Source organism: Plecotus auritus (genome assembly GCF_963455305.1).
Source record: "Plecotus auritus genome assembly, chromosome: 7".
Lineage (NCBI taxonomy): Eukaryota > Metazoa > Chordata > Mammalia > Chiroptera > Vespertilionidae > Plecotus > Plecotus auritus.
In genome coordinates this window covers 9,359,162-9,578,087 of record NC_137774.1, presented here as the reverse complement: position 1 = coordinate 9,578,087, position 218,926 = coordinate 9,359,162, and the positions used below count along the sequence as shown (strand labels likewise).

Genomic DNA, 218,926 nt, shown 5'->3' with positions numbered 1-218,926 from the left:
GCAGGAAGGAATCTTCCCACACACAGCTCAGGCCCAGCTCAGGCCCAGCAGCCGGCAAAGCCCGTGAATGAGTAAGTGACTGAGTGCCAGGGGGGCCGGCTCTGTGTTCTTTTCTCAGGAATGGGAGGTTTATGTCTGAGTAGGGTCGTGGATCTGTGTGTGCGTGTACACGTAGGGGGTTGTCTGTGGGTGCCCGGGAAGGGAAGGTCTATTCTGACAGACAGCCCTCCACATCCTCCTTTTTAGGGTCTCTGCTCCACACACCCCGCCCCTGAGCCCGGGTTCTCTCCAGAATTCCACACCCCATCCCGACCCCACGCTGGGCGCCCCCTCCTCCCGGCTCTGCCCGCCAGTCTCAGCGGCTGGGGAAGGGGAAGGGGAAGGGGGGCGGGGGCGGGAGTCCCGTCCCTGGAACTGCGGGCAGCGCCAGCGGGGTGGGGCGCCCAGCCTTCTTGCGCCCGGCATCTCCTCCCGGGTGAACAGATGTCTCGGAATTTTAGATGTGCTCTCCGCCCCTCCTCGCAATAACCCCCTCCCCCCCAGCTGGCACTGGCGGTGGCACGGCGCCCTCCCCTCACCATCTCCACAGCGGAACCGGCTGATGGATCAGGGAGCGCGCCTGGGCCGAGGCGGGGAGGCCCGCGCGGTGGGCCGCGTCCCGGAGGCTCCGGTGCCCAGAGAACCGGGTGGCGCTTCCCGGCCGCTGACCTTCTCTCTCCTCCTCTGCCTCCTTCCGCCTCCCCGCACCGCTGCTGGCGCCCGTGTCTGGATCTCAGGTCCCTGTCACTCCCGGGCCCTGCCCCACCCACAGCCCGTCCGGCCGCCCGCGTCTACCCAAACCCTGCGCGCAGACCTCGCGCTTCGCCACGGAAACTCCTCCTGGCAACTTGGGCGGAATGCTTCCCTCCAGAGACCCCTTCCCTGCATTCCGTGAGCCCCCCGCCCCCAAACTGGCCGCCTTCCTTCCTCTGTATGTAGAAACCCCGAGTTAATCCGGAAAACGAGGGGGGCAGGAGGGAGAGAGGATAGAGATTAGGGAGGATGCCGGCTCTCCCGGGCTGAGAGGCACCCAAATTTCCTAATCACTGCTAATTAATGAACAATCCAATTCCGTGGACCCCCAGCCCGGGGAAGGGGGCTGGGGGCGGGAGGGGGCTTGCAGGCCTGGCAGCGGGGCGGTGCCAGGCGCCCTCCCCCGCCCCACCCGCCAGCATTCCGAGGTAACAGGCATTTGCTACCGGCGCGTGCCAGGAGCGATTGGCAGGTTCGAGTAGGCACAGTCATTCCGAACACAGATGTCCCTGCGCTCGCTCTTCTGATATGAATTCTGTCAGCTCCGAGTCTGAGGGCGACGAGCAGACAGCCACACAGACAGAGTTGCAGACAGACTGACACAGACAGAGCGATGGTCTGCAGGACACCAAACAGATATTCTTCCCTGGGGAAAAAATTTGAAGAAAAATAAGAAAGGCTGCCACTAATTGGGGGGACATGTCTGAACCCCAAGAGTGGCCCTTGCGCTTCCACCTCCCCCTGGTTGCCGGCCCCGGCTTTTACAGTCTCCCCCACAGCCCTACAGCATCACCCCTGAACTTCCCGTGCCAGTCCTTGCAACCAGAGCCACCAAAGTCTGGGGTCTGCTCCCTCGCGCAGGACCCAGAATCCCCAAGTCCCTGCACAGTGCCACCGAGGTGCGGGGTCCAGCGGCTCTAGAATCTCAGAAGCCCCAAATTCCAGAACTCTCCCACCTGGGCAAATGGTGCCCAGGGCCCCATCCTTGCAGCGCCCTCTCCATTAGAGGGGAGAGTGGGTGCTGTCCGCTTCCCCAGAATGGAGAGCCCCACCTGCCGGGCCCTCACCAGCCGGCCCCAACCTGGCAACCAGCCAAGAACACAGCCACCCCCTTTGAATCGGGAATGCCGGAAGGCCAAGCCGCCTGACCCCTGGCCCTTTCCCGCGCTTCCTCCCAGCTGCAGGTCCCATCCGGAGCCTCCACCCGCCCGCCTGCGTGCCTCTGGCCGCCCCGGGGCTGCGGAGCAAGCTGGTTGGCCACTGGGCATCTGTGCGCAGGCTGGGCATGAAGAGCCGCTGAGCTCGGTCCTCCCGGGCAGCCCGGCTGGTGGGAGAGGCGAGGCGGGCAAAGGGGGCAGAGTCACTCGCTCACGTCGGAGGGAAGGGCACAGAGGGGTTTGGGTTGTGAATCTGTGGGCTGAGTTTTAAATCTTTCTTTCTTTCTTTCTTTTTTTTTTAAAGAAAAAGCCCCCATCCTGTGTCATCATTTTTATGGATCTGCAATTCTGGCAAAAATCTGTCTTTAATTAGCTGTCCATATAAAAATCCTCACTGTATAATAATGAACAGATGCCATGGAATTTAAGCTGGAGCTGCGGCTCCTCCCCACCTCCCCCCCGCGCCTGGCACCGGGCACCGGGCACCGGCTGAGTGGCACAGACTGGCACCAAGGCACGGGCGAAGGGCGACCTGGGCTGGACGCCAGGGCGCGGAGGTGGGGAAGGGGTGTCCGGGCGCCGGGCTTGGCCAGGTGGGAGCTGCTTCGTGGCGGCGCCCAGGGAGAACTGTCTGAGAGATTTTTCTGATTTTCAACAAAATGATCAGTAGTCAAGGGTTTGGGTTTGGTTTTGCTTCGGGATTTTGTGGCTCTTCTCGGATTTTTTATTTTAAAGCACCGCCCTCCCCCAAATATAAACCCAAATGTTTTCGATGTTTTAATTGAGTTGTTTTTAACCCTCCCCCTGCGCGGCGCCCAGGCCTCGGCTTCGGAGCCCAGCGAGCGCGATTCGCAGCACGCGGGATCCGTCCCTCCTCCCCGCGACCCGCAGCCTCCGCCGATCCCGGTGCCCGCGCCTCTCGGGGCTCCGAGGCAGCTCCCGCGGGGCAGGGGTGCCCCGCTGCCCTCCAGGAGCGCTGTCCCGCGTGGCATCTGACTGGGGAGCGAGAGAGATGAAGGCGAGGGAGAAAACACCCTTGCCCCACGCCTATTCTCTCTGTTCCCCAGGGGAGAGGAAAAACTCTTGGAGTCCACAGTGCCTTGCGCCTGGCCGCGGGTCCGGAGGGCAGGCCCCCTCTGGGATGGAGGGGCTGGTTCTGAGCCCCCACCCCCATCCCTCGCCTTTAATGCCACTCTGGCGAGAACAGATGTCCCAGGCCGGGCGGACTGCCCAGACCCCGCCCAGCTGTGCCCTTGGCGAAGACTTGGCTACGGGTAGGGACTGGCACGCGGGTCCCCAAAAGGACTTGGGCGCTCCCTGGGCACTGGTGGGGCCAGACCTCGCAGTCACGGCCTCCTGGCCAGCGCGGCCTCAGGCGGGAGGCCACATCCTCCCGGAAAGACGCGTTCCTAATTCAATTCATTCCCCAAAGGGGAAGGAGACACCGACAGGGGTGGAGAGAGGCCGAGAGGAAGGTTCGACTAACCGGACACCAGGCGCACCACCCGCAGCCCCAGTCTGTCCGGGGAGACGGAGCTGCGCTTCCGCTGGCGCTGGCAGAGGAGTTGGCAGCGCCAGGACCACACCGGGGCGCACATCTGGGCAGCTTCTCCACCCAATGCAATGCCCAGCTCCCTGGCACAGCCAGCGACTAGTGACTAGGGGTTTCCTCACCCTCTCCCACCAGCTCCCCAGTTTTCCCAGCCCTTGGCATTTCTCCCCACCCCCACCCCCAGAAACCCCTTGCTCATCTCGGTTTTCTCCTGCTGGTCCCAGGTGGCCAGGGCGCTCCTACCCATCCCAGCGCTTCAGGATGGAGAAAGTTTACAATAGCAGCTCAGCCCCCCTGGGGCGTCTGTGCCCTTTCTGACCGCTTATCACCCAGGAAAACGGTCCAGAATTTTTAAAGAAACCGCTTCAGAATTTGGAAGGGGGGCAGGGTTTTAAGATTTCTCCCAGCCCAGGTGGTCCCCTCCCCTCTGAGCCTGCGGCCAGTGCCTGGGTGACCCAGCCCTCAAGAAAGAAAAACCACAGTGAGCTGGGAAGCCTGTTCTGACAGCCGAGGCCTTTCTGCCCCTTCCCACTTCTGGGGGAAAAAGCAGCTTTCTCCTTGGAGCGCATAGGAGCAGGCCAGGTGAGGAGGCCTGGCTGACCCCTGTTGCTGGGAGTGGAGCTCGAGGCCAAGGCTGGTCAGGCCTGGCCTGCACATCTTTCTTCCCACTTCCCTTGAGAACTAAACTAGCCTTCATTTTCAATGTCCCCTCCAATCAACAGGCAACTTCTCAGATTCTGGGGAAAAGAAGAAAACAAAGGTCACCCAAGAGGGAAGGAAATCTCCGACCTTGTGCACAGGCTTGTGGGCTTTCCCGTAGAAGGAAAACTAGGAGAGAGAGAAGCAAACCCAACCCATAGAGTCTAGGGAGTGCCAGGGCTCCGTGCTGCTGACTCCCATCGGGCTCGGTTTCCCTGGGTCATTGATTGGGCTGTCCCTCTGGGTGATGAAACCAGCGCTGGGGGTTCATTGGGGGTCAAGGGCATGCGGTGGCCTTCACCGCTGGAAAGGAGTGAAGGGGGGAAGGGAGAAGCAGCAATGGCACTTCCTCCCTTTCTTCTGGATGGACAAATGGCTTGGACTCAGAGAAGTCTCTGTTTCCCTGTCATTTCCAAACGCTGAGCTTGAGGTGGGGGTGGGGAAACCAAGTGAAAGACGCCCTTCTGGCGGATCTGGGCTCTGGCCTGCAAGTTCGGCAGCCCAGGGGTGGGAGCTGAGCCAGTTGGTGCGCCCTGGAGGTCCCTGCTCCTCCGGCTGGGGCCAGGAGGGCGTCCTTCCTGCGACTTCTCCCCTAGTCCCCTCCCTTCCACAGCTTCGGCCCCTTCCCACCATCCTCCCCTTCTGTTCCTGGAGCTTCTCCCTGAGTGTGCACACAGGCAAGCAAGAGAAAAGGACCTGCGAGGGGGAGTTTGGGGCCTTGTGTCCACACACATCTTCTTCTCGTGCTCATCTCACCATCTCGCCAGGGAAGCTGAGCTTGGTGAGGAGGGCAAGGGGAGGGTAGAGTGCAGCCAGAGTGCAGGGAGTGTGGGGAGAGGGTCAGGAATTGGAGGAAAGGCCCGGGCACTCAGGATCCCCACCCCAAAAGGGGTCCAGGCGCCCCCACCCATCCGACGTGACCACAGACACAATGGCCCAACGGTCATCAACATCCCTTGAAAAGGGGCTGGAACCAGGCTTTGAAAACGGAACTGAGCTGTGTGGAGTACCCTGAAGAGCGAAGCTTAGGAGTCTGTAGTCTGACCAGGGGGGCCACGTGGAGGGACCTTTACCTCCAGCCCCAAGCCACCTGGGTGCTGGAGGGTTATGGGAAACCAGCTAAGCGGGAGAGGAGCTCAGTTCACCTTGCTCCCAGGGCAGGTGAAGACTCAGGGCTCAGGATGGATGCTGAGTTGCTTTTTTCGCCAGTTGCCCCTGCCAGGCCTTGCCCCAGCCATGAGCTGAGCAGATTTGGGTCTAGGATGTGCTCCTTGATCCATATTCCACGCAAAATGTGGGGGCGAATGAAGGTGGGTCAACTGCTTTCTCCCAAGAATAGGGGTGATTCAGAGATCAATAAGAGTCCCGTTGACTACCTACAGGGGCAGATTCAGGAGATGAGGGCCCAGTTCTTAATCTCACTCCAGAGAGGCGATCTTATGAGACTTCTAGAGAAGGCAGTGGAATTTTAAAAGTACAGTGAAATTCTCCGGAAAATGGGAAGAATTCCAGCAGATCCTTGGGAAGGGCCTCTGGCGGTTTGGTGCTCCCTGGGGTTCCGCTGGCGCGACCTCCCTCTGCGGAGGGAAGGCGCGAGGCTGCAGGACAGTCAGCACCGGTGATGGGACAGCTCCCATTTTGGGCGCCGCTCCTTCAGCAACCGTCCTGAGGTGGAGGAGGGAGGGCATGTCTCTACGGAGCGGGTTTGGGGAGACGCCCAGCTGAAGGTCAATGTAATACGATCCACCCGTTTGCATTTGGGGTTTTCTTCTTCAACTACCTGTCCTTTTCCCGCTCGTGTCAGGGTGCTGTCATTTGGGGATCTGGGACCCAACCTTTCAAAGCCTTAGCACGCCTGACCTCAAGCCCCAGACCCACACACACTACAGCCCTCACTGCAGTTCTAAAACAAGAAACAATGTTTGTAAAAGATAATTGAAGTAAGCGGCGTTAGAAACAGCTGGGGGCCGGTACTCCTAAGCGCACTCAGGCTTTGGGATGAGGGTCTTTGGGACTTAGCCCCCTTTCCAAATATCCCAGGGGTCCAGTAGGCACCGGTGTTTTTGGGGCGCAGAATCCTTTCAAGGAAGTCAATTCAGAGATGCCTCTGTCCCTGAGGCTCAGAGAAGGAGAATGTGAGGCTACCTTTTCTGGGGTGGGGGAGCGGCGTGGGCGGGACAGCTTCCTCTGAGGTGTCCTTCCTCCGCCTCCCTAGGTTGAGGACTTGCCTGTGTGAGGAGCCTCCTCAGGCAGGGCGGAGGCTGTGTACCAGCGGGGTTCCCACCGCCCTGCCGGGGGGAGCTCAGAGCTAGGTCGGGCTCCACTCTACCTGGCGGGTGCCTAGGCTTAGGCATCCTCATAGAGTTCTGGAGTGTTCCGTCAACCTCATCAGCACCCCAACAGATTTCAGCATTCCTGGGGCTAAAGAGGACCCATTCCCCGGAGTCCACTGAACACAAATTTAAGATGGAAAAGATTTCCTCCATTAATATTCCATCCTCATGGCCTTATAATTTTTTAATAAATTAAAAATAGCCATGTCTGGCTTAAATGGTTGTCTGTTTATCCCCGCACACTTGTTTTTGTTGCAACAGTGCACAGAGAGTTGTCAAATAACTGGCTGCTCCCAACTCCGTCACTTTCCAGTGATGAAAAGATATTTTGTTTCCCATGGAGGTGCACTGCCTGCATGTTTGGGAACTGAAGGAGTGTAAGGAGATTAGTGCAATGCTTTGTGCTGGGGCATGCGTGTGTGTGTGTGTGTGTGTGTGTGTGTGTGTGTCTGTGTAAGGTCTGGGAGGCACAGTGAGTGTAGCCGTTTGGGGTGCCCAGTGGATGGGTGTGAGGGATCTCGAGGGTGGGAATCCTACCCAGGATGGCCAGGGTCCCTGTACCTGGCCTCTGCACAGTCACTTGACTGTCTCCATCACCCAGAGCCGCAGCTCAGTCCCTGGAATGAAATGAGGCCACCGTGAGAAACCGGTCCGGCTTTGCATCTCATTTACATAAATATTTATTAATCGTCATTAAACTGAACAGAAACACGCAATGCACTTCGGGTGTCCGACGGGAGTTTAATCTTCGCTACAAGAGGAAGGTAAAATTGCGTGTGAGTGTATGGGTGAGTGAGTGGGTGTGTTGCCTGTGGGTTTGCATTTTGCACCGTGTGTTTGGATGCCTGATCTCCTGCCTCCGGTGGGGAGAGGGTCTTCTTTTGCCCCTTTTTGCGGAGCCTCCAGAAGGAGCCCTCAGCCCTCTCCCTGCCCACCTGCCAGCCTGAGCCCAGAGGACAACTCGGACAAAAACCCCTTCTCCAGCCACCGGAAATCGCTGGGCGCTGGCGCCCACCGGAGCACAGTCGGGCGGGGCGGGGCTGCCCCCAGATCCTGGCCTCCAGTCTCACCACAGGAAGGGGTACAGGTGCCTGAGGGGAGGGAAACCACGGAGCTCTCCTCCCCCTGCCCCCGGACGCCCGCGCCCGGCCCGAGTGTGCGTGAGGTGTGGTGTGCGTGTGTACGTCTCTCATGCAAACCCTCCCTCCCCAAACCGACCCCCCCAACAGTTTGCCATTCCATACAAATTTGGAAACAGGTTTTTAAAAAACAGCATGACGCACAACGGGGACGGGGCGGGGGGAGGGCAGTGGCACTGGGGCCCCAAATCTCCGAGTCACTGATTGTAAGAACCTGGGGAGGAGGAGCTGGCGGGCGCCGGCCCCCACTTCACCAAAGTGCACAGATCCGCGCTTGGGCGGCGCAGCCCGCGGGCCGGGAGGGGCATCCCGGGGCCGGGCCGGGCCGCTAGGCTCAGTCAGAACCTCCTTGCATAGATATTTGTGTCTTTTTATTATTGGTAGTAGTATTTTTTGCCTTTTATTGCTTCTAAAAGTTCTTACTGCGTTTTCTCTCCGATCCGGACTTTGCGTTCGGCCTCCGTCGCCTCTTAGCTTTTTTTTTTTTTTTTTTGTATGTTTGTTTGTTTGTTTAAAAAAAGGGAAAGGGGGAAATGGATTCTAGTTACAAATTGTCTTGGCTTCTCTCTTTCCTCTCAATCCACACTCCCTCCCGCCAAAATTAAAATCACGAAAACGCTGAGACTAAGGATTGGGGTGAAGGCGATCCAGGTCCAGGCTTGGACAGCCTGGCTTCTGCCCTCGTTCGGAAAGAGGGGGCGCCCGGCTCTGCTCTGCCTCGGCAGCTCTGTGACTGTTTTAAAAGTAATAATAATAATAATGAGAGGGGGGAATTATCCCACAGCTCAGCTGCCCCCTTTCTAACTCGTCGGGGTCTGCAGGGAAAAGGGAGCAGGAAACCTAAGGGTAAGGGGGGGGGGCTGACTCCAGGTACGTGCCCTAAGGGGATCCTTGGAGAAGAACTCCCTGGGTAAGAGGAGGAGGGAGCCCCTTGGGGAGAGAGAAGGCGAGTCCCCTGGGGAAAGCGAGGCCCCTGGGAGGGCCACCCACTGTTAAGAGGACCGTGCTGCCCAGAGAACCGCGGGACCGGCGGCCCGCACCCCGCGCCCGGCGCCATGGGGGTGCCCCTGCGCTCAGGGGCTGGGGACAGGGGTGCGGGCAAAGGCAAAAGAAAAAGAAAGGGGCGGTCTCGAGGTCTCAGTTATGGAAAAACGCGTTGAGCTCCTCGTACATGGGGCCCCGGTCGTGGTGAAGGTGCATATCGTAAGACAAGAGATTCTCGGAGTGGACGCCCCCGCGCACCGCGGACGAGCCGAAGACCAGTCCGTGGCCCGCGGGCCGCGAACCGGGCAGGGCGGAGTAGTGCATAGAGTAATGGTAGCTCTTCTCGTGGTCGGGCGACGAGTCCTGCTTGAGCGAGAAGTTGCCGTTGAGACAGAGCGGGGGGCTGAGCGGGCCCTCGTACTCGGAGCTGTTGTAGTCCGGGCTCGCCCCGCCACCGCCGGCCGCCGCGTACAGCGTCTCGTAAGCGGCGCAGTAGCCGTGGGTCCGCAGGGCGTGCGCCGCGCCGCCGCCCAGGCCGCCCGCCGCCTGGCACTGTGCGCCCGCCAAGCGCGAGCAGGGGTACGGGTAAGGGTGCATGGCGAACGGGCCTCCGGAGCCGTGGAAGCGGCCCGTGCCGTCCGCGCCCTGCTCCGTGAGGAAGTTGCGCGAGTTGAGCTGCAGGCAGCCGGCCACCAGGTTGGTGGTGGGCTGCGACAGGCCCTTGCACAGCGTCTGCACGTAGGACACCAGGTCGGGGCGCTTGCCCGAGCGCAGGATCTCCGAGAGCGCCCAGATGTAGTTCTTGGCCAGGCGCAGCGTCTCGATCTTGGACAGCTTCTGCGTCTTGGAGTAGCAGGGCACCACCTTCCGCAGGTTGTCCAGCGCCGCGTTCAGGTCGTGCATGCGGTTCCGCTCCCGCGCGTTCGCCTTCTGCCGCCGCAGCTTGGAGCGCTCCAGGCGCGCCTTGGTCATCTTGCGCTTCTTGGGCCCGCGCTTCTTGGGCCGCTCGCCCTCGGCCTCCTCCAGCCCTTCCTCCTCCTCCTCTTCCTCCTCCTCCTCGCCCCCCAGCTCGCCTTCCTCTTTGACCTCGGCCAGCGCGGCTTCCGTCACCTCTTCTGCTCGGAGAGGGACCGGCTTGGCTGCTCGCGCGGGCCCCGGAGCCCCCGGCCCCGGCGGCGGCGGGGGCGGCGGCGCGTCGCCCTTGTCGCTCCTCGGCTCGTCGTCGTCTCCGTCGCCCCAGCTGGCGAACTTGGGCACGTCCGAGAGGAGACTGGGTTCGCTGAACAGGCGGGTCAGCATGGTGCCTGAGGGCGCCCCGCGGGCGAAGGGGAGACATAGCACAAAGTGAGGGGCACGCCGGGGTCAGAGCGCCTTCCCCCAGCCCGCCTCCCCCGCAAGTCCCGTGCGGGTTCCCTTCCAGGGGCCAGGACGCCCACCTCCTCCGCCCGCCCCGCCCAGAGCCGGCCCAGCCCCGGCCCGGCCGCCCGCCCGCCCGCCCCGATCCCGGCTCAGGCCCGGTTCCCGGCGCTGGGCCCCGGCTGCGCCCCGCGCCTGAACCGGGGCCGCACCCCGCGCCCGGGTCTCCTTGGGGTCCGGACGGGGACCGGGCAGGGGCTCTGGGGAAGGGACATCTCGCCGGGGAGGCGGCGCACCGGCCCTGACGGCCTCCTGGCTCCCGGCGGGGAGGAGGGCTGGGCGGCCGCCGGTGGGGACAGCTGCCCGCTCGGGCCCCGGCGCCCCGGCCCCGCCGGCCCCCCGCCGCCCGCGGCTCTCACCCCTCCGCTCCCTAATCCAATTTGCAACTTGGCCGCGCGCCGCCCCCAGCTGGGCCCCCACCCCCGCAGCCCCAGCTCCCGACGCGGGAGCGCCGGCTCCTCAGGCCGCGCGTCCCCGGCTCCGGGCGGCTCCGGGCGGCGAGGACCGAGGGACCGGGCGTGGGGAGGAGACAGGGAAGCGAGCCCGCCGTCTCCCCTGCGGTCGGGGACCCCCTGCCCCCCATCAGACGGCCTCCCTCCCACATCGCTTTCCTGATCTCGTTGTATTTTCGGGATTGATGGGGGAAAATCCAAATTTCTCTCTCTCTCTCTCTCTCTCTCTCTCTCTCTCTCTCTCTCTCTCTCTCTCTCTCTCTCTGGAACGGGGAAGGTCGCAGGTTCCTCCGGGACGACCGACCACGGGTGGTCCCGTCTCAGCCTCCGCACGGCCGCTCCGTGGTCTTGCTCCCACCCCAGCCCCTCGCAGGCAGGCGCCTCCCTCCGAAGCCCCCCAGCTGCAGCCCTTGGGGCGCGGGACCCCAGGGCGCCTCCGCTGCCCACCCCGTGAGGGGCCATCCCCAGGAAGGGGGATTTGGGGACCCTCTGATGGCTGGAGCCGCCCCCCCCCCTCAGCCGGCGGGTCAGAGCCAGCTCTCTTTCGGACAACTTACCTCGGAGAGGAGTCCGGGGGAGAGGGGAGGGGAGGGGGAGGGGGCAAGAGAGAGAGGGGGAGACCGGGATCTTCTCGCCTATTTCATTGTTCCCCCATCTTCAGGGAGCGGGGGTAGCGGCTCCTCCAGGCGGCGGGCACCGGCGTCTTCAGAGCGCCATGCGAACCGCGGAGCGAGTGTGGCATCTCTACCAGGCGGGGTACCAGCCTCTATGCCAGGCCATATGGGCTTGGCACGTCACGGGCAGCAGCTATCACATGAGAGACGGTGATTGGCATGCGTCTGCATTGGGGGAGAGCCGGCTCCCCCGGGACCCGCCGCCATCTGTCACTCTCTACTCCAAAAAAAAAAAAAATTAAATAAATAAAGGAAATAAATAAATATCTCTGCTGCCCTCCCCTCTCCGCCCAAAGCAGGGAAAGCAGGGATTGAGAGGGAGGGGGAGGAATTGCCCCCCCCCCGGATATAGAGCCCCCACATGGGAACAATGGGGTGGCAAGACTGGAAATGGGGGGGTTGTGGTGGCCCCAAATTCCATGCTCCCTCCGGGGTCCTGCTCTGCCCATTTTTTCCCTCGCAGGCCCCCAAAGGTGGGTCAGGGACCAGACCCTTAAGTCCCGAGAAGGGACTTCTGTGCTTGCCACCCCCAGGAGAATCCCTTTGGCTACAAAGGGACAGCTGAGGCCCCTCCCAGGGTGGCTGTGGGGGGGCGTCCCTGGCCCAAGCCCCATAGGTAGATGTTGGCATCATGCCATCCCTCATCCCTGTCTGCCCCTCCCCCACCCACCCTCACGCACACACAACATATGTGGCTGAACGAAATTCAAACCCAGGGAAAGACAGAGAAAAGGGAAGACTCGCCTGGATGTCTGAGCCGCTGCATGGGCGGGCGTGTGTGTGTCTGTGGGGACGTGTGTATATCTGTGGAGTCAGCTGATGGGAGAGGTTTCCTCGTGTGTCTGGGGGCATGTTATGTTGGGGTGGAGTAGCAAGGAATCCCTGGGATGAGCCTCTGCACCCACCATCTGGGGGTGGGAGAGAGGGTCTCAGTCTGGATTCCTAACCCAGAAACCCCTCACTCCTCACCCGCCAACATCCCCTCCCCCTGCTAGACAAGCCACCATCCCACCAGCATCTTCCTCTCCTGGCCTTCTGACCCCCTTATGGGAGAGGGGGAGGGGGCTGGCCTGGGAATGGCCTAAAGTTCTGGGAGAAGACTCAAGCCTTCTCCTCTCCCTGCAAAAAATACAAAAATACTGAAAGCACAGAAGCCAAGTCCAGCAGTTCTGAGTGGCCAAGGGCAGGTGGGTCAGACAGGTGTCTTGATAAGAAAGGTAGGAAATTGCTGTTTTATCTTACAGCTCACCTTTCACCCAACCCTCTCACTGGCTCTCACAGGGCCAGACACAGATGCAAATGGCATGGATTGAGGGAGGTAACTTCACACACACACACACACACACACACACACACACACCTGTTCCTCACTCACTCTGTGGTGCGGAAAATGGATACACACCCTACTCAGATAGATACCTGTGTGTGAGCAGGCCATCAGAGCCAGGCGTAGAGAGCCCCTTGCCCACACTCTGATTCAGGCATTTGTGTGTGTCAGCCCCACATTTCCTGACCCTCTCCCCACCCTCCAGATTACACGTGCCCGGGCGATTTCAATTCTACCTTAAACACACACACACACACACACACAAACACACTCACACACACACACACACACACACACACGCTTTGATGGCAACCATGTGCCAGACACTGTGTGGCGCAAAGATGGGGACTTCACCCTCAACCTGGACAGATTTCGTTTCCTCCCTCTGGGAGCCTCCGGAGGGGCTCTCGGGCTGTTAGGACACTGATCCGATGCTTGGTAGAATGAGTTTGGTTCTAGAAAGAGGCACATACACTGGGGAAGGAGGCCTTGGAGAAGGAGAAGGAGGGGCTGGTGCTGTCGGAGGAGGCTCTCCTGGGCACTTGGTGGGAACCATAAGGAGCCTCAGAAGAACAGTGGCTTGTGTGGCTCGGTGGTTGAGCATCGACCTATGAACCAGGAGGTCACGATTCAGTTCAATTCCTCATCAGGGCACATGTCCGGGTTGTGGGCTTAATCCCCAGTGTGGGGCATACAGGAGGCAGCCGATCAATGATTCTCTCCCATCATTGATGTTCCTTTTTAAAAAAAATATATTTTTATTGATTTCAGAGAGGAAGAGAGAGATAGAAACAATCTCCTGCACGCCCCCTACTGGGAATCAAGCCCACAACCTGGGCATGTGCCCTTGACTGGAATCGAACCTGGGACCCTTCAGTCCCCAGGCCAGTACTCTATCCACTGAGCCAAACTGGCTAGGGCCCATCGCTGATGTTTCTATCTTTCTCTCCCTCTCCCTTCCTTTCTGAAATCAATAAAAAAATAAATATTTTTTAAAATCCCAATTGAATAATAATAATAAACAAGTCCCAACTCCTTTCAGATGCCCATGGAGGGGGGCTGACCTGCCTAGGAGCACACAGGTGGCGAGCAGAAGCTGGGGCTTGACTCCCAGCCCTGCTCCTTCTACATCCCCACAATCGCCTCAGGGGTCTCCCGGTGAGAAGCTGATGGTGAGCTTCCCCCTCCGCTCGCTCGTGGGTTGTGGGTCTGGGACGTAGAATCCTGCCCATGGCAGATGGTCTGGGGCATTCTGGCCATGCGGAGAGGGAACTAGGATGGGCCTGAGGAGGGGCAGAGGCTCAAGTTTGGGAACAGCGTCCAGAGCTTTCCCGCCCCTTTGCTGAGGGCGGAGTCTCCAACCCTGACACGTGGCCCTTCTCCAGCCCCCACAGTTGTATGGCATTTTGGTTGCCTGCACATGCTCTGGGCTCCGATTCCTGGCCAACCCCACTTTTCCCAGCTTTAAAGAAGGCTGAGTGCCTTGAGCAAGTTCCATAACATCTTACAGCCTTTATTTCCCCGTCTATAAAATGGGGATAATTATGCTACACCTCCTAGAGCTGTGGTTAGTATTAAATGGGATGATGCATGAAACGAGGTTAGCACAGGGCCAGCAATACAGTGAGGCTTCAGGAAATGCCAGCGCTCATTTTTATTAAAGCACCTTGTAAACGGTAAATGCTTTACAATATTAGTTTTGTGCATATACCTCCCCCCCCACACACACACACGTGGAATGCTTTATAGGGTGCTTTTAGAATGGCTCTATAGGAACTGGGTGTTTTTTAAATATATATTTTTATTGATTTTTTTTTACAGAGAGGAAGGGAGAGGGATAGAGTTAGAAACATCAATGAGAGAGAAACATCCATCAGCTGCCTCCTGCACACCCCCTACTGGGGATGTGCCTGCAACCAAGGTACATGCCCTTGACCGGAATCGAACCTGGGACCCTTCAGTCCGCAGGCCGAGGCTCTATCCACTGAGCCAAACCGGTTAGGGCGGAACTGGGTTTTTGTTGAGTTCATGGGTGAATGAATGGATGAGTAAGCGAATGCATGCTTTCTTGGGGTACAAAGATACCCAGTGCCCCCTCCTTTGGACACTGAGGTTGGGTCTAGTCTCCCAAGCCCCTCCCAGCTGCAGGCAGGGGGCAGGGGGCAGGGGGCAGAGGGCTGGACCTTGCTCGGGATAGGGGAGCCCCAAGCAGGTGCTCCTGTCCTCCGTCACCTGCGGACCGGCCGGGCTCTGCGCGTGAGGACCCCTGGGCCCTCGGAGAAGAGGCGGGAGCGTGGGGGGGGTGGGGGCAGGAGCATTGGACCTTCGTCCCCGCCCGCCTGCTTCCTGCCCTGTCTTTTCTTCCTTCAGAAAAATGGAACAAGTTTTTCTCACTCAACACATTTCAACTTTATTTAGAAGATACAATAAAAACCCGGGGAAAGTGGAGCAGAGGGACGTGTGGGATGGCGCGCAGACAGGGCTGGAGGGAGGCACAACACACGTGCGCACGTGCCCGCGCCCCTCTGCCCCGGAGACGGGACGGGGACGGGGACGGGGACGGGGACGGGCCGGCAGTGGAGGGAGGAGACGGAGGAGGAGAAGGACACCAGCGATGCCATCTGTTCCTCCCCTGGCACGGGAAGGGAGTGGTGAGGGGCCTGGGCCTGTCCCGGCCTCTGAGAGGGAAGGGGCCTGCGGGCACCGCGGCCAGGCCTGGAGACCCCACTTCCGCTGCCCACCCGCTTCCCCCAGGAGGGCGCTGGGAGCCAGGGTCTGAGGTTCCCATGGAGACACAGCCCCGTCCCAGGGGAGGCCACAGTCTGGGCACCTAAGATGGCGCCTGGGGGGGGCGGCGGCCATTTTGTGCAGCCGGGTCCTGGGGGCGGGGGCGGGGGCGGGGCCGGGCCTGGGGGCGGGGCCTGGGGCGGGGCAGGGGCTGAGGGGCGGGGCAGGGGCTGGGGGAGGGGAGGGTTAGGGGGGGTGGGGGTAAGGGGGTTGGGCTAAGCGGGGCAGAGGCCGGTTGCAGGGGGCGCGGGGCAGGGAGGGGTGGGTGCAGAGGGGGTAAGGGTTACAGGAGGGGCGGGGTGCTGGGGGGCAGGGCCGGGAGGGACCTGGTTGGGGGCAGGGAGGAGGCGGGTGCTGGGGGGCAGGGCCGGGAGAGATCGGGTGGGGGGCCGGGAGAGATCGGGTGGGGGCAGGGAGGGGTGGGGGCAGGGGGGGGATAAGGGATGGGGGAGGGGCGGGGTGCTGGGGGGAGGGCGGGGCCGGGGCGGGGAGGGCCGGGGCGGGCGGGGAGGGAGGGCATTCCTCAGCAGTCTGGGGGAATCTCGCTCAGGGGACAGGATGATGTTCTGTAAACCGCGCTCATTACCCTCCTGCTCCACCAAAATAAACACATGCCCGCCCACATCTGCAAAGGCTCCCGCCGCTGCGCCCGGAGGACACCTAGCCCCCGCCGCCGCCGCCGCCGCCGCGCCCCAGAGAGGACGGGCGGGGCCGCGTGCTGGAGAGGAGCCTTGGTCCCCCCCCCGCCCCCGCCAAGCGCCCGACGCGGGGCAGGTGGATGAGAAGCGGGGCCCCTTGCCTGGCCGAGGCCGGCAGCCCGTCTCCCGGGGCCTCCCGCGAGGTGGGCGGCTGGGGATGAGGGTGGGAGCTGAGGAGGGCGGCCTGCTCTTCCCACCCCGACTGCCGATTTGAGGGGCAGGGCAGGGATTTGGAGACCCTCGGAGGCCTGTGCTCCTGGCAATAGCTGTGCTGTGGGGGGAGGGGGCAGGCTGGCACTACCCAGACGGTGCCTGGTGCCTGTTCCATCAGTTGGGGATGCTCGAAGCTTCCTCCTGAAGGGTAAGAGCACCTGCCCCCCCTTCCCCAGCCCCACCTCAAGTCCTCAAGGACCTTGGGGGAGGGGGACCTGCCGCTTCTTCCTGGCTCTGGGTGGGCACCTGCCCCGCTGCCCCCTCCCCCCGCCCGCTGCAGTGTTCTGGGGAGCGGCGGGCATGCCAGATGGCGTGGCTGAGAATGCGGCGACGTTGCCGGGAGGTGAGGGCTGGCACGGGTGATATGCGGCTGCGTGCCTTGTGGTGCCACGAGGGAGGGGGAGGGGAGGACCAGCGAGGTGTAGTCCCCCTCCTCCCTGCCGACCTCCTGTCCTGACCTCCAGCACGTGGGCAGGATTCTCCTGGACTTCCTGGGCCCTTTCTCTGGTTCTCACTCTGGGTCTAGGCCCCGCCCAAAGGTGGGTGGGCTCAGCCCATGGGGCCAGGTGTTGTGTGGAGATTCCTGGTCAAACTCCTGCTGCACCCTTGACCTTCTTCCCCCCAACCCAGGACAAAGGGAGTCGGAGTAGACCTCCTGGTCCTTCAGCAAGCCAGCCCCCTCAGGATTATTCCCTTGCTCCCAAAGTAGAGTGACCTTTGGCTCATAACCTTTGACTTCTGAGACCCATTTTTCTGATAGAAGTTCCTTTCCTGATGGGCGCTGGTCCCTGAGTCTCCCTTTTGTCAAATGGTTTCTGGATGGACACCGCCTCCTGGGAGCCTTCCCTGACTGCCCCAGGCAGGGCAGCTCCAGCACTGCCACCCTTTGTGAAGAGGATCCATTTACCCATCTGCCTCCCTGACTTGACCAGGGTGGTGTATATCTCTCACTAGTGCAGTGTTGCACACAGGCCGTATTGAGTTGGTGCTCAATAAATGCTTGTTGTGTCAATGCCTGGCTGGTTTAGAGGGTTCGGGGTACTCCTCTGGAGAATCTCCTACAGCAATACGGCCCAGAGCACCCCCTCCTCCTGTCTTTTGCACAAATTTCAGTTTGAGGAGGTGGACTTGGATGGGGGGCGGGGGGGTCACAGATTCCTCCCAGTGGCCATCAGAGAAAGGGCCTGGGGCATGGAGGCTGAGCCCAGGAGTACTCAAGCTCTGGTTCTGAGGTCACATGAGGCACCATGGTGTCTCCCTCACCGGGTGGTTCCTGCCCAGCTGGAGACCTGGGGGCGAGCGAGGCAGGGGTCGCCTCTGCGGAACCCTGTTTGGGCCCATACCTCTCAGCAGACTTGGAGCCCCTCTCCTTCCTACCCCACCCCACTCCTACCCTGCATGGGGTAAGAGAACTCCCTGAGGGGTAGGGAGGTGAGGTCCAGGTCCAAGGCTGAGTCTCACTCCAGCTGCTTTTCTTTGCTGATGCTACTCCCCAAAGCTACCCTCCATATCTCAGAACCCTTCTGTCTTATGGGCCTGGCTCACCCTCCTCCTCTGGAAAGGCACCTTTAAAGGCTCCCCAGAACCCCTAGGATCAAGCCATGCTCCTTAGGGACACCCCTGATCTGGCTGCTGTCCGACTCTCCCTGGACAGTTACCCCAGTCTTTTTTTTTTTTTTTTAATATATTTTATTGATTTTTTTACAGAGGGGAAGGGAGAGGGATAGAGAGTTAGAAACATCGATGAGAGAGAAACATCCATCAGCTGCCTCCTGCACACCTCCTACTGGGGATGTGCCTGCAACCAAGGTACATGCCCTTGACTGGAATCGAACCCGGGACCTTTCAGTCCGCAGGCCGACGCTCTATCCACTAAGCCAAACTGGTCAGGGCAAAGTTACCCCAGTCTGGACCTCTGCCCCTCAGCTCTCTACACTGCTTCCACCTCCACAGCCTCATGCCTGTGAGCCTTTGCTCAGGTGTCCCCTCTGCCTGAGCTGTGCCCTCCCCCCTTTCCCACCTTGTAAGCTGAAGCATCACCTCCTCTAGGAAGTCTCTCTGGATTAGATGCCCCTCCTTTGCACACCTCATAGGTCATGACATCTGACCCAACCTGACAGCCTCTTCCTGGAAGGCAGGAACTGGGCCCAGGGGCCGGCACATAGAGTATCTTCAACAAGTGGCTATGGGACCAAGGCCTCTCCTGCCACTGTTTGAGGAGGTGCCAGTTCTACCCCAGAGATGGAAGGCCGCAGCCAGGGCAGGACACCCACCCACAGGAAGCCCCTCCTCCGCCATCAGCCTCCCCCACGATCCCAGCACTGACGTGGAAGTCAGGCTCCCCGTCTGTAAAATGGGCCATTGTGTTAAAGGAGCCAACAGGTGTGAAGATGCTGCCTCAGCCCACGGCCCTGTCCAGACATGGCTGATTTCGCCCAATGTTCCTGATTGACTTGATGTGTTAAAATTTGTGCCTGGAGTTCTGTTCATTGCCACCTCTTTGTTCTGCCTTTCTTGTCAGTTTTCCAAGCGAGCAGGCAGGATGTGCTGCCCTGTCCCTCCGAGGGTCCACACCAGAAGGCAGTCACACCCAGGGGGAGTGCAAGGTGTCCCAACAGTTCTGGACTTAGCAGGGTCTCCACGTTGGGTCTAATGGAGTGGTCCTATGCTTCCTCACTGTAAAATGGGAACAGTGACACCTGCCCACCTGCTCATCTCCCTCAGCACTGACAGGGGGACCGAAAGGACAGCCACCCCAGCCAACGCGGCTCAGTGGTTGAGCATCCACCTATGAACCAGAAGATCACAGTTCGATTACCAGTCAGGACCCATGCCGGGTTGTGGGCTCCATCCCCAGTGGGGGTCGTGCAGAAAGTGACCAATCAGGACAGGAGGTCACAATTTAAGCAGAGACCTCTTGGCTCAGCCCCTGGGAGATGGGAGCCCAGGACAGTGTGAATGAGACTCAGCCATTACTTTCCTGCTTCACAACCCTGAGGGGCCGAGGTGGGTACGGGGAGGAAAGGGAACCGTCTAGGGGTGGGAGCATCAGGGACCAGTGCCCCATTTTAGAGAAACCAGAGCACAGAGGGGGGCAACTTGCCTGGGGTCACCCAATAACTGAGCTGGGACTAGAAATTAGGACCCCGAGTCCTACGCTGGGGTCTTGCTGTCCCTGGGGCTGCAGAGCTTCTCTGTAACAATGTAGTCTGTAATCCATGACAGTGGTGAGCATTATCTGTGCCAGGCCCTGGCTTCACAGGCGTCACCTTACTTCAGTCTCATCACAACCTTCAAGGTGGGGTGGCTATTTCCTCCACCTAAAGACAAGGACGTTGGCCGAAACCGGTTTGGCTCAGTGGATAGAGCGTCGGCCTGCGGACTGAAGGGTCCCGGGTTCGATTCCGGTCAAGGGCATGTACCTTGGTTGCGGGCATATCCCCCGGGGGGGGGGGGTGTGCAGGAGGCAGCTGATCGATGTTTCTCTCTCATCGATGTTTCTAGCTCTCTATCCCTCTCCCTTCCTCTCTGTAAAATATCAATAAAATATATTAAAAAAAAAAAAAAAAAAAAAAAAAAAAGACAAGGACGTTGAAGCTCCGAGAGGCTGAGGTTACGGTTAAGGCCAACATCACACAGCCGGTACGTGGCAGAGCCTGCTTTGAACCAAGCTCTGACTCGGAGTCTACATGCTCTTATTCGTTATTACAAACTGTGCTCCTTTCTCCAAACCCCCCATGATCTCTGCACTGTGGGACCAGCACACTCCGAAATAGAGGGGGAAGGAGTGAGCCCCGGGAAGGACTGGTGTATAAGGTCTGTCCTTTGTCACAGGAGCCTGTGCCCCATAGTCTCTGCAGTTCTATTGATGGATGGGTGGGGGGTCCCTGTATGCACAGGGAGGGGCGGTCACATTAAACATGGGGTTTCTCTGTTCTGCATCTCTCTTCCCTCAGCTTCTTCAGGTGTCCTCCTCTGCATTGCAGGCTCAGCAAGGTGCTTCCTCCACCAGGAAGTCCTCCCTGGTGTCTCCTAAGGAAATGCCACTTTCTCCTCTGGCCCTTGGCACCACGTTGAGCACCTGGGGCTGGACAGGCCAGCTGGAACCCCAGCTTCACCACTTGATCACTAGCCACCTGCCACACTGTTCTGTTCTGTCTGTAGAATGGGCATAAGGAGCCCTACCCCACAGAATCTTTGCGAGGATTCCAAGCGAGCAGTTGTCCTATGAGGAAGCACCTGGCACCAAGTGGGACCCTGCCCCTCTCTCCTTCTCCTCCTGGCTTTCTCCCTGTTTTCTCCTCCCCACCCCCGCCGCGCGCCTGGCACAGAGCCCAGCGCGCAGACTGACTTCCTGCCCGCCGGGCTCCCTCAGCACGTGCCCCGCGCCTCGGGGGGCCACGCCACCTCCTGGCCGGCCGCTTCGCGCCCTCTCGCCCGGAACCCGGCGTGAGCCCAAGGTCGCCTCTCGGAAAAGGGTCCAGCAGACGGCTCAGAGGTGGGGTCGGGGGGCCGGGGCCCGGCCGGCGGCGGCGGGAAGAGAACGCTGCCCCTTTAAGGTGCCACCGCCGCGTGGCAGGGAAACAGCTTGTGCCAGCCCCATTCCGCGGGCTCCGCTCGCAACAAGAAACACAATGCATAACAATCAGGCGCACGCTTGGAGCCTTGCCACGCGCGGGGCGGGCGGGGCGGGGAGGGGGCGCCGGGGTCGCGACCCCCGACGGGCATCTCGGGGCAGCGGTCCGGCCCGGCCGGGCGCTACCTGCGGGCGGCTCTGCGCCCCGGCCAGGCGCCCCCGCGCCCCGAGCCCCCGCCCCGCGCCTGCCCGCCTCCCCTCCCTCCCCGCCCTCGCGCTCCCTACAAAGTTCATTCCCACTAACTCTTTTCCAGGCCACTTCCCCCTCACATCTGACAATCCGGGGCCCCTCATCCTCCCAGTAATCACTCCACTGCACTAATTGCACATGCAAATATGCAAATGCGTATTAATTAATTACTATACTAATTAGTTCTGTGGTATTTGCGAGTAATAAATCATTGGATGGGAGCGAGGAAGCTGGAGACCTGGCCCATTTTCATTCTGCATAAAATTTTAATGGTCTCTCTGGCTGATCCGGGACGGCGGCGCGCAGAGAGGCTCTTAAAGGGCCAGTGGCGGCGGGAAGGGGCGGGGGCGGGAGCGCGGGGCGACTCCGGGGGTCGGCGCCCTGGGCGGGCTTGGGACGCAGCCCCAGACCTGGCAGAGGCGGGTCTCCAGGAAGGGGTTAGCTTTTACCCCGCCCCTCCTGGGCTTAGTGTCCTTCTGTGAGGCTTCCAAGGAGAGAATCCGGTGGGGAGGAGGAGGCTAAGCTCGGTTTCTTTAAGAAAGGAAAGAGGGCAAGGAGCTGTGAGAGGCCAAAGCCAAGGCCTTGGGGCAGGGGCGAGGGAGGGGGGAGGGAAACAGCAGTGAAGACTCCACCTGCAGGATGGCTGAGGAAACCGAGGCACTGGACAGGCCCAGCTTCGCTCTCACCCTGTCTGTCCGGAGGGGAAGGAAGTTACTGGGATGTCCTGGATGCCCCAGTCCTTTCTTGTCTCTGGTGGGGGCCTCCAAGGCTTGGGGGGCCTCCAGCTTTCCCTTTCCACATGATCAAACTGCTGCCCCGCCCCCCCTGGGCACCAGCTGGCACCCTGGCAGAGCAGTCCTAGGCTTGAGTGGGCCCCCGGGACCCGCGTTATTTCCAGGAGGTAGTCAGGACCTGGGCAGAGGGAGGAGGCTGGCTGCTTTGCAGGACCATTGACTCAAAGAGGCGGAGGGGTGTGCCTCCTGATGGCGCCCAAACCAGAACTATGGGGATGCCAGCCGTGAGGAAGTGGAGGCTGCGGGCCTGCCCTGAGCCGCGATCCCAAATACCAGGGTCTCCAGTCTGGGTCTGCTCACCCCTGCCAACCTCTGCCATCAACAAGCCCCTGGGTGGAGCAGAGCCTGAAGAGCAGCAGTGCTGGGCGGGGCGGGGGGGAGGCCGGGGGCAGATGACAGTAACAGCAACTAACAATACTATGGATTCGGGCAAACACTTAGCAGCTGGAGAACTATTCCAGAGCTCCAGGTGTCTCACCGTCGTAGGTTCGGATATAGTCCCCATTTTAGGGACGAAGACACAGAAGCACAGAAAGGTTAGAGCCAAGGTCGCTCAGCTGGGAGTTGTGGCGTGGGCTTTGACCCCAGACAGTCCAGCTCTGGCATCTTTCCACCACACTCCTGCCTTTCCGCCACCTGCCTTTCCGCCACCATGTCCCCAGCACCTGCTGGGAGCCAGGCCTGATGCTAAGAACTTCGTGGTTCGTGGGCAGCGTCGCGTTCAACCCTCACAACACCCAGGAGGTAGCTTCTGGGATCTCCCCATTATAGAGCTGGGGAGCCCAAGGCCCAGAGAGGCCAACTAACTTGCTCTGGGCACACAAGGAGGATATGGCAAGGCCAGTCTCACACTGGCCTGTGTGACACAAGAGTCCAGCAGGCTCTCTGACGCCTCCCCATCCCCATGGGGGTGGGGCAGGAAAGGCTCATGGCAGCCCCTATTGACTAGAGAACAAGAGAAGAAATGGAAGGATTTCAATTAGACAGACTGTGGGAGGAACTTACTAATTCTTTTTTTTAAAAAATATGTTTATTGATTTTTGAGAGAGAGAGGAAAGGAGAGGGATAGAGAGATAGAAAAATTGAAAAGAGAAAAACATCATTGACTGGCTGCCTCCTACACGCCCTCCACAGGGATCAAGCCCACAACCCTGGGCATGTGCCTTGACCAGGAATCGAACCGGTGGCCTCTCGGGATGATGCTCAACCACTGAGCTATACCGACTGGGCAGAACTTAATTCTTTTTTTTTTTAAATATATATTTTTGTTTTTTTTTACAGAGAGGAAGGGAGAGGGATAGAGAGCTAGAAACATCAATGAGAGAGAAACATCGATCAGTTGCCTCCTGCACACCTCCCACTGGGGATGTGCCCACAACCAAGGTACATGCCCTTGACCGGAATCGAACCTGGGACCCTTCAGTCCACAGGCTGACGCTCTATCCACTGAGCCAAACCGGCTAGGGCAAGAACTTAATTCTTAAGAGGTAGGGGCTCCAGGAGCTGGCGTGTGTGTGTGTGTGTGTGTGTGTGTGTGTGTGTGTGTAAGCTTTCCCTTCTTTCCCAAGGAGCAGGCTGGGGGGGGGCATGGCTACCAGGGGCGGGGGTGAAGGGATTGGGGGAGGTGGTGGAAGAATGGCCCAGAATGAGAAAGCCCAGTCAGAACCATACAACTCAGGAATCCTAGTTGGTTTTCTTCTTAATTTTGTCCCCAGCACTACTACCTACCCCCTGAACATCTCCTGAACACCCCCACCCCAAGGTTTGCTACTTGGGGGACCCAGGAGATCCAGCAGGGGGAAGCGAAGATAATACTCTGTCACTTTGTAAGCACTTCCTATGTGCCAGGCACTGTATATGCATAAACTTGTTTAATTCTCATAATTCTGTAATTATCCCTATTTTATAAATGGAGACAAACGAAGGAAAGAGAGGTTAATTACTTGTCCAAAGTCACACAGCTAGTAAGTGGGAGGCCGGGATTTGAACTCCTGACCTGCTGTGCTTTGTCATCCTACTTCCCCTTTTCTATGGAGCTCCTTGTGGCTACAGGGGCATGGCAAGATTGACCCCTTGCCCAGAGGAGTCAGGGGTCACAGTACCAGCAGGACTTTCCCCCTGAGTGCCTTTGGAATTTGCAGATGCAAAGAGAAGGAACATGCCTGTGGCCCTGGCAGGTGTGACTCAGTGGGTTGGGCGGCGTCCTGTGCACTGAAAAGTTGTCAGTTCGATTCCTGGTCAAGGCACATGCCTAGGTTTCAGGCTCAGGGGGCATAAAGGAGGTAGCAGATCGATGTTTCTCTCTCCCTATCCCTTCTTCTCTAAAAAATCAATTAAAAAAAAAAAAACAACTAAAAAAAAGAACATGCCTGTACCCTCCAGGTGGATTTTCATGGTGCCTTCTGTATGTGGGAGTTGGGCAAAGTGACTGTTCTGGAGGCCCAAATCCCTCCTGTTATTATCCTGAGGATGGGTGTGTGGGCATCTCCCCAGCCCACCCTTGAGAGAACAGCGGAGTCAGGGAGTTGTTAGCATCTGTCAGGGGGACCACCCTGATATGGGAATTGAGATTCCAGCACTGTCAAGGATGAGCCCAGAGTCCCCTTACCTCCCAGGGGCTCAGGGAAATGTCTCTAGGGAATCTGGACACCCTCATCTCCCCAGAGCCAAGGTAACCTTTGACATCTACCTTCTGGGCCTGGGAGTCTAGGGGTGTGTTGGGGGGGGTGGGAGGGGGTTGTAGGGCATTGCTAGGGATGGCCTTTGGGCTGCAGCCCACTAGCTAAGAAAACCCAGCCTCACCTCTCCACTCCACCGAAACCCAAAGAAGCTGGGCTCATCAGGGTTTTCCCCAAGCCCACCCACTTTCCTGGAAAATGGGGGCAAGTTGGGGAGTTGGGGGAAGGAGGCAGGAGGGGAGGCTGGTGGCTCTGAGCTTCTCCATGCAGCCCTCAGGGCCGGGTGCCTGGGCAGGAGGAGGGGGCAGAGCAGCTGCTGGCGATTTATTAAGCAGTCACGGAAAAATTGGTTTATAAATTAACAGCTGTTTTAACTTTAGGGCCTCTTCTTCAGGGAATGGAAGCAGCCGACTGGACCGGGATTGGAGTGTGTGTGAGGCTGGTGGAGGGGGTGGGAGGCGGCGGGCTCCAGCAGCTGGCATTCTTCGGGGGCAGCCTCAGCTGGCACCTCCGGGGGCACCAGGAATGGCCAGAGCAGGGAGTCTCCAGGTGCCCGGGGCTGAGGCTGCCCCCGCTGTGGGCTGCTGGCTTGTTCGTTCTTTTCAGCAACACCCCACCTGGGGGCGCCAGAAAGCAGAGAAACCGCTGTACTCATATCTGCCACCAGAGGGCAGCCTAGGCACATTGATTTCTGCTTCCCACCCCACCCCACCACCCCACTTCTGCCAACCCCAGATGGGTCCAAACTAGGCTGGGCAAGAAAGAAACCCTGTCCAACGCTGAGCAAGAGAGAAGGTGGGTGCAGTACATGCAGGCGACCTTCCACTTGCCCATCCTGAATGTATTAAAGGCAGCAGTAAAGAGTGAGAGCTCTGGAGTCAGACTGTCTGTGTTTGAACCCAGGCTCTGGGTCTAGGCAAAAGGTTCTGAGCCTCATTCACCTCATCTGTAAAATGGAATGATACTAATGAGGTAATTCTATCTAATAAAGAGGGAATATGCAAATTGATCATCACACTGTAACAAGATGGCTGCACTCACAGGGGAGGCCGAGTTCCCATAATGAGCCTTAATGAGCAATGAGCAGGTTCCTGAGGCTGCATGGCCCTGGGCCGGGGCAGGGGACCTGAGGCTGCGCCCTCCCCTCCCCCGCCTGGTGGGGCTTGACGGGGGACCTCAGGCCACACACCTTGCCCTGGTGCCAGGCCGGGGGACCTCAGGCCACATCCTAGCAGGGCTTGACGGGGGACCTCAGGCTGCGCTCCCTGCCCATGGGGCTTGACGGGGATCTCAAGGTGTGCACCCCACCCCAGCGGGCTTGAGGGGGGTGGGGCTGGCTGGTTCTGGATCTAGCCCAATGGGGGTGGGGCCACTCGGTCTGGGTCTCGTGTGATTTCAAGGCGCATGTGGGTGGGCAGGGGCTTGACTCTGGTTCCTGTGACGCACCCCAGACCTGGACAGAAGGAAGATTTTCATATACATTTTACTAATTTTCTTTCATCTCTGACACTTCTATTATAGAGAAAAGGCAAATAGCAATATTAAAATATTTCCTCTAATTAATTCTCCTTTAATGTGCACGAATTTCATGCACCAGGCCACTAGTGTGTATATAAAGGACCTAGCCCAGTGCCCAGCAGAGAGTAAATGCCTCCATATATGCGCCGTAGTCAATGTCTTTGACTTACGTATTCATCCATTCATTCACTTCTCAATCCATCCCTTCTACAGCATGCAATGCCTACTGTATTCTGGGCACTATGGCAGGCAGATGATGGTGCAAAGACAGATGGTGGGAAGGATATGTCTCAAAATAGTGTGCTAAGACTAATGATACACCCAGTGAGGGGAGAGGGGAGGTTGATTTGCATGGGGCAAAAGAGAATGTTTTTGGGTGATGAAAATGTTCTATATCTGTATTGTGATTGTGGTTATATGCTATAAAATTTTCAAAAACTCATAGAAATGTATATTTAAAATTGGTACATTTTATTGTATATAAATTCTAACTCAATAAAGTGTGTGTGTGTTTTTTTAAAGCACCCAATGGGAATTTATTGAATGAGCAAAAGGATGCATAATGGATGAATGAATGAGTGTGTGAATGGATGTCTCGGATGATTGCCTGCCTGTCCTGGAGCCACCATTGTCCCTGCTGAACGTGTACCCTGTCCACTCCTCTCCAGAGGCAGGACTTGGAAGGCTCCGCTCCTCCCCCCTCCCCCCACCATTGCCCATCACCACCACCAGGGTCAGGGAAAGATGCCCCAGTGCGCCCAGCTAGTGCTCCCCAGCTTCTCTCAGTTTGCTTCCAGGGCTTCCTGGGGCATCCCTTCCAGCTGCCTCATGCCAACCCAGCCAGCTGGGTTCAACTCAGTGGTGCCAAGGTCATGGGTGTGATGCCTAACTACAGTCTCAAAGTGCCATCAGGTCAGCCCAAACTCTAGCCGACTCTGCCACCTGCTGGCCATTTTCAGACTGTATCCCTAGAGCTGGAACTTTCTTGATGACCTACCTGGAGCCCTGTACTGGGCTGGGGCGTGTGTGTGTGTGTGTGTGTGTGTGTGTGTGTGTGGTGTGTGTGTGTGTTCATGCAATTGATTCAGCTCTGATTCCTGGTGACCCTATGAATGAATGATGTCCACAATGTCTTGTTCTGAACAGCCATGCTCGGCTCCTGTAGACTCATGCCTATGGCTTCTTTCATGGAGTCAATCCATCTCATATTTGGGCTTCCTCTTTTCCTGCTGACTTCTATTCACTTCTTTTTTAAAAAAAAATATATTTTATTGATTTTTTACAGAGAGGAAGAGAGAGGGACAGAGAGCTAGAAACATCGATGAGAGAGAAACATCGATCAGCTGCCTCCTGCACACCTCCCACTGGGGATGTGCCCACAACCAAGGTACGTACCCCTGACCGGAATTGAACCTGGGACCCTTCAGTCCACAGGCCGACGCTCTATCCACTGAGCCAAACCAGTTTCGGCTTCTATTCACTTCTTATTGAATTGTCACTGTTACTTACGAGCTGGGCTTTGAAACACAAGGAAACTGAGGACCAGAGAGGCTAAGAACTTTGTCTAAAGTCACACGGGAAGGTATAGGCCTAAGATTCTTCCTCAGGTCTGCCCAGCTCCCCAGTTTATATTCAGTTCATGAGACTGAATCTTGCTTGGGGGAAGGAATAGAATATTCCTGATTGTCCATTCTCCCCACCTCCGAGAAACAGGGCAAAGGCCTCACACCACCCTCCCTAATTCACCTTCCAGAGAACAGTTAATGTAGTCCCTCTTGCATGCCGGGCACTGTGGCAAGCACCAGGCAATGATGTGAAGAGAAATTGTGCGCTCAAAATAGTGTGCTCAGGCCCTGGCTGGTGGGCCTCAGTTGTTTGGGCATCGTCCTGTGCATCAAAAGGTTGCTGGTTCGATTCCCAGTAGGTTCCGGATAGGGGGTTGCGGTTCCGTGTTTCTCTCTTTCCTTCTCCCTTCCTCTCTCTCTAAAACATCAATTTAAAAATCTTTTAAAAAATAGTGTGCTGCCGAAACCGGTTTGGCTCAGTGGATAGAGCGTCGGCCTGCGGACTGAAGGGTCCCGGGTTCGATTCCGGTCAAGGGCATGTACCTTGGTTGCGGGCACATCCCCAGTGGGAGGTGTGCAGGAGGCAGCTGATGGATGTTTCTCTCTCATCGATGTTTCTAACTCTCTATCCCTCTCCCTTCCTCTCTGTAAAAAATCAATAAAATATATTTTTTAAAAAATAGTGTGCTTACACCTATTGTGCATCAATACCCAGCCTGTGATAAGAGGGGTTTTTTTTTTGTCAGTCCAAGTAGAAAGATCCAAAGTTCAATTAGAGTTATGTCAAACAAGGTCTTGAATTTGTTTCTTGGGCCTAATCGCCTGTGCTTCTAACTCAAGAATAATACCCAAAGAGTGGCATATTATTTTTACATCTCATTTGCATATGATTAATTCTAAGTCAGAGAGAATGGAGGTCACCCTGGCCCCTTGCTTCTCAGCCCCTCTGGGATGTGCCTGACACAGGCTCCCCTCCCTTCCCTCTCCTCCCAGCTCCTCCCCTCTTTCCTTGCCGCTCCCAATACCTCCCCCAGCTCCCAGAAGTCCTGTTCCCTTCCTCTGTCACCCACGCAGCCCCCACCACCTGACCGCCCACCTGAAAAACTTTTCCCCAAGTTCTTGAGAAGTCGCGTAGGATCCAGGAGAGAAAAATCAAAGTAATAAAACCTCATTTAATTCCTAGCGGAGGGCAGAGCTGTGAGCTGCAATTATCTTAATGCTGAGCTATTTTTGTTCTCTCTCCATCTCCGTCTCCTGCCTCTCTGTCGTGACGCTTTCTCTTCCTCCCTTTGTCTCTCCATCTCTCACATGGGTTTTCTGTCTCTTTTCACCTTTTTTCTACTTCCTCCTTTCTCTCTCTCTCTCTCTCTCTCTCTCTCTCTCTCTCTCTCTCTCTCTCTCTCTCTCTCCTCCTATCTCTGTCATCCTTCCTTCCCTTCCTCCTCCTTCCTGTCTGTCTGTCCCTTGTGCTTGTACCTCTGTCAGCTAGGCTTGCCGACCCCTCTTAACCCCAGGGTTTAGCAGCCAGAGCTGTGGGTGCCAGAAAGGCTGGGGGAAGAGGGTACAGACCCTCCTCTCCATCCCCTAGCACCCCATCTTCCAGGCCTGGCTGAGAGGGAAGTCTCCCTCCCCAGCTGCCCCAGCCTGGGTCAGGGGCCTTTTTCCTGATGCAGGACTCCCCAGAACTCTGAGGTTATTGGCAGAACCTCAATAAACAAGTCCTCCCTGCTCAAATGAGCCGCAGCTTCCGGGGTCCCCAAGGCCATCTCAGCTCTCATGGGCTCCAAGGTGCAACTAGTGGTGACCCTCCTTGTCCCTGACCTCTCATCACCTGCCCAGCTGCCCTCTGACCCCTTTATCCCACCTTAGGCCCCTCCCACCCTCCAGCACTGGAAGCCACAAGCCCCTCACCCTCCCTGGCCCAGCGGCCACTCGGATTACTGCCTGACCTGTCATGTTCCTCTGACTTTCAGAACCTCCTTATTTACCCTCGCAAGGTGCTGCCAAACTGGCCTTTGCCACTCCCCACCACACCCCATCTGGAAGGGGGGTCTGGGCCAAGCCAGGGGCTGCCAGAGATGCCCACACCCCTGGGCCAGCAGCCTGGCATCCGGCTGTTTCCCAACAAGCATATAAGTCAACAAACACAGCCGGACTTGAGCCAGGCCTGGGGTTGAGGGGTGTGGAGCTGAGTAGTCAGAGCTTTTGGCTCCCATGAGCAAAGCTCTGCCCTCCTGCCACTCTCTCCCTCACCCCCAGAGTGAACACTGACTCTGGGGCACATCATGCCCCTGACCCCAATTCCAGGACTCCTCTGGCCTCCTGCCTCTGCCTCTGCCTCTGCCAGGACCCAGCACCCTGGGGCTACAGTGGAAAAGTTGCTGGAGGTGGGGGGAGGGCTCCTGACTGATGCAGCCTGCGTGTGACCAGGAGAGAACATGGCCAACACAAACAGAATCCCAGGAAGACACGCACAATGTCCACATCTACACGTGCACCCGGTCGGCCCCAGACAGAGGCATTCAGACCCTCACCCACAGGCCTGCAGAGCGAAACATGGCTCCTGTAAAGACACCCAGGGCCTGGGCAGATGCACAGGGCCAGTGCAACCCACAGGGCCAGTAGCCTCCCCTTTGCCCCTCTAGAAACACACAAACATCTTTAGAGAGAGAGAGAGAGAGGGAGGGAGAGAGGCTCACACCTCGGAAATGAGCACACCCCTCTCCCCTCAGCTCTGTTCCGGAATGCACCGAACTCACACATGTGATAGCACGTGTGTATTTTTTTTAAATATATTTTATTGAATTTTTACAGAGAGGAAGGAGGAAGGGAGAGGGATAGAGAGTTAGAAACATCGATGAGAGAGAAACATCGATCAGCTGCCTCCTGCACACCTCCTACTGGGGATGTGCCCGCAACCAAGGTACATGCCCTTGACCGGAATCGAACCCGGGACCCTTCAGTCCGCAGGCCGAGGCTCTATCCACCGAGCCAAACCGGTCTCGGCAGCACGTGTCTATTGATTGGTACAGGCAGCCCCCCAACACCCCCAACTCTGTGCCCCTGGGCTGGTTCTGTCTCCCTCCCATTAGATCTGGGGAGAAAAGGCAGGAGACACGTGAATCCAGTGCACCTTGTACAGGATCACAACCTCATCCCCTCCCCTGCACAGGCTAGAGCTGTGGATACAGTACCCCCCTGTAAGCTGGCACACCCATGCTCATCACCTTGACAGCCTCTGACAGCCTCCCCCACACCCACACCCTCCCTCACACACACACAGTCCTCCCACACCCTGCCACTCACACTGCATCCTTGACACTCTGACACACTTACAGACTAGCATGCACTCATCCCTCCCCCCCCCCACACACACACTCCCCAGCTATAGGCACCACAGGGCTGCTGGCACTCACACACACACTCCCTGAAGGATGACTGACACGTGTCCTCCCACGCACACCCCGCTCTCTTACACTCCCTCGATTTCCAGGACACCCCCATTCACAGCGTGACATGCTGGGGGCACTCTCTTCACGACCTCACAGGTCTCCCCGTAAAACTCCAAGTACCCAGGCCACGAAGGGGTTAAAGCCAGAGTCCCTGCTGAACCTCTACCCTACCCTCCCCCCCCGTCCCCCCCCCTCAGCCTCCCCACATTATCCTCCCCGCTGGACTCCATCAATAATGCAGCTTCAAGTTCTGGGGAGACGGCAGGGGGCCCCCCAGCCTGCTCCCCCGGCCTGGTCACACTCCCACCCTCCCCCGGCCCGGGGAGAACTCGCTTCTCGGCGCTCATTGGCCACTTTCCCCTGAGCCCTCCCATCCAGCCCCCGGGCGCCAGTCCCAGGTGAGGGGACGGGCTGGGACCCCAAGGCTGGGCGGAGGGGTGGGGTCGGATGAGAGGGAGGGAGGCCGAGACAGAGAGACACGCAGAGGGAGAGAGGGAGGTAGAGGCAGCGCGGAGCGGCAGAGAGACACCCAGCGACACAGAGGGAGCGAGGGGAGGAGGGAGCGGCAGGGGCGCAGAGACCAGCAGCCGGGAGCCCACGGGTGGAGGCGCGAGGGGCCGGGGCGCGGGCTGCGCGCGGCGGGGAGCCGGGGCAGGCGGGCGGGCGGCGGCGACCCTCCTCCGCGCGTCCCCCTCGCGGCGCGGTATTTTGGTCGGAGCGCGCTCAGCCTCCTCCTCCTCCCCCTGCGCATCGCCGCTCGCAGCGCGGCACCCGGAGCAGCGCGGGCCAGCCGAGCAGGAGCGCCGCCGGGGACCGGAGTCGCGCACCCCAGCCCCACCGACCACCCTGCCCGCCATGGACCCCAAGGACCGCAAGAAGATCCAGTTCTCCGTGCCCGCGCCCCCCAGCCAGCTGGACCCCCGCCAGGTGGAGATGGTAAGGGGGCCGCCCCCACCCCGGCAGCACCCCCCCACACACACACACACACTCCGGGCTCCCCTGCGCCCCGAGCGCTGCGGGGTCCACGCTGGCCTGGGACGGGGGGCACGGAGAGTCCCGTGCCGTCTGGACCCGGCGGGGCTGCGGGCAGCAGCGCCTGAAGTTCGCTGGAGACACGTGCAACTTTTCCCGGGGCCTCCATCCTGACCCCGCGCCCGAGAATTCCGGGAGAGGAGCGTCCGGGCCGCCCTGGGAGGGGCCTGTCCTCCGGACCCTGCACAGTGTCCTCCCAACCCAGCCACCACCCGGACCCCTGGGCCCCGGCCGCAGCCGGCGCGGGTCAGAAGTGACAAACCTGGTCTCTTGTCCCAGTACCTAGAGCGGAGGCCCCCAGCCCCGCCGTCCCACGGCCCTCCGCCTCGTCCCATCGTGTCTGCTTGGGCGGGGGTCGCCCGAGCCTCCTGCTGTCAGGCCCTGGACGGAGCCACAACATGGGCGGGGGTGACCACTCACCACAGGAGCCAGACCTGTCCACAGGGACCACTGAGGTCTCTGGGAGGGCCTCCCTGGTGGCTGGGAGGCCTCGAAAGGTGGGGAGGGGGTGGCAGGAGGGAGAGGAGGGCCCCACCCCCCGCAGCCCGGCCCGATTCACTTGTTGCTGAGTCGCACTGGGCTCCTAACTGAGCAGGGAGCGCGGGGCCAAGTGGTTTTGGGGGGAGGCAGGGGCCCATGGCGTCCCGTGGGTCCCAGGCCGGGTCTGCAGGGCAGTGTGGGAGCTTGGCAGGGGAGGTGGCAGTTTCAGCTTCATTCACCTGGTTCTCTTGGTGAATTTCCCTGGAGCTCAGAGGGGACCTAATTAACTGACAGTTGGTCTGATTGCCACGCTGGGGCGGGGGCAGTTGCTGGGAGTGCTCTGTGCCCCCTCCACCCCACGCCCTTACTATTCTGCTTGGCTCATGTACTAAGGAGGGCGACTTTTCATTTTGTTTTTTGTTGTTGTTTTGTTTGTGTGTGGGGTTTTTGTTGTTGTTTATGATGTCGACAATCTCACTGGATTTCTTCTTTTCAAGTTTTTAAAAATATATATTTTTATTGATTTCAGAGAGGGAGAGGGAGAGAGAGATAGAAACACCAATGATGAGAGAGAACCATGGATCAGCTGCCTCCTGCCCGCCCCACACTGGGGATCAAGCCCACAACCCTGGGCATGTGCCCTTGACCAGAATGGAACCCGGGATCCTTCAGTCTGCAGGCCGATGCTGTCCACTGAGTCAAACAGGCTAGGGCTGTTGTTTTTTATGAGGACGGACTAAGAGTTCCACAGCCTGAGAGAGACTGCTAGAGGGGCCCAGACCGAGGCCCCCAGAAATACCCCCAGGCTCCTGTGGCTCTGCAGCTCAGGCCCGCACCTGAGCCTGTGTGAGCCTGGAGGTGCCCGCAGTGCCCTGGCTCAGCCTCGCTCTGCAGCTGGATCCAGTTTCTTTGGAGCCCTTGAGCTGACCTTAGGTGGGCAGGGCCACATGGTGCCATAGTCCATGGAGCACCACAGCCAGCTTCAGTTCCCAAGGTCCGAAGCCTTTAAAAAACGGGAGAGGAAGGGTCTTATAGGGCAAGCTAGAGAGGGAGATGCCCATTGTGGAGTAGCCATGGAGTGGGATGGGCATGGGGGGCAGTCAGTGACAGGTGTTTCTCTCATTCTTCCTCTGCCTTGATGTGTGCTGTGTGGCCTTGAGCACTTTGCTAAACCTCTCTGAGATTTGAGTTTTCACCTGAGTAAAATGAGAGGGTTGGGGGAGCTATAGAGTTCCTGTCAGCTCTGAGGCTTTGATTTAAAGGTTCCCAGGGGACTCCAAAGCACTGTTTGTTCCTGGCTGCCTGAGGCGGGATGGGGGGGTGTGTAGGAGGGGAAGTGCAGGGGGAGGCCTGCAGGTGTCAGCCCCATCCTCCCCCCTCCCCACCTCTTTCTTCACCTCCTTAGATCCGGCGCCGGAGACCAACCCCTGCCATGCTGTTCCGGCTCTCTGAGCACTCCTCACCAGGTGGGCCCCTTCCCGCCCCGGCCCAGCCCCGGCCCCACCCTAACTCTGGTGCCTTCTTGGGGCCCTTGCCAAAGCCCCAGAAGGAGGAGACGGAGCAGGAGGGTGGGGAGTGGGTAAAGTCTGGGAGCCCAGCTCTCCCCGGGTTCATTTATTGACAGGCACCTCCCAACACTAGGAAGGAAAGGGCACACTTTCCCGTTCCCGGGCCTGGCCCTTTGGGGAAAGTAATTCAGATTCTTTTTCTCTCTTCCCTCTCCTTCCTCTTCTCGGTTCCTCCTCCCTGCGTTCCTGGATGGCCTTCCTCAGAGGAGGAGGCCTCCCCGCACCAGGTGAGTTTCCAGGGCAGCTGGAAGGAGGGATGTGGTGGGCTGGCTGGGATTACTTCCCTGCTGAGGCAGGGTACCACCCAGGAGGACATATTAGCATATCAATCAGCATATCAGTCAGCATCTCCGGCGGGAATGCCCGGTGCCCTGTGTGTAGCAGATCCTCCTCAGCCCTGGTGTTTGCTCAGCCTGGGGTGAGGCCTCCAGAACCTAGGGTCCCCGCCCTGAGCCAGGCCACAGCTTTAAGGAGGCCCTTCCAAAGCCATGGGGTGCCCTCAGCCTGGGGCAGGACTGAGGGGCACCTAGACCTGTCGGCAGAGGCTAGACCAGCGGCCCCGGTTGCTATGGGTGGGATGGAATGCAGGGAGGGGGAAGGGAAGGGGGGAGCCTGTTTAACCTGGCACTTTCCCGGGCAGAGAGCCTCAGGAGAGGGGCACCACCTCAAATCGAAGAGACCCAACCCCTGTGCCTACACACCGCCATCGCTGAAAGGTACTGCCCCCCACCCATCCATCAGTCTGGCTGTCCCTGTGACCCCTGGAACTGGGCTGATACTGGGGGAGGGAGGGGAAGTGTTGAGCTTTTGTCAGTGGTCACGGGGCGGGGGGGGGTTGTCTTGTGTTCCCCCAACCCCTACTGAGAGACTAATTCGGCCCTAATTTGGTCTTGTCAAAAAGAAGGCGCCCAGCCCTAGCTGGTTTGGCTCAGGGGACAGAGAGCATCAGCCTGGGGACCAAAGGGTGCCGGGTTCGATTCTGGTCAAGGGCATGTACCTGGGTTGAAGGATTCTCCCCGGCCTGGGCCCTGGTCAGGGCGCATGCAGGAGGCAACCAATTGATGTGTTTCTCTCACATGGATCTTTCTCTCTGTCTTTCCCTCTCTCTTCTACTCTCTCTAAAAATCAATTAAACATTATCCACGGTTGAGGATTTTTTTTAAAATGAAGGCATCCAGAGGCTGGGAAGGGTGCCTGTGGGGGTGAAAGGGAAGAGATGGCCTAAAATAACAAGTAGGCACCAATGTGAGGCACTCAGCTGCAAACCTCCCCTTTGCAAGTGCAGCCGCCTCCCCCCGCCCCCCCCACACACTCCAAAGGGCACCTCCTTCTCTGGGCTGCACCCCTGCCTCCCCTCTCCCATTCACTAACATCTGCCCAGGTCTGCACCTGGGGCTTCTCCCTGCTTCTCCTTTCTGTATTAAAAGGCAAGCCACTTCTCTAGCATAGCGCCGAGTGTGGGCATTTGGCAAAACAGGAGTGAGATTTGGTCCCTCCCCTCCTGGGGCCCTTGCCTCAGAGGGTCAGGGAGACTTACAGAGGAGAGGATGTGTGCGTCTGGACTTGAAGGATGAATAGGAATTCAACTGGCTGGCAAGGCCCGGGAGAGCACTCCAGGAAGAGGGAAGAGGGTGTGCAAAGGGGAGGAGGTGTGAAATCGCCTGGAGCCCGGGCCGGAAGTGGAGTGGAGAGCTGTGGGAGATACACCTGGAAAAGAAGGTGGGGCGGAGTGGAGTGTGGGGCAGGTCCTTACTCAGCCTGAGGATGCCTTCCTACCACCCCCTCAACTCCTGCCTGTGCTCTTCCTGCCTGGCCAGCCCCCTCCTCCCACGGACAGAGGGAGGAAGACCGGAAGGGTGTGGGAAGGCTGTGCGGAGAGCTCCCTCCTGGTGGGTTTAATGAATTCCCAGCTCTAGCCAAGGTCCACCGGTCCACCTGTCCGCTGCCTGCCAGGGTTGGGAGCAGGAGGAGAGGCTGGGAGGAGAGGAGAGATGGGCAGGGGCCCTTTCTCTCCCCTCAGGACAGGAAGGTGAGGGGACAGCAAGCAGGCGGTGTGGTCTAGCCCCTGGAAGGACTTCCCACCTGTAGGGACGTGGGGCAGGCTGACCCCTGAAGCAACAGTGGGGTGTGGGTGGCATCTTCTGAGGAGAGAATATAAGACATCTCCCCCCTGCCCTGGGCTGGGGGGGCGGTGAGTGGAGACGAGGAAAAGCCATCCCGTGTGCTCTTGCCTGTGAGCACGAGGCAGAGGCTGGTGACGAGGATGGGCCACGACTTTCTGGCATTCTGCACTGGCCAGAGATTGCCCCCCCCCCCCCCCCCGGCCCTCTGGACTGCGCCCTGGGAGCGTCTGAGTGGGGAGAGGCAGGGTAGTGGAATGGGCCAGGACAGGGGCGGGCAGACCAGGGTCTGTGCTGGGGACCTTTGAGTTTAACAAGGAGACCTGGTGGGGGGTGGGGTTCAGAGCCCTAGAGATGGAGACAGAAAAAGGAGACAGTGGGAAGGGGGAGGGGGAGACCCAAGAGAACCCTGAGAGGCACAGGCACGGGGCGCTGTGCACGCGGGAGGCCCACGGGGTGCCAGATTGGCTCTGCGCACACCGATTGTTGTCACTCTGGCTCACGAACTGAACTCACCTCCTCCAGCTGGGGGAGAGGGAGGCTGCTGGAGCTGCCACCTCCTCTCCTCCCTTCTCCCCTCCCTCCAGCCCTCAGAGGTCCCTTCTGTACCTGAAGGGCACTGTTTTGTAGGCTTCGACCCCTTGCTGGGCAAGAGAGAGCACCTAACAGGGTCGGGTTTGTAGGGGAGAAGCCAAGGGCCCCTGGGAGAGGGTGGCTAGCACTGAGTCTTGGCTTGAGGGGGTCTCTCCCAGGCCCAGCTCTCACACTTGGCTCAAGGCAAAGCTTTGCCGCGCGTCCCCAAGGCCAGGGCAGGGCAATTTATTGTGCTTTTATTGCCTGGGTAGCTTGCCCAGAGCCAGCGGGAGGCACCGGGCAGGGCGGGGCAGCGGGCACACACAATGCACCCTCTGTGCCTGTCCCCGAGTTGGCAGGAGTGTGACGCCCTGCTCACTGCACCGGAGGTTTCCAGCCTGGATCTACCCCTTGGGGCTTTCTGAGGGAGGGGCTGCTTGCAGACCAAGAAGGAGCTGTGGCAACCCCAGCCCTAAGCTCATCAGCATCTTGTCTGTGGGCTGTGAGTTTAGTGACCCAAATGCCCTAAAATCCCACCAGCTCCTGGCCTCCTGCTACCTCTGCCCCAGCCACGGCTCCCAGGGTCCCCTCAACCTCTGCCGTTCTCCCAGAATCCCCCAGCCCTCGCCCCTTTCTCTGAACCACCTGGCCCTTTCCATCTTCTGGAAATTTGTCTCCAACTGCCCACACAGTTCCCTTCCTAGGCCCAATCCCAGCAGGCCTTGGTGGTGTTGGGGGGGTGGGTGGTGTTTGCTGCTTTCTAGGTCACCACAGAGGGAGCTGGAAGCTTGGGGATGTGGGTCAAGATTGTGGGGGCCGCGTTGAGCACACCACATCCCCAGGCACAGACTATTATGTCCGCAGTCTCAGGATTGTTCCTACGTCTTAGAGACCGGGCAGAGGTGCATGGAGTGGCACCTGCGATGGGGCAGTGCCAGGGGGTGTTGACCAAGCCCAACAATAGGGCAACAGGGGTGAGCAGTGAGCCCTAAGCCGGCTGGGCACTTCCCCAGAACCTGAAAGGGACAGATCCCCTGGGCCCTGGCCCCAGGGCTCTGTGCCTTCTGCCTGGGATTGTAGCTGATGGACACTATGTCCAGGTCCTTGGAGAAGCAAGCTCCCCAGCCAGGGAATGTTAAGCTGCTGTTGTGCCCGCCTGGTCTTGTCCGGCTTGGTACCCTCTGGCCTGGGGCCAGCCTCTGGGGGGCCAGCACCTTTGATCAGCTTAAGAGCCAAATCTGATCAAGAGTCTACCCCCTGCTGCTTCAGCCAGGGTCTGGCCCCCAGCAGGCAGACCTGTAGCCTTCAGCCTTTGACCTAGACCCGTGCAAACTGCGGCTCACGAGCCACATGCGGCTCTTTGGCCCCTGGAGTGTGGCTCTTCCACAAAGTACCACGGCCTGGGCGAGTCTATTTTGAAGAAGTGGCGTTAGGAGAAGTTGAAGTTTAAAAACTTCGGCTCTCAAAAGCAATTTCAATCGTTGTGCTGTTGATACTTGGCTCTGTGGACTAATGAGTTTGCCGACCACTGACTAGACCCCTGCGGGGGAGGGGTAGCTCTGACGCAGGCCCATGAAAGGAGGCTGGGGCTGGGCCACATGCCTCTCCAGCTGCAGGGGCTGGCTCTTGGGCCCGCTGACCCTGCCTTCCTGGGTGTCCCCGTGGCAGCCGTGCAGCAGCGCATTGCCGAGTCTCACCTGCAGTCCATCAGCAACCTGGGCGAGAACCAGGCCTCGGAGGAGGAGGATGAGCTTGGGGAGCTGCGGGAGCTGGGCTACCCAAGAGAGGAAGAAGAGGAGGAGGACGATGAAGAAGAGGAGGAGGAGGACAGCCAGGCTGAAATCCTGAAGGGCAGCAGGGGGCCTGGTAAGCTGACGGGGCTGTGAAGCTGGGTCCCACCACCAGGGGCCAGGTGGCGTCCTCCTTGAGTGCCCGAGGACACCCCCTCCCAGGTCACAGTTTCTCCCACGTGTAAAGTGCAGTCACTACACGGGCCTCCCCATCCTCTCACCCCACAGGATACCTCACATCAGCCTTACCTCACACCTGGGAAGCTCACATCGACTCAGCCCCTCTCCCAATCCGGTTTTTCCCAATTTTCCTCTCTTCCCTGAGAATTAAGGCAAGGCCACGTGAATTTTGCGCCTGGACCCAAGGAAGGACTTCCCTTCCGTGGTGGTGAGGGGGTGCAAGGAGAGGCAGACGTAGAGGACTAAGAGTGTCCAATGTCCCCATCACTTGCATTTCTGAACATAGGATGAGGTCTCTGTTGGGAGACAGGAGGCTGGCTGGTAAGTCCTCTCCAGGACTCCGTGTGGGTGACTGGTTCTCCTCTTTTATTTCCTAAGCTGGGTGAGAGGGTGCCCTCTAGTGTCTAGATGGAGAATCTAGGATTCAAGAACCATCTGGTCCACCCCACCTCCAACCCCAGCTACCTGAGAAGAGAGAGGGGCCTAAGACCTACGGAAAGGGCCTCAGGGCCAGAGGCCTCAGACCCAACGATTTCCACAGAGGGCCCCAAGGCCCAGAGAATTTCTAGGCAGGAAGACCCCAGATCTTCATGGCTGTTTGTCCCATGCCCAGACATGGAAGGCTGCACCACATACATCTATTCCTCCAAGTGCACATGTATTTATGGGGATGAAAACAATTGACCATCCCTGCTTGATGTGCCCAGTCTTTACACCCAAACAGAATGTCTTGGGCCTTCTCTCTGCATCTCTGGCTGTCAGGACATCAGCCATGGGAGCGAAAGCTCTAGTTAAGTCAACTCCCACTGAAACCTCCAGAACAGGTAGAAAGAATAGAGGAGATTGTTCCCTCCAGAAATGCAACAGGGCAGTGGATTGAATGACAAGACTACTGAGGAGCTATATCAATTGCCACCACTCCCAGAGTAGCTCCCGGGTGCCAGCGCTGGGTTGGGCAGGGTATTACTTAATCATCTTATTTAAGGTCATCTACACAATTTCGCTTTTACCACCCCCTTCAGAGAGGTAATAAACTGAACTATCTAAGTCAGCGTTCGCCAACCTTTCGGACCTCACGGACCACCAGTTTGGCGACCGCTGATCTAAGTCATTGGCAGAGCTGTCCTAGTCCACGGTTCTCTCCGCTGTACCATGATGGCCTCAGAAAGCTTAGCCTCAGCCATCAGAGACTCCACTCCTGATCCAGGACAGTCAGGTGGACACTCAAGAGTCTGGTTTCATCTTTTTTTCCCCCCTCGTCCCCAGTTGGGCAGAAGACAACTTGTGGCCAGGGTCTGGAGGGGCCCTGGGAGCGTCCGCCCCCTCTGGATGAACCCCAGAGAGATGGAAACTCTGAGGACCAAGTGAGAGACCCCGCACTAAGTGGTGAGGCTTGGGAGCAGGGTGCGGGGAGGTGGCGCTGGGATCTTGGGAGGCGTGTTCAGGCCTTGAGTCCTTCTGCTTGTCTTGCAGAGCCTGGGGAAGGCCCACAGCGCCCTGCCCACCCTGAGCCTGGCACATAGGCACTCAGCTCTGCATCTCCCAGAAGGAAGTGGAGGGGGCATCACTGTTCCGCAGAAACCCTCTATCCCCACCCTGTCTTCTACCCTTCCCCTCACTTGCTAGGGCTGCGGCTTCTGACTTCTAGAAGACTAAAGCTGGTCTGTGTTTGCTTGTTTGCCCACTTTTGGCTGATGCCCAGAGTCCTGGGCACTTGCTGCCTGATGCCTACCCCTGCCAATTATTCCCCTATTCACCCAGTGGGATGGAGGATGCGAGAGAAATTGCTTGGAAAATCCTAGTAATCGAGGGACAAAGGTCCATCCTTCACAATTCCACTTCCAGCCCCTCTCCCTTGGGCACAGGAAAACCACAGGGCAGGACCCTAAGATCTGAGGAAAGGGGGGTACAGAGAACCTGTAGGTGCCCTAGATCCTTCTCCATCCCCTCTCCTATGGGGGAGTCCCAGTCACCACCCGTCTTATTGGCTTCTACCAGGGCTGAGGATTCAGGCACCCTTCTCCACAGTGTCTTCATTTTGGAAATCTTCCCCTATCACCCCTGCTCCCTGGCCTGGGTGCCTGGAAGATGGACTGGCAGAGCCTGCTTTGTTGCGTTTTGTTTGTGCTTTGATGCCAGGAATGCCACCTAGTATACATCCTTGGGGGGGGGCACATGTTGAGGGGAGCCAGGTTCTTCTTGTCCTCCAGCTGCTCTGCCCCCTTCCCCTCTTCCCTGACTCCAGACCTGAACTGCTCCTTGCTGTAATAAATCTTTGTAAATAACTGTGCTGAGACTCCTTTTTTCAGGGAAAAGGAAAGGGAGGAGTTCCCCTCCCCATATGGAAGACCTGGTTGGTGTTCATCCAAGACTCAGGGCCTTGCCCTGGCCAGTTTGGCTCAGTGGATAGGGTATTGGCCCTTGGCCTGAAGGGTCCCGGGTTCAATTCAAGTCAAGGGCATGTACCTCAGTTGCAGGCTCGATCCCCGGCCCCAGGTCAGGTGTGCGTGCAACCAATCGATGTGTCTCTCTCACATCGATGTTTCTTCCTCTTCTGTCTCTCCTCCTCCCTTCCACTCTGTGTAAAAATCAATGGAAAAATATCCTTGGGTGAAGATTAAGAATAAATAAATTAATTAAAATGTAAAAAAAAAAGTCAGGGCCTTGACCCTACTGTCCAGTCCTCTAGGAGTCCTTCCTCCAGAAAACAAGCTCGAGGTACTCTTAGGAACGACCACAAAAGTTCTAGGTGCTGCTAGGGATGGCTGAAAGAGGCTGGGGAGGAAAGAGAACAGAGGTGTTTCAAGAGTAATTGTGGACTTTCCCAAATCCTGTTCTCGGGGCGCCACAGGCCTCTTCAGGAAGTTCCCCCTTTTCCCACTGTGCCAGGCCCATGTGGCCCAATGAAGACGACGTCCGGAGCTTCTTTCCCATTCCCCACGCTTAGGAAGACCCTCTGCAAGTCTAACTTAGGCAGCAGCCCCCACTTCCGGCCCCTGGGGCTGGGGCTGGAGGACTAGGGGGCGGGGCTTCAGCTGCGCACGCCCCCGTTCGCTCTGAGGGGCGGACTCAGCGGCGGAAGTGGTGCCGTCTCGAGATCCCCTTCCGCTCTGAGGCGCCGCTGGGGCCGTGGTGCTGACTCGGCTGGGGCCGAAGAGCCGGGCCGGTGGCTGACATGCAGCAGGTGGGTCCAGCGGAGGTCTCTGGGGCTGGGTAGTGCCACCGGGTTGTGTCTTGCTACAGGATCCCGCCTTCCTGCCCGGCGTCCGTTCTTGGTTCCGTCCGACCCTGCCCACACCCCCCCGCGTCCCAGGTTCCGCCCCCTTCCTCTGCTCGGCCTCCCTCTGTCCAGAGCTGGGTCGGAGGTCTCTGGCCCTCCTCGGCCCGCCCCCTCGAGAGGGCCTGGAGAAGGCGGCCCGGGTCGCCCTCCAGAGTCCCCCTGTAGACTGTGAGGGAAGAGGCGAGGGGAACGGTATCTGGGTATTAAGGGCAGGAGTTGGATATGGGGAGGGGTCAGAGTTTCCTAATGAGGAGGAAAAGATCTACGCGTTCCGGTAGATCTGCGTCTGCCTGACATCCCGCCTCAACTTCCTTTGCAGTGACTTTCTCATTGACAAAAGAAGGGCCCTTTAAAGTATCTTTCTTGAGTTCTTACAGGTGCATAACAACAGGAACATTCATTCCTAACTGCATAGTTGACACATGCCCTCCTCCCATTTGGGGGGGGGGGTTCCTCCCCGTCAGCAGCTCCTTGTTTTCTTCCTGCTGCTCTGACAGCGGAAGTGCCGGTTCTGCTCCAGCCCCTCACTCTGTCACTGAGTTTGGACGGTCTCACCTACTCCCAGGGCTTCAGCGTTACACCACTTACGTACCGAAAGGCGCCCAGACCTACAACTTAAGGGCAGCCCTCCCTGCAGCCCCAGACCTGGCCACCCAGCTACCTGCCAGAATGGCAGCTCCACTTCAGCTGGAGCACACCGCGTTTGAACTTGAAGGGCCTTTTCCCCTGCAGACTCATTCTTCCTCTGCCACACCCTTTCCTAGCGGGAAAAACTTGGACAATATCTTAGTTTCTCTTCTCCCTCAATTCCCACATCTAAGAGGAGACCTAGCCCAGCGAGTTTCCTTCTTTTCTGTTACCACCTTTGTTGGTGTGTTTCTCGCCAGATGATTGCAGTGGCTTCCCAGCAACTTCCAATCCTGGCTGCCTGCACCCACTCTCCAAACTGTAACTCTTGTGATTCTTTTAAAACACAAGCCTCCTAGTGTCACTACCTGGCTCAACACCCTTTGATGGCTTCCCATTACCTATGGGAAAGGCTGAGTTCCTAGCGCAATTTGCAGTGCTCTCTGATCTGAGTCTCCTACGTGCTCCCTAAGGTGCAGTAATATGGCACTGCAGGCTGCACTTGCCCACACCTTGCTGTTTTCTTTGTTTTTGCAGACACCAACCCCTCTACATAGAAAGCCTCTTCTCTTATCTGCCAGGCTACCTTCTACTTGTCCGTCAGCACGCTCTGCTCAGGTAGCACCGCCCCTAGATCACCCTTCCCACAGCCCCCAAGGCTAAATACTCCTCCTCTATGTCCCTGCAGCACCCTGTCCATAATAGCATAGTGATTGAGAATGCAAACTCCTGAATCAGGCTTCTTGGCTCCTGATACTGTTTTGTGACCTTGAAGTGGGTGCCTCAGTTTTCTCATCTGTAAAATGGAGATAGTAATGTGCCTACCTCACAGAATGATTGGGAGGATGAAGTGAAATAATGTGTGTATAGGGCTTAAAACAGTGAGCCTACAGGTGCTCAATAAATGTTATCTGTTATTGTTTATGTAAAAACAATACAGAGCAGTGGTTATGACTTTTAATTTCGTAAGCTGCTTGAGGGCAGTTGGTGTGGTTTACTTTCTCTGTCCCGGAGCCTGAAAGCTTGGCTTTTTGTCAAGAAGTTAAATACTGTGGTGGAGGGCATTGGGGGCAGGAGCTGGATTTATTGAGTGAGGATTTCAGAGTGAAAAAGACCCAGACTTGATGTCTGTCTGCTCAGTAAATGAACTTGGAAATGGATGTTACATGGCAAGCATGAGTTCTAGAGAAATGTGCACAGAGCTCTGGGAACCCAAGGCAGAGAAAGGCCAAGGATGGTTTTGACAGTTAATGAGGGGCGGGGGAGGGTGGTGGTGGTGGGAACTCTGCTGTGCTCAGAGAATGGAGAGCTGGGTCCTCTACACTGAGTTCTTGTGGGGGAGAGGATGCTGGGCTGGTCAGAAGAGCAGAGGCACCTCCTGCTGAGATTGGGGATTCTTTTTCTGGATTGGCCATGAGGAAGGGCCCCTTGGGTTAGGAGCCTGCAGGCACCTTGCCCTGGGGTGGTCCGGAGGCCTGGTACCAGGTATTTGGGGGCAAGCCCCCTGGGGTAGGCTCAGTCTGTGGGCAGGGTCTGTGCTTGAGACCAGAGCCTGGGCCTTTGCTCAGGTTGTTTGGCTTGCCTGGAATGCTCACCCTCCTTGCCTCCAGGAATAGATTCATAGATTCTTCAAGGCCAGATTCATAGATTCTTCAAGGCCGAGGTCAGATGGCTGCTCCTCCCTGTGGCTTTCCCAACCTCATGCACTCGAGCCTGGGTCAGATGCTCCTTTTTCAGGAGCCCACAGTCCTTTTTTTGTTCCTTCTTCCCTAAAACTGCTGATCACAGCGTAGCACTGTTTATTATTTATCTGTCAGCCTCCCTTACCAGACCAGGAGCTGCTGAGTGTCCCCAGGGACCAGCCATGTCTGGCACGTTGTAAGCTCTAGCATGTGTGCGCTGCATTAATTTGGGCTCTCGCACACTTAGACTTTCGCAGGTAAGACAAAAATCCTGTCATTTGACCGCTCATACTTGTTCTATCGAGTGGCAGAGATTGTTGGCTCCATTTTATTTTATTTTATTGATATTTTACAGAGAGGAAGGGAGAGGGATAGAGAGCTAGAAACATCGATGAGAAACATCGATCAGCTGCCTCCTGCACACCCCCCACTGGGGATGTGCCCGCAACCAAGGTACATGCCCTTGACCGGAATCGAACCCGGGACCCTTCAGTCCGCAGGCCGACGCTCTATCCACTGAGCCAAACCGGTTTTGGCGTTGGCTCCATTTTATAGATGACGAAGTTGAGACTTGGCAGCTAAGGTTAAGGTCACTCATTAAGGACTTAAGAACTACCTCCTAACTCCAGGTCCATAGTTGTGTTCTCAGAGTCCTAGCCCCCAAAACAGCAGCCACATTATCGGGACAAGGGACAGGGAGGCCATCACATCTGATCAATTGTGTATCCCCATTGTGAACTTTTTCTGGCTGGGAAGTGACTGATCCTGGCTTTTGTCTCATTAGGGCTGGTGCTGGGAGGAGTCTGAGTGGCCCCACCCCCACCCCTGCAGGGGACCTTCCCCTGAGTGGGCTGATGGGGACTGATCTTTCCCGGAAGATGACTGGTCCTTTCCAGACTGACCTTGAGAACTTGATCTCATTAGCCTCAGGTTTTATCCAACAGCAATAAGGGGTGGGGTAGGGCCTGACTCACCAGCCCCCAAATCGGCCAGGGTCATAGAATCACGGAGCTGGGGGCATCCTGACATTTAACAGGGCCTGGCATGTGGAGGGGGCAGGAGGGCTGAGTGGGTCTGCGTTTGTTAGGGTTTTCCAGTAAACTGTTCCGTCAGAACCTTCCGGGCCGGGGAGGGGACAGTGATGAATATAGTTTCTGTTTTGATTTGACTCTTCCCTGTCCACTTCCCCAGAAGGAAGGGAGAAACGGGACTCTGGCCTCGGTTTTGCAATCTCATTTGTCACCACTGCCATGTCCTCTCTTTGAACTCCTACTTGTCCAGGAAACTTCCCAAACCCTCGGTGGGTGGGGCAGAGTAGGGGCTGTCAGCCAACTGTACCGAGGCTGAGGGCGTGGGCCACTGAGCCTGGACTTACAGGACAGTCTGTGCCATCCGAGGTCAGCTCCCTGAGACCGGAGCTCATCCTCCGACCCAGCGGTACCCATGGAGCCCTCATTTGGGCAGAAGTGCCGTGTGCTGGGCCTGCCTGCACATGCCTGGCCCAGGGCCCGCCTCTCCCCTGTACCCACGGCCCCTAATGGTATAATAGCTGCTATTAATTAGGCATAGGCACTTTGCATGTGTTATTTCTAATCCTTTTTAAGAGGTCTGTGATGTGGGCACTATATTGTCCTGTCCCCGTTATTTAGACGAGGAGACTGAGGTTCAGAGGGTGATGTGGTTAAGAGCCAGCCTAATAAAAGGTGGCGTTGGGTTTTTGACTCATGCCCTTCCTCCTATTACAGGGTGGGCATTGCAGATCCACAGAGCAGTGAACTTACTGGACACGTACCATGGCCAGACAGTGTGGCCTGGGCCTCAAGGCTCCAGAGAGATGGCTCTGTGTAAGGGGAATGCTGAGCCAGAATCCCAAGATCTGGAGTTGGGGAAGCCTGGGGGAGAGGGACAGCTTTGCCTAGGAGGTGACATTTGAGCTGTTCTCATCAGTCAGAATTTTTCCCGTGGGAGGAGGTCAGCCTAGCGTGAGAGGACAGGGGAGCAGAGGCACAGAAGGAAGACCAGCCGGCCATACGGTGTCCTGGGAGCAGTCAGTGGTCAGGAGATTATTGGGGTAGCGCTATTAGCCCCCCTCCCCCAAACAAGAGAAGGGGTCATGCTGGGGTCTTGCTCAGTCCTTCCTCCTTGACCTTTGCTCTCCAAGGAATTTAACTCACCTCTCCTTACCAGTCCAGGATCAGGGAAGGGGAGGGGAGTGGCCACCCTGCCTGCGGGGATCTAGGAAACCAGTTCTTGCCAGCTAGCGGGGGCGTGTCTGGGCCCTGGACCAGGCGGGACACCAGCAGAGGGTGGAATCGAGCTCCGGGAGAGGTGGTCTGGACTTGGCTGGGTGTGAGTGTGTGCGTGCGCTCCTGGAGGGAAGCGTGTCAATAGTCCTTCAACACATTTCCTCAGTACCTACAGTGAGCCTGGTGCCCTTCTGGTCCTGGGCACTCAGCAGTGGGCAGAGCCCTGGGAGACCCTGCTGTCATGAAGTTTGCATTCCAGTGGGAGAAGGCAGGCCTAAACACAGGCCGCTAAGCATATAGGTCTGGGGCGACAAGTGCTGTGGAGAGCTCAGGTTTTAACAAAGGCCTTTTGGGGTGATTTTATTACACTTCGCTATAGAGTAATACCGCCCCCCCCCCCCCCACACACACACACACCTGAAGGGCTTTGCCAGCTGCTTGTTCCATCTCAAAGCACCTGCCTTATAGATGTCAGCCCTAGGAGGTAGCAATTGTTGCCTTTTTTATTGTGGTAAAATACATACTTACCATTTGAACCATTTTTAAGTGTACAGTTCTGTGGCATTAAGTACAGCAGGTCCTCAATGGTTCAACATCCTTTCATTATAATGCATAATGTTGCCGTAGGAACTTAACTCTTGTTTATATCAACTAGCCTGTGGTACAATTAGTCTCGTTATGCGCAGTTTTCCTTAAAGTCACAGAACCTTTCGAGGATAAGTGAGGACTTGCTGTATTTTATTGTTGCCTTTATTTAATGCATCTGAAGAAACCAAATCTCAGAGCAGTGATATTTGGCCCAGATCACACAGCTAGTTAAGGGCGGACTGAGATTTGAACCCGGATTTCAGAGTCCAGGTCTCTTTCCGGGGTGTCAGCTGCCTGCTGTTATCTGCTGGGAGTCCTGGACCCCACCCAAGGCTCCTGCTGTACTGGCAGTGCTAGCGGTTCCTGGGGGCCGGGGGCGGGGGGTTGGGGTGAGGTGGGGTGAGGGCTTAGCTTTCCACCTTGCCTAGAGACCTGATTTGCCTCTTCCTCTCCACTCCTCTTTCCCTTCCAACCTAGGATGATAAAACCCCCAATTTCCTCCCTCCCTCCTTCCCGCCTCTTCCTAATCCTTAGCAGCTCAGCTTCTGCAAACACAGGATGAATATCAAGCCTGCAGCCAACTCAGGCGGACTCCTTCACGCCACGCGTGCTGTTCCGCTCCTGGCACCTCGGCAGGCGGTTGGGAGGGGCCGGTGACAGCAGGCGGTGGGGTTGGGAGGGAGGTGCTGCTCCCGGGGCCTCACAGCACTCATGCCTGCCTCCCCCCATCAGGAGGTGGGCCTGGTGGCATGGAGGCCAAGCCTAGCTGTTCTGCCACCTCCCACCGTCCCGGGCCAGGGGGCCAGAGAACAAGAGCTTCGGGGACTGTGAAGGGCAGGTCCAGGCCAAGGTGGTTTTCACCTCTCAGGCCGACAGGTGGTCTGAGGGAGCTCAAAGGCCTGTTGACGTCTTCTGAGTGAGCGTGCCACGGAGGTGCCTCAGGGGTGACCCCAGAGTTTGAAGAAAGTCTGACCGGTGAGGGTCTCTGGCCGCCTTCTGGGGCAGGACCCATAACAGTCCTCTTTTTATGTTTTATGTAGGAAGGTTCCAAATAGGGATTTACTTACTTATTTTTGTTTCTCTTGCTTAAAAAAGGGAGGTTTTTTTAAAAAAAAAACCACGGACCCTTTTCCTTGGTGAGAAGGACTTGCCCAGAGTTACTTGGGATTAGGGGCTGCCCCTAATAAGCCTGGGACTCGGGCCTTGTCCTGACTGCTGCTCGTTCTATTACAAGCTCACTTATTTGGACTCTGAGCTGCTTTCGTGGGGGAGGGAGATAATAGAAACTCTCCCTCCGACTCTGGGCAGCCACCCCCACCCTTGCTTCAGACCCCTCGTGTTTGGCTTCCTCACACCCTTGTGTCTGCAGCTCTAGGCTCCCCAACACCTCTGCTCTCAGCCCTTATCTGCGTCTCTCGCTTCATCAGGGATTTCTGGATGTGTGTGTCAGTGCTATTGCCACTCTGAGCGCTTCGCACACCCAAGCTGCTGCCACCCAAGTCCTGTCCCCAGGGAGGGCAGGAGGGAGAAAGCCAGGGGGAAAGACAGACAGACACAGGAGCAGCCTGGGAGTAGGGAAGCCATAGTGCCCTGAAGTGAGACAGGGCAGAGGGAGAGGGAGACAAGGTGCAGGCAGATAGAGAAGACGAGGAGAGAAGCACAGGAGAAAAGGAGAGAAGGGGTGGAGAGAAGACTCATAGGCGGGAGAGAGATGGGGAGGAAGACCCAGAGGGGGCGACAGCATATGGGCAAGGAGAGGGGGTACACAGACACTTACAAAGCAAAGATAGACAGCAAAGGGGAGAGATGGAGACAGGTCTGACAGGAGACGGGAGGGCTATTAGAGACAAGGAAATGTCACCGCCCTGGAGCTGCGGCCCTGCCACCGTGAGGGATGCGCTGCGCGTCCCGTCTGGCACCAGGTCCTGCTGATAGATGTTGTGGGTCCCATTGCCAGCGGCCTGTCACATCCCTCCTCTCTGTCTCCATCCAGAGCTGCACTCAGCTTTCCTTCAGTACCCTCCAGAAGAGCTTGTTATGGGGACCCCAAGAGTGTGGTATTGGGGGGTGGCCTTGGGCTGGTGCCTCTGCTGGGAGCCGTCATTGGGGCTTGCGCAGAGGCAGGGATGGATGAGCTGGCTTGCTCAGAACCTCCTGCCAGCCACAAACTGGGGGCTTGTTTTGGACCTCGTAGATTGAGGGGATTGTGGCAGGTAGTAGATCCAGCACATGTTTAGAGGAAACAGCAAATCGGGAGGAAGACTGCTGAGCTCTTGCCTTCCCGGGTCAGAGACAGATATCCAGGGCTCCCCTTCCACTGGCCCCCAAATCTGTCCCCTGGTGCTGGCCAGTGAGAAGACTCAGGGAGACTGATCAAGTCCTACAAGCTCAGGCTCCACTACGCTGAGTCAGCTCCTCTCTGGCTCTAGACGGAACCTTTTCTTCCCCCACCCAGGAGAGGGGCCTCTGAGGTTCCTTGCAGCACATTGGTGGAGCAGAGATCTTAGGCCTGGGGGCTGCAATGGTCATGCCCCAGGGAGGGAGTGCCCCGGAGTCCCCTTTGTCTCTGGAGTTCATAAGAATGTCAGTCGCGCCGAAACCGGTTTGGCTCAGTGGATAGAGCGTCGGCCTGCGGACTGAAGGGTCCCGGGTTTGATTCCGGTCAGGGGCATGTACCTTGGTTGCAGGCATATCCCCAGTGGGGAGTGTGCAGGAGGCAGCTGATCGATGTTTCTCTCTCATCGATGTTTCTAGCTCTCTATCCCTCTCCCTTCCTCTCTGTAAAATATCAATAAAATATATTTAAAAAAAAAAAAAAAAGAATGTCAGTCGCGTAGGTGCACAGGCAGTGAAGGGATGGCTACGTCCGTTCACCTCTCTGAGCTGGGCTGTCTCCCCTGCAGACTAGGAAGAGCCGTCCTGCCCTGTGTGGGCATGAGGCACGGCCACGGCCAGTGCTCTGCAGGCAGTGGAGCTCTTGGGTAGGGGCTGGCTCTTCTCTTTAGGGTTTGCCCTGGTCTTCTCTGCTGCGTAGCACGTTGCTGAGGGCCAGGAGCCCCTCTGGGCCACCCACTTATGCAACACCCAGTCACTAAGCACCTCCTAGGTGCCAGGCCTTGTGCGGGGCTCTAGGAGACGGCAGTGATCACGTCAGGGCAAGGCCCTGCACCCATGGGTTTGCAGAACAATAAAGAAGACGTTTCAGATAGCGATGAGTCCACTGAGCAGGTGCATACTTGACACTGACCGGGGCAGGAGGGTGGGAGACTCCGAGGAGAGGGCTTTCGACTTTTCATTTGGAAGGGCTGGGAAGGACAGCCCACACAGCAGCGGGAGAGAGCGAGGCCCGAGGCCCGAGTAGGCCCGGGTGAAGGGACCTGAAGAAGGCCAGGGTGGAGCAGTGAGACGGGAGGACTTCTGAGAGGAGCATGGCAGAAGCTCCCCCTCGGGGCCTGGACTGCGAGGGCCCATGAGGGGGGCGCTGTTCCCCTCGGACCAGTGGGAGCCCCGTGGTTGGAGGGTTGCAGGCTGGGAATGGCAGGATCGGCTTGATGTCTTGAAGGCTTTCTCTGGCTGCTGTGTGGAGAAGGGGTTGTTGCCAGGGGAGAGAGGCAGCCTGCAGACGCCCATTAGGAGCAAGTGGTAGTGTCCAGTTGAGAGACATGGTGGTTGGGCCTCAGGTGGGGATGGTGGGGCGGAGCAGAAGGGACGGAGATGTCCTCCCTCCACACCCCAGAGCCCTGGGAGACTCTGCTCCAGGAAGTCCCTCCCAGTTGCCACAGATTAGGGGGTGGGAGGGTAGGCCTGGCTCCTGGGAGGGAATGTGGCTTTGTGCTTGGAAAACAAAGAACAGAGCTTGGGCCCTCTTCTCCTGGGGGTGGGGGGAGGGCCGGCCAGAGGGGCGGCTGTTGACACCAGAGGCTGAACCTCGGGACTGGGCTGGGCAGGAGCTGGCTGCGTCCCCAGACACCAGGGAGGACCCCAGAGCCCTCCCGACGGTGAACCTGGGCCGCTGGGCTTTGCAGGGGGTGGGAGAGGAAGAGACAGTGAGAGGGATGATCACACCTCTCCGCCTGGAAGCCCCGCTGCTGGGAGGGATTTGGGCAGAGAGGGCCCTGGCCTGGGGTTGGGAGGGTGTGTGTGTGAGTCAGAGGTTTTGGGGAGTGAGTGGGCGCCTGGGGGCTGTGTGTGAAGGATGAAGGAGGTTAACGGGACCTCCAGGACCCTAAGATGCTTGGCTTGACCCAGCCACCCTGCCTCCTCCCGTAGCTGTGCCGCTGAGGCCCCACCCTCCCTGCCTTGAGGTGGGGGCCCACCAGGATGAACAAACTGTCCAGGGATTTGTCCTGTGACTTGGAGCGCAGCCTGCCAGCCGTGGCCTCCCTCAGCTCATCTCTGTCCCACAAGCAGAGCCTCTCCTCGCACTTCTTCCTGCCACCTCCCGAGAAGCGCCAGGCCATCTCTGATGTCCGCCGCACCTTCTGTCTCTTTGTCACCTTCGACCTGCTCTTCATCTCCCTGCTCTGGATCATCGAGCTGAACGTGAGTGGGCTGGAGGCTGGAGGCACAAGTTGTGCTTGGGGGCACCTGGGCCTCGGTTACTCCACCTGCCATGCGGGAGGGTTGATGTCCGGGTAAAGTGAAGAATGGGAAGAACAGCTGTTCTCACCTTCCAGCAAGGAAATTGGAATTCAGAGAGCGAGGGGTGGAGTCATTGTCTCAGGTCCCTCAGCAAGCGTGGAGGATGGAGTTGAACCTCCCGATTTCTACAAAGAAGGAGAGACCCCAGCATTGAAACGTGTCTTCTTTCTGCCCTACGTTGCTTTCTGGCTTCATTCATTCATTCAGCAAACATTTCTTGAGCCATTACTGTGTTCTAGGCACTGTGCTAAAAGCACAGGGTACCGTGGGGGGCAAACCAGTGTAAGCTCCCAGTTCTCAGTGACTCCCCGCTCTCCCTCCCCATTTTGGACCCTCCAGGACCCTCCAGTTCGGCCTCTCAGGGTTTGGTGAGATGCCACCAGCAGCCTGGAGACAAAGGTGCCTCTCAGTGTAGGGTCCACCCCGCCCCCTCGGCCAACTGGTGGGGCCTGATCTCTAGGCACTCACAGGGCAGAGCATGACCGACCGCAGAGGCAGGAGCGGCGGGAGCAGGGCCTCCCGGACTCGGGCTTGTCCCAGCTCCTCCTCTGTGCTAACTGTGACCTCGGCGAGGGACGCAGCCTCTCTGAGCCTCCCCTCGTGTCCTCCGTAAAGTGAGGGTTCTGGACGGCAGATGCCCTTCCTGCGGGTCTCAAGCTCGGGTGACAGGAAAGGAGGACTTTGTTGATAAAAGCGAGGAATTTGGAGAAGGGGCTGGTTGAAGGGTGAAGAGGGTAAGTTTGATTCTGGGCACGTGGAGCTGGAGGGCAACCAGGGCTCAGAGGTGACTGTCCTTTTTTTTTTTTTTTTAATATATATTTTTATTGATTTCAGAGAGGAAGGAAGAGGGAGAAAGAGATAGAAACATCCATGATGAGAGAGAATCATGGATCAGCTGCCCCCTGCAAGTCCCCCACTGGGGATCGAGCCCACACCCCGGGCATGTGCCCTTGACCGGAATCGAACCTGGGCCCCTTGAATCCGCAGGCCGACGCTCTATCCACTGAGCCAAACCAGCTAGGGCATGGTGACTGTCCTTTGCCCACAGCGATGAGCTGGCACCTTCATCTCGATAGAGCCACAGCCACACGGATCTTGGGGACCATCTTCCTGATGAGAAGCCGAGGCCCAACAAGGTTCAGGGCCGTTCAAAGAGCTTCTAAGGTCTTAGCGTTCTTCCTTTTGAAGGTCCATCCAACATCAGAGCAAGCACCGTGTTTCCCCCACATCCTTCCTCAGGGTGTAAGTGCTTGCCAGGAAGGAGTTGGACATGTCTTGATGATTGTACTTCTGAGATTACTGGCTGTATTGGCTGTAATAGCGCCACGGTCATTGGGCGTATGTGGGAGTTCTTGCAAAGTGAGAAACCCTAACCTCCCAATTGTGTTCACATGTGATGAAATGTTTAGGGTGCTGGGTTTAGCCATTAGTAGAGTTAACAAAATGCCTCACTTGGGAGACACTTCAAGTTTTATTAATTTTCAATTTTGTAGTTTTGTTTTCCTATTCTGGCACATGTATCTTTTTAGTTTTCTAACAGGCTGTGTGGCCCAGTGGCTACAAGGACCCAGCAGGGTCATAAGGTCTTGCTGCCAGAGACTGGGACTTGGCTCTCCTGAGTCCGGATGCTGCAGTTGGTGCAGGCAGGTGCCCAGGCAGGGGGAGAGTTCTCTGTAAAGAGAAAAAGTGGATGCCCAGCCGGTGTGGCTCAGTGGCTGAGTGTCGACCTATGAACCGGGAAGTCACGGTTCGATTCCCAATCGGACACAGGCCTGGGTTGCGGGCTCAGTCCCCAATGTGGGGCATGCAGGAGGCAACCGATCAATGATTCTCTCTCATCATTGATGTTTCTATCTCTCTCTCCCTCTCCCTCCCTCTCTGAAGTCAATAAAAATATATCTTAAAAAGAGAGAGAGAAAAGGTGGAGGACAGAGCTTGAGGGGTAGCAACTGTTAGGGGTGAGAGGGGCTGTGGAGCCCAAGAGGGAACAGATGAGGAGAAAGAGGAGGGCAGGGCCTGGGTGGGGTGGGGTGGGGTGTCATGCCAGGCATGGGGGTGTTGAACTCCACAGAGATCAGGGTAGTCTTGAGGTAGAGGCATGTGGTGGCGGTATGCAGAGTTGGGGGCGTTTCTAACATCAGTGAGGGGCGGAGGGCCTGTTTAAACTGCTGGCTCCCTGTCTCAGCACCAGAATCACCAGGACACTTTATAAAGATTCCAGATGTTCCGTTTACCCTAAGATTCAGACTCCGTGGTCTGAACATCTGTATCTTTAACCAGCCTCCCGCCCCCAAACTCCGATCACCTGCCAGAGACTAGAAACCCCGGTCCTGGTCTCAGTGGTGGTGGCTGCAGCCTGGCTCCGACATCTGTCCAGGCCCCCTCTCTCCCTAGCCAAGGTCTCAGGGTCCCATTGAAAGTGTGTGGGTGGCTACGGCAGGGACAGGGGTGAGGACAAGTCTGCTCACTCCACGCCATCCTCTCCAGCAGCGTGATGGATTTTGCCCATTAAGCACAAACCTAATCAATTGATTTGCCACCTGGGGCTCCGTCTGACACCACTGCCCACGCCCCGCCCCTCTCACCCCAGATGGATGGTTGGCTGGGAAGATGGAGCACCGAAGTGGTGGGAGGGAGATGAAATTATGTGCGGCAGGCTCTAACCGGCCAGCCCACCTGCAGCATAGGGCCCAGTGCCTCCCTCGCACGGCCCCAGGCCTCCACAGGTACCCCTGCCGGGTGGTGTGCCCACGATCACCAGTGCTTGACCCCTGCTTGCCTGGGCTGCCTGGATCCTTAGAGGGAGGGAGGGTACTAGTGCTGGGGTCCCAGGCCTCTGGCTGAGCTCCCTTGGTGCTTCGGGGACCCCCAGGGGTGGTGGCTTAGCATCTACAGCCTCTCTTCCAGGTTCCACCCTTCCTCTCTCCTCCCATCCCGGGAGGGGAGGGGCAGCCCCGGACTGGGTTCTGCCTGTAGAGCTGTTCGTATCTTCCTCTTCCAGACCAACACAGGTATTCGGAAGAACCTGGAGCAGGAGATCATCCACTACAAATTTAAAACTTCCTTCTTTGACATCTTTGTGAGTGACCTGAGACTCCGGGGAGCAGAGATGGGGCAGGGACAGGACTCTGGCTAGACTCTTCTTACTGCGGCACATTCTGACCTGAGCAGGGAGTCTTGGCTCCACCCTCAGGGAGTCCTCAGTCTTTAAAAGGGCTCCTAAGTGAGTCCCCACCTTCAGAGAGCCCCCAGTTGGGGGGTGGGGGTCGCCAAGACTCGGGTCCAAGAAGGTCACATCCAAGTTGTCCCCAAAGAAGCACTGGCTCAGCTGTTCTTTCCCAAGGTGTGCACACCCATGTGGAGGGAGCCTGGGGTGCCGGGCTGGAGGGGAGGGGAGCCTTCAGCAGGGGTAGGGGCATTGGCTTGCCTGTGATGGCTTCCCCACCCCCAGGTCCTGGCCTTCTTCCGCTTCTCCGGACTGCTCCTGGGCTACGCGGTGCTGCGGCTCCGGCACTGGTGGGTGATTGCGGTAAGACGCCACTTTCCCAGCAGCTCTGGGCCCTGGCGGGGCTGGTGCAGGGGACCAGGTGGAGGAGGGCTCACTCCCCAGCCTCTGTTTTCCCTCTCTCCTTCCTCCCTTCCCCTGGACAGGTCACCACGCTGGTGTCCAGTGCCTTCCTCATTGTCAAGGTCATCCTCTCTGAGGTCAGTGGCTCAGGGTCTGGCTGGTCTGGTGGGCGTCTGGCCTGAGGGATGGGCTTCTCTTAAGAAGGGGCCATATCTCTGACTTTGGGTATCTGAGTTGGGGTGAGGGGGTAACCTCTCCTTTGATACTCCAAGAAATCGTCCATTTTAAAATATATATATATTTTATTGATTTTAGAGAGAGAGGAAGGGAGAGGAACAAAGAGAGAGAAAAATTGATGAGTGAGAAACATCAATCAGCTACCTCCTGCACGCCCCCTACTGGGGATCAAGCCCACGGCCTGGACCTGTGCCCTGACCAGGAATCGAACCATCTTGGTTCATGGGTCGACGCTCAATCACTGAGCCACACTGGCCAGGCCCCAAGGAATCATCTTCACCGGCTTTCCCCCTCGCCCCCTACAGCCCCAAGAACAGAAAGTTCTTCCTCCAGCCTAATCTCAGTCCATCCTGCCGTAGAATTCATTCCTCATTCATCTCAGAGCATGTGCCACAGAGGGTCCCCAAGCAGCTGGTACCAGGGGTGGGGGGTATGCCAGGAAGGGGCCCTGCTCTGGGATGTGGTGACCCCCTGCCATGGAGCTCAGCCCCCTCTCCCCACAGCTGCTCAGCAAAGGGGCATTCGGCTACCTGCTCCCCATCGTGTCCTTTGTCCTTGCCTGGTTGGAGACCTGGTTCCTTGACTTCAAAGTCCTCCCCCAGGAGGCTGAGGAGGAGCGATGTGAGTGGCAGGGGTAAGGGAGGCAGTGGGGTCATGCCAGCCCCCAGAGAGGAGAATTTCAGGCCTCAGAGCCAGTTCTGAGCTGTCTTGCCAACCTGAGTAACTCCCAGGGGCCTAAGCGTGTGAGCCCGGGGCAGGGGGACCAGGCTGCTGGCCTGTTGCTGGTGTGGGACAGTGGCTGCTGTGTCTGCTCTCCCAGGGTACCTTGCTGCCCAGGCCGCTGTCGCCCGAGGACCCCTACTCTTCTCCGGAGCTCTTTCCGAGGGCCAGTTCTATTCACCCCCAGAATCCTTTGCAGGTGAGGGCTGGTGGGTGGGGAACTGCCTTCAGGGAGGGGCTTTGTGAGGAGGGGGGTAGGCTGGGGCTGCTCTTTCTATTCCTTCTATGGTCTCCCTGGGGCAAGCCAGCAACCCTCCCCCACACAGTTCCATCCACCCCCCCACATCCTGCATTTGTACCTGAACCCCGCCACCTCCCTGCTCTCTCTCCCCACCTCTTCCATTGTCGCCTGTGCTCGTTCTCTGCAGGGTCTGACAATGAATCAGATGAAGAAGCTGTCGGGAAGAAAAGCTTCTCTGCCCAGGTGTTTGGCTGCCCACCCTCCCTCCCTCCCTTTGGATGGCACCACAGAGAAGGGCCAGTCTGGGCTCAGCCAGGGTGGGCAGGGGCTTCCCAGCAGAGCTGGTAGACCTCAGCAGCTTGAATGCCAGTCAGCGCCCATTTGAGTGTCAGCCCCATTGCTGTCAGGCCCACTGGTCCGCCTCATGCCCGGGCACACGTGGGGAGCAGCCGTAGCCACAGCCCCTGGCCCCAAAACCCCTCAGGGCCTGGGAGACCGGCGCACACCCCATGTCCGGCTGGGTCAGGCTTCCGTGAGAGGTGTGTGTGTGTCTAGGGAAAGAACCAGCCACAAGCAAAGTGGGGTACAGGCCCCCGGCTAACCCCCCCCCCCTCGCCTCCCCTCCCTGACCAGGAGTGGGAGTACATCCACCAGGGGAAGGAGGCCATGGCTGTGGTGGACCAGATCTTGGCCCAGGAGGAGAACTGGAAGTTCGAGAAGAATAATGTGAGAAGCCTCTCTCCCGCCTGCCCTGCCCACGTGTGTGGGGAGTTTTCCCTCCCTTTTCTGAGGCCTGAGAAATAAGCCAGGGGTTACACGGTGGAGCCCTTCCCTGCCCCAGGAGAGGGGGCTGGGCTGGGGGTGGCCTCTTGGCAGGAGGTCAGGCTGGATGTGTCCATGGCCGCTGCCCCCCACTGCCCCCTCACTAACCTCCCCACCCCCATCCTCATCTCCCTGCTGCTCTGCTCTCTGGGCTTAGCTTTGAGGGGGAAGCCAGGCTGTGTCCGGTATTTTATTTAATGATCAAACAATATTACCTAAGAAGATGGCGGAGAGCTTGGGAATCAGGGAAGCATGCCCGTCCCTGTCTCTGGCCAGTGCCTCTGGCAGCCCTTATGCGCCTGGAGACGGTCCTTCGTGGTCACGGCCACAGCTGTGCTCCTGTCTTTTAACTTGATATCAGCAGCTTTTCCCTCCTTGTTGCCGGACATTTGTTAGAACCACTGTTTTTATAACAGCTGCTGGCTGCTCGAGTATCCCCAGACTCCTGGAGTTTTCTGCTCTGAGCTGTTAAAAACCTCAAATACCTGTCTCCCATTCCTGAGCCACCAGCCCATCACCCCTGCCCTCCCGGCCACCCACCTCCCGGCCTCCCTTCTGTCCCTCCCACAGGAATACGGGGACACTGTGTACACCATCGAGGTTCCCTTTCATGGCAAGACGTTCATCCTGAAGGTGAGGGAGGGAATTGGGTGTTCTGGCGTGTCCTGGAGCCTCTGGGACTCCAGGTAGGGGCGGAGGGGCCCGCTGGCAGATTTCTCGCCACCAAGAGGGAAGGGCTGGGGTGCCCGAGCACAGCTGGCACCACCCAGCCCTCTGCCTGCCCTGCCTAGACCTTCCTGCCCTGCCCTGCGGAGCTGGTGTACCAGGAGGTGATCCTGCAGCCCGAGAGGATGGTGCTGTGGAACAAGACGGTGACCGCCTGCCAGGTGAGCGGGCCAGGGCCGAGGCCAAGGTCATGGCAGGTCAGGGCAGTGCCCTAGCATGGCCAGCTACCCCAGGCGCCCTGGGCCATGCCATGGAACTGCTCTGTGCCTCAGGTTCCCCATCTGTGAAGTGGGGGTGATGGCAACAGTGTCTCCTGGACAGGGTTGGGAAAGTAGACGGCGCCTGGCCCAGGCCCCAGGAATGGGAATGGCTGTTGGTAAAGGGACCTGAGCACGGAGCAGGCGGGGCTAGGGTCTCCTGGGATGGGCCGCACCGCATGTTCCCCTAACACCCGCAGATCCTGCATCGAGTGGAAGACAACACCCTCGTTTCCTACGATGTGTCTGCGGGGGCCGCGGGCGGTGTGGTCTCCCCTAGGTGAGTAGCCACCACACCCCTCCTCTCAGGCAGGCCTCCTGCCCCTGCATCTTGGGCTTGGCACCCCCTGACCTAACCCTCCCTCTCCCAGGGACTTTGTGAATGTCCGACGCATAGAGCGGCGCAGAGACAAATACCTGTCTTCGGGCATCGCCACCACCCACTGCACCAAGCCCCCAACCCACAAATACGTCAGGTGAGCCTTGCCTGGCCCAGGGTCCTCCCAGCCAGCCCCTCGCAGGCGGCGGTGAGGACAGGGCGGGGACAGTGTGTACAGCTGGGACTCTCCTGCTGAGGTCGCCTTTCTGTCCCCTGTCCCACTGGGCTTTGTCCTTCCCGCCTAATCCCGCTGACCCGCTGCTCCGTGTGTGGAGGCTGGGGGAGTAATGTCTGGACCCACGCCACCCACTCTGGGCAGCTCCAGGGATAGACTGGGTTGGGGCCCGCCCCGGGCGCCCCAAGCAGGAGGTTCGGGTCTCCTTTGCCCATCCTCTCCCTGTCCCGATACCTTGCCCTTCTCCTGAGCGCTCGCTCGAAGTCTGCCAGAGGAAGAGGGGTGACGCAGTGCCTGCCGCCTGTTCCAGGCACCCCGCGGTTCTCCGTCTGTCTAATCCTAGACTCCAGAGCCACAGGCGGCCTCCGCCCAGATACCCCCCTTCCCCTTCCTTCCTGAGGCTCGCAGAGAGCACTCTTGTTTGGGTATCAGACGGGGGTTCTGGTCTCAGCACGACCCGGACTTGCTGGGTGACAGGCAAGCTAGTTTCCTCTTGGGGTGCCAACTTCCTTATCTATGGAGTGGGCTTCAGGGTGCTCAGTGGAGCTGTGGGCAGATGAAATGGGACCGGATGTGAATACAGCCCAGGCCCTCACCACCTCCAGAGAGGGCGCCCCCTCCTGGAAGCCACCAGCACCGCTCTGCTCCCTGAATTGGGCAGGGGTGAGAAGTGCCCGTCGGCCACCCCTCACAGCTGGAGCTGACCTAGACTGACTGGACAGTGGTGAGGGCTGGGCAGGTGGGGGGCGCCCGGGTGTGCGGACCTGGCAGCTGCAGTGGGAGTGTATGAGCATCACAATGGGGTGTGGATGGGCAGCCGTGGGTTCTGGGCTCCCTCAGGGTAGCAGTTGCTGGACCAGCGGATCCCTTCCCTCTTCCGCCCATGTCCAAGGTGGGCCAGGAATGGAGGGGGGGAGTCAGGGGCCTCGCCTGGCTCCAGAGGCCCCAGTGGTGCCTCTCTCCTTAGGGGCGAAAATGGTCCTGGGGGCTTCGTCGTGCTCAAGTCGGCTAGCAACCCCCGCGTCTGCACCTTCATCTGGATCCTTAACACAGATCTCAAGGTGAGAGGCTGGGGCTGCAGGCAGGCTCCGTGCAGTGGAGGCTCTGCTGTGTGATCTCGGGGCTCCCCTCCTCTCCACCTCCGTTCTTACTCTTAGATTTGGGGCACAGAGCCCCAAATCTTGCTGCCCTCAGTAGCCCGAGGGCCTGTGCCTCTCATTTCTTACCTCTGGCTCCTGAGGTCCTGAGGAGAGTGGCTGGCTGCCAGCCTAGCCCCTCCCAGGCCTGTTTGGCTGGCTGGTGCCAAGACCTGGGCACAGGATGTTCTTCCTGCCAAGGGTGAGGGGGCGAGGGTGGCCTCGGTGGCATTCCAGAGCTGCACCTGCATTCTTGCCCAGAGCACTCCCTGCTGGTGCCTTAGTTGAGGGAGGAGCCCTGCTGAGAGCTAATCCCCACCTTCCCTTCCCTTCCCTCCCCAGGGCCGCCTGCCCCGGTACCTCATCCACCAGAGCCTCGCAGCCACCATGTTTGAATTTGCCTTCCACCTGCGGCAGCGCATCGGAGAGCTGGGGGCCCGGGCGTAACTGTGCCCCTTGCCACCCTGCGGGCCAGGGTTCGGTCGCTACAGCCTCCAGAGCCAGAGAGGGGGCCGGCAGGGCTGCCCACAGGACCTGGCCTCAGGAGGACGAAGCAGTGCCCTCCCATGGCATCCCCCTGACCCCAAGCTGCCACCTTGGCTGTGCCTGAGCCACAGCCATGAGCAGGGTGTGGGGTCAGCATCTAGACTCCGGGCTCTGCCACCGGGGCAAGTGGAGTCTGTCCTGCTGATGTTTACATGGCGCCCCTGCCCAGCCCGGGGCAGGGTCTGGAGTGGGAGCCTCGGACTTGGTGGATGAGGGCCAGGGCCCTGGGCAGGATGGAGCCAGAGCGGCCTTGTCACCGGGTTTAGGTGCAGGAGCCCCTTCATCTGCCTGCTCTCATCACAGTTTGGGGATTGTTTAAAGGGTCTGGGACCTTTTTCCACATGTACTTGTGGGGGAGCGGGTGGCAGGTGGGGATGGTGGGTGCTGTCAGTGAACCCCTGCCTCTCCCAGGGTCTCTCCCTCCGCCCAGGGACTCCTTGGGGACCTTTGTATTTTGAGCCAATTAAAAATATGAACTCACCAGGCCGGTTGAGTGTCAACCTATGAACCAGGAGGTCACGGTTCGATTCCCATCAGGGCACGTGCCCGGGTTGCGAGGCACATGCCCGGGTTGTGAGCTCAATCCCCAGTGTGGGGTGTGCTTGAGGCATCCAATCAGTGATTCTCATCATGGATGTTTCAATCTCTCCTTGTCCCTTCCTCTCTGAAATCAATAAAAATATATATTTACAACAAAAAATAAAACCATGAACTCCAAAGTAAAAAAAAAAGCAGGCCCTCCAGCTGGCCACTTGAGGGAAGGGAGGGTAGCATGCAGATGGTGAAGGAGCGAGCCACCACTGTGGCCAGATACGTGGCACATTCTCTCACCCCCTGGAGCCAGTGGATTCCGTTTCTGGACTCTTCCCCCCCTCCCCCCCAGCATACACACACACACTTTCCTGAATGGCTCAACTGGGCAGATGACAGGGCAGAGAAAAATGCCCCATCCACCCCTGCCAGGCTTCCTGTGAGGAAGGTCAGGTTAAGGTCTTCAGTCCAGGATTTGAGAGGAGGTAGGAGAGGCCAAGCAGGCCCATAGCAGGCCCTGGCTGTTTCTGGGGTCCCATGACAAGCAGGGGCCTGGAGGAGGGGACTGGGCTTCCTGGTCACTGAGGCACCTCTGTCAGATCCTCCACTGGGGGTCCCTCCTGCTCCATTCGTATGTACCCCCTGTGCCTGGCCACACAAGAGCCAGATCCCAGGCGAGGGCCAGGGTGCTGCCCGCCCTCCTCCCTCCCTCCCTGCCTGCAGGCTCCCATCTCGGTCCTGGCTGTGTGTGACCCTGGCCAGATCTGCATCAGAGCCTCCATTTCCTACTTTGTAAACATTGTCATAGGGCTATTACAAGATTAAAGATGCCAAGCTCAGGTATAGTGCCTCAGTCATCAGGAGTATGCAGTCCTGCCCCAGGTGGGTGCCAGCTGTCCCCACAGGCCCTCATCTCGGCTCCTGTCACTGCCTCTTCTGGTGCTTTGTCCACATTCCTACTCCCCCCCTCCCCCGCCCACCACCTTGTGTGCCAGCTTACAGCCCAGCAGCCATCCTGCCATCCTGCTCCCTGTGACCAGGCCCAGGCCCTGCCCAGGTGACATATTGGAGCTGGCAGGCCCCAGAGCTCTGGTCAGGCTGTTGTGACCAGAAAGTGGGGGGAAATGAAGCCCAGAAAGGGGCAGGGACTGCCCCATTGTCACATCTGTTAATGGCTGATTTGGAGCTAGAGCCAGGTCTGCTGGCTGCCACTCATCGGAGCCCCTGGATTGCCCCCTCACGCTGTTTTACCCCAATTGGGGTATTGGGAATAGAGCTGGGGGCCACTCCCACACATTGCTGCACCCTGACTGGCTGGATTTGGGAGACCCTTTCTCTGACCACTGGCCGTGGGGGAGGAGAAGGTTCCTGCCCAGGCTCCAGGTGGGGAGTGAGCCGCCCGGATCCCTGCCACCGGTGTGGTGCTGGCAGTCCAGAACTGGCCTCTAATGCTGACACCCGAGGATGTGGTTGCACTGTCCCTTCCTGGGGAGGGCATAGTCGGGGATGTGCCCTCGAACCCAGGCAGGGGAGAGCAATGGGCCGGGGACCTGACCGCCTGGTACAGAGCCCAGAGGGGCCTCAGTGCCTGCACTCTCCTGCTCTGTTTACAGACAAGCTGCTGTCCTCCCTGGCTGAGGGGGAGGGGTGGGGCCGAGAGCAGGTGCCAAGGTGGCACGAGGCTGGGCATGTGCCTGGTCTCAGACAGTGTCCAAGGAGTGTCAGACACCTGGGGGTGTTGCACAGAAGACCCCTGCCCCCACTGGAGTATCTTGATCTCTTCGGAAGCTGACCTCTGACCTGGGGCCAGCCAGAAGTCCAGGCACCCCACCCCCCATCCTGGGCCCAATGTCCCCAATCAGAGTCTTGGCTCTTATGGCATCTGACACCAGAGTGGCTGAAAATAGCCCTGGAGGAGGGGAAGAGGGGCTATTTAAAGGGCCTGGAAGGAGCAGAGAGTGAGGCTGATCATGGCCACCTCTGAGCTGAGCTGCCAGGTGTCGGAGCAGGACCGTGAGCGCCGAGAGGCCTTCTGGGCTGAATGGAAGGATCTGACACTGTCCACGCGGCCTGAGGAAGGGTGAGTGCTGGCCAGCTGGGGTCCCTCCTCTCCTCCCCAGCAGCACCCCTCCTGAGCCTTAGGAAGCCCGAGCACAAAGTTTCTCAGGGTGGGGTCACCCCTCCTGCAGCTCAGTGCCCCTCCCCCTCCCCCCAGGTGCTCCCTGCATGAGGAGGATGCCCAGCGGCATGAGACCTACCACCGGCAGGGCCAGTGCCAGGCGCTGGTGCAGCAGTCGCCCTGGCTGGTGATGCGCATGGGCATCCTTGGCCAAGGGCTGCAGGAGTACCTGCTGCCTTACCAGCGAGTGCTGCCGCTGCCCATCTTCACCCCCACCAAGTTGGGCGCCGCCAAGGAGGAGCGCGAGGAGACCCCCGTCCAGCTGCGGGAGCTGCTGGCACTGGAGACAGCCCTGAGTGGCCAGTGTACGGAGCGGCAGGACATGGCGGAGATCACCAAGCAGTTGCCCCCCGTGGTGCCTGTCAGCAAGCCAGGCACCCTTCGTCGCTCTCTGTCCCGCTCCATGTCCCAGGACGCACAGAGAGGCTGAGAGGGACTGTGTCTCCCGCTTCACTGGGCTGGGCCCTTCCTGGCTAGGACCATGGAGGGGAGCTGCTGGCCTTGGATGCTTTGTAGTTTGCCCAAAGTTGGGGGCTAGGAGAGGAGGGAGTCAGAGGCCAGGATGCCTGGTTCCCCTGAGTTCCATAAAGGGAGGGGAGCAGAGACAGTGGGCACCAAGTGTGGAGAGCTAGGGCCAACAGGTGAATAGCCCCAGCCCAGGAGAAGGGACAACAGATGCTGATGAGGGAAAGAGGTGCCTGAGAGGGGTGACCCAGCTTCAGAGAAGGACAAGGGAGAGTGTAAGGAGATGGGAAACGCTCTGGGAAAGGCTTGGAGAAGACCAGAGGGAGGGGGATGTGACGAGGGCAGAGGCAGGGTGGAGCCCCCAGCACCCTCTGTTAGCGCTGCAATAAATGCTCAATCGTGTTCCAGTTTCATGTCTTTCCTTGTGGTTGCGGGGGCCACCCATTGGTGTCACCCCCTCCCCATGCTCACTGCTGGGAACAGGCCCTGCATCTGAGCTAAATATGGCAGAGCTAGTGGGTACACCCATGTTTGGGGGGCGGGTAGAGCTGTAAACAGGGGGCTGTCTGTCCAGTCCCCCTTTGGTACGCTGACTCTGCTGTGCAGTCTGGCCTCCGTGTCCCGTCCCCTGGCACAGGGCAGTGCCCAGGAGGCCAGCTGGCATGCAGGGTTTGTTTGATCTCCTGGAGAATATGGAGGGAGCTGGCACTAGGACTGTCCTTGGCTGTGTCTCGGTGTGTGGACGTGGTCAGTGACCCCGAGGCTGACCTGCCTCAGCTCTGAATCCAGACAAGCAATCCTTGGCTGGGGTCAGGCGCTGCCCGCTCCCTCTGTGGGAGCCCAAGGTAGGTTGCTGGGGGTGGGGTGGGGGCAGGTTGCTGTCTGGGCCCCCTGCAGCTGTTGTGGCGACTCATGTTCCAACCTGGCTGCCTGGCGCAAGAAGCAGGCCAGGGGATGGTAGCCTGCCCAGGGCAGGGGGCACCGGGCTGACGCACAGGGGTCCCACTCCAGGAAAACCCTGGAGCCGCGCTGCAGCATCCACTTCCTGTTGGGAGGTTAAGAGGAGACCTTGGCATCTTGGCAGCCTGGCTTCTGGAGCTCCACGCAGGGCCTGCGGGCCTGGCCTGGCCCCCTCCCCCAGAGGGCGCTGCAGTGGGCTGGGAAGGGAGGGGGTCAGCAACCCAAGACCAGCGGGATCCCAGATCCCTGGGCCCAGAGGCTGAGGCCGCGCCCCTGGCACCCTCCCGCCCTCACCTGGGGCCCGCGCCCCGACGGGACCGGAACGTCCCGAGCCTTCCGCCCTCGGCGGCCCCAGATAAGTGGCTCCGAGCCCGCAGGCCGTCAGGGAGGTCCGGGTGTTCCGCTGCTAAGTGCATTAGTCGGCTCGCCGTTCCTATCGCTGCCGGCATCGGACAGGCGGGGCGAGCCCGCTCTGGGCCCGGGGCGACGGGACGGACTGTCCTGTCCACAGTGGGGGTGGGCGGAAGGCGCCGGGGGCGGAGGAGGGGTCGGCAAGTACGAAAGAGAGGCCTGCAGGAGGGAGTTGGGGTGCCCTTACTACGGAAAGGGGGTGGATGTTGGACAGGGCGTCCCGGGGAAGGGAAGGGGAGCCTGGCGGGGGGCTGGGCCCTGGATGGAGAGCGCTGAGAGGGGGCCTGGGAAAGGGGCTGATGCGAACACTGGCAGAAGAGAAGGGATGGCGGGCCGGGCAAAGGGGGTGCAGGGCCGTGGGGGCGGGAGGAGAGCGCGGGGGCTGCGGGGGGTTGCGGGGGATCGCAGGGTTATGGGGTGGGAAGCTGAGCTGCGGGCCCTGGAGCAGGCCAGGTGGGCAAAGCGTGGAGGGCGGCGGAGGAAACGTGGGCAGGGGCGGGGACAGATGTTCCCGCGGGGGCCGCCGTCCCCCCCACCCCCCGCTTGTCTGCAGCCGGGACACTAAGGGAGATGGATGGGGTGGGGGAGACGCAGCGCGTGTGGCCCCGGGCGGTTCTGAGCTCCGCCCCGCCCCACCCCAGCCCTAGCAGCAGAGGGATGGGGCGGGGGTCCAGCCGCAGATAAAGGGGCTGCGAGGCCAGCGGGGCACCAGGTGGGCCTCGGGAGCAGCAGGAGCATGGCAGACCCAAGTCCCGCTGCGGGAGCAGCCCAGGACTCGCACCCGGGCCTCGCGGAGGTGGCCTCGGCCTACCAGCGCTTCGAGCCCGGCGCCTACCTCCGCAACAACTACGCGCCCCCGCGGGGGGACCTGCGGAGCCCTGCCGGCGTCGGGCCCTGGAAGCTGCGCTGCTTGGCGCAGACCTTCGCCACAGGTGAGCGGGGAGCACACGCAGGACCAGGAGTCAGCAGGGAGCCGAAGGGGCGCGCGGGAGAGCCGGTGGGGACCGAGGAGCGGGGAGTTGAGAGGTGAAAACAGAAGAGGAAGAGGAGCGATAGGAGAGAGACCCGTGCACGGGGTGGGGAGCGGGAGGATGCTCAGAATTGAAAGGTGAGGTGGACGGTGCGGGACAGAGATCAGGAGGGACGTGGAGAAAGAGAGACAGAGATTGGGAGAGAAAGAGACTCCGGGGAGAAACGCCAGCACCCCAGGCTTTCCCCACTTTGTACCCCTAGAAGGTAGGTACGCTTTTACAGTTAAGCTCCCTTCTCAAGGTATGTTTTTAGGACTCTGGTTAGTCCTACTCCAGAGCCAATGCTTTTTCCAGATAGAGACACACAGAGGAAGAAGCAAGAGAGGGAGGGAGAGGAGAGGAGGGAGGGAGAAGCAGGGCCAGGCAGGCACCAGGACCCTCTTCCTCTGCCCCATCCAGGTGAGGTGTCTGGACACACCCTCATCGACATTGGTTCAGGCCCCACCATATACCAGCTGCTCAGCGCCTGCGCCCACTTCCAGGACATCACCATGACAGACTTCCTGGAAGTGAACCGGCAGGAGCTGGGGCTCTGGCTGCGGGAAGAGCCTGGGGCCTTTGATTGGAGCGTGTACAGCCAGCACGTCTGCCTCATTGAGGGCAAAGGGTAAGGGTGAGGGCAGGAGGGTCTGGCAGGGGCCTGCCCATGGAGTGTGCTGGGAAGGCAACAGAGGACTGAGCCTGGGGCGTCCCGGGCCCTGATGATATCCTCTGTCCCCGCAGTGAGTCATGGCAGGAGAAGGAGCGCCAGCTGCGAGCCAGGGTGAAGCGGGTCCTCCCCATCGATGTGCACCAGCCCCAGCCCCTGGGCGCTGGGAGCCTGGCGCCCCTGCCTGCCGATGCCCTGGTCTCTACCTTCTGCCTGGAGGCGGTGAGCCCTGACCTTGCCAGCTTCCAGAGGGCCCTGGACCACATCACTACACTGCTAAGGCCTGGGGGGCACCTCCTCCTCATCGGGGCCCTGGAGGAGTCCTGGTACCTGGCTGGGGAGGCCAGGCTAGTGGTGGTGCCCCTGTGTGAGGAGGAGGTGAGGGAGGCCCTGGTGTGTAGCGGCTACAAGGTGCGAGACCTCCGCACCTACACCATGCCTGCCCATCTTCGAACAGGCGTAGACGATGTCAAGGGCATCTTCTTTGCCTGGGCCCAGAAGAAGGTGGGGGTGTGAGGCCCTGTGCACCCAGTGCCGGCAGCCCTCAGCCATCAGATTCCCTATTACCTGAGGCGGCACCTAATAAAGAAATGTCTGTCCTACTGTGTGTCAGTGCTGTCTGTGGCTCTCCTGGGAAGCTACAGGGCCCAGAGCTCTCTCTTGTGTTGTGGGGGGAGGGGAGGGGGGAGGCACCACCCTAGCCTTTGTTTTCCAGAAGCTCCCATGAACATAGATTTCTGTATCATGCATCTTCCCCAAACTAAGGAAGGCTTAGGTCAGAGGGACCTCAGCCAGCATCTGCTGTGTGCCAGGCACCTCCAGCCTTGGGCAAACTACAGCCCGCGGGCCGGATCTGGCTGTTCTATCCGGTTCTCTTGGTCTCCCCTCCGCTCCTTTACTTTGAGTTTATATGAGTTCACACAAACACTCCATCCATGCTTTTGTTCCGGCCCTCCGGTCCAGGTTAAGAACCCATTGTGGCCCTTGAGTCAAAAAGTTTGCCCACCCCTGTCTAGTCCATTGGTTCTCACACTCAGCAGCAGGTCCTGTTATCCGGTTTGCAGGTGCCGCTCATAATGGCTCAGACCAGAGGGATGGGGAATTAGGAGACTGAAGTGGAACTTGCCAGGGGCAGGGTTACAGTCCAGGCACAAACCAGGACCCAGGGAAGTGGGAGGAAGAACAAGCAGCAGCTCCCTCCGCCAGCTCCCCCACAGCTGGACCGGGGCTCTGTGGCTCTGCTGTTGCTCTGTGTCTGGTCCCTGCCACCCCCACCCCCACAGACCTAGGCAGAGCGACCCCACCTGTCCGCTACCTCCAGCCAGCCGGCACTGTTTCCTCCTCCCCTCCAGCCCGTCCTCCACACATGAGCTGAATAAGGGCAGCTGAGGCTGAAAACTGGTGTGTTAAGTAAGTCCCTGCTACCCTCCGACCTTAAAATACTTCTCAGGATCAAAATAAATTACCATGGGCCACCCAAGTCCCTGCAGTTGGAGACCTAGCATAGTGGCCCCAGGAGGGACAAGGCAGCAGGCAAAGAGCAAGAATCCATAGGTGAGCGCAGGATAACACACAGGACCAGCAGTCCTGCTCCTGCTCCATTCACAGAGACTGCCTCTGGATGGAAGTTTCTGGAGCTGCACATTCTATCCTTGTGGAGCAGAAATGGACGGGGACTGCCAGCGACTAGCGGGGTTCACCTTTGCCAGGGTGCAGGCAGAGTGTGGCCTCAGACTGCCTCTCCCCCTGCTGAGGGTCAGGGCTCTGGCAAAAGGGCTCAGCAGGCCGGGCATTGGGGTGGGGGAGGGAGGGAGGCTGGAGGGGCCCAGAGGATCCCCATATCCCTCCTCCCTCTGCCTCCCAAAGGGCTGGTTCTGGTTCTGGTTCTGGAGGGTGATCTTGAGTTGTATGGGGCACCTTTGTGGTTTGCAAAGTGAGGGGGCCCCAGACAAACACATCCACCAACACATGCATCCGGGACACCCACACCCCCAGCCAGATCTTGGGGCTTTGTGCAGAGTTGGCGCTCAATAAATGGTTATTGACGGTGACTGAATCCCCTCATCCTGCTCCAGCCTCCCCTCACTGTGGCACACTCCCCTGCACTCACACTCAGTCCATGTATATTCCCCTAACCCACACTAACCTGCCTGCTCCCCCAACACACACACTTTATTTTTAAATTTTTATTGATTTTAGAGATGAAGAGAGAGAAACATCGACTTGTTGTTCCATTTATTTGTACATTCATTGGTTGTTTCTTGACCGGGGACTGAACCCACAACCTTGGCACGTCGGGACGACGCTTTAACCAGCTGAGCTTTAAGGCCCGGTCAGGGCTTAACAACACACACTTTAAAATCACTCACACCGCCCCCCCACCCGACGCCTCCACTCTCCACACTGCACCAGGCCAGGGTTCACACACTGTCCCACCCAACATCCCACACACCCAGGCCTGTGCCTACCAGTCCCAACTGCTTGGTCTCTCAAGACCCCATGGGGTGGAATGCATCGGGCCTGGAAACATGGGCAGCGAAAGAGCAAGCGTCTAGTGCCACCTAGTGGTCCCTGGAGGACCGCACGGGGGTAACAGGAGGAAATCCCACTGCATCCAAGAAGGCCTGGTACCCGGTCTCCCAGCTGGACAGAGGTCTCTGGCAACCACAGGCGGTGGTGAGGGAATGTGAGGAGGTGGCTGATGGGAAAACAGAGGCAGCTCTCCTCTTGGCGGAGCTAAGAACACAGTTCAGTTCAGGAACCAGAGGGGCTGCCCATCCTCTAGCCCCAGATGCTCAGAGGCCAGGCCCCAACACATGCCTGTGAGGGCCACGTGGGGCGAGCAAGGTGGTGGGCCTATTACATGATTCCGGGCCCACATCCTTCATGTCTAAGTTCAAAAAATAAATCACCGCAAGGGCTGGGGAGAAGAGGAGCCAGCAGGGGGCGGGCAGAGTCCCCACGAGGGCACACTCGCTCCCGGGCCTTCAGTCCAGCTTCGATCCCTTCAGCAGGTACAGGCTGTCCTCTTCCAGGAAGCTGTGAGCAGAGGAAGGAGCCACTGAAGCCCAGCCCCGAGGGCGCCCCCTGGTGGCGGGGCGGGGTGAGCGCAGGCAAGCGGCAGGGGGCGAAGCAGCAGAGAACTGTCTCCGTAAGAGAGGCGAGGAAGGGCACAAGGAAGGCGAGCCCTGGGCAGCGAGTACTCACCTGAAAAAGAGGACGTGGACGGGGATGGTGCTGATGTGCCAGATGGCGTGGGCATCCAGGACCCAGAAGAGAGGCGGGAAGTCCAGCAGCTCGAGCAGGGACAGCCCCTGCAGCAGCAGGACCACCGCCATGCACTTGCGCACGTGAGGCAGCTGCTGCCGGTTCCGCAAGCACCAGGCCAGCCACCACACCAAGTTCACCAGGCCTGGGGGAGGGGGCAGAGGCTCACTCCCTGGACCTCCTCCACTCCCCCCCTCCCCCAAAGCCACCCCTGCCCCTGGGCCCTCTGACCCCAGGATCACCTCAGACTCTCCGCCCAGTCTCTCCTTTCTTCTGCCCCAAATCTTCTCCCGTCCCCACCCAAGGCTCTCTTAGAACCTCCTTCTCTAGGAATGGCATCAACTCCTCCCCGCAAGCCAGCAGTTCTGCAGCTGTTCCACCCCCGGGGCCCCAGCCCTGTCTCACCAATTGCCACGTTGGCCGCCAGGTTGTAGCCATAGTCAAAGCGGACGAGGCTCAGGTAGGAGACGTGCGCGGTCAGCATTAGCAGCAGGAGGGCCCGAAAGGCACTGGCCACCGTTGGGCGCTGCAGCCCCACAGTCCTGCCCACCATCCAGAGCTGCTCAGATGGAGGGTGGCCCGCCCCCAATGGCATTCCCGGAGGCATCGCCTCACCCCAACATCAGTACATGGATGTTGTACTCCCCCACCAACAGGCCAGCTGGGCAGGCCTCCCACCCTCCCCGGGCCTGGGCCCGCAGCCACGGTGGGCTCACCTGACACAGCACAGATAGATGGAGTGGAGGATGACGGTGGAGGCGCAGAAGTAGTCCATTTTCTGAGGACAGGGAGAAAAGGATGAGGGGCCCGCGGGAGGGGTGTAGGAGGTGGACGAGGCTTCTTGGAGGGCAGGATCCAGAGGACCCACCGGGGATTGGGACAAGGAGGGGTGGCCGAGGCCCCGCCTATGGTCCGTGGGGTTGGTGTCTCCTGCTGCTTCTGCCTCTTGCTTCGCTTCTGAAGGTGACAGACTGAACCGTGTATGCACATAACACAACTTTACAACACTGCTCGCGCAGGGAAGCTTCAGCGGCATTGGCGGAGGGTGCCTGCCAAGACTCCAGAGCATCACAGCGTGCCTGGGGTCCAGAGGCAGTCGGAGCCCCACAGCTGTGGGCTCTGCGCCCCTTCACTGCTGGGCGACCCAGGCCACGTGATTTCGCCTTTCCAAGGCTCAGCTGCCTCATCAGCTAAGAAAGGCCAAGCCCTGGCTGGTTTGGCTCAGTGGACAGAGCGTAGGCCTGTGGACTGAAGGGTCCTGGGTTTGATTCTGATCAAGGGCACATGCCCGGGGGCTTGATCCCCCGTGGGCCGCGTGCAGGAGGCAGCTGATCAATGATTCTCTCTCATCATTGATGTTTCTTTTTTTTTTTTTTTAAATATTTTATTAATTTTTACAGAGAGGAAGGGAGAGGGATAGAGAGTTAGAAACATCAGTGAGAGAGAATCATTGATCAGCTGCCTCCTGCGCACCCCCTACTGGGGATGTGCCTGCAACCAAGGTACATGCCCTTGACCGAAATCGAACCTGGGACCCTTCAGTCCGCAGGCCAACGCTCTATCCACTGAGCCAAACTGGTCAGGGCATCATTGATGTTTCTATCTCCCTCTCCCTCTCCCTTCCTCACTGAAATCAATAAAAAACGCATTTTTAAAAAAAGAAGAGCCAATAATCATCACACCTACCTCATAGGGCTGAGTGAGGCTCAAGTGCACTAACAGGTTGACAATGCCCAGCACAGAACAGGGCTCCCGCAGCAGAGTCAGCAGGAAAACAGTGCCGGCTCCGCCCACCCCTCTGGGCGCAGCGAGGGAGCAGGAGGGTGCTCACCTCTGTGAGGTCCCCCACCCCTCTGGGCGCAGCGAGGGAACAGGAGGGTGCTCACCTCTGTGAGGTCCGTGTCCTTGGTGTGGAAGACTGTGGACCAGAACCAAGCATTGAGGGAGACCTGAGGAGGGAGGTGAGGTGGCTGGTGAGTGTGGCACCCCAAGGTGGGAAAGACCCCCCCAGAGGGCTCACACCTGTCCCACTTTTGGGAAGGGGCTCTTCAGAGCAGAGCACTGTGCTCCCACTTGCTCCTGGAGCCCACCAAACAGATCTGTGTCCCTCCCCTCCCACCTGGCCCAGCTCCCTCAGGCTCAGCTTCCCAACTGACCCCCCCGCCCCCCCCAGGGAGTGGGGGTTTGAAGCCTCCACAGGTTTCTGGCTTGGCCTGGGAACCAGTTCTGGCCAAGTCAAATTCCCTGGTTACTCAATCCTAAGACAACAGCCCCTGGGGGGGCCTCGCCTCCTTCCCCAACTGGCAGGTGAAGACAGCCCCACCTGGGCCAGGGGAGCCAGTGACCTCAGCCTCTGGGGGCGGGAATGAAGTGGGTGGGGTGGAGGGGCTCGAGCCAGCTTGGGGTGTGTCTGGAGCAAGCAAGCAAGAGAGGGAGATCAAGCAGATCCCACTGGGGCCAAGTCTCTGAGGAGGAGGAGGAGGAGGAGGCTCCGCCAGCCGCCAACCGAGCCCAGCTTCCTCCTGGCTGGGCCGGCCCAACCCGCTGGCCCAGTGGCTGCTGCTCCCGAGTTCTGGGAGAAGCGAGGAGCAGGGCTGGAGAGGCTGTGGTGGTGAAGGGCCCAGGGGAGCAGCTGATGCCTTCTTCCTGGAAATTCACTGCCGGGAGAGAGTACACATCGTCTGGCAAATGAGCCCTAGATCACGTGGGCTTGGTGCTGGCACTTCTTTTAGGGACCGCTGTATCCATGCAGAGGCCCACATTACTGAAAGAAGGGTGGACTGGGGCCGACATACATACTTGGACCGGGCGGAAGGGCTGGAAATCAGTGACAACCAGTCAAAGGAAGCAGCAGCCAGCCTGGATGCCCTGGGGGTGGGGAGGGATGCGCTAGGGTGGGACAACCCTGCCGGAGATGGGAAAGGCAGGAGCGGCTCACTTGGGTCCAGTACACCAGGAAAACTGGCCGGGCAGGGGACCGAGGGAGCAGGCGAAGAAGCCACTCTCCATCAGGTACTGCAGCAGGAAGCTCGGCCAGAGGATGGTCCCTCCTGCAGGCCCAGGGGGCCTCTGAGAGAATGGGAAGGGGCCAGCTGGGCTGAATCTCCCTGTTTACGCTCCTCAAGACCCGGGACAAATGAGGCTGCCCATGCTCCTTCCTCCCTTTCCAGCCCTGATGGCAGGTGGTTATTCTAGGTCCCGTTGTTTCCTGTCCCAGCCCTCGTGCTGCCCCTTCCCCAGAGACGGCAATGGAGGCAGGATCTGGAGGCTAGAAATGGGACAGAACAGGGTGGCTTCTTGGACGCTGCTCCCACCAAGTGTGATGCTCAGAGTCAGCTTGGGGAGAGGAGCAGGCTCAGGGCTGGAGACCCAGTGATGACGCGGGCCAGGTCTCCGAGGCAGGCCTGGGACAGGGACATCCTTGGGGAGAATGGCCCCGGAGCCAGTGTGAGAGGGGGGTGGAGGGGAAGGCAGAAGGGACTGGAAGCCAGCCAGGCCTCCTTGTAATCCGGCAGGAAGGGGGGGGGTGACAAAAGACTGAGCTAAGTGGCGGTTGGAACACTGAGAGCAGGGGAGGGGGGGGTTGCCCAAGGCCAGGGCTGAGCTGTAGGGCATAGGAGTGGGGGTTGCTTGGTCCCCTGTTCAACTGCCTCCGTACCCCTGAAAAGTCCCCTCTCCACTGGGTAGTGTCCCATTCTGGGGAGCTCCTCTTCTGGAAAGATAGTGTCATTAAGAATGAAGGGCCTGCCCTGACCGGTTTGGCTCAGTGGATAGAGCATCGGTCTGCGGACCTCAAGGGTCCCAGGTTCGATTCCGGTCAAGGGCATGTACCTTGGTTGCGGGCACATCCCCAGTAGGGGGTGTGCAGGAGGCAGCTGACTGATGTTTCTCTCTCATCGATGTTTCTAACTCTCTATCCCTCTCCCTTCCTCTCTGTAAAAAATAAATTCCAGCTCTGCATTCCCTCTGTGTCTTTGGACAGGTTGTTTAGCCTTGCTGGGCCTCAGTTTGCTCATCTGTGAAATGGGAATGATAACAGTGTTGACAAGGATTTAAGGAGTAATACAGGTGCAGTGCACAGCCCAGTGCCCAGGACAGGGTACAACATGAGGTGTTGTCTCTCCCCACCTTGATGACCAGCAGGAGACCCTCGCACCTCTCCACAGACCCGAGAGGCCAAGTCTGCCTCCCACTCTCCCTATAGGTCAGGCAAGTCCAGGTGGAGAAGAGGTGGTCTCCGCACAGCTGCCCAGGCCCATCCCAGTTCCAGGCTGGGGGCAGAGTGTCGGAGCCTTTACAAAGAGATGGGCCCTTGGTTCAAGTTCTGACTTAGCCCCTAAAGAGCAAATAGCTTCTCCGTGCCTCAGCTGCCTCACCGACAAAACAGGGTTAATAAGAGCACTCACTGCCTGAGGGTGCTGAGGATGATGTCCCCGAAATGCCTGGCACAGAGAAGCCACTCAAATGGCTGCTGTTACTTGTGGCCTGGTATGCAGTAGGTGCCACATAAATGTCCGTTTTCCTCCATCATGTCCAGCAAGCTGACCCCCCACCATTTCCCTTTACCTGACCCCCTCTTCCTCTTCCTTAAGGGTCCCAATGTACCAGGTCAAACCATGGGTCTCTGATCACAGAACACAGACACCTCAGCGATGGGAAGAGCCCCCGCCTCCTGGCTCCTGAGCTACTACCCCCATGGAGGCACTGAAGAGACACCAGCTCCCTTCACTCAGCTTGTAACCAAGACTCAAGTGAAGTGGACGGAGGGATGGGACGCAGAAGGAAGGGAAAGCCCCTGAGATGCAAGCGTCCCGCTGTTCCTGGACTCCTTAGCCAAGCTCCAGTAGAATGGGGAGGCACATGAGGTGACTGGCCAATCAGACAGACCAGGAGGAGGATGGGCTGGCCCAGCAGGCGCCAAGAACTTCTTGTAAACACTGAGGGAAGGGGAGGCCAGGGGCCGGGTGCCAGTGAGGGTGGAAATGAAGGGGACAGGGAAGGCTGGGTGGAGGGAGAGCAGGAGACTGTTTTAGTCTGTTGGAAAATAAGAAAATTGAGACAAAAATATCACAGCCGTGAAACTGGTTGGATGCCAAGCGAGCCAGATCTGTCAGGAATTCGACCCCTGTGCTAAGCCCCAGTGCTCGGGGCTGTCACTGACACCATGGTGGTGGGAACAAGTGGGTCTTTAAATAGCTCGGTGTCTCAGAAGTGGGGGAGGCAGAATGTTAAATATGACGCCTGCTGCCATCCTGCACCACCCCCCCCCACCAGAGGCCACAGTGTCTCACCCCCTGCTTCATGCAAGGCAGGGCAAGCCTGCCCCAGCTCACTCCTGAGAGAGATAGGGAAGAGGCGGATGGAGAGGGGAGGAGGTGGGCTTTTTACACCATCCAAAAGGATTGTTTGATTTCCTGCCATTGCTGGTTTCACGGGCTCTTGTGTGATGGTTGGAAAGTCCTTCCTGAAGTCTAACCCTCATCCTGCTGCAGCCTCAACCCATCTCTTCTTGAAGTTTCCTCAGCAGGAGAAGAGCCCAGGCAGCCCCCACCTCCACAAATCATCCTGCAGGTGGGCTTTCCTGGGACCCCACTCTCACCTCTACCCCTGAGGTCCTTTCCTTGTGGGATAAAGGGGCAAGGAACTGGTTTGGCCTCCGAGCTTTGGCAGAGAGCAGGGGCTCCCAGTGCCATCAAGTCAAAGGTCTGTGGTATTCAGAGCTCTGAAGGGCTCCCCCGAAGCCTGCCCATAGCGCAGCAGAGCTCAGACCTAAACCTCAACGCTGCATTAGCCCTGCTGGGGGCAGGGTCTCCTCATTTCCCAAAGGAAAAGATTAAGACAACCCCCCCCCCCCAACGTCTAACCTGGAGCAGGTGAGGGGCCTTCTTACCCCACCCCAACAGAAATCAGGAGCCCCACTGCTCAGAGGACCCAGCCCAGGACAAAGTCCACGGCCACACCCTCCTTACAGGCAGGATCCCTCCCTCCTGCAAACACAGGACGAAAGATCAAGTGTAAAATCCAAACTGGATCATTAAAGGGAGCGTGGATGCTGATACTCTGTCCCTCAAGGCCTACAGATGGCATGAGGGGATTCCATGCCCCAGAACAGTGTTCTGTAGGGCGCCCTGAGACACAGACCCCAAGTGTCTGCCTCTCCCAACCTCACAGTGCCTGCTCTGTCCTTGAGGGTCCTCGGATACTCCCGGGAAGTGTGACACCCCAGCAAGAAGGAAGCTGAGTGGCAGATGACAGTGGAATGAAAGATCCGAGAATCGGGGAGATGCAGACAGGGCTCCTGAAATGACCATAAGGCATGAAGACAAGCTGGGACCCTCTGAGGTCACGGTTCGATTCCAGTCACATGTCCAGGTGGCTTCTTGATCACCAGTGGGGGGCAGGCAGGAAGCAGCCGATCAATGATTCTCATCATTGATGTTTCTATCTCTTTCTCTCTCCCTTCCTCTCTGAAGTCAATAAAAATATATTAAAACCTGCTAGCCCCCTCCAATCTGTTCTCTATACAGCAGCCAAAATGAGTTTTCCAAATCATCTATTCATGAAACTCCTTCTCTCTGATCCTCATTGCTTCCTGATGCTTTGCAAGTCAAGATCTGAAGTGCCTTAAGGTAGCCGTCGCCAACCTTTCGGACCTCACAGACCACCAGTGGCCCGCGGGTCACCGGTTGGCGACCGCTGCGCCCAATGTACCCCCAGGCTCCTCATGGGCGGGCCCTGTCCCAGCCCACCCACTCACCAGGCTCACACCCCATTTCCTGGCTCCCTGCATGGCAGGCCTCCTGGCCATTTAGGTCCTCATATAACCTGAGCTCTCTCCTGCCTGTGCACATTCTGAGTCTTCTCCATAGACAATGACTTCTATTTTCCCTGAATTCACCTAGTTAACATTCACTTACCATTCTGATCTTTCCTTGCCTGCCCCTTCCTCAGGGAAGCCTTCCCTGATTGTCCCATTCGGATCTAGTCCCCTAGCACATGCGCCTACAACACCTCTCTTCCACTGAACTTCTACATTCAACTGTGGGATTAGTACCAGAGGGCAGGGAACCATCTGTTTTTATGCACATTTGGATCTCCAGCACCCAACAGCGTGAGTGGCACACAGTAGGTGCTCAACCTGTGAATGAACGGCTGCTTTTATGTCAGGAAGGTGAGTGAGTGGAGACCGTTTCCCTAAGGCTTACAGAGGCAGCTCTGGCCAGTCACACTGTGAAGCTCAGAGCCTCCTCCAGATACTCAGATGGAACGTATTTCGGCTTTCCCCCGGCTGGTCTAAGACCAGGCTGGGAGCTAGAGGGAGTGCTGTGGCTGCCACTGCTTCCCGGCCGGAGCTAGAGCTGAGATTGCTTCAGGTCCTCCAGAGGGGCCCTTGGAAAGACCTGTGGCTTCCTACCACCATCTCCCTTCTATGTTTGTCAACTGCCCTATTGGTGCTTTTAGTGGCTTCCTCTCTCCTTCCTTCCCAAACAGCCTGGCCTAGGACTCTGCTGGAAAGGCAAGGCCCGATTCAGCACCTTCCCCTTGTCTTCCCAGCCTGACCACCCCTCAACTGCAACTCTAGTCCTGGAAAACAGAGGGGAAGCTTGGTGGGTGGAAGCCCTAGAGGGTGAGAGTGGGGATCTCAGTGTTTCTCTTTCCTAGATGAGGGTGTAAAGCAAGAATCCTGCCAGGGTACCTACCCAGGCGAAGGCCATGCAGGTGGGGTACATAGGAGAGGAGGCCGGCACGAAGGTGCGGTAGCGACAGAGCATCACCAGGCTGGCCAGCCCATTCAGGAAGGAGGCCACAGCAGAAGCTGGCTCTTGGAAGAACAGGAACCGGGAGAAGGGCCACTGAAAAAGGAACACATGGAGGGGGCCTGAGGGGCAAGCAACCCCCAGCTGGGCCCACCTATCGTTGACTTGCTGCACCAATAGTTCCTCAGCTGGGTCCTTAGCTCTGGACCTGGCCAAAGCCTCAGGTTCAGTCCCGTTGAGTCAGTCACTCCCGCCCTGGCTGAGGGTCACCCCTCCATCCTGGCCAGCGTTCGGCACTGTAAGCCTGGTCTCTGGGAAGACTGGGTGGGCCGGTATAGATGGCTCAGTAAGGCGTGGTAGAAACAGCATAGTCCTGCCATCCAGAAGACAGTGGTCCTCATCCCTCCTCTACCTCTGACCACAGCCCTCTGAGCCACAGCTTACTCTGTGACAAACTAGGGAGAATAATTCTTGCCAACTACAGACTGGAACAAGATCATTATCGGATCATGCCCGGTCGGTGTAGCTCCGTGGTTGAGCGTCAACTTATGAGGAGATCACGTGCCTGAGTTGTGGGCTGGACCCCCAGTCGGGGGCGTGCAGGAGGCAGCCGATTGATGATTCTCTCTCATCACTGATATGTTTTTTAAAAAATTGTTATTGTCTAAAGTTTTACATATGTCTCCTTTTTCCCCGATTGACCCCCCCCCCCCCCGCATCATCATTGATATTTCTAGCTCTCTCTCCTTTCCTCTCTGAAATCAAGAAAAAATATATTTAAGCCCTAACTGGTTTGGCTCAGTGGATAGAGCGTCAGCCTGCGGACTGAAGGGTCCCAGGTTCGATTCCGGTCAAGGGCATGTACCTTGGTTGCGGGCACATCCCTAGTACGGGGTGTGCAGGAGGCAGCTGATTGATGTTTCTCTCTCATCGATGTTTCTAACTCTCTATCCGTCTCCCTTCCTCTCTGTAAAAAAATCAATAAAATGTATTTTTAAAAAAAAGAAAAAGAAAAAATATATTTAAAAAATATCATTATCATATCAAAAGGGCAGGACCCTGGTTTGATGTCAGTGTCCTCCCTAGGCGATCTGAGGGGTATTGCTCTCTTAATCCAGGCTCCTACTGAAGAAGCAGCAGAGAAGATGCTGTGGTAGGTGAGGGAATGTGTCCTTGCAGCAAGGTGGGCATCCAACAACTCTAAGAAGCCCAGCACCACTCTCTGAGGAGACCCTAGATCTTATTCCAAATCTGGAGGCAGGACACATTGGTCCCACCCAATTCCCATATGAAAACCAGCATATTCTGAGAAGAACAGGCACCTGTAACAAATACAGATTACCCCACCCTTCAGATTGTGTAGTCCAACTCGGGGCGGGGGCGTTATATTACTCCCGCCACACTACCGCCATCTCCCTCCCCGACCCTCCAACTCACCTTGCCATGGAACTGAGGCACTTTGTGACCTTCCTGGAGGTAGAGGCCAACGGTAACCCACATACACTCATACTTACAGTCGTCCTGACAGGTCCAGCCTGAAACAGATAAATGGGCCTAGTGAACTACCCAGTATGGGAGGCACAGAGAGAGCTTGAATAGGGCCTAAACCTGAATGCAGGCCAACAGAGTCTGCAGGTTGAAGAGAACTAGAAAAAATCTCAAAATTCTAGGTTCCCGCTTGGATGGATAGGAGATGGGACATACACATAAGGAAAGGGGCATGTGTGTGCTCTAGGGGGTGGAGGTATATAGGCAGCAAACAGAGATGTTTCTTCTCCTTTCATTCAAGACGAGGATCTTGGCATCTGACGGACTCATCTATGGATTCCCGGGTTTATGCTTGCCTTTCCTGAACTCAGGGTTTGTTCTCACTCACCAGGGAGGAACACTTGCCATCTTAACCCCCTCCTATAAAAACAAAGCCCACATTCTTCAGTCTGACTTTTAAGGCCCCAAGTTGTCTTTCCAACTTTATTGCCCAATACTCCTTTTTATGCATCCCGCTCCCTGAGTAAACTAAGCCCTCTGGATGTGCCTTCATCTGCCCAGAGCCTCCACGCTCTGTTTCCTCTGTCTAGATTGGAAAGGGATAGTAAAGAGAACGAACTTGTCGTTAAACGGGCCAGAACTGGAAACTCTACATACCACTTACTGGCTGTGTGACTTTGGGCAGGCACTTAACCTCTCTGAGTTCCCTATCTGTAAAATCAGAATCCACCTCAGAGGGTTGTTAAAATGGACTATTTTGACACCTGTCACACAGAAGGTGCCCACTATGGCCACAGGTCCAAATGTAATGTATCCCCCGGGGAAGCCCTTCCTTCTCAAGATGTTCTAAGATGATCGCTGCCCCCAAACCCTCAATGCTAGAAAGGAATCCTTCCTCCCCTATATGGTCCTGTTGCTTAATCTAAAGATCCTTTATGGCTCGAGTCATCCTGCACCTTGCCCCTGAGAAGCTGGTCCCCATGGGGACTATGAGCATGGAAGGGCAGAACCCTGGTTTGATTTCAGTGTCATTCCAGGGTCCTGTACTCTGAAGGATTAAATAAGTACCCGTTTGACTGAATAAATATAAAGTAAATGAGAGTTTCTGGAAAAATAAAACTGAATGATGAGCCTCTCGTTATCCTGGGGCTCCACTCACACTCACAATGAGTCCTGGGTAGGAAATTAAGGTCCAGACATTGCAGAGGGGTATTTGCGGGGGTGAGAGGGGCGGGGCCAAGGCGAGGGGCGTGGCTCACGGGGCGGGGCTTACCTGCTAGGCTCATGTAGATTGGCTGGCGGGAGCGGAAGTGCTTCAGCGCGTCCCCAGAGCAGTTCCGTTCCTCGCACCGCAGCACGCAGTCGCGGTACACCGGCTCGCGGTCGCCCTGGGAGCCGCTGGCTAGCGTGGCCACTCCGGCTAGCAGCACCAGCCGCGCGGTCCGCCCGGCCATCCTTCACCTTGGCCCTCCGCCGGCGGAGGAGCTTAGCGTCTTCACATCCGGAGTAACCGGAAGTACTTTGATTTTCTTCGTCTCTCCGCTGACGTCTACTTCGTTTAAATAAAAAGTACCCGGATTTTCGTGGGCGTCTGCCCCGCCCCTTGTTTTATTGTCATTTCCATATAAAGAGGCGACTGGGTTTAGGGAAAGAGGACGCCAGGTGGATTAAGGCGCAAAGTAAAGTGGTCCTTTATCAACATCCATCTTCCTGCTTCCCCGGGGTCTCTGTTTGAGGTCGGGCTGTTTTTCTGTCACCAGCCTTGTTGGATTTCACTTTCTAATATCCTCGACCTGTCGTCTCCATCTCCTCTGGCACCAACACCAGCCCTGGTTAAAGACCATCTGTCGCTTCAGCAGCCTCTCAACGAGTCTCCCCGCCTCTTCTTTCTTTCCCTCCAGTCCGCGCTCCATTTCCAATAACTCAAATTTGACCCTGTCACTTTCCTTCGTAAAATTCTTTCCTGGCTCCCTGTTACCTCAGGATAAAATGACACCCCCCCCCCCCCCAAGCCCTGCACGATCTGGCCCCTGCCCACTGGTCTTCGTCAGCCCCCTCCCCCAGACCTGCCTCAAAGGGCCGTGTCTCTCCAGCCTCCTGGCTTTGTCTCGGCTGTTTCCGTCTTATTCTCACTCCTTTTCGTTCTCCTGGCCTCGGTTTAAACACCACTGCTGAGGGTGATAGCACGTGGGGGGTGATACACCACACAGCGGTCTGTTTTCCCCAGGCAGGCGTTCCGGACGAGTTGTTTGTTTTTAAATGAATGAGCAAAGTAATTAAACGTAAGACTTCGGGTGCACCTCCAGGGTTGTCAAATCGCCCGCATGATTCAGAACACACTGAAAATAGGAGCGGTGTAATATTTCAAGGAAGATTAAGGGGAGGACTTTAGGGATAGGATACTTGCTTTAGCATTCCCCCACCCTGCACTACCACCAACACACACACACTCACACACACCCATCTCCATGGAGCGTGGAAGCTCCTAGTTAGGTCCATAATTAGTGTGTGTGTGTGTGTGTGTGTGTGTGTGTGTGTTAATGACTGACTTTCCTCCTCTCCTACTCTCCTCACCCTAACCCTAGTCAAGTTTTTCTTTTTATCTTGGGAGGTGAAATGAGCAGGAAGTAAAATTGGATTGCATTCACTTACACATTAAACAAACATTTCCTGAGCCCTTACCTCCACCACAAGCCAGGCAAGGCCCAACTCCAGGAGGCACCATTCATATTGTATTTGTATAGTGTCCCCTGGAGTTGAGCACGGTGGTTACGGATTGGGAAGCTGAAATAAACAAAACAACCCCTCAGCCCTTCCCGGAGCTGATCAGAAACAATCAGGTGCGAATACTACTTTGCAGCTGCTAGACTAGTCCTTTTATAATACAGGATTCTCTCTTTGAGAGAACTCCAAATTAACGAAAAGGGTTTATTTTTTAAAATACATATTTTTGTTGATTTCAGAGAGGAAGGGAGAGGGAAGGGGGATAGAAACATTAATGATGAGAGAGAATCACTGATCGGCTGCCTCCTGCATGCCCACACTGGGGAAGTGCCCTGATGGGGAATTGAATCGTGATCTCCTGGTTCATAGGTTGATGATGCTCAACCACTGAGCCACACAGGCCAGGCACTATGTTTTTTTTAAAAACACTTTCAAGTTTCCAGTTTCGGAAACCTCATTCTTTTTTTTTTTTTTTTAATATATTTCATTGATTTTTTACAGAGAGGAAGGGAGAGGGATAGAGAGCTAGAAACATCGATGAGAAAGAAACATCAATCAGCCGCCTCCTGCACACGCCCCACTAGGGATGTGCCCGCAACCAAGGTACATGCCCTTGACCGGAATTGAACCTGGGACCCCTCAGTCCACAGGCCGACGCTCTATCCACTGAACCAAACCGGTTTCGGCTCATTCTATATTATATCAAACACATTAATATAATGTGGCAATATCCCACATTAAATAAAACTTACAAATAACTATATATAGTTGAGTTGCTGTTAATAGTTGACATATTGTTATATTTTATATACATTTATTAAAATATTAATTTTTATATTTTTTCTTATATTTTGGAGCTAACTTTGAAAATTAGTTCAGCAGGGCTCAAACATTTCTTAGGTTCTTGATAACTCAAATTTACATGCCTGCCCTGACTGGTTTGGCTCAGTGGATAGAGCGTCGGCCTGCAGACTCAAGGGGTCCCAGGTTCGATTCCGGTCAAGGGCATGTACATTGGTTGCGGGCACATCCCCAGTAGGAGGTGTGCAGGAGGCAGCTGATCGATGTGTCTCTTCTTTTTTTTTTTTTTTTTTTAAATATATTTTTATTGATATTTTACAGAGAGGAAGGGAGAGGGATAGAGAGCCAGAAACATCGATGAGAGAGAAACATCAACCAGCTGCCTCCTGCACACCCCCCACTGGGGATATGCCCGCAACTAAGGTACGTGCCCTTGACCGGAATCGAACCCGGGAGCCTTCAGCCCGCAGGCCGACGCTCTATCCACTGAGCCAAACCGGTTTCGGCTCGATGTGTCTCTTCTCATCGATGTTTCTGACTCTCTATCCCTCTCCCTCCTCTCTGTAAAAAATCAATAAAATATATTTTTTTAAAAATTAAAAAAAAATTTACATGCCTGATGGGGAAAACAATCCAAAGGTCAGGTGGAGGGCGAGAGTGGAGACTTCTGTCATGTTGCCCTGGTGGGAGGTGGGGCGCGCTCTCTCTAGGACATCTCCTGTGGGTTTTCTCTCTCAGCACAGCCCTGCATCTCTAGATCATTAGGGGCCTCTCCCTCTCCCAACTTTTCAGTCCAGGGCCACTCTTCCCCACTGAGCTTCATCTGCTCCTGACTTTCCTATGTGAGTCACAGCCTTCAAAGTTATCAATTCATTCCTTCAACTCAGGCTTATTAAGCCCTACTGTGTGTCAGCTGTTGCACAAGGAAAAAGAAAGACGCATCAGAAATGGTTCCCAGTCTAGGGAGGAGGAAGACAAAGCAAACAGTTCAGTGTTCTGCAGGCTCATAGGCAAACTGACTATATTCTTAGAACAAAAATTGGGGGACAGCCTACAATGAAGATTCTTTATTCACCAAATATGTATTGCAGTTTAGCAGGTGTGAGGCTCTGGATATAGAGTGAACAGGACACTGTCCTTCTCATGGTCACAGAAGGGAGACAGGCAATAAACAAGTATCAAACAAAAGACTAAGATACTTTCCCTGCTAATGTAAGAGCACATTGGTATGATCACCATATAGGATAATTTAGCACTATCAGACTATCAATTATACATCACCCTTAAACCAGCAACTTGTACAAACCCTCCAACCAGCAACTTTTCTCCTAGGTATATCTACACAAGTGCAAAATGGTATAAGTACAAAGCTATTCATGGCAACATCGTTGGTTATTTTCAATAGGAAAGGAAACAACAAAACGTATGTTGATAGGGAATGGATTACATTAACTGAGAGAGATCCATTCAGTTACAATGGAATCCTGAACAAAAATTAATAGGAATGGAGCAGATTTGTAATGCTCTGACATGGGAAAATATTCATATTCTTGCTAAGTATGAAAAGCTAGATGTAGAATGGTATGTGTGTAAAGCATCGAACAGACTGTCAAATTACAGCGGGAAGGCTGGAGAGTGTTGGGGAGAGGGAGAAAGAGATCACCCAAAGGACTTGTATGCATGCATATAAGCACACCAATGGACACAAGACACTGGGGGGGGGGGATGAGGGCATGTGATAGGGGGTAAGGGAGGCTGGGGGAGGGTCAATGGGGAAAAAAGGGAGATATATGTACTACTTTATGTAATACTTTAAACAATAAAATAAAATTAAAAAAAGAATGGTATGTGTGTGTGTATATGTGTGTGTCTATACATGTTACTTCATGTGAAGAAAAATAAGAGTATATGGTGTTTGTTCTTTTAGAGGATATATCTAGAAAGACATAAGAAAGTGGAAATAGTTGTTGCAACTGGACAGTAGTGAAACTGTGTCTGGCTTACAGGGAAGTGAGGAACACTTTTTATTCTCATACCTTTTAAATTTTGTACCATCAGTATATATCATCAATTAAAAAGAAAGAAGAATGTGTTCTGTTGTTGTCGTTTTTAATCCTCACCCAAAGATATTTTCCCATTGATCTTTAGAGAGTGGAAGAGAAAGGGTAAGACAGAGAGAAATATCGATGCGAGAGAAATACATCGATTGGTTGCCTCCTGCACGTCTCCGACCAGGGCCGGGCCAGGAGGGGGTCTGTAACCAAACTGAGGTACAAGGCACATACCCCTGAGCAGAATCGAACCTGGGATCCTTCCGTCTACAGGCCAACGCTCTATCCACTGAGCCAAACTGGCTAGGGTAGGAAAAAATGTTTTAAAAAATTGTATATAGTCACAAGTGTTGAGTTATATAATTGGATCATGTAATAGTGAGAGAGAGAGAGAGAGAGAGAGAGAGAGAGAGAGAGAGAAGTAAGGGGGTGGGGAGGGAGGGAGAGACTACCTTGAGTGGTCAGAGCAAGCCTTTTTGAGAAAGTAACAGTTTGAACCGAAACCTGCATAACCAGAAAGAACCGGCTGTGCAAACACCTCAGGGCAGACTGTTCTGGGCTCAGTGGACAGCCAGTGCAAAGGCCCGAAGGCAGGAACACACTTGGCATCTTTGAAAAACATAGAAGAAGGTCAAGGTGAAAGGCTTAGGCAAGGGGAAGCCACTGGGAGGTGTTTTAGCCCTGGAGTGAACTAAATGACCTGATTTTTATTTAAAACATTTACTTTCACTGTTGAGGGGAAGAAGGAGGGGTGGGGGGGGGGGAGTTGAAAGCGGAGGAGAGCAGCACTGGGAGATCAAAGACAAGTGCTTCCTTCAAGGACAACTGATGGCGCTTAGACCAGCTGGTGGTGGCCCTCAGAACGGTGTAACCGGGAAAATCATCGTAGACGTATGGGAAGAGAAATTGGTCGATCTTAAAGAATGATGGGCTGCAAAGGGCGAGGAAAAAGAGAAAAAAACAATGTGGGTTCAGTGAATAAAATTGTTTGAAACTAGAATTGTCCCCCCACATCAGGTCATCATGATTGCCATAGTTTTATGCTTCTAGAAGCTTCTTAGTGTTGGGGTGAGGGAAATTTTTCTCATACTCTTTTAGTACTTGTGACTGGTGAAGTAATTCAAAAGACATACAGCATGAGTCCTGGCCAGGTAGCTCAGTTGGTTAGAGCATCGTTCCAATACATCAAGGTTTTGGGTTCGATCCCCAGGCAGGACGCAGACAGACATCCACCAATGAATGCATAAATAGGTGGAACAACAAATGGATGTCCCTCCCACCCTCCCTCTCTTTCTCTAAAATCAATAAAATTTTAAAAAGATATACAGCATATTAACAAGAAAAAAAATCAAGTTTAATAAGTGCCCACGGATGAATTCACATAAGCATGAAAATTCCAAAGACGATGGGTAAAATGAGGTATTTATGTGATTTTGGGGCCAAAGAAGGGGAGGTAGGCAATTCATAGACAAAAAATAAAAAATAAAAAATAAATGAGCAAACATTTGGTAAACAAATTCTTGCAGGGCTACCTAGAAACAATGGGACAAGGGCAATCTGGCACACAGGCCTTTGCTTGGGTCCCCCCTGCCTGCCACACTTCATTCCCACGTGCTAAGGTGGCTATGCTAACTAAGGCGGCTTCCTAAGCAGGATCTCTCCTCTGACTCCCTGTGGACAGGTGAAGGGAAGGCGAAACAATAACTCGTTCAGAGTTTGTTGGGCTTTGACTATTTTCAGCTCAAATCAACTGCCTGCCAGGGTGGTGCATTCTGGGGAGACTTGTTCCCAACCCCCCTACTATCTTCTCTTCCTCAAATCAAAAGCCAGAAGGTCCTCATTCACAGCCCCGGTGGTATGTCCAGCAGAAGGGGGATGAGCTCCGGGTTCTAAAGGGCTAAATGGAGCGGGAAGAACCAGTGCTTGTGAAATAAAGAATTGGAAATTTGGCAGAGGGACGGTTCAAGAGGGCTTTAAGGGAGAAGCATGGGGGTTTGAAGGGGTCACTGCTCCCTACTCCAAATGGTGAAACTTGGGGACCAGAAACCATTCAATCAAACTCTCGTATTTCAGACGACAAAGTGAAGCCTGTACAAGGCCACAAAGTTCAGTGACACTTTTAGGAACGAGCTCCAGCTGTTTGTTGCTGTTAATCCTCACCCGAGGATATTTTCCCATTGATTTTTAGAGAAAATGGAAGGGATGGGGAGACACACAGAGAGAGAGAGAGAGAGAGAGAGAGAGACATCTGCAACCCAATTATGTTCCCTTGATCAGGAATCGAACCTGCGACCCTTGGGTGCACGGGCTGGTGCTCTACCACTGAGCCAGTCCAGCCAGAGCTCCCCAAGTGCATGTTAAGTGGCAGCACACACACCCTGACAGCCTGTATGCACAGGCCAGGACGGAAGGCACATGTCCTTTATGTTCATGCATTAAAGCCAGGTGAGGCTGAGAGAACAGAGGTTTTGTTGTTGTTGTTAATCCTCACCCGAGGATGTTTTCCCCATTGATTTTTAGACACAGTGGAAGGAAGTGAGGGAGTGGGGAGAGAGAAGCATCGATGTGAGAGAGACACATTGATTGGTTGCCTCCTGCCCAACTGGAACGGGATTGAACTTGCCATCCAGGTATGTGCCCTCGACTGGGAATCAAACCCCGTGACCCTTCGGTGCGAGGGCCGACGCTCTGCCACTTAGCCATACCGGCCGGGGCCCAGAGCGATTTTTGTCTTGGCAGAACAGTCTAGGGAGAGAGGAAGGTCTTGGGCCTGCACGCCGAGATGGGGGTGAGAGGGACTGAGGGAGGCGGTCAGCATGCCCAGGGTCAGCTTGTCTGACGTGCTCCTTCTTAACCTCGGGACTGGGGCTAACCTTCCAGGTTGCAAGTATTCTTAAAAGGCCACCTTTTGGAAGAACAGATTTTCTTTTTTTTTTTTTTTAATATATTTTTCTCTTTCTTTTTTTTTTTTTTCAAATATATTCCATTGATATTTCACAGAGAGGAAGGGAGAGGGACAGAGAGCCAGAAACATCGATGAGAGAGAAACATCGATCAGCTACCTCCCGCACACCCCCCACTGAGGATGTGCCCGCAACCAAGGTACATGCCCCTGACCGGAATCGAACCAGGGACCCCCCAGTCCGCAGGCCGACGCTCTATCCACTGAGCCAAACCGGCTTTGGCTATTTTTATTGATTTTTTACAGAGAGGAAGGGAGAGGGATAGAGAGTTAGAAACATCGATGAGAGAGAAACATCGATCAGCTGCCTCCTGCACACCCCCCACCGGGAATGTGCCCGCAACCAAGGTACATGCCCCTGACCGGAATTGAACCTGGGACCCTTCAGTCCACAGGCCGATGCTCTATCCACTGAGCCAAACCGGCTAGGGCTGGAAGAACAGATTTTCTTATCAAAACCTTCCAAGTTACTCTCCAGTGTAAAGGGCCTGGTGCCCGCTCTCTGCAGGCCCTTCCCCAGGAACTAACTCATACAGACACTTCCCAGCAATCCCAGACCCGAGGCCCTGTGGGGAGGCCCCAGTGTGTGGCCTGGACCTCGGACTGTGAACTGTGAACCGCCTCCTCCCTTTTTCTGTTTGTTTTCAATCCTGACCCAGGCTGGCAGGTGAGGAAGGCAGAGGGAGGAGACTCTGGTGCCAACACGCGCGCGCGCGCGCCACACACACACACACGTACGCACAGGCACACACAACAGAGTCTCCTGAGGCCCCCAGTCTCAGTGGCTGGTCAATGATTGATTGGCATTTCACAGGCTGCTGGTTCCAGACCCCAGTCTGTTGATCCTTGGAGGTCACCTTCCCTAAGCCAGAGCCCCTTCCTGCCTCTCTGGTGCCAGTGGTCACCTCCACTGACCAAAGACCTTCTCGTGTGGATCTCATGCATCTGTCCTCCGGCCCCTGGTTGGCTCCCCTCTGCCCTGTTGTCTTCCTCCCGGGTCCTTACTGGACCCTGCTGGCCAACTCTCAGGCTCCTCTAGCAACCACGTGGGTCCCCCCACTCCAGCCCTCCCCCAGCGCCCTCCCCTCCCAGCCTTTGTCCCTCAGACATCCTCTTTCCTTGGCTCTCCTGCCAGGCCCTGCTGGAGGGGCACTGGAGGGGAGAAGCGAATCCGCAGGGCCCACCCCGCCCCCCTTCCTCTCCTCTTGTCAAACATCAGACAAGGTTTTTTCCCCTTCCTTCCCAGCTCTGAATGGGCTCATTCTCTCTGGGAGCCTGGGCCCTTGTTGAGCCTCCTCCCCAGAGCGTGAGTTCAGACCTCTGCTCCTCCCTATCCCACTCCGGCCCGCTGGCTCCGCCCCGCCCTTGGCAGCCCACTCCGACGGACCATTGTCTGCAGTTTGGGTTTCCTTCAGGGATGGGGATGCAGAGAGGGTGGGCTTGGCTTGGCTGGGCAGGAGAGGCGCGTGGGACCGGCAGTATCCCGGGTTTGTTGGAGGGCCCTCCTCTGGATCCCCTGCGGGGGCATGGGGTGAAGGTGGGTTCATGGTACCCTTCCTTCTGGCTCTGGAGTGGAATGGATGAAGCCAAAGCCTCATTCATGCCTCAGTTCCCATTATCTGGGAACCTGAGGTTTCCTCTTCTGTAAAACAGAGACAGATAACACCTGCCTCCTCGGGCTCTAGGACAGAGAGTGGCGCAGAGTAGGGGGCCCAGTAAAGCTGTCACAGCAGCTTTCCTGGCTGGACCAGCCCTCCTAACTCAATGTCAGGGGGCCTGGGGGACCCTAACACCCTGATGGTCTCTTGAAGGCTGAATGCACCCAAGCCCAGGTTCAAGTTGTCCAGTGTGTGACCAGCAAGTGATGCTTGGAGCCAGGTCACTGTCTTCTCACCCTGAAGGGCTGAGAGCACCTTGACCAGGTGCTGGGCTGTGTGATGGGGTGAGGGGGAGGGGGTGATTTTGCTGGCTGTTCGACTTTTTCCTCGTTAGCCAGGAGAGGGTCCTGGACAAATTGGTTAACTCGTTTGAGCCTGTTTCCTTGACCCTCACCCTCTCTAACTCTTAACTTGAACCCTAGAGAAAAGAGGGTTTTTTTAAAAAAAATATATATTTTATTGATTTTTTACAGAGAAGAAGGGAGAGGGATAGAGAGTTAGAAACATCGATGAGAGAGAAACATCGATCAGCTGCCTCCTGCACACCTCCTACTGGGGATGTGCCTGCAACCAAGGTACATGCCCTTGACCGGAATCAAACCTGGGACCTTTCAGTCCGCAGGCTGACGCTCTATCCACTGAGCCAAACCGGTTTCGGCGAGAAAAGAGGGGTTTTGGTGCCCACCCCAGAGGGCAGCTGTGTCTCCATACACAGCAGGATTTCTGGAACGTTTATGAGTATCATTCAAGGAATAAATCCATTGGCCTCATCACCAGGACACACATTCCTTTACCCACCCTGCATGTGATGTCATGCATCTTTTCGATTCCACTCTATTTCTTTTTAAAATTTTTATTTATTGATTTGTGTGTGTGTGTGTGTGTGTGTGTGAGACAGAGAGAGAGAGAGAGAGAGAGAGAGAGAGAGAGAGAGAGAGAGGAAGGAGAAACACTGAACTGTTGTTCCACCCATCAGTGTGCCCACCCATGGTTGACTCCTGCATGTGCCCTGACCAGGGATCGAACCCCCAACCCTGGTGCATCGGGACAATGCCCCAACCGACAGAGCTACCAGGCCAGGGCATTCCGTTCTATTTCTTAAACAAACAAACAAACAAACAAAAATTGTCTAAATTATCTAAATTGGATTAATGACTGACCTTCTAATTATTAGAATCTAATAGAACTTGGCCTGTAGTTTGACTATCACTGGTTAGAGCTGGAGCATGCATCCACTTTTGTGTTCATAACTTTTGTATTCCTTTTCCTAAAAGGAAGCTCCCAAATTTTGTAACTTTCAGGCCCCACAAAATCTAGATCTGCAGCAGTCTACACTACCCCTGAGACCATTTATTGAGGAATGACTACGGGAAGTACTGTGCTGAGTGCTTCTGTAGCATTACCCTTTAACCCGTACCACAGAACGCCAGATGGTCTTTTACCAGTGAGCAAGCAGACTAAGAGAGGTTCAGTCACTTGCCTAAGGTCACACAGCTCACCTGTGGTGGAGTGGAAATTTGAACCCAGGTCTCTCTGATCCCAGAGCACCCTATTCTCCATGCCCCCTATTGTGAAAGTGCCCGCCTGTCACCATGCTAGGGAATGTGCAAGCAGATTAAGGAAGGCTAGTGTCCAGCCCTGTCCGGTTAGCTCCATCATCCAGATATGCCAAGCTTGCAGGTTAGATCCCCACTCAGGGCACATACAAGGATCAACCAATGAATGCATAAGTACTAGTACGTGGAACAGCAAATCGATGTTTCCCTCTCTTTCTTCCTCTCTCTCTGTTTTCCTCACTCTCTCTCTCAAATCAATAAACATTTTTTTAAAGAAGAAAGACTGGCCCTAGCCTGTTTTGCCCAGTGGATAGAGCATCAGCCTTGGCTGCAGGCTCGTCCCAGCCTAGGCCCTGGTCAGGGCATGTGCAGGAGACAACCAATTGATGTGTTTCTCTCACATCGATATTTCTCTCTGTCTTTTCCTCTTCTCTTCCACTCTCTCTAAAAATGCATGGGAAAATATCCTCAGGTGAGGATTTAAAAAAAAGAAAGAAAAAAGGAAGGAATGCTACTGTCCATTCTTCAGTTCCCAGCAGGTGCCTCTGGTCCCCCCCTTTGAGCAGCACACACGGGCTCTTGGCTGAGGCATTCCAACCAGAGTGACCAGATTTGGCAAATAAAAGGAAGGATGCCCAGTTACACAGGCGTCCTCAAACTACGGCCCGTGGGCCACATGCGGCCCGCCGAGGACATTGATCCGGCCCGCCGGGTGCCGCTGCCTGTCCTGCTTAGCAGCCAACTGGTCCCAGGCCGCAGTGCGCATAGGAATTTGTTCATAGTTTTTTTTTTTTTAACTATAGTCCAGCCCTCCAACCGTCTGAGGGACAGTGAACTGGCCCCCTGTTTAAAAAAGTTTGAGGACACCTGCTAGCATTTCAGATCAAAAAGGAATAACTTGTCAGTGTAAGACTTAGTTGTATGTCCCGTGAAATGTTTTGTTGGAATTTCCAACAAAAACATGTCTTTCTTCCAGTCTCCCACCCCCAATCCACCCCCCACTGGCCTTAAGTATGGGGTCAGGGGCTCGGGGTGGAATGCAGGGGGGGGGGGGGTGGACTTGAGCTGCCAATGAAAGGTACGGGACAGACAGGAACCCTTGGATGACTCTTGGATAAATGGATGCTGAATGCCCCAGTGGTAAAGAAACAAGAGGGATGTTCTCCCAATGGGAGGTCCCTCCAATTGGACCCTCTCTCCCCAAAGTTGCAGACCCTCTTAAACCCTGCTTTTCAGACTGGAAAATATACCTAAAAGAGTCGAGAAGGTAAGCCAGGGAGTCCCGGAAGCCACAAGTTAAACACGACACACACCCCTCCTCGGCTATCAATGGTACTTAAGGATGGGGTGGGAAAACCATTATTTGATATTAAAACCAATGGGCATGTGATGGAGTAGGCTGCAAACTCGCCAGGAATGTTTACGATGAAACCTGCGCCTTAAAGAGGAGGGCAGCCTAAAGCCTTTGCCCCAGACTCCTGGGGGAGGGGGCGCAACCGCCTCCTGTGCTTTTGGGGGTTCTGCACGGACACGGGTGGGAACGGCTGCCGGCACCCCGGCGTCCCGGCGCTGGGAGGGACGCACCCAGGCCTGCGCGGAGGGAGAAAGTGAAGCCGCGAGTGGCCACTCCCAGGGACTTGCTGGAATGTGGTTGGAGGGGGTGGGGGGGCGATGAGCGCGCTGGCTCCCAATCACAGGCGGAGGAGGAGGTGGAGGAGGAGGGCAGCCTCGAGGAAGTACAAGAATGAAGTTGTGGAGCTGAGATTCCCCTGCGTCTTGCCTAGAGAGCCGACCGGAGCCCCCCAGGCAGCTGCCCGCCCCTTCGTGGGGAGCCCTTTCGGTGCGGAGCTCCCGGCCCCTGCGCCCGCCGCTCCCCCAGCCTGGTCCAGCCGGAGCCATGGGACCCGAGCCGCGGTGAGGACAATGGAGCTGGCGGCCTGGTACCGCTGGGGGCTCCTCCTCGCCCTCCTGCCCCCCGGAGCCGCGGGCACCCCAGGTGAGTCTGGGGTGGGGAGGGCAGGGAGCCGCGACGGGGATCCCCGCCGAAACCCCCGGGCGGGCGGGCGGAGGGGGCCGTACGAGCTCCCGGACCCGAAGTTTCGGACTGTCCAGGCTCTCGGCGGGGAGGGGGCAATAGAAGGGGATGCGGAGGGGGGTGCGGGGGGCAATTACACCGCAGCGCCTCCCGCGGTCCCATTCAGGAGACCGGCGCTTTCCAGACTCCGGGAACTTGTCAGCAAAGTTCTCTGGAATTGTTCAGAAAGTTTCCCTCAAAGGGTGTGTTGCACGCTGTGGGGTGTGTGTGTGTGTGTGTGTGTGTGTGTGTGTGTGTGTGTGTTCCTCTTCTGCAACCCCCTCGAGCTCTCTCAAAGCCTTTCCAGTTGGCAGCCTCCGCCTCCGGACTGGCCGGGGCTGGATTCCTCGGGGGTCCCTCCAGCCCTGGCCTCCCGCCGCCCCCTCCCCGCCCCTCTTCGGCCGGCTGGGTTTAGTTACTCCTGCTTCAGGCGAGATCTGGGTGTGGAGGGGGAGGTGGGGAGAGCAACCTGTCCATCGAGAGCCCGGAGGAGGGGGTGACCAGTCGCACCGCGCCCCGAGTCTGGGGTGGGGGGGGTGAGGGGGTGGGGGAGGGCGAGACGTTTGTTTTGAATCAGTTTCTTCAAGGCCAGCTCGGGGACGGCGCTTTGTGACCGTTGGAGAGCATGGGTGGGTTTCCTGGTCGGAGGCGTAACGTGGGAGAGTTCTATGCGAGGGATACCTGGGCGCTTGGTGTGGGGAGGCTTAGGGCCGGGGCCAGATGGGCGTATGCCGAGGGCGGGGGAGCCCTGCCTTTCCCTCGTGCTGTGTGCGGGGAAGGGTGATGGGGGAGCTCAGGGTCCTGCCCCATTTGTCCATCTGTATGCAAGAACGGTTGAACCTGGAAATGCACTCGGGGCCAGGCACTACACATGGTGTTCTGCATGCGCTCCCTCTTCCCATCCTCAGAACCGTCCCCGGAGAGAAGGCCGCGGTATCCCATTCTCCAGGTGGGAACCCGGCGGAAAGAGGTTAGGCAGCGCGACCCCCACCACACATTGCACTGTGGGTCTACCTTGAGCAATGGGAGACACTGCTCCCGCATCCCCAGGTGCAGGGGAGACACAGGAGGGGGTTCTGGGCGTGGTGGGTGGTCTCAGCGGGTCCTGGTGTCTGGAGAAGGGGTGGTGTCATCTTGTCTGTTGCCGGAGGGCCCCTGGGTCAGAGCAGTGCTGTGATATCTGAGGGGCCTCTATGCTAGGGTGTTCCTGAGTTGTGTGGTCTGTGTGTGTATGTCTGGGCTTTGTGCTGCTAAACACAAAGTCTCTCTTTGCTGACTTGGGGACTTGGTTGAACTCTGCCCTCTCGAGGAAGGTGCTGGGCCAGTGCTGCTGTAAACAGCGGGAGGTGGCCCCACGCCTTCTCTCCCGGGTCGGAGGCTCCTCTCCTTTGAGCCCATCCCTCCCTCCCTGTTTCCCAGGCTGGCATCTTCACCCCTGACCTTCTGCTGAAAAGGGCGAGGCCAGGCTGGGCTGTCAGGCCCAGTGGCTGTCCTCACCTGGGCCTGTGAGTTGGGCAGGTGGGGAGTGGCTGGGTTGCTGCTATGCTGGGATCTGAGGGGTCGGTTCTGCAATGACTGGGGACTCTTTCCGTCTTCTCACTCCTCAGGGTGCACTGCTGGGTGCAGAGAGAGATGCTGGGTGTGCTGTGCAGGGAGTGGTTAACATGGTAGCACACCACCCAGCTGCCTCTGGCCAGCCCCATTACATCCAGGACTGAGGGTAGGAACGTGGGGAGAAAGGGAAGTCCCAGGACTTTGCTGAGGCCCTCTCTTAGAGTTCAGGTTTTGTAAAGTGCAGCAAACACATTCTTTTTTTTATCTTGCAGAGCTCACATTTAACCCCTGTATGATTCTCCCAACACTCTTCTTCTTTTGACTCTACTGAGGGAAAGAAACCTCATTTCAATATTCACAATAAAACAGTTGAAAAGAGTATCAAATGCAAAAAGAAAATCCATTACGTTCCAAATACAGAGCACTTTTTCTTTTCTTTCGGTGGGGAATTACCCACACTTCTGCCATATGAACTTCTCTTGCCTTCACTTTTCAAAAATGCACGGCTGGCTTGGTCTATGCCGGGTTCTTCTCCGTGGACAGTTTCACTCCATCTCTGCAGCAACCCTGTGAAGTAGCAGCGCGGAGGAGAAAACGGAAGTTCAGGGAAATGAAGCGACTTATCCAAGGCTTCCCAGCCACCTGGTAATGTCCAGGGCATTTTTGGCTTCTAATGAGGAGGTGTTTGGAGTTGGTCAGTCTTATTCTCTTGAACAGGAATGAGTTGAGCAAAGCCTCAGGGGCAGCCAGGTGGCCAGACTGGGGTAGAGGTGCTACTCTGTTAATCAGGTGAATGAGCTTCCTTATGTAGGCCAGTGGTCGGCAAACTGCGGCTCGCGAGCCACGGTTTGCCGCTCTGTTGACTAATGAGTTTGCCGACCACTGATCTAGGCTATAGAAAATGGGGCTGAGCTGGGCACCCCGCACACCCCAGATCCCCTCTTGGCTTAGGAGTCATCTTTCCCTGTCCACTTCATGTCTGCCTTCTGCTTGGGCCCGGCCTCCTGGAATGGCAGGGGACTGAGGGCTGCAGCGGGGTGGAGAAGGAGATGGCTGCATTAGATGCAAGAGGGACCAGGCTGAGGCTGGGGCTAGGGGAGCTGGTGTAGGGCCCAGATAGTTATGCCTGTCCCTGGGCAGCTGGAATGATCTGGAAAAAGATGCCCGCCCTCTGCCTCTGGGAAACCCCTCTGGGGTGACACCCCCATCTTTTCCTGTCTACCCCTGAGAAGAGAGAGGAGGTGGGGGAAGGGTGTGCTCTCTCTCAAGGAGTAGGAGAGTTAGAGCCAGTGTTTGTGTTGTCCCAGCTCTGTTTACCAAGCCTTGTAATGTTTACAAACTGCTTTTTGATTCATTTTCTCATTTAACTTCCCTGCAGAAAGGAAGAGTTGTTACTGTTTTATTACTCCCTCCTTATAGCTAAGTTCAGGTCAGGAAATATTCATTGAGGGCCTACTAAGTCACAGGCACTGCTGGCCATAGAGATGAATCTGATTTGGCCTCTACCCTGGAGGTCCAGGATATGCTCAGGGTCACAGAGTGAGTGGCCCAGCTGGGTTCTGGTCCGGTGACCCTGAGCCCAGGCCCCCTGATATACCAGGTGTGTGGTCGGTGGGTCTGGGGGAGGTGAGCTTTGGGAATGCAGGTAGTGTTCATGGAAACCAAAGGAAGTGTTGGCTTTCATGCTGGTGAGCAAGAGAAGCAGTTGGGCCTGAAGGATGGCGGGGAGGAGAGAACCCACTTGAGGACACCCCCAGAACTGGGACCAAACCCTGACCTTTGAAGTTTATTTGGAGGGACAGGTGGGAGGGACTGTGACCAGCCTCTCAGCAGTGGGATGGACACCGTGACCTCAACTGGTCCCTTTTAGTTTGGAGACTCTTGATTAGACTCCATCTATCCCTCCCTCCCTCCCTCCCTCCATCCATCCCTCCATCCCTCCATTCCTCCCTCCCTCCCTCCCTCCCTCCCTCCCTCCCTCCCTCCATCCCTCCATCCCTCCATCCCTCCATCCATCCATCCATCCATCCATCCATCCATCCACCTAGCAAACACCAGTACTCACTGTGTGCCCTGCCCTATTTGTGGCTCCTAAGGGGCAGGTGTGTTGGAAACAATGAGCTCCCCTGTATGGAACAGGACCTCCTCCCCCCTCCCCCCCCGCAATTCCCCCCCCCCCCGCCAAGAAAATCAATGGGGGCTGAAGGTGGGGACAGAAGCATGGGGAGATGGGGAGGAGGAGAGGAGGAAGGGTCCTGGTGAAGGGGAGGGAGGGGGCGGTAAGGGAGGTATTAGGAAGGCCTTCTCGGCTTTATGTCAGGTTGGTGTGTGCATGCGGGGATTAGCACTCAAGCTTCCCGCTCCCTGGGAGTGGGTCTCAGGGCACCAAGTTTACCTCCTGTTGCCAACACTTAAAAAGTCTTAATCAGACTCAAATGAGCCACAAACAAATTCACTAGTGGGGTGGGGCTACTACTCTTTCTGCTCCTGCCCAACCCAGCAACTCTGCCCTGCCCGGCACCTGTAATGTTTTTCAGGGTAGAATTGATGTGTGTTTACGTTTGTGTGGGGTATAGGTTTAATCTGTGTGTGCAGTTAGGCCTAGTGGAAGAAACGTAGACTCTAAAGGCACACGGACATGAGTTCAAATCCTTCTCCCTACAGGCTTCATCATCTTGGGAGAATAACCCCTGTCCGCCTCAGTTTCCTTCTATGTAAAATAGAGGTCTCAGTCCCAGCCTCTGCAGGATGTTATGAAGCTCCCTCCAGAGTGCCTGCTGAGCACACAGTAGGCCCTCAGTTAATGCAGCTGCCCCCGCTGTTCCATTGTTGTTGTTTTTCTATTGCCTGGCTGCCACAGCTGGTGTCCTTTGGAAGCCGAACTGGGCTGCAGGGGGTGGAGACAGCCCCTGGCCCAGCGCTGCTGGTCCCTTTCCCGGGCTTGGGCCAGGGCCTTGGGGTCTGGGCCTGGAGACAGCTGTGACTACAAAGCAGCTGAAGCTGAGGAGGCTGGGGGAGGTCCTGGCAGCGGGCGTTATTTTGGGCCTGGCCTGCCACCCTGCTCCTGTTTCTTTTGGGAGCTTGGGGGGAGGGACCCTTGATTCTATTTCTGGGCCCTCCCCTTCCTCCCTGTTTGCTTCCTTCCCTATCTGCCCAGAGGGGTGGGAACAGAGAGCACTCTGGATATTACTAGGAGGCCCAGGAAGCAATGGGGGCAGGGTGGGGCTGGCCCCACAAGCCTTTGCCCAGCTTTCTGGAGGCAGGGGGTATTATTACCTGCCCCCCTTTCAGGATTTGGCCTCCAGCTCCAAGTTGATGGGAGAGCAGGGGCCCTGGTGTCAGACCTCGAGGGCAGCCACCCTGCGGATCCCCTGAATCTGCACGTCGCCTGTAGGAAGTGGAGTGGGGGACCAGCAGGAATTCTCGGCAGCTCAGGCACCTGTGGGCCTGTGTACCTGGGGGTGCCCTCCGCCCACTCCCCCCGGCACACCCTCCTGGGCAAGACGCACCAGGTGATTCATCTTCTCACCAGAGCAGAAAAACAAGTTCAACTGGACAGTTTAATCTCCCCCCTGCTGGCAGGCATGGTGCCAGCTGCTGCCCCCAGCGCCCCCTCACCAGGGGTAGTTTACCCTTCCGGTATTTCTGGGCTTCATGGGCATGTCTGGTTTCAGGGACACCCAGCTGGGGTCCAGGTAGGCCTGGGGGCAGTTCACCGTGATGTCCCTTGGCTGATAGTTGGCACTGGGCAGGCACACAGGGCTGACGTAGTGCTCTTGTGGCAGGAGTTTCGTGGCACCGATGGTGCCAGCTGCTTCTGGAGTCTTGCCCTGAGGAGGTGGCAAGGGTGAGGTACCGGAGGAGGAGCCTTCAGAGTAGGCATCATTCTGGCCCAGGATCTGCAGGCTGGGTCCGGATGCCCATAGATGGGGTCTGATGCGCCTTGTCTCTCTGGGGAATTCTAGAGGTCCCTGCAATGGCCAGGCCGCTGGTGGTCTCCATGCCCCCGCTATGAGTCCAGCTGACCCTCCTTCCCCACTTTCTGGGTGGCATTGTGGGGGTGGGTATCCCTTGCCAGGAGGTTGGCACGTGGGTGGCATTGGAATGGGCTGGGGAGAATACCCGGAGTTTGTTTGCTTGGGAGAGAGATAGGGGGTATCCAGAGGGCTCATGATTCATCGGCACCTCCGTTGGGGGATTTTTCACCCCTTGGCCCTGAGTCGTGGCTTTGGGACAAAGAGGCTTTCTTTGCAAACAGCCCCCTGGATTGGGAGGCAAACTCCCTAAGGCTTACACAGCAGGGCCCTCGGATGCTCAGAATGGGCTGAGTCAGATGGAGCCTCTTCCCTGAGCTCCCTCCTCTTCCCAAACTTGCAAACTTTCTTTTGCTGTTGCACCTTCTGCAGGTGCAAGGGACATGGGAGGAGGGGTCCTTGCCCAAGGTGGCATGACTCTGGGGACTGAGTGTGGAGGAGCCAGCCGGGGGGGGGGGGGGGGGGAGAAGCTCCCTGCGCAGTGCCCTCTGACCCGCCTCCTCCCTCCCGCCAGTGTGCACCGGCACAGACATGAAGCTGCGGCTCCCCGCCAGTCCTGAGACCCACCTGGACATGCTCCGCCACCTCTACCAGGGCTGTCAGGTGGTGCAGGGTAACCTGGAGCTCACCTACCTGCCTGGCAATGCCAGCCTCTTCTTCCTGCAGGTGAGAGCCAGGGGCACCCCAGCCAGTCCCTGCCTCCAGCTGGGCCTCTCTTTCCTCGCTGGTGGTTCCTCACCTGGAAGTCCCTTCTGCTATCTAACCCCTATCCATTCTAGTGCAAGACCAGCTGATTCCTTCTCTGTAGCGTGGCTGGCCGTGGACATATCTTTTTTTCTTTTTTTTTTTTTTTAATAGCAAAGGTGGAGATTTATTGAAGAACAAGTGCAGGCTCCCACATGGGGAGAGGGAAGAGTCCCACAGAATGGACTCCCATGTGGGGAGGGGGAAAGGGTCCCCTGGCTGTGGACATTTCTAGGTGGAACACATCTGTTCCTTTGCTAAATTCTTTTAAATATATATATATATATATATATATATATATATATATATATATATATGTATATATTAGTGATTTCAGAGAGGAAGGGAGAGGGAGAGAGAGATAGAAACATCAATGATGAGAGCGAATCATTGATAGGCTGCCTCCTACACACCCCACAATGGGAATTGAGCCCGCAACCTGGGCATGTGCCCTGACCAGGAATCGAACCGTTACCATTAACCCACACCGGCCAGAACCTTTGCTAAATTCTTGCTCTCTTGCCAGCATGATCCCCTCCCCCTGTCCAACTGCCCAGCCACTGTCCCTCTCCCACCCGGAGTAGCGGGAAATGTGCGTTCCAGGGCCAGTTCTGCCACTGACAAACCATGCGAATGTGGCCTAGGTTCTTGTCTGCACTGGGTCTCAGTTTTCTTATCTGGATATTGGGAGCAATAGGCATGCTTGGACTCCCCCTTTTTGTAGATAAAACGGGGAATGTATGTGAAAGGGTCATGAGCAGGACAGTGGAAACCAGCCTGCTGAGCCTTTTCCATGGTGCCCTGGAGTGGGGGCCAGCTGTGCAATGCAGAGATGGCATCTGGTCTAAGCCTTTCCTTTTATAGACGAAGAAACTGAGAAGCAGAGAGGGCGGGGCACCCGCTCCCAGCTTACCTAGTGCCCCCCCACCATTATCTTTCCTGATCATACAGGAATCTGGTTTGGGGAGTGGCCTTGGTTTCCATTTTACACACGAAGAGAGCAGGACTGTTCCGTGGATAGGGGCCCTGCCCAAGATCCCCGAGCACTTGGTAACCCCGAGGAGGCCTTGGAGGGTGGCAGTGTTTCAGGACCCAGGCCTGCCTCAACCCCAACCTCCCTTGCGCCCTCCCAGGATATCCAGGAGGTGCAGGGCTACGTGCTCATCGCTCACAGCCAAGTGACCCAGGTCCCACTGCAGAGGCTGCGAATCATCCGAGGCACCCAGCTCTTTGAGGACAACTATGCCCTGGCCGTGCTGGACAACAGAGACCGGCTGGACGTCGTCACTCCTGTCGCTGGGGCCGCCCCAGGAGGGCTGCGGGAGCTGCAGCTTCGAAGCCTCACAGGTGGTCACCATCACCCTTGACATCGCCTGGTGATGGAGAGCTGGCCAGGGCCGCTGCTAGCCAGGAGGCTTTGGGTGGATTGGAATTTGCATCCCCTCTGGATGGATGCAGGTGGCGCTAGGAAAGGTGTCCTTGTGAAGAACAAAAAAAGATTCCCTTCTTCCCGGCAAGTCACAGCTTGTTCCAGCCCACGCTGTTTGACAGTGAGGATGCTGGGTGGTTTTGCCCACTTCTCGGCTGAGTACACGTGTGTGGTGAACAACCTGTGTAACTGTATATGGGAGCCCCGAGGCTGACAGTGGCCCAAACCCTGCGTGCCAGCGGCTGTGCGTGCCATGATTCTATTTCAGTCATGCCGCGATGTCGCCAGGGAGCGTTAATGGTATTCTCACTTTACAGATGAGAGAACAGGTTTACGGAGGATAAGTGACTTGCTCGAGGTTGCACAGCTAGTTAGTGGTGAGGCGGGGTTTCAGACTCCACAGTCTCTCTTTTTGCAACAAGCACCGAGCAGAGGTGGGAGGAGAAGAGAGAGTCCCTGGGCATCTGGACCCTGATATGGACAACCCCCTCCTCCCGGACCTCGGTTTGTTCCTGTCTGTGGGGGCGATGGGGCGGGGGATGGTCCTGGTAGGGCTAAAAGATGCTGAAGGTGTCCTCTCTGTTTCCTGGGGAGTCTGGGGTGTGTTTAAGAAGCCTGCTCCCCTTTTAGAAGGCCGGGGGCGGGAGCAGAAGCTGACAGACAGCTTGTTGTCCATCCCACAGAGATCCTGAAGGGAGGGGTGTTGATCCAGCGGAACCCACAGCTCTGCCACCAGGACACGGTTCTGTGGAAGGACATCTTCCACAAGAACAACCAACTGGCCCTCATGCAGATAGACACCAACCGCTCGCGGGCCTGTAAGCCGCGCTCCTCCCTGCCTGCAGCCTCTCCTTTCTCAGCCCCTGCCCCCCGCCCCTCAACTCCTGGTTACAGCCCAACCCTGCACCAACACTTCCCTCTTTCTTGGTGCCTCTGCCATCTCTTCATCTCTGTGGCTCTTTGTTCTGTCTCCCTTTGCTTCTTTTTTCTTTTTAATTTTTCTTTATTGATTTTTAAAAAATATACTTTTATTGATTTCAGAGAGAGGAAGGGAGAGGGAGAGAGAGAAACATCAATGATGAAAGAGAATCATCAGTCAACTGCCTCCTGTACACCCCCCACTGAGGGTCGAGACCTGACTGGGAATCGAACCCGAAACCCTGGCATAGTGGAAGCTCTCACCAACTGAGCTACCTGGCCAGGGCTCCCTGTTTCTCGATGTGTCTCTGTTCTCCTGGGTCTCACCCTCTGTGCATGCTGCCTCCTGGTCTCAGTCTCACTGTCTCTCCGTTCTCTCCCCAGGCAAACCCTGTTCTCCATCCTGTAACCCTTCCCACTGCTGGGGAGAAAGTGCCAAGGACTGTCAGATCTGTGAGTCTCCGGGAGGCACGGGATCTGGGGGGCACGGCTGGGTGGAATAAACGTGACGGGGAGGGGTGGGTTACTGGACCTCAGGTGTGCTCTCTGGGGCAGAGATGCTTCCCCAGAAGGTGATGCTGGTGAGGGTCTGGTGCCCGAGTGGCCGCCCAGCCCTCATCCTGCCCTTTGCCTGACAGTGACTCGAACCCTGTGTGCCAGCGGCTGTGCCCGCTGCAAGGGCTCACTGCCCACCGACTGCTGCCACGAGCAGTGTGCTGCCGGCTGCACGGGCCCCAAGCACTCTGACTGCCTGGTATGTGCCCGCTGGGCCCCACCCCTCGGGGCACCCTGCCTGCTGCTGCCCTATTGCCCCTGGCACATCAGGGAAAAGCAGCCCAGTGACCACCCGCTGCCTGTCCCCCCAGGCTTGCCTCCACTTCAACCACAGTGGCATCTGTGAGCTGCACTGCCCAGCCCTGGTCACCTACAACACGGATACCTTTGAGTCCATGCCCAACCCCGAGGGCCGTTACACCTTTGGTGCCAGCTGTGTGACCACCTGTCCCTGTGAGTGCCACGGAGAAGTGGGGTTTCAGTGATGTTGCTGGGGAGGTTGGTTTATGTCAATGGGAGCCTGTTGTGAGTACTGTCTGCCCCTTGCTTTGGGGAGCTGTCTCTTTCTTCCAACAGCTGAGGAGCAGCAGAGAGGGTAGAAGCTAAGAGCTCAGTCTTGGGAGCCAGACCACTTAGTGGTCATGTGACCCTACTGTGTCTCAGTTTCCTCATCTCTAAAATGGGTACAATAATAGCCCTAACCTCAGAAGGTGGTTATAAAGTTTGAATGAATTCAAATCCTGGCTCCTCCACTCACTAGCACAAAAACCTTGAGTAATTTACATAAAATTTTTATATGTGAATTATCCTATCTAATAAAGAGGGAATATGCTAATTGACTGTCACACCCTCACAAAGATGGTGACACCCACAGCCAATAAGGAGGGAATATGCTAATTGACTGCCATGCCCTCAAAGATGAAGGTGCCCACAGCCACAAGATGGCAGCGCCCAGTCCCCTCAGCCCCACCAGGGGGGCAGGTGCACGGCACCTACCCCCAGAGTCCCCCAGTCCCCTTTGGTTTCCCTTTTGGCAAAATGGGAATCTCACTGTGTCTACCGACTAGGTTTGTTGTGCGGAGTACATGAGTGGTAAATGCTCAGACCTGCTCAGGGGCCTTTCAGTCCTGGTTGACGTCATTCTTTTTTTTTTTTTTTAATATATTTTATTGATTTTTTACAGAGAGGAAGGAAGAGTGATAGATAGTCAGAAACATCGATGAGAGAGAAACATCGATCAGCTGCCTCTTGCACACCTCCTACTGGGGATGTGCCCGCAACCAAGTTACATGCCCTTGACCGGAATCGAACCTGGGACCTTTTAGTCCGCAGGCTGACGCTCTATCTGCTGAGCCAAACCAGTTTTGGCTGACGTCATTCTTTTTTTTTTTTTTTAACATTTTATTGACTTTTTACAGAGAGGAAGGGAGAGGGATAGAGAGTTAGAAACATCGATTGGCTGCCTCTTGCACACCTCCCACTGGGGAGGTGCCCACAACCAAGGTACGTGCCCTTGACTGGAATCGAATCTGGGACCCTTCAGTCTGTAGACCGACATTCTATCCACTGAGCCAAACCGGTCAGGGCGGCTGACGTCATTCTTTTTGTGCTACCCGGGCATGGTGACACTGCTCACGGTGGGGTGTGAAGGGCTGGGGCACGTGGACACACAATCCTGGTCTCCTCAGACAACTACCTGTCAACGGACGTGGGATCCTGCACCCTGGTCTGTCCCCTGAACAACCAAGAGGTGACAGCTGAGGACGGAACACAGCGGTGTGAGAAGTGCAGCAAGCCCTGTGCCCGAGGTACCCACCGCCTCCCAAACCATGCTGTGGTTCCTGGCCCTCTGCACACCCCGCCTGGCCTCGCCCACTGTCCCCACTTCCTCAGACCCCCCTGGGACTCAGTCCTTGTCTCCCACTGACTCTGCCCTGCTCCCCCCCAGATCAGTCTCACAAGCTCCCCCATATCTTGCCAGTGTGGGGAGAGGGCATGTGGCCCTAAGAGGGGACTGTGGACAGGACCCAGGAGTCTGAGTTCCTGGTGTCCACGTGGGGGCTGGTCAGTCCCGTTGCCGGGGCTGAGATGGCCCCTTCACCTGCCCACTCCCACAGTGTGCTATGGGCTGGGCATGGAACACCTGCGGGACGTGAGGGCAGTCACCAGTGCCAATATCCAGGAGTTTGCCGGCTGCAAGAAGATCTTTGGGAGCCTGGCGTTTCTGCCAGAGAGCTTTGAGGGGTAAGGAAATGCCAATTAAGGCTGGGCACAATGGTCAGAGACAATATTAGGGCAGTCACCGATTCCTGAAGACCCAGAAGTGGCAGCATCTGGTGGGGAAGTGGGGGGGCAGGAGACAGGTGGGAGGCCTGGAATTCAGAGGGAGTGGGGACTTCTGGGAGGGGTGTTATTTCCATAAATGACATGTTATCCGTGAACGTGCACTTGTGTGGCTGTCAAGCCATCCAGGCCAAGTTACATTCTCCTTGAGTTCATAGCAGCTTTATCTCCTAAGTCCCAAACTAGAAAAATCACATATGTATATCAGTATGTGAACAAATTGATGATGATCTGTCCATACAATGAAATTCTCATCAACAAAAAGAAACACACTGATTGCATACATGTTCTCAAGAACATTATCTTAAGGGAAATTAGCCAGACAAGACAGTCCACACTGTGTGATTCCCTTTATGTGAAGTTGCAGACCGGCCAAACCACCCTGGTGACAGCAGTCAGAACAGCGTTGTCCTGGGATGGGGGCGACTGGAAAGTGACAGGAAGGAAATTTCTGGGATGATGGGAATGTTCTGTGTCTCGATTGGGCAGTGGAGTCTTGAATGAATGCATTTGTCAAAACATCAAATTGTCCAGTAAAAATCTGTGCATTTTATTATATGTGAATTATCCTATCTAATAAAGAGGGAATATGCTAATTGACCGTCACACCCTCACAAAGATGGTGGCACCCACAGCCAATAAGGAGGGAATATGCTAATTGACTGCCATGCCCTCAAAGGTGGAGGTGCCCACAGCCACAAGATGGCGGCGCCCAGTCCCCTCAGCCCTGCGGGGGGGGCAGGTGCATGGCACCTACCCCCAGAGTCCCCCAGTCCCCTCAGCCCCCAGCCACCTAGGGCCAGCCTGAGGCTCAGGTAACCAGGGCTGGCTGAGGCTTGCGCTGCTGGCAGTGGCAGCAGCAGAGGTGTGATGGGGTTGTCGCCTTCCCCAGATCGCCAGGTCACCTCCCACCACTGAGGGCTTATGGACTGTGAGAGGGGGCAGGCTGGGCTGAGGGACGCCCCCCCACTCCAGTGCATGAATTTTCATGCACCAGGCCTCTAGTATTTCAATAAAAAGGAGAAAATTCCTTTCAACACTTCTTCCACCTTTACTGCCCTTTCCAGAGGAGACACTGTTAACGGGTTGTGTGTCTTCTAGACCATTATATGCACTTAGACACACGGAGAAACATAGTTTCAGTTGTTTTTTTTAATTTATTGATTTTTAGAGAGAGAGGAAGAGAGAGAGCCAAAGTCAATATGTTGTTCCATACATTCATTGGTTGATTATTGCATGTGGCCTGACTGGGGATCAAACCCACAACTCTGGTGTATGAACCAACTGAGCTACCTGGCCAGGGCCAGAAACATGGTTTTCGTAGTTCTGCTGGGGAGGGAGGGGGTTGGTTTAGGTACATGGAGCTGGAGCATACTGTGGGTATTGTCTGCTCCTTCCTTTTGGGGGCTGGTCGTGACGGTTCTGCCTCATTCTTTCAACAGCTGTGGAGCAGGTGGTCGCTAAGGGCCCCGGCCTGGGCGCCGGACCGCCTGGGCTTGAAACCTGGCTCCACCATTTACTGTTCATGTGACCTTACCGTGCCTTAGTTTCCTCATCTTTAAAATGGGGGCACAAGTAGTTCCAACCTCATAAAGTGGCTATAAAGTTTGGATGAGTTAATATGCACCAGCTCTTAGAACAGTGCCTGGCACACACTAAGTGCTCCTGGATGCCAGCTTTTTGTCTGTAGCCTGGAGAGATCGGGGTTATATTTAACAGCTCCCCTATGTACCGATGGGTGCTTAGGTCGTTTCCAATTTTTGCTCTTACAGACAGTTCTGCCTTGGACGTGCCTCAGGGGCCAGTGTCCCTCCAGGCCACATTCCTAGAAGTAGAATTTCTAGATCAAAGGATATAAATACTGTTTTGATGGGTCCTGCCAAACTGGGGCCTGGGCTTTGTAGCTCAAGATGGGAACAGCCGGGCTTGAGCAGAGGGTTTAAGTGCGGTTATTAATAGAGGGGAGGGTGGAGAGGGCGCAGGGCCGGCCCTGGGGGTTGTGCTCACTCCCTCCTGGCCCTGCTCACTCCTCTCATCTTTCTTCTAGGGACCCCGCCTCCAACACCGCCCCCCTAGAGCCTAAGCAGCTCGGAGTGTTTGAGACCTTGGAGGAGATCACAGGTGGGCTCTGCCCCTGCGTCTTGCTCGGAAGGGGCTGGGGGGTCACCATCCTGTCCCCACACCCTAGCCTCCCCCTGTGCCTGCAGGTTACCTGTACATCTCAGCGTGGCCAGACAGCATGCCTGACCTCAGTGTCTTCCAGAACCTGCAAGTGATCCGGGGACGCGTTCTGCACGAGTGAGCACCTGGATGAGGAGGGCTGGAGGGGGGCGCTGGGAGACGTGTGGGCATGTGGGGCCTCCGGTTCCCCAGGGGCTCCAGGGGCAGCCTTTCTATGGGGAGAGCAGGAGAGGGCAGCCCTTGCCGACGGGGGAGGGGTCAGGGATGTGCTGCCCACCCTGCAGCTGAGCACGCCTCTCCCGCAGCGGCGCCTACTCGCTGACCCTGCAAGGACTGGGCATCCGATGGCTGGGGCTGCGCTCGCTGCGGGAACTGGGCAGTGGGCTGGCCCTCGTCCACCGCAACGCCCACCTCTGCTTTGTACACACGGTGCCCTGGGAGCAGCTCTTCCGGAACCCTCACCAGGCCCTGCTCCACAGTGCCAACCGGCCAGAGGCTGAGTGCGGTAAGACAGGGAGCCCAGCGCTGCCCGCTCCCCGTCTGCCAGCACACAGTGCCCGGGGGCCCTACCAGCAGCAATCTGGAAGGAGCCCTGTGCAGATTGCCCGCCCCTGGGGCGCCACCCTTGACACAGCTCTGGCCGGCTTGACCCCTTGGCATGGCTTCTAGCTGAGTCCTGCCTCACTGCCTCGGCATCCGCCCCCCTCTGTTCCTGGGACCTCAGAACTCTTCTCTCTCCCTGCATCGCCCAGGCCCTATCCCACCCCTCCCACCAGAGCCACCCCCGCAGCCTCTTCCCCTGCTTCACTTGAACCTGAGCCTCCCTAAGAGTCCCCTCTGACTCCTTCCTCTCACTGCAGTGGGTGAGGGCCTGGCCTGCTACCCGCTGTGCGCCCACGGGCACTGCTGGGGCCCGGGGCCCACCCAGTGCGTCAACTGCAGCCAGTTCCTTCGGGGCCAGGAGTGCGTGGAGGAGTGCCGGGTCCTGCAGGGGTATGCGGGGCAGAGCAGGGGGAGGGCGGGGGGGGTGCACAGGGCTCCTTCCAGACCCCCTCACCCGCATCCCTCTCTCACAGGCTCCCCAGGGAGTATGTGAAGGACAGGAACTGTCTGCCTTGCCACCCCGAGTGCCAGCCCCAGAATGGCTCAGTGACCTGCTTAGGATCGGTGAGGTGCTGGTGGGCTCAGAGCTGGGTGGAGGGAAGCAAGGGTGGGCTGGGGCAGACTGCCAGGGACCTGGCCAAGTGTGGTGAAACATCTGCCGAGAGAGCCCTGAGCTCAGACCTGAACAGCGGGAGGTGGAACAGCGGGAGGTGGAACAGCAGGGGGTGGAACAGCGGGGGGTGGAACAGCAGGAGGTGGAACAGCAGGGGGTGGAAGGAGACTCCATGCTGGGGACTGTGAGCTGTGTGGTGGATCCTGAGACCCTTCAGACTGTGCAGAGATCCCAGGGGAGCCTGCGTTCTTTTAAAAATATTTTTATTGACTTCGGAGAGGAAGGGAACGGGAGAGAGAGAAACATCAATGATGAGAGAGAATCTCTCATTGGCCGCTTCCTGCATGTCCTGCACTGGGGATCGAGCCCACAACCCCGGCATATGCCCTGACTGGCCATCGAACTATGACCTCCAGGTTCATAGGTCGACGCTCAACCACTGAGCCTCGCTGGCTGGGTGGAAGCCTGTGTTCTTGGCTGTGGCTGTGCCAAGGTGGTTGGTTAGACGTGTGGGCTGAGGCATCAGACTACCTGGATTCAAATGCAGGTCCTACTTCCAGCCCCATTTGTAAAGCGAGTATCATACTAGTGCCTGTTTCATTGGGGTATAGGAAGAATTGATGTGAAGGTGGGTTTGCACAGTGCCTGAGCCCGGGAAAGGCTGTCTACATGTTTGTTACTATTACTACTTGCTGTTATACCTTAGAGTCAGGGGTCCTCAAACTTTTTAAACAGGGGGCCAGTTCACTGTCCCTCAGACCGTTGGAGGGCCGGACTATAGTTTAAAAAAAAAACTATGAACCAATTCCTATGCGCACTGCGGGCCTGGGACGAGTCGGCTGCTAAGCAGGACAGGCAGCGGCACCCGGCGGGCCGGATAAATGTCCTCGGCGGGCCGCATGTGGCCCGCAAGCAGTAGTTTGAGGACCCCTGCTAGACAGTGAACTCCCTTCCTTGGCTTCCAGTTCTTCATCGGAAGCCCGCAGCTCAGGGATCAAGCTCTGAAGCAGGGGTGGGGAGTGGGGTGAGGGTGGGGTGGGCGGACCTGGATGAAGAGCAGGGGCAGTAGACACAGCAGGTGTAGGCTGTCCCAGGAGCAGTGTGAAAAGTGCTGCTGAGTGGCTGTCAGAGCTTGGAGGGGACTCAGGTGCCTCACCCCACACCCAGGCCCTCACAGACCTTCCTGCCTCCCCAGGAGGCTGACCAGTGTATGGCCTGCGCCCACTACAAGGACTCTCCCTCCTGTGTGGCTCGATGCCCCAGTGGCGTGAAACCTGACCTCTCCTTCATGCCCATCTGGAAGTTCCCCGATGAGGAGGGCACGTGCCAGCCGTGCCCCATCAACTGCACCCACTCGTGAGTCTGAGGGCCCTTTTCTGCACAAAGGCGGGCTTTGTCCCAGGAGCCTCTGCGGCATTACAAAAGGGGACAACTCTGCTCTGCTAAAATCTGAGACTTAATTTCCACCCCCTTTTTGTCTGATCACAAAAGCAACACGTTAAAATTTTTTATTAAAATATGAAATATAAACTAGTGTTGCTAGCAGTTCTGTCTTCACTGTTAATCATTTATAGTGTTTTGCCCTAGTTTTTATCTGTGTACATGCTTACATATATATTATTCTAACATGTTATACTCTCCAGTTGTTTTTATCTGTGCATTCTAACATATATTATTATAACATGTTATATATATATGTATGTCTATTATTGTTCTCCAGTTGTTTTTATCTGTATTCTAACTTTTTTTTATAAAAAAATTTTTAAAATATATTTTTATTGATTTCAGAGAGGAAGAGAGAGAGACATAGAAACACCAATGATGAGAGAGAATCATTGATTGGCTGCCTCCTGCATCAACCTGAGCACGTGCCCTTGACTAGAATCAAACCCGGGATCCTTCAGTCCCCAGGCTGAGGCTCTATCCACTGAGCCAAACTAGCTAGGGCCCTTTTTTTAAAAAATATATTTTATTGATTTTTTACAGAGAGGAAGGGTGAGGGATAGAGAGTTAGAAACATCGATGAGAGAGAAACATCGATCAGCTGCCTCCTGCACACCCCCCACTGGGGATGTGCCCGCAACCAAGGTACATGCCCTTGACCGGAATCGAACCCGGGACCCTTCAGTCCGCAGGCCGATGCTCTATCCACTGAGCCAAACAGGTTTCGGCCCTTTTTTTTTTTTTTACCAAAATGGTTTCGTAGACCATACGTCACACATATTGTTTGCAAATGGTTTTTTTTTCACTTGACAGAATCTTGCAATGTTTTTTCATGTCCGAACACGGTGATCTACCCTATTCTTTTTTTTTTTTTTTCTTCACAAAGCTGTCTTTAATTACACATGAAATACGTGAATGCATCCTTGTGACAGACATTTTCAGCAATTCAGAAGTATAAACATTGCAAAGCGAACGTGCCCTTTCGGTCCCTGCCCCTGCTCCCCCTCCCTGGGGAGAACCTCCAGATCCACTGGGGTGTGTGCCTCATGCAGGCTTTTCTCTGCACATTCACATAAACATGTTGGGCTGAGTCATAAAAGATTGCTGTGTTTGTAGGTCAAAGATGCGCAAGAAACAGCAATTTCAACTCCCATATAATCAGTTTGGGCTTTTGTGTGTGTGCACTTTTTATTGTGAGTGGGATCAGCCTTGGGATACTGTCCTGCACTTTGCCCCCCCCTCCCACTAGCCCACTTGGTGTGCCCTGGAAGTGCTTTCTTGCGACTGCACATGGATCTACCTCCTCCTTTTGTGAACTGCTCGAGTGATAGCGTGGATGTAGTGTTATTTAACCATGTCCCTGTCTGAGGGATATTGATTAGGCTTTTTTATTTTAAAATTTTTATTGATTGATTGTTTTCTAGAGAGAGAGAGGAAGGGGGGAGAGAGAGAGAGAGAGAGAGAGAGAGAGAGAGAGAGAGAGAGAGAGAGAGAGAGAGAGACATCAATGTTGTTGCTTCACTGACTTATGCATGCAATGGTTGCTTCTTGCATGTGCCCTGATGGGAAGAAAACCTACAACCTTGGTGTCTCGGGCTGACGCTCTGAACAACCGAGTTACCCGGCCAGGGCCTTTATTTTTACTTTCATTTTTGGCAGTTTATTGCACGGGAGTGAACATCTTGGGCATGCCCCCCAGCGTTGGCATCTTTAGGGCACACCCTGAGAGGGGGGACTGCTGGGTCACAGACGTTCATGCACAGGTGCCGCCGACTGCCCTCTGCAGAAGTGGGGCCGGTTCACTGCCCTGGCCTTCTTTCGGGGAGGGGATGGCTGGGCTTTGGGACTCAGTGCTCCTTTGGGGGCCCCCATAGGACACACCGCAGGAGGTGCAGGAGGACAGGGGCAGGGGGCTCCCCGGCTGGAAGGGACCCCCTTGTGGGGTGGTAGGAAGATCACTGATGACCTTGAGCCCAGTTTCTGCCTTTGTCAAACGGGGATAACCACGCAGCCACACCCCTCTCTGGGGTTGCTGGGAGGCTGGAGGGAGCCCAGGAGGTGGTGCCCAGCCTTGTTGACAGGTCTTTCTCTCCTGCAGCTGCGTGGACCTCGATGAGAAGGGCTGCCCCGCCGAGCAGAGAGCCAGGTCAGCTTTGTCCCCAGGACATGCCCCTTGTTGCTCCCCAGTCCCCCACCGGCCCCTGGGTGGTCACTGCTGAAATGGGGGGGGGGCGTCCTGACATGACACATGACCCTTTCCTGCCCACTCTTCCACTGTGGACCCTCCTTCCAATTACTTTCAACCAGTGGATGGAGGACCTGCTCAGGATGCTTGTGGCCTGAGAACAGGAAAAGATGGCAAAGATTCCCAGTACCTCCCACCCTTGAGTAGCTAGACTTCTCGTAAGGGACCCCGGGACTCCAGGTAGATTGAGAAGAGAGTGCAGCTGCAGCTCTGAGGGAGAGGAGGGGGGTGGAGGCAGGCTTCAAGGAGGGGGTGGCATTGGAGCCAGGCCTTGAAAGGGGCAGGTACGTCACCTGCCTTAGGGGGAAAGCAACGAAGTGGCATCGTGGGGAAGTGTCGGAAAAACCTCGGCTGTGCTTACTGGAAGGTTCTGGTGTGGTGGCTGTTAGTCAGCACAGAGCAGGGATACAGGGTGAAGTGTGAGTCAGGCTCGGGCTGGATCTGGAGGGCATGGGCCCTCCTTCGCCAGCAGGCCACAGGGTTGGACTGGGCTTCTGGGCAGTGGGGAGCTGGGGGAAGGGCTCTGGGGAGAAAAAGATTGACGTATGTCCTAGGGAGTCATCTGTCTGTGAAGCAAGTGTTCGCTGGAGTCTGCAATGCGCCAGCCCCTGGCCAAGCAGGGGAGGGGGTTAGGGAGGACAGCAATGCAGGGTCAACGCTCAGGAGTGCCAGCTACTCCAGGCTGAGTCTGAGAGGGGATCCCACAGAGAAATGGTGGTCCAGGCAGAAGTAGCAGCATGTGCAAAGGTTGGGAGGTGTGGGAAACCATGACCTGTGGGTGAAAAATTTGGCTAGAACATCAGAATCACTGGGTGCACATTCCTGGGCCCCACCCCATTCCCACAATCAGAATCTCGGGGGGCGGGGCTCCAGACGTGTGCATTTCAACAAGCTCCTTGGTGGTTTTTGTTGAGAATCCTGGGCTGAGCCGGGGCAAGAGCATAGACAGTTTGGAGAGGTGGGTGGTGAGAGCTTTGAATATCTAGCAAGGAGTTTGGACTTGATCCTGGAGGCAGTAGGGAGCCCAGGGAGGTTTTAAAACGGGGAACAGAGGGTAGAAGTCTGTGGGTCACCCTTCCAAATTCCCTTTCCAAACCCCAGTGACCTTCATGCGCCTCCCTGGGGCCCCTTCAGCCCTTCTACCCAAGGCTGCTCCCCAATTCCTGACCTTGGCCCCTCTCTGCAGCCCTGTGACGTCCATCATTGCTGCCGTGGTGGGCACTCTGCTGGTCATGGTCGTGGGGGTGGTCCTCGGTATCCTAATCAGGAGAAGGCGGCAGAAGATCCGGAAGTACACGATGCGGAGGCTGCTGCAGGAAACGGAGGTGAGGGCCTCCCTACCTGCTTGGGGTCTGCGGCCCAGCCCCCCAGGCACTGATGCAGGGTCACCCTCTCTCCCAGCTGGTGGAGCCGCTGACCCCTAGCGGAGCGATGCCCAACCAGGCTCAGATGCGGATCCTCAAAGAGACAGAGCTGAGGAAGGTGAAGGTGCTCGGATCCGGAGCTTTTGGCACAGTCTACAAGGTCAGGGGTGGGGCCAAAGTTGGGGTGGGCGGTCCGAGAGGGTGCACTGGGGTGCGGCCAAGGGTTCTGAGCTGGGGGCGGTGATGTTTGGTAGGGCAGTTAATCGAGGCTGGAACAAGGGGAAAGGGATTGGTGAGGTTGGTAAATTGTGCGGTTGGCCCAGGGGTGGGGAAACACAAGGAAGGACCTTCTTGGACCGGCCGTTTCCTGCTCACATCTCCCTCTTTCTGCCCAGGGCATCTGGATCCCTGATGGGGAGAATGTGAAGATCCCAGTGGCCATCAAAGTATTGAGGGAAAACACATCTCCCAAAGCCAACAAAGAGATCTTGGATGTAAGTCCCTCCACCCTTCCCAGCCGGGAGTACGGGAGGGCCCCTGGTTGCAGGTCTGGGCCCTGGGCTCCCTCTTCCCTGGGGTTTAAGGAGACACGTGTATTAGCCCCAAACCTGGACGCTTCACCTCCCCATTCTGTGGGCTGTGGCTCTGGTTGGTGTGAGATGGGGTCAGGTCCAGTGGGGGCCCCCTAGGCACACCTTGGCCCTCAGGAGGGGCGCGTGGTGGTCGGGGTTTGTGGTCTCCCACCCCCCTCAGTGTGCACCCTTGCCCCCAGGAAGCATATGTGATGGCCGGTGTGGGCTCCCCGTATGTGTCGCGCCTCCTGGGCATCTGCTTGACCTCCACGGTGCAGCTGGTGACACAGCTCATGCCCTATGGCTGCCTCCTAGACCACGTCCGAGAACACCGCGGGCGCCTGGGCTCCCAGGACCTGCTGAACTGGTGTGTGCAGATTGCTAAGGTATGCACCCAGGGGGTCTGCGCGTCCTGGTGCTCCTGAGAGCAAGCCTGCCCCCACGCAGGGCTGGGATGGGGAGGTTTCCGGGGAGAGTGTGGCTAGACTAGAGCCTAACTAACAAGGATGCCTCCGATCCCAGGGAATGAGCTATTTGGAGGACGTGCGGCTTGTGCACAGGGACCTGGCTGCCCGGAATGTACTGGTCAAGAGTCCCAACCACGTCAAGATCACAGACTTTGGGCTGGCTCGGCTGCTGGACATCGATGAGACGGAGTACCACGCAGATGGGGGCAAGGTGGAGCGGGGTCTGGGCCCTGTGGCAGCACTCTGAGAATGACCCCCTCCCCCAGCACACCTAGTTCAAGGACTTCTCTTCTCTCCCAGGTGCCCATCAAGTGGATGGCGCTGGAGTCCATTCTCCGCCGACGGTTCACCCACCAGAGTGATGTGTGGAGCTACGGTGCGTGGTGGGCAGCACGGGGAGGGGTGGACGAGGAGCCATGGTCCTGTCCATGGTGGGATGTTGGTGAAAGGATGAGAATGAATGGAGACACCTCAGCATAAACGTCGGTCGGGAGGACCGCAGTGCTTCAACCTGCTAGGGTCTGTGCATGTCCAGGGGTTGGGGAAGGACTAAAGGTGGCTCCTGCCCTCTAGCAATACATCCCTCCCCTCTTACCCCCAGGGTGCCAGGCTCCTGGGCAGAGCCTATGGGACTCACAGACGCTAAAGCTCCTCCTGTTGCCCGTCTCAACCCTGTCTCTGCCCTAGGTGTGACTGTATGGGAGCTGATGACTTTTGGGGCCAAACCTTATGATGGGATCCCAGCCCGGGAGATCCCTGACCTGCTGGAGAAGGGCGAACGGCTGCCCCAGCCGCCCATCTGCACCATCGATGTCTACATGATCATGGTCAAATGTGCGTGGTGAAGCTGTGCTGGCTGCTTGGAGGCGGGGTGGGAGGTTCCGGGTAGAGACTCTCCAAGGAACAGGGAAGGGGGCCAAGACAGAACGCATGTGACCCAGAGGCCCCGCATGGTTACAGGAACCCCCAAGGGGTCTCGCTTCCCTTTCACAGTACCAGTCCAGGGACGCTCCAGGGACCCAGCTAGAAAGAGACTGAGATGCAAAATGAAAAGGGCAAACTTATAGAGATTCTCAATGTGTCTGGTACCTCGTCTCTGCCACCTAAGAGCTTTGGACTCGAATCACTAGACAAGCTTGGAGAGGGAGGGGGCGGGGCCGCACACCGGCTGCCACTGGGGCTGAGATGCTGAGCTCCCTCCCGCCCCCAGGTTGGATGATTGACTCGGAATGCCGGCCTCGGTTCCGGGAGTTGGTGGCCGAATTCTCCCGCATGGCCAGGGACCCCCAGCGCTTCGTGGTTATCCAGGTACTGGACCATCCACCACCTCCCTGGGGCCCAGGCCTCGCAGCCCGGCCCCTTGCCTCCTGCACAGCACCTCCCTGAGCCTTCCTCAGGAGGCCGAGCACTGGGCTGGGGAGAGGCTGCCACGCTGTCTCCCTCCTCCCCAGAATGAGGACTTGGGCCCTGCCAGCCCCTTGGATAGCACCTTCTACCGATCGCTGCTGGAGGACGACGACATGGGGGACCTGGTGGATGCTGAGGAGTACCTGGTGCCCCAGCAAGGCTTCTTCTGCCCAGACCCTGCCCCGGGTGCGGGGGGCACGGCCCACCGCAGGCATCGCAGCTCCTCCACCAGGGTCAGTGCCCTTGGTCACGCTCTGGTGGGTGTGGTTACCTCTCCTGACCCTAATGGACTAGGTCTCCCCGCCCCCGAACCACCACTTCTCACGGATATCCCATTTTCCTTAAGGATTCCTGCTGCCTTCCAGCCCATGTCCCCACTCTCCCCATGGTGACTGTGCCATACCCCAAAGGGGACCTCTATTTATTTCCTGTGACCCTGTCACCTCCCATAGAGTCTCCATCTCAAATCTGTGAATGACTCCGCCATCATGACCTTCTCTCTCTTTGTCCCCAGAGTGGCGGTGGTGAACTGACACTGGGGCTGGAGCCCTCTGAGGAGGAGCCCCCGAAATCTCCACTGGCACCCTCAGAGGGGGCGGGCTCTGATGTGTTTGAGAGCGACCTGGGAATGGGGGCGGCCAAGGGGCTGCAGAGCCTCTCCCCACATGACCCCAGCCCTCTACAGCGGTACAGTGAGGACCCCACAGTACCCCTGCCCCCTGAGACTGATGGCTATGTCGCCCCTGTGACCTGCAGTCCCCAGCCAGGTATGGAATCCAGGCCTGAGCTGAGAGACTGGGAGGTGGGGGAGGTGGGGGCCCATGGTGGGGGCTGTGTTAGTAGCTTGGACACATGGGTTTCTTTCCCTAACAAAACCCCTCTCTTGCCCTTTCAGAATACGTGAACCAGCCAGAGGTACGCCTGAAGCCCCCCTCACCCCTAGAGGGCCCTCTGCCGTCTCCTCGACCTGCCAGTGCCACTCTGGAAAGGCCCAAGACTCTCTCACCCAAGACTCTGTCCCCTGGGAAGAATGGGGTCGTCAAAGACATTTTTGCCTTTGGGGGTGCTGTGGAGAACCCTGAGTACTTGGCACCCCGCGGTAGGGCTGCCCCTCAGCCCCACCCTCCTCCCGTCTTCAGCCCAGCCTTTGACAACCTCTATTACTGGGACCAGGACCCATCAGAGCGTGGCTCTCTGCCCAGCGCCTTTGAAGGGACCCCTACGGCAGAGAACCCTGAGTACCTGGGCCTCGATGCGCCAGTGTGAGCCAAAAGGCCAAGTCTGCTCAGGCCCTGCTGAACCCACGGGGAGAGGGGAAGGCCTGACTTCCGGCCTGTGTCAGGACAACGTGGGGAAAGGGCCCTTGGCCCATATCAGTGGAGCCCGCCGTGCCAGGGACCTTCCTATTCCAGTTCCCAGGTGGCTCAGAGGAGCTCAGTCTGGTTGGAAGAGGAGACAGCATCCGGAAGAGTGTCTTCATTAATCTGGAGTCCTGTCCCAGCAGGGGACAATGGATGCCACAGCCACAATCTCCTCACCAGAGAGAGCAGGCCAGCCTGGCTCTCTCCTTCCACATCCCTGGCACTGAAGGACTCAGGGGAGCTGGGCTAGGAGGGGAAGAGGCCCAAAACAAGTGTCGAGGGCATGAACTATCCATTCAGAGACTGTCTCTGAGGCCTAGTGCTGCCCCAGGAGGAAGGGGACAGCAATAGTGCCCAGGTCTAGTCGTTGTACAGAGTGCTTTCTTTGTTTTGTTTTTACTTACGTTTTTTCTGTTTTGTTTTGTTTTTTTTTAAAAAAAAGATAAAATAAGGACTCGGGGAGAGTGGGTATTGTAAAGGGGGGGGGTGGTCCCTGGGGTTGGGGATGTTCTTTCTCCACACCCACTTTCTCCATCTGCAAATACATTTTGGAAAACAGCTAGGCACCAGCCTCTGCCTGGGGTAGTTCTGTGCCATGCCTTATTGCTTGCCGCCTAACATACACTCAACTCATCCTTTCCTGGAGGGAGCGACTAGTAAACTTTAAGAAGCTTGACTGAGAAGCTTATCTTCCAGTGTCTGGCTTCTGGGTTGAGGGGGATCTGGGAGTTGAGGATAACTGATCTCAACCAAATCATTCTTGCTTAGGAAAACACAAATCCCTAAGGCCACCCACCGTAATGAGATGGGGGGCGGGGGAGAGGGAGAAGAGGCAGTGTCTACCGTGTCACTCATTTTCCTTACCTTGGCTAGGAGAAGAGATCACTGAACCAGGAACCCACCCACCCAGCACTGCCACCCTGCTCCTCCCCCACACTCCCAGGCTGGACATAACACACACTAGGTGGCACAAGTGTTTGTAATGCCAGTTTATTGCCAAGAGCTGACAATGCCTGGGGCTAGTAGAAAATAAATTAGAACTGCACTGGCCTCTTACAGGTATAGCTAGGCTGGAGCGGGGAGCAAGCTTTTGTGGACACTGATCCCTGGAAGGGGTATAAGGTGGCTGTGATAATACCACCCTCCAGGCCAATGGAAGTTTCTATTCCCTCCTGGTACCCAAAGGGGCAAAGTGGAGGCCAAGGTCTCAGCTACCTGGAGCTAGGTGAGGGGAAAGAGGCAGCGGGGAACCCTCAGCAGGACCAAAGGGGAGACCAAGGCTTGTATCCCAGAACACAACAGGACCTGGAATCCCATGAAGTCACAGGATGACGCAGGGAGGACGGCTGTTGGTGATCTTTTCTAGGGGTTCTCCGTTACTGGCCCTTCGGATGGCCTCAATGAGCTAGAGGGCAGAGAGATGGAACGGGATGATGTGCTGCGGAGGCATGGTGAACTGGGGTATTTCCGACATTGCAAATACTCACATCTTTCTCATAAGGGAAGCCCCCATTCTCCAGCTTGGAGAACACCAGCTGTCCATTGATCTCGATCTCAAAGGCCCCTGGTATTAAATAAACCAGCGAATGAGCTGTATGCTGAGAACAAGGCAAAGGTCAGGAGGTCCTCCGCACTCAGACTTTGCACAGGCTTTCCCGTCCTCCGCATGTCCCTTTAGAGAGACTTGTAGTTCTTTCAAGCCATTTCCCAAGCCTGGGTCAAGCCAAAGGAACCCACAGGAGGCATCGCCTGTGTGCCCCTTCTTTGAATTCCACGAAGGGCTCCCTCCCCTCCAAACCTGTACTTTTACAGTCTCACCGGTTTTCCCTTACAGGACTCACCCACTATGGAAGGGGGGTCAAGTTGTCAGGCCATTGCACTAAGGTGCCAGATACTGCTGGACACGAGAACAGCCACTGTCAGCGACAGAGCGGTGTAGCGGGGACTCAGAACACTGACTCAGCAGGTGTTCTGCGGCCTCACCTGTGCCCCCCAGGCGCGACTCGATCTCGATGCCAGGGTACTGCTCCTTCACGGCGCTCGCCAGCTCCAGGTAGGTCGCCTCAAAGCCGCAGGGTTCACTAGGGAGACCGACCATACCTGGGGTTCGCTTGGGTTTCGGGGTAGGGACCGCCCGTGGACCCGCCCTCATCCGGACCGGAACCTCACCGGCCGGAGCCTCTCACCAGTACTCCACCACGATGCGGACCCCGCTGCCCGGTTCGATCTCCCCGCGATGGGGCGCTGCAGACATCGGCCCCACGTCCCCGCTCATTGCTGCCGGCTCCGCTCCGGCCGCTGCTTCCGGGTGTTACGTGACGCCGCGGGCACGTGAGGGGGCGGGGCCACGCGTTCCGTCCGGGCGCCCCCTGCAGGCCGCGGCTGCCGCTGCCGCTAGGTTTTGACCCTATCCTTGGCCGGGAGGCTCGCGACTGGGTGGGCCAGTGCAGACCACCTTCAGAGCGAGCTCGGGGGCTTGTCCTGCACCTGGTGTCCGCTGGACTTCTCGGCCATTACCCACTTCTGACTGGGAGGTTGCTTCTGCCTTTGATCTAATTAATGAAGTATCTTAAACTGCAAAGCGCTTTTCAGGAAGAGAATGTGGTGGAGCAAGGGGTCTCAGGACCCTGCGTTGGCCTGTTGTATGGAATAGTTGCCATTTCTTGCTAACATGTGCATGGCATTTTAAAACTCCCCATAGTCACACACTCAAGTATTTCTGGCTCTTAAACTCTAAACTGTGGATGTAACCTGGGGCAGTGACCACCTCTCGCCCTGCATCTGGGAACCATAGGCTTTGGAGCTCCCACTCCTTAGGCTCTCTGATCCCATCACGTGCCTTCAGTTCCTGCACCTCCCCTGTCACCCCAGCCTTACTACAGGCTGGCACCATTATTCCCATTTTGCGACTCTAGATATGGAAGCTGGGAAGGAGGTCTCCCTGCATCTTCCCTCCCTGGCGTCCCACCATAATATACTAACAGGTCACCTACTCTAGCATCCCTTTAAACCATTCGTTTTAAAACAATGACATATAGATTTGTGTACCCATGGCTACAATCCGATTACAGAACATTTCCATCAACCTCAAAAGGTCCCTCTTGCCTGCTTGCAGTCAATCCAGCTCTCAGCTCCAGTCCTAGGCAACCACTGACATGCTTTCTGTCTATAAATTTACCTTTTCTGGATATTTCATATATTAAATGAAATGATAAAATATATGGTCTTTCGCTTCTGGCTTCTTTCATTCCATGTACAGGTTTTGAGGTTCATCCATGCTGTAGCCTGTACCAGTAGTTTGCTCCTTTTTGCAGCTTGGTATCCCATTTTATGGACATGCCACCTTTTGTTTACCTATTCCAATTGATGGACATTTGAAAGTCCACTTTTTGGCTATTTTGAATAATGCTGCTATGAATGTTCATGTAACTGTCTTTGTACGTGTGTTTTCATTTCTCTTGGTAGATTCTAGGAATAGAATTGCTGGATTGCATGGAAAGTTTATGTTTAACTTTTTAAGAAACTGCCAAACTGTTTTTCAAAGTGGCTGGGCCATTTTACATTCCCACCAGCAATATATAAGGATTTGTTTCCCCATATCTTTGTCAACACTTGTCTGTCCCTTTGATTATAGTCATTCTGATGAGTGTGAGGTGGCATATCATTGTGGGGTTTTTTTGTTGTTGTTATTAATCCTCACTCAAGGATATTTTTCCATTGATTTTTAGAGAGACAGAGAAAGAGAAAATCGATATGAGAGAGACATGGATTGGTTGCCTCCCACATGGGCCCTGTTGGGGCCTGGGGATTGAGCCTGCAACCCAGGTACGTGCCCTTGACTAGAATCTAACCCAGAACCCTTCAATCCACAGGCTGATACTCTATCCACTGAGCCAAACTGGCCAGGGTTCATTGTGGCTTTAATTTGCATTTATCTAATGATGAATGATGTTGAGCACCTTTACAAGAACAACTTTACTAGCCACTCATATACCTTATCTGGAAAAACATCTACTCAAATATTTTGCCCATTTTTAATTGGGTTGTTTGTCTATTATTGATTTGTAAGAGTTCTTTATATATTCTGGATACAAAGTCCCTAATCAGCTATATTTACTCCCAGTGTTTGACAAGGGGTGTGTGTGTGTGTGTGTGTGTGTGTGTGTGTGTGTGTGTGTATGTTTATTTTCTGAATGGTGTCTGTTGAAGGGCAAAAAATTTTAAATTTTGATGAAGTCTAATTTATCAATTTTTTCTCTTGTCACTTGTGCTTTTGCTGTTGTATTTGAGATACAAAGTCATACAGATTTTCTCCCATGGTTTCTTCTAGAAGTTTTTTAGTTTTAGCTCTTACATTTAGGTCTATCTATTTTGAATTAATTTGTGTACCCTGTGGGAGGTCAGGATCTAGATTCATCCTTTGCATGTGGATATTCAACTGTCCCAGAAGTATTTATTGAAAAGACTAACCTTTCCCACACTGAATGGTCTTGGCACCTTTGTCAAAAATCAATTGACCAGAAATGTAAGGGTTTAAATTTGGACTCTTGATTCTGTTGCATTGAGCTGTAAATCTATTTTTTCTTGTTAATTTTTTTATTTAAAAATTCAGATACAATTTACACACAGTAAAATTCACCCTCTTGAGTGTTCGTGAGTCCTGACACACACAGTGGTATATCCATCATCATGACCAAGATACACAACAATCCATCACCTCCTGCAAGTCCCGGTGCCCTATTGTCAACCCCTCTCCCCCTTCCCCAAACCCAGATCTGTTTTCTGTCTTTATAGATCCACATCCTCCAGAAATCCATACACGTGGAATCTCATAGCACTCAGCCCTCTGAGTCTGACTTCCCTCGCCAACCTATCCTTCAGCACCTAGAGTGAACTTTCCAGAATAGATATCGGTGCCTCTACGTAAGCCCAGATAGACATTGCAGGGTCTGGCCTCTGTCCACAGTTCCTGCCGGTCTGGACAGACAGGATGGGTGGCTCTTAAACCAGGTTTACAGAACAACCACCTGAGGGCTTGTCAATACCATACATTCCTGTCTTGGCCCCAGAGACAGGTTCAGTAAGTGGGGAGGAGCACAGGGATCTGTTTTTTTGCACAAGCCTAGGACAGTGGTCGGCAAACTCATTAGTCCACAGAGCCAAATATCAACAGTACAACGATTGAAATTTCTTTTGAGAGCCAAATTTTTTAAACTTAAACTTCTTCTAACGCCACTTCTTCAAAATAGACTCGCCCAGGCCATGGTATTTTGTGGAAGAGCCACACTCAAGGGGCCAAAGAGCCGCATGTGGCTCGCGAGCCGCAGTTTGCCGACCACGGGCCTAGGGAGATGTGGAGGCAGGTGGTCACAGGCCACGCTGGAAAAGCACCACCGAGTCGAAAGCACTTGCGGTTCCCCATACCTTCCACACCTCCCTTCTTGCCCCACACAGCCTCCCCTCTGCTCATTGTCACTTCCACGGAGAAGGCTCCCCTGACTCCCTAGGTGAGTCATTCTCCCAGCAGAGTTGTCACCTGTCATTTCTTATTGTTTGTGTGAGCCTTTGATTAACATCAGTCTCCCTGCCTGGGCAGTTTGAGGACAAGGGTGGGGTTTGTTTTTGTTGCTCACCGCTGGATTCCCCAGTACCAAGCACGGGGTTAGCATATAGTAGGTACTTAACAAATACCAGTTGAATGAATGAAGGAATTATTGAGGGAACTGTCTACTGTGCTTTGCACAAGCTGCTCCGTGGCCCGGGCGACCTCTCCCCTCCCCGACTTCTTTGCTTAGTCCACTCATACTGGTTTTTCCTAGAAAAATCCAGTTTGGAGAAAGTTGAGGCTGGAGCCTTTTCTCATGGTCTCCCCCAGGGCAGACCTCTTATCACCTTGTGGATTGTTTGTTTACTCAGCCATTACCCGCTTCTGGCTGGGAGGTTGCCGCTGCCTTTGATCTCAGCTTCCCAGATCCTCCTCCAGCCCTAGTGTTTGCCTAATGCTGCAGGAGAGCGCTAGAGTGAGGGCTCTCAGGGAGTCCCCTGGCACCTGGCCAGAGCTTTGCCTAGATCACTCCTCCCACCAAGAGACCCTGACTTAGCCCTTCAATTTCAGAAGGAGAAGCTGAGTTTCTAGACTTTGCTTAGAAGGAAGGACATACTCTGAGTGCCTCTTAGGAGCCAAGATGCCGCTTGGGTGACTAGACTGGCTGGAGGTCAAGGGACAGGCTTCCCTCTTTTGCAGAGTGCCCTTTGCCCCAGGGGGTGGGACCGATAGCCCCCTTGCTTGGCCAATGAACAGGTTTGGAGAAGGGACAAGGGGAGGAGTGGGCGGGGCCGTTTCCCCCTACTTCCCCGCCCCCAGCTTCTCCCTGACAGGCGACGTGGACTCTAGATCTTCGCTCTGGAGGCGGTTCAGGTCGACTGTCTCCGCCTCTTCCCTGGCACCTGCTGCCAGGCTGAAAAGGACAAAAACAATCCCAGCCGGCGTCGAGTTTCAGGGAGTCCCCGCCCCTAGGGTGCTTCCTCCTCCCAGGCCCCTTTCCAGGCCCCGCCTCCACCTGCACAACAAATTTTAGTTTCCTTGGGCCAGAAGCGGGTACACACAGGGCTGCTCACGCTCCCCCACTCCCACTTCTACCTCCGAAGTGGGGACACCCTCCTGCCACCTGTAGAGAAGAGGGAGTGGATTTGAAACCCAGTCCAGGTATCTAGGGTCCCTAGACTGAGCCGGATTTCGGACCCTGTGTCCTACGACTCCTGCTGAGGCTTTTCCAGGTAAGGGGACCGAGATCGATCCCAGGTGACAACCTGCTGTCACCCCCAAGACGCACCGGGGCCCCAGGCTGTGCTGGTCTCAGGGCCACGGGCTGGCTGGCTGCCCAGGTGAGCGGCTGAGCCGCCGACTGGCTCCCCCTTCCCCCACTCGGTGATGTCAGGCCGAGGGCGGGGGCAGGAGGGGGACAGGTAGTTAAGGGCCTGGCGTCTCCCTCCCAAACCCGCGGCCCCAGCCCAGGTGTACCTGTGCGCAAGGTCCAGGTAAGGACCAAAGCGGGCATTTTGTCTTGGGGGTGCGGAGCCCCGGCAGGTCCGGGGTCCATGTGGAAAGACTCGGCCTCCTGCTGAGTTACCCCGGCCGCCTCACTTGCTCTTTTCCTCGAGTTTCTCATCCGGCCCCCTCCTCACCATCTGCCCTCAGACTCTCCCTGTTCCCATCTCCTGTCCTCTTCATTCCTACCCTCCCGCCCTGTCGGCACCCACCCCGCTCTCCTGGACGGACCGGGCGATGGGAGCGGGGAAGTAAGAGCTCAGGTTCTTCCCTTTCGGAGACGCGCTTTCCCGCTGAAACTAGCCCCTCCCCATTCCCGGAAGGCGAGCTGGGAGGGGGTCTGAATCCCGAGCCAGCTGCCGGGAGTCGCTCCCTGTTCAGCCTGGTTTTACCCCAAGTTTGAGGTTCCCCAAGTTTATCAAAGACCAACGTCTCCACGGCGGGGCCGGGGGCACCCTCCCATCTGTGTGGAGGGCAGTAAAAGAGAGGGGTTCGAGAGGATTGTCTCTCTCCGCTCAGGACCACAGTCCTGCCCTCGATGGGCAGCGGGGACGGGGCAGGCGGGGGGCGGGGGGCGCCCCCCTGGCTCAGGACGCAGTGGGCTTCGAAGTGGAAGGCTGGGTGCTGCGGCGGTCTGCAGCGCACGCGGCCTGGGGAGAGAGTGTGTCCTGGGGTGTGTGTGGACGGGTGGAAGGGGGGAGATGGTCTTGTATGACCGAACTGGCTGGAGAAAGAGCGGGGTCCGGGTCTGGGTCGCCCTGGCACTTTGGGGATGGAGAATGCACCTGTCGGCCGTTGGAAGGCGTCCCAACCCTACACCCCCTTCTCGGTCTGCCTACCCTGGACTCTGCTCTCCCCCCCGATCCCCTGCTGGGGGGCCCTTCTTGAAGGCAAGCGGCCTGTAATGATTAACTCCCCGGACACTGGAGCATTCTTCCCAAATTAAACTTTAAAAGAGCTGCCCCCTTCCCATTGGGTGTTTTTTTTTTTTTTTTTTTTTTTTTTTTTTACTAAGCGAGGGAGTGGGCGGGGCCTCAGGGTCCTGGTCCCTCCCTCCAACTCCGGGTCACAAAAGGGTTTACCGCCTCCTCACCTGGGCCCTTGCACCCTAAGAGCACCCCCAAAGATTAAGCCTTGCCCCCTACAATCAATCCCGATGGAGGCGGGGCATGGAGTACCGGACAACACCTGGGCCTTCCCGCCACGTCCAGACCCCGGGCCCAGGCCTCTGCCCTGTGAGCCCCGCCCCCACCCTGGGAAGCACGGACGGTGGCCTTGTTTTTTTATTGGCCCTAAACAATGGCCCTGCCACCCTCCGCACCTCGGGGCCCGCCAGGTGGGGCAAGATTCAGGAAGTAAACAAGGAGGCACGGAGGGCGGGAACGAGGGTGGGGCCGGAGCCACCGGGCAGGGGAGGCGCTGGGGGAGCCGCCGCCGGGACTTGAAGCATTGAGGGGTCAAATTGATTTGGGAGTTCTATTTCTTAAACACGCGAATTTCCTAGGCTCCCAGTTTGAAAACTTTATTTTTAATATATTTTTATTGATTTCAGAGAGGAAAGGAGCGGGAGAGGGAGATAGAAACATCAATGATGAGAATCATGGATTGGCTGCCTCCTGCATGTGCCCTACTGGGAATGGAGCCCGCAACCCGGGCATGTGCCCTTGACCGGAATCTGTTTTGGGGGAATAGCTCCAAGTTGCCCAGGGGAAGAGCTAAGAGGGTCAGCCCCTTAGCCCCTCTCCCTCGTCCTCCCTGGAATGAAGCTACCAGGGCTGTTTGACATATTAGCTAGGGGTGGTGGTGGTGGTGGTGGTGGGATTGTTTTGGTGTTGATATACTGGTGTTAATTGATGGTGAATGGTGGGTGTGGCTTCCCCTTCCAGCAAGACCCTAAGCCCCCTCCCTGTCTCTCTCCTGGGCCTTTCCTTATCTGCCTGTCTGTCCTCTTAGATGTTTCACTCCTGCTCCTGGGGTACACCTCTGGCCAGGACACTAGGACAATGTGTTTGGAGGACCCTCATCCCGCAAGGAAGATGTGGATGAGTCTCCTGGACCTGCTGAGTCCTGGGTGCTAGAGGTGGGCTGCAGCAGCAGAATGAAAGCCTGAGAGGTCCCAGACAAAGGAGGGAGCATTTTGAGGTTTCTTTGGGTGAATGAGGAGCACCACTGGGAGGTTGGCTCCACTCCAGATGGGCCTCTGAATCCAGGCCAGGCTTTTCTTCTCGCTTTCCTGGGTGAGGGGGCTCCTGGGCTGGGTGATAGTTACTGGACTGCCTACGGATTGCAAGTCTCACCTGGACTGGAGAAGTGGAGGTAGGCCCAGGGTAGGGAAGGAGGAGATGATGTCAAAAGAGCCTCAGGCCCTGCATCCTCTCCCTCCCCCATCTTGTTCCCTACCCTGTGCCTCCCATTCCTCCAAGCTGGCAGGTTGGGGGCGGGAGTAGAGGGTGGGTGGTGGGTAGAGGCAGGGTTGTTTGTGTTTCTCCTAAGCCAGGAAGTTGTGCAGATGACTCAAGGTTGAATGGAGAGCCCCAGGCAGTGCTGCCCCGCCCCACCTTGACTCACCTGTCCCCCAAATCCCCTCATTCTCTCACTTAAGGGCCAGGGGCCTGCCACATCTTGGGGGGTGGGGATGGGGGTCAATCCCAGGTGCCCAAGGCAGCCTAACAACAATGGTCTGATATCCAGAGAGCAGGCAGGGGGCTGGAATTTTCGAGGTCTTCCAGGTCCTCCCAGGTCTCAAGCAGCCAAGGGGGTCTTGGTTCCTGTGGAGGAGGGGCCTGCACTGCCTCTCCCCCACAGCGGGCCTCTTTGCCTCATTTCTCCTACTCTTACTTGTCCTGGGCTCCCTGTGGGTGCTAAGATGCGGGAAGACCCTGGCCTGCCGAGGAGACCACTGGGTGGATAAGACAGGAGCCCGGTAATTGGCCCGAGGCCAGCACAGTGCCCTGGGAGCTCTTTGGACTTAATGTGCACATTTCAGGAAGGCTTCTCCGAGGAGGTAGCTGGAGCATTAGAACTTCACGAAAGTTGGGCAGGAGGAAGGGCCTGGGGAGGGCACACAGGTTAGGAAGCTACTGGGGCCAAGGTGTCCTTCTCCCGCCGCAGCTGAGCCTGCCTCCTGCCTTCCTGGTTCCTGTCCGTTCCCACCTCCTTCTTCCCTCGGTGCATCACTCAGCACTTGGGCATGCGTTGCCACAATAGGCTCTGGCAGCCAGGTCTGGCAACTCAACAAAAACCCAGCGCAGAGCCGAGGAGTGAGTGCCCCACATGACACGCTGGAGACAGAGAGGTGACCCTTTGGCCTGACCCCGAGAGCTTGAGGCCAAGACAGTCTGTGGGTCGTGGAGTCTGTTGCTGCACCTTGGCTTGTGGTGGGGTGACCCTCTTCGCTCTTCCCCTGGGCCACTTGGGGCTAAAGGAAGGACACTGGACTAGGGGTCCCAACACTGGCTTCTACGCCCTGGCTCACCTGTGGTGGGAACAAGAATGTTTCCTTCTCGCCCTGGCTGGTGGGCTCAGTGCTTAGAGCGTCACCCCGGGCACCAAAGGGCGAGGATTCCAGGTCAAGGGCACGAACCTGGGTTGCAGGTTCGATCCCAACTCCAGTCGGGTGTGTGCAGGAGCAACCAATCTATGTGTCTTTCTCGCATTGATGCTTCTCTATCTCTCTCTCCCCTCCTCCCTCCCTCCCTCCCTCCCTCCTTCTTTCACTCTCTAGAAATTAATGGAAAAAATACCCTCAGGCCCAGCCAGTGTGGCTCAGTGGTGGAGCCCCACCCAGGAACCAAGAGGTTGACCTTTTGAGTCCCAGTGGGGGCACAAGCCAGGATTGCGGGCCTGATCCCCAGTAGGGGGCGTGCAGGAGGCAGCCGATGGATATTTCTCTCTCATCAGTGTTTCTCCCTTCCTCTCGCTCTAAAATAAATAAAAACAACACATATTTTAGCCCTGCTTGCGTGGCTCAGTGGTTGAGCGTCGACCTATGAACCAGGAGGTCATGGTTCGATTCCCAGTCTGGGCACATGCTGGGTTGCAAGCTCCATCTCTCTCATCATTGATGTTTCTATCTCTTTGTCTCTCTCCCTTCCTCTATAACATCAATAAAAAATATATTTTGAAAAGCCTTTAAAAAATATATCCTTGGGTGAGGATTAACAACAACATGTTTCCTTCTCAGGACTTAGTGCCCCCTTTTGCAAAATGGGCTCACTCTTTCCCCAAAGGCTCCAGGAAAACTCCAGGTAGAGGGGGGGCCATGAGGTGCTGGGTAAACTCCGAGGGGCACCTGACAGCTGTGGGAAGTCAGGAGATCTGGGTCCCCTTGGCCCCTCTCCCCAGGACAAGGCACAAGAGAGGCTGCATTCAGACCCCTCTTCCCTCTCAGATGCCATGGAGCTGGGCCTGTCTCCACCTCATCACAGCAGCTCCCCAGAAGACCTGTACCCAGCCCCTGGGACCCCTCCTGGGACTCCCCCGCCACCCGATGCCCCTCTTCCTGGGGAGGTGAAGAGGTCCCAGCCTTTGTCCATCCCGACCAGCAGGTACAATGGGGTGATGGGGCTGAGGAGGGCTGGGGGAGGGGCGCGGTCAGCACTGGGAAATACAATAGAAGCTTGAAGTCAACTCTTCCCCAACCCACACAGGAAACTTCGGGAGGAGGAGCTGCGGACAACCTCTCTACCCTCCATCCCCAACCCTTTCCCTGAGCTGTGTAGTCCTCCTTCACAAACCCCCATTATTGGGGGACTCTCCAGTGCCAGGGGGCTACTCCCTCGAGACACCAGCTGCCCCCATGTGAGTTGTCCTGGGCAAGAGAAGGCAGGGCTATGGGGGGACTATGGGACTGGGATGGGTATAGCACCACTTCTTAGCGGTGGGGGAATTTGCTCAGGGGTCCCCAAGGACATAGCAGGTGTGGGGAGGGGAAGAACCACCCTTTGCTTTTCCTCAAGTCATCTGCAATTCCTGGGGTGCAGGTAGTAAAAGTGTACAGCGAAGACGGGGCCTGCCGGTCAGTGGAGGTGGCGGCGGGTGCCACCGCACGCTACGTGTGTGAAATGCTGGTGCAGCGAGCTCACGCCCTCAGTGACGAGAACTGGGGGCTGGTGGAGTGCCACCCCCATCTAGCACTGGGTGAGTTGGGGTGCAAGGGGCTGCCTGGGCCAGGAGGCAAGGCTTCACACCTTGGGCTAAGCAGATGGCTCCTCCCTGCGGTCCGGCTGATCTCCACTGACCCCTGCTTTTTGCCTTTGACGCCAGAGCGGGTCTTGGAGGACCATGAGTCCGTAGTGGAAGTACAAGCTGCATGGCCGATCGGCGGAGACAGCCGCTTTGTCTTCCGGAAGAACTTCGCCAAGTATGAACTGTTCAAGAGCTCCCCAGTGAGTATGTGTGTGTGTGGGGCGGGGGGGGGGGGGCGGTAGGGGAGGGACTCTGGGCAATGGGACACCCTGATCCCTAACCTGGACCCTCAGTCTCTGACTCCGGACTCCCCTCTGCCCCAGCACTCCCTGTTCCCAGAGAAGATGGTCTCCAGCTGTCTGGATGCACCGACGGGCTTATCACATGAAGACCTCATCCAGGTGAGGAAACGCGCATCGTCCCGATTCCCCAGGGTCCCCATGGCTTCTCGGCCCTTAAGCCTTGGGCCTCCCCTCCGTGGGGTGGAGAGAACCTAGCGAAGTTCTAAGGGACTGTGGACGTGTCTTTTCCCTGCGTGAGCATTAGTTTCTTCATCGGTTAAATGGGGACAATAAATGCATGTGGAGCAACTCCTTTCATAAGGGCAGGTCCTGGGAAGGCGCAGTGCCTGCGTGCTGCATGTTTTCTGCGTGTTTTCTGTATGTTTTGTGTGTGTGTGTGTGTGTGTGTGTGTGTGGCCTCCGCTAGGCCTCTCACCCGCTTATTTTTTTAAATTATTTTTATTGATTTCAGAGAAGGGAGAGGGAGAGAGAGATAGAAACATCAATGATGAGAGAGAATTATTGATCAGCTGCCTCCTGCACGCCCCCTACTGGGGATCGAGCCTGCACCTGGGCATGTGCCCTTGACTGTAATCGAACCCAGGATCCTTCGGCCTGCAGGCGGATGCTCTATCCACTGAGCCACACCGCCTGGGGCGGCCTCTCACCCTCTTGCTCTCCTCTGGCCGCAGAACTTCCTGAATGCAGGCAGCTTCCCAGAGATCCAGGGCTTCCTGCAGCTGCGGGGGTCAGGACGGAAGCTCTGGAAGCGCTTCTTCTGCTTCCTGCGCCGGTCTGGCCTCTATTACTCCACCAAGGGCACCTCCAAGGTGAGGTCTTTCAGGTGACAGTCCCGGCCCCTCGGAAACCCCATCCGGGTCCTGCTAGGTGTTGCCTCTTCCCTGTTGGAACTCCTGGACCTTTCTCCCCTTGGGCCCTGAGACCCTCAGCTGCTCCTCTCTCCGGCCCAGCTTACCTGCCCCAGGAGGCAGCAGTGGGAAAGGCAGGTGGACTGAGTTCGAGTCCTGCTTCTATTTCGATTTGCTGTGTGACCTGGGGCACTTCTCCGCCCCTCTCGGCCGGATACCTCCTCAGCCAGCTTGGTTGGGCAGTAATTGGGGGATAGAGTCTGCCCGCCCCAAGTCCTTCTCACCTGTGCTGAGCAGGATCCGAGGCACCTGCAGTACTTAGCAGACGTAAGCGAGTCCAATGCGTATGTGGTGACTCAGGGCCGCAAGCTGTATGGGATGCCCACGGACTTCGGCTTCTGTATCAAGGTGAGGGCCCGGGCCTGGCCTGGGAGGGAGTGGGGACTGCTCAGCGCCCCCTGCATCCTCCCTGGGGCTTCTGAGCTCTGTCTGGGACACGCAGACTCCTCTCCCTGCGCCTGCCCCGGCCCCTGCCCCGGCCCCTGCCCCTGCCCCTGCCCCTGCCCCTGCCCCACGGAGACAGGAGACAGGAGACGGAGGCCAGGTCCTGAAGGCCGATAATGAATCAGCCAGTTTCCTTCCCCGCAGCCGAACAAGCTTCGACATGGCCCCAAGGGGCTCCGCATCTTCTGCAGTGAGGACGAGCAGAGCCGCGCCTGCTGGTTATCCGCCTTCCGCCTCTTCAAGGTGAGGCCCTGGCAGCGGCGTGGGGCTGGCCCCGCCCCCGGAGGTCTCCAGAACGAGGGCCATCATTCTGCTCTCGGAATCCTGCGTCCAAGGCTGGAGTCACAGCTCTGGCTTCAGCACGCTCCTGATCCCGGGGCAGCTCTTGGGGAGGCCGGTCTGGGGGTGTCACGGCCCACACCCCTGCACCTGCTTGACCTCGGGCCCTCTTTCTCTCTCCACACCCCAGTATGGGGTGCAGCTGTATAAGAATTATCAGCAGGCACAATCTCGCCACCTGCGCCCGTCCTGTGTGGGGTCCCCACCCCTGGTGAGTGTACACAGGGGCATGAGTTGGGGTGGATACCGGACCCCGTTCCGGGTACACTGGGGTCCTGTTCTGACCCCTCCCCTCCCCGTTCTGTCCCACGTGCAGAGGAGCGTCTCGGATAACACCCTGGTGGCGATGGACTTCTCTGGCCACACGGGGCGCATCATCGAGAACCCCCGGGAGGCTCTGAGTGTCGCCCTGGAGGAGGCCCACGCCTGGCGGGTGAGGCGCCAGCACTCACCTGCATGTTTGTCCTGGGGAGCGGCTCTCCATATGGGTTTCCATGGAGGGGAGGGGGAGAGCGGTGCGGGGAGGCCTCCAGGTGCAGAAAGGGGCTCTGTATTCTTTGGGGCGGGGCGATATCCCAGCCAGGCCCTGCCACCCCCGACCCTTGTTTCCCCTCTGCTCTGCAGAAGAAGACGAACCACCGTTTCAGCCTGCCCACCCCATGCTCCAGCACCAGCCTCAGTGCAGGTGGGTGAGGGCGCAGCCTCCCTGGGGCTGGGGGCGTCTCTGCGCCCTCATGGCGGGGGGCGTGATTAGTAGGAGGATCCCCTCCTCAGAGTGACTGCCCACCTGTCTGCCTCTCACCCCAGCCATCCACCGAACCCAACCCTGGTTCCATGGACGAATCTCCCGTGAGGAGAGCCAGCGGCTCATCTCCCAGCAAGGCCTGGTAGACGGGTAAGGGGCAGGGCTGGGCGGGGCAGCAGGCCCTGGGGTAAGGGAGACCCTGAGCGAAGGAGGCCGTCCGGTGTCCTCGGCTGATGTGGCCCCGTCTCCTGGCAGACTGTTCCTGGTCCGGGACAGCCAGCGGAACCCTCAGGGCTTTGTCCTGTCTCTGTGCCATCTGCAGAAAGTCAAGCATTATCTTATCCTGCCGGTGAGTCATCCCTAGATCATCGGTTGCCCCCCGGTGGTACCTGGACCCCTGGTGGTCCGTGAGGTCCGAAAGGTTGGCGACCGCTGCCCTAGATGCCCGCAGTGGAGACACGGGGCTCCCAGCGGCCAGTCGCCTCCACCCTCCCCTCCCGGTCCCCAGCGTGTCTGGGGTCTCCGGCTCTCTCCTTTCTCCCTGCACAAGCAGTGGGGACCTCAGGCCTGGCCCAGGAGGGAGCCCCTTAGGCTCATGCCCCTCCCTGACCGCCCACCCCTGGCTCTGCCCCAGAGTGAGGAGGAGGGCCGCCTCTACTTCAGCATGGATGAGGGCCAGACTCGCTTCACCGACCTGCTGCAGCTCGTGGAGTTCCACCAGCTGAACCGCGGCATCCTGCCCTGCTTGCTGCGCCACTGCTGCACCCGCGTGGCCCTCTGACCGGGTGGCAGCAGGCCTGTGTCTCAGCCCCGGGCTCATAGGGTGGGCTCGGAGGGTCAGAGGGTGGGGACAGGATCGAGAATAATTGGAAGGCTCCCCCCACTCCAGTTTTCTCCTCTGCTCCTTTGCTTCACTGAAACAGTAAGTGCCCCCCGCCCCGCCCCCCCCCCCAGTTCACCCTTAATCCCTCTTCTCAAGGGAAGGCACTTGGGGTGACCCTCTCCCCTTCAGGAAGCTCCTTTCTGGGCACTACTCTGGGGCAAGGCATTATGGGAGAAATGGGGGTATCCCAGGTGGTCTGATGCCCCACACTTTGTACAGACTGAGGCCAGTTGATCTGCTCTGTTTTATACGCCTTACAATAAAGGTTATTTTTGGATACACTTGTGAGTTCGGTCTGGCCAGACCTGGCTTGCTGGGGTTGAGAAGGGAAGGAGGAGAGGTGTGCACCAGGCCTTGATGAATGTGTCAGATGGATAGATGCCACTTACTGGCCAGCCGGGATGTTTCTGAGGGGAGGGCCGTGGTCCTGGTCATCTGAGAGCCCCCAGTGCCCAGCGTGGAGCCTGACCCATAGCGGGTGCCCAATATTGCTTGTGGAATGAATGAGTGGACAAGGGACTGTCATCCAGATGAGATTTCCTAATAGGGCCTACGTCTATGGAGGTAACTCTGATGGGCCTGGGCTGCGGAGATGAGTCAGACAGCATCCCCATCCTCTACAAGTCCTGGGCTGACTGGTCCTGACAAACACACAGGTGTATGTCCACCACCAAGTCACAGAACGGCTCCAGTACCTACCCCCACTGTCAACCCCTCTCTCTCCTCCCCAACCCTAATCTGCTTACCGTCCTAATAGTTCTGCGCCTTCCAGAAAGCCTTTATGGAATCCTACAGCACTTGGCCCTCTGGGTCTCGCTTCCCTCTCCAACCTAGCTTCATCATCCAGAGTGATTTTTTCAAAATAGAAATCTGCTCACTCCCCTGTGCCTGCCCTCACACCCAGACAGATCCTGCAGGGTCAGGTCTCTGCTCACTGCCCCTGCCGGCCTTTTATTTTTTTATTTTTATTTTTTTTAAATATATTTTATTGATTTTTTACAGAGAGGAAGGGAGAGGGATAGAGAGCTAGAAACATCGATGAGAGAGAAACATCGATCAGCTGCCTCCTGCACACCCCCTACTGGGGATGTGCCCGAAACCAAGGTACATGCCCTTGACCAGAATCGAACCCGGGACCCCTCAGTCCGCAGGCCGACGCTCTATCCACTGAGCCAAACCGGTTTTGGCGAGCTGGCCTTTTTTTTGTCTGAAGACTTTTGTTTAACAGTTTTAATAATTGTGGCGCTTCTAAAAATATATGTATATATAGTTTTATTGATTTCAGAGAGGAAGGGAGAGGGAGAGAGAGAGAAACATCAATGATGTGAGAGAATCATTGACTGGCTGCCTCCTGCACGCCCCCCACTGGGGATCGAGCCCACAACCCAGGCATGTGCCCTTGGCTGGAATTGAACCCGGAACTCTTCAGTCCACAGGCCAATACTCTATCCACTGAGCCAAACCAGCTAGGGCCAACTAAGTGTTATTTTTATTTTATTTTATTTTATTTTATTTATTTATTTATTTATTTATTTATTTATTTATTTATTTATTGTCAATCCATTGGCTGACTATATTGACAAGATACTGATTGGTTACATGTTGAAGAAAACATACAATACAAAATACAGAGAAAGTTGGTTCCATTCCCACCCACTCCCCCCTTACCCACCCACCCCCCAAATACTCATCATCGTGATTTGGTCAGAACAGGGCTCAGAGCCATAAGTGTTATTTTTGCCAAGAAATCAAATCTAAATCTGGATCCAACGGTTAGTTCAGCGGTTTTCAGCCGGTGTGCCGCAAGAATTTCTAAAGCATACACTACCTGACTATAGTCAGGGCACTGACCTTTTCCCTTAGCCCCATGGTCGGCAAACCGCGGCTCGAGAGCCACATGCGGCTCTTTGGCCCCTTGAGTGTGGCTCTTCCACAAAATACCACAGCCTGGGCGAGTCTATTTTGAAGAAGTGGTGTTAGAAGAAGTTTAAGTTTAAAAAATTTGGCTCTCAAAAGAAATTTCAATCGTTGTACTGTTGATATTTGGCTGTGTTGACTAATGAGTTTGCCGGCCAGCTGCCCCACAACAGTAACCACCCGGTGTGAATGAATCAAAATTATACCAATTTTTTTTGTCAGGTCAGCAAAAAATATATTTGTTGGTGTGCCGCAGAATTTTAGTAATTAGTTTGTGTGTGCCAGGAAGTGAGGTAGGTTGAAAAGCACTGGACTAGTTTATCGGAAATACAGGGAACAGGAACATGTGGGATGACACATGGAGACTCAATGACCAGAATCCACACTGGGAAACTTCAGAGCACACAACCCAGTTTCTTCAACAACAAAACATATTTCAAGAAAAGATGGGGAATCTAGTTTTCAAGAAATTTAGACATATATCAACCAAATATAATGTGACCTTATTTGATTCAAATCCAAACTAGTTAACTGCAAAAAAAAAAAAAAAAAAAAGGAAAAAAAAAACCCCAACCATAAAAAACCACACATTTATGAGCAATTAGGGGAAATTTGAACTCTGATGAGATATTTGGTGATATTAAGGAATTAATTTTTGAAGGTGTGACACTAGTATTGTGGTTATGCTTTTTAAAAAGTCTTTCATTCTGAAGTATTTATTGGTGAAATGATATCTCTGCTTTAAAAATATGTGTATATATATATTTTTTAATTGATCTCAGAGAGGAAGGGAGAGATAGAAACATCAGTGATGAGAGATAATCATTGATCGGCTGCCTCCTGCACACCCTCTAACTGGGGATGGAGCCTGCAACCCTGGCATGTGCCCTGACCGGAATAAAAACGTGACCTCCTAATAAAAAATACAAAAAAACCCATGACCTGGTTTAAGGGTCGATGTTCAACCACTGAGCCACACTGGTTGGGCTCAGCTTCGTTTTTAAAATAACCCAGAGTTAGGGGAGAGGGTGTGGGTAGAGTCATGGGTTGGTTATGAATTGATACTGGATTAAAGCTGGATAAAGGGAACACAGGGAGTCACTAAATTCTTCTCTAAGCTTGAAAATTGGATTATTATATACATGTTTACTGTAGAATCTCCACAGGAAGGAGTGTCTGGGCTGAGAAGGGTTGTCCACTCCCTGGCCCTAGTGAGGCCTGCCAGTCAATCCGCGTGCTTTGAACGATGGATTGTGGCGCTCCCTTGCGGGGTTGCATCTGCCCCAAGGAAGGGACAGATTTTTTTGATTTTTTTAAATTTTAGAGAGGACGGGAGAAGGAGAGTTCGAAACATCAAAGAAGAGAATCATTGATCTGCTGCCTCCTGCACGCCCCCTACTGGGGATGGAGCCCGAAACCCGGGCATGTGCCCTGGACCAGAATTGAACCCCGGACCCTTCAGTCCTCAGGCCGTCGCTCTAGCCACTGAGCCAAACCAGCTAGGGCCGGGCAGGTTTTTCTTTGCTGGGCACCTTGGCTGTTTAGCTGTAGCTGCGTTTTCATGGTAAGGGCCTCTCTTGGGGTGGTTTTCAGGAGACTGAGAGGCCAATGTCACTCTTTCAGGGGCACCACGTGGATCCTGCTAGGATCTCCGTAATGGAGCTGGGCCCTATGACCTTGGAGTTGGAGGGGATGCTGTATGCAGGGATGGGATGGGCCACCCCCATCGGAGTCACAGCCAATTCCTCTGTATCTACCTGCCCAACCTGCGCCCTGAGTGAAATTTGGGATGGTACAAGTGGGCATTCCTACCAGACTGCTCCAGTTTTCCAATGCATTCCACCTGTCTCCTTCCTCCCCGCCTTGGCTCACCTACACCCATCGGTCCCCATGCACGTTTCCACCTTTCTACCTTCTCCCAAACGGAGCCACCCCGTCCCACACATCTGAGGGGTGAGCTGGAAGGTGGGGAGGGTTGGCTGGGTGAACAGGGTATGACCTGAGTCAGGTGAGCCTGGAGTGGGAGTGAGGATGCACCGCGGGACCATCCCATAGTCGCTCTGGCACCAAAGCACGTGCGAGTGTGATCTGCACCCGCAGCTCGCCCTTCCGGCCCCCCCTCCTTCTGGAACAACCCTTTCTGCACGCGGTTGCTGCCACTCGGCGAGGGGCGGGGGGCCATGGACCGTCGGGCAGGGTGGGGGGTGGAGTGCAGGCACCTTCTCAGCAGAGGCACCCCGGTCTCTGGAAGGCCCGGCCGCTTCGCCAGGGGGCGCGCTTGGCGGGGCGGTGTCTGGCGCTCAGCGCCGTCGGTCCCCGTAGCGCCCCAGCAATGAGTCCATGGGTCGCGGAGCTAGGGGGTTAGCTTGTTCATTGCGAGTCTGTGGGCTGAATGGATGGAGGTCTGAGCGCCGCATCCTAGCTTCGTGGTGCGGCATCGGTGGAGCGAACGCCAGGCAAAACCTCGCGGGCGCGGGGGCTGGGTCCTCACACTCGCAGAGACCCGCGCCCCGGCCGGCTCAGCCGCGCGGCTGCAGTGACACCCAGCGGCCGTGGTGGGAAGTGCAAGCGCTGTTCGCTCCTCTCCTGGTGAAAGGTCGGTGCCCCTCGAGGTTTCCACTCGTGGTTACCAGCGGGCACCCCGGGGAGTGAAGGCCGCGCTCTGCAGACTGTCCCGCGGGGCCCCTCTCCTCCCCTCCCCCAGCTTCCTCCCTGCAGTCGCCCGAGCGCTGGGAGATCCTGCAGAGCTGCAGTGTCCGGAAGGGCGGGGCGGGGCGCAGCGCTGGCGCTGGGCTGTGACCTCGAGCAGTTTCACTTCTGGATCCCGCCCGGGTGTGATGGGAGAGTACCTGGGTGGGGGTGGAGGGGGGGATACGCGGGCGGGCCGAGGTCCAGTGCTCGGGACCCCGAGGAGGGGTGGTTTTTACTCCTTGGTGTCCTGCACCTCACACCCCCGCCCCGTCCATTTTCCATCTCCCTATGGGTTCCACTCCGCTGTCCCCCCGAGCTGTCGCTCCTCCCCAGCTGCCACCGCCTCCGCGGGGGCTGCCGACCCCCGGAGAGGCCCCAAGCGGCGTGGGCGGCAGAAGGAGCGAGCTGTGAAGCCGCAGGCAGGGGGGTTAGGCTGCGGGCTGCTGAGATGCCGAGCTGTTTCTCAGAAGTGCAGCTGCCCCTCCCCTCACACCCCCCTCAGCTCCCACCTCGCACCGCACCGCACCCCTGCCCCCCTCTGCCCAGCCTGAGCTTTCCTCTCTCAGGCACCCCCAACCTGGGAATCTGGTGTCTGGGTTGAGGCAGAATTAAGAGGAGGTCCTGAGAGAGGACGGAGGCCGAGCGTTCAGACCCAGCCTCAGTGCCCATCTTCAGAGCTTCCCACTGTCACCTCCCTGTCCCCTGCATGCCTATGGGCCAGGATTGGAAGTTCACAGACCCGTTTAAAAAGTGGCCACTTGGGCAATCACGGGCCGCCATCGCCCCAGCTCCAGCGCATCACCTGGGTGGGTGGGAGAACAGGAAGAGGGAACAGGCCTTCTCTGCTATTCTTGCTTCTGGAGTTGGAGGAAAGGCCTGGCTGGAGCCATGGGGTTGAGACCAGGCTGAGTCCCAGGTGGAAGCAACTTCAGAGATCGGACAAGGGAGGGAGGAGGGGCGGAGATCAGGGCCCAACGAGGGAAAGCAAAGTGCCCAGGGTACCCAGAGAGTGGCAGGGCTAGGATAGGAACCCAGGGGTCCAAACCGCCCAGCTGGCGTCTGCACCAGGCAGTCATTTGCTTTATTGAGACTCCAGAGCGTGTCTGGAGTCAGGGACTCTGGCTGCTTTCCGGCGCCCCCCCCCCCGCCCCCCATAGGTCTAGAGAGGGCAGTTAGGGCCTGTGAGAGGGAGGTGGAGGTGCTGAGAGTGTGATTCCAGTGGGGGTGGCATGGGGATTAAGCAGTGGAAGGGTGAGCCTGGGGGAGGAGGTGGCATCTGCCCCCCTAGTTCCCATCCATCAGCTGCCTCAGGGCTGTGGTTTGTCTGACTAGGTAGCTCCTCTGGGCTAGGGGGCCAGAGGGCTGAGGTGATGGGAAAAGGCTGCTCTGGGGCTTCCTGCCCCCTCAGTCCTAGGGAAGGGGGGCAGTTTACATCACCCTCTAACCTCCATTCTTTCCACTGCAGCGTTCTTTCCTTGGGTATGTGCATGTTATTTTGGGGGAAGGTCTGTTATTTGGGGGGAAGGGAGGCAGCTGCCTACTTCACAGGTCAAGACAGGGTTAAAAACAAAACCACAGCCAATTCAACACCCCGTGTCCTTCAGGGACTTTCCATGACACCTTCCTTCCCCCTCTCCCCCCAGCCAGGGAGTACCTCCCCAGAGGGCCTCCCCACCCCAGGTGCAGTGGCTTTTGGCTTTTATGCAAACAACTGTCTGACCCAGGAATGCTTTGCAGCCAGAACTTCTGTCATGGGCTGCATGCACTCCTCCACCATCCCTCAGCTTTCCTGGCCTTCCCAGAGCTCCCACCTCCATGCCTCCTCAAACTCTGGATGCTAGGAGGTGGGAGGCAGGGAAGACAGTCCTTATCCCTCTGCCTGCTGGGTGGCAGTTGCCTGCAGGTGGAGGTTTGGGCTCCACAGCCTGTGTGAATGGCCTGGTTGTGTTGAGTGGGGGTAGGGGTGGAGGGGGGAGGATGCAGGTGTGGGGTGGCCTCCACTGCCAGGCCCACCACCCTCTAAAGCATCAAACTCGTTCCCAAGAATTAGGAAATTGTCCTTAAGCTGGAAATCCCTTCAGCCCCAACCCCAGCACCAGCCAGCTGTGATCTCTCTCTGCTGCTCGTTGGCAAAGGGGATCTGAGTGTCCCTGTCTTCCTTTTTCTCCCAAGTGGTTTCTGCTTTGAGAAGGGAGCGGGATGGAGACAGCCACCCTCTATTCTCTCCAAGGCTGAAAGTCAGCTACCGAGAGGGCACGTTTGAATGTGTTTGATGTTACAAGACAAAGACGGGCTGCAGTGCCAGTCCCCTCTCCCTGCCCTTGGTGGTGAGACTGGACAACCTGCTGCAGAGCCTCCAAACAGTCCGGTGGTGCTGAAGGGGGGGATCTGGTGCTGAAGGTAGAGCCGGCAAAGGCTGCCACCAGCCTGGCCCCATGTTTGCTAATCCGGAACCTCCTGTCTCTTCCACAGAAGGGAAAGGGAAGGTGTTCTGGATGAGGCTGAGCAGCCGGACCACCTCTCAGACCCTCTTCTGACATTTTCTGAGAGACAGCCGAAGACATCAGGACAGGAAGAATCCTGTGCAATCCCTGTGCTAGTCTCCGAGTTTCCCCAGCACCTCAGGTGGGGCCCCCAGGCGTCTACACACTGTGGTTAAGTGTGGTTCAGCAACTGCAACATGAGTTTCCCAACATGGATGTTTCTGGAACCCCAGAGATGATGAAGTCAGGGCTCGCCTGTCTTCCAGGAAGCATCCCTGCTGGGAGGGAGGACAGAGTGGTGTCTTGAAATTAATTGGAAGACACTATGCTGAATGTATTGATCCTGTCAGGTCCAGGCCCCAAACTCCTTGGGTCCCCTGAGTGAACCAAGGACCAGTGGAACCAGAACCTCACTACGGAGACAGGATGCCAGGGGCGGGCTCAGCAGGGCGTCTGGAGGGATGCTTTATTTTGGCAATAGTTCCGTTCATCTTGGTCCTTGGACGTCAAGCAACAGCCAGAGGGGCTAAATCAGGAACTACTCCTAGAGGCAGGATTGAAGCCTTCCATTTTCTGACAGCAGCAACTACAAATGATAGGCATGAACAATGACTAATTTTAAACACACCAGTATTTTTTTATTTTTCAGTGTAAAAATCAAACACAATAAACTTTGAAAACTATCAGCAGGGTCGGTTTTGATGCGAGGATGCACTCATTATGGTTTCGGCAAGGTTAGCATTGCTACATTTCAGGAGCTGGCTCTAAACACTTTACTGAGATCAGGGCACCTTACCGAGCTCCTAACGGTTGGGCTCCTGGAAAAACTCAAGAGAAGTCAAGAGGGAAGGTCACTGCTGGGCAGGGAGGGCATTTCTGAGAAACCCAGATGAGAATGCTATGAGCACAGGCTGTGTCAAACTGCTCAGCAAGGTCTCCCTCCCTCGCTCCTGGTGGAAAGGCCACTGAGCCCCAAACCACATTCCCTCCCTCCCCTGTCATTCTGCAGGCGAGGGTCATCCACAGACCACACGTGTGGTGGCTTTTGGCAACCAGAACTTAAAAATAAGCTATGGTTTTTCCAACCACCGAAATGATCCCTCACCAAAGCTCGCAGACTGAGAACCACAGTCTGGGTGAAGGGATGTCTGCTTTTCAAATGACCTGCTAATTCTTTGCAACCCACAGTAATTTGGTTTCTGTGAACCCACAGAAGCAGGTCCACCAACAAGGGCCTTGTCTACTAAACTGGAAGAGTCCTTGTGTAAATGAGTCACAGGCAATGGGATCAGTCATGCTGAAGGCTGCCCCATTTTCCCGACATGTGAAAATACACTCTAGAAGCAAAGCTACACTTGCATAGAGAATATGAAATAGGCCCCACGGTGCATGGCACAGGTGGGGGAGAAGGTGGTGGCATTACGGGACAGCTCTCTAGGCTTTCTGGAGTGGGTCAGTGGGGAGATGGACAGCAAGGGCCGTCTGGAGAAACTCTAAGTTGCTTGGGGAATTAATGGCTGAAGGCTCATAGGACAAAGAGGGAGCAAAGCTATTCTACTTCCCTGGCTGCAATGCCATGAAGTACCTGTAGCATGTAGTTAACTCACTTTGGTTCAACATATTTTTTACTCTTATGCCTTAAAACAACATGAAGGAAACTGTGTTAGAGACCAGTTGCCTCCATTGACAACTGAATTATTATTATGGCCCTAGTATGGTCCTTGACTACTTTCCATGTCTTTACATCCAGATATGGTACATATAGTGAAAAATTTGCAAGCATCCAACATAATCCACAGCCCCTAAAAAAAAGTAACATTACCCTATACACAAAATTACATAAAACCTCACATCATCTTTGGGAGGTAGATATCATTATAACCTTACATTTTTTAATCAAAATATTACCATTATAGTTTCAAATAACAATCTCAATGCAAAAGTCAGTCCACTATTGTGACATTTAGAGAGGAAACTTGCATCCAGTTTCTTCCAAATACAAAGATTTGTTTACCATATGGTGGCCTGTGGGGTACAGACTATATACAGCTTGGATAAACAGACGTACAGTCTTGTGTTATGAGCTCACGGAAGTTTAAAGCCAACATGTCTCTTCTGAGTCCAAAGTGCTTAGAGGCAGCAGTCCCCAACCCTGGTTCACTGATCATTCTCAGAACCGCTCAGTCCTTTAGCCTTGGAGAACAGAGTCCTTTTCCTAGGGTGGCCCAGGTCTAGCCTTTGGTTTTAGGTCACAATTGTCCTCTTTATAGGCACTTAAATCCCCAATTATTCTGCTTTTCTGAACTCTGCCTACAGAGAGTCTCTGAACTATACTGTCTGAGCACAAAAATAGTTCCCAATTTTTAAAAAATGATAGATATCTCTGTATCATAAACACAGAGGGGAAGGGGGGTGGGGAGGTAGAAGAGGATCAAGGGGGAATAAATGGTGACAGAGGGTTGACTTTGGGTGGAGAACAAACAATATACAGACAGTGTATTGTGGAATTATACACTTGAAATCTATATAATTATTAAACAATGTCACCCCAATAAATTCAATAAAAATGAAAAGAGAGAGAGAACACTGTATTTCTTCTTCTGCACAGCCTGATGCTATGTTCTAGGACAAAAATTTTCATCTCTTTTTTTACTCTTCTTGAGCTCACAAATCCTAATTTCGAGTCTTTGTGAAAGAGCTCAGACATGTTTGAGGGCTCAAATCTTGAGTGTCCCTGAGTTTCCTAATCTCTATTAGAGATCAAGATACCTGTTCCCAGTGAGATATGCTTTAAAAGTTAGAACTTTAAAAAATTTAACATTTGACATTTCCTTTATGGTCTTACTCCCTGCCTGGGAGATGGATATATATATATATATATATATATATATATATAATCACTGCTTTTTCCCTTAAAACATTTTAAACCTCACATTTAGCAAAGGAGAAAAATAGTGATAAGAGGTTATTTGGAAGAACTTTATGTTGATTTGAGTTTGGGTAATACAGTGTTTCAACCAAGTAAAATTTTGTGTTTTTAAAATTTTCTCTTTACAAAAGAAATCTGAGGTCATTTTATATCTGGGCCTTAATGAAGGTGGGCACCCTAACAAAGTGTTAAGCATTTAAAAGGTGAGAAGTTTTGTCACTGACAGAGCCAGAAACTGAGTCAGGACAGCTCAGAGGTAACAAAGCCTAAGATGAGCTAGCTTATCTGTACCAAGGCACATATCTTTTTGGGGATGGTGGTGGAGGGCAATGGGGGAGACACTTCCATTTAGTTCTCTGCTAGCAGGACATACCTAGGCCACACTTCAAATAATGAAAAAAAACCAAACAAAAACATGAGGTGGCAGTTCTTTTCCTTTTCCACCCTCACCCCAATTCTGTCATCTTGGCTGCAAGGGAACTTTTCACGGGGTTGGTCATTTCTCCGATTGTGGCCTCCTAGGCATGTGGTGGGAGCCTGCCTCATAAGAGGGCTGGTGGGAAATGAAGCAGAGAGACCTACGAGGCTCCTGTCCAGGGGGGCTCTGGCTGAGAAGGTAAAGGTGCTGCCTGAAGCTGCTGTAGGACTTCCCTGTCCAACAGGGAAAGATGTGAGTCTCTGAGCATCTTGCTAAGATTCCCCTTCACACTCTTCCACTGCCCCCAGCAGAGGATGGCAGGGGTCATTAGTCAGCAGGAGTGCCCACAGAAGGCAGTGTTTACCTTTGTGGTGGTAACTACGACACACCACCTGGTTCAACTCTAAGATTTAAGAATGTGGAGCTTCCACACATAAATTTTATCTGGACTGGAAGTGCCCCCCATCCAGGCTCAGAATGTTACAACGAAAGTGCAGCCTTTGGAAATCCTTCAGAAAACCCATTAGTCACAGAGAAAATGAGGGTCATATAGATAAAAAGCATCCCTAGGTGGATGGGGTGGGCCTTAGTTTCACTACCTTGGGGTGCAAAAGTCGGTGTCTTCAGTGAAGACTTCGCCAATAATCTGGCAGAAATGCTCGATTCCTCTAGCTTTCTTTCCTATTAATCCTCGCTTCTAGATTCTCTTTCTTTTGTCCTCTGAAGAGTCAACAGGATGTGTGGTATTTCAAGAATATAATAAGCAACGAGTATAAGGAACCTGGCACAGCTTGGGAGTCTAGGATTATGGAAACACAGTGACATAGTGGAGACTACACACCAAAACACATCTAGTCTTTTAGCTGAAATCTCCAACATGTTGGGACTGTTGCCATGGAATTTCACAAAATCTTTTTTCCTGAGACAGACGCCATGCTACAAAGAGGGGATAAGCCATTTGTGCAGTCAGAGGTGGAACATTTTAATTACATAAGCGAGTCTGAGCCTAGTGCTTACACCCTTTAGGAATATCAAGGCAGCTACATAAAACACAAATTTACCAGGAATTTGGGATTCTTGGCTCTGGTAGAAATGCTCACGAAGCTGACTCAACTTGTAAACAGGCTCCGTGAAACTGTCCCTGGAAGCAGAATTTATCTTCCCAACACAAGCTCTTACAAAGGAAAAATAAAGAAGGGTTTGGCAGGCAGCTGCAGGTGCCGGTTTGTGTGCACACTTTGGGGGAGATCAAAATGCCTTCCTGTTTTTTGTTCCTCTCCACCATCCTCTTCACGTTCACAACTCAGTGGTTAAAGGAAAAACTTAACAACACTACCATTTTCACATCAGAGATATGTGGAACAGATATTCATATACAGATTCTTCTGCTTAATACTTAATGATGCATAAATGCTTACTTTTACAAACATTCATGGGTATTAATACCCGTACATTAAAAGCTTTGAAAAATAAGTGGTTAGGGCATAATCACATACATTTAAAGTTGGAAGAGATCTTAGAGAATGTCTAAATCCAACTCTTATTCAACAGTTGAGGCAACTTAGTTTTAAGAGTTTAAGTGATTTACCTAAAGTCCTACAGCTAATTAGGGGCAAATGTGAAATTAGCAAACAGATTCTGTGACCCCTATTCCAGTGTTAATTTTACCATTATAACAGAGCTTTTCCTTGATAGCATGCTTAAGAGTAAAGATGACCAGAACCATCTGCAAAACTAAGATCAGACATTCAGGAATTTCTGTGGAATACAGTGGCTCCATTTAAAACGAGAAAACAACCTATCTGACGAAGAGCCTGCCAGTGGAGGGGCCCCCGCCTCACCCCACCATGAAGCTCAGCTCTGACCTAAACAACACTCCTGCTGTCTATCCCTGAGTCCTCTCCTGTGGGGAGAGGGAGATGAAGTTACACTTTTTGGATTTGTTTTTTGTTTTTTGTTTTGTTTTTAAATTGTTGGAAAGTGTGCTTTGGGTCTGCACACTAACTCCATGAAGGAGACAAAGAACTTCAGGTAGGTGGTGGTATTGCTTTTTCTCCCCTGGTGCTGCTAACCCATCTTCCTCCTCAGAACCCAGCTCTATCCATCTTTTTTTTTTTTTTAATCCTCACCCGAGGATATTTTTTCCATTGATTTTTAGAGAGAGTAGAAATGAGGGAGGGGACAGGAGAGAGAGAGAGAGAGAGAGAGAGAGAGAGAGAGAGAGACATCAATGTGAGACACATTAATTGGCTGCCTTCCACACGCGCCCCTATTGGAGCTGGGAGTCGAACCTGCAACCCAGGTATGTGTCTTTGACCAGGAATTGAACCCAAGACCATTTGATCCTTTGGTGTGTGGGCTGACCCTCTAACCACTGAGCAATACTGGCCAAGGCCCAGCTCTGCCCATCTTGATCACAGGAAATGGATGCCATAGCCCACAGTGGACAACTTCCTTGAGTTTCCATGACAGTCTATATTGAAAACCATCAGTTTTTCTGTGTAGAATTTCTCCTGTAGATGACTTCTTTAACCCAAAGCAGCTTTTAATTGGAGACGGAGGGTAAAGAGTAGAAGCAGATGTATTATCAGATGACTTCGTGTTTTGTTTTTTTTTGGTTTTCTTTTGCTTATGTGATAAGGATCTGATGTTCCAAGACTGAGTCTTCAGTTATTGATAACAGACAGTTATTTTATGGATAGTCTTTTCCTTCCTATTAGACTCTAATTGGGATGGGGAGATTAGATCCTAAGTCTCCGCCTTTTGTTAAATGCAGAAGGACAAGACTTCCCATAAGGTCAGTTGGCCAGCTCTTCTTCTGTGTGGACCTGGGCTCATGACCTTTTGGCACTTCTGGCTGACATATCTCAGAAAGAGTGTTTCATGCAGCACTACGGGGGGGACTCTTTCAACTGGCAACAAACTCCAAGGTATGCCTGTCCTATTGATGCAAAAGAAAGTGATCAAATCCTTCTCTGGTTTTTAAATATCATAAAATTCAAGTCCCTGATGGGCAAACAAAGGTTTCACAATAGTAGTAACATGGGCATTATCTGCAAACAACTTCTGAATGGAGACAGCGTTTCTCTTTGCCCATGTGAGCATGACCCTCTGACACTAAAAGTGGTAGAAAAAGCCTGGAACTGAGTCTGTCTTGAGGGAGATTTGGTGAGGAGGGGAGTCGGTTTTAAAAACAGTGCGGAATGCTCAGGCGCAATCATCTGTGGGGCCAGATGCTCACTTCAGCATGGCTCTGTGTTCTCCTCGGGCTATATGAGATGAAAACTCATACCGGTCATGGCTTCGATACCCACACATGTTACACTCAAAAGGATCACGAAAGCCGTGGCAACCCATGTGAATGGTGAACATCACATAATCCAGAAAGAGGACTCGACAGTGGTCACACCGATACACATCCATCATCTCCCCTTCTTTGTTGATCACTTTGATGGAGTCTCGTGGGCAGATGGGTGGGGGCTTGAGGAGTTCATAAGAGCGGGGAATCTCTTTCAGAAGTGGTATCCCATTGCGGGCCCGAGGAGGCACCAGGTGATTTGGCTGGTAGATGTGATTCTGGCGTTCTTCATGGTTGCTGTCAGTGTCTGTGGAGTCATGGCCACTATTGTTGGGGGAGAGGCCTCTTTCAGAAGGCAGGCTCTTCTCTGGCAGGTGGATGTGCTTCTTTTCCAGGTCCTGGACGGCACCATTCGGCATCTCGGCACGGGTGAGGGCTATGGGATACATGCTGCTGATAACTGGAACCATCTCCGAGGTGGGAGCAGGTGGCGTCTGGACTAAGGGGCGCAGTGCCTCAGCACCGAGATAGCTGATGGCATTATTGATGGCTTGGTCCATCATCCGGGTTTGTATTATCTCACTCTCTTTCTCGTACATATAGCTGGGATTATAGTTGACATCAAAGCAGTGGCGCTTCTCACCTAGAACAAGTAAAAATAACGAATTACAAAAGGAAAAACACAAAGGCAGAGCAATTATAAAATGATTTTCCAGAGTCCTTGAAAAGAGAGAAAGGACATGTTGCCTGCAGGTACACCCAGCCCATGCAGAATGGTTCCACACGGTGCTGAAGTCTCAGGGGACAGTGGTTGACAGCACACGTTAGGGCAGTCAACATAAATTAGGTTAGCAGGCAAAAGGGGGAGTCAGAGGTGTCATTATGTTGAAACTACAATGTGAGTTGTTTCCACTGCTCTTGTCAGAGGGAAACTCTGGAGGAAATGAAGCGAGAGAACACGAGGACAAGGTTTAGTGGGGGCTCCTTGTGCAGGGGCATGGGGGCTTCTGCACTTCTGCGCATGAACTACTAAGACACGGTCAATTCCCCAACTTTTATTCTGCTTGTTATTTTCTTCTGGTAACACTAAGGGAGCCAGGGGGATGGACGTATTGCCAAAAGAGGGGATGATCTATGACTGGCCTGCAGCTTTTAAAATAGCTACAGGGGTAGAAATAATAGCCCAGAAACTCCCCACTCCCTGTACTTGCCACTCCCCAAACACATCAGTCACCAGACAGACTGAGATTTAAGCAAAAGAGCTTCAAATGTAGAAAGTTTTAGAAAAGCTTTCTTGATGAAAGATCATGATCTTTGTCCCTTTCATAAAATGTGTGATTCTTTTGCTTAAAAAAAGGTATCACTGATACATATGTGATCATTAGGGCCTATCTCACACTTAACTGAAAAAACTATCTGTGGTCACCCTTTCCTACTTCTCATGTCAAACTGCTGAGAGATTTTGAAAACAGAGTTTAGCCACCTTTAGGGCGCGTGGGTGTTGTGTGTTAGAAAACCAAGGCTCTCTGGCCACAGGAAAGGCAGGAGCGGGGCCTACAGTGATGGCAGACGTGCTCAGTGGTGAGTGGCTGGTCGAAGGGAGAGAAAGCGGGAAAGATGTGTCAAGAGCTGGAAGTGGGCCTAAAATGTGATGCTTTTTCCTTCTGTAGAAATTGGGTTCTGGAGATTTGCAGAACCATATCCTCTCTTCTATAACATTTTCTAAGCATGCTGTGGTTCCAAAATTTGTCACCACCAGACAGTAAAGGGTTCAACAATGAAAAACCAATATAAGAAAACAAAAGGATTGGAAGAACAAGTTCCTTTTCTTGAGGTCTTTCCAACCTATTAGGAGAGAAATAAGATCTGTATATATGGAACTGGAGAAAAATAAATGTTAAAAGTGGTGAAAGGGATGCGCCCTATGGAGGCCTTTGATTTTATTCTAAATGCCATGTTTGAAGCATTTAAGCAGGAGAGTAATGTGTCTTCTGTAAAAAGAATTATAAGGCAAGGTGGTTTGGTACAAATCATTTACTTAAGTGTTAAGTGAATGCAAACCTTTCAGGAATACTTGGGGAAGGGAAATCATTCTTGGAAAACCTAAATTTTGAGACGAGTTTTGAAATGGTAGGATTTTGATTTTCTCAGAGAGGTAGACGGGACATCCTAATTGAGGGAGAAGCATGAATGAAGGTAGAAAAGTGGGCCTACAGCAGGGAAAACTGGAAGTCTGGGTACAGCTAATATCAGACGTATACAATAAAGTGTTTCTCAAGCTTCACTTATTCCTTCACATTCTGCAATATTCACACACCAGGGTGGTGTGGTGGTTGACAGCATGAACGCTAGAGTCACATGGACTGGATTTGATGCTGGCTCATCAGTTACTAGTTGCATGACCTTGGGCAAGTTACTTAACCTCTTTGGCTCCAAGCCCTCTTGTAAAATGGGGATAATAACCATATCTACCTCACAGACTCCATGGTAAGCACTTAGAACAGTACCTGGCACATAGAAAACACTTGGTAAACATCAGGGTATTTTGTTTTGTTTGAAACAGTTTCATTTCTTTCCTTTGTTAAAATAAATCTGTTTTTTAAGAAAACTATGTCACTAACATATATGGAAAACCAGAATCACTTGCCACAAAAAGAAGGTAACTATGAAAAATAAAGACAATGAAACAGAGTAATCGATTCCATTTTGATCAGACTCTACTGTGAGTACTTGAGACAGAGATCCACCCTTTGTTCAAAACAGAGATCACCAAGAGTGTTCAACAACTAGCATCAAAATAAGTTTCAATCTTTCTCCTTGAAATAATCAGGGAGATTGAAAGAGAACTGAAAAGAAAATAAATTTCTTGCCATGTGGGTCAAGGTTTTTAAAAGGCCTGTGGGCCTCCTGGCGCTCTGTATCCCCCATTTTGGGAGATACTGAAGAAAGATAACACATGGTGGGACCACATGTTGGGCATTCTGAATGGTCAACCATAAGGTTTGGATTTGAATAAACAGCAAACCACGTCAAGCCCTTGAGCAAGGCAGGCTTGTGGTCGAAATGTTGTTTTCAGGATATTAATGTAATAGCAATGTGTAAGATGAACCAGAGCATAGAGAACTGGACCCAGAAAGACCAGCTAAAAGATTTAATGTAATCAAATGGATTTGTCCTGCATCCCCACTACCTTAAGGCCAACCTGATAGATTCTAGACAAACACCTGAGAGAAAAAATATGCAAAGAAAAACATCTTGCCTTGGCAACTCAACAAAAAGCAACAGAAAAGCAGACATTTGCTTTCTTATTTTCAGCTTCCAGATCAGATGTATCTTTGATCAAGGCTGTTTGGAAGAATGAGACTAATAACAGGAAAGCCAGCTAAGGTCACAATTGTTCATTCCCCAGAGAGTGACACAGAACTGGTGAACTTTGGTTTCTTGGCTTTTTCAAGGTTATTGGTGATTTTCCAGTGTGGCTAGCTCACTCAACTCCCCCTACCAGGGGTCCCTGAGAATCTTTTTATCTTCCCTCCCAACAGAGAGGCTCCATAAAGTTTCTAGGGTGGGGCAGGTACAACACAAACTCTGCTTTTATCCTTTCTCCCAAGAGTTGGCTTTACTTCATTAGGCCTACAATTTCACAACCTATACATACCACCTGCAGCACATGTCAGAGAACAGCTGAGTGCTAAAGTTGTAAGAGGCAAAACATTAAGAGGAAAATGAACCCCTGGATGAGTGGAAATAGGTGACTGAGCTCTGCGGTTAACGCAGACCATTGTTCATTGTGAAGAGGATGGGAGAGCCTCAGATCTTCACGTGCACGCACCATGCAGTCATCAGATCCCCTCATCTCTGGGTTACGGTAACTTGAGTCGTGCAGATGATTATCAGTCACCTGTAGACTCGATGACTCAATGTGTATGAAACTCAGAAGGGGTAAGCTACAGTAACTGAAAAGCCAACAGCTCACGTTTCTTTAGTAACACACTCATAAAAAAGGTTAGTCAAACCACAACAGTGTAACTGCTCCCAAACCTGTACGGAGCCTCTAGTCTAGCTTCTAGTCAAAATCATATCACACCTTTGAATGACTAATGATAGCAGCTTCAGGCTGAATTAGAGGTTTTGCTTCCAATGAAAATACAAATGGCAACAGCAAGTCATAAGTTTAGAAACCAAGGCTGCTTGGTTGGGCCATTCCCTACCTGTGATTCTTTTTTTTTTTTTTTTTTTTTTTTTATATATTTTTATTGATTTCAGAGAGGAAGGGAAGAGAGAGAGATGGAAACATCAATAATGAGAATCATTGATCGGCTGCCTCCTGCACACCCTCTAATGGGAATTGAGCCTGCCCTTGAACAGAATTGAATCCAGGACTCTTCAGTCTACAGGCCGATGCTCTATCCACTGAGCCAAACCAGCTAGGGCCTGTAATTCTTTTTTTTTTTTTTTTAATCTTTTTAAAAATATATTTTATTGATTTTTTACAGAGAGGAAGGGAGAGGGATAAAGAGTTAGAAACACCAATCAGCTGCCTCCTGCACACCTCCTATTGGGGATGTGCTCACAACCAAGGTACATGCCCTTGACAGGAAATGAACCTGGGACCTCTCGGTCCGCAGTCCGACACTCCATCCATGAGCCAAACCAGCCAGGGCGGGCCTGTAATTCTTTTTAAAGGTGTTGATCCCTAATGTTTAGGCTTTGGTAACACTACTAAGCAACCACCTGTCCTGAATTGCTGCAATGTGGCCAGGGCATATGGTTGTTGGCTTCTAAGTGCCAACTTCAAAGAACAGAATCACAGTCTAAAGCTAAAAGGGACCTTCACTGAGCATGTGTATTCCATCCTCTGCCTTTGGGGTCAAGGGACATGACCCACCACCCTAATCTGTTTACTTCTGGTCTTTATAATTCACAGTACCCAATACTGTGCCTTATATGTATCACTAATAAGAATAGCTACTATTTATTGAGCCTCTACTATATACCCAGTGCTGTCCTAGGTACTTTGCATATTGCCTCATTTTACCTAAGATGAATTATCATCTCTTAGATGAAGAACCTAAAGTGCAAACAGGTTAACTTGTCAAAGTTGCTCAGTTGGTCAATAGAGAACCAGGATGCAACCCCAGTATGTGTTTCAGCGTTAATTGCTGTTTCCTGGTCGCTACCTTGCCCAAGGTGGCACAATCCCAGCACTGGCAGTGACTTCAGGGAAAAGCAACTGTACTTTGTTCCCTAAGGACCAGCACCATGCATTCAAGATATCTATGATGCAGAATTGTGACGTCTGCAAGGTGTTCAATGGAGTGTCTGGCATATGTAAGAACTCAATAAATGATAGATCTATCATCATCATCATCATCATCATCACACCATTTTAGGAGCTTTGAGGAATACACACATAATTGCAATCTATAGGAGATGCAACATTTATACAGTTTCTTACAAATCAATATTCTTAATACTATGTGGTGAAACCAAGGATAGAGTACCAAGAGAGTGAAGAGAGAAAAATACAGACCACTTCTCAAACATGCCACACATAACATGGCATAAATATCAATCTATTCTTTTCTTTAAATTTTTCTTGTAATGGGAGGTGGTGATAGTGATGGTGGTGGAGACAGACATATATATAACAAAAAGCAGACTGTTAACCGTGCCTTGAGTGCAGAGGGAGAGAGCTGAGAGCTCAGGAGAGTAGAGGAATGTAGACCATGTGTACCTTTAAGGGCAGATGTGAGGGTGGGCACTTCGGACAGAGCATGGGAAGAACATTAGATGGAAGTAGAAAAGTATAGAACTGTGAGTACATCGTGGCTGAATGAAGGGAGTAGTTGACCGAAGTAATAATATTAGAAAAGGTAAATTGGAGACCAAGTGTGGAAGACTCAGACTGCCTGCACTGTTTGGATTTTATTCCAATGGGGAGCCATTGAAAGTTTTTTTTTTGAGGAGGGGGAAATGATTTGAACATTATAAAAATAACACAATTCCAATATTACCATCATCATGATGGGTAATGTGAAATATTCAGATTTGCTTTGTTTTTAAGTTTCTTCAAGTCACTTGAATGTATTGCTGCGACCTTCACAGAATTTTCCATGTGTATTATCACTTACTCCAAGCATATATCCAAAAAAAAGAAAAAAAGGGCAGGTAAGTAGGGTAAATGGAATATCTGATGATGATTAGGGCTCTAATCTCAATCTAAATAAGACTAAAGTGACTAACACTTCTTAGGAGGAGGAAAGCAGAGGGGAGCCACAGAATAAGCAGCAGGAAGGAGAGAGAACAGAGAGAGCTGTGGGGGTGGCAGTGAGGAAAACTGAGCTGTAGACCACAATTTATTTTTTTTTTGATGCTGCAGAAGCCTTGTCCTCTGTGAAGTGCTACTTGGATGTTGTCTGTCCTGATGGAGTCACCAGCGGGAGATAACTTCTTTTCTCAAGAAAACACACCTTGGGGTGAGGATGAAGAGGGTAAAAGGGCCACATATATGGTGATGGAAGGAGAGCAGACTTTGGGTGGTGAGCACACAATGAAATAGAAATGATGTATCACAGAACTATAAACTTGGAACGCATATAATGTATTAACCAACGTCGCCCCAACAAATTTAATTTAGTAATAAGAAATGAAAACACACTCTTGAAGGAGAATGACTGCCCTTTTTCAGAGCTTTTCTTCCACGAGCTTCAGTGTCTGAACTCACCCTGTCCACAGCCCCGTGTCCCACACCTGACACACACTGCTCTGGGTGCCCCGTAGACTGCAGTGCTTTTCAGCTCCAGGTCTGGCCCTGCTCTGTCACCTACTAGCCCTGTCTCTTTAGCTCTCTGACCTCCTTTCCCTCCTTGGTAAAAGAACTGCACTGGGTGGTTCCTAATATCCCTTCAAGATCTAAAATGCTATGACTTTTTAATACATATAGGAGCATGGATTCCAGCCTTTTGGGAAAGGGTGGGAGAAGTTACTTTGTGCTTTTAGAAACAGGCATTAAAACTGCTCCTGTCACTCTGTTAACCAAAGCGGACAATTTCTCTTTAGTTACTTCACAGGGAGAATTGATGGTGTTTGTTGAAGTGTCAAAACCTCACTCATATGTTTACCGCAGGTGAGTGAGATCTTTTTCATGTTCATTTAGACATGAAAACTTCCTTTAATAAAGTAATGCATAAAATAAAATAAGAAGATGCTATGGTCTGAATACCACATCTGTTTTTGGAAAAAGAATGAAAATCAGAAAAAGCAATATGCAGAAATGTCATCATTTTCCTCCTCCCCCCAGGAAAGAAATCTGGCCTTGGATTTTGAGCCAAGTATTTGAAGATGGCCTAGTCAGAAGTGTAGTCCAACAAGTTTATAATAGGAGAAAAAGATGCAGAGAAAGGACAACCCTAAAAGGGTTGGGCACTAAAAGTAAAGTCTTCTTGTCCTTTGAAAAGAACTAAGAATAATTATTTTGATGATGGAAGATGCTGATTTCTAATGAATGCGTGTCAATTTATTTCCCATTTTAGAGAAAGTGATACAAAATTTATTGGAGAATTAGGGAAAAATGATTTTATTTTTCTCCTATTTGGGCAATGTAATTGCACTCTTACTCTTCAATAGAGTCATGTTTTTTTGTGTTTCTAGATGCATTTAAACTTAATCCAATAGGTCCCTCTTCCTCAGTTCAATTCTAATGGATGAGAAATGTTACCTACTGGTAATTATCTCTAGCCTGCTGGGAAAGTATCAGGCTGACCTGGTTATATAATTTCACCCTTACCCTCATAGTTCAAGAGGGCAGGGAAGCCAAGGTATGTCTGAGTGCTGTGCAACTGTCAGCAAGGATTAAAGGGAGTGACTCATTCTTCCTTCACACTTTACCCACTGCCATTTCCCTGGCAGCTGATCTTTTCAGAAAACGGAGAGGAAATATAGGAGAGAGAAGAGAAGAGAGGAGAGAAGAGGGGAGGAGGAAACATTAGCCCCATATATTTTACATCACTTCATATCACATTGTCATAATGTTCATTTTCCTGCCCCCCTTGATATTTTCTATCAAAAAGATTGATTCAGTTAAATGACTAAAAAGCTTATAAAATATCTCTAAAAGGTTCAAGATATAAGCTAATGCTAGAAGATTAGAATAATGTTTAGGAACAGGAATATCACGTGTGGGGCAAGAGCTTTATAACCATCTCATGATGAATGAATGAACAAAAAAGTGAATGAATAAGCAGTGATTCCTAAGTCAAATATATGACTGTTGAGCTAACACGGCTGTTTTATAGAATATCAGTTTCATTTTATTAAAAATACCCCTAAAATATATGATATGGTTCCTAACATAAACACCATACCTGTACAACCTTGAGAAAAGAGTTATCTAAAGTCATTCATAAGGGCTTGATAAACACAAAGGGTATTCATAATTGCTACCTTTTCTAACTCATCTCACAGACTTGTAGAATGATAGAGCTGGGAGGGACCTTTCTGATCACTTCATCACCTATTCGGTCTCCTCATTTCACAGATGAGTAAACAGAGGCCCAGAAAGGCTACGTGATTTGTCTAAACTCACAGTTAAGAAATGACTGAGCTAGAATCAAAACCTGGGTCTTTTGGCTTCTAATCCAGGGTTCTTCCTACTGCACTATACCACAATTTACCAAAAAAAAAACTTCCCCCAATTATTTGGGGGCCTTGAAGCTCTGCAGTTATTACACCTCAGTGCAAATCAAGAGCTAACTCTACTGGGTTTCCTGATTCCACAAAGAGAGAATGTGATGGGTTCAGAAGATGAAAGAAATCAACCTACAAGATCAGCATCTCTCATGAGTCTGGAAATGGAGGCATGAAAATCCTGTGGTCACAATGGTAACAAACAAATGGAACATCAATCCCTGATGCAACAAGTGAAATGGCATGGACCTGGACATATGAAACATGTGGGTTTCTGTTGGTTTGTTTGTGTTACTCCTCACCCAAAGATATTTTTCCATTGATTTCAAGAGAGAGTGGAAATGAGGGGGAGAGAGAAACATTGATGTGAGAGAGACACATCGATTGGTTGTCTCCCACACACACCCCAACCAGGGGCAGGGAATGAAACTACAACCGAGGTACATGCCCTTGATTGGAATTGAACCTGTGATTCTTCAGTCCGAGGGCTGACGCTCTATCCACTGAGCAAAACTGACCAGGGTGAAACATGTGTTTTTAAATCCATGAAAATACCAAAGCAACTTTTATTATATTAGGTAGGGCTGTAGCTCAACAATAGGTGTGAGGTAACTATAAGAACTAGGTACCTTCTCTCATATTTCAGTTCTCTTAGACCAAAATGTATTGATCATAACTGAATTTAAATTAAGGCACTTTACATTTTTTTCTTGCCCATTTCCCCCCCCACCCATGAACCTCCCCACATCAGCTAGAGTCAAAACTTTCCCCGAATTAAATTACGCTCATGGCATAGAATAACAATCAAAGCTTTCTTTTGTACTCCAGTCAGAACTTCTTCATATAAGGAAAGCTCAAAAGAGATATGAGCAACGTCTTAAAATAATATCTTGGCATCACAGTTGGTCCACTGTGCCATATGGAAGTCACTACATACCCCCTGACATCTTTCACCAAGGAGAGGAAAGATGGTAAGGAGGAAGGGGGTCTCTCTGAGCTAAAATGCAACAACTATAGTCTGACAAAATTTATTCTTAAAGTGACTAAAAAGGTACAAATACTTTGCAGCTAATCAAAATAAATAAGCATAAATATCAAGTTAGGTAATTTTGAAATATATGGGTTCTTTCATTATACCTTTATAATTCACATAAAATGTCAGCCTGTAAGAAATTATCTAGACCAGAATAAATTAACAAGATTTAAAAACCAGATAGGCACTTAATATCTGTAAAAGCTATTGAAAAGAATAAACACAAAAGGACTAGAATAAGAAATCAACAGCAAAGCAGCTTTGGAAAAATAGACTGACAGATTTCTAAAATATCACTGGTGTTGAGGGAGGTCTATTTTCATGTGATAACTATTTTTGTTCAATAGCACTTACAATTTATAGCAAAACTGATACATTTAATTCAGCTGCCTACTTCACAAATACAAATCTATTTTAAACATCAAGGTCATGTTTATGTAAGCATCTGGGAGAGTTCAGCAAAATATCTCTGCCCTTCAGCAGTCCTAATACTTCAATTGACATTAATTATTTCTTTGTCATCTCCTTAAGTTGTATTTTTTGACAATGTAAAAACCAATGGCATGAAAATTAACTCCAGTAAGATAAATGACTAAATTAAATCTTATTATTTAAATCTATGTTTTCCCAAACACTTTCTCTTAAAGCCAATTATGAATCAAATTCAAGAAAATATGGTAATACACTTTAGAGCATGAAAAAAGTTTGAACATGATAACGGAACCAACTTGTAAAATATAATTACAAAAGATTACAAAAATGTTATCTTGAACATCTTACTTGCACAAACTCATGCAACATATGTCATTCAGAATAAAGAGGAAGGAACAGCATTTTAAACACCCACTCCATTTAGGAAATTGGATACCAAATACTCCCATCTTCAGTCGTGAAGATTCTTTAGTTAAAATATTTTATTCTATTTGCTCTAGTTCTCAAAATGAATCACAAAGAATAAATGTGAACAATGGAAAACCAATAACCTTATTTTAACTGAAATTAAGTTAGTAAGGGCCAGTGTAATAAGCATCCTATGTTATCTCATTCAAACTATCTGCTAACAACAGCAGGAAAAAGGGTTGTATTCTTACCAATGAATTTCTGAGGCATTGAGCTTTTTCGTTTTGCCACATTGCTTGCTAATCTGTCCAGAACCAGAGCTCTTTCACTTCCCATCTCTGCTTTGATGTGTCTTGCCTCCGCACTTGCTGGTTTGGGAAAATGTAAAAAGAAGAGGGGGAAAAATGGTAAATGGGGAAGAAGAACAAATAAACTGGAAGAAAAAATGTCAGATATCTGGTACATAATCTTTTGTTACCGGTTATTACTGCTCAGATTCTTGCCTGAGGGACCTGCTGTGGTCAGGGAAGACAGCAACAGGGCACATTCAAATCTTGCAGTCCTTATGCTGAGATGGAAAAGCCCAACCCATCCCCAAACAGTACCTTCATTAGCAAGAGGAAGTATTAAATAAACAGAATGGACGTGGTTGGTTGCAAAAAGATAGAGAGATCTTCTAACCTCCGATCAACCTTCTTTCTGATTCTGAGTAACTGCGTGTGACACCTGCAGACTGATATAATTCTTCTTAACAACTTTGGAAAAAAAAAGTATGGTGCCCCAGATTTACTGCTCTGTTTATGTTAATAGCACTTTTGAAAATAGATACTCTTACCCAGACAGCAAGAAATCTACTCAGTGATTTGTGTATTGAAATTCTGAGTGGGTTTTTTTCTTTCTTTCTTTTTTTCCCCCCAGCATGCTTCTTTCAGTTCCTATCTTTTAAAATTCTATTTCTCTGGGCTCTGCATTATCTATTTCATATGCTCTTCACATTAAAAAATGGTCTCAGTTAAAATTTCCCTGAGCAACACTTCTGTCTTGAAATTAAAGAGCAATTTGTATAATGCATCTTTATTACATTTCTAATGAAAAATGTGAACAAAAATTGCCTAAGAAAGTGATCTAATTGTTAACCCACAAACAGACCTTCCAGTGGTGTAGGCCTGTCGTTCCCAGATGTGCCACTGGTTAAGAGCATGTAAGACACACCTATGCCCAGGCCCCACTTTCAGATCAATTAAATCAGGATCTCTGGTGTAAGGGCCTAGGCAACAGATTTGTAAAGGTCTCCAAATTATTTTAAAATGCAGCCAGAATTGAGAACCACTTGAAGAATATCTAATCAACTAAACAGTTAGTGGGAATAAATAAGTATAATTTACCCTTATACAGCAAGCAGTCCCCTATAAGAGTTCATGCTTAAAGTTCAGAGATACAAGCTGCTCTAAATACAGGTCTTTAAACTTTAACACATGATGCTAACCCAAGCTAGAGACCAGCAAACTTTTTTTGTAAAGGGCCAGATAGTAAATATTTTAAACTTTAATGGGACACATATTGTCTATGTTCCATAGTCTCTGTGGTTTTTTAAACTCAACCCACCACCCTTTAAAAATGTAAAAACCTCTGTACACAATCAGGCTGCTGGCTACATTTGGTCTGAGGGTCACAGTTTGCTCACTCCTGCCCTAAGCAAATATATTGTGATACTGCAAACATTTCTCTCTGTTTCATTATAAGCATTTCAGGAGGTCCTAATTAAAATGAAGGATCCATACATTTCTAATGTCTTTAAGGAAAAAGGAATTGGTTTTAGTTACATGATGAGAGCAAAAAGCAAGTGATGATTGCAGAAAAGATCCATTCCTCCCCCCACCCCCCAATTATATACATAGACTTAGGAATTGTCAGTGCTTGTTCTGAAGTTGAAGAGTTTGTTGTGTGAAGAGTTTTTAATATACGGAAATAATGTCACCAATTCTATGATCTCTCAGTGCCACCAATGGACATGCCCAGAGAGAACACTGGCCACCTATGCAGTAAATGAGACAAAGACTTCCAGGGCAAGACTATCAAGTATGATCAGGACAAAGGAACGAAACCCAAATTAGAAAAAGAGAAGTCAAAGTATTAAATATTTTTTCATTTTTTTATTGGCATGTTTTTTATTTTTTTTAAAAACCACTACACCAATCATTACACAGTAAGTTATAAACTCAGGATTTTAAAAAATCAGAAATAAAATGAAATCTGGCTCCAGAAATGATTAAGAAGATGATAATAATGGTCATACTTACTATACTTTGTGAGTTTCTTATAAAAAAATAATTCTATGTTCTAAAGAAATAAATCCCACCCTCCAGTTTAAGCTATTAACAATACTATTTGTGTAATGAAAACAGTAAGGTCAGAGTAAGAGGCTTGCAGCTTTGGGGCTAGTGATGAAGTACTGCAACTTGGACAGCCATTGTAAACAACTGGCACTTTAGTGACAGGACACTGCTATTGAGTGAAGTGTATCAAATTCTGTCCAGCACAGGAATAAGTTTAAATGACCAAACAGGAAACTATTATATATATATTATTTCCTTTCACACAAACCACCACCAGATGTGGTAGTACCCAGATCCCCAGAGCAGAGAGATGAAAGACAGAGGCCTGGGATTTCAAATAAGTTCCTGAGCTGTTAGAAGGAGGCTTTTTCTCAGAAGCACCAGAGAGGCAAAGTTTGTGCTTTGACTGGGAACGTTCATTCTGGTTTGAGCACCTTTGAGAGGATTAAATCCAGGTGAGCCTCCCCCCACACCCTGTATTTATTATAAAAAAGATTTAAAGTGAAATTAGAATGAAGAACAGTACTTTGGGAATTTTTAACTTTATCCCCATTTTACCACTATTCTTATTAGTCTCTTCAGTCACTACTCTAATGGCCCTATCATTACCCAGAGGTATGGCCGTTTAGTCCCAGGACTTTCCCCAAGCATTCTGCTGCCAGTCTAGTTTTCCCTCTTATCTCTCAGTAGCCACTGTCTACATTTTACCAAAGTCACTATCAATTATCACAGCAGTTGTCTGAGGACACATACTCAATATCCTCTATATTTGGGAGGATGCCAAAGCGGGGATACATTGACCTAAATAATGTAATTAGGGCATGTCACTAAATGGCAACCCTCAAAGATAACATCACCTTTTAATCCCTGGTTACTTACCAAGCTTGTCTTGACTGTTATTTCTAGATAAATCGTACCCTGTAAATCAGTGACCAATGACTCACATTTAAAACACGAAATTCTAGAGGTTATGGATAGACAGATAATTTGAGGCATAGGTGGAGACTTTCCCATTTCCATAATTCTGGTTAGATTGAAAGAAATCCTCTGAAACTAAACCAGAGAGGGCTTCATCCACCCACACCCGCACTCAAAATATCAACTCCATGAGTCCAACTCTCATTGCATGTGTGAATACACTCTAAAGATCAAGTTAATCTTTATTGAGTTAACTATTTTCTAATTGGCAAGTTAGGCAAAGGCTAAACTTTCAATTGAATATGCTGCACTCTCATTTTCTTTCCCAAACTGCTAGTCTTTGCCTTGCAATTCTTGGCCAGCTGCTGTGCAATACCACTAAACGAGTGCCCTTTAAAACACAAAGAAATTCTTTGGACTTAGACAATCTTTTATGGATTACAAGAGTTTAGATAATACACAACGAAGGAAGAAAAAGGAGACTATTGGCTTTTGGTCCTCTGCTTCAATTTTAGGACCCAACTGTCTATTTATACAAACAGTCTAGACTTGTTATCTTGCTGCATCATGTCTCAGAAATGTAAGTGGAGGGAAACCAGTTTGGCAAGATAGTAAGGGAACAAGATAATGGGCTTAAATGATGAAATAGGAAATCCGTTCCTGGGTGGTGTTTGGCAGTTTAATGTTGCAAGGGGTGGGTGTGGGGATATGGGATTGTGGCAAGGAACTACTTGCACACTTGGTTCATGAAAGACCATAGGAGTAGGACTGTAATTCTGGATCAATTCCCCTTCATGTCACTTGTCTAGTATATAGTAAGTACACAAATTTTCATTAGAAAAATGATTTTAAAGACATGCTGAAAAAAATAAATAATGAAATGAATATGAAGTCTTAATTACAGAATAGATTACTACTTTTATTTCTGTGCAAGTCTGAAATAGTTTGTCTGGTTTTTGTTAACTGTTCCCATGATGCCATTTCTCTCTGAAAGTGATTGCAGATTTAAGAATGTAATTTGTTGTACTTTTGTTTTTGTTCAAAATCCTTCATTAGATCTTGAAGTGTTAAATAGAGCTCAAGTAAGAGGCATGCTTCCTGCCTCTTCTATGGTGTCAGTAGCTAATGGAGAGTGGAACAAAGGGGTGTTATTGTGCAATCAGAATTGTCTAACAAGAGATTGCTATCAAAGACAAACGCAGGTTCTAACAAAAATGTTACATAAAATTACTGCCGTTTTTAGCAAGTAGAATGAATATTATCTGTTAAGATAGTATCAATTTTTTTTAAAATATATTTTATTGATTTTTTTACAGAGAGGAAGGGAGAGGGATAGAGAGTCAGAAACATCGATGAGAGAGAAACATCGATCAGCTGCCTCCTGCACACCCCCCACTGCATGCCGGCAACCAAGGTACATGCCCTTGACCGGAAATGAACCTGGGACCCCTCAGTCTGCAGGCCGACGCTCTACCACTGAGCCAAACCGGTTTCGGCAATAGTATCAATTTTTAAAAAAATATTTTTATCGATTCAGAGATGAAAGGACACAGAGAGAGATACATCAATGATGAGAGAGAATCTTTGGCTGCCTCCTGCATGCTCCCCACTGGGGATCCGGCCCGCAACCCGGGCATGTGTCCTGACCAGAATTGAACCATGATCTCCTGGTTCATAGGTAGATGCTCAACACTGAGCCACGCCAGCCAGGCGATAGTATCAATTTTTAAGCAAAATAATCAGTTGGGAAAATAGACTTTTAAAACGTTTTAAACTTTTCCTTTGGTCTGTTACTTGATAAGTTTATTCAGAAACGCTCATGCTTCTATTAGCACAATTGAAACAATGAAAATGAAGATAAAAGGTTTTGACTCTTAGATTCTAAAATAAATATAATTATCCAATTACTTTAAAAAATCTTCTAATTGCTACAACTTGTCATACAAAAATATGTCCTGGTCTGAGTATGCATAATTTGTGTGAAATGAGGCTAAATGAATCTCTATATAAACTGTCAGTCCCTATCTGGAATAAGGATCAAACTAATGAGAAGATGAAATCTGTGGGCTTCCCTGTTCATTCTTCTTTTCATATATACTGCATTAAGACAGCAGAATTGGAGTATCTTGATCATGTCACTTGTGACATCTGGTGAAGAAATGTGGACTGAAGTAACAATATCACACATATCTCTATTAGACCTCTGTATTATGTCAATAAGTCAAGTGCCCATTCCCTTGTTGGATTATCTTTATAAACAGCTCTGACACAGAGCCTGACACATAGAGAATACAACAAATGCTACCTGAATAAGAGAAAAATGATTAGTAAGGTCAGAAGTCCTGTTGCTCAACGCGGCTTTCTTTTGCAGACTAGACTCCAGCCCAAAGCCTTTTTATCTGCTCTGCTTCCATAGGGGTCTACTTCCTGATGGGGGCAGGCTGGTGCCAAGGCTTGACTCTCACACTAGGCACTTCAATTTACAACAAGCACTTGATGAATAAGTGCTGCATCCACAGTAGCTATGGAGCATCATCCTTTAAAAGCAAGGAATGAAGGGGTAAGGTATACCATTGGTGATACTCTAATCATCAGGCTCAGAATGGAACACTATGTCTAGACTGGGATTCCCAAATTTTAAGAAGGAAACCATATAGAAAGCAGTGGCAATCATTAAAGTATTGGCTTGTGTTAGATTAAATATTCTTTACATTTTGGACTTCAGGAAAAATCATGGGAACTATTTGAAACAGAAGAGAGAATAATATATTGACTGACATGAAGTATTTATTATACTTTATTAAACTGTGGCTTTATACACTCTGTAACCTGAAACCACCATTACAACCTATTTGTTTTATTTAAATCAAAACTTGCTGACTTAGTTAACCCTTTATTTTATTTTTTTGCTGAGACTTAAAGTATGCTGCACGCATCCATCAAACCACCCTATGAATTGCAAATTAACCTCTGTATTTCAGCATTTCCTGAATCACCTTCTACCACTGAAGATAACTAAAATACTTCTCTTGATAATTCCTAATTTGAAATTCCTAAAAAAGATTATGGATGGGAAGTAAGGTGGTAACCTAATTTCAAAATCAATAATTTTGAGCTTACTGTTCATAGAGGGTAGGGTACTGATTTTTCCCCTATTCCAGAGAATCAAGACACACATATATACATATGTATGTGTGTTACTATATTTCTTTTGCTAATCAGATATATATAACCTTCTAAAAATATAGCCATATTTTCCAAAAGTAAAAAAAGTAGGAAAAAACTAAACATTCATTAACTGATGAATGGATAAATAAAACATGGTAAATCCATAGAATGGAATACTATCCTATATAATATTCCTATATAATAAAAGGGTAATATGCAAATTGACCCTAACAGCGGAATGACTGGTCGCTATGACGTGCACTGACCACCAGGAGGCAGCCGCTAAACATAGGAGCTGCCCCCTGGTAGTCAGTGCACTTCCACAGGGCGAACACCGCTCAGCCAGAAGCTGGCTCATGGCTGGCCAGCACAGCGGTGGTGGTGGGAGCCTCTCCTGCCTCCGTGGCAGTGCTAAGGATGCCTGACTAACGGCTTAGGCCCACTCCCCGCGGAGAACGGGCCTAAGCCAGCAGGTGGATATCCCCTGAGGGCTCCCGGGCTGCGAGAGGGCACAGGCCAAGCTGAGGGACCCCCCAAAGTGCACAAATTTTTGTGCACTGGGCCTCTAGTTCAGCCATTCAGCCATAAAAAGGAATGAAATGCTGACACATGCTAAACATGGATGAACCCTGAAAACATGCTCAGGGAAAGAAGCCAGACATCAAAGGTCAAATATTGTATGATTGCATTTATGTGAAATGTTCAGAATAAACAAGTCCATATAAGGCAGATTAGTGGTTTCCAGGGGCTGGAGAGAGGAGAGAAGGGGAGTGATTGCTAGTAGGGACAGGGTTTTCTTTTTTTAAAATATGTTTTTATTGATTTCAGCGAGGAAGGGAGAGGGAGAGAGATAGAAACATCAATGATGAGAGAGGATCATTGATTGGCTGTCTCCTGTACACCCCACATTGGGATCAAGCCCGCAACCCAGACATGTGCTTTTGACCAGAATCGAACCCGGGACCCTTTAGTCCACAGGCCAACGCTCTATCCAATGAGCTAAACCAGCCAGGGCTGAGACAGAGTTTCTTTTGAGGATGATGAAAATGTTATGGAATTAGTGGTGATGGTTGTATAATTTTGTGAATATATTAAAAACTACTAAATTGTGCACTTAAAATATGAACTTTATGGTATGTTAATTATCTCTTCTGTAAGCTTAAAAATGTTTTATTTATTGTTTTTAGAGTGAGAGAGAGAGGGGGAGAAAGAAATATTCATTTGTTGTTCCACTTATTTATGCAGTCATAGGTTGTTTCTTGTATGTGCCCTGACCATGGATTGAACCTGAAACCTTGGCTTATCAAATGACACTCTAACCAACTGAGCTGCTCAGCTAGGGCTCTTCCATAAACTAAAACGTATATATACAGCTAATCATTAAAACAATGACAGTTCTAGTGATTTTTAAATCAGTCACTGAACTTTTGATAAATGTCTATTTCCTTACCTCTAAAATGAAGACGTAGGATTAGATGCTCTCTTTAATTTTTCTAGCTTTAAATACTATGCTCTATTTGGAATATGATAGATTTTCATAATTTGGGGATTTCTCACAGTAAGAGCTTTGTCTATAGTATGAAATATAGAACTACAAGTGAAGATGCCTAGGTATTGCCTGACTAACCTTAAGAATGTTGCTTAAGATGTCAAAACCCACGTTTTGGATGGGTTTCTTTTAAAGAGCGTAAATATTTCTCTTTAGAAATAAAGAGGAAATCCAACTCCTTGATAAAGCCAAAGATGCCATCAGGATAAAAAGCAGAAGCAGTGTAAACCAACAGAATTCAGTTGGCCAGCTCCTAACACCATAAAATAGGCTTTATCTATAACAAAAGTTTCCTCTCACTCAAAACGGGTACAGTTAAACTCATGATTTCCACTCCATTTTCCCTGAGTTTCACATTATTTCTATCATCTTTTTGTAATCTTTCTGCTTTAGTATGTTTAAACTATTCAACTGCAACTACTACTGTCAAACACCAAATCTCATGAGGATTTGTACCTAAGCAAGTACTTCAAGTGACCAAATAAAAGTGCCAGACAACCCAAGTTACAGAACCAGGATGATGGTCAGTGGGATAGGACAAAGGACAGCTGCAGAGATGTAACACGAAAAAGTTTCAGGCTGTTTCGACTGAAGAATGAAAATAAAATAAAACCACAATTTATACATGGAAAGAATTTAGTGTTCCAACCAATCACCATGGGGCATATGATTCAAAACACTGAATAAAATATAACTAGAGAAGTATTTGATGTTGGAGCCTTGTGCAAAGAAAATCCTTGCAGTTTTATTATTATTATTTTTAAAATATATTTTATTGATTTTTACAGAGAGGAAGGGAGAGGGATAGCGAGTTAGAAACATCAATGAGAGAGAAACATCAATCAGCTGCCTCCTGCACAACCCCCACTGGGGATGTGCCCGCAACCAAGGTACATGCCCTTGACCAGAATCGAACCTGGGACCCTTGTGTCTGCAGGCTGACACTCTATCCACTGAGCCAAACCAGTTAGGGCAAAATCCTTGCAGTTTTAGTCAACTCTGTCTTAGCCACCCTTTAGGCTGTTCTACCCTCAGTCTTTGCTATTTCAGTTCATAGCAACTGCATTCTTCATCACATCCCACATCAATCTGTTAGGAAATCCTGTTGGTGCTACCTTTAAATATATATAAAATTAGAACACTTCTCACTTCTACCACAACCAAGACACAATTTTCTCTTTCTCGAATGATTGCAATGGCCTCCTAACCAGACTCTCCAAATTCCAATCTTGCCCCAAATATAATCTATTCTCAATAGCAAGGAGAGTGATTATTTTCAAAGGAGAAGCCCAATCATGTCACCTCTGTTCAAAACCCTCTAAAGATTTTCTATTTAACTTAGAGTAAAAGTTGAAGTTTTTACAATGGCCTACAAGGTCTGATAAGATCTGCTTTCCCATTTCCTCTCTGGCATTCTGTCCTATTAGTCCAACTACACAGGACTATTTATACTTCTTCAAACTCAAGCCCCAGGGCCTTTGCACTTGCTATTTCCTAGTTATCAGCAGGGCAGGACTCTATCCACATCTCTTTAAGTTTGTTAAATGTCTCCTGGTTGAAGCCTTCACTGACTTCCCTCAGTCCCCATTTTTTCCTTTTATTTCTTATTAAATCTGTTAAAAACATTCTATAAATTTCAGGTGTACAACTTTATAATGTAACATCTGTATACTCTATTGTGTACTCACCACCCTAAGCCTAGTCTCCTTCCATCACCATATATTTGATCCTCTTTACCCTCTTTGTCTTCCTCCCACCCATCATTTTTCTTGATACTACTTACCACCTCCTAATATACTGTATACATTACTTATTTACTTTGTTTATGTTCTGTCTTTCCCCATGAAAATATAAGCTCCATAAGTGAAGGATTTTTTTTTGGTCTTTTTATTTACTATTGTATCCCACCACCCAGAACAGTAAATGCTGTGTAGAATGAGTGTTGCATGAACTCACCAGTTTCACCAAGGTCACTGCTCTGAAGAAATGTACGGCAGCGCTCCTTGTGCTCCTCGAGGGAACTTCTCTGCTTGTAACTCCTTCCGCAAAACTCACATTTATAGGGTTTCTCAACTATAAGAGAGCACAGGGGGCCCTCAGTGACCCTCAGGGTTACAGAACAAATGGTGTATCGGAGTTCTATGAAAACTGCTCACTAGGAATGAGACTTCTGAGGGCAGCCAGAGAATTTGGATACTTCTGCAACTGCATTACTTTCAAATTTAATAAACTGAAGTCTGGTTATAGTCTATGATGAATTATGATGTATTCTTTGAAAGGACAGTCTCCTTTCACAAATAAAAGAATTTGGATTTAATGATTATCATTGAACATAGTGGTTTGGCTCCAGATCCAATCTTGCTTCTTCAGAGAATAATATGGGGCCTTTTTATTCTTCAAGGAGGTTAGTGTGGTTTAAGAGAGAAATAGGAAGGGATCACTTATTTTGTGATGTCCATCTGGTTGTAAGTAAAAAATACTCTGTGTTGTGGGAGTTAGCCATTCAGCTAGAAATTGATGGCCTTAGAGTGTTGACATATTTGGATAAATTTAGCTCATCCTTGCCAAGTGGATATAAAGTCTGCTAAATTGATAAAAACTGAAAAATGAACTAAGGATAATTTTGAATAACAGAAGTAAGGATGAATTGCAAAAATGACTTCATCTTAATTTCTAAGATGAAATAAAGGTTTCCTCAAAAGTTCATCCATACAATTCTGGCCGTTTATCATCCCAACTCTTCCAAATGCAATATGTATAAAATAACTTCAACTCTGTGTGCAGGGCTGGCCTTTCTGATTTGTTGATAAAATGTACCCTATAAATTTGTCAGAGTTTTAGAAACTGAGATTTTTATTTTCTAATCCTCTTGCTCTGTTTAAAACAGAGCCTTTGGGACTTAAAGCACTAAAAGATCCTTATGAAATCCCAAATTAAAATAAATGTCGGTTTGCTAGGGCTAAAAATGTTAAGTTTCTGCATAAATTGGTGTCTTCTAAAATCTGTCTTAAAAATGACTACTACTGTTAGATCTTAGTTGAAAAAAGCAACAGAAGAGAACTATTCTAATTTTTTGAACCAAACTCAGCCTTAATTCATTTCTTTGAACACTAAGCTGTAAACAAAACCCTTCTTTTGCTACTTATGATGTCCCACGGTGGATTTTGTTGGGGCTGATTTGATTATTCCTTGGTCTCTGAGTTGTGATCATTTGAGGATTTGGGGCTGAGTTTTAGTCAAAGCAGTGTGTGGATTGACATAAAAACAAACCTTTTTTTTTCTTCTTCAATTAAAATGTTGTCAGATAACATCAAGAACATGAAGTTCCAAATTTGAAAAATAAAGTCAGTTTTATTTTTCTAGGAGGGAAATTCTAAATGTTGAAAACAAATTTATCATCTTGCTTGGTTAAAATAAGAAGGGAAAAACAAGACAGAACATTGTTTTTAATGAATTCTTATTGCTGCTCCTCTTTTAGAGATTAAAAATAATTAGGCTGATCAAGAAGAAAGCTGAGTTTAAGAAATTTAGCCCATGTACACTTAAAACTAATACAATGATATGTAATGTCAATTATATTTCAATTAAAAAGAAATTTAGCCAAGACTGGCCAAAAAACTTCAAGTTTAGCCCAGAGTAGCCAAAAGTAACTACCTACTAATGATTTATACCCAGTTTACAGTTTTACATAATTTACAAACTATACAACACTGGCTTGTCCAGACTTTGAATGAAAAGTGTGTGTGTGTGTTTTCAAGGAAAATAATATTTTAATAAAGTTCACCATAAGAAAATACTGATGGCTCTAATTTTTTGGCAAAAAAAAAAAAAAAAAAAAAGTTAAAAAGGCATTTTTATAGGGCAGGCTCTTCCTGTCTGTGTTGTTCTCTAGGGGAGCAAGGATGGTAAGGAGATGATCATCCCCATTGAGCCAGACGGAGAGCAATTAATGCCTTAATGGAAGTGTAATTAGCCCTAAAGGTCTCTGCTGTAGTAACCCTTCAACAGTAATGACAGATGAAAATCTCCATACTTAACTCTTTCTAGTTTCTGCAATGGGCACTGAGAAACATTTACTAGATATGGAATGCTCCTTGCTCTCACTTACCAGAATGTGTTCTAAGATGACCTGTGAGTGCATCTCTTCTCTGGCATGCGTAGTTGCAGAGGTGACACTTAAAAGGTTTTTCCCCTGTGTGCAGTTTAATGTGGCGGAGGAGGTTACCTTTCTGAGTAAAAGATGCCCCACACTGATTACACTGGAATGGGCGTTCACCTTTAAAAAGGACAAAAAGGAGATTTCTGATCATTGGCAAATGGTGAAGCCTATGATTAGATGCTTATGGCAAAAGCTCACTTTTTAGACAGTCTGTTTTTATTGGGGTCAGCTCGGAGCTGTATTTCCAGGCGAACATAAGACTTCCTTATGAAAACTTCCTCCAGAAGAGAAAAAGCACTCACCTTGCAAGGCTATTTTAGTTATCACCTTGTCTTGACTCAGAACAAAAAAACAAAAATACGAGTAGCTCTAGAAGAGCTTTCCAGATGTAAATTTTTACATTACTTAGCATTCCTTTAAAATATAATCTCAATTTGAAAAAAGAGCCACAGATTAGCTACTAAGGGAGAGAAATACTTCTTTTAAAAGTATTCATAACAGATAGAATCTATTGGGCTCAATGGGTCTGTTATATTTGTATACATTTCTATAGACTATTGTCTGAAGATAAATTTTTTAAAACTGGTAATAAAAACTATATCCTTTCATCTACCAAATTTGAACCCAATATATGAGATCTGCTTTCCATAAAAGTTATGCAAAAATATAAGAAAAATGCTTAAGAAGTATACCACACAATTCAATTCCTACTTATTAACTGAAGAAAATGCTCTCTACACTCATTCTGTTATTAATAGCATTTGCAATGTTTGCCAAATGCATTGTGAAGCAGAAATAAAAATTACTGGGTAAATGGAAATGCAGAGAGGGAGACATACATCAGAATTATAGCAAAAATCAATGAAAGTAATCAAAAGTTGTCCCACATTCATTTCTCACGTGGTTGCATTAGGACAGTTTTCAGAAGAATGGATAAAGGAGACTATTTACCAGTATGGCTCCGCTTATGAACCATTAAGACATTGAAGCTAATGCAGGATAATCCACACACATCACAGTTCATCTTGCCACTGGTCGGCCTGCTACTATCATATGAGACAACATGTCTCTCCAACTTAATGTTTTCATATTCATTATACTCTCTGGAATAGCTGTAAGGAATTTCAGGCTCTTCTGCATTTCCCATGGGCTCTGGCTTCAAAACGTTCTCATCCCTTTCACTATATTCATCTTTCACTTTTGTTGAATCGTCTGCAGGGAGGAAAATTCAAGAAATAAACAATGATTGTATTTGGATCTATCAAAGCAGCTCAGAGAGCAGACCCACAACTGACAAATACCAAATGAAGCTAACATAAAATTGTACATATACAAAACAAGGAAACACCATTAAGATGATCACTCATCATTAGAATTCAGAACCATAGTCAGGGAAAACACACACACACACACACACACACACACACACACACACGACAGCATTAGGCCATTCAGAAAATAAGATATAATAGATTTAACTATGACTTCTCAAGAAACTACGAAAAAATCATTTTGAGCAACTCTTCTCCAGTACTGGGGAGAAGAAAAGTTTTCAGATCTAGTACCTTTTTTGGTGGCTTCAGTTAAAAGCCAAGATGATATGCTCTTTGGTTTCAAGAAGAAAATACTGTTTTAATTCTTCCAATGCATCCATTTTAAACCACTAAGATTGAAAGTTGAATAGTTACTACAGCTTTTCTAATTTTAAATTATGCTTTGCCTCTTCCCTTTCCATGTAGATGAACTGCTAAAATGAGTCTTATCTATCTTGGAACTGATAAAGAGACAACATTGAAAGTAGAGGAAGCTGGCAGTACTAGTGAAATACTGTTGAGAAAGATAAAAGAAGAAGTAATTCTTTAACATAACCTTCTTTAACATAACTTTCATTGACATAACTAAATGGAGTTCAACCTAAGCAAGGGGAAGGGGACCTATACCAACTAAACTCAAGATCCAAGAATTGTAGGACTGGATAGGAAAGAGGGTCTGGTCTAAGTAAGTTGGCTGACCAGGTACTATCTTTAAAAGAGTTGCAACATAAGAACATAAGAAATGAACAGGCAAATCTATGTACTGACACTAACCAAACCTAAATATTTGCCTGATGTGATAATAATAAACATTTGTAAGGGATTTTTCATACCTAAAACATGCTGCATAAATGCTTACTTTTTAAAATATTTGTACTTAGAAACTAGAAGTTATACTTCCTCACGAGGAATCATAAATCAATGGAATTTTAAGGCTGGAAGGGAATTTGGAGATTATCTAAATTCCTTGTTTTTCAGATAAGAAAATCTGGGAACAGAGATGTTCTTGGTGATTTGTTTAAGATTACAGGGCCAGTTAACAGATAGGATTAGAATGCTGAACTTGGATTTGACCTCACACATTAGGCACATCAAGTCTAAGTAGCTCATTACTGACATATTCCACACTCTCCCATCAAATGGTGTAGATGTTAAAAACCAAAACACTCTGAAGAAAAGATATTTTAAAAAACTACATCCCTTCAAAAACACCAGTGAGTGCAGCTCCTGTTGCCACATAGGAGGAAGTAAACTGCAGCTGTGCCTGGCTTACTACCTTCAACCAAGTTTCAATTTTCACTTCTATCAAGCTTACCTTTCATCTATATTAACTGTGTTTGCTTAATAGAGCAAGACAGGGCCTAACCACCAACAGAGGAGCCATTGCTGCAACACTGTTCCACCACTTCTCACCACGGTTCATGGTTCACAACCTCTCACTCTTTGATTAAAAGAGATGTAGGACTGCAGGACAGGGCCAGCATCGTTCAAATTTGCTCACCCCATGCATCTGGGTTATATATGAATTGATATCCATTTCCTAGATGCAAAGAGGTTCATTCCTTTCTTTCTCTAATCAGGTCTTGCCTGCTTTCAGATGGAATTTGTTGGCTTAAGTGGTTTTTTTTAAGAGAAGGATGCACCTGAGGTGTGTACTCTCCTCCCTTCCTCCATCGCTCCAGCTGTGGGTGATATCCCACCAAAGCTTGAGTGCTCTTCAGTTTGCATGTAGGCGTTAAAAAGAACCTCAACGGAAAACTTCAGCTACAGAAAACAAAACACAGCAGAGAGAAAAGAGCCAGCAGAAAATAATCCTTTTAATTTGGGTTATAAATGCTAATATGAACAGACTAGGCCAGTGGTCGGCAAACTGTGGCTCACGAGCCACATGAGGCTCGCGAGCCGCGTTTGCCGCTCTGTTGACTAATGAGTTTGCCAACCACTGCCTTAGGGAAAAACACTTAAAAAACATTTTAATAATGTACTAATGTCTTTAACCTGAAGTCAAAACTTCTGGGTAAGGGTAATGCCTTAGCCTTACGCAGTGGTCGGCAAACTCATTAGTCAACAGAGCGGCAAACCGCGGCTCGCGAGCCTCATGTGGCCACTGGACTAGGCCATTCCGTGGCCAGTGATGATTAAAAACAAGTAAGATCAACATGTTGGGTCTTTCTAAAAACACAGAACGTAAGAGAATTAGTTGTTCCTTCCCTCAGGATTTTGGCTTCAATTAACTTGACTTAAAACTCAATACTACACTGACAAGGCTCAAGATAAAATATCAATGCTTGTCCTTTGGGACTTAGCTGTAGAACAAGGAAGACAGTATTTGAGAACAAGGACCCTAAGGAAAAATGGATAGGCATTAGAGAAGTTTCTTGGACTTACTGGACCAAAAGAGTTCTCAGTATAGATGTTGGTTTGCCTTTAGGGTCTTACCAGTTATTTATTTATTTAGAGAGGGGAAGTGAGAGAGAGAGAAACATAGACGTGAGAAACATGGATTAGTTGCCTCCCATATGCACTTCAACCAGGGATGGAACCCTGGTGTGTGCCCTGGGCAGGAAATGAACCTGTGACCTTTCAGCGGGCAGGACAATGCTCCAACCAATTGAGCCAACACCGGCCAGAGCTAGGGTCTTACCAGTTTTAGATTAAAAATCTGGATGGCTTCTCTGTATGGTTATAGGGGATCAACAATTCATTATGGTTTACCATGTGAAGGTAAACAGAGTCAAATATTAAAATATATTAGTATCTAAGATACAGCTTGGATTCCTGAGAGATTATTGGGGTTAGCACCCAGCCTCCAAATATAGTTCATCAAAACTACCAGAGAGACACTAGCCTGCTCTAAGGAAGAGATTCCATCCCCTGGGAGGTAGATTTATTGGAACAGAGAAAAAGAGGGCATTCTACTTATTAGCTCTTGAAAATATTAATACACTAGTTGCCTGAGGCACAAATTTGTGCACATTGAAAGGAAATTAGAAGAAATATTTTAATATCGCCATTCGCCCTTTCTCTATAATAGAAGTGTCAACCAAATTCACGATCGACAATGACAGATGGAAACACATGCATACGATTGGTGCCAGCGAGAGCTTTACAGGTATCATGCATGCGCAAGTCAACTTAGCCTTTTATATATATAGAATAAACTTGCTTAATTCGACCTGCTTTCTGATTTAGCTAAACTTTTTCCAGCCCAGTGAAGCACCCCAACTTTTCTTTCAGGTAATTGTCAGCAACACAGCAGTAAATATCAACATGAAGCAGATTATTATTGTAGATCACACAGGGAGAACAAAGGGTAAAATATTTAACTATAGCAGTGTTTGACTATGTTCTGTGCAGTGAGAAAACCTGAAGTCATTTTCAAGGTCCACCATTTCTTACTTCTTTTCAGTCGGGTCAAGTTTCTAAGCTTTCTAAATCTCCGTTTTCTGCCTAATCAAAAGAAAATAGGATTCCACTGAGTCTCCTATCTACCTTCTCCAGGACTTCTGTGAGGATCAAATGAGATGAGGCATGGGAAAACACTTCACAGACATTTGGTTAAAGTGTAAAATGTTTGCACCTGGCTATAAAGCAAGTCGTGTTCCTGGGCTGAAGAAACTGGTGGCTAGGGAGAGGAAGCTGGGCGCTGCTACATGACGTCATTATCCAGCGCCTACAGTAACCTTTTCGAGCTGGGCTGGGCTGTGGGCCGCATTTTGAGCCATGGGGTCTCGGCAGAGTCGGCTGCAATTTGGTGGGCTGCCGCTCCAGGGTGGTGGTGGGGCCTGTGTCCCACTTCGGGGAAGCCGAGTGTTTTGTGGGTGCCAGGTCTGCGGTGCAATTTCTCTGTAAATAGCCAGTGCACATCACGGCAGCTCCTGTGTTGAGCATCTGCCCTCAGGTGGTCAGTGCACGTCATAGCGACCAGTTGGACAGTCGGACAATTAGCATAGTGTATATATATATATATATATATATATATATATATACACATATACATATATATATATATATATATATATATATATATATATGTATGTATATTAGAGGCCCAGTGCACGAATTCATGCACAGGTGGGGTCCCTCTAGGTGGCCTGCAGGGATCAGGCCGAAACCCGCAGTCCAGCCTGCAGCTCCTACCTGCTGCTCCCGCTCATCCTGGCCTCACTGTGCCTACCTCAGGCTCGCGCCCAATCAGTCCTGATTGGGAGAGGCTTGCGCTGCCACAGCAGCAGTCGCCAGCCATAAGCCCTGCATCGGGCGCCCTCCCCAGGGGAGTGGCCTGCAGGATCGGGCTGAAATCAGCTCTCCGACATCCCCCAAGGGTCCCAGATTTCGAGAGGGTGCAGGCCAGGCTGAGGGACCCCACCAGTGCACGATCGGGCTGGGGAAGGACCACGGGGGGGGGGGGGGGGGGGCTCCAGGGCATGTCCGGCCCATCTCACTCAGTCCCGATCGGCCAGATCCCAGCAGCAAGCTAACCTACCAGTCAGGGCATCTGCCCCCTGGTGGTCAGTGTACGTCATAGCAAGCGGTTGAGCAGCCTTAGCATATCATTAGCATATTATGCTTTGATTGGTTGTTTGATTGTCCTGCTGTTTGGTCTATTTGCATATTACCCTTTTATTATATAGGATATATATATATGTAGATGTCTAAAATGAAACTTGTCATCTTTGAATCCAAACCTGCTTCTAATGTATGGCTTTTAAAAAATATATATATTTTTATTGATTTCAGAGAGGAAGGGAAAGGGAAAGACAGATAGAAACATCAATGATAAGAGAGAATCATTGATCGGCTGCCTCCTGCACGCCCCACACTGGGGATCGAGCCCACAACCTGGGCATGTGCCCTTGATCGGAATCGAACCCAGGACCCTTCAGTCTGCAGGCCGGTGCTCTATTCACTTGGCCAAACCGATAGGGCTAATGTATGGCTTCTTTATATTTACAAATGGCATTCCTTCTTTCGGTCTCCATGCCTTGAAACTGGAATTCTTTTCCTTTCAATCTTCATATTAAGTCAGTCTCCAGGACCTATAGATTCTATGCCCTCAGGCTCTCTAGATGCCAAGTCCTCTCTTCCATTCCATTTGCAATTCAGTTTAATCTCTCATTTCATCATATCTATACTCATTCTCCCTCAAAATTATTTTCTAGATGATGTACTACAAAAGTAATCCATGCTTACTGTTTCTATAGCCTCAAAACTGGTGTAAAATTCCCTGTAATCTGTCTTCAGCCTGCATAATTCACTGAATCTGCGCCCTTGAAAATCAGTAATTTCCTGATTCCTAAATCCAATGGCCTTTTGTGTACTATTCTCCCCAATTATTCTGGAGCCCGACGCTGTAGATCACTTCCTGTTCTCCTCTATTGACACCTCTCCAATGAAACTACCTTCTTTCCTTGACTTTCGGATTGCTTCTTTAAAGCTCCTTTTCCTCCCTCTGCCTCCTGCTGTCCTTAAGTCTCTTTTTTCCCCCCTCTACACCCTCCCCTATGGCAATTTCATATCCTCTTAAGACTTTAACTAGCATTTTATATGAATAATCCCCAAATATATATCTCCAGTATAATCTCCCCTTCCTCAGACTTGTATTTCCAAAGGCCTCCTATTAATCTTCTCAGTTATTCAGGCTAGAATCTTACAGTCATCTTTCCTTCCTTTTGTTTGTGCCCCACTTTTAATAATTTACTGGTTCTGTTTTTGTACCCTCTGTCCAATCTGCATGCCCATTATCCTAAATCTCAGACCCTTTCCATGATCTATTGTGGTGGCCTCCACATCATTCTCCCTGCCTCTCTCTCTCCTTTCCAGCTCATCCTATGCATTACCACCATATGGTGCTTCCTAAATGATAGCTCCAGCATATCACCGCCCTGTCAAAATTCTTCAATATTCTACATTGTCAACAAAATAAAACACAAACTCAGAAACAAAGACTTTAAAGGGCCTTTCAATATCTGGCTCCAACCCATCTTTTGTAATATTGATTTTTTAAAATATATTTTTATTGATTTCAGAGAGGAAGGGAGAGGGAGAGAGATAGAAACATCACCGATGAGAACCATTGATCGGCTGCCTCCTGCAGGCCCCCCCTACAGGGGATTGAGCCAGCAACCCGGGCATGTGCCCTTGACTGGAATCAAACCTGGGACCTTTCAGTCCTCAGGTCAACGTTCTATCCACTGAGCCAAACCAGCTAGGACTGTAACATTCATTTTGATTACCCAAATGTCTTGAACCAAACTAAACAACTAAGTATTCTTGATGTCATTATTTCTACTGCCTACAAGGTCTTTCCCCACATTGCCACAGGTCTAAATCCTACACATCTTTTAAGGCCAAACTAATAGGTAATTTCCCCCCAATATGCCTTCCCTGGTTCCCTCAGCTACAAAACAATCTATCCTTTTTCTGAGTTACTAATAAACTTGCCTCACCTCCTGTATGAACATGGAAACTATCTGAGGTCAGAAGATACACAGGTTTTGTTTTTTGGTGTTTTTTTTTAACTTAGTATCCCCTGTAACACTGCTTAACCTGTTTATGTAAGACCAGAGGTTGTGTAGTTTTAAAATAGAAATTTTTTGGGTCTCACCATAGATCTACTAATTGGAAAATTTGCATTAAAAACATGCTCTCTGGGTAAATCTTAGGCACAGTGAAATTTGAGAACCATTGCTGTAGAGTTTAACACAGTATTCTGCATAAAGTACATACAGAATACTTAGTACATGAATATACCACTGCATTAGCCTCCTAACTGGCCCACAGAGTATGTAACCTCTATTAATACTATATCCTATAGCCAAATTAACCATCCTGTTGCACTAAAACGGCTGTTCAGAAACTTGCAATAATTTCATTTTGCCCTGACCATACCTGATCATCCCATTTCTCACTACTGTCCTTGAATTGTCCTTTTTCCTAGACTAGAACCTTGCTACTCAAAGTGAGGACCTTGGATCAGCAATTCCAGCATCCCCTAAGAGCTTGTTAGAAATGCAGACTCTCAGGCCCCATCCCAGACCCATTGAATCAGTTAGCATTTTATCAAGATCCTCAAAGATTCTCATGCACATTGAAGTTTGAGAAGCACAGTAGCAATATGACTAGTCACAGTTTTCCAAGCCTCTTCTCCAGTCTTTCCCCCACATCAATATTCTATCCAAACTTCCAGATGCTGTTTAAATACTTTTGCTTCGTCTTCCTTGATATACTAAATTAGAATTTTTTTCCAATTCCTGTGCTTTCTCATATACATACTTCATTCTACTTTATATTTAGCATGATGTTATTAACCTCTACAGATTAACCTTGTATAGTTGATGTGTTCATAAAATGTTATATGTAAAACCAATAATATTGTTCCACAGATTTACCTTATACATTCAGAGATGTGTTTATCTGGCAACATCTAAACGTAAAAAGTCTTTAAAATATGGCAAGAAATACTTGCGTATACTTGAGGAACTGCCCCTACAGTATCCCAAAGTCTTTTGTGAAGTGAATACAGCTTTTGTAATGTGAATAATTTTAATTTTGTAAATTCCAGTCTCTTGTTATATGTATCAGGTTTCTTAGACACACAGCTAAAATTGCCCCTTGAAAGATTATCAAGAATCTTCATAGGCCCTAGCAATATTTTGCTTCTTAAGCTAGGTGATGGGTTCATGGATGCTTATTTTGCTGTTCTTTAAACTATACATGTATGTATATTTGCCTTTTTGTAAATATGCTACATACCACAATAAAGAATGTTAAAGGTTTCCTGAATAAATCTTTTATAATTGAACTTGTGGAGAAAAGGATATACCAAACCACAAATTGCTGATAAAGGTAATTGCTAAACATTCCCAGAGGGGAGCAAAAGATGTCTAAATTGAATATAACCTATACAAAATTAACTTCTTTCTAAAGGAACTACTCTAGGGTACAATGCTTCCATCTTTGTCTATGTTCTGGAGGCCTCTTAGGAAGATCACACATACACACACACACACACACACACACACACACACACAGACACCTCCCCCCGCCACCCCGCCCCGAGAATTTTGTAGGCTGAAGAGAACAAAGGCTTGGCTCACTGGGGCTGATGCACATGGTTTCATTTCCTGGGGTGATGGTTATCACATGAAAGGCTTGCACTCCAGAGTAGACATTTTTGGTTTCACCTGAGACACTGCAAAAACAATGGGTCTTGGAAAGGATCCAACATCTAAATCCTTCAGGGGCAATAGCAGTCTCAGCCAACTGTGCCTCAGTTTGTTTTTACAGGCACATAAAATGCTCAGTTGGAGAGAAGAACCTCTCAAAGATGGCAAAGAGAACAGGCAAGTTGGGTGTTTTAGCATGTTTTAAGTAGGAATTTACCAGTGTAAAAAGAGGGCTCTGAATTTCCACTCTGAACTATGAGATGTAACTGAAAGAAGGACAAAGTTTGTAGTAACAGCCTCATATTTGCCAGAGATATTGTGAGAAGGGACAAAAAAATAAATAAATAAAGGCTGTTAGACAGGGAAGACACAAAAGGGTGATGTTGTTTAAGTGTTTTACAAGGATTGGGGGTCATAACCATGAAATCCTCAGCACATGCAAAAGTCAACTGGATAACAAAGAAGCTTAATCATCTTAATGTGGCATTTTAATGATGCCACTGATTTGCTTTGCCAATTCAGAGATAATGAGGCCCTAATGCTACAGATGTTCAGCCAAGCTAAAAGAAAGGGGGGTGGGCTTTTCTAGCATGCCATTTTCTAACTATCCAATTAAACAAATTGTGAAAGCATCTAAATAGTTTACCAGGTTTTGACAGCTGTTAATAGGATTTAGAAGCTCGAAGCACTAAAGAGCAAAATGGGAGATGTATGGATTGTAGACATTTAGTCTACAGAGTTTGTTGCTATGACCCAATATAGCACAAATACATGAACTAGAACAGTTTTCCTTATAAAATTAATTTCTGTTCTCTTTTCTCACAATGGCCTCTTTGTATTATGAACAAGAATAGTGAAATTATGGGTCATTTTCATTTTCTAATTTACATTTTTATGTGTAAAGTGGGGAGGGGGAAAAACAATGATATTTTGAGAACTAAAGAATAAGAAGTTTTAATATTTGCTAACCAGTAAAATTATAAAGCTTCAATGAAAATGAAAGTTTCGGTCATTGATTTATACAATCCACTATGTTTTCATTTTTCTCTTCTTTAAAATTTAAAGATATCTAGCAATTTTTAAAACACCTATTTTAAAGTTAGGAAAAAACTTTCAAAGATGAATCAGACCAATAAGTGATAAAATATTAGTATCTCAATTGTGGTGAAATAAGAGATAGCAGTATAATATTTGGTTTGGTTTAAGTTCTCATTAAAACACAGACTTTTAAATTTGCCCTTAAAGAGCACTAGCATGAACATGAAGACAGCCCTAGCCAGTTTGGCTCAGTGGATAGAGTGTCAGCTTGCGAACTGAAAGGTCCCAGGTTCGATTCCAGTCAAGGGCACATGCCCGGGTTGTGGGCTCGATCCCCAGTGGGGGATTTGCAGGAGGCAGCTGATCCATGATTCTCTCTCATCATGGATGTTTCTATCTCTCTCTCCCTGTTCCTTCCTCTCTGAAATTAATAAAAACATATTAAAAAAAAAAAAAGAAAACATGAAGACAGTTTCAGTTGCAAAGGAACCAAGGAATCACTCTCAATTTTACTAATGACATTAATCTGTCTTTTTTTTTTTTTTAATCCTCATCAGAGGACATTCTTACAGAGAGGAAAGTAGAGAGAGAGATATCGATCAGCTGCCTTATGTACACGCCCCAAGATCAGGGATCAAACCCACAACCCAGGCATATGCCATGACTAGGAATCAAACAGGCAACCTTTCGGTGCACAGGATGATGCTCCAACTAACTAACCCACTCCAGCCAGGCTAATCTTTGTCTTTTTATCTAAATATCGAATAGCTCATTCATTGCCATAATAATAAAAATAATTTTGCTTAATAATTTCAATGCAATTCTTTGCTTTTCCATTAGAACAAGAGATTTGTTACTTTTTTAAAAAATATTTTTTTTTATTGATTTCAGAGAGGAAGAGAGAAGAAGAGATAGAAACTTCAATGATGAGAGAGAATCATTTATGGGCTGCCTCCTGCATGCCCCCTACTGGGGATCGAGCCTGCAACCCGGGCATGTGCCCTTAGCTGGAATTAACCTGGGACTCTTCAGTCCACAGGCAAACACTCTAGCCACTGAGCCAAACCGGCTAGGTGACTTACTACTTTTAAAAACAGGAATACACTACACATGAGCAGTAGGTAAGGTTTGAGCTGCTCAGTTGGGCTAAGCTCTTCAGACATGGGACCAGGTGCATTTTTTATTTGAGTTGTATGGATTGAAAACCATGATGTGTGAAAGTTCCTTCTAAACTATAAAGAAGTGCCTTAGCTGGTTTGGCTCAGTGGACAGAGTGTCGGCCTGTGGACTGAAGGGTCCTGGCTTCGATTCTGGTCAAGAGTATATGCCTGGGTTGCAGGCTCAATCCCCAGTAGAAGGCATGCAGGAGGTGGCCAATCAATGATTCTCTCTCATCATTGATGTTTCTATCTCTCTCTCCCTCTCGCTTCCTCTCTGAAATCAATAAAAAATATATATATTTTTAAAAAGTACACAGATATAAAGTAGTTTTTCATTTCTGTCCATTATAACTATAAACTTTTTCTATTGTTCATTTAACCTATGTATTATAGTATTCTAAAAAATAACTGTTATCAAATGAAAGTTAATGAATGAAAATGCATTTAATGAGGTTAAGGCTTTAGTTGTTGCTTCACATAATAGAGGAAAGACTAAAGTATGTACCTAGTACACATTTCAATTATAAATCCAGATGAAAAATTTTTATTTTCATTCATAATACCCTTGTATAAAATAATTCACTCTTTCTTTGAACAGAATTCAATAAAAAATTTAAAGTATATTAAAACGTGATTCTTAGTCCAAAAATTGTCATCCAAATATAATTAAATTGACTGAAAATATTCTGATTGTCACAACACCAAACTCAGGATCATTAGTAAGGGAAGGACTGAATTGTCTTCTACATCCAGAGCATTAAGAAGTTCTTGGTATACACAGTATGTGTCATGTTATATGACAGTTAGCATGTTTATTTCCCATAAAGATGAGAAAGATCTTCAAGGCAGGGGCCAGTTTTTAATAATATTTGTGACCCCAGAACCTTTCAGAGGGCCCAGCTATTATAGATATTGAATGAATAAATGAATGAATTAACTATTTGGGCAACTTGAACCAATTTAATGATAATAAGACCAGGCAGGGAAGAAATATAAGTCAATCTGGCGTACCTCTCCCTAACTTGTCTATAACATTTTGTTTTTATTACTTATTTATTTATTTTAATCCTTACCCGAGGACTTTTTTCCCCTCATTGATTATTACAGAGAATGGAAGGGAGGAAAGAAGAAGGGAGAGAGAGAAACATCTACATGAGAGAGTCACATTGATTGGCTGCCTCCCACACGTGCCCTGACAAGGGCCAGGGCTCGAACCTGCAACCCAGGTACATGCCCTTGACCAGGAATCGAACCCCAGACCCTTCGGTCTGTAGGATGACACTCTAACCCAGCCGTGGGCAAACTACGGCCTGCGGGCCGGATCCGGCCCGTTTGGCTGTTCTATCCGGCCCGCGGAGCCGAAAGAGCGGAGGGTTCTCTTGCTCTCCCCTCCGCTCCTTTACTTTGAATTTATATTAGTTCACACAAACACTCCATCCATGCTTTTGTTCCGGCCCTCCGGTCCAGTTTAAGAACCCATTGTGGCCCTCGAGTCAAAAAGTTTGCCCACCCCTGCTCTAACCACTGAGCAGTACCTCTCTAGATCATTTTGAAGGTGAACTGTAGCATGCAGAGTTTCTCCTCATGATACATCAGAATCAACCAGTTCTCTAGTTGACTTCTTTGCCCGCAGTGGTCTGACTTCTGCCCCTCCTACACCACCACTTTGGAATAGGATGCCCTGACCAGTCCCTGCTTCTTGAATCTCTTCTTTGAGCTCTATTCATGCCCGGTCCTATTCCTACCTCATCTATTTATTCCCTGTGTTTATTCCTCTTTCTCTGTCTCAGGTGTGAATAATTTCCAGGGTCCTGTTTCTTGAACCTTATGTTTTTTTCACTCTACATAGTCTCCTGATCCAGCTTTTTGTTGCTGATGACTCTCAAATCTGTATTTCCAGCCTAGTCTTTCCTGCTGAGCCCAACAGATACTTCCAATCACTTCTTGGATTTCTTACATTTGTTTCAATCTGCAACCTACTTCATTATTTCTCTCCTTTTTACTTCCTTTCTAAACCTGCTCCTCCTATAGTATTCATCGCTTCTCCCTTTACACAATGGTTGCTTGATGCCATTATTATTCCACTTGCATCCTTAACCTTTAGCACTGTGGCTGGCATACATTTCAGCGACTGCTTACCAAATGAATGGAAGGAAGGAAAGAAAGCAAGAAGGAAGGAGTAGATAATTATTTTGTTCTTTACTTCAAGTACAACATTAAGGCTGGAGGTGTTAAAAAAAAATTGCACAGGTTGTGACTTTGCCTAAGGCTAGTATAGTAGGCCAAAGCAGAGACACACAATAAATAGCATTTCTTACTTAAGGCATGCCAACCAGACCCAAAGGCTATAGGATTTTTGGAAGAGAACGAAATGATATAAGAAATAAGTATTAAAAAATTATTGCTCTTTTTTGTCCTGACCAGTGTGGCTCAGTTGGCTGGGCATCATCCCACACAGCAAAAAATTGCCAACTCCATCCCTTGTAGGGGGCATTCAGAAGGTAGCCGATCAATGGTTTGCTTCCTCACATCAGTATTTCTCTCTCCCTCTCCCTTCCCCTCTCTCTAAAAATCAATAAACTAAAAACAAAAAAAGATTAATTAATTAAACAAAATATGTACAAGAGACTGTTTGGGCAGGCAGTTGAGACAGGAGCTAAAGAAAAAAACAGGACTCATCAACAAAGTGAATAATGTTCCTTATAAAATTTGCAAGGAGCTAGCACCTCCAAGAAGAAATGGATTACTCTTTCAAAACTATGAAAATGGACATTCGTACTAAATATGAGAGCATGTCAGAAGACAACATTTTGTCAGAGAAACTGACCTTTAAAAAGCAGCAGCAATACACCCATTGGTTGCTCTCTAGTGACAGATGACATTAACAATTGGTGTTCTCAGGCTGCAACCACGTGGACAAATCTAAGATTCTTCTGTGGTTCGGAGAAACCAAGATGGCAGCATAGGTAAACACCTAAACTGCTGCCTTGCACAACAATTTCAAAACTGCAACTAAAAAACAAAACAGACATCATCCAGAACCACAGGAAGGCTGGCTGAGTGGAAATTCTACAACTAGAAGGAAAGAGAAAAGCACACTGAGACTCTGAGGAGCTGCAGGAGGCAGAGGTACTGAGATGCGCGCATGGAGAGGACTGGCAACTGAGTGCGCAGCTGGCTTTCTCAAGCGGGAGGGAGACAAAAGCTCCCGACTGCACTGAACTCCAGTTCCGGGCTGAGTGTTTTTTGCTTCTTTGTATTTCAAATCTTTGACTTGATTCTTGCGATCCTCTAGTCTGCTGTTAGATCTCTGTATATTATTTTTTATTTCAGTCAGTGTATGCTTAATTTCTAGTTGGTCCTTTTTTTTTAAAATATATTTTATTGATTTTTTACAGAGAGGAAGGGATAAGGATAGAGAGTAAGAAACATCGATGAGAGAGAAACATCGATCAGCTGCCTCCTGCACACCTCCCACTGGGGATGTGCCCGCAACCAAGGTACATGCCCTTGACTGGAATCGAACCCGGGACCCTTCAGTCCGCAGGCCGACGCTCTATCCACTGAGCCAAACCGGTTAGGGCTAGTTGGTCCTTTTTCATATCCTCGAGGGTCTCGCTAAATTTATCGACCTTTTCTAGAAAATTTTTGAAAAACCTTATAACCAAGGTTTTGAACTCTATATCCAGTCGTTTGCTTTCCTCCATTTCTTACATTTGTGACCTGTTTCTTTGTCTCTGCATTTTGGCTGCTTCCCTGAGTTGGTAGAGTGGCTTTGTGTGCTAGGTGTCCTATAGGGCCCAGTGGCTCAGCCCCCACAGTTACCTGAGGTGGACACTCTTGGTGCACCCCTTTGTGGGCTGTGTGCACAGTCTTGTTGTAGTTAAGCCTTGATTGTTGTTGGTATCACTGGGAGGAATTGACCACCAGGCCAATTGGCTGTGAGAATCAGCTGTGTCTACGCTGGGAGAACTTCTGTGCTGGCGACACCCTTATGAGACAAGACTTGCAAAAGCCTCTGTGCTCAGCTTGGATGGGGCGCAGTCTCAGGGCGGAGCGGACAGCAATGGCTTCCCGTCAGCCCTGCCCTATGAGGCCCCTGGGTCTCAGTGTCCCGTGGTAATCGCTGCAAGCACCTCTGAGAGAAAGCCGCCCTCGAGTTCCGCCCGCCGCCAGACAGTCCACTTTCTCCCCGAATGAGTCTGGGTCCCCAGAGTCTCTCCCGGAACTGGAGTTCAGAGCAGTTAGGAGCTTTTGTCTCCCTTCCGATTGAGAAAGCCAGCCGCGTACTCAGCTGCCAGCCCTCTCTGTGCGCGCCTCCGTACCTCTGCCTTCTGCAGCTCCTGTGAGTTTCAGTGTGCTTTTCAAAGTGCTAGATGAGAACTGTCAACCCAGAATTCTATATCAAGTAAAAATATTCTTTAGAATTGAAGGCAAAATAAAGATATTTCCAAATAAATTAAAACTAAGTTGTCATTCACGTGAACCCCAGTTTCGGGCGAGACCTTGGGGACCCAGACTCATACGGGGGAAGTCTGGACTGTCGGGAAAAGAGAGGAGCGCACGTAAACTCAGGGGAGCCACAAAAGGCAGAGGTCTGGAGGCGCGTGCGTGAGTGCGCACAGAGAGAACTGACTGCTGATTGTGCTGTTGGCTTTCTCTAGCGGGAGGAAGACGGAAGCTCCCAACTGCGCTGAACTCCAGTTCCGGGTGAGAATCTGGGAATCCAGATTCATTAGGGGAGGAACTGGACTGTCTGGCAGTGGGCAGAACTTGAGGGCGGCTTTCTCTCAGATGTGCTTGCAGTGATTACCGAGGGACACTGAGACCCAGGGGCCTCATAGGGCAGGGCTGACGGAAAGCCAAGGCTGTTTGCTCAGCCCTGAGACTCCGCCCCATCCAAGCTGAGCACAGAGGCTTTTGCAATTTTGCAAGTCTTGTCTCATAAGGGTATCACCAGCACAGAAGTTCTCCCGGCGAAGACACAGCTTGTCCTCACAGCCAATTGGCCTGGAGGTCAATTCCTCCCAGTGATACCAACAACAATCAAGACTTAACTACAACAAGGCTGTGCACACAGTCCACAAAGGAGTGCACCAAGAGTGTCCACCTTATAAGGTTTTTCAAGAATTTCCTAGAAAAGGCCAATAAATTTAGCGAGACCCTCGAGGATATGAAAAAGGACCAACTAAAAATTAAACATACACTGACTGAAATAAAAAATAATATACAGAGATCTAACAGCAGACTAGAGGATCGCAAGAATCAAGTCAAAGATTTGAAATACAAAGAAGCAAAAAACACTCAACTGGAAAAGAAAAAAGAAAAAGAATCCAAAAATATGAAGATAGTGTAAGGAGCCTCTGGGACAACTTCAAGCGTACCAACGTCCAAATTATGGGGGTGTCAGAAGAAGAGAGAGAGCAAGATACTGAAAACCTATTAGAAGAAATAATGACTGAAAACTTCCCCCACCTGGTGAAAGAAATAGACTTACAAGTCCAGGAAGCACAGAGAACCCCAAACAAAAGGAATCCAAAGAAGACCACACCAAGACACATCATAATTAAAATGCCAAGAGCAAAAGACAAAGAGAGAATATTAAAAGCAGCAAGAGAAAAAACAGTTAGTTACCTACAAGGGAGCACCCATACGACTGTCAGCTGATTTCTCAACAGAAACTATGCAGGCCAGATGGGAGTGGCAAGAAATATTCAAAGTGATGAATAGCAAGAACCTACAACCAAGATTACTCTACCCAGCAAAGCTGTCATTCAGAATTGAAGGTCAGATAAAGAGCTTCACAGATAAGAAAAAGCTAAAGAAGTTCATCACCACCAAACCAGTATTATATGAAATGCTGAAAGATATTCTTTAAGAAGAGGAAGAAGAAGAAAAAGGTAAAGATAAAATTATGAACAACGAAGTGACAAAAAACACATATTAACAAGTGAACCTAAAAATCAAGTGAAAAAATCTGATGAACAGAATAAACTGGTGAATATAATATAATCAGGGGCATAGAAAGGGAGTGGACTGACAATTCCTCGGGGGGAAAGGGTTGTGGGGGGTGCGGGAAGAGACTGAACAAAGGTCGTACACCTATGGATGAGGACAGTGTGGGGGGGGTTAAGGGCAGAGGGTGGGGTGGGAACCGGGTGGAGGGGAGCTATGGGGGAAAAAAGAGGAACAATTGTAATAATCTGAACAATAAAGATTAAATTAAAAAAAGAAAAGATTCTCCTGTGTTCACAATGGAGCCAGTGGATGCCCAAGGACTTCAACTACAATCTATAACAAGTCTTTTTTACTTGGAGCATGGCTTAACCTCTTTTCTAATAAAGAGAGTGTCTTAGGTTCTGGGGGAAAAATATGTACAAAATAATATAAAACTTATTATATACCACCTGCTATATATTATTTGGACTTTTCTTCTTCTCTGCCTCCTCATTTCTCTTTCTCTCTCTCTCTCAATGTCAAATAATGGAATAGAGCACTAAGAAACATGGAAAGAAACTCAGCACTCACTTGTCCAAGGTGAATGTACAATGGTAAAAGCATAAGGGAATAAGCTATCTTGTCACTGGAACATGTTCATCCCTGGGGGTAAAGTATAACAACTGTTTAACAGCTGCCCCGTAACACTTAAAGGTTTCGAGCAAAGATGCATCCTAGCTCCACAAGAAACTGTAGAAGAAATATTGTCTGGCAGAATAAAACTAGAATGAAATCTAACCAACAAACTAGAGTACACACCCCTTTTTATTTCAAAAGGCAACTTTTAAGATCGTGGGTAGACCTGGGGGGTGGGTAGGGACTGGGAGGAGGGAAGTAAAGGGGGGGTGGGAGATATCTGTAATACTATCAACAATAAAAAATATATTTTAAAAGAAAAATCACAGATAGAGAGGTTTCTACTAACAGTATTCAAATAGCATCAGAATTAATAATGGTAATGATAAGAAAGGAACAATATGTTATTTCCCTCTTATTTTGCCCACTGAAAATATATTTGAATGCTTTTTGTTTTTAAGTTCTGATGAAAGAGCATGGGCTTTGGAGTAAGACAGAATGTCAGTTCAACTTGTATTAACTAGCAGTGTGATCTCAGCAAGTCTCTTGACTTCTGTGAATTTTCTCATTTCTTCAATGACGGATAATATGTACACCTAACAGGGTTGTTACAGTAATTAAAGTAGGCAAAGTAATGTACATAAAAGCCTAGGATAGTAGCTGACACATATCTTTGTGACCTTGGGCTACATAAAGATTTCTTAGATTTGATACCAAAAGCATGATTCATAAATGAAAATATCTTACAACTCAATAAGACAAATAACCAAATTAAAACTGTGGAAATGATTTGAATTGACATTTCACCAAAGACATTATACAAATGAACAATAGGCAAATGAAAAGATGTTCAACATCAATAGTTATTAGAGAAATGCAAATTACAACCACAATGAGACATCACTTCACACCTACTAGAATGACTATCATCAGAAAAACAGGCAACAATTATTGTTGGTGAGGATGTGGAGAAAATGGAACCTTAATGTGTTGCTGGTGGGAATGTAAGGCGGTGCAGCCATTTAGAAAAAAGTTGGCACTAGAGTAGGCAGCCTTCTATCATGGCTCCCAATGATTCCTGACTTTTAGAATTCATATCTTTGTATAATTTCTCCCCTTGAATGTGGGCTGGACCTAGTGATTTGCTTCTAATTAATAGGACATGGCAAAAGTGATGGGAAATCACTTCTGTTATTAGTTTATAAAAGATGTGAATTCTGCTTGTTCTTATTTTCTCTCTCTGGTGCTTCCCTGATGAAGTAAACTAGAGAGCCCACATGGCAAGAACCGAAGGCAGTTACCAGCCAACGCCCAGGGAGGAAATGAGGCCTCAGTCCAACACCCTCAAGGAACTGAATCTTGACAATCACATGAGTGAGTCTGGAAGTTGATCCTTTCCTCATCAAGCTTTCAGGTTTTTTTTAAAAAGACCCCTAAAAGGATTTAGAAAACCAAACTGATAGCTAGTTATACTGATACTGACTCTGTCTCGAGAGTTCTGCTACTCATTCACCACGACTACAAGAAACATCATAACAAGTGTAGTCTTTTGAGCTACTTCCATATGACAAATCCTCATAAGACTATCTTTAACTCCTTTTGGTCCTATACAACTGATTTCATGCCCTTTCTAAAGAGTGTTATGTTAAAAAACACAAAGTGCAGCCCTGATCAGTGTGGTTCAGTGGTTAGAGCATTGGGAACCTGGTCAAGGGCATATACCTGGGTTGCAGGATCAATCCCAAAGCAACCAATCACCCATCAATGTGTCTCTCTCATATAAATATTTCTCTCTCTCCTCTCCCCTTCCCTTCCATTCTCTCTAAAAATCAATGGAAAAAATATCCTCACTCCTTGGATGAAGATTAAAAAACAACAACACAAGGTGCCGGCTGAAATAATCAACTGTAAAAGAGTTGGCCTCAGGACATCTCCCACATTTAATTACTTTATTATCAATTTCAGAGAACACCTAAGTAATTACTGATTTTTGCACTTCCTAAATTGTTCTAAAATCTATAAATATCCATAGTTTTCTAATTATATTACTCCTTTGTGATATTTTGTGCTTTATGTCTTTTTATGTGCTTCTAGGCCTCACTTTCTATTGTTAATAATTTAATGTGCTTTACTAGCCTTTATTATCTAATTAATGAGCACTGTCCCTGACCTATGAGTCAGCAGTAGTATAAAGTCCACGGGGAAGCTCTCTGAGGGTTCACTGGGGCTCTCATAAGAAAATAAAAAATTACCTTTTCTATACAGTCTGAGAGAGAGAACCCTGTCTAACCTGAAGGACTAGAATCAGAAATTCAAGATGATAATGAGCAAGGAACAATTCATATAAAAATGCCAGAACCCTGGCCAGTGTGCTAAATGGCTGCCCGTGCACCGAAGGGTTGTGGATTTGATTCCCAGTTGAGGGTACATGCCTGGGTTGCAGATTTGATCCCCATTCTTAGTTGGGGCGCGTGGAGGAGGCAATCAATTGATGTGTCTCTCTCACATGAATGTTTCTCTCTCGGTGTCTCTCCCACTCCCTTCCACTCTCTAAAAAAATCAATGGAGAAAATATCCTCTGGTGAGGATTAACAACAACAAAAAAATCAATGGGGAAAAAAATGTCCTCAGGTGAGGATTAACACAAACAACAAAAATACCAGAAATAGTTCTGGGCTCCAAGCAATGAAGAGAGGTAACAAAGGTACATTAAGTTGTGTCCAAATTTTGGTGATAGAATCATGGCCACAAGCCTAGACTGACTTAAGAGAAGCTAATTAAGAGCCTTTCCTATTTCTCTCGGGCTGCCATGAACTTCCTTGAGGTTAACAAAGGGTAACAAAGGCATAACTGGGATTTCTGCTTTTGTAGATGCAGGTGCAGAAAAGGTTGGTTCTAACAAATCTTGTCAATGTCTTTAATGCCATCAAGACTGACTAATACAGTGAAATATCTACTATGAGGTTACAAATTATTTTTAATTATTAAATCATGGGTGTTCCTAGGTTACTGTTTAGACAGCATCACCCACTGCAGAATCTAGTTTTTAAGACTGTCATTTCTGCAATCTCAAATCTAGACCCAATTGCAGTTGTTGGTTAAAAAGCAGATTTCAACCAGGCAGCTAAATGAGAAAACATCTGGACCTACCAGTCAGAATGAGAAAGGTCACATGTTAAATCCAGATAATCTTGTTTATTGGTATTTGAAGGTTATACACCAAGGGGTGGATTACCAGGGCCCTCCTTTAGGCCTGGCACTGACGTCTTCATTCATCTGCTATGTGTGTGACACTTTAAAATCCAAAGCTTTAATACTATTGCGTTGTCATTTGAATTTTATTAGAGGAATTGTAATTTCCAAATGTAATTTTCCTAATTCTAAGCCTGAACACTATGCCAACCTATTACTAGACTACTGAGTATTAGATGCTGGAAGAAACCACATAACAGAATTGTCAAGGGCAGATGATGTCTATTCTGTTAAAAACTTCCAAATTTCCATCCAGCATTTTACTATGCATCTGTAACTTTCCCCATCAAAATTAAGAAAAGGCTTTGAATCTGCAAGGAACAAAATAAAAAGATTGCTTTAAGATAGGTTTCAGGTTGGTGTTGAAGAAAGGGGGATTGTGCCTACCACATGACTTTTTCATAATTAGTATATATTACTAGAGGCCTGGAGCATGAAATTCGTGCATGGGTAGGGTCCCTAAGCCTGGCCAGCAATCAGGGCCAATCAGATTCCCCACCTCCCTGCCTCGCCCCCCTCCCCCCCCCCCCCCGCCACCTCCTCCTCTCACTGCCTGGGCACCAGCACTGCTGCTGGTCACCCACCATGTTCCGCACCACCCCCTGGTGGTCAGCGCATGTCATAGCGAGCAATCGAACTCCCGGTCGCCCGGTCAAACTCCCGAGGGGACACTTTGCATATTAGCCTTTTATATTCATATATATTTTATATTTATACAAAACTGAACCAAAATTGGTTATATTGGCAGCAATTCTATAGTCCAGTGGTTGGCAAACTGTGGCTCGCGAGCCACATGCGGCTCTTTGGCCCCTTGAGTGTGGCTCTTCCACAAAATACCACGGCCTGGGCAAGTCTATTTTGAAGAAGTGGCGTTAGAAGAAGTTTAAGTTTAAAAAATCTGACTCTCAAAAGAAATTTCAATCATTGTACTGTTGATATTTGGCTCTGTTGACTAATGAGTTTGCTGACCACTGCTATAGTCCATTACATATGAAACTATTATAAAAACAGCAAAGTTAAGATGCCTTAAGACCTTATACACTTTGGTCAGGGCTTTTTCATCTTTTCTGAGTTTTAGAGCTCTTTTAAGAACTGTACTCTTTGACAAAAAAATTGTACACATGCCCATAGACACAAAATTTCATAGTTTTAATAGGTTTCTCAAATCTTGAAATCTCAGGGTGAGAATCTTTGTATTATGCCTTTAAACAGGCTCAGGTTTAAATCGTAGGCTCCTCTGTGCTATACTTTATACGACAATGGTTAGCCTTTAAATTTTTTGTGGCTTATAATAAAAAATTTTAGATGTCAATTTAATATCTACTCTGTATAAGGAAGAAACAAAATTTTTCAAAATTCTTTTAAGGGCACTCGAATAAAAAATTTAAAGGCCTAAAACAATTTTTATTTATTTTAAATAATGATGGTTTAAACTGTTATTGCACCCTTTCAAATGTATCTAATGGAATATACATTTTAGTGATTTGATCTACTCCATCATAAATTTAAAAATACATGTTTTTTTAATTATAAATTTTTTCCTTAAATTTTTATTTCAATTTCACTTTCCTCATTGAATTTTATCTATATCTACTATTCTTTTAGGCTTGCATCTTCTATTGTTCATCCTGTCACATGTCTCTTCAACAACAATATATATAAATTAAAAATATTTTTGTTACCATGAAGTTCTATATGTTAGAAAATTTCTCCTGGATTGAGTTATTATTATTAGCATACAGTTGATAAAATATAGGTATATTACAAATCTTGATCAATAATTATTAAATATAAAAAGTAAAAATTTGGGGAATGTATCTCTTAAATGAGATGGACGAAAGGAGATGCATTTATGAAAGTTTTTTATTAAAGGAATTATCCAATTGACCCTTTTTTTGGCATCCTGGAAGTATGTATTCTAGTACTTCATGGCAAAGAAGTAAGATTTGGGATGGGTGAGAGATACGCCTTTCTTTATAGAGTGGAGAAGGATCATTGTGAAAGGGGAGACAGAAAGGAGAACCTTAACTACACCAGCCTTATAGCGCAGAGAGTTTTACGAAAGAACACATAATGAAATTGAAGACCTGGCAATTAATTCTCTTAAAATTATCCACACTCATGTAATCCTTGGAAAGTCTTCCATTTATCCCAGGCTGAAGAACACTGCTAAAAAAGACCACATTGTCAAGATGTACACAATATGCTCTTCTTCACTTTACATAACCGACAATGATTTAGTGAGCAATAGGAACAATGCAGGGGATGAATGGATAAATGGCTGGGTAGAAAGACAGAAAGAAGAAGAAATACTGAGCTTTTACTGTGTACCCTAAACTATAGCATAAAAAATAAGACTAAAAAAGACTCTGTCTTTGCCACCTCATCAACTCTTTGGTAAACAATAAAGTACAGTGAGACCCTGCCACAATGCAATATGTATGGATTTGGATCCAACAGGAATGGTGATTGCCTCCAGTTGTCCTCTGCTCCTCCTGTCGCTGACAGGAGCAAGCTAAAATTCTTATGGCATAGGATTCGGTAGGAAGTGACTGCCTCATAATCACTTGGGACTTTTTAAATTTAATGTATGGACTTCACTGCTGTTGCTTTATGCTTTTGGAACAGTATCTAGCCCAAGCTCCTATATTTCATTAACTTTACAATAATGTAACCTCTGTATTTAAAGATGAAATTTTTGAATCCTATCTACCTTTTTGTGGAGAGAACTCATATACTCATCTGATCTCCAAAAACTATTCTCCTTCGTACAAATTACAAGAAAAAAAAAAAAAAAAGCCCCTCTGACAAATTATGAAAAACTATGACCTAGTGAGCGAGAACAGGATTTCATTCCTCAGTCCAATGGTGTGCTGGTAAATGCTTACAAATCAAAGAATGGAGGACGGGCTTTTTTTCTGTAGCATTTGCTGATGTCAGTGGTATAAACACCATGGCCTATTTCAAGCTACCAACATGAAGTCAGCCAGCTCACAAAATTCCTGAAAATTTAACAATGGATTATGAGCAAACTGTGGCACATCACTGGGACTCCTCACTTATCTCTTAGCGGAGTTCCTTCATGTGGTTACCAAACTGCAGAGTATACAATGGCCCAGGATCTCATGACTGGTGTCAAACTTTGAGCAGATGAACTCACTTGGCAAGGACTGATGCTAGGCGAGGGAGCAGGCACATATAGGTATTTCACATACCGCTAAACAACTGGACTGGGATCCATTTTATTTCATACTCATCTTGCTTCACTGCAAGGAGGCACCACTATACTGCTCCACAGTTAAAGAAAAGCAAAAGGAGAGGAAGAGTCTCAGAAGACCCACTAAGGACAGCAGAAAGACCCATTTTCTGTCAACCTTTACAGCAGTCCATTTTTCTTTGGCAGATGTCAATTATCTTCCTTTAAATTCCTTGTAGTTCACTGTGCTATTCAGCTTGGTTAAGAAAAATTCTGATATGATGTTTTTTGTTTAAAAGATTCAAGGAGAAGTGTCTGGGTTTTATCACCAACAGAACTTACCCGTTGACACAGTAGAAGCCATAACGCCTCTCTGCCCACTGTGAGTATTTACAGAAATCCCCTGTGAGTGAACTGCTGCAGCAAAGTACTGCTGATTTTGTAAGATAACCCCTGCATCCCATGAGCAACAGGTCTTGATCTGGGCTTGAGAGATGTAATATTTTGATAAAAAACGGCACTTCCTTTTGAAGCATATATTTGCGTGTATGAGCAGTACCGCTGGAACCTCAGTGAGCGCCTAGGCGAGGCTTGCTTGGTCTCTCCCAGCTCGCTCCAGCCATAGGCCCCTCCTTCACATATCTGAATGTAGCAGTAATTAGCATCCATAAACCGCAAATGTGGCTTGTTTTTCTCTCTCCCCTTTCAGAAGCATCAAAGTAATTTGTTTATCTCATGAGTGCAAAAAGTTGTACACCTCAAAAGAGATTGAGACTCTGACATGGAAAGCTACTGAAGATGGGAACTTTATTTCCTAAGAGAGAAACATTTTTTCAGCACACTTTCTAATGAAAGTTCTTATCTTTGATTTAAGCTTCACATAAAGTATTGAAAGAGAGAAAATGGAAGGCCTTTCAAAAAATTATCAAATTCAACTTTTCTCATGGAATTAGGCACTATCCTAACTCTTACACAACGCAAGTACTTAAACAAATACATTAATTGATCACCACTGTACAATTCATTAAAAGAAATCTATTTCATGAGTACTAGGTATATTTTATATTCAGTTGTAAAAATTTGAGAGATGAAAGGTGTAGTGCATTGAATATGCCCCCAAATTAATGTCTGTCAGGAACCTCCGAATGTGGCCTTATTTGGAAATAAGGTCAATGTTAAGATGAAGTCACATTGGATTAGGATAGGCCCTTAATCCAGTGACAGGTGTCCTTACAAGAAGAGAAGACAAGGAAGAAGACCATGTGCTGACAGAAGCAGGGATTAGAGTTATGCTGCCACAAGCCAAGGAACACCAAGGATTGCTAGAAGCTACCAGAAGCTAGAAAAAGACAAGGATTCTTCCCTAGAGCCTTTAGAGCAGCCGTTGCCAACCTTTGGACCTCATGGACCACCAGTGGTCCACGGACCACCAGTTGGCAAGCACTGCTTTAGAGGGAGAAAGACTGTGCTGACACCTTGCTTGGGACTCCTAGTTTCCAGAACTGTAAGAGAATAATGTTTTGTTGTTGTAAGCCACGGTGGTAATTTGTTGTAGAAGCCCTATGAAACTAAACAAATGGTAAATGTACAACTTAGGGTAAACAGCTGATGCTGATGGATAGTGATGTACAATGTGTACTTTTTGCCCCATAGCATCTCCAGAACAAACTGCTAGTGTAAGTAGAAAGGAATGGTGGTTGGCAGGGGGCTGCTGAAAATGGGGCCAGTAGAGTGTTCAATGCAGTGAGTTAGTAGCCAAATAAATATTCCCTAATTATTCAAAGAGAGAAAAGTAATGCCACCAGCACATGCATGTAGAATCACAACTTCAAAACATACATGCCAGGACAGAATCTTTCCTTCCGTATTCTAAGTGGGAAATGGCAAAGATGAGGATCCAATTTCAGAGGAAGAAGGACTAAAATAAAAAGCTGAGGTTCTACCTTAGTTATGCAGCCCTTAACTGCATTTCTCTCTCTCTCTCTCTCTTTTTTTAAATACATTTTTTATTGATTTTTTTTTTTTTTAACAGAGAGGAAGGGAGAGGGATAGAGAGTTAGAAAAATCGATCAGCTGCCTCCTGCACAACCCCTACTGGGGATGTGCCCACAACTAAGGTACCTGCTCTTGACTGGAATCTATCCACTGAGCCAAACTGGTTAGGGCTCTCTCTTTTTTAAATGGTTTTTATTGATCTCAGAGAGAGGAAGGGAGAGGGAAAGAGAGAGAGAAACATTAATGATGAGAGAGAAACATCAATGATGAGAATCATTGATCTGCTGCCTCCTGCACGCCCCCTACTGGGGATCAAGCCCGAAACTCTGGCATGTGCCCTGACTGGGAATCAAACTGTGACCTCCTGGTTGAAAGGTTGATGCTAAGCCAGTGAGTCACACCAGCTACTTTTCAATTCTGTTATTTTATAATTTAGCATGTATAATTTAAATATACTGTTCATATTATAGTTTTTTAAAAGGCAGTGGCGTGTTGATGCTTCTGTCTCTCTCTCCCTCTCCCTTCCTCTCTGAAATCAATCTATAATAATAAAAGTGTAATATGCTAATTAGACCGGACGTCCTTCCGGGCTGCAAGGGAAGCTCAGGTCCCAGGTGCCAGAGGGGAGCCGGTGCCAGCTGCTGGGGGAAAGAAGGCCTACTCTTGCACGAATTTCATGCATCGGGCCTCTAGTAAAAATATATTTTAAAAAATAAAATAAAAGGCAGAGGCCTGGTTACAACCTGTTCCAAATGTATGTGACCCAGATTAAATGCCAACATTAATAGTACAGTAATCAATTTGGAGCTTAATCGTGAAATAATGAATTACTTTTTCAACACTAAAGTTAACCTATTCATTCCTTTCTAAATCAGGCTTAGAAAGAACCATTTCTTCTCTCCCAAATTATTTAGAATGGTTGATTATACCTTCTAGTTTATACCAAGTACTGTATGACACTCCCAGAGCCCTAATAACTGAGAAAAACTCACAGATATTCTATCAATCCACTGACATGTATTAGAGGTAAGGTGATAGAAATAGCAAAGGCAGCTACAGCAGTTGAAAATGACCCCAAACAAGTGGATCACAGGGGCTGAATCTCTCTTTTCTTCTTGGAAGCACTTCTGGAGCAGGTCTAATTCAGAGGCTGCAAACTACTGTATGGATTCTTAGAGAAGTGCTGAATGAACCACATAGGTTTTTACAATATTTGTTTTAAATTCCTATTGTTTAATAGAAATTATTTGGCTTCTTTTTTATTTTGGGTATTTAATCTGTCACCCCCCCCTCCCCAACTACCTGAGAATATAAAAATCATAGCTATTTCTGAACCCAGAGCAAATTCTAACATAAATTATAAATTTTCAGACCAAATGTTGTATAGGGACCATCATTTCAAACATATACGTAATGGCATTACCTACCAGAACTAAGAAACCCTAACTCAGAAAAATGCAAACTGAAGGTAGTTATTTGCCTCATTCTGAATGTGGCTCCATGGATGTCACCTTCAAGAAATTGCATAAAGCTGGTAGAACACCATATGCCTTTCCTCAGCACAAATGACCACATCCTGTGCCAGGCAGCATTTTTCAGTCTCTGTGGTTAAGAACTAGTACAAATTAAAGTATAGCTAGGCAGAGCTGGAATGTTAGTTGAAGCTGTGATTTGAATCTCAGAAGTTTTAGACATAGAACTCTATTACTTGATCCCTTAAGTATCTAAGACAAAAGATCCCAAGAAACATTTTTTTCTTTTTTCCTTTAAGAAACACATATATAGCCTGACTGATGTGGCTCAGTTGTTGAGCATCAACCTATGAACCAGGAGGACTCATGGGTCAAGGCCAATAGCCTGGCCAAATGGATATGCGGAAGGACAACGGAAACTTGGTCTATTAAAGGATGCCCATAAGGGGCACTGCCTTATGGAAATCACTATGGGAATACAATGGGTGCATTAAAGTAGGGCATGTCAATACCCATCAGAAGAACCCCCTTCCAGGTTTGAAAAGGTGACTAGAACCAATGAATGAATATTGCAGTGTACTTGCTTAAGGTGGCCACTTGGGTCCATGAAATAAGTAGACGTTTGAGGACCACAGAAATGAAGAGAGGTGAATCTGGACATATTCCTTTTTTTACCCTCTGAGGCTCAGAATGCCAACCAAACTGTCCTGTCTATTAACAAGTGACGCAGAGGCTGCAGATGACTGTGGGTAAGATTCCTCAGGAAGAAGGCCCGGCACATAGCTGACAAGTGGATTATAAAGAACCAATGGTAGTAGCCCCAAAAGGGCTACATATGGGTTTTTGACAAAATAAGCATTGACTCTGAACTAGACTTCGCTTACCTGGTGGTAGATGCAAATGGTCAGAGTACTAAAAAAGAACTGAAACAGGAGCCATTACACCAATTTGGACTGTCAAGTCATATTTCTTCAGACCAAGGCATACATTTTATAGCCCATAATGTCAATCAATGGGCAGAGAGGTAGCATGCTCATAGTAATATTTTCATAGAGAATTGGAACTGACAACTGGAACATTGATTGTTTAAGATCCCCTGAAGTCCTGAGGTACCTTACCTCATCCTTAGCTCAGAACGTCATACATACCTCATTTTCCCTTTTTGTCTCTGAACCTCTCATAATGTGGGATCTCTGACTTTCTCATGTATGTGAGGTCCCCATACAGATGAAAGTAATTAGATTTGGTTATTTTCTCTGGTTAACCTGCCTCCTGTAGGTTTAATTATTAGAAGAGCTGAAAGAACCCTGAAGGCTAGAGGCAAGTTTCTTCCGTCCCTATACCAGGATCTCTTGACCTTTATGATCCTTTTGCTATAAGAGATTCATGGTCAAAGACCAGAGGGTGTCCTGTGGTATAATACAAAAATATATTTGGTCTTACTCTCAGATTCCTAGCACAGAGTTACTAAAACCCTTTCAATTTCCTGCATTATAGTATGTTTTATTATTCATAACAAGCCCCTTTCACTCACACCTGAGTTTATGCTACTGAGGTGACTTAGGGTGGAGACCCTAAATTGCCTCAGTATGGATGGGGTGGTCACTAGAAAGACCAAGTGACTAGAAAATTGGAACTTTCAGCCCCATCCACCAACCACCAGGAAGAGTAGAAGGGACTATAGATTGAGCACTATAAAAACTTTTGAACAATGAGATTCAGAGAGCTTCTGGGTTGGTGAACACATCAAAGTTGTGGGAGTGTTATGCCCTGAGGGCATGGAAACTCTCCCATACCATATCCTGCTCTATGCATCTCTTCCATTTGCCTGTTCCTGCGTTATATCCTTTATAATAAACTGGCTGTAGTAAGAAAGGTGCTTTCTTAAGTTCTGTGAGTCGTTCCAGCAACTTATCAAACCTGAGGGAGGTTTGTGAAAAACCCTGAATTGGTAGCCAATTGGAATTAGTGCAGGTAACCAGGGGACCTGGTACTTACAACTTGTGTCTGAAGTAAGAGCAGTCGTGTGAAACTGATCCCTTAATCTGTGGGTTCAGCATTAACTCCAGGAGTTAGTATGATAATTGAATTGTTGGATTCCCAGTTGGTATCTAAGATTTGAAGAATTGGTTGTTGGTGTTGGAAAACACCCCAGACAAATCTTTCTATAATGAACATGTATTGTTTTTATAGTGAAAAGGAGTAAAAATAACATTTTAAAAAGTTAGTATAACTTGAATACTGAATAAATACCTTAAATTCTCAAAATTTGCTGATAACCTATATAGCAAATTATTAAATGTAAATACTTGTAAACTAAATAAAACTGAATTACTCCCAAATCAATCCTCAAATACAAGTTTTCCTTGGAGAATTCCTCATCTCTTCTTCATATTAAGTCTTAACCATATCTATAACCATTAATTGTCTGTACACTATGGCTCACCTTCCATATCTTCATCTTCATTGGTTGGGCATTCTGCACTGCCCACATTTTCTGTCTCATGAGGTTTGGTTAAATTGTAGTCATTTAACATCACTGGACCTTCTAGGAGATAAAAAGAATTTTAACTATGCAGTCAACTTAAACAATTTTTTATAAACATGTATAAAGTAGATTCCCATCTCAGCTTCACACAAATTCTTAGTGATAGTATCCCTTTCACATATACTCTAAGTGGGATATATGTGAAAACTCTTGAGGTTTAGAAATATATCTGGGGTTCACGCACTTTTCCATTAAACATGATTTTCTTGAATATTTCTTTCACCTGAGTTAAAATGAACTCAGGTTCTTTCTGTACAGAAATTCTCTCTCCTTTGGGATATCTCACAATATCTGGTAGGATGTTACTGCTATTTATGACCAAGAAGTATTAATATGTAGTGATGAGAAATATTTAGCCTGAAAATACTAATATAACCCAATTTTGAAAAGATGCTTTCCCTAGAGTAAGCTTCCTATTTTCCTTTTCTGTTCACATTATAAATGTAATTATGTGGAGCCAGAACAGTGTGGCTCAGTGGTTGAACATCAACCTATGAACTGAAGGTCAATTCCAGGTCAGGGCACATGCCCGGGTTGTGGGCTTAATCCCCAGTAGGGGGCATGCAGGAGGCAGCCAATCAATGCTTCTCTCTCATTATTGATGTTTCTCTCTCCCTCTCTCTTCCTCTCTGAAATCAATAAAAATATATTAAAAAGAAAAAAGAATCAGCACAGCAAATAACAAAATTCCTACATGAAAACAAATGTGATACACAGGATCAAAACTCACCCCAAAAAAGAACACTCACAGGAAAATTGGGGCCAACTCACAGTAACACAAAAAGGCATTTAAGTGATAAATTTTTTAATACAACATAAGCTTTGATTTTAAAAGTGAGTTAATCAACAGAGAAAACATAGGAGTTATTTGGGGGAAATAAATTATTTTAAATGTTTATAGTTCATTCTGAAGCAGGGATCAGCAAACTATGGCCCAAGAGCCAAATCTACCGATGGCCTGTCTTTGCAGGGGCCCAGGAGGTAGAATGGCTTTTACATTTTTAAAGGGTTGTAAAAAATATAAAGAGGTTTCTGCAATAGAGGCCATATGTGGCCCAGAAAATCTAAAATATTTATTACCTGCCCTTTACAAAAAAAGTTTGCTGATCAGTGTTCTAGAGTGAAAAGCTCAAGTTGTTCAAATAGAAGCTACTATATTACCCAACAAAAACTGTCTTTCTTCAAACGAATCAGTAGGTGGGGTATGGTTTGGTCCTAAAATACCAAAGAACTTATATTATCTAAATTGATGAGTTATTTTTGTAACAGGAAGAGACAACCATATTTTTCTTCCCCAACACATTTCCATAGCATTTTTACTGCAATAAGAATGTTCCTCTTTCTTTGGTAATTTCAGTAAAGTTCTATTTCTAGACAGGAAAGAACTGATGCTACTTTACCTGTAGGCACAGACTGCTCCTGACTGCTTTTCAGTTCCACATTTGGTTTTATATCTGAAAAAGTATATATAATAAATATTAGCTGCTTAGAGAAAATTTTTTTCAGATTTGAGAATCCTAAAATTAATAAGGATACCATTTTGGAAGTTTATCAGCAGATTTCCTTTTCAGAGCAGGACTATTCTTTCTCTATATCCTCCTTAAAAAGTGCCTCAAGGAGTATAAAAGGTATTAGCTACACAGCAATTGTATTTTACAGAGATTAAGAAGAGCCCTGGCTGGTGTGGCTCAGTTGATTGGAGGTAGTGGGTGTGATTTCCATTCAGGGTACATATCTAGCTTGCAGGTTGGGCACATGAGGGAGGCAATCCATTGATGTTTCTCTCTTTCTCTCTCCCTTCCTCCCTCTCTAAAATAATTTATTTTAAAAAGAAGGAAAAAACTTGCTACATTGTCTTTTAAAAAGAGAGAGATTAAGAAGAAAAATTAGTGCTTTGTATTTACCCACATACTTAATATGTCTGGTGCTTTGGATTTTTTTTTTTTTTTTTTTCATGAAGACCTGAGCTCCCATCTGTGGAACTCAATCTAAAGAACTTCCTTTAGCCCTCGCTGGTTTGGCTCAGTGGATAGAGCACCGGCCTACGGACTAAAGGGTTGGATTCCAGTCAAGGGCACGTGCCCAGGTTGCAGGCTTGATCCCCAGTTGAGGGTGTGCAGGAGACAGCCGATCAATGTTTCTCTCTCATTGATGTTTCTCTCTCTCTCTCCCTCTCCCTTCTTCTCTGAAACCAATAAAAATATATTTTAAAAAGTAATAAAAATATAACTTCCTTTTGCATTTTCAGTGGTGCCACTGCGTGAATGACAACTTAGTTTTAATTTATTTGGAAATATCTTTATTTTGCCTTCAATTCTAAAGAATATTTTTACTTGATATAGAATTCTGGGTTGACAGTTCTCATCTAGCACTTTGAAAAGCACACTGAAGCTCACAGGAGCTGCAGAAGGCAGAGGTACGGAGGCGCTCACAGAGAGGGCTGGCAACTGAGTACGCAGCTGGCTTTCTCAATCAGAAGGGAGACAAAAGCTCCTAACTGCTCTGAACTCCAGTTCTGGGAGAGACTCTGGGGACCCAGACTCATTCGGGGAGAAAGTGCACTGTCTGGCGGCGGGCGGAACTCGAGGGCGGCTTTCTCTCAGAGGTGCTTGCAGCGATTACCATGGGACACTGAGACCCAGGGGCCTCATAGGGCAGGGCTGACGGGAAGCCATTGCTGTCCGCTCCGCCCTGAGACTGCGCCCCATCCAAGCTGAGCACAGAGGCTTTTGCAAGTCTTGTCTCATAATGGTGTCGCCAGCACAGAAGTTCTCCCAGCGTAGACACAGCTGATTCTCACAGCCAATTGGCCTGGTGGTCAATTCCTCCCAGTGATACCAACAACAATCAAGGCTTAACTACAACAAGACTGCACACAGTCCACAAAGGGGTGCACCAAGAGTGTCCACCTCAGGTAACTGTGGAGGCTGAGCCACTGGGCCCTATAGGACACCTAGCACACAAAGCCACTCTACCAACTCAGGGAAGCAGCCAAAATGCAGAGACAAAGAAACAGGTCACAAATGTAAGAAATGGAGGAAAGCAAACGACTGGATATAGAGTTCAAAACCACGGTTATAAGGTTTTTCAAGAATTTTCTAGAAAAGGCCGATAAATTTAGCGAGACCCTCGAGGATATGAAAAAGGACCAACTAGAAATTAAGCATACACTGACTGAAATAAAAAATAATATACAGAGATCCAACAGCAGACTAGAGGAACGCAAGAATCAAGTCAAAGATTTGAAATACAAAGAAACAAAAGCACTCAACTGTAAAAGCAAAAAGAAAACAGAATCCAAAAATATGAAGATAGTGTACGGAGTCTCTGGGACAACTTCAAGCGTACCAACATCAGAATTATGGGGGTGCCAGAAGAAGAGAGAGAGCAAGATACTGAAAACCTATTAGAAGAAATAATGACTGAAAACTTCCCCCACCTGGTGAAAGAAATAGACTTACAAGTCCAGGAAGCGCAGAGAACCCCAAACAAAAGGAATCCAAAGAAGACCACACCAAGACACATCATAATTAAAATGCCAAGAGCAAAAGACAAAGAGAGAATATTAAAAGTAGCAAGAGAAAAAACAGTTAGTTACCTACAAGGGAGCACCCATACGACTGTCAGCTGATTTCTCAACAGAAACTATGCAGGCCAGATGGGAGTGGCAAGAAATATTCAAAGTGATGAATAGCAAGAACCTACAACCAAGATTACCCTACCCAGCAAAGCTATCATTCAGAATTGAAGGTCAGATAAAGAGCTTCACAGATAAGAAAAAGCTAAAGGAGTTCATCAACACCAAACCAGTATTATATGAAATGCTGAAAGGTACTCTTTAAGAAGAGGAAGAAGAAAAAGGTAAAGGTAAAAATTATGAACAACAAGTACATATCTATCAAGTGAATCTAAAAATCAAGTGAATAAAAAATCTGATGGACAGAATAAACTGGTGAATATAATAGAATCAGGGGCATAGAAAGGGAGTGGACTGACAATTCTCGGGGGTAAAGGGTTGTGGGGGGTGCGGGAAGAGACTGGACAAAAATCATATACCTATGGATGAGGACAGTGGGGCGGGTGGTAAGGGCAGAGAGTGGGGTGGGAACAGGGTGGAGGGGAGCTATGGGGGAAAAAAGAGGAACAATTGTAATAATTGTAACAATAAAGATTTATTTAAAAAAATAAAAATAAAATGTAAAATAATAATAAATAAATAAATAAATAAAAAGAGCATTCTACTGTCTTCTAGCCTCTACTGTTTCCGATAAGTTAGTGATAATATTTATATATTACTAGAAGCCCGGTGCACAAAATCATGCATGGATGGGGTCCCTCTGGGTGGCTTGCAGGGATTGGGCTGAAACCCGCAGTCCAATGCCGCCTGCAGCTCCTACCTGCCACTCCCGCTCATCCCAGCCCTACTGTGCCTGCCACGAGCTCGTGCCCAATCAGTCCCAAACGGGAGAGGCTTGCCCTGCTGCAGCAGCGCTCGCCAGCCTTGAGCCCTGCATCTAGTGCCCTCCCAAGCGAAGTGGCCTGCAGGATAGGGCTGAAACCAGCTCTCTGACATCCCCCAAGGGTTCCTGGATTGTGAGAGGGTGCAGGCCAGGCTAAGGGACCCCACAGGTTCACGATCAGGCTGGGGAGGGACCGCGGGAGGGCTCCAGGGCATGTCTGGCCCATCTCGCTCAGTCCTGATCGGCCAGACCCCAGCAGCAAGCTAACCTACCGGTCGGAGCTTCTGCCCCCTGGTGGTCAGTGCACGTCATAACGAGCGGTTGAGCAGCCTTAGCATATCATTAGCATATTACTCTTTGGTTGTTCAGTTGTTCTGCTGTTCGGTCTATTTGCATATTACCCTTTTATTATATAGGACTAGTGGCCCTGTGCACAAAATTCGTGCACGGAGGGAGGGGATTATCCCTCAGCCCAACCTGCACCCTCTCCAATCTGGGACCCCTGTGGGATCGGGCCTAAACCGGCAGTCAGACATCCCTCTCGCAATTCGGGACCGCTGGCTCCTAACCACTCACCTGCCTGCCTGCCTGATTGCCCCTAACCACTCTGCCTGCCGGCCTGATCTCCCCCAACTGCCCCCCCTGCTGGCCTGATTGCCCCCACCTGCCCCCCACCGCTGGTCTGATCGCCCCCAACTGGCACCCCCTGCTAGCCGGATCGCCCCCAACTGCCCCCCTGCCGGCCTGCTCACCTCTAACTGCCTTCCCCTGCCGGCCTGATCACCCCCAACTGCCCTCCCCTGCCGGCCTGATTGCCCCTAACCGCCTCTGCCTTGGCCCCGTCACCATGGCTTTGTCCGGAAGGTCTCCCAGTCTAATTAGCATATTACCCTTTTATTAGTATAGATTCTTTTTCTCGAATACTTTCAAGATTTTCTCTTTACCTTTGGTTTTCTCTTTACTTTTGGCTTGATATGCCTAGGTAGATTTTATGTGAATTTATCCCACTTGGGTTCATTGAACTTATCTGTAAAATTATGTTTTTCACCAAACTTGAGAAATTTTTGGACATTATTTCTTAAAATTTTCCTCCTCCATTCTCTTGCTCCTTTCCTTTTAGGATTTCAATTGCATATATATGTTAGACTTTTTCATATTTCCCCACAGTTCCCTCAGACTCTATTCTTTTTTCCCCTCAGTATTTTTTCTCTCTGTTGTTCAGATCGAATACTTTCATTGACATATTAGAGGCCCAGTGCACGAATTCGTGCACAGGTGGGGTCCTTTGGCCTGGCCAGCGATCAGGGCTGTCTCACCCAGTCCCAATCGGGTTGATCAGGGCCAGCTGGCCGGCTGGGGGAAGGACCGTGGGAGGTTGGCCAGCTGTGAGAGCAAATTGACCACCAGGGGGCAGCTCCTGCATTGAGAGTCTGCCCCCTGGTGGTCAGTGTGTGTCACAGTGACCGGTCGTTCAGTTTAGGCATCTATATATATATCTTCAAATCCACTTACTTTTGTCTATCATCTTAATTTGCTGTTAAGCCTGTCCAATAAACTTTCTATTTCATATATTATAATTTTTAGTTCTAGAACTTTACACTTTGTTCTTTTTTAATAGTTTCTTTGCTGAGATTTCCTATCTGTTAATTCATTACAAGCATATATTCCTTTACATCTTTGAGTATAATTATTATAGCTGTTTAGGATCCTTGTCTTCCAATTCCAATATCTATGTCATTTTGAGTTCAGTAACCACTGATTTCCTTTTCTCTTAAGTACAGGTAACATTTTCCTTCTTCACATGACCTAAAAATTCTGGATAATACCCTGGACATTGTAAATGGTGTTATAAAATTTATGTATCCTGTTATGTTCCTTTCAACAGTATGGGAATTTTTCTTTATTTTACTTTTTAAAAATAAAGCATATATAGTTAACTTGCCTGGATTTAAACTCAAATTCTGTCTCATTTGTGGTGGGCAGCAGCTAGGGTAACCAGATGTCACATAAGCCTGGGATTGAGTGTTTCCCAGACCACCCTTTTAGAAGCACAAATTTCTGTTCAGTTGGGCTGCTCAGAGTGTGACTCATATAAGTGTAGTTCAACGATCAGCTACAGGTTTGAATCAGCCAGAGAATTTATTTTTTTATTTTATTTTTTAAAAATATTTTTTTATTGATTTCATAGAGGAAGGGAGAGGGTGAGGAGGGTGAGAGAGAAACATCAATGAGGAGAGAGAATCATTGATTGGCTGCCACCTGCATGCTCCCTACTAGGGATCGAACCTGCAACCTGGGCATGTGTCCTGACCAGGAATCGAACCAGTGACCTCTCAGAGCATGGGATGATGCTCAACCAACTGGCCAGGCCTTGCCATGGGTCTTTTATTTTGTTTTTTAGGACTCATCCTATCTCATTCTTTAAAGAAATATATATTTATTGTTGAAAGTATTATAGATATCCCCTTCTCCCCTCTCCCCCACACTGACTCTCTCTATCCCGCTCCCACTTGCCCCACCCCAGGCCTTCACCACATGTGATATTCCGCCAAATATACATAACATGAATCTAACCATGGGAAAACAAACTAAACTTTAATTGGGGGACAATTTACAAAATAACTGGATTGTAATCCTCAAAAGTGTCAAGGTCATGAAAAACTGAGGAACTATTTCAGACTGAAAGAGAGTGAAGAATTATGACAATTAAATACAAAGTTGAATACTCTTGTAGTAAAGGACATTAGAGAAACAACTGGAGAAATCTGAATGGGGTCCAAAGATTAAATGGTTGTAATGTATCTATGTTAATTTCCTGATTTTGATAGTTGTTTTGTAGAAGGTGGAACATACATACTAAAGTATTCAAGGGTGTATCAGCAACTTACTCTCAAAATTTCCAGAAAAAAACAGGGTTTTTTTTTTGTACAGTATTGCAACTTTTCTGTAAGTTTGATAGTGTTGTGAGTTTTTGGGTTTTTTTAGTTAAAAAAAAAACTATCTGTGAAACTTTTAATTGCATACTAAAGGGATTCTTAACAGAAAAAAAAGGAAAGAAATCTAGTTCAAAGGTTTCACATGAGCAACCTTCATGTGAAAACATCTTCTAGTTACTACAGAGAAAGATGGCTTTTGATTTGGTGACCTAAAGGAAAGAGGTCCTGGTCCCCTAAACCTTTTAAATCCTCTGACAATGACATTTAAATAACTCTCAATATTTTTTAAGAGGCCTTTTTGTGCAGTAAATAACACTAGAAATAACTGAGTAGTTTCTAAGAGAAGATTCTGACTCTTAGTATTCAGAATTTTAAGGAGACATTAAACCATGCATAATCAGGCAGTATGGATGTTCTTCTTAGTGCTAAAAAAATACTTAAAACACAAGGACAAAATAGATTGAAGTACACTTTCTCTCCCTGAAATTAAGGTCTTTATAAAAACATGAAGACGTAGGTAGATGGTAAAGGAATTCCCAACTGTTAAATATGTCTAAAACTTTTCAGTTTTTAATGGACCATTTTGTAATTTCTTATACTTCAGTTAAAACAATTCAAAAATTTTCCACTTAATGGGATATACTGGGGTCTTTCAATGTGTTGGCAGTCAACATAGCTTTAAAATATTTAAAAGAACGCTCTAGAAAACTAAGAAAGAAGGGTCCATATATTGCTTTTGACAGAAATACAGTTTTCTTTACTGATGTTTATACATATCCAGTACAGATGATGAAAGAATTTCAAAGTAGGTTAATTTCATTGAAAAACAATATTGTCTATATCTCTCCTGTTACTTGAATAGGCAAAGCATGCTCCTGCCTCAGGATCTTTGTACTTACCTTCCCCTCTTAACAGAATGCTCTTCCCCCAGCCAGCTACCTGGCCACTTCCTATCTTCATTCAGGTGTTGTATGCTCAAAAGTCACCTTACCAAATAAGCTTTACATAACTACCCTATATAAAATGTCATCCTCCACTGTCACTTTGTTTTCTCTTACCTTGCTTTATTTTTCTTCATAAAATGTATTTATTGTCGACACCTGACATATTTTTGGTCATTTTTGTTTTTATCTGCCTCCCCACACCAGAATGTAAGGTCCATGAGAACAGGGATGTTATGTACATTTTTTCTTGCTATTTTGCTGTGTCTTTAACTCCCAAAATAGTGCCCACTCATGATGGACATGAATTTTTACATCTCTACCATGAATTTTTACATCTCTTGATCCTTATGAACACTCTAGAGTAAGGTTCCGCAAACTACGACTTACCACTTGTCTTTGTGTGGCCTGTGAATTAAGAATGATTTTTTATATTTTTAAGTGGTTAGAAAAATAATGAGAAGAATATTGTTTTGTGCCACTTGAAAACCATGTAAAGTTCGATATCAGTGCCCATAAATAAAGTTCTATTGTAAATACAGACAAACCCAATCACTTACATGTTGTCCAGTGCTGCTTTCATAGTCCAACAGCAAAGCGGAGTAGTTGCGACAGAGACTATATGACTTAACAAAGCTTAAAACATTCACTATCTGGTCCTTTACAGAAAAAGTTTGCCAAACTCTAGATCTATTACTAATACTAATCTAATAGTAATACTGTACTGTCTAGTAACTAGGCACTTGTGGTATTTAAGTTTAAATTTAAGTTAATTAAAATTAAAAATGTAGTTTTTCAGTCACACCAGCTACATTTCAAGTATTCAAAGAACATGTAGCTAGTGGTTACTCTATTGTACAACAAAAAGAACATTTCTATCACATCAGAAAGTTATATCAAATAGCACTGTTTTAGAATATCTCACTGCTGCTTGGGATACCACTGCAAATTTTAAAACAAATATGAAAACTCTGGTTTTTATATTTTTAAGTGGTTAGAAAAAAATTAGAAGTATATTGTTTTGTGTAACTTGGATCAAGGGGAAAAAAGTAAATCAAACCATGTAAAAAATTAAACATTAACCAAACTTTCGAAGATATTATGCCAGGAAACAGCTTAACAAGGACTATCTCCTATCAATATTTCTATTTTTATAATTGGAATTCTAGGAAACAGTTGTGATTTCCATTAATGTAGTTATCAAAGTTATAAGTCATCTAGACAGCACCTTTCACAAAATACTTTACAAATGTGACCGACTGAAAAATTAATGTGACTTTTCAGAGCGTAAAAAAAAACCCACCACATGATGCCAAATATTCAGATAAAATATTTTTAAATGTACTTATATGTATGTGTACAAATATATATATGTGGCATCATGCTTCCATTAGGATTTTTTGGTATCATTAGATAAAAAAAATATTTCTTATCTCATTTAAAAGCCAAAATTATAAACCAGCAGAAAACCCTAGTTAACACTCATTCATATCAGGTGCCCTTCTTCCTTTCCTGCAACTTAATACTCAATCTAATATTTCTTAAGCTTAATTAAATCATTAGTGCTTTCCAGTGACACCTTACCTTTTAAAAACAAATCTTATAAAAGGCATAGCTATTCTATTACTGAGATGGCTGACAGATATATTGGACTGTGAAAGTTAAAGGCTATTTCTTTTGTAGCTTTCCAAAGCACTTCACCAATTCAAAGCTTTACTAGCAATATCAAGTTGTTTTCTACCAGTACTGAAAACAAGCCTTCCTCACTTGCTTACTGGAAGATGACAATTTCAAGTTTGTTTTTATTCCTTCAGATTCTCTTTTCATTGACAAAGATGTTAAAAAAATTTCACTAGCTAGAATTTTTGTTATAATATCAATATTTTTCTCAGACATTCCAGCATTTTTATGTGCTGCAAAATTAAAGGGAGTAGATTACAACTAAAATTTAAACTTGAAAATAGCAGGAGTCTGCTTAATTAAGATTTCATCAAAGTTCACACAGGAATGTTATTAACTCTTTGCTCTAATATAAACCACTTACTAACAAAACCAAATATTTACATTAGCAACAAAATTTGTAACCATATTTTTAACTTGAATGCTTATGAACTTGCCTTCATTTTGAGACTATTAAGTAATTATTATTCAATTGAGAATACCAGCTAACAAAATTATACTTTAAGTTTCAGAGATGAGATTTTCACTGGCTGTTCTGTTTTCCCAGTAGGAAGTTGTAGGTGCTAAAGGAGAGCAAAATGTCAAATCTCAGAAAAACTGCTGCATTGACTTTGCCAGCTGCCAGCAGTTCTGATGTCTGACGGCTGCCAGAAAGCTGTCCCTGAATGCTGACATTCCTTTTTATCTTCATAACAATAAACTGACTCTTATCCTCATGTCTCTTAAAAAATAGGTTTTTTTAATCTAAAATGTTCACTTTTACTTTTTTAACCAAAATCTTTGGAAACTGAGTCACTCACTATAAAAATGTATTAACATTAGGGACAGAAGTGTTAGCTATTATTTCTGAAAGGTCCTTCACCATTTCTTTTTATTACTACCAGATATAATCAATTCCTGGAATCTTGGCATCACAAGAACAATTCTGCATAATGAAAAATGATACCTAAGACTAATAAAATCAGAATATTAGAAATGGAGTGGATATCTTAACTAGCTAAGTGACCTTCCTCTGCCACCTGATGTTTGAATTTCCTCCAATATCTCCCTATTTGGGCTGTATGGGCTCCCCTCCAGCCGTGGGCAAACTACGGCCCGCGGGCCGGATCCGGCCCGTTCGGCTGTTCTATCCGGCGCGCGGAGCCGAAAGAGAGGAGGGTTCTCTTGCTCTCCCCTCCGCTCCTTTACTTTGAATTTATATTAGTTCACACAAACACTCCATCCATGCTTTTGTTCCGGCCCTCCGGTCCAGTTTAAGAACCCATTGTGGCCCTCGAGTCAAAAAGTTTGCCCACCCCTGCCTTAGACACTTCCAATAATATAGAAGTTACTCCTTTCCATTTCAGGAAAAACATTTAAAAAGTTCCTTCTTAAATGTAGCTGAACTCAAATTCCCTGAAATGTCCATTTCAGGTCCTAGTTCAGCTTCCTGGGAACACACAAGGTAAGTTATTACTCAGATGCTATTACTCAGTTCCCTAACTGCGGTGAGAGCTTTCTTCTGAACCTGGTTTTGTTTGCTTGTGGTCCTCCAAAAAGGTATCATGAAGCACTTAAATGAAATTTCACATTATCTCACAGCATCTCTGGAAAATGAAGAGGTATAATTGCATTTATTATTCTCCCCATTTTACCAACAAAGTTCATGACACAAAGAATGACAAAATATAGTCACCTAATTGTCCAAGGGTACAACGTCAGTGACACATTAAGGAGAGAAGCAGGACTAATTTCTTGAGTTTTACCTTTGTTTCAAAGAATTTAATGTTTTAATTAAAGTGCTTTCCTATAGATTATAGATCTTAGAAGAACAGAAATAGAACAGATTTTAGACTCAATTAATTTCAAATGATTATGACTGAAGGGAAATGAAGACATAAAAACAAGGAGCATGCCTTAAAATGAGAGTAATCCCTCCAACCATGAAATACTTCCTTTTTTTCTTCCTTGGATTAAGGTAAAGGTTAAGAAATATCAAGACTACTTTCTTTTTAATATATTTTATTGATTTTTTACAGAGAGGAAGGGAGAGGGATACAGAGTTAGAAACATCGATGAGAGAGAAACATCGATCAGCTGCCTCCTGCACACCCCCTACTGGGGATGTGCCCGCAACCAAGGTACATGCCCTTGACCGGAATCGAACCCGGGACCCTTCAGTTCGCAGGCCGAGCTCTATCCACTGAGCCAAACCGGTTTCGGCTCAAGACTACTTTCTGAGGGCACCGGATCAAATACAGCCAATGTTACCATTCCAATTCTTTCTACCTTACCTCTTTTTAAAATTAAGTATTCCATTTTCCCCCTAGATTAAATGTCTAATGAAGAAATTATAGACTATGGAGCACAGGTTTAAAACAACAAATTTAACATCTAGTGTTATTTCCCCTTGAAAGGTCAGTTACTCTGAATTTATAGACAGATACATTTCAATTTTACCATGGCTATCACATGCCATAAATGAACATGTAGAGAGAAAAGGAAGAATGTGCATTTCATGTCATTGCTACTTTAAAAAAAAATGCTTGTGCTAATATAAGTGAATCCCACATATTCTTAGTAAAATTTTCATTTTATAAATGTAAAATGCCTAGATTTTTAAAAATAAAATAACTGGGGTAGAAAACAGAATCATTAATTTAAAGTGGGTAATATATCTAAATGTGAAAGTTTAAAAAAATTAAATTTCTACACAAGAGAATATTTTCATGGCCTTGGAATAGGCAAAGATTTCTTCAACAGGACATAAAATGCACTTAATCCCAAAAAAGAAAATTTGATAAATTAGCCTTCATTAAAATTAAGAATTCTAGTCATTAAATAGATTAAGAAAATAAATAAGCAAAGTGTAGACTGGGAGGAAATATTTATAATACACTTTTGACAAAGTATACATTTCCAAAATATTTTTGAAATGCCTACAAAACTAATTAAAAATATAAAGAACCCAACTTTTAAAAAATGCACTTTAGGCACTTCAGGAAAGAGGATATCCAAATGGCCAATAAACATATGAAAAGGTAGTCAACATCAATATTCATCAGGAAAATGCAAATTAAAGCCACAATGAAATACCATTACACACCCACCAAAATGGCTAAAATTAAAAAGGCTGACTAACAATAGCAAATGTTGGCAAGACATGGAACTGGAACTCTCAGACATTGTTAGTGGGAGGGTTAACTGGCCCAACCACTTTGGAAACTGCTTGGCAATATGTATTAAAGCTAAATATACACCTACCCTATGACCCAGAAATGCTAATCCTAAATCTATACCCAAGAGAAATGAGTGTATATGTCCACTAAAGGACATGCAAAAGAATTTTCATAAGACAGACAAACACTGGAAATAATCAAATGTCCATCAAGAGTAGAATGAATAAATTGTAGTATATTCATACTATTCAACAACAAATGAGAATGAATAAATGTTACAATATGAATGGATCTCAAGAGTATATTCAGAAAAAAAAAAAAAAAAAAGCCAGACATTAAAAAAGGACATACTGTGTGATTCCATTTATATGTAATTCAAAAACAGGAAAACTGATATATGATTTATGTAAGTCCAAATAATGGTTAACTTTGGGTGAGGAGGTTATCTATATATATAAAAGCCTAAGTGACCCTTCAACCATTCGACCAATAGCTATGATGCACACTGATCACCAGGGGGCAGACACTCAATGCACAGGCATGGAAATATGAAACAGACTGATGAATCTCAGAGGAAGGGGGCAGAGGGAAGAGTGGGACGAGATTAACCAAAGATCTTAAATGCACACTAGAGGCCTGGTGCATGAATTCATGCACCGGTGGGGTCCCTCAGCCTGGTCTGCAGGGATCAGGCCAAAACTGGCAGTCTGACATTCCCTGAGGGGTCCCAGATTGCGAGAGGGCGCAGACCAGACTGAGGGACCCCACCAGTGCATGAATCCATGCACCAGGCCTCTAGTATTAATTATAAATGGGCACAAGGGAACCTTCTGGGGTGATGCAAATGTCCCATATCTTGATCTGGAAGGTGTGTATATAGGTAAAAATGAATCAAGCTACATACATTAAGACGTGTACTTATTTTAAAAATTTCTGTTGGCCTGGCCAGTGTGGCTCAGGGATTGAGCATTGACCTATGAACCAGGAGGTCACAGTTAGATTCCCAGTCAGAGCACATGCCTGGGTTGTGGGCTTGATCCCCAGTGTGGGGTGTGCATCAATAAAAATATATATTTTTTAATATATTTTATATTTTTTATTTTATATATATATAAATATATAGTTTTACTAGAGGCCCGGTGCATGAAAATTCATGCACTGGAGGGGGGTCCCTCAGCTGGGCCTGCCCCCTCTCACAGTCCGGGAGCCCTCAGGAGCGGGAGGCGACCCGGTGATCAGGGAAGGCTACACCCCATCACACCTCTGCTGCAGTGGCCTCAGCTGGCCCTGGTTACCTGAGCCTCAGGCGGGCCTGGGCGGCTGGGAAAGCCATCCAAGGCTTGCCTGCGCCTCGGGCCAGCCCTGGGCAGCTTGGGGGCTGAGGGGACTGGGAGACTCCAGAGGCAGGTATGCGGAGCAGCCGGACCCGTCTGGGGGTGGGCCCGGCCATGCGGAGCGCCTGCCGCCCCCAGCGGGGCTAAGGGGACTGGGTGCCCCCATCTTGTAGCTGTGGGCGCCACCATCTTTGAGGGCATGGCAGTCAATTAGCATATACCCTCCTTATTGGCTGTGGGCGCCACCATCTTTGTGAGGGAGTGAAAGCAATTAGCATATTCCCTCTTTATTAGATAGGATTGATTTCAGAGAGGAAGAGAGAGGGAGAGAGAAATATTGAATCATCAATGATTCAATCAAAGATGAGAGAATCATTGATTGGTTGCCTCCTGCAGGCTCCACACTGTGAGATCGAGCCTGGAACTCTGGCATGTGCCCTGACAGGAAATCAAACTGTGACCTCCTAGTTCAACCACTGAGCCACGCAGGTCAAGCAATCAAAATATGTATTTTTTAAAAATCTGTTGAACACTCAAACATTCTCACATATCTAAAATCCAAACCTTACAAGTGCAATTAGAGCAGTATATTCCAACTTTTGCAAAAAATTTGAATTCCAAGGGTTTTAATGATTCTTCTAATAGTCTTTATAGATTATATCTACACTAACCATCCAATGAAAAGACACCATATATCTTAAAATTTTTCATAGTTAGGAAATTTATTTACATATCATGTGACAATTAAATATGAAGATAGTTTCAGGGATAGCTAATTCCCCAAACTTCCCTGAGAATTGAGATTTCAAGATGTTCTGTCATGTGATTTTTTTTTTTTTTTGGCCTTTGTTTTTTGTTTTTTTTTTTTCCAATTAACTTAGGATACAGGTTGTTTGCCATTTATCTTTGGAAAAAAAACAAACAACATTTTTTTTGATTCACATTTGTCTCCAGCATCAGCCCCACTTATTTAGGTGCTTCTCACCTTTTAGCTAAACTTCTGGAAAAAAATGGTCTGATCAATATTTCCGCTTCCTCTATTCCCATTCCTGCTCTAACCGCTTCAATTTGGTTTCCATCCTCACTGCTCCACAAAAAACAGTTTTGTTAAAGTCAATAGCAGGTTTTATGTCACCAAAATTAACCCACACTTTTTGTCCTCACCTTACTTGATTTTTCAGCAACATTCAACATAGCTGACCACCCACTCCTTCTTGGAACACTCCTATCATGAATTCCGTTACACCACACTCTGCTGATTTTCCTCCTGTCTTGCCCTATTGCTCTTTCTCTTTTGCTGTCTCCAGCCTCCTCCACCTGACTACTTAAATAAGATGTTTCTCGGGCCTCAATTCTGAGTCCTCTTCTCACTACATGCTCTCTTTAGGTGATACAATTCATTACCATGACATTAAAAATCATTTATGTGCTAAGGATAACCAAACTTTTATCTAGCTCGACCTCTTATTTAGAGGAGAGGTTCACCAACCCTGCCCCCACTACTATTCTCCACATTAGCACTCTTTTTATTTCCTTCATAATACATGGCATAGTTTTAATTATTTCTTTGCTATTTACTTGTTTGGGGGCCTGTTTTTCTTACCTGACTATAAATTCCATGAGGGCAAAAAGCAGTGTCTATTTTCTTTACCACAGTATTACCAATATTTTTGCATACATGGCATATAACAAGCATTCAATAAATAAATATTTTTGAATAAAAAAATGAAGACTTCTGACTTATATCCAATACAATAAAGAGGTAATATGCAAATTAACCCTCATGCCCTCACAAGATGGCTACCTACGACTAGGCTGGCAGTGGGGGTTAGTGAGGGACACAAACAACTGAACAAGTAGGCTGCGTGGGGCGACCAGGCCGGCAGGGGGGTTAGTGAGGGATGACCAAACGAATGAACAGCAGGCTGCATGGGGCGACCAGGCCGGCAGGCGGGGCAGTTAGGGGTGACCGGGCCAGCAGAGGGGGCAGTTGGGGGCAACCAGGCCGGCACGAGGGGTTCAGTTGGGGGTGACCAGGCCGGCGGGGTTGGGGGGCAGTTAGGGGCAACCAGGCTGGGGGAGCAGTTAGGGGTGATCAGGCTGGCAGGGAGGGGGCAGTTAGGGGTGACCAGGCAGGCAGGCGAGCGATTAGGAGCCAGCGGTCCAATATTGTGATAGGGATGTCCAACTGCCGGTTTAGGCCCAATCCCCTGGATAAGGCCTAAACCAGCAGTCAGACATCCCCCAAGGGGTCCCGGAATGGAGAGGGTGCAGGCTGGGCTGAGGGGACCGCCCCCCCATGCACGAATTTCGTGCACCGGGCATTTAGTTGTGTTATAAATGTATACAATATCAAAATTAAATGTTATAAAGCTTTTGTTGTTCAACTATCTTTTAAAGTCAGCATTTAAACAATAAAAATACAGTCTAAATATATATATATAAAGATGATCCATTGCTAATCCATAATGCGCTATAAGAGTGATGATAAATTTCACGGATACTTTTCAAATAGTGGGTAATACTTCTCAGACTATAATGTGCATAAGAATTCCTTAGGAATCTTGTTAAAATGTAGACTCTGATTCAGCAAGTCTGGCCTAAGAGTCTGCATTTGTAATAATTCCCAGATGTTGCCTGCTGCTGGTCTAAAGACCACACTTAGATTAGCAAGAAAGGATCCTTGTACATAATTTGTGAACCAAACTGAAATATTTGCTGGACCCTAATTTTGTGTCTAGTATAAATGCAAGGTGATTTTCGTACACATTATCTTATTTAGGCTATAGCTGGTCTCTTGCAGTATAGTAAACTTAAGAGTGGTTCTCAATCTTACAAAGTGTCCCCCATTTAGCAAAAATCCTATATAATAAAAGAGTAATATGCAAATTAACCATCACTCCACTACACCCACAAGCCACGCCCACCAGCCAATTAGGAGCAAATATGCAAATAAACCCAACCAAGATGGCTACGGCCACAGAGAGCAGGAAGGAGGCTTGGGTTTCTCCGGCTATGGAGGAAGCCAAGCTTTCCGCCTGCCCTTGCCGGCCTAGGCCTCCACTCAAGGCTACAAAGTTTCAATGATAGAAGATACATAAACCCAAACAGAAATGGCGGCAGCCACAGAGCTGGAAAGAGCAGGAGGCTAGGGTTGCCCCCGGTGATGGAGGAAGCCAAGCTTTCCGCACACCCTGGCCAGCCCAGGCCTCCGCTTAAGGCTACAAAGTTTCAATTATAGAAGATACATAAATCCCCCCAAAAAATGGCTGCCACCACGGAGCAAGCAGAAGGCTTGGCTCCACTCCAGGCTACAAAGTTTCAATTGTAGAAGATAAATAAACCCCAGATACCAGGGCTTCCGCTTGGGTCGCCAGGGGGTGTGGCCGGCCTGCAAACCACCACAGGCCCCTCGCCCAGGCCACCTCATGCCCCAAGGGAACCCCCACCCTGATCCGGGACACCCTTCAGGGCAAACTAGCTGGCCCCCACCCGTGCACCAGGCCTCTATCCTATCTAATAAAAATAATATGCAGATTGACCATCATTCCAACACACAAGATGGCTGCCCCCATGTGGACACAAGATGGCCACCACAAGATGGCCAGCAAGGGAGGGCAGTTGAGAGGGACCAGGCCTGCAAGGGAGGGCAGTTGGCGGTGATCAAGCCTGCAGGGGAGGGCAGTTAGGGGTGACCAAGTCGGCAGAGGAGGGAAGTTGGGGGCAACCAGGCCTGCAGGGAAAGGCAGTTGGGAGAGACCCAGGCCTGCAGGGGAGGAAAGTTAGGGGTGACCAGGCCTGCAGGGGAGGGCAGTTAGGGGTGACCAGGACTGCAGGGGAGGGCAGTTAGGGGCAAACAGGCTGGCAGGGGAGCAGTTAGGCATCAATCAGGCTGGCAGGGGAGTGGTTAGCGGGTGATCAGGCTGGCAGGCAGAAGCGGTTAGGGGCAATCAGGAAGGCAGGCAGGCAAGCAGTTGGGAGCCAGCAGTCCTGGATTGTGAGAGGGATGTCCTACGGCCCCTTTAGGCCCGATCCCACTGGGATTGGGCCTAAACGGGCAGTAGGACATCCTTTGAGGGGTCCCAGATTGGAGAGGGTGCAGGCTGGGCTGAGGGACACCCCCCTCCCCTGTGCATGAATTTCGTGCACCGGGTCTCTAGTATTTTATAACTAGAGGCCCGGTGCATGAAAATCATACGTTGGGGGTGAGGGGGGTTCCCTCAGCCCGGCCTGTACACTCTCGCAGTCCAGGACCCCTTGGGGGATGTCCACCTGCTGGCTTAGGCCCACTACCCCTGGGGATCGGGCCTAAGCCAGCAGTCAAACATCCCTCTCGCAGTCCAGGGCTCTCG

General features: G+C 50.7%; 10 protein-coding genes across 16 annotated transcripts; 6 read left to right on the top strand and 4 right to left on the bottom strand.

Annotated features, from left to right (window-relative positions):
* Positions 1 to 7,191: 7,191 nt before the first annotated feature.
* Positions 7,192 to 36,392, bottom strand: NEUROD2 (neuronal differentiation 2). The gene is made up of 3 exons (XM_080679053.1): positions 35,674 to 36,392; positions 11,082 to 11,415; positions 7,192 to 9,960 (listed from the first exon to the last, which is right to left on the bottom strand). Exon 3 carries the CDS (start codon positions 9,953 to 9,955, stop codon positions 8,810 to 8,812), a length of 1,146 nt encoding a protein of 381 aa, XP_080535179.1. The 5' UTR covers positions 9,956 to 9,960; positions 11,082 to 11,415; positions 35,674 to 36,392; the 3' UTR covers positions 7,192 to 8,809.
* Positions 31,296 to 41,088, top strand: PPP1R1B (protein phosphatase 1 regulatory inhibitor subunit 1B). Of its 2 annotated transcripts, none has more exons than XM_080679055.1 (8): positions 31,296 to 31,454; positions 31,820 to 31,992; positions 33,974 to 34,034; positions 34,341 to 34,363; positions 34,777 to 34,852; positions 38,498 to 38,695; positions 40,066 to 40,185; positions 40,273 to 41,088. In XM_080679055.1, exons 2-8 carry the CDS (start codon positions 31,912 to 31,914, stop codon positions 40,320 to 40,322), a joined length of 609 nt encoding a protein of 202 aa, XP_080535181.1. In that variant the 5' UTR covers positions 31,296 to 31,454; positions 31,820 to 31,911; the 3' UTR covers positions 40,323 to 41,088. The 2 variants fall into 2 exon arrangements, with proteins under 2 accessions (XP_080535181.1, XP_080535180.1); XM_080679054.1 differs by lacking the exon at positions 31,296 to 31,454 and adding an exon at positions 31,507 to 31,554.
* A 757-nt stretch (positions 41,089 to 41,845) lies between these two features.
* STARD3 (StAR related lipid transfer domain containing 3) lies at positions 41,846 to 61,365 on the top strand. Of its 3 annotated transcripts, none has more exons than XM_080679557.1 (15): positions 41,846 to 41,983; positions 51,492 to 51,764; positions 54,865 to 54,942; positions 55,315 to 55,392; positions 55,515 to 55,568; positions 56,172 to 56,289; positions 56,489 to 56,587; positions 56,817 to 56,872; positions 57,263 to 57,355; positions 58,022 to 58,084; positions 58,243 to 58,338; positions 58,635 to 58,714; positions 58,806 to 58,910; positions 59,956 to 60,049; positions 60,467 to 61,365. In XM_080679557.1, exons 2-15 carry the CDS (start codon positions 51,543 to 51,545, stop codon positions 60,569 to 60,571), a joined length of 1,341 nt encoding a protein of 446 aa, XP_080535683.1. In that variant the 5' UTR covers positions 41,846 to 41,983; positions 51,492 to 51,542; the 3' UTR covers positions 60,572 to 61,365. The 3 variants fall into 3 exon arrangements, with proteins under 3 accessions (XP_080535683.1, XP_080535685.1, XP_080535684.1); XM_080679559.1 differs by having other exon boundaries at positions 41,888 to 41,983; positions 51,633 to 51,764; XM_080679558.1 differs by lacking the exon at positions 41,846 to 41,983 and adding an exon at positions 51,118 to 51,220.
* Positions 61,366 to 62,630: 1,265 nt separating this feature from the next.
* On the top strand, positions 62,631 to 64,247 carry TCAP (titin-cap). Its single transcript, XM_080677238.1, has 2 exons — positions 62,631 to 63,281; positions 63,417 to 64,247. The coding sequence occupies exons 1-2, from the start codon at positions 63,172 to 63,174 to the stop codon at positions 63,808 to 63,810; spliced, it is 504 nt and encodes a 167-aa protein (XP_080533364.1). The 5' UTR covers positions 62,631 to 63,171; the 3' UTR covers positions 63,811 to 64,247.
* A 1,346-nt stretch (positions 64,248 to 65,593) lies between these two features.
* On the top strand, positions 65,594 to 67,495 carry PNMT (phenylethanolamine N-methyltransferase). Its single transcript, XM_080677237.1, has 3 exons — positions 65,594 to 66,148; positions 66,647 to 66,854; positions 66,971 to 67,495. The coding sequence occupies exons 1-3, from the start codon at positions 65,953 to 65,955 to the stop codon at positions 67,410 to 67,412; spliced, it is 846 nt and encodes a 281-aa protein (XP_080533363.1). The 5' UTR covers positions 65,594 to 65,952; the 3' UTR covers positions 67,413 to 67,495.
* Positions 67,496 to 69,093: 1,598 nt separating this feature from the next.
* PGAP3 (post-GPI attachment to proteins phospholipase 3) lies at positions 69,094 to 81,555 on the bottom strand. The gene is made up of 8 exons (XM_080680558.1): positions 80,682 to 81,555; positions 79,358 to 79,455; positions 77,864 to 78,016; positions 72,050 to 72,112; positions 70,880 to 70,941; positions 70,569 to 70,705; positions 70,104 to 70,308; positions 69,094 to 69,935 (listed from the first exon to the last, which is right to left on the bottom strand). The coding sequence occupies exons 1-8, from the start codon at positions 80,860 to 80,862 to the stop codon at positions 69,884 to 69,886; spliced, it is 951 nt and encodes a 316-aa protein (XP_080536684.1). The 5' UTR covers positions 80,863 to 81,555; the 3' UTR covers positions 69,094 to 69,883.
* An 11,325-nt stretch (positions 81,556 to 92,880) lies between these two features.
* On the top strand, positions 92,881 to 117,748 carry ERBB2 (erb-b2 receptor tyrosine kinase 2). Of its 2 annotated transcripts, none has more exons than XM_080679872.1 (27): positions 92,881 to 93,156; positions 99,337 to 99,488; positions 100,700 to 100,913; positions 101,679 to 101,813; positions 102,298 to 102,366; positions 102,552 to 102,667; positions 102,780 to 102,921; positions 104,157 to 104,276; positions 104,586 to 104,712; positions 106,859 to 106,932; positions 107,019 to 107,109; positions 107,298 to 107,497; positions 107,853 to 107,985; positions 108,069 to 108,159; positions 109,404 to 109,564; positions 111,750 to 111,797; positions 113,083 to 113,221; positions 113,298 to 113,420; positions 113,656 to 113,754; positions 114,033 to 114,218; positions 114,355 to 114,510; positions 114,600 to 114,675; positions 114,987 to 115,133; positions 115,510 to 115,607; positions 115,751 to 115,939; positions 116,221 to 116,473; positions 116,602 to 117,748. In XM_080679872.1, the coding sequence occupies exons 1-27, from the start codon at positions 93,084 to 93,086 to the stop codon at positions 116,970 to 116,972; spliced, it is 3,783 nt and encodes a 1,260-aa protein (XP_080535998.1). In that variant the 5' UTR covers positions 92,881 to 93,083; the 3' UTR covers positions 116,973 to 117,748. The 2 variants fall into 2 exon arrangements, with proteins under 2 accessions (XP_080535998.1, XP_080535997.1); XM_080679871.1 differs by lacking the exon at positions 92,881 to 93,156 and adding an exon at positions 94,076 to 94,183.
* Positions 117,749 to 118,041: 293 nt separating this feature from the next.
* Positions 118,042 to 119,392, bottom strand: MIEN1 (migration and invasion enhancer 1). Its single transcript, XM_080679870.1, has 4 exons — positions 119,254 to 119,392; positions 119,051 to 119,148; positions 118,555 to 118,631; positions 118,042 to 118,472 (listed from the first exon to the last, which is right to left on the bottom strand). Exons 1-4 carry the CDS (start codon positions 119,340 to 119,342, stop codon positions 118,389 to 118,391), a joined length of 348 nt encoding a protein of 115 aa, XP_080535996.1. The 5' UTR covers positions 119,343 to 119,392; the 3' UTR covers positions 118,042 to 118,388.
* A 4,150-nt stretch (positions 119,393 to 123,542) lies between these two features.
* GRB7 (growth factor receptor bound protein 7) lies at positions 123,543 to 133,210 on the top strand. 3 transcript variants are annotated; one of them, XM_080680890.1, is made up of 15 exons: positions 123,543 to 123,844; positions 128,506 to 128,662; positions 128,765 to 128,915; positions 129,098 to 129,254; positions 129,381 to 129,502; positions 129,626 to 129,703; positions 130,276 to 130,413; positions 130,750 to 130,860; positions 131,101 to 131,199; positions 131,426 to 131,506; positions 131,612 to 131,728; positions 131,920 to 131,980; positions 132,103 to 132,190; positions 132,296 to 132,389; positions 132,675 to 133,210. In XM_080680890.1, the coding sequence occupies exons 2-15, from the start codon at positions 128,511 to 128,513 to the stop codon at positions 132,819 to 132,821; spliced, it is 1,596 nt and encodes a 531-aa protein (XP_080537016.1). In that variant the 5' UTR covers positions 123,543 to 123,844; positions 128,506 to 128,510; the 3' UTR covers positions 132,822 to 133,210. The 3 variants fall into 3 exon arrangements, with proteins under 3 accessions (XP_080537016.1, XP_080537015.1, XP_080537017.1); XM_080680889.1 differs by having other exon boundaries at positions 123,632 to 123,844; positions 129,074 to 129,254; XM_080680891.1 differs by lacking the exon at positions 123,543 to 123,844 and adding an exon at positions 124,021 to 124,105.
* Positions 133,211 to 145,328: 12,118 nt separating this feature from the next.
* Positions 145,329 to 170,556, bottom strand: IKZF3 (IKAROS family zinc finger 3). The gene is made up of 5 exons (XM_080679511.1): positions 170,302 to 170,556; positions 169,300 to 169,467; positions 167,148 to 167,264; positions 157,472 to 157,588; positions 145,329 to 147,302 (listed from the first exon to the last, which is right to left on the bottom strand). The coding sequence occupies exons 1-5, from the start codon at positions 170,495 to 170,497 to the stop codon at positions 146,599 to 146,601; spliced, it is 1,302 nt and encodes a 433-aa protein (XP_080535637.1). The 5' UTR covers positions 170,498 to 170,556; the 3' UTR covers positions 145,329 to 146,598.
* Positions 170,557 to 218,926: the final 48,370 nt, after the last annotated feature.

What these genes read in the sequence shown, in the direction of transcription:
- NEUROD2 (XM_080679053.1), bottom strand. Translation starts at nt 9,955, where the DNA reads ATGCTGACCCGCCTGTTCAGCGAACCCAGTCTCCTCTCGGACGTGCCC.
- PPP1R1B (XM_080679055.1), top strand. Translation starts at nt 31,912, where the DNA reads ATGGACCCCAAGGACCGCAAGAAGATCCAGTTCTCCGTGCCCGCGCCC. An exon ending in ACCCCCGCCAGGTGGAGATG is followed by an intron (nt 31,993 to 33,973) that starts GTAAGGGGGCCG and finishes TCACCTCCTTAG; the next exon opens with ATCCGGCGCCGGAGACCAAC. An exon ending in CTCTGAGCACTCCTCACCAG is followed by an intron (nt 34,035 to 34,340) that starts GTGGGCCCCTTC and finishes GGCCTTCCTCAG; the next exon opens with AGGAGGAGGCCTCCCCGCAC.
- STARD3 (XM_080679557.1), top strand. Translation starts at nt 51,543, where the DNA reads ATGAACAAACTGTCCAGGGATTTGTCCTGTGACTTGGAGCGCAGCCTG. An exon ending in TCAAGGTCATCCTCTCTGAG is followed by an intron (nt 55,569 to 56,171) that starts GTCAGTGGCTCA and finishes CTCTCCCCACAG; the next exon opens with CTGCTCAGCAAAGGGGCATT. An exon ending in CCAACCCACAAATACGTCAG is followed by an intron (nt 58,911 to 59,955) that starts GTGAGCCTTGCC and finishes CTCTCTCCTTAG; the next exon opens with GGGCGAAAATGGTCCTGGGG.
- TCAP (XM_080677238.1), top strand. Translation starts at nt 63,172, where the DNA reads ATGGCCACCTCTGAGCTGAGCTGCCAGGTGTCGGAGCAGGACCGTGAG. An exon ending in TCCACGCGGCCTGAGGAAGG is followed by an intron (nt 63,282 to 63,416) that starts GTGAGTGCTGGC and finishes CCCTCCCCCCAG; the next exon opens with GTGCTCCCTGCATGAGGAGG.
- PNMT (XM_080677237.1), top strand. Translation starts at nt 65,953, where the DNA reads ATGGCAGACCCAAGTCCCGCTGCGGGAGCAGCCCAGGACTCGCACCCG. An exon ending in GGCGCAGACCTTCGCCACAG is followed by an intron (nt 66,149 to 66,646) that starts GTGAGCGGGGAG and finishes TGCCCCATCCAG; the next exon opens with GTGAGGTGTCTGGACACACC. An exon ending in TGCCTCATTGAGGGCAAAGG is followed by an intron (nt 66,855 to 66,970) that starts GTAAGGGTGAGG and finishes CTGTCCCCGCAG; the next exon opens with TGAGTCATGGCAGGAGAAGG.
- PGAP3 (XM_080680558.1), bottom strand. Translation starts at nt 80,862, where the DNA reads ATGGCCGGGCGGACCGCGCGGCTGGTGCTGCTAGCCGGAGTGGCCACG. An exon ending in AGGACACGGACCTCACAGAG is followed by an intron (nt 70,942 to 72,049) that starts GTGAGCACCCTC and finishes CCCTGTCCTCAG; the next exon opens with AAAATGGACTACTTCTGCGC. An exon ending in GGCGGCCAACGTGGCAATTG is followed by an intron (nt 70,309 to 70,568) that starts GTGAGACAGGGC and finishes CCCCTCCCCCAG; the next exon opens with GCCTGGTGAACTTGGTGTGG.
- ERBB2 (XM_080679871.1), top strand. Translation starts at nt 94,081, where the DNA reads ATGCACTCGGGGCCAGGCACTACACATGGTGTTCTGCATGCGCTCCCT. An exon ending in CACCAACCGCTCGCGGGCCT is followed by an intron (nt 101,814 to 102,297) that starts GTAAGCCGCGCT and finishes TTCTCTCCCCAG; the next exon opens with GCAAACCCTGTTCTCCATCC. An exon ending in GACCTGCAGTCCCCAGCCAG is followed by an intron (nt 116,474 to 116,601) that starts GTATGGAATCCA and finishes TTGCCCTTTCAG; the next exon opens with AATACGTGAACCAGCCAGAG.
- MIEN1 (XM_080679870.1), bottom strand. Translation starts at nt 119,342, where the DNA reads ATGAGCGGGGACGTGGGGCCGATGTCTGCAGCGCCCCATCGCGGGGAG. An exon ending in CGCATCGTGGTGGAGTACTG is followed by an intron (nt 119,149 to 119,253) that starts GTGAGAGGCTCC and finishes CGGTCTCCCTAG; the next exon opens with TGAACCCTGCGGCTTTGAGG. An exon ending in GTCGCGCCTGGGGGGCACAG is followed by an intron (nt 118,632 to 119,050) that starts GTGAGGCCGCAG and finishes ATTTAATACCAG; the next exon opens with GGGCCTTTGAGATCGAGATC.
- GRB7 (XM_080680889.1), top strand. Translation starts at nt 128,511, where the DNA reads ATGGAGCTGGGCCTGTCTCCACCTCATCACAGCAGCTCCCCAGAAGAC. An exon ending in CACATGAAGACCTCATCCAG is followed by an intron (nt 129,704 to 130,275) that starts GTGAGGAAACGC and finishes CTCTGGCCGCAG; the next exon opens with AACTTCCTGAATGCAGGCAG. An exon ending in CAGCAAGGCCTGGTAGACGG is followed by an intron (nt 132,191 to 132,295) that starts GTAAGGGGCAGG and finishes GTCTCCTGGCAG; the next exon opens with ACTGTTCCTGGTCCGGGACA.
- IKZF3 (XM_080679511.1), bottom strand. Translation starts at nt 170,497, where the DNA reads ATGGGAAATGCAGAAGAGCCTGAAATTCCTTACAGCTATTCCAGAGAG. An exon ending in TCATCTTAGAACACATTCTG is followed by an intron (nt 167,265 to 169,299) that starts GTAAGTGAGAGC and finishes GCTCTCTTATAG; the next exon opens with TTGAGAAACCCTATAAATGT. An exon ending in AATGCCTCAGAAATTCATTG is followed by an intron (nt 147,303 to 157,471) that starts GTAAGAATACAA and finishes TACTTGTTCTAG; the next exon opens with GTGAGAAGCGCCACTGCTTT.